Below are 288,358 nucleotides of genomic sequence, written 5' to 3' on the forward strand. Positions count from 1 at the left end.
TCACAAAAGAGTGAATAAAAAGCGATCAAATAGTCATATGTAAGAAGAAAAATGGTATAAATGAAAATGCCAAATCATCCTGCAAAACAAAAAGCCCTAATATGGACCATTCAGCGAAAAATTTTAAAGTTACAGATCTCCGAATATGATGATGCAAAAACAAATTCATTTTTGTAAAATATTGTTTTTAATGTGTAAAATATCAAAGGATAAAAAACTATATAAATCTGGTATTGCGTAATCGTACCGACCTGATGAACAAATCGGTCTTATCACTTATACTGCACAGCAAACGGCGCAAAAAATAAAAACAATAACTGAATTGTTGGTTTTGTTCATTCTGTGTCTGAAAAATCAGAATAAAAAGTGATAAAAAAATTATATGCCCCAAAATGGTACCAAAAAACCTGCAACTCATCCAGCAAAAAATAAGCCCTCACACAGCTGTGCGCCAAAAAATAAAAAAGTTACAGCTCTCAAAATATGCCATCGAAAAAAACTACTTTACAGAAGAAAGCATTTTTACTGTATGATAGCAGCAAAACCTAAAAAAAAATATATAAATCTGGTACCGCTGTAATCGCACCGACCCAAAGAATAAATCCGCCTTATCACTTATATTGCAAGGTGGACTGTGCAAAATAAAAATAAGAACTATTCTTGTACTGCTGTTGTCACGCCAGGTGTGAGTGCAACACAGAGAGTCACGCCAGGTGTGAGTGCAACACAGAGGGGAAAGGCAAAGGGAGCCCAGACACTAGGGTAGGGGGGAAGAGGTGACCTCCTAATCTGCACTAGCGTCACCCTGTCTCCCCCTAACGTCCCTATACAGTCTACGCAGCTGTCGCCGATCACGTGACTTGCCCTACTATCCCTGGCGTAAGGCTGTAGCTGGGGGTGGAAGAAGATGAGCACTAGTCAACCTCCGCTAGCACTCTAAAGACAAAAGGGGAAGACAACACAGGGGAACAACTCAGCTTTAGAAGAACTCCAACAGGGCACACGGCCTCAAGACTCCAGAGAGGATGTGATGCTGCTTCAGCCAAGTTCCAAGTAGAAATGAGTATAACCGGCAACGCCCACCTAAACACACCAGGTAAATATACACCATGACTCAAGGAAGGTAGTCGCTGGGTCCCAAACACAGCCTCCTATCTAGGCAGCTGTTTGCACTGCCAAACGCGGAGACCTCCCGCAAACCACTGCAGGGCGACTGTCTGTCACCTCCAACACACACGTGACAGCTGTCTATTTGTTCATTCTGCCTCCTAAAAGTTGGAATAAGGCTCAGCTCACATTTATCCTACGCTCTCCGCTGAGCGCTTACATCGGGGTTTCTGTGTAAATTCCCCAAAACTGCGATTCAGACAAAACCCCGATGGAACCACTCACTTATGAGGCAGATGGAGTCACTTTGGACTGGTCTGTGCTCTGGCGGTGTCCCATCATTTTAGGTGTCTTTTTAGCGCAGATATGTGGGCGAACACATATCTGTGCACGCCTAAAAGATGGATACCACTGGACCAGATGGAGTACGAAGTCTCTCCATCTGCTTCATTATGGTGGGTGGTTGGAGGTTTCTTCTGAATTATATTTTTGTGGGATTTACACGGAAACCACAACGTAAGTTCTCAGCGTAGAACACAAGATTGTGATCCCAACCTTATTCTGGACGCGACTAACAAATATTATGTACCCTAAAATGTTACCAAAAAAAACCCTAATTTATCCCACACAAAACCAGCCCCCCATTCAGGTCAATCATCTGTCACTGGAACTATAGGGTTTCCCACGTTACCGCTAGAACAAAGACTCTAGAAAAGTGACATGGCTCCCGTCCCCTCAAATAAAATCCAGTGAATTCTGCACTCCCAAATCCAAATGTCCCCCTGCTTCAGAGTCCCACAGTGTGCCTAAACTGCAATAAGCGGACACGTGTTTGGCATTATTGTAGTGGGGTGAAAGTACTTAATTTACAGGGTGTGTGTCATCAGAAGCACAAGCTGGGCACAATGTATGGGGGCACTTCAATATATGGGGGATCTATACTTTATGGGAGTACAATGTATGGGCAGTAAACTGGCATACAGTGGAGAAAATAAGTATTTGATACATTGCTGATTTTGCAAGTTTTCCCACCTACAAAGAATGGAGAGGTCTGTCATTTTTATCATAAGTACACTTCAACTGTGAGAGACAAAATCTAAAAAAATCGAGAAAATCACATTGTATGATTTTTACATAATTAATTTGCATTTTATTGCATGAAATAAGTATTTGATACAATAGATAAACAGAACTTATTATTTGGTATTGAAACCTTTGCTTGCAATTACAGAGGTCAGACGTTTACTGTAGTTCTTATCCAAGTTTGCACACAGTGCAGCAGGGATTTTGGCCCACTCCTCCATAAAGATCTTCTCCAGATATTTCAGGTTTCAGGGCTGTCACTGGGTAACATTAAATTTCAGCTCCCTCCAAAAATTTTCTATTGGGTTCAGGTCTGGAGACTGGCTAGGTGACTCCAGGGCCATGAAATGCTTCTTACGGAGCCACTCCTTAGTTGCCCTGGCTGTGTATTTCGGGTCATTGTCATGCTGGAAGACCCAGGAATGACCCATCTCCAATGCTCTTACTGAGGGAAGTAGGTTGTTGGCCAAAATCTCACGATACATGACTCCATCTATCCTCCCTTCAAAACGGTGCAATTGTCCTGTCCCCTTTGCAGAAAAGCACCCCCAAAGCATGATGTTTCCCCCACCATGCTTCACTGTTGGGACAGTGCTCTTGGGATTCTACTCATCCTTCTACTTCCTCCAAACACGGCGAGTGGGGTTGATACAAAAAAGTTATTTTCTGGTCTCATCTGACCACATCACCTTCTCCCATGCCTCCTCTGGATTGGAGATGAGTGAACATATTCCGGAAACGTTCGTTTATTTTCAAATTTGGCACGAACATTGCACATTCAGATTCGTGTTCGGGTTCCCGAGCCTTTTGTGCAAAAATCGGCAAAAGTCGGCCCAACACGAACATCCCTGGTTTCCCACACTGTCTTTTGCATGACAGCACGGGAAACAGGGGCTGTGATCGGCGGTAACATTGCTCTTGCGGTCGGGTGCCAGAACACAAACATTTGTATGTTGTTCGGGTTTAGTCAACGAAACTGAACATCAAAACATTCACTCATCCCTACTCTAGATCATCCAGATGGTAATTAGCGAACTTCAAAGGGGCCTGGACAAGTGCTAACATGAGCAGGGAGACCTTGCATGCTCTGCAGAGTTTTAATCCATGAAGGCATAATGTGTTACTAATGGTAATGCTCTCTTCAGGTCATTGACCAGATCTTCCCGTGTAGTTCTGGGCTGATTCCTGACGTTTTTAAGAATTCTCCTTACCCCACGAGACGAGATCTTGCATCGAGCCCCAGACTGTGGAAGATTAACAGTCATCTTGTGTTTCTTTAATTTTCTAATTGTGCGAATAGTTGTTGCCTTCTCAGCAAGCTGCTTGCCTATTGTCCTGTAGCCCATCCAAACCTTGTGCAGGTCTACAATTTTGTCCCTGGTGTCCTTAGACAGCTCTTTGGTCTTGACCATGTTGGAGTGTGATTGATTGTGTAGACAGGTGTCTTTTATGAAGGTAACGCGTTCAAACAGGTGCAATTAATACAGGTAATGAGTGCAGAGTAAGACGGCTTCTTTAAGAAGAACTAACAGCTCTGTGAGAGCCAGAATTCTTGTTGGTTGGTAGGTGATCAAATACTTATTTAATGCAATAAAATGCAATTTAATTATTTAGAAATCATACTATGTGATTTTCTAGGTTTTATTTTTAGATTCTGTCTCTCACAGTTGAAGTGTACCTACTATAAAAATTACAGACCTCTTCATTCTTTGTAGGTGAGAAAACTTGCAAAATCGACAGTGTATCCAATATTTATTTTCCCCATTGTATTTGCAATTTTCCAGAAAAAAAGACTGCCATGGATGTTACAAAATAGTCACGGCCGTAGATGAATTCAATTAGAGGTCCAATTTCTACAATGGGGTTATTTTTTGGAGCTTTTCTGCTGTTCTGGCACCTTCGGGGCTTTGCAAATGTTGCCCGTAAACTATTCTTCCAAAATCTGTGCTCCAAAAGCCAAATAGTGCTCTTTCCTTTCCAGCCCCAACGTGTGGCCTAATAATAATTATTAACGACATCTGGAGCATCACCGCGTTCAGGAAAAATTGTGCAATAAATTATGGGGTCAAGTTTCACTTATTAACCCTAGTGTACCTTATAAATTTGCAGCAAATACAGAAATTTTATTTTTTTCCGCTAAAATATCATATTTCCACGTCTCAATTTTATAAAATTTTGTGAGGCACCTATGAGTTCAAATTACTCACTACACCCCTAGATGAATTCCTTAGGTAGTGAAATTTTCAATATGTGGTCACCAGGGGGGATGTTGGGCTGTATTGCAGCGCTCCTTCCCATCCGATCCCTGCTGTGTGCTCAAACAGTAGTGTAAAACCACATATGAGATACTGCCACATTCAGGAGAAATTGCATAAAAATTGTGTTATCCGATTTCTCCCATTACCCCTAGTGTAAATTAGAAATTTGGTGCTAAAACAGTATTTTAGTGGGAAAGATTTAATTTTTTGTTCTCACATCTACAGTGGTGGCCAAAAGTATTGGCACCCCTGCAATTCTGTCAGATAATACTCAGTTTCTTCCTGAAAATGATTGCAATCACAAATTCTTTGGTATTATTATCTTCATTTAATTTGTCTTCAATGAAAAAACACAAAAAGAATTGTCCTAAAGCCAAATTGGATACAATTCCACACCAAACCTAAAAAAGGGGGTGGACAAAAGTATTGGCAGTGTCATCAAGAAGTTTAAAGCCCATGGCACTGTGGCTAACCTCCCTAGATGTGGACGGAAAAGATAAATTGACGAGAGATTTCAACGCAAGATTGTGCGGATGGTGGATAAAGAACCTCGACTAACATCCAAACAAGTTCAAGCTGCCCTGCAGTCCGAGGGTACAACAGTGTCAACCCGTACTATCCGTCGGCGTCTGAATGAAAAGGGACTGTATGGTAGGATACCCAGGAAGACCCCACGTCTTATCCCGAGACATAAAAAAGCCAGGTTGGAGTTTGCCAAAACTTACCTGAGAAAGCCTAAAACGTTTTGGAAGAATGTTCTCTGGTCAGATGAGACAAGAGTAGAGCTTTTTGGGAAAAAGCATCAACATAGAGTGTACAGGAAAAAAAAGAGGCATTCAAAGAAAAGAACACGGTACCTACAGTCAAACATGGCGGAGGTTCCCTGATGTTTTGGGGTTGCTTTTCTGCCTCTGGCACTGGACTGCTTGACCGTGTGCATGGCATTATGAAGTCTGAAGACTACCAACAAATTTTGCAGCATAATGTAGGGCCCATTGTGAGAAAGCTAGGTCTCCCTCAGAGGTCATGGGTCTTCCAGCAGGACAATGACCCAAAACACACTTCCAAAAGCACTATAAAATGGTTTGAGAGAAAGCACTGGAGACTTCTAAGGTGGCCAGCAATGAGTCCAGACCTGAATCCCATAGAACACCTGTGGAGAGATCTCAAAATTGCAGTTTGGAGAAGGCACCCTTCAAATATCAGGGACCTGGAGCAGTTTGCCAGAGAAGAATGGTCTATAATTCCAGCAGAACATTGTAAGAAACTCATTTATGGTTACTGGAAGCGGTTGTTCGCAGTTATTTTGGCTAAAGGTTGTGCAACCAAGTATTAGGCTGAGGGTGCCAATACTTTTGTCTGGCCCATTTTTGGAGTTTTGTGTGAAATGATCAATGATTTGATTTTTGCTTCATTCTCTTTTGTGTTTTATCCTTGCAAGCAAATTAAATGAAGATAATAATACCAAAGAATTTGTGATAGCAATCATTTTCAGGAAGAAACTGAGTATTATCTGACAGAATTGCAGGGGTGCCAATACTTTTGGCCACCACTGTAAATGTTATAAAGTTTTGTGAATCACCTGTAGGTTAAAATGCTCATTACACCCCAAGATGAATTACTTGAGGGGTCTAGTTTCCAAAATGGGGTCACTTGTGGGGAGTGTCTGCTGTTTTCCCATGTGAGGCGTTCTCCAAATGGAACATGGTATTCACAATCTATTCCAGACAAATAGCACTCTTTCCTTTCATATTTATTAACTATTTTGTGTGACATATCTCTCTGGTTTAAGGGCATAAGAATTAAAAGTTTGAAAATTGCAAAAGTTTCCAAATTTTCGCCAAATTTCTGATATTTTCACAAATACACACAAGTCATATCAGGCAAATTTTACCACTATCATGAAGTATAATATTTCACTAAAAAACATTCCCAGAATCACTGGGATTCGTTGAAGCGTTCCAAAGTAATTACCACATGAAGTGATTGAAAGAATTTGGCCTGCTCATTAAGGTTAAAATTGATTTGGTCACTAAGGGGTTAAAGTATTGGATTTATTTGATCAGTGTAGTGTCAAATGTAACCCAAGCAACATTAATAATGATAAGCTAACAAGTTCAAATCATGAGTCATTGTGGTAGTTTTATTATCCATGGCAATAAACATTTGATATATTTACTACAATTGTGACTGCGAATTTCTATGTTTTATGTAATCAAGTGGTATTTGTGTTGGCAAGAAACTATAGACAAATTAAAAGCTTAAAACTTGTTGTCATATTAGGCATGCGGATTATTGAGATTTGCACTAAATTACTACATTCCTTTATTACATTCATTTAGTATAAACCATCACACATATTCTACTTACAGAGGGCCATATCGTATGGCAAATGTACACTAATTAGCCATAATATTAAAACCATCAAGTCGTGAACGGCAGATGACTTTTCATGGTGTCCTGGCAATTAATCTACCAAGACTTCCAGCCTAAATCAAGTGGTGAGCACTAATATAGATTGTGTGATGACGTCATTATGTTGTGCTACCTTATGTTGTAATGTGGTAGACAGGTCTGGACAGCACTGGGAATATATGTATCAGCCAATAGTTAGTGCCATGTCTAGTACCACATGTGACTGCTCAAAATTTGACATAAGTAGGTTTGCATATGTAGCGCCCCGAGGGTTCGGTTGATACAGGGGTATTGCACCTCAACCAGAGGTGTGATATTCCACTCCCAGGTAAGGATGGAGTGTGGACCAGGGCTCAGTTAGCTGCATACACCACACACGCCCCATTTCCGGGGGACAGCTCTACGGTGCTCCCATTTATATATATATGCAGGCACATCTGACTATGTCCCTGGCTGGAGTGGGGAGGGGGAAGGAAAACCAAGTGGTGTAGGAGCAGACAGGGGTTGGGTTCTGAGCATAGGTACGAGCTCATTGGGTGCTGGTCACCTGAGCTCACACACAGAGGAGGAGGTATAAAAGGTGGGCACCATCTTAGTTCTGAGAGAAGTTCAGTGGAGAAGTGACAGGGAGCAGAGGCTCTGTAGGAGCTCTGCTCAGAGGCAGGCCTAGAGAAAAGGCCGGGGCCAGAGAGGAGGCCGAGGGAAGGGGGAGAAGAAGGAACAGGAAAGAAGGAGAAGAGACAGAGAAATAGAAAGGCTCAGAAACAAGAAGGCAGAAGGGACCCTAAGAACCCACGAGATAACGGGTGAAGGGTCAGGCAGAATAAGGGTACCGGATTCCCCAGTTGGTGGAGGTAAATTATCCCTCAGCCAAAGACCGGAGGTCGTGATCATCTATTGGTGCGACCCCCCACCAATCCTGCTAGGAAGGCACCATACAGGATAGCGGGAAACGGGGCCCACGTTTGCCCGCATAGATCCGCGGCAGCTGGACAGAAGTTTGGTCACTGGTGGGGCACGAGAGGCCAGAGAAAGGACAGAAGGGGGTCCTGTGCCATACTCCTGAATTGCCTGGGGGTTGACCGAGCCCCTCACCAGGTGGACGCAGCACGGCTTGAGCAGTCATTGCTGACAGAAGTGACATGGATAACAACTGTGAGTAAAAACCCTGGACTGCATCATTGGACTCTGTGTCATTTATGCTGCGCCTGCACCATCACCCCCAGCATCCACTTACACTGCCCTGAGGCTATACTCTTCCCGTGGGGCGTTGTCCTATCCCTCTGCTGCACACCAACACCAGCCTCAGCGGTCTGCCTTGCAGCGGCGGTTATCCCTGACCGCAATCCACGGGTGGCGTAGTCGGACATTTCATAGCTCTAAAAATAGACTGCCACAGCATTTGGTCTGACCACCCTGAGCCACGGGATCGGGTTGCCACTACTACCCCCAACATTGCACTGAAGCCCGGTTCCGGGTGCCCCACTGCCCAGGGGGTGAGTCACATACAATGTAGCAACAACAATTTGCATGCAGAGAAACCATGTATCATTGGAAATTAAAATATTAGGTACCAAATCTTAATTTCAAAGCTAATAAAAAAGCTCACATAGATGGCAGCGAAGGTGGGTTCTTAATGTGCTAAAGTTTCCCCAAATGCATTATGCTATAGGTGCCATCTTAGTAAGGCTAGATTCACACTATTGGTCAAAGTTTCGATTGTGTGGCACCCTGCTGTTCACAGGTACCACAGGACCCAAAAGGGTGCATGCATGGACTTCTCCACAAGAGGCCCTCGTTACAAACAAACACCTCCACCCTTCCACCTCATACCACCAGAGGGAGCCCTGTTAGGGATATACAGTACAGACCAAAAGTTTGGACACACCTTCTCATTTAAAGATTTTTCTGTATTTTCATGACTATGAAAATTGTACATTCACACTGAAGGCATCAAAACTATGAATTAACACATGTGGAATTATATACTTAACAAAAGTGTGAAACAACTGAAAATATGTCTTATATTCTAGGTTCTTCAAAGTAGCCACCTTTTGCTTTGATGACTGCTTTGCACACTCTTGGCATTCTCTTGATGAGCTTCAAGAGGTAGTCACCGGAAATGGTCTTCCAACAATCTTGAAGGAGTTCCCAGAGATGCTTAGCACTTGTTGGCCCTTTTGCCTTCACTCTGCGGTCCAGCTCACCCCAAACCATCTCGATTTTGTTCAGGTCTGGTGACTGTGGAGGCCAGGTCATCTGGCGTAGCACCCCATCACTCTCCTTCTTGGTTAAATAGCCCTTACACAGCCTGAAGGTGTGTTTGGGGTCACTGTCCTGTTGAAAAATAAAAATAAATGATGATCCAACTAAACGCAAACTGGATGGAATAGCATGCCGCTGCAAGATGCTGGGGTATCCATGCTGGTTCAGAATGCCTTCAATTTTGAATAAATCCCTAACAGTGTCACCAGCAAAGCACCCCCACACCATGACACCTCCTCCTCCATGCTTCACGGTGGGAACCAGGCATGTAGAGTCCATCCAAACCTATAAGAAGAACTCACAATCATAATCTAGACACCCAAAGAAGCGAGGCCACGCAGGTGAAATGCGCGTTGAGGTGCGCTGCTTATTCCCCTACTGCAGACCCTCCATACCTGGCCACCACTATGTCCCAAGGTAATGTCTGGCAACTTAAGATGTATATGCACTGATGTCATCTAATTGGATTACTAAAGATAACGCTGACTTGCCTTCTTTGCCTTATGTTCAGCCCTAGGCTTATAGCTCAGGTGTCTCTCTAACAATTTGGACACAGGCTATGCCGCATGACTGTATATAAACCTGGGCACATATCATGTGGATACTTCTGCAGTTGCGTTAAGGTTTCCTTTCCCTCTTTTGGGGTATTTTCGATCTTACCCTCTATTTGGCCTCTCATCTTAATCACTCATTTATTGTCTTTTATTGTTGTATATCACATGGAATATTATGTACAATAAAACATATTGAACTTTTGCATTAATAGCTATATCTCTGGCTGTTTATGATCGAGAGTGGTGTCCTCCACATATATCCCAGTGGATCCTATGTAGAGTCCATCCGTTCACCTTTTCTGCGTCACACAAAGACACGGTGGTTGGAACCAAAGATCTCAAATTTGGACTCATCAGACCAAAGCACAGATTTCCACTGGTCTAATGTCCATTCCTTGTGTTCTTTAGCCCAAACAAGTCTCTTCTGCTTGTTGCCTGTCCTTAGCAGTGGTCTCCTAGCAGCTATTTTACCATGAAGGCCTGCTGCACAAAGTCTCCTCTTAACAGTTGTTGAAGAGATGTGTCTGCTGCTAGAACTCTGTGTGGCATTGACCTGGCCTCTAATCTGAGCTGCTGTTAATCTGCGATTTCTGAGGCTGGTGACTCGGATAAACTTATCCTCAGAAGCAGAGCTGACTCTTGGTCTTCCTTTCCTGGGGCGATCCTCATGTGAGCCAGTTTCTTCGTAGCGCTTGATGGTTTTTGCAACTGTACTTGGGGACACTTTCAAAGTTTTCCCAATTTTTCGCACTGACTGACCTTCATTTCTTAAAGTAATGATGGCCACTCGTTTTTCTTTACTTAGCTGCTTTTTTATTGCCATAATACAAATTCTAACAGTCTATTCAGTAGGACTATCATCTGTGTATCCACCAGACTTCTGCACAACGCAGATGATGGTCCCAACCCCATTTATAAGGCAAGAAATCCCACTTATTAAACCTGACAGGGCACACCTGTGAAGTGAAAACCATTTCCGGTGACTACCTCTTGAAGCTCATCAAGAGAATGCCAAGAGTGTGCAAAGCAGTCATCAAAGCAAAAGGTGGCTACTTTGAAGAACCTAGAATATAAGATATATTTTCAGTTGTTTCACACTTTTTTGTTAAGTATATAATTCCACATGTGTTAATTCATAGTTTTGATGCCTTCAGTGTGAATGTACAATTTTCATAGTCATGAAAATACAGAAAAATCTTTAAATGAGAAGGTGTGTCCAAACTTTTGGTCTGTACTGTATATATGGAGGGTGAAGTTAGACAGTTCAGTTCATACAGTGAGGAAGTCTGAGGGACAGTGTGCTGGCACTTAGACCAGTGAAGAAGCAGCACGTGAGCTTCTGTGTATTGAGGGCCCCGAGTGTGGCCGGAGGCAAGGAGGAGAGGAGTTGAGGGGGCAGAGGAACATCATAGGCTCACCCCAAGACACGAACCGGACACCGGGTCCGCGCCTACAGCGTCCTTTATACCCAGTAGGGATCACCGGCATACCAGGAGGACTACAAGTCCCTGGTCAACCTGAAGCTAAACCCTTGACAGGACTAGGAACCACGAAGGCCCCAGCGTCCAGGGATAGTGGTTGCCAGAAAAAGGTCCTACTACCAAGCGACAGGTGAAGGAAGAGCACGACACAGAAGCTAGGCCCAGTTGCAGGCTGGCCAGGAGCTTAGAGAGAGGGAGACACGGACCAGGAGGACTTATACCCGCTCACTGGGGAGAAGTCCTGAAGTGTACCCTTCCTACCGAGTACCATGGACCGTACCTGACATCCGCACCAGTAAAGTTACTGAAGTGAATCTCCTGTCTCTGTCAGTTACTCCTGCTGCAGCATCTCTCCTGCACTGCAAGCCCCAGCATCACCACCAATTGCACCTACACTGCCCCAGGGGCCCGCTCCGCCTGTGGGGAGCAGAAACATCCCAGCTGCCATCCCATCACCCCCCGGAGGTCTGCAGCAGCACCGGTAACCATTACTGGAGCCCACAGGTGGCGTCACGAGACAAACTGTTTACTAAAACCCCTTTTTAGAGAGAGACCCAGAGTACAGGCCCGGGAGCCAACTGCCGTGACATCCTAAACAAGGTAAAAGGACTGGGTACCGAGTCTCCTATATTCCCCCTGGGTGACACATCTCTCTTTCTTGGCATCACGAACAGGATTTCATGCCCGTTATCACCGGGTACTGTGCGCCTAGAGACTGTGTTTTATACTGAATGTGGCGCCCGCCCCAGAAGAACGGACGCCATTATGTGCGAGCCAAACGACAGCAAGAGATCGCCTCCCATCATGGGCCAGGTCCCAGAATGGCGCCAAAAGTGCTGCCCACCCACTGCAACTGTGGCCATAACCCTGGACCTTTCCATCGGTCAGGAGGAGACGCCCCCAGGTGTAACCGACAGCAAACAGACATGGGACCGCCCCAGAAAGGGGAGAGGGAAGAACAAAACTGGGAGATGGGGTGTGGTCTGGGCTCATCTAGACAGATCGCACCCGGCACGGAACATGGAAGGAAGAGAGACTGGAATCCCTGCCAGCGGCCTGATACAACCGGAGGCGCCCCTCACCCTGGAGGGGTTAATTGCCAGGCTGTCCCGGGAGGATTCAGAATTCCTCTACGCCGGGATGGAAGACCTGAACTGGAGGATGGAGAGGGCCCAGCAAGATGCTATCATAAGCTGGAAAAAGGAAATGGTGGAAAGGATGGCAAGCCAGCAGCAAATACCGCTACCAAGTACAGGCAGCGCTCCAGCCTTGGCGGATCCGGACCAGCGCCAGGAGGCAGAGTGCAGCGCAAGAGCGGCCAAAGGAGCAGGCAAGAGGAGTCTCCCTGTCCCGGTCGCTAGAGCCGCAGACCTGCTCCTGGGCCCCCTGGTGGAAACGCCGATCCTGGGCGCTACTGACACCAGCCCGCTCCTAAAACCCCAGCAAGGCCCTCTGCCCCCGGGCGCAGAAGACGCGGACCCATTCCGGACCCTCCTCCCAGGACATCTGTCCCCAGGCGCGCCCACCCTAGACGTCCTTCAGGTCCTGGAACCGTCATCTCCGGGCACCAGCGAAACCGGCCCGCTCCTGGGCCCCTTACGGGAACCGCCTCCCCGACACTCAAATGGGTGTGTAGACGCCATCCCTGGGATTGGTCCGAGGAGGTGGAGGACCAGTGGCTCCCACTCCTACCAGCTCCCCTGCCCCCTGCCGTCTCCCAAGGTGAGGAGGATCAATTTGAGTGGGACAACCCTGGGGGAGACCTCATGGGGTTTCCCCAAGAAACGAAAGCAGAGGTGGCCCACAGGAGAGAACACTGCAGAAGGGAGCTAGAGCAGCGTGAGAGGGAGCGGCACATCCGACGGGTGTGTTGGGAGAAGCTGGAGGCCCGCAACATGGAGGAGAAGGCCCGAGCCTGCAAAGACAGGAAGGCAGCCTACGGTCCCCGTGCCGAAGGGACCGTAGTGAAGTTCAACCTGGAGGGACGTTGGGGCTTCATCCGGGACCCGCAGTCCGAGACAGAGCTCTTTGTAAACCGGAGGGACTTGGAGTCCCACCTAAAAGAATGTCACTCGGACCGGAATCTGTACCCGGGTGATTACGTCAACTACACCAGACACAGAGGCGAAAGGGGCTGGTATGCCCTGAATGTCCACCGGGTGGGGAAAGGGAGAAGCTCTTCACCCTACAGTGCTGAAGACCCGGCTGGGCCAGCCTACAGTGGACAAGAGCTTCCCCGGAGGGAGCACCACTACTGAGGACAGTAGCTGGAACTGTGGACTGTATAAAGTTGCCTGGAAGGGTATAGAAGGAATGCTGCAAGTTATGAGTGTTTTTCTATAATTACCCGGAAGGGTACAAGGAACTGACAGGCTGAGGACTGTGAGCAGCCAAGAACTGATCTTGTAAATAGTTGCACTTCCTAAAGTGCCCCTTATTGGTTTTATATCTGTACAATGAAGACCTCAGAATAAAAACCCGTTTGGCGTGGCCGAAGACGTGGTCCAACACCTGGATCACTTATGCCCTGTAGCCACGCCCAGGGCCTATGTTGAGGGTTTCCGGGTGGGTCCCTCATGTTCTTTCTTCGGTGAAATGGACACCAGGTTACAGGACTTACTGTAACTTTATTATTGTTATTATAATTACTGTTATTGTTGTAACCTGTTACAAAATGCTTCAGTCCAGGAGTACTGAATTGCACTAGGGGGAATGTGGCACCCTGCTATTCACAGGTACCACAGGACCCAAAAGGGTGCATGGATGGACTTCTCCACAAGAGGCCCTCGTTACAAACAAACACCTCCACCCTTCCACCTCATACCACAAGAGGGAGCCCTGCTAGGGATATATATATGGAGGGTGGAGTTAGGCAGTTCAGTTCAGACAGAGAGGAAGTCTGAGGGACAGTGTGCTGGCACTTAGACCAGTGAAGAAGCAGCACGTTAGCTGCTGTGTATTGAAGGCCCCGAGTGTGGCCGGAGGCAAGGAGGAGAGGAGAGAGGAATTGAGGGGGCAGAGGAGCTTCATAGGCTCACCCCAAGACACGAACCGGACACCGAGTCCGCGCCTACAGGGTCCTTTATACCAAGCAGGGATCACCAACATACCAGGAGGACTACAAGTCCTTGGTCGACCTGAAGCTAAACCCTTGACAGGACTAGGAACCACGAAGGCCCCGGCACCCAGGGATAGTGGTTGCCAGAAAAAGGTCCTAGTACCAAGCGAGAGGTGAAGGAAGAGCACGACACAGAAGCTAGGCCCAGTTGCAGGCTGGCCAGGAGCTTAGAGAGAGGGAGACACAGACCAGGAGGCCTTATACCCGCTCACTGGAGAGAAGTCCTGAAGTGCACCCTTCCTACCGAGTACGCTGGACCATACAGTACAGACCAAAAGTTTGGACATACCTTCTCATTTAAAGATTTTTCTGTATTTTCATGACTTTGAAAATTGTACATTGACACTGAAAGCATCAAAACTATGAATTAACACATTTAAATGAGAAGGTGTGTCCAAACTTTTTGTCTGTACTGTATATATATATATATATATATATATATATATATATATATATATATACAGTACAGACCAAAAGTTTGGACACACCTCATTTAAAGATTTTTCTGTATTTTCATGACTATGAAAATTGTACATTCACACTGAAGGCATCAAAACTATGAATTAACACATGTGGAATTATATACTTAGCAAAAAAGTGTGAAACAACTGAAAATATGTCTTATATTCTAAGTTCTTCACAGTAGCCACCTTTTGCTTTGATGGCTGCTTTGCACACTCTTGGCATTCTCTTGATGAGCTTCAACAGGTAGTCACCGGAAATGGTCTTCCAACAATCTTGAAGGAGTTCCTAGAGATGCTTAGCACTTGTTGGCCCTTTTGCCTTCACTCTGCGGTCCAGCTCACCCCAAACCATCTCGATTGGGTTCAGGTCTGGTGACTGTGGAGGCCAGGTCATCTGGCGTAGCACCCCATCACTCTCCTTCTTAGTTAAATAGCCCTTACACAGCCTGGAGGTGTGTTTGGGGTCATTGTCCTGTTGAAAAAGAAATGATGGTCCAACTAAACGCAAACCGGATGGAATAGCATGCCGCTGCAAGATGCTGTGGTAGCCATGCTGGTTCAGTATGCCATCAATTTTGAATAAATCCCCAACAGCGTCACCAGCAAAGCACCCCCACACCATCATACCCCCCCTACATGCTTCACGGTGGGAACCAGGCATGTAGAGTCCATCCGTTCACCTTTTCTGCGACGCACAAAGACACGGTGGTTGGAACCAAAGATCTCAAATTTGGACTCATCAGACCAAAGCACAGATTTCCACTTTTCTTGTGTTCTTTAGCGCAAACAAGTCTCTTCTGCTTGTTGCCTGTCCTTAGCAGTGGTTTCCTAGCAGCTATTTTACCATGAAGGCCTGCTGCACAAAGTCTTCTGTTAACAGTTATTGTAGAGATGTGTCTGCTGCTAGAACTCTGTGTGGCATTGACCTGGTCTCTAATCTGAGCTGCTGTTAACGTGCGATTTCTGAGGCTGGTGACTCGGATAAACTTATCCTCAGAAGCAGAGGTGACTCTTGGACTTCCTTTCCTGGGGCGGTCCTCATGTGATCCAGTTTCTTTGTAGCGCTTGATGGTTTTTGCAACTGCACTTGGGGACACTTTCAAAGTTTTCCCAATTTTTCGCACTGACTGATCTTCATTTCTTAAAGTAATGATGACCACTCATTTTTCTTTACTTAGCTGCTTTTTTCTTGCCATAATACAAATTCTAACAGTCTATTCAGTAGCACTATCAGCTGTGTATCCACCTGACTTCTGCACAACACAACTGATGGTCCCAACCACATTTATAAGGCAAGAAATCCCACTTATTAAACCTAACAGGGCACACCTGTGAAGTGAAAACCATTTCTGGTGACTACCTCTTGAAGCTCATCAAGAGAATGCCAAGAGTGTGCAAAACAGTCATCAAAGCAAAAAGGTGGCTACTTTGAAGAACCTAGAATATGACATATTTTCAGTTGTTTCACACTTTTTTGTTAAGTATATAATTCCACATGTGTTAATTCATAGTTTTGATGCCTTCAGTGTGAATGTACAATTTTCAAAGTCATGAAAATACAGAAAAATCTTTAAATGAGAAGCTGTGTCCAAACTTTTGGTCTGTACTGTACCTGACATCCGCACCAGTAAAGGTACTGAAGTGAATCTCCTGTCTCTGTCAGTTACTCCTGCTGCGCCCACTCTCCTGCACTGCAAGCCCCAGCATCACCACCAATTGCACCTACACTGCCCCGGGGGCCCGCTCCGCCTGTGGGAAGCAGAAACATCCCAGCTGCCATCCCATCACCCTCCGGAGGTCTGCAGCAGCACCGGTAACCATTACCGGAACCCACAGGTGGCGTCACGACACGAGACAAACTGTTTACTAAAACCCCTTTTTAAAGAGAGACCCAGAGTACGGGCCCGGGAGCCGACTGCCGTGACATCCTAAACTAGGTAAAAGGCCCGGGTACCGAGTCCCCTATATTCCCCCTGGGTGACACACCTGCAAGAAACCAGTCCATCTACTGATGGATACAAATAGTGCCAGACTGACCCCATTGATGGCTATAGTGATTTGGAGTCTTAAATAATTTGTGTTTCTATAAATATTGAGGAGCCAATCATGTCAGCAAACTCTCCAGAAGTCAGAAGAAGTTGTTATGTGTCTGGTTTGGAAGAGAAGAAAATGAAGGGGTACATTATTAATCAGAGAAGGCATCACCTGTAAATCTCTCCTGAGGTGTCTATTTTACTTAATTCTTGTATTTACCATGAGCAGTGATGAGCGAGCACTAAAATGCTCAAGTACTTGTTGCTCTGGTCGAGCAAATTGGAATGTTTGAGTGCTCGGTCCGAGTAATGACCCCAATGTAAGTCTATGGGAAACGAGCATTTTTCAGGCAGCTCCCCCCGGCAGTCTGCAGAGGGCCTAAAAATTGCCAAAATCGATGAGAACAGTGCTCAAATGACATGGGAACAGCATGGGGAAGACCCCTGGAAGCACTTCTGACTCCTAGGTCACTGCTGTCAACAATGTTGTCAGAGATATTTCGCCACTTTTACGGACTCACAATAAAACATACAAAAGCAAAACCAAACTTGAATCTCCTGGGAAATATGTTAAGGAACATCCTTTCCAGGATAATGACTTGTATATAAGGCAAAATAAATATACAAAAACAAAAATGCTCCTCCACACCTTGGGCTATGTTCACACGTAGCATTTTTTATGCATTTTTGCACTGTTGCATTGCTTTCAACGGTGAAAAATACAGTACATTCATCAGTAAATGTCATTTTAACATTTTACAAACTTATCTGGCCATGTAGTGTGTGAAACATCATCAGACACATTCTGTTTCATTTATGAAGGAGGGATTGTGAAAATCACAAACATTATTTTTACAGCCTTACTATTTTTAAAGGGCCCACACTTGGCTATGCTTTGCTGTTCCCATTATAAAGGAGTGGGTCTCCTATAGTGGTAATGCCCATGCTTTGACTGCAAGGGCTGCCAAAATTTGGGAAAAACCCCACTAACAATTTAAAGACACATAGAGCTGGGCCAAAGTAACGATATGTTCCCATTAGAAAGGAGAGGCTCTGCTATCCAGTTATAGGGTATGCAGTGAGTCCAACGGCTGCCAAAATTTATGAAAAACTCCATTAACATTTTAAACACAAATAGAGCTGGGCCACAGTAACGACATGTTCCCATTAGAAAGGAGAGGGTCTGCTATTCAGTTATAGAGTATGCAGTGAGTCCAACAGCTGCTAAAATTTAGGAAAAACCCTACTAACAATTTAAAGACACATAGAGCTGGGCTACAGTAACGAGTACGACATGTTCCCATTATAAAGAAGTGGGTCTCCCATACTGTTTGCCTATGGAGTGAATGCAACGGCTGCCAAAAATTTGGAGGGACTCCAATGCTCCTTGCAAGAGACGTAGAGATCGGAGGGCCTCCTGAAAACAATGTTCCCATTATTAAGAAGTGGGTCTCCTATACTGTTTGCTTATGCAGTGAATGCAATGGCTGCCAAAAATTTGGAGGAACTCCAATGTACCTTGCAAGAGACGTAGATATGGTGGTGATATGGAGGAGGATGTGGAAGATGAGGAAAAGGAGGACAATAGAAAATAAACAAAATCAGGAAGCGTATACCAATGTCTGGGTGTGAAAACAGAGGTGCATGGGAATAGTTAGACCTCCCAAAAAAAACATTGCATTTGAGTTTGTTATGCTGCTATCATTCGGTGGTGTTGAGAAGTCTGGCCCAATACAGCCCTTGTTCATTTTTAAGAGTCAGCCTGTCAGCATTTTCAGTTGACAGGCGGATGCGCCTATCGGTTATAATTCCACCGGCGGCACTAAAAACCCGCTCTGACAAAACGCTAGCGGCAGGGCAGGCCAGGACCTCCAAGGCATAGAGAGCCAGTTCATGCCACATGTCCAGCTTGGTTATCCAATAATTATAAGGCACAGAGGAATCACAGAGGACGTTGGTACGGTCAGCAAGGTACTCCCTCACCATCTTTCGAAACTTTTCCCTCCTTAGGAGAGGACCCTGCGCCTCAGAGCCTGTATGATGGGAGGGTCTGAGAAAACTGTCCCAGAACTTTGACAGTGTTCCCCTGCCTCTGCTGGATTGCATTTGTGCCTCTTTCGCCTGTACTACTTGGTTGTCCAAGAACTGTGACCTCTGCCGCCAGCGTTTTCAGATGGGAGTTTTTAAAATAATTCCGCAACAAGGGCCTTCTCATACTGCACCATTTTTTTAAGCCTGTCCTGCACGGAAATAAAAGACAGAAAGTTCTCCTTGTAGCGTGGGTCTATAAGTGTCACCAACCAGTAATGACTGTCACCCAAAATTTAGACAATGCGAGGGTCACAGGCAAGGCAGCGTAATATAAACTCAGCCATGTGTGCCAGACTGCTAACAGGCAAGACTTCTGTGTCCTCACCAAGAGGACGATTGACCATGCCCTCCTCCTCTCTGTCCTCAGGCGATCCACTCTGAACAGACGGTATGACAGTTGTGCAGGTAGTACCATCTATAGCGCAGGAAACTAGCTCCAGTTCTTCCTCCTCCTCTTCCTCATTGTCACCCAATCCACATTGGGATGAGATGAGGCTGGGCTGTGTGGAATCACCCTGTATGGTTCCTTGCTCCATCGCATCGTGCTCTACCTGCAATGCATTCTCTTTAATTGTGAGCAGAGAGCATTTCAGAAGACAGAGAAGCGTCATCGCCGCTCACCATCTTGGTGGAGTCCTCAAAGTTTTGGAGGATGGTACATATGTCTGACATCCATGTCCACTCCTGAGGTCTTATGTGTGGAGTCTGACCTGAATACCGACGGCCTTGTTGATGCTGGTAGTCAACAACTGTCCTCTTCTGCTCACAAATCCTTCCCAACATCTGCAATGTAGAGTTTCAACACGTGGGGACATCGCAGATCAGTCGGTGAGCTGGAAGCTGCAAACGCTGCTGAAGCATGGCAAGGGCGGCGGAAGCTGTAGCTGACTTTCTAAAATGGGCACACGGGCGGTGTACTTTGACAAGCAGATCCGACAGATCTGTGTAGATTTTGATAAACCGCTGAACCACGAGGTTAAGCACATGGGTCAGGGATGGTACATGTGAGCTCGCCTCGCCTCAGAGTCGCCACCAGGGTCCGGCCATTGTCACACACGACCATGCCTGGCTGTAGGGTCAGTGGTGTCAGCTACAGATCTGCCTGCTCTTTCAGAGCTGTCCACAGCTCATCAGCGTTGTGCGGTTTGTCACCTAAGCATATTAGCTTCAGCACAGCCTGTTGCCGCTTGGCTGAGGCAGTGCTGCAGTGCTTCCAGCTTGCGATTGAGGCTGAGGCTTGTGGTGGAGGCTGAAGAGGAGGAGGAGGAGAATGTCAGGGAGCTGTAGTATGTGGGAGCAACATTTATTGCCAGAGGACCCACAACCCTCGGCGTCGGGAGGACGTGTTCCATCCCAAGGTCCGACTGGGTCCACTATATGTACCCAGTGTGCCATCAGCGAGATGTACCGTCCCTGCCCACAAGCTCTTGTCCACGTGTCCATGATTAGGTGGACTTTCCCAGTAACTGCTTTGTTGAGAGGCATGGCTAATGTTTTGGAACACGTGCTCATGTAATGCGGGGATGGCACACCCAGAGAAGTAGTGGTGGCTGGGGTCCGAGTACTAAGGGATGGCCACAGCCATCAGTTTGCGGAAAGCTTCCGTCTCCACAAGCCTAAAAGTCAACATTTCGAGTGCAAGCATTTGCAAAATGTGTGAATTTATTTGTGTGGCCTGTGGGGCATTGGCTGCGTATTTGTGCTTGCGTTCCAAGGACTATGGTAAGGACAACTGAACGCTGCACTGGGAGAAGGATGTGGACGTGCTTGCTGATGGTGCTAGTTGAGAGTGTGCAACGACACGTGCAGGGCGGGAGGCATCTTGGCATGCACCATGGACAGGGGACTGGCGTGCACGCACAACAGCAGAAGAAGCAGTGATGTCACCCGCAGACACTGTTTCTGGACCCTGGAGTTCAGCCCACTTAGTGGAGTGCTTTGCTGCCATGTGCCTGATCATGCTGGTGGTGGTCAGGCTGCTAGTTTTGCTACCCCTGCTGATGCTGCCCTGACAGGTGGTGCAAATGGCCTTTTTGGGGTTATCTGCAGAGTCTTTAAAAAATAACCAGACTCGGGAAGACCTAACAGTTGTACTGGCAACTTCCATCGTGTTGGCATCACGAGGAACTCTTTCCCGCCTTGTGTCTGCAGCCACCACATTGCTTCTTCCTGACTGTTGTGGTGGTACGTTTCCTCCCCATGTGTGCTGCTGTCCTCACTCTGTATGTCCCCTCTCCAGGTTGGGTCAGTTACTATATCATCCACCACCTCGTCTTCCACTCCCGCACCTTGGTCCTCCTCCTGACTTTCTGGCAATTGTGTCTCATCATCATCATCCACCTCTTGCGACAGTAATTGCACTTTCCCACCATCGCATTCATGTGACCGTGGCTGCTCCAATATTTGGGCATCGCTACATGCGCTCTCCTCTTGACTCGCTTGAAGCTGGCCGGGCGAGAGGCCCGAATCTATAAATGGAAAAGTGAACAGTTCTTCGGAGTGTCCAAGTATGGGATCAGTTGTCTCCGGGCACTCGGCATGGTGGGAGGAAGGAGGTTCAGGGTGAGAAATATGCGTTCCAGACTCACAGCTACTGAGACTTGACCATGTGGAAGACAGGGTGGTGGTGGCAAAGTGACTTAAAGCATTATCTGCTATCCAACCAACAACTTTTTGACACTGCTCTGGGTTCAATAGTGGTGTACTGCAGTCCCCTAGTAATTGGGACAGGAACCTCGAGCGACAAGATGTGCGTGTTTGTTGTGGCACAATTTTAGCTTGCCCACGGCCACATCCTCGGCCTCGGCGACTGCATGCTTCAGCACCATCACGTCCACTTCCCCGTCCCTTGCCATGCACCTTGCCCATTTTAAATGGAGGACAATTCCACGTTCACAAGAAATGACTGATTTTGGAACACAGCTATATGTGATACGTCTGACAAAGAACCACGATTTTAAATAGCAAGCCTGTAATTTACTAATACTATTCTTCACAGACACCTAGTGTGAATAGCTTGACCGACACACTGCAACGAAATGAAAATGGAAGAAATGGCTGATTTTGGAACACTCTTATAGGTGATATGTCTGACAAAGAACCACGGTTTTATATAGCAGGCCTGTAATTTACTAATACTATTCTTCACAGACACCTAGTGTGAATAGCTTGACATACACACTGCAACAGAATGGAAAAGGAGGCCAATATTTTCCATGTTCAGTTCAAATTTCTGGATTTTTATCGCTGAAATATGGAACAGATCTGGCTGTATTCTGCAGTGCTAACAAGAAAATGGAGCAGAAAAATGGTGTACTCTGGATTTATTTTTAAGCAAATAACCAGGATTAAGATAAAAGAAAATATTTGTCCTGGCCCTTGATATCTGGGGCTATGTCTACAAATATCTTTAATTGTTACAGCAGCAACAGACAGGACGTTCAATGGACCCTCCTTGTGCTATATGCACTGCAGTCTGTCACATACACTGCCTGCCTGCCTAACTCCTGCTGTCACCACTGATTATATGCAGCTGGATTAGTCCTCCGAAGGACTGTTAGTTCAGATGGATATATACAGGTGCATTTCACTAAATTAGAACATCATCAAAAAGTTAATTTATTTCAGTTCTTCAATACAAAAAGTGAAACTCATATATTATATAGAGTCATTATAGAGTGATCTATTTCAAGTGTTTATTTCTGTTAATGTTGATGATTATGGCTTACAGCCAATGAAAACACAAAAGTCATTATCTCAGTAAATTAGAATACTTTATAACAACAGCTTGAAAAATGTTTTTAAAATCTGAAATGCTGGCCTATTGAAATGTATGTTCAGTAAATGCACTCAATACTTGGTCGGGGCTCCTTTTGCATCAATTACTGCATCAATGTGTCATGGCATGGAGGCGATCAGCTTGTGGCACTGCTGAGGTGTTATGGAAGCCCAGGTTGCTTTGATAGCAGCTTTTAGCTTGTGACACGCCCCCTGGGTCGTGGGGTACTCGGTAGCCGGGCCAGTCGGTGCTGGGGGTGTCACAGTGGCGGTGACCCGGTCCGTGACCCAGGGCGGTCAATAAAAGGGGAATAAAGAAAAGGGAGTAAAGTTTTTATATATAATGTTCGTGACGCCACCTGTGGTATGCGGCTATATGGGGCCGCTGCGGTGCAGATCCTCTAGAGCTGATAATGACGCAGCAGAGTTGATTCAGCTCTCCACAGGCAGAGCTTAGCTCCAGGTCAGGGTTTTATGAGGTAAATGTTTGTTGGTGCTGTGTAGTGCAGGTGATTGCGCAGATAATGACCAGTCCACAGCTTAAGGGCAGTTTCCTCTTATCTTTACTTGCGGTTATTAAGCATTCGGGGCACGAGTACTTGCTGGTGGTAGAGGTCCGGGCGGCCTGGAAGAAAGTTGGGGATCCACCTCGCCAGGTGAAGTTGTAGGCCTTCCCTCTGCGCTAATCTCTTTGGCCCTGCTGCTTGTAGCTATGCTGTGGCCCTCTTCCCTGAGTAAAACGTCTCTTTCTCACCCGTATGGCAGGCAGCTCGGGCTTCCGTGGAGTGTCGCTCCCACGTGGCGGTGCTGGACCCTATGTGCTGCTGAGCCTTCGGGCGTCTGATGGGGCCAGGAGACCTGCGGTCTCCTGCCCTCCGGTTTCTGCTGCTGGGCCTTCAGTGCCCCACAACCTCGGACTCCGGTGTCCGGTTCTTCTGCACTTCCCTCTGGGGTGAACTGCCGTGCAGCTCCACTCCCCAGGTCTTTCCTCGTCGCTGTCCTGACTTCAACTCCTCTCTGCTCTCCTCACACTAACTAACCCCGCCTCCAGATCCCAGTTGTCAAGGGGAGGAGCTCCCCTTCCTGGTCTGGAGCCAGGAAAGTGTTGTATGCTAGCAAACCTGATTAGAGGACCCTTCCTTGCTTCCAGGCATGGCATCACCCCCTGTGAGGGAGGCAATACCACTGTGGCAACCGGACCCCTGGGGTGCCATACTTGTCTACATTTTGAGTCTGGTGTTTCTCATCTTCCTCTTGACAATACCCCACGGATTCTCTATGGGGTTAAGGTCAGGTGAGTTTGCTGGCCAATCAAGCACAATGATACTGTTGTTTTTAAACCAGGTATTGGTACTTTTGGCAGTGTGGACAGGTGCCACGTCCTGCTGGAGAATAAAATTTCCATCTCCAAAAAGCTTGTCGGCAAAGGGAAGCATTAAGTGCTCTAAAATTTCCTGATAGACAGCTGCACTGACTTTGGTCTTGATAAAACACAGTGGGCCTTTGTGATGAAAGCCGGCCGGTGGGTGCAGCTCTCTGGCGCCCCCTTACCTCTCAGGTCAGTCAAGGTACTGCACCTAGAGAAAGTAGTGCCAGGTAGCTGCAACCAGCGCAGGGAACACGGTAGTGTGTTATCCCTTCAACGTCACTAAACCGTAACGTCACTACACAGCACAACTCGCTAGCGCCCTCTTAGCCTCAGGTCAGTCAAGGAACTGCACCTAGGATAAGCGGTCGCCAGGGAGACTGTCCTGTAACCTACTGGGTATCGGGGCCCTCTGTAGTGAGGGCGGTATATATATCTTCCTTGGCCGCGCCAGGAATATATATATCTGAACCTCCGACCGTCACTACCAGCCTTCCCCAATCCCCAGTTGGTATGCTGCCACCAGTCCCTATTTTAGATATACGCCCAGTCCGTGAATGGGCCTATATCGGGTCAGGAACCAACCCTGGGTAGCGTTTTGGCTTGAGCCGAGCTCACACGGACGTGCGTTCGTTATGCAGAATAAAAGGCAGGCCCACAATTACTTGAGGTAATTGATTATAATAATACACTAGATACACGATATACAACTAAATATACACAGGTATAAGGTCAGGCTAAACTATACAACAATGGAATACAACACACAGAATCACCACAGCATATCAGTTACCGGTTTCTTGATTTTCTTGTGACGCAGGGAGAGGATTCTGCGGTCGCAGGCACGGTTCTTTGTTACAGGCTGAGGCCTACCACCGCATGGTCAAACTGCTCCTCCCCTTGGTGGCCTCAGCTGGTGCTCAGATGTTCAGCACACCACTCTTGGGTCAAAACTGACTTGTCTCTTGTCTGTCCTGCTATCTTACCTGCCCCGTCCCGCCCACTGCTGGTGAGGTCAGCTGGCTCAGTCTCCACCCTCAGGTCTAACTTCGATCAGAAGCCCAAATTCTATGGAACCCAATAACTTCTTCTGGGATGGTCTCATGATACCCCCAGGGGTTCCCATGGATTCGGGCCGCCGTAACCGACCTTTTGATATCAATTATGATACCATACGGTCCTCAGGAATGGCTCCGCGCTATATCTTGGCTTCCAGAGCACGTACAAACGTCTACCGCGGAGGCTTGTGTGCGCAATGGCTCCGGGACGCCGTGATATTTTTTATTGGCCCATCCCATGCAACATGCGTGTACTTTTCATGTTTCTATATCTCATGCCTCCATGCTTGTGACAGACAAAGAAACTAGTCCTATGGGACAAATGGTCAGGTACAGATAGACGAAGCACCCCCCCCTGCTGGCTGTGTTTTCTCTCGAAGTCTTTGAAGCTCCTAGCATTCAAGTGTTAAGTAGGCCCCGGGGCTTCTTATCTTACAGGAGCCTGGATGGGGGGAAACTATCTAGTTGACGTTTTAACAGAAGGTCCCAAGGGTGGGGGCTGCTGAAGTGTGGCCATCCCTGGATATGATTTATCATTACCAAGATGGCGGCTACAGGTTCATCACACCTCCCCCTATACGAGGGCGCGAGGGGGTAGCACATTCCTGTGTTCCCCCGTGCGTCCTTCTGCACCCTCCCCTTGCCGGGATAACCCGTCAGCGTTACCGTGGTCACGGCCTCTTCTGTGGCGAATGGAGAAGTGGTACTGCTGGAGAGCGAGGCTCCAGCGTAGCAACCTGCCATTCGACCCAGAGACCGTGTGTAACCAGCTGAGGGGGTTGTGGTCCGTCTCCACGGTGAAATGGCTCCCGTACAAGTAGGGCTGCAGACGCTGCAGGGCCCATACAATTGCCAGGCATTCTTTTTCCACCGTGGAGTAAGCCACCTCCCGGGGCAGTAGCTTCCTGCTCAGGTACAAGACAGGATGTTCCTGGCCTGTCGTGTTGACCTGACTTAGCACAGCACCGAGGCCAAAGTCACTGGCGTCGGTCTGTACCACAAACGGCCGGTCGAAGTCGGCAGCTTGCAGTACAGGGGAGCTACTTAGGGCGGCCTTGAGTGCCCCGAAAGCTGTCTCGCAGGCGACTGTCCAGTCGACTGCGACGGGCAGCTTCTTCTTGGTGAGGTCCGTCAGGGGCTTGGCCAGGGTGCTATAGTGTGGGACGAACCTCCTATAGTACCCGGCGGTCCCCAAGAAGGACATCACCTGCTTTTTGGTCCTAGGAGTGGGCCAGGATGCGATGGCATCCACTTTCCCCGGTTCTGGCTTCAGAACCCCCCCGCCTACCCGGTGACCCAGGTAGAGGACCTCACTCATGCCCAGCTGGCACTTTTCCGGCTTGATGGTCAAGCCTGCCCGGTGGATCCGACCGAGCACCTGCCGCAGGTGCTCTAGGTGATCCTCCCAAGTGGGACTGAAGACTGCAATATCGTCCAAGTACGCAGCCGCGTACCCTTCAAGTCCCTCAAGCAGCGTATTGACCATCCGCTGAAAAGTGGCAGGGGCATTCTTCATGCCGAATGGCATCACTGTGGACTCGTACAGTCCAAAAGGGGTGATAAAGGCAGAGCGTTCCCTTGCCGCGGGGGTCAGAGGAATCTGCCAGTACCCCCGGCTCAGATCCATGATGGTCAGGTACTTAGCCCCGGCCATCCGATCGAGCAGGTCATCGATGCGTGGTATGGGGAACGCATCGGTGGCCGTTACAGCGTTGAGCCCCCGGTAGTCCACGCGGAACCGTGTAGTTCGGTCCTTCTTTGGTACGAGGACTACAGGCGAGGCCCACGCGCTGCTGGATGCCTGGATCACCCCCAGCTTCAGCATCTCGTCTATCTCTTGGCGCATGTTTCCCTGCACCTCGAAAGAGACCCGATATGCTGAACGCCGGATCGGCGGGTGATCGCCAGTGTCCACGTCGTGGACAGCCATCTCAGTCCTTCCGGGCAGGCTGCTGAACAGCCCCCGGAAGGGGTGCAGGGTGGTCCCCAGCTGGGACCGTTGGTCCTCTGTGAGCTGGTGGCCAACCCCCACATCCTCGATGGACCCACCCGCCTTGGCTTGGGTGAGCAGATCCAGGAGGGTTTCTACCTCTCCTTCCTCGGGAAGGTTGCACACTGGGTGGGCAGTCGCTTCCCGCTCATGATGAGCCTTCATCATGTTCACGTGGAAGGCCTTCCTCCTTCCACGGGCGTGATCCAGGGTGACCAGATAGGTGACGGCATTGAGTTTCTGGTGCACGAAGTAGGGACCTTCCCAGGCTGCCTGAAGCTTGTTCTGTGGTACGGGGACCAGTACCCACACCTTTTGACCCACCTGGTAGGTCCTCTCACAAGCATTCTGGTCGTACCACCGCTTCTGGTCGGCCTGGGCCTGGGCCATATTGTCCTGCACCAGCTTTGCCAAGGCCATCATCCTGTCCCGGTGGCGCACGACATACTCGATGACCGACACCTCGGGGGTGGCCAAATCCCCTTCCCATGCTTCCTTCACCAGAGCCAGGGGGCCCCGTACCCGTCGCCCGTACAGGAGCTCAAAGGGGGAGAACCCCGTTGAGGCCTGCGGAACCTCCCGGTAAGCAAATAGGAGGTGTGGGAGGTAACGCTCCCAGTCTCTCCCGTGGGAGTCGACCAACATCTTAAGCATCTGCTTTAAGGTGCCATTGAACCGCTCACACAGGCCATTAGTCTGTGGGTGATACGGGCTGGCCACCAGATGTTGCACCTGCATTTGCTTACAGAGGGACTCCATCAGCCGCGACATGAACTGGGTCCCTCGGTCGGTGAGCATTTCTTGGGGGAAACCCACTCTGGAGAAGATCTCCAGTAAGGCGGTAGCCACCTTGTCGGCCCGAATGGACGACAAAGCTACCGCTTCCGGGTACCGGGTGGCATAGTCCACTACCGTGAGTATGAAGCATTTCCTGGAGTGGCTGGGAGTGGACAGAGGTCCAATAAGATCCACAGCGACCCTCGAGAAAGGCTCTTCGATGATTGGCAGAGTTACCAGTGGGGCTTTGGGGCGCGGCCCCGCCTTCCCCACCCTCTGACAGGTGTCACACGAACGGCAGTAGGCACCCACCGCGGCTCCCATCCCAGGCCAGTAGAAATGCTGAGCTATCCTGGCCTTGGTTTTAGCGATCCCTAGGTGTCCGGCCATCGGAATCTCGTGTGCGATCCGCAACAATTCCGCCCTGAACGGATAGGGTACCACTAACTGTCGGTCCCTGGGCCACGCCTCCGGTGAACCCTGCTGGACCGTTACCCGGTACAGCCGTCCCTGGTCCCAGACCACACGCTCGCAGTCTGACTCCATGGGAGGCTGTGCCGCCTGTTCCTTGAGAGCTTTCAGGCTGTCGTCTGCTTCCAACGCAGCCTGAAATTCCTGACTTGATGTGGCCAGAATCGACGAAACTGCCACATCCTCCGTCAGCCCCTCCGGGCATGTCACCTGGCCGCTGTCTGACCCGGCAGACACTTGGTCAGAAGTGGGGAAGCCGTCGGACCTCTGCAAGGCTCCTTGGGCTCCGGCGCTCCCACTCCTGGTGACAGCGGCTATGACCGCTGTGACCGTGGGTAGTGCCTGCTTCCCCTCTGTTTCTGACCAAGCCGCCCGATCAGGCAGGCTTCCTAGGCCTTTGGACATCTCGGATGTGGGGAACTCCTGCCCTGGGGTCTTACCTGGCGGCTCCTCTCTTGGGACACCCCCACCTCCCATGGCCTGTTCCTCCCCCTGCAGTGGGCCTATACTCAGCAGCCTGGATACCCCTGGGAGCCCTACACTGCCGGTAGCTGCCCCCCTCTCCATCCCTGAGCTTCCCTCTACAGAATCCTGCCCGCCCCCTCCCTCACCGGAGGACAAGAGGTCACGGCACGCCGGCTGAGCACCTCTGCGGGCATCCCCACACTCCCCACCTGCTTTCACTAACCCTGTTTGTGTTGTGTCTGTGCAGGTGTTACCCTCAGGTTTCACTCCCTCCTCCTCAGCAGGACACACACTACATACAACATGGTTGGCATTAGCAGCAGACAAATCAATACACTCTTGGGGGGCCGAACTTGGGGGTTCAGAGGGTACATACTGCGATACTAGACGCCCCAAGTCGGTCCCTAATAAAACATTTGCGGGAATATTTGGCGTTACTCCCACCTCCCGCATCCCCCTTCCGGCACCCCAGTCCAAATACACCATGGCAACGGGAAGTGCCGGCTCCACGCCTCCAACCCCGGAGACGGAAAGAGTCTTTCCTGGTACCAAGTCCTGGGGGGACACCACCTCAGGCCGTACCAGTGTTCGTTCAGCGCCCGTGTCCCGCAGTCCCATGACCGCAGAACGGCCTATGGTGACGGGTTGGATGTTGTCCAGGGACCTACCACCACCCCCTCCCACACACAAAACATTGGGCGCTCTCTGGGAATGGGATGGGGTCTTTTGGCGCTGGGGACACTCAGCCCTAAAGTGTCCTGGTTTGTTGCATAGATGACAACGTCTTACGTCTGGTCCTTGCCTGGAGAGGGCAACAGGGGGATACACCCCTTGTGTTCTAGGGGCCGGGGAAACAGGGGCATGACTGGGCTTACCCCCTCTCCAGGTGCTGCTGGCAGACTTCTTCAGCTCAGGCGCCCTGTTATTGGCATACTCGTCTGCCAGGGCGGCTGTAGCAGAAGCCCCTGTTGGTTTTCGGTCACGGAGGAACTGTCGGAGGTCCTCTGGGCAGTTCCACAAGAACTGCTCCGTGACGAACAGTTCCTGGACCTCCTGGCGGGTAGTAAGCGCTAGACCCGAGGTCCAGTGCTCTGCGGCTCTCAACAGCGCCCGCATATGATCGGTCCAGGTGTCCTTGGGGCCACGCAGCAGGCTCCGGAACTTCTGGCGGTACGACTCGGGAGTGAGGTTGTACTGCCGGATCAGGGCCCGCTTGATGCAGTCGTAGTTCTGTACCTCCCCGGCAGGTAAGTCCCCCAAGGCATCCAGGGACTTACCCCTCAAACGGGGGGTCAGGTATCTGGCCCACTGATCCCGGGCCAGATGGTGCTGAAGACAGGTCCGTTCAAATGCCACCAGAAAGGAGTCCAGGTCCCCATCCTTCTCCAGTAGAGGGAAGTCCTCAGCTCGGACTTTGGACGACTTGGTCTCCTGATGGGTTGGTTGCTCTAGCGGAAGCCCCCGCTGGGCCAGGTCCAGTTGGTGCTGGCGCTCCGCAGCTCGCTCTGCACGCTCCGCAGCCTCCCGGCGCTCTGCAGCTTCACGCTCCGCAGCCTCCCGGCGCTCTGCAGCTTCGCGCTCCTCCTCCGCTGCCTTCTCTGATGCTGCCAGGAGGGTTTTGTAGACGGCATCGCCATGAGACTGGAGACTTGCCATAGCCGCTTGTAAAAGGGCTTGTGATCTGGACAGGCTGGGCTGGGTAGGTGGTGGGCAGCCCACTGCGGGACCGTATACTGGGGACTGGCTCCCTGAGGTGCCCGGGCTGGACTCCTCCTCGCCATGGGTAACAATGTCCTCCCCTCCTGCCACACGGACCGTAGCATTAGCCTCCTGCAGGGTCTTGCTCCTGGTGCCGTCTGCCATCTTGGTAACCGACACCGCTGCAACCCTGAGTTTGCACACACCTTGTTATACTTTTAGCCTGACCGTCTAACGTTGGGCTGACCTTAAGACTCCAGCAGTGGAAGTTACCACTGGCAGTCTTTAGTGCCTGGGAGTAGGGGTCCCACAACACTATTATTCTGCAATCCCACCGCTCTGCCACCAATGTGATGAAAGCCGGCCGGTGGGTGCAGCTCTCTGGCGCCCCCTTACCTCTCAGGTCAGTCAAGGTACTGCACCTAGAGAAAGTAGTGCCAGGTAGCTGCAACCAGCGCAGGGAACACGGTAGTGTGTTATCCCTTCAACGTCACTAAACCGTAACGTCACTACACAGCACAACTCGCTAGCGCCCTCTTAGCCTCAGGTCAGTCAAGGAACTGCACCTAGGATAAGCGGTCGCCAGGGAGACTGTCCTGTAACCTACTGGGTATCGGGGCCCTCTGTAGTGAGGGCGGTATATATATCTTCCTTGGCCGCGCCAGGAATATATATATCTGAACCTCCGACCGTCACTACCAGCCTTCCCCAATCCCCAGTTGGTATGCTGCCACCAGTCCCTATTTTAGATATACGCCCAGTCCGTGAATGGGCCTATATCGGGTCAGGAACCAACCCTGGGTAGCGTTTTGGCTTGAGCCGAGCTCACACGGACGTGCGTTCGTTATGCAGAATAAAAGGCAGGCCCACAATTACTTGAGGTAATTGATTATAATAATACACTAGATACACGATATACAACTAAATATACACAGGTATAAGGTCAGGCTAAACTATACAACAATGGAATACAACACACAGAATCACCACAGCATATCAGTTACCGGTTTCTTGATTTTCTTGTGACGCAGGGAGAGGATTCTGCGGTCGCAGGCACGGTTCTTTGTTACAGGCTGAGGCCTACCACCGCATGGTCAAACTGCTCCTCCCCTTGGTGGCCTCAGCTGGTGCTCAGATGTTCAGCACACCACTCTTGGGTCAAAACTGACTTGTCTCTTGTCTGTCCTGCTATCTTACCTGCCCCGTCCCGCCCACTGCTGGTGAGGTCAGCTGGCTCAGTCTCCACCCTCAGGTCTAACTTCGATCAGAAGCCCAAATTCTATGGAACCCAATAACTTCTTCTGGGATGGTCTCATGATACCCCCAGGGGTTCCCATGGATTCGGGCCGCCGTAACCGACCTTTTGATATCAATTATGATACCATACGGTCCTCAGGAATGGCTCCGCGCTATATCTTGGCTTCCAGAGCACGTACAAACGTCTACCGCGGAGGCTTGTGTGCGCAATGGCTCCGGGACGCCGTGATATTTTTTATTGGCCCATCCCATGCAACATGCGTGTACTTTTCATGTTTCTATATCTCATGCCTCCATGCTTGTGACAGACAAAGAAACTAGTCCTATGGGACAAATGGTCAGGTACAGATAGACGAAGCACCCCCCCCTGCTGGCTGTGTTTTCTCTCGAAGTCTTTGAAGCTCCTAGCATTCAAGTGTTAAGTAGGCCCCGGGGCTTCTTATCTTACAGGAGCCTGGATGGGGGGAAACTATCTAGTTGACGTTTTAACAGAAGGTCCCAAGGGTGGGGGCTGCTGAAGTGTGGCCATCCCTGGATATGATTTATCATTACCAAGATGGCGGCTACAGGTTCATCACAGCCTTCACCAGCAGATGACATGGCTCCTCAAACCATCACTGATTGTGGAAACTTCACACTAGATCTCAAGAAGCTTGGATTGTGTGCCTCTCCACTCTTCCTCCAGACTCTAGGACCTTGATTTCCAAATGAAAATTGGAACTCTGGGACCTTGTGGAGTGTGTTAATGACTGCCTTCTGGACAGCTGTCAAGTCAACAGTCTTCCCCATGATTGTGGAGCCTACTAAAACAGACTAAGGGACCTTTTTAAATGCTTAGGAAGCCTTTGCAGGTGTTTTTTTGTTAATTATTTTAATTTACTGAGATAATGACTTTTGTGTTTTCATTGGCTGTAAGCCATCATCATCATCAACATTTACAGAAATAAACACTTGAAATGGATCACTCTGTTTGTAATGACTATATAATATGAGTTTTACTTTTTGTATTGAATAACTGAAATAAATTAACTTTTCTATGATATTCTAATTTAGTGAGATGCACGTTTGTATATATATATATGTGTTGTGGAATACCTGTACCAACAGGACGTTCAATGGACCCTCTTGTGCTGTATCATGCACTGCAGTCTGCCACATACACTGCCTGCCTGCCTAACTCCTGCTATCACCACTGCATATATGCAGCTGGATTAGTCCTCAGAAGGACTGTTAGTTCACATAGTATAGGTATTTCACAACATATATATATATATATATCTAACTATAAAAAAGCAAATCTCTCCCTGACTCAGAAGCTCCTCCCCCTACTGTGCCTGTTTCCGGGGTAGACTGTGACGAGCATAGTGGCGCCAGGTCTTATATAGACCTGATGATGCTGTGCAGCCAGCCAATCATTGTAATGCCCGCAACCAACATGTCATTACAGTGCATGGCAGGCAATCCCTGCATACTGATTGGCTCTCTAAAGAGCAACAAACATGCAGGGAGGGACCCGAGTTCCCACCCGAGCAACACGGAAATACTCGCCGAGCTCCAAGCTTGTCGAGCACCGTGATGCTCGAGTGAGTACCAAGCAGTGGCGAGCACGTTCGCTCATCACTGACCATGAGATATCAATTCTAGAGCAAGTTAATCCTCTGTTGTAAAGTTCATGCTATTTCTTCTGAAAATGTATAATTAAGGCCTTACCTAGAGATATTTTAGGACTTTGTCAATTAATTTTATCTATGGAGCTTCAGATGCATGGAATTTTGTGGACTACAGATGTCACTTGATGGTTATATCAGTACTTGTAGAGTGATTGTGTACACTTGTCCCTTTACATCAGGGGTGGAGAACCTTTTCCCTGCCAGGGGTCATTTGGACCATGACTCGGGGACAGTAAAAAATTATCAACTTGATATTTATCCTGCTATATTTGGTCAAACATTTAATTAACTCACCCCTAATGTGATGACTGGAGGTGTTTCTCTTTGGTGCGGCTGTGATGTTAGGTGATATGTATCATGTTGCTATTCGCAACTACTTTTTTATATTTCAAACACAAAGAAGAAAAAATAAGTTTGCCAACAATAGGGATCACCTATTAAATATTTATTTATTGTACAAATATATATACACTGCTCAAAAAAATAAAGGGAACACTTAAACAACACAATGTAACTCCAAGTCAATAACGCTTCTGCGAAATCTACCTGTCCAGTTATGAAGCAACACTGATTGTGAATCAATTTCTCCTGCTGTTGAGCAAATGGAACAGACAACTGGTAGAAATAGGCAATTAGCAAGATACCACCTATAAAGGAGTGGTTCTGCAGGTGGTGACCACAGACCATTTTTCCTTTTTGGCTGTTGTTTTGGTCACTTTTTCATTTTGCCATTGCTCTCACCCCTAGAGGTACAGTAGCATGAGGTGGTATCTACAGTACAACCCACAGAAGTTGCTCAGGTAGTGCAGTTCATCCAGGATGGCACATCAATGTGAGCTGTGGCAAGAAGGGTAGCTGTGTCTGTCAGCACAGTGTCCAGAGCATGGAGCAGATACAAGGAGATGTGGAGGGAGCCATAGGAGGGCAACAACCCAGCAGCAGGATCGTTACCTCCTCCTTTGTGCAAGGAGGAACAGTAGGAGCCCTCCAAAATGACCTCCAGCAGGCCACAGATATCCATGTGTCTGCACAAATGGTTAGAAACCAACTCCACGAGGGTGGTATGAGGGCCCGACGTCCACAGATGGGGGTTGTGCTCACAGCCCAACACCGTGCAGGACGCTTTGCATTTGCCAGAGAACACCAGGATTGGCAAAGTCACCACTGGCGCTCTGTGCTCTTCACAGATGAAAGCAGGTTCACACTGAGCACATGTGACAGACGTGACAGAGTCTGGAGACGCCATGGAGAGCGATCTGCTGCCTGCAACATCCTTCAGCATGACTGGTTTGGCAGTGGGTCAGTAATGGTGTGGGGTGGCATTTCTTTGGAGGGCCGCACAGCCCTCCATGTGCTTGCCAGAAGTAGCCTGACTGCCATTAGGTACCGAGATGAGATCCTCAGACCCCTTGTGAGACCATATGCTGGTGCGGTTGGCCCTGGGTTCCTCCTAATACAGGACAATGCCAGACCTCATAAGGCTGGAGTGTGTCAGCAATTCCTAAAAGATGAAGGCATTGAAGGTATGGACTGGCCCGCCCGTTCCCCAGACCTGAATCTGATTGAGCACATCTGGGACATCATGTCTCGCTCCATCCACCAATGTCACGTTGCACCACAGACTGTCCAGGAGTTGGTGGATGCTTTAGTCCAGGTCTGGTAGGAGATCACACAGGAGACCATCTGCAACCTCATCAGGAGCATGCCCAGGCATTGTAGGGAGGTCATACAGGCACGTGGAGGCTACACACAATACTGAGCCTCATTTTGACTTGTTTTAAGGACATTACATCAAAGTTGGATCAGCCTGTAGTGTTTTTTTCCACTTTAATTTTGGGCGTGACTCCAAATCCAGGCCTCTATTGGTTAATAAATTTGATTGCCATTGATGATTTTTGTGTGATTTTGTTGTCAACACATTCAACTTTGTACAGAACAAAGTATTCAATGAGAATATTTCATTCAGATCTAGGATGTGTTATTTGAGTGTTCCCTTTATTTTTTTGAGCAGTGTACATACTCAAACCACATAGAATAAAAACAATTAAAAATGAGCCAAAAAAAGCTCCAAGTCACAGATCAAGTGATCCAAAATAGGACTAAGGCCCTCCCTATTCAATCAATGTAATGCATAAAATATGCGGCATGCAGGTTAGATCACACAGATATAATATATTGACGCTGGACAATAAGCACAATATAATATAATATGCTGCCAGTACAATAATAAAAACTACATTGTATAATAAAATACTTTAAAGTTAGTGTATATCAAAGACAAGTTTCAAGTGAATATTAAATCACCATGTAGAGTGTCTACATAATAGTAAGACAAACCTTGACAAACAAAAATAATACTTAGCAGCCCCAGAAAAAGCCAAAACCCTTCAATGCATCAAAATCAATAGGTATAGGGGTCTAGCTGATGTATTCGGTAAACAGTAGAATGATGTGCTTTACCAAAAAGTTCTATCTTTGTCTCATTTGTCCACAAGATTCTTTCCCAGAAAGATTTTGAATTACTCACATACATTTTGGCAAACTGCAGTCTAGTTTTTAAGTCTATGTGTTAGCATTGGGGTCCTCCTGGGTCTCCTACCATAGCGTTTCATTCAAATGTTAACGAATAGTTCATGCTGGCATTGATGCATGCTGAGCCTGCAGGACAGCTTGAATTTCTTTGGAACTTGATTGGGGATGCTTATCCACCATCCGCATTATCCTGCGTAGCAACCTTTTATCAATTTTTCTCTGCCATCCACGTCCAGGGAGATTAGTCACAGTGCCGTGGGTTGTAAACTTCTTGATTATGTTGCTTACCGTGGACAAAGGAACATCAAGATTTCTGGAGATCGACATGGAACCTTGAGATTGTTGTTATTATTCAACAATTTTGGTTCTCAAGTCCTCAGACAGTTCTCTTCTCCTCTTTCTGTTCTCCAAGCTTAGTGTGGCACACACAGACACACAATGGAAAGATTGAGTCAACATCTCCCCTTTTTATCTGGTTGGAGGTGTGATTTTCATATTGCCCACACCTGTTACTTGCCACAGGTGAGCTTGAAAGAGCATCACATGCTTGAAACGAAGTTGTTTCCCATAATTTTAGAATGGTGCCAACAATTTTGTTTGGCCCATTTTTGGGGTTTTGTGTGAAATTATGTCCAATTTGCCTTACATCTCTGTTTTTTTGTGTTGTTTCAATACACGAAAATGAAGTAAACGTGTATAACAAAAGCTGTGTAATTGCAATAATTTTCTGGGAGAAATACTTCAATTTCTGGAACAATTTCAAGGGTTCCAACACTTTCGGCCATGACTGTAGTTATCCTCGGAGCAAAAGTACGAATCTGCCCGTAGGCTGTATACAGACATATATCAAAGGGTACAGTACAGACCAAAAGTTTGGACACACCTTCTCATTTAAAGATTTTTCTGTATTTTCATGACTATGAAAATTGTACATTCACATTGAAGGCATCAAAACTATGAATTAACACATGTGGAATTATATACTTAACAAAAAAGTGTGAAACAACTGAAAATATGTCTTATATTCTAGGTTCTTCAAAGTAGCCACCTTTTGCTTTGATGACTGCTTTGCCCAATCATAGGAGAAAAACAGGAAACAGGCTAGGAGAGTGTTCAGACAGGAACTGACACTGCAGCGAGATACAGGAGCAGGTCTGGGTATGCGGCCCCCAGAAGGTGGGACAAACAGACTAGGAGCGTGTTCAGACTGGCCTGGAAATACAGCCTCCAGGAAGGCGGACAGACAGGCAAGTAAACACAGATAACAGATCTAGGTATGCAGCCCCTAGAAGGCGGGACGAACAGGCTAGGAGAGTGTTCAGACTGGCCTGGAAATACAGCCTCCAGGAAGGCGGACAGACAGGCAAGAAAACACAGATAACAGATCTAGGTATGCGGCCCCTAGAAGGCGGGACGAACAGGCTAGGAGCATGTTCAGACTGGCCTGAAAATACAGCCTCCAGGAAGGTGGACAGACAGGCAAGAAAACACAGAAAACAGATTTAGGTATGCGGCCCCTAGAAGGCGGGACGAACAGGCTAGGGTACAGTTCAGACAGGAACTGCTACTGAAAGAGATGCAGGAGCCAGTCTGGGAATACAGTCCCCAGAGTGGCGGAAACAGACAAGAACAGAACAGGACCTGGCACATTCAGAGTCAAGGAGCACACTGAATGATAGCGTTGCTCAGGCACCAGCTTCCAGGTGAAGCTGGTTTAAATATCCAGTGACTGACAGCAATAGGCTGAGGACGCATTAGGGGTGTGCCCACAGCAGCTACAAGAAACAGGAAGTGACCGGGCCGCCGCCCTATGCAGCCAGAACAGAGGCAAGCAGACAGCATGGAAAGAAGCCAGGCTAGCAGACTGGACTGATGATCAAGTTTGCGATCTTGCATAGAGGGAGATGGCGCCCTATGCAAGAACGCCGCCAGGTATGTTACAGTACCCCCCCTTTACGCCCCCTCTTCTTCAAGCCTGCAAGAGTGTTCCGCAGAGAATTTGGAGGCCAATCCTTCTCTTCAAGAGGACTACCTCTTCTGTCCACTAGAGGAAACGAAACTGATCTCATCATCTTGATAACTACGATGCTTCCTCCCATCAAGCCATCCTCCGCAACAGAAGAAGTGGGTGAAGTACCAGGAACAGCACACAGGAAAGTCTCTGTCCATTTATTATCAGATAACACCCCGGTGGATTCTGGAGACAACTGGAGGTCCTCCGCCTGGTTGGAGGGGTGCGGAGATTCGGGGGTCATTACTGCTTCCAAGTACATTTTGCCAAGCTTACTAGATGAAGTCGGCGCACTACCAGGTACAGGGTGTAAGAAAGTCTCACTGCAATTGTTACCAGGTAGCACCCTGGGGAATACAGGAGACAACTGGAGGTCCTCCGCCTGGCCGGAGGGGTGCAGGGACTCGGGGGTAACCACTGCTTCGGAGTACACTTGGTCAAACTCACTGGAAGAAGTGGGCGAGGTATCCGATACAGGGTGTAGGAAAGTCTCTCTCCATTCGTTAACAGGTAGCACCCCGGATGATTCACGGGGCAACTGGAGGTCCTCCGCCTGGTTGGAGGGGTGCAGAGACTCGGGGGTAACCACTGTTTCGGAGTACACTAGGTCAAGCTCACTGGATGAAGTGGGCGAGGTATCCGGTACAGGGTGTAGGAAAGTCTCTCTCCATTCGTTAACAGGTAGCACCCCGGAGGATTCAGGAGGCAACTGGAGGTCCTCCACCTGGTTGGAGGGGTGCAGAGACTTGGGAGTATCCTCCACCTCGATGGAGGTATCGCCAGATTCATTAAAGATGGAGAGTCCCTGCTTAGGGACCATCTTCAGTCTGGTTTCTGGGTGGGCAGCAGTCTCTTCGGGCAGGAGAACTGGTGAGCTACCCACACACATCACTCATCGGGGCTGCTCCGGGACACTAGGAAGGGCAGCTTCAGCAGAGTCCCCAGGATTAGGGTTGTCGAAGACCATTAGAAAGGCCACCAGGAAGGCCTGCAGGTCAAGGACGATAGGATCCGATGCTTCCCATAGGGGGTGACCCATTTCAAGGCATCACCTGCTAGGTAGGAAATCATAAATGCCACTTTAGCCCAATTGGTAGGAAAATAGAGAGGGTAGACCTTGAGATGCAGCATGCATTGCTCCACAAATGCACGACTACGTTTTGGATCCCCATAGTACCTTGGCGGATCCGCAGGATCGAGTGCCGATAGCTCCATTTGGACTGGTGCGTAATTCGCCTGGGCCATAGCTAGAGAAATTATTTATTTATTTTTAATGCACGTATTTGCTGGACACGGATTCAAAATGTCTCAGAGAGCGAAGGGCTGTTGGGCCCAACGGGAACCATGGCCTGAGCAAACTGTTATGCACACGCCCGGGCTGACTGGCGTGTGCGTGATTTAGTGATTCCACTATGCCATGAACCGGAGAGTGCCTGGAGGGGCGTAACTAAGTATCTACCCGATCCGACCAAGGTCGCACGATGGCTAACGACGCCTGTGCACCAGGGAGGAACCGAGCAGAGGGACCAGGTGCTACTCCAGGTCAGACCCCGGGCATGGCTGTTGACCCACACCGGAGAATACAGGAACAGGCAGGTTAGGTTGGCACACAGACTGGTGGGTATAGGCAGGCACGGCTGGCATGCAGACAGGCAGGCACTGGTAAGCACGACTGGGATGCAGGCAGGGGGTACTGGCAAGCACGGCTGGAGTGCCGACAGGGAGGCACTAGCAGGTTGGAGCACAGACTGGATAAGGTCCAGTACAGACTGGGACTCAGGAACAGAACCGCAGATGTGGTAGACAAGCAGAGCAGAGCGAGACCGCCGGAGCGGTGAACAAGAGCAGAGCAGGGCGAGGCTGCCTGGAGCGGTGAGCAAAGGCAGAGCAGAGCGGGACCGCCTTGAGCGGTGAGCAAAGGCAGAGCAGAGCGAGACCACCTGGAGCGGTGAGCAAAGGCAGAGCAGAGCGAGGCCGCCTGGAGCGGTGAGCAAAGGCAGAGCAGAGCGAGGCCGCCTGGAGCGGTGAGCAAAGGCAGAGCAGAGCGAGGCTGTCTGGAGCGGTGAGCAAAGGCAGAGCACAGCGAGGCCGCCTGGAGCGGTGAGCAAAAGCAGAGCAGAGCGAGGCCGCCTGGAGCGGTGAGCAAGGCAGAGCAGAGAGAAACCGCCGGAGCGGTGAGCAAGGCAGAGCGGGCAGAAACCGCTGGAGCGGTGAGCAAGGCAGAGCAGGCAAGAACCGCTGGAGCGGTGAGCAAGGCAGAGCAGGCAGGAACCGCCGGAGTGGTGAGCAAGGCAGAGCAGAGGGGACAGGGCTCTGTTCACACGGAACATACTGGAAGGGAAAGGCAGAACCAGATACACACAAGATACTTGCAATGAAGTAGCGAGTGGACTCTAAACTCACAAACGGAAGTACAGCAACAACGAGTAGGAGTTAGGTGCAGGTTCAGACTCTGCAGAAAAAGGGAAGGTACGGACATAGAGAAAAACAGGAAACAGGCTAGGAGAGTGTTCAGACAGGAACTGACACTGCAGTGAGATACAGGAGCAGGTCTGGGTATGCGGCCCCCAGAAGGCGGGACGAACAGGCTAGGAGCGTGTTCAGACTGGCCTGGAAATACAGCCTCCAGGAAGGCGGACAGACAGGCAAGAAAACACAGATAACAGATCTAGGTATGCGGCCCCTAGAATGTGGGACGAACAGGCTAGGAGAGTGTTCAGACTGGCCTGGAAATACAGCCTCCAGGAAGGTGGACAGACAGGCAAGAAAACACAGATAACAGATCTAGGTATGCGGCCCCTAGAAGGCGGGACGAACAGGCTAGGGTACAGTTCAGACTGGAACTGCTACTGAAAGAGATACAGGAGCCAGTCTGGGAATACAGTCCCCAGAGTGGCGGAAACAGACAAGAACGGAACAGGACCTGGCACATTCAGAGTCAAGGAGCACACTGAATGATAGCATTGCTCAGGCAATATCCAGTGACTGACAGCAATAGGCTGAGGACGCATTAGGGGTGTGCCCACAGCAGCTACAAGAAACAGGAAGTGACCGGGCCGCCGCCCTAAGCAGCCAGAACAGAGGCAAGCAGACAGCATGGAAAGAAGCCAGCCTAGCAGACTGGACTGATGATCAAGTTTGCGATCTTGCATAGAGGGAGATGGTGCCCTATGCAAGAACACCGCCAGGTATATTACACACATGCTGTCCATTTCCTTGTGATCCTCCTTGAGATGGTTCTACTCCTTCATTGGAGTCCAGCTGCGTTTAATTAAACTGATAGGACTTGATTTGAAAAGGCACACACCTGTCTATATAAGACCTTACAGCTCACAGTGCATGTCAGACCAAATGAGAATCATGAGCTCAAAGGAACTGCCCAAGAATCTCAGAGACAGAATTGTGGCAAGGCACAGATCTGGCCAAGGTTACAAAAGAATTTCTACATTACTCAAGGTTCCTAAGAGCACAGTGGCCTCCATAATCCTTAAATGGAAGAAGTTTGGGACCACCAGAAGTCTTCCTAGACCTGGCAGTCCAGTCAAACTGAGCAATCGTGGGAGAAGAGCCTTGGTGAGAGAGGTAAAGAAGAACCCCAAGATCACTGTGGCTGAGCTCCAGAGATGTAGTAGGGAGATGGGAGAAAGTTCCACAAGGTCAACTATCACTGCAGCCCTCCACCAGTCAGGTCTTTTTGGCAGAGTGGCCCGACGAAAGCCTCTCCTCAGTGCAAGACATATGAAAGCCCGCACAAAGTTTGCTCAAAAACACATGAAGGACTTCCAGACTATGAGAAATAAGATTCTCTGGTCTGATAAGATGAAGATTTTTGGTGATAATTCTAAGCGGTATGTGTGGAGAAAACAAGGCACTGCTCATCACCTGCCCAATACAGTCCCAACAGTGAAACATGGACATGGTGGTGGCAGCATCATGCTATGGGGGTGTTTTTCAGCTGCAGGGACAGGACAACTGGTTGCAATTGAAGGAAACATGAATGCGGCCAAGTACAGAGATATCCAGGATGAAAATCTCTTCCAGAGTGCTCTGGACCTTAGACTTGGCCGAAGGTTCACCTTCCAACAAGACAATGACCCTAAGCGCACAACTAAAATAACAAAGGAGTGGCTTCAGAACAACTCTGTGACCATTCTTGACTGGCCCCGCCTGAGCCCTGACCTAAACCCAATTGAGTATCTCTGGAGAGGCCTGAAAATGGCTGTCCACCAACGCTCACCATCCAACCTGACAGAACTGGAGAGGATCTGCAAGGAAGAATGGCAGAGGATCCCAAAATCCAGGAGTGAAAAACTTGTTGCATCATTCCCAAGAAGACTCATGGCTGTACTAGCTCAAAAGGGTGCTTCTACTCAATATTGAGCAAAGGGTCTGAATACTTATGACCATGTGATATTTCAGTTTTTCTTTTTTAATAAACTTGCAAAAATTTCTACATTTCTGTTTTTTTCAGTCAAGATGAGGTGCAGAGTGTACATTAATGAGAAAAAAAATTAACTTTTTAGAATTTACCAAATGGCTGCAATGAAACAAAGAGTGAAAAATTTAAAGGGGTCTGAATACTTGACAGAAATAGAGGAGGGTAGAGATAGATGAAAGTTAAGTATGTGGGAAGGCTCACTGGACAGCTTGGCCATTTCAAAGGTGCACCAAGTGCCTCATTAGAAAATATGGATAAAGAATGATTTGGACACTAATGGTATGACTTTTATTACAGTTATCTATGCTGTACTCTTATTGAAAAGTCATTTTGTGCTGCCATACTCCCTTTTATAACTTGCACTAATTCCATGTACATTTTTTTTTGCACAAATTGGACACAGGAATGACTTGTTCATACAGTACAGATTTGGTTTTGAACTTTTAGGCCCCAACTCATCAAAGTGCCGAAAATTCTGGCATAAATCACTTTGAAAAGTTGCAAAAAGTTTGTGCAAGTTACAAAACTTTAGGTGCTTTCACTACAGTTTTAGTCAACTCCGCCAACATTGGTACAGCTAGGGTGGGACAGGAGTGTAACGTGGCTTGGCAAGTCAGCTCATTTAATTCATGATGGGCTGTGGTGTGCCTTACGAAATAAATCTTACTCCATTCCCTGACTAAAGTAAGATTTGTGGCGAGGTGCACAGAGGCACACAGCACTTTTAGGACATTTTGATTTTGATTCATTAATCTTGAACCTCTAACTCCAACATGCCCCCTCATGAAGACAAGTGTAAATGTGGCGCCCCTGCGGGTTCAGTCGCCACAGAGGTACTGCATCTCAACCAGAGGTGTGGTATCTCACTCTCAGGTAAGGATAGAGTACTGCCCGGGACCCAAACACCTGCATCCAACACATTCCACTTCAGTAGGGCAAGGCGAGATTGCTCCTAAGGGAGAGCACAGTCCCTGGTCCCTAGGTGGAACCATGTAGAGGGTGTGGGTGGAGGACGTAGTTTAGGGGAGCACTTGAGAAGGAGGATATAAAAGGGGGAACCATCTTGGAAAGACAGATCAGTCTGAGTGTTCAGTCAGAGGAGGACAGTGAGAGGAGCAGGAGCTCTGCAGGAGCTCTGCTCGGGAGGAGCGGGTCTGAGTGGAGAGGCCCAGGAGGTCAGACTGAAGAGGAGCAGAAAGGAAGGCTCCAGAAGGAAAGAGAGGATCCTAGGGGTACGGGCCGTGCTGGAGGCCACCCGTACACCCTAATCTACTAGGACGTGGAGGGATCAAGCCGCAGAGGGGACCAGCCCCTAACTAGTGAGAATTGCAATATTCAGCTAGAAACCGGAGGCGGGGCGCAGGGCAGGAGGGTGAAAGCCAGCGCAGGAAGACGGCTGAGAAAGGCATACAGAAAGGGGTCCCGTCAAGTGCTCTTGAATTACCTGAGGAATTGCTGAACCCCTGACCGGTGAACGCAGCACGACGTGGGTGGTTATGATCTGCAGTTGTAACCAGGAGCAACGTGATAACCGTGAGTAAATCCTGAAGACTGCAACCCACTGTCTCTGTGAATTATTGCTACGCCATCACCCCTTGCGCTACACTGCACCACAACAGCTACCTCATCATCTACCATCACAGCACAGCCCTGGAGCTTAGCTCTACCTGTGGAGAGCTGAACCAACTCTGCTGCGTCATCATCAGCTCCAGAGGATCTGCATCGCAGTGGCGGCTCCATATAGCCGCATACCACAGGTGGCGTCACGAACACTTTATATAAAAACTTTATTCCCCTTTTTCTTTAAACCCCTTTTTATTGACCGCCCTGGGTCACGGAGCGGGTCACTGCCACTGTGACATCCCCCAGCATCGACCAGCCCGGCTAACAAGTACCCCACGGGCCAGGGGGCGCGTCATAAACAATGCCAGTCTTGATGAATTGGGGCCTTAGATCTGATTGAAACCCTAATAAGAAGTTTACACTTTTTCTCACCATACCAGGTCGAAAATGATGTACTTATTAATGTTTATACGTATTTTTTCAAAGATAATGTTAGAAACCTGCACCCACCACTGGAGGGAGATTAAGAGCCCACTGAATACTGTTATATACTGAACTCAATAATACCACAATATGCAGCAAACGCCTGAACTTTGGACGCCTATGGCCCTTTGACTGGATCATACAGTAAATTGTCCTTCTACTTTTGGTAGACACTAAACACTTCATAGCAGGAACACCCCAAAAGAAGAAGTTCTGATCCAGTTGTCCAATGCATCACTTGTTGCCTAATATAGCTAATATTTTGATGAGGTAAATATCTCATTTGAATATGTTCCCATTTGCGACTACATAAATATTAATTGACAATGAATTATAGTGTAATGCGATCTGATGTATAATTATCCTTAATGTATGCAAGGAAATGCCTGTGGAGTTGTATAAGGGAGAAGATAGCTGTAACTCTTGGGGAAATTATGCGGGGGGGGCCGCTGCGACTATTGGTAATGTACTGCTGCGCTTCTCTTATTGGTAAAGAGGTTGTGGATACTGTGTAGGGAAGAATGAATAACTATTTTACTAAGACAGAAGTGGCAGGCATGAAGAAACCAATAAGGGACACAATTTTAAAAAGTTTAGAAGAATGAAATGAAAGTAATATCATCATAGAGAGCTTGTCTAATAGTTTTCTCATAGCAGCATGTATAATGCATTTCTTTACTTGCGCCTTTATTGTGTAAATTGGCTGTGCATGTATTTACTTTATTATTCAGTGTTCTTACACGATTTCACTGTTTGTACATTGTGATATGTCCAGTTTCCAAGCTCAATCACAGGACATTAAAACTATTTGGACAGCGAGAAATACATTTTTTATGTAAGCTTTGTAAACTTTTTTAGTCTTTCTGTATTTGTTTTTGCTAGTTGTTTGGAAACGGTCAAAAATCCAGTCTTCCTCATTTTTTCATGCTCTGTTCTAAAGGTGTTGTCTGGGATTAAGATATCATTGGCCTACTAATGCTGCAGAATTCAAAAGGCCTGATAAGATAGAGCCGGGCATTTCAAAGAAAAGATCATTTTAAATCCCTCACACACATGGGAAAGACTTGTCAAGCAACTGAAGCAGAGTGGGACAGAAGCTGTTTGCACTTGTCAGGTCTTTTCATTTAGTCCCTGGCTGACTGTCATGGCTCGGTTTGGGGATTCGATTCAGTGACCTCTTGCTACATGGTCGGTTCTCCTTTCTGCTGGACTATTGCCCTTTTCTTCCCTGTTCTAATGCTGTTGGTTCCTATTGCCTTTATTTTTCCTTTCAGGGTTTGGTCCTCTTCAAGTATTTCCCATTGTTCCATTTTGATTTCCCTGTCACAGTCTTGGTTGGTCTATATATATTCTTGGTGCCGATTTTCTACTTTTTGTCTATATATATATATATATATATATATATATATATATATATATATATATATTTACATTTCCTTGCTGCCTGTACTTCTAAGTGGATTAGTGTTAAGGAGTTCTGGCCCTTCCGCGAAGGGATGTTCACTGCTAGGCAAACACTGTTTGTATTTCTGCTGCACCTTTCCTTTCTCCTCAGCACCTTTCCTTTCTCCTCAGTTAGGTTGGTGGGAGATTCTTCTTGTTTCATTTATTAATCTCCTTAGTTCGCCTTATTTTCCCTTTCTGCACGTTTTAAGTTTCCTCACTTTTGGTCCTCATATCCCTTTGCACCCTTTCGCTATCCTGGTTAGCTACGTGCAGCGACCTCCCCTATGGTTCCTCAGGAGGTAGGAGAAACCCCTCGACTGTCTTTTAGGGAGGCTGGTCCGAGGTGGTGTTTTCAGTTGTGTGGTTGGGCATTGTCTAGTCTGTACAAGGACCAGTAGGGTGTGGGTGTGGCTTCTCTGTATTGTAGGCTTCATTACTCCTGTTACCCGTGTATGAGTGAGTTACGTGCATAACACTGACTTTAAAATCAAAGTTATAATCAATAGGGTTGGGGTGCACCAGTAATGGATAGTATGACTTTGCATAGGGTGCTAATTTTTTTGGAGCCAACCAACGAGCTCCTGTAGATCTGTAGTGAATGGAAGGAAACAACAGCACACCAAAATGCATGTGGAGATGCTTAATTAGGATTTATTCAGAATATATCATATCCATAGATTAGACCATCGTCAGTATAGCAAAAACATGTTTCGGGTAAATACCATTCATCAGACATGTCTGTTGTTGTAAACCCTCTCAAAATTAGAAAGGTACAGGATATGGGGTAGGCTTCCCCAGAGACGCTAACAGAAATCATGATTCCTTGATGGATTCAGCAAGGCAAGATGACACAAGAAAACATCCCCTTGGAAAGAGTAATAAAATTATTAAATACTTTCATGGGTATGCATTAAACACATCAAACAGAAGTAGAAAAAAATAACAAATGTGAAAAAAATTGGGTGAAAAAAATGCAAAAAAAATTAAATACATTTCACATTTGTTATTTTTTCCTATTTCTGTTTGGTGTTTTTACTGCATACTCATTAAACTATTTAATGATTTTATTCTTAACAAGAGGATTTTTTCTTGTGTTCGTGGGCTTCCCCAGATCAAAAAAGCAAACCATGACTAAGTATTTTGTAGAGTGTTACAGAAAAAGATACACCTGGCTTGAAGTGAGAAACCAGGCTCTTATTGATGGTGCCCGTGGTTTGAGCAATATGAATTGAGTGACAGGTTCCCTTTAAGATGGTTTGTTTAATAAATATGGAGTTACAGGAGTGTTTAAAAAATAAAATAGTATTCGGGTCAAACGTGATGAGTTCCCCCTGCATTTTTTATTTGTTCAGGAGGAAAGTGACAACTAAATAAATTCTACTGTTTTCAATGGGAATAAGTTTTATGTCAGATGATCATAAATGATGGATGGGTTTGCATCTCTAAGAAATGTTGCACATAACATATTTATGTCCATCAGTGTATTGTGTGACCATTGAGTTCATTGAAGCTCTGGAAGGAGGAATGCCATAAAGGTTGTTTTTTAGTTACAGATTATATTTTTCGGAATGGACTAAATTAGGGAATACCGCAGGACAAAAAACAGATTTATAATCATCAGTTACAGTACATGTGATTTTACCATGTTCTTTGCATTGGACCTATTGCATTGCTTATAAATATAGTCTTCACTCCTACAAGACTAATTTTTGTTTCCTCTTGTTCAGAGAGTTAAATCCCAAAGGGTGTATTCAAATTGTCTCATATACTGTATATCAGGAATTATTGACTTACTAAATATTTTTCAGGTTTCACTTACATCCTTGATGTTTTTCAGATTTGAAATATTTAAACAAGGATTTTCTTATTAGAAGAAGACTTAAATATGACATTGACAAACAAGGGAGTTCATAAATCATTCAGTAATGCTTAAATATTAATAACATGGACCGTACCCTTGTATCAAATCCGAAATAAAATGAACAATGTAAGTCCTTGTTCATATACAGTACTGTAGATTGCATAGATTGTGCTGATTTGGTTTTGCAGTTTTATTCCTGAGTGGGAACCTAAAGTGGATCACCATATCCAAAATTCTCTACTGGCTAAATAAAAATAAATAAATAATAATAATAAAAAAATTATAATAATATATACACAGTGGGGAAAATAAGTATTTGATACATTGCCGATTTTGCAAGTTTTCATATCTACAAAGAATGTAGAGGTATGTAATTTTTATCGAAGGTACGCTTCACCTGTTAGAGACAGAATCTAAAAAAAATCCAGAAAATCACATTGTATGACTTTTACATAATTAATTTGCATTTTATTGCATGAAATAAGTATTTGATACAATAGAAAATAGAACTTAATATTTGGTACAGAAACCTTTGTTTGCAATTACGGAGGTCAAACGTTTCCTGTAGTTCTTGACCAAGTTTGCACACACTGCAACAGGGATTTTGGCCCACTCCACCATACAGATCTTCTCCAGATCTTTCAGGTTTCAGGGCTGACGCTGGGCAAAATTGAGTTTCAGCTCTCTCCAAAGATTTCCTATTGGGTTCAGGTCTTGAAACTGGCTAGGCCACTCCAGGACCTTGAAATGCTTTTTATGGAGCCACTCCTTAGATGCCCTGGCTGTGTGTTTCAGGTCATTGTCATACAGGGAGACCCAGCCACGACCAATCTTCAATGCTCTTACTGAGGGAAGAAATTGTTGGTCAAAATCTCGCGATACATGATCCATCCAAATTATTGCGTTGCCACTAAAGTATTTTTATCACTTTGGCTAGGCTTTTTTTTCCCCCTAACTTTATGTATGCAAATTGCGGCTAGCCAATCAGGGCTCAGGAACCATCCACAATGTTCAGAAACAAGGGCTTCTATATAAAGAGTGGCTATGTTCTTTTAGCTCCTTTTTGTGAGTATGATGACAGGTCAGAGAGGATACTCCTCACTGTGGTCCTGGTGGCTACTGAGAGATTTTAGCTAGTTAGCTAGGCGGTTGCTTCTAAGACAGATAGTTTAGATATCTAGTGTTCTGTGTGGCTGTGAAATCGACCTTCCAGCAGATATTTTTTTCTTGTGCCATTATTGAGGTCCAGACAAAGACAGCAGGGCACATCTCAAAGAACTCTGTTGTGCACTGCTTCTACTGTACTCCAACTGTACTCCATGCACGAGTACACTTTTTAAAAATCTATTTTTTTCTGTTGTAACGTGATACAGCACGCCATATCTCACCTTGTCATTTTATGGCACTGAAATCCAACTGTGTGCAGAGTAAAAAAAACTTTTTTTTTCTCTTGCTAACGTAATACAGCACATCATATCTCACCTTGTCATTTTGTGGCGGTGAAATTCAGCTGAAAAAAAGTGAGGTCCTGGTGGAAGGGGGAATTGACTTGGTGTTCAAGTTATACATCGGGTAGTTGGTAATGTTAGTGAAAGCTCTATCCAAACACAACTGATAACTTCTGTTACTGGACGGGCTACTCCACTCCCTTTCTTTGACAGCCACACAGTGGTACACCTTGTAGATGAGGCCCAGAAAGAGCATATGCTCCAGTGGATGGCAAGCACTGCATCAAGTGGCCTCTCCTCCTCTTTTTTTCTTTCTCCACCTCAACATCACACACAGTACAGTCCACAGAGGTGGCACCCCAACTACCCTTGTTTCCCCCCGTGTCACAACTCTCCAACCGCCCACCTGACTGTAGGGAACAACAGATGGATGATTCTGCAGAGCTGTTCACACATTCTATGCCATGGGCATCAGAACTCTGTTCCAAAGATTCACAGACGCAAGAGGAGGAAAGCATCTGCCCCAATGCCCAAATTTTTTTTACGTTGGATCCAGGGCAGGACGAAGTAGGGTCTGAGCAGCATCCTGACCCCTGTCACAAGACGTTAACCCCCGGGGGAGGAGATCTTGATGAGACTCAGATACCTGAGGCTCATGCAGACTGTACTGTGCTGTGCTGTCAGGGCAGGAAGGTGACTCTCAGGGTGAGGAATGGGATAACACAGAGGATGATGACAAGGTTGTAGATCCCACTTGGTGTGAACCCAGAGGCACGCAGCTGAGTAGCTCATTTGAGGAGGTGGAGGAGGAAGAAGACGATGAGGTTACGCTGCGCCCTACTGCGCAGGCACAGAGTGATGCAACCACGATGAGCACAGCTTCCTAAGTCACAACTGTGGCTGTGGCTAGCCATGGTCATGGGTCTGCAGCTGCAAGGGTTGCCTAGCCTGAGCCTTTTTTGACACTGCAAAGGATGAGCCAACTCACGTTATCTGCCAACTTTGCAAAAAAAAACTCAGTAGAGGAAAAAAGTGCAATAATTTGACTACTACATGCATGAACGACATACGTTACTCTGGCAAGCTCACTGCGATAAAATGTGGAATAGCGGACGTCAACAACCATCAGCTGCCCCATCAACCGCATCTGCTGCTTCTTTCTCCTCCTCTGTTACCGTGCCAAGTATTGTCATGCAGGTCTCTGATTATAGAACCTCTGTTTGTTTACACACTTCAGTCAGGCTGAGTGAGAGCCCGCAGCTGTAACAGAAGCGGACATACTTGCTGTTTTTGACCGATCTCAGAGAACGAGCACACCACATCTTTCTTAACCCACCGTAACATCTCGGCCTGCACCTCACTCATGGTCCAGGAGTTTGTCCGGTTCACTGTACTCTGCCCTTTCTCAGCACTGCAGCCAGCCCTCGGTCTCGCAGTTGTAGTCACGTAAAAGATTGTTTCCTCCTATACGTGACAAAGCTAAGAGGCTGAACTACACCATCTCCAATCTGTTGGCCACGGAAATGCTGCCTTTCCGCCTGGTAGATACATACGGTTTTCAAAAGCTGATGGCCGTCGTAGTCCCCCAATACCAGTTGCCCATTCGCGATTACTTCTCTAAGTAAGCTGTGCCTTTGCTACACCAGCATGTCGCAGACAATATCACCCATTCCTTGAATAAATCTATGTCTGCCAGGGTGCATTTCACCAGAGACACCTGGACGAGTAAGCATGGCCAGGGGCGCTACATCTTGGTGACTGAGCACTGGGTGACTCTGGTAGCTATGGGAGCAAACGGGAAAGGGGCTGCTCCACAAGTCTTGGAATCCCCAAGGCTTGCAGGAAAAACCTCTGTATTTCACACTTTCTCCACTGCTTCTGCCTCCTCTAGGGCCTCCACCTGCACCCTCAACCTCTGCCTGAGTGAGACACACATTCCAACAGTGCAGAGTGAATCCCCACCACCTCCGTACTGCGCAGCTAGGGGTCAATGCAATCAGGCAGTGTTAAAATTAATATGCCTTGGAGATCACAGTCATACAGCTAAAGAGTTGTGGACAGCTCTCCAGCCTTAGTTTGAGCAATGGCTGTCTCCGCTGAACCTGGAGCCACAGAAGGCCATGTGCGATAACGGTGTGAACCTGGTGGCGGCTCTATGCCGAGGCAAGCTCACACACGCGCCTTGCATGGCTCATGTCCTCAACCTGGTGGTACAGCAATTTCTCCGCCACTATCATGGCCTGGATGTGCTGCTGCAGAAAGCACGGAAGCTGTGTGCTCACTTTCGCTGTTCACACCTCTCAAGTCATCGACTTGCAACGATACAGAGGTCTTTGTCCATGCCAGTTAACCGCTTGATATGCGATGTGCCGACACGGTGGAATTCAACTCTGCACATGTTGCACTGACTGTGGCAGCAGCAACGAGCACTGACTTAGTATGTCATGACGTATGGTCTGGGCAGTACAGACGTGGGGCATATGATGTTTATGGAGTGGGCACAGATTAATGACCTCTGCATCCTTTTGCACAGTTTCGAAATGGCTACTAAAATGGTTAGCACTGACGATGGAGCAGACTTTGAATAGCCTGTGAGAGGAGGTGGTGGTCCCAGAGGAAGAGGAGGATATGGAAGGGATAAGAATGTCTCAAAGTTTCAGACTGTCATTACACAGGCGGGTGCCAAAAGAGGGTGGATTTCAGCGATCGAGAGGGGCTGGTGATACCAGACAAATTGTTACTGACGGACAAATAGAGGAGGAAGAGGTGATGGGCAAGCAACAGTCAGGAAATGAAGAGAATAACCATCCCCTCCCTGTTGTTCGTGGTTGGCGGGAGGGGACGGAGGAAACAAGCATCACTGCTAACCAGCCACCAACACAACATGGGCTTGGACCTCATGGAAGAGCCCGACTTATGAGTGCCTTCTTGCTGCACTATCTGCAACATGATCCCCGTATAGTTATGACTCAAAATAGTGCTGACTACTGGGTTGCCACTCTGTTAGATCCACGTTATAAGAGTAAATTTTGCCAGATACTTCCCGCCCTGTAAAGGAACCTGCGAAATGCTGGAGTATCGAAACACACTTTTACACAACCTTAAAAGAGGTTTTCCCCAAAACAGCAGTGAGGCACTAAGTGTGCATTGCAGCTCTAGACTTTCAACCTCCGGCACGTCAATTCGTCAATGCCAAAATATTAGCTGCAGCAGCAGTTTCTGTGAGTCCTTTCACACATTTTTTAGACCAGCTTGTACACAAACACAACAGAGTACACGTCTGACACGTGGAGACGACGGGATGGTGCAGGAGTATCTAGAGCTCAATAACAATACCATCAGGGAGGGTTTGGACCCTTTCACATTTTGGTTAAAATGGATGAGTGGCCTGAGCTCGCCTGTCACTCCTTGGAGGTTTTATCATGCCCGGCAGCCAGTATTCTCTCAGAACGTGTCTTCAGCGCTGCTGGTTGTGTCCTGATGGATAAGCGCAGCCGGCTGTCCCCTAAAAGTGTAGACCACCTAACTTTTATCAAGATGAACAAGCCATGGATCTCCAAGGACTTTTGCACCCCAATCGCAGACTGTACAGACTAGGCGATGTTGTAGTTTTTAGTGCTGCATTGATCTCGCGTAATTGCAGTCTGTGATATCTTTAGCGTGGCTTTTGTGCCTGCTGTTGCTGCAGATGTTAATACTAATTTTTGGAAATGTGAACGCTCCTGGTTGGGTCTCCATCTGCTGGGTTGGCTGTAGTGGAAGAGGTGTCGGTCCTAATTATACTATTTCTACTCTACTGAAATGGATGCCACTTTGGTGGTGTCAGTCCCTAATATAGGGATATGTGAACACTCCTGGTTGGGTCTCCTGCTGTATTGGCTGTAGTGGAAGAGGTGTCGGTCCCCATTACACTAGTTCTACTCTACTGAAATTGATGCCACTTCGGTGGTGTCAGCCCCTAATTTAGGGAAATGTGAACACTCCTGATTGGGTCTCCACCTGCTCTGTTGGCTATAGTGGAAGAGGTGTCAGTACCCATTATACTAGTTCTTCTCTACTGAAATTGATGCCATTTTGGTGGTGTCAGCCCCTAATGTTTGGAATTGGAGAGACTCCTGTTGGGTCTCCTTCATGTGTGTTGCCTATAGCAGTAAGCCTCCGAGATCGGCAGGCCTCCACTTACTTTCAGTCAACTACCCTTGTTACTATTCTTAAATTTTGGTACTGTAGCATCGGCGTCTCTGCCCCGTTCTAGGCAGAGACGCCGTCCCTCTCACCTCCCCGCTCCTGGCGCGGCGTCCTCCAGCGCTTCTCTCCCCGCTGCTTCCGGCACGCGCTCCTTCCCCGGCAGTGTGCTTAGGGCGCGCGCGCGCTTCCCCTCTCTTAAAGGGACCGCGCGCGCCGTCCTAAGGAGTCCCCGGCCAATTGCCGGAGGACCTCCCATATGAAAGGCACCTCCTCCAAAATCGAGGTGCCCGAGCAATGTTGTAGCACTGTTCTCTACTCTGCTTCAGCCCTCAGGTCCCGTTGCCAGTTACCTGCCAGATACCTGCCAGATTCCTGCCAGCTTGCTGTCTTATTCCTGCCTGATATTCTGCTACCTGCCTGCTAGCCTGAGGTCCGACGGTCTGCCTTCCAACTCCTGTCAGTCTGTCTAAGGACCAGCTTGCCCGCTCACCTGGGAGCGCACATCTGCTACCTGCCTGCTTGCCTGAGGTCCGACGGTCTGCCTTCCAACGCCTGTCAGTCTGTCTATGGACCAGCTTGCCCGCTCACCTGAGAGCGCTCATCTGCTGCCTGTCTGCTAGCCTACTTGGAGGCTCTGCCGTCACGTGCTGTGACCACCCGCCTGTCCAGAGACTTCTGCCCGCTCACCTGGGAGCGCTCATCTGCTACCTGTCTGTTGGTCTTCCTGGAGGCTCCGCCGTCACATGCTGTGACCACCCGTTTATCCAGAGACTCTCGCCTGCTCACCTGGGAGCTCACGTCTATCATCAGCCGCCACAGGTCGTACCAATCCTTTACCCAGAGACTGCCCCGGTCACTTGCTGTGACCTCCTGCCCGTTCATCCAGAGACTGCCCCGGTCACTTGCCGTGACCTCCTGTCCGTTCATTCAGAGACTATCCCGGTCACCTGCTGTGACTGCCTGCCCGTCTACCCTGGTCGCCACCCGCTCCCTTACAAGGACCGCCCCCTTGTATAGTAGCTCAGAGGTTCCGCCTCCCAGACCTGTTACAGGTACCAGTACTAATCTATGAAACTAATTTTTCTGCCATTTGAGTGTGGCTGAGCATAAAACCAGCTTGAGCTGTTGCATGTGGTATCAGGGCTCCGAGCTAAGCAGGCCTACACTGATCCCTCTCTCACCTCGTCTTAATTTGAAGTTCAATTCAAAGCTGTAAATGCTGGCCCAGACCCTGATACCTCATGCATGGTCTATGGCTGATTGCTGCTGTGCCATTATAAAATTTGTACTGTGGGTCAATTGAGGCCACTTTCCTGGTGTCTGCCCCTAATTTGATCTTTTTGGCAGCTATTGGGCCCATCTGAAAGTGTTATGTATGCGTTTGGTTTTGCCTCTCATTGCATTCCATGGTGTTCAGCTATGTTTGGCGAATATTCGACTAATAAATCAGCGAATATTGCATATTTGACAATCATAATCCCAACCGAATATTGAAATATTCGCTCATCTCTACTTATTTTCCCCACTGTCTATTGTAGGATTTGGTACTTACTCAGCTGTTTTTGAGGTAGGCACAGGAGTCAGTTTCTTAAAAATGTCCAAAACAGGTTTATTCAGGCCTCATAAACCGCACTTGCAAGGTAAACAAAAGACAGACTTGTCTGGCACAAAATAACAAAACAGGAAAATAACTAGTCCATACATTAACTGCGAGTTTGCCCTCTCACAGTAAGTGTCCTGGAGCACAGACACGCTGGAGGTCTGCACACCTCCAGCCATAGACACTGAATGAGACACTTGGTCTCCATTTTATACACGCGCCCTTGGGTGGGGATATGTGAGCAGCCAATCCCTTCCGTCTCTTGTGACTGTTCGCAAAAACCGGCCCTGATATGCCTTATTAACCCGCTCAGCACTATGTGGGCTGGAGCATGCTTTCTCTGTTTTACATCACAGAAGCTACCAACCTCAGTGATACAAATCTCCCCTCAAGGACATGTCTGGTGGCCATTTTACTACATATGTATATATACAGTACAGACCAAAAGTTTGGACACACCTCATTTAAAGATTTTTCTGTATTTTCATAACTATGAAAATTGTACATTCACACTGAAGGCATCAAAACTATGAATTAACACATGTGGAATTATATACTTAACGAAAAAGTGTGAAACAACTGAAAATATGTCTTATATTCTAGGTTCTTCAAAGTAGCAACATTTTGCTTTGACGACTGCTTTGCACACTCTTGGCATTCTCTTGATGAGCTTCAAGAGGTAGTCACCGGAAATGGTCTTCCAACAATCTTGAAGGAGTTCCCAGAGATGCTTAGCACTTGTTGGCCCTTTTGCCTTCACTCTGCGGCCCAGCTCACCCCAAACCATCTCGATTGGGTTCAGGTCTGGTGACTGTGGAGGCCAGGTCATCTGGCGTAGCACCCCGTCACTCTCCTTCTTGGTCAAATAGCCCTTACACAGCCTGGAGGTGTGTTTGGGGTCATTGTCCTGTTGAAAAATAAATGATGGTACAACTAAACGCAAACCAGATGGAATAGCATGCCGCTGCAAGATGCTGTGGTAGCCATGCTTGTTCAGTATGCCTTCAATTTTGAATAAATCCCCAACAGTGTCACCAGAAAAGCAACCCCACACCATCACACCTCCTCCTCCATGCTTCACGGTGGGAACCAGGCATGTAGAGTCCATCCGTTCACTTGCAACGCACAAAGACACGGTGATTGGAACCAAAGATCTCAAATTTGGACTCATCAGACAAAACCACTGATTTCCACTGGTCTAATGTCCATTCCTTGTGTTCTTTATCCCAAACAAGCATCTTGTTGCTTGTTGCCTTAGCAGTGGTTTCCTAGCAGCTATTTTACCATGAAGGCCTGCTGCACAAAGTCTCCTCTTAACAGTTGTTGGAGAGATGTGTCTGCTGCTAGAACTCTGTGTGGCATTGACCTGGTCTCTAATCTGAGCTGCTGTTAACCTGCAATTTCTGAGGCTGGTGACTCGGATAAACTTATCCTCAGAAGCAGAGGTGACTCTTGGTCTTCCTTTCCTGGGGCGGTCCTCATGTGAGCCAGTTTCTTTGTAGCGCTTGATGGTTTTTGCAACTGCACTTGGGGACACTTTCTAAGTTTGCCCAATTTTTCGGACTGACTGACCTTCATTTCTTAAAGTAATGATGGCCACTCGTTTTTCTTTACTTAGCTGCTTTTTTCTTGCCATAATACAAATTCTAACAGTCTATTCAGTAAGACCATCAGCTGTGTATCCACCTGACTTCTGCACAACACAACTGATGGTCCCAACCCCATTTATAAGGCAAGAAATCCCACTTATTAAACCTGACAGGGCACACATGTGAGGTGAAAACCATTTCCGGTGACTACCTCTTGAAGCTCATCAAGAGAATGCCAAGAGTGTGCAAAGCAGTGATCAAAGCAAAAGGTGGCTACTTTGAAGAACCTAGAATATAAGACATATTTTCAATTGTTTCACACTATTTTGTTAAGTATATAATTCCACATGTGTTAATTCATAGTTTTGATGCCTTCAGTGTGAATGTACAATTTTCATAGTCATGAAAATACAGAAAAATCTTTAAATGAGAAGGTGTGTCCAAACTTTTGGTCTGTACTGTATATACTGTATATATATATATACCAATATATATATATATATATACTGTATATATATACAGACCAAAAATTTGGACACACCTTCTCATTTAAAGATTTTTCTGTATTTTCATGACTATGAAAATTGTACATTCACACTGAAGGCATCAAAACTATGAATTAACATATGTGGAATTATATACTTAACAAAAAAGTGTGAAACAACTGAGAATATGTCTTATATTCTAGGGTCTTCAAAGTAGCCACCTTTTGCTTTGATGACTGCTTTGCACACTCTTGGCATTCTCTTGATGAGCTTCAAGAGGTAGTCACCGGAAATGGTTTTCACTTCACAGGTGTGCCCTGTCAGGTTTAATAAGTGGGATTTCTTGCCTTATAAATGGGGTTGGGACCATCAGTTGTGTTGTGCAGAAGTCTGGTGGATACACAGCTGATAGTCCAACTGAATAGACTGTTAGAATTTGTATTATGGCAAGAAAAAAGCAGCTAAGTAAAGAAAAACGAGTGGCCATCATTACTTTAAGAAATGAAGGTCAGTCAGTCCAAAAAATTGGGCAAACTTTGAAAGTGTCCCTAAGTGCAGTTGCAAAAACCATCAAGCGCTACGAAGAAACGTGTTCACATGAGGACTGCCCCAGGAAAGGAAGACCAACAGTCACCTCTGCTTCTGAGGATAAGTTTATCTGAGCCACCAGCCTCAGAAATCGCAGGTTAACAGCAGCTCAGATTAGAGACCAAGTCAATGCCACACAGAGTTCTAGCAGCAGACACATCTCTACAACAACTGTTAAGAGGAGACTTTGTGCAGCAGGCCTTCATGTTAAAATAGCTGCTAGGAAACCACTGCTAAGGACAGGCAACAAGCAGAAGAGACTTGTTTGGGCTAAAGAACACAAGGAATGGACATTAGACCAGTGGAAATCTGTGCTTTGGTCTGATGAGTCCAAATTTGAGATCTTTGGTTCCAACCACCGTGTCTTTGTGCGACGCAGAAAAGGTGAACGGATGGACTCTACATGCCTGGTTCCCACGTGAAGCATGGAGGAGGAGGTGTGATGGTGTGGGGGTGCTTTGCTGGTGACACTGTTGGGGGTTTATTCAAAATTGAAGGCATGCTGAACCAGCATGGCTACCACAGCATCTTGCAGCGGCATGCTATTCCATCCGGTTTGCATTTAGTTGGACCATCATTTATTTTTCAACAGGACAATGACCCCAAACACACCTCCAGGCTGTGTAAGGGCTATTTGACCAAGAAGGAGAGTGATGGGGAGCTACGCCAGATGACCTGGCCTCCACAATCACCAGACCTGAACCCAATCGAGATGGTTTGGGGTGAGCTGGACCGCAGAGTGAAGGCAAAAGGGCCAACAAGTGCTAAGCATCTCTGGGAACTCCTTCAAGATTGTTGGAAGACCATTTCCAGTGACTACCTCTTGAAGCTCATCAAGAGAATGCCAAGAGTGTGCAAAGCAGTCATCAAAGCAAAAGGTGGCAACTTTGAAGAACCTAGAATATAAGACATATTTTCAGTTGTTTCACACTTTTTTGTTAAGTATATAATTCCACATGTGTTAATTCATAGTTTTGATGTCTTCAGTGTGAATGTACAATTTTCATAGTCATGAAAATACAGAAAAATCTTTAAATAAGAAGGTGTGTCCAAACTTTTGGTCTGTACTGTATATATACAGGTACATCTCATTAAATTAGAATACCGTCAAAAAGTTAATTTATTTCAGTTCTTCAATACATTTACGTTTATTTCTGTTAATGTTGAGGATTATGGCTTACAGCCAATGAAAACACAAAAGTCATTAGCTTAGTTATTTAGAATACTTAATAACAACAGCTTGAAAAATGTTTTTAAAATCGGAAATGTTGGCCTACTGAAATGTATGTTCAGTAAATGCACTCAATACTTGGTCGGGGCTCCTTTTGCATTACTTACTGCATAAATGCGGCGTGGCATGGAGGCGATCAGCCTGTGGCACTGCTGAGGTGTTATGGAAGCCCAGGTTGCTTTGATAGCAGCCTTCAGCTCTTCTTCATTGTTGGGCCTGGGTGTCTTATCTTCCTCTTGACAATACACTAGATTCTCTACGGGGTTAAGGTCAGACGAGTCTGCTGGCCAATCAAGCACAGTGATACTGTTGTTTTTTAAACCAGGTATTGGTAGTTTTGGCAGTGTGGACAGGTGCCAAGTCCTGCTGGAGAGTAAAATTTCCATCTCCAAAAAGCTTGTCGGCAGACGGAAGCATGAAGTGCTCTAAAATTTCCTAGTAGATGGCTGCGCTGACTTTGGTCTTGATAAAACACAGTTGACCTACACCAGCAGATGACATGGCTCCCCAAACCATCACTGATTGTGGAAACTCCAAGCTAGTCCTCAAGCAGGTTGGATTGTGTGCCTCTCCACTCTTCCTCCAGACTCTGGGACCTTGATTTCCAAATGAAAATTGAACTCTGGGACCTTGTGGGGTGTGTCAATGACTGCCTTCTGGACATTGTCAAGTTAGCAGTCTTCCCCATGATTGTGGAGCCTACTGAAACAGACTAAGGGACCTTTTTAAACGCTTAGGAAGCCTTTGCAGGTGATTTTTGATCATTATTTTAATTTACTGAGATAATGACTTTTGTGTTTTCATTGGCTGTAAGCCATAATCATCAACATTAACAGAAATAAACACTTGAAATAGATCACTCTGTTTGTAATGACTCTATATAATATATGAGTTTCACTTTTTGTATTGAAGAACTGAAATAAATTAACTTTTTCATGATATTCTAATTTAGTGAGATGCACTTGTGTGTGTGTGTGTGTATTTTATATATATATATATATATATATATATATATATATATATACAGTATATATATAATACATTATTATTATTATATACCTAGTATATTTACCAGGTCCTGCTGCTTCACTTCTGCAGGTCCCGGGAGAGTGGTTTAGGGGCAGCCATGATGATGAGGAGGGGGGCCACAGACAGAACTTCAAGCATCTTCCTGTCCCCAGCATCTGAACTTTGCTGTGCTGTGAGACGGCCACTTCCCCTCACTCTCAACTTCTGACCCGAAATTGCCAGGGACTACAGAGGATGTACAACATTATTCACTGTACATAATTCTGTTCACCCTCTGTGCACTTCATAAAGGGGCTGCAGAAGCAGGGGGCCCCTTTCTATTTGCCTTGTTTGGCTGCCCCTTATTCCGGCCCTGATTGTGATTTTTGGATCCTGTGTTATCAGCTGTGTTTAGAGGTGTTACCTGTCATTGTAATCCTGCCTCTGATGATAAGGAAACATATCTCAGTGCTAGTAGGGGACACAGACAGAAGTGGGCCTCATTGCAAGATCAATATATGGGCCCTTTGCATTCTTATAGCTCATAATGCACAATTTCACCTGCTTTGGTGGTAGAAGCGGGCCCCCTTACATTCTGAGCCCCTGTGTGGCTGCACAGGTTGCACCAATTGTATGTCCACCGCCACTGCTCAGTGCGATATACGATATGGTACTGTTACAAGTAAGCATTGAAAACACTTGTGTAAGAACATAACAAGCTATAGAAAATAACAAGTAAAGTACTCTATGTAGACTGAGAGCTGAGCATATAAGCTTTTATTAGTTTGGAAGAGAGATGCTTTGAACACATTGTAGACTGACACCTATTCATGTATTAAACATGTCTTCATCTTGATTATCTTGTAAGCCTGATATTCAGCCCACTGATCCAAAAGTCAAGCATTGCTTTTCAGGATCTTCATTAGGCATTAGCTCATATTTACAGGTTTTCTTATTTAATTTGAAAAAACATCTCTCGGGATCATAGTTAACGGGCTTGTTAGCACTATGGAAAAATAAAGAAATATTTTAGTTTGAAAGTTCACATTATGACTTCTATATACATAAAATTCCAGCTCTTTACCAGGAAATGTGAATGCTCAATATATGTTTTAAGGAGATAAGAATCTCTTATTTGGCAGCGATGTATTAGCTGTGTATAGAAACCTTGAACTTTGGTTATTTTTCCTTCACTTTGTGTCTTTTAAAGAAGCACTACCATCAAAGTTTTTATCCGCTTAGTCTTAATATATTGTAATTGTAACGCTGAGTCACTTCTCACGGACAAGCCGTGAGTTGGGATAGTCAAGGAGTCTAAGGTCAAAAGTTAGGAGGGTACGTCATAAAGAGAAGGAAGAGACACAGGCGTAATCTGCTAACTCTCCGAGGTTAAAATACCAGGAAGATAGCGGATCAGAGCGAAGGGGTTAAACAGATGGATGGTCAGAACGAAGTCCAAGATCAGGCAATGAAAGATCAACAAACAGAACACAAGGCACAGAGAGAAAAAAACACAAAAAAGCTGAATGTACATCTGGCAGAGGTCTAGGACTAATAGCCCAGTTAAGTAGCTGGGCAATTACCTGGGACAATGAACACCTAGAAACAGCCAGCACCTCCCAGTCTCAGAATGGAAGGCCAAATTGTAAATCAAAACATCGACAGCTCAGCATGCCCCTGCACCAGACTGGACACTGAGCTGTCAATCAAAGTACTGACAGCTTCAGCATGCACCTGTACCATACTATGTGTCTGAGCCATCATTAACTGCATCCCAGACACAGTGAGGGGTGGAATTGTGACAGTAATCACCATATTATATAGCACTATGTACTCACTATTGCTCATTTTGCCTTTCTACCCAGTTAATTATTCCCTTTTTTCTGCTGTATGTAGAAGTAGGAAGTATCTTGTCCCGAAATGACTTATTCCCCTCTTCAACTCCTCACCCAGCTAGCCCACTCCTTCCCCTGCCATAGACTTTTGAAGTGACTCATGACTTGTGCAGGAAAAATTGACCTCCTGTTTCTACATAGGGCTTAGAAGGATTCAACCAATCAGTTTTTAATCACGTGATATTATAGAGTTAATGGAAAACAGAAGAATTAAAAAGGTTGTTCACTACGATGTGTAGTGGGCAAATCGATTTAAACCTTGGAAATAAGGCTTTCTTCAAATTTCCAAATGTTCCTGTGAGCGGCGCTATCGCTATCCGTTCATCCCCATCACGTGACCTCCTGCTGCAGCTGCTTCTGATGTCCGGTGATGTCATGTCAACTTCCGGAATTGGAAGCCTACCCTGCATCACCGAGGTGTGACCCAGTCTCCCGGAGTGACTGGCCAGTGGGTGGAATTTCACCACACGTCACAGCCCAGCATCGCGCATGCGCTCTCCTGCACTGTTTTCATTAACTCTGCTGTACTGTTCAGTTCTATTTGACCCGAAAAAAAGTTTGTGAAGCTGCAGATTATTTATTATGAGGATCTTCAAATCGTGGTTAGATGAATTTGTTTATGGATAGGTGTTGTTATTATGAGTGTTGCTTTTTTATTTTAACTTTTTTTTGTATGAAATAATGATTGTTACATATGTACTGTTTGGGTCAATATGATACTGTTTTTTTCAGATCTCACGCCATATTTTCAGTCACATAAATGATTTATAGTATTATTGTGGATTATTTATTGCATCTACTATTGTTTATCGATTTCTCCAGTTTCTGTAGGTTCGTGTGCTCAATACATTTGCAAGTTACTGCAGATGGATGAGCTTTGAGCACAGGTCTATGCAGGTCTGTATTTGTGGTAGATTGGCTCACTTTGCATATAAAGGTACACAGGAACACTGTGTCTTTAAATCTTCTTGGTTTATTAACAGTGCTGCATAAACTACAGAAATATTAGCAAAAACAAACAAGGCCTTCCCGGCCTAACAGGAAAAACAAAACATAACGTATGGCACAGTCCTTGTTGCTTCCTGCTTCAGGAACAAACAACCCAAGGTTTGTCTTTCCTTCACATGACAAAACAGCTCAGAGCTTTCACCTCCAGGCCCAGCTCCCACACAAATGCTCTAAAAGGCTACAATTTTATCCTCTGACCTCCTCCCTTTCTACAGGTTTTTAATCACCCTAGCACTAAAGATGGCTGATTAACCCCTTGGTGTGGTGGAACCTTTTTCCTATGTTTAATTACTGGAGCTAACAATCTCAGTGCTACACATCTTCTCTCCAGTACTTTGCCAGTGACTTTGTCACAGAGTATTATTATTGTTGCTTATTTACGTAGTGCTATTTTGTTTCACAATGCTGATATTACCCCGTGAAAGTCGTGAGTGCCCATTATTTTGAAAGTTGGATAAAAATAAGGCAAAGACATCCATTGAGTGAAGCCGAATTGTAAAAGCTTGCCAACGCCTCAGATTCTGAAGAAGATATCCAAGTGTCAGAACATGAGGATCACATAAGTGATGGGGAAAGTGATTACGAGAATTCTGATTCTGAAGTTGAATCTGAAGAGGCATGTTACCCAGACAACTAGTCCGATGCAAGCAATTCAGTCTAAAAACAAAAATCTAATTTGGAACTTGCAGCCTTCCGCCCAGGCAGGAAAATTGTCCTCTGCTAACACCAGATAATTCTCTAATAATTAGCCGCTATTAGAGAAGTTTGGACTAAATGGATAGAGATTCTTCCAAAATTATACAATACTGGTGAAAATGTCACTGTGGGTGAACAACTTGTGGTATTCTGAGGTCAGTGCCCATACAAATAGTATATACCGAGTAAGCCAGCAAAGTACGGCATCAAGATATGGACACTTTCTGGTAGTAGTAGTTCATATGCTCTAAACAGTCAGGTACATACAGGAAAAAGCCTAGAGAAAAACCTGAAAAGAATCAAGGTATGCGAGTCATTTCTGATTTGACATATGGACTAAGAAGACAAAATGTGACATGTGACAACTTTTTAAATCCCACCAACTGGGGCAGCTGTTGCTAAAACGAAAACTTACAGTGCTGGGCACTGTAAGAAAAAGCAAGCCTGAGCTGCTGCAATGTATCCTTGGTAAAAGAGATGTTCATAGTTCAACGTTTTACTTTACTGGAGATACGATAGTGGTTTCTTACATTCCCCAAAAAAACACTCAGGTGATTATGATGAGAACGATGAACCATGACAATGCAGTAAGTAGTCGAGATGACAAAAAGCTGCAGATGATATTAGAATATAATTCCACCAAAGGCACAGTTGATGCACTAGATCATAAATGAAGACTATTTCTGTAAGAATTAGGAAAGTCACTTGTTATGACTTACTAGATGGTGGCCCGATTCGAACGCATCGGGTATTCTAGAATAGGTAAGCGGCCGACGGGGCGCAATTAGTAGAGCGGCGTTTAAATTTGGCGCCCAAATCGCTGATTGGTCGCGTTCGGCAACCGCGACCAATCAGCAGAGCGGTGTTTAAATTTGGCGCCAATACTGCTGATTGGTCGCGGCCGCCGACCACGACCAATCAGCAGAGCGGGGTTTAAATTTGGCCCCAAAGTCGCTGATTAGTCGCGTCTGACGGCCGCGACCAATCAGCGATTTTGGCGCAAAATTTAAACAACGCTCTGTTGATTGGTCGCAGCCGTCAGACGTGACTAATCAGCGACTTTGGGGCCAAATTTAAACCCCGCTCTGCATCGCTCTGCTGATTGGTCGCGGTCGCCGGCCTCGACCAATCAGTAGAGCGTTGTTAAAATTTGGTGCCAATCTCGCTGATTGGTCGCGGATGGCGGCCGCGACCAATCAGCAGAGCAGTGTTTAAATTTGGCGCCAAAATCGCTTATTAGTCGCGACCAATCAGCAAAGAGGTGTTTAAATTTGGCGACAATACTGCTGATTGGTCACGGCCGGCGACCGCGACCAATCAGCAGAGCGATGCAGAGCGGGGTTTAAATTTGGCACCAGAATCGCTGATTGGTCGTGGCTAACGGCCGCGACCAATCAGCAGAGCGTTGTTTAAATTTTGCGCCAATACTGCTGATTGATCGCGGTCGCTGGCCGAGATCAATCAGCAGAGCGTTGTTTAAATTTGGCGCCAATACTGCTGATTGATCTCGGCCAGCGAACGAGATCAATCAGCAGAGCGTTGTTTAAATTTGGCGCCAAGCTCGCTGACTGGTCGCGGCTGGCGTCCGCGACCAATTAGCACAGCAGTGTTTAAATGTGGCGGCAAGATCGGTGATTGGTCGGGCCACTATTTAAATGTGGCTCCCAAATCGGTGATTGGTCGCGGGCGGCGGCCGCGACCAATCAGCAGAGCGGTGTTTAACTTTAGCGCCAAGATCACTGATTGGTTGCGTGCGGAGAGCGCGACCAATCAGCGAATCGTATTGGTGAGGAGCGGAATCGTATTAGTGAGGACCGGGGAGCGCCGCTGCCTGTGCGGCTACTTCCGCTGCGAGAACCCGGGACATGAGCGACTGCTCGCAGCAGAAGTATCCCGACCCGCAGCGCCGCTCCCCGGTCCTCCCTTCACACCCTAACCGCTGATGTCCCCACAGTATCCGCATGTTGTTACAAAGGTCCGGACATTTGTGTTAAAAATCGCTGATTGGTCGCTGGCGCTGGCCGCGACCAATCACTGATTTGGGCGCCAAATTTAAATATCGGCCGCGACCAATCACCGATCTTGGCTCCACATTTAAACACCGCTGTGCTGATTGGTCGCGGCCGATATTTAAATTTGGCGCCCAAATCGGTGAACCAATCACGTATCTTGGCTCCACATTTAAACACCGCTGTGCTGAATGGTCGCGGCCGATATTTAAATTTGGCGCCCAAATCGGTGATTGGTCGCGGGCAGCGCCAGCGATCAATCAGCGATTTTTAACACAAATGTCCGGACCTTTGTAACACCATGCGGATACTGTGGGGACATCAGCGGCTAGGGTGTGAAGGGAGGACCGGGGGGGTGGCGCTGCGGGTCGGGACACTTCTGCTCCGAGCGCCCGCTCATGTCCCGGGTTCTCGGAGCGGAAGTATCCGCACAGGCAGCGCCGCTGACATCCATGCGGCTAGGGTGTGAAGGGAGGACCGGGGAGCGGCGCTGACATCCAATTGGTCGCGGCCGCTATTTAAATCTGCCGCACAAATCGGTGATTGGTCGCTGTCTTGGCCCGCGACCAATCACTGATCTTGGTGCCAAAGTTAAACACTATTGTGCTGATTGGTCGCGGACGCTGACCGCGACCAATCACCGATTTGGGCGCCAAATTTAAATATCGGACGCGACCAATCACCGATCTTGGCTCTACATTTAAACACCGCTGTGCTGATTGGTCGCGGCCGATATTTAAATTTGGCGCCCAAATCGGTGATTGTTCGCGGGCAGCGCCAGCGACCAATCAGCGATTTTTAACACAAATGTCCGGATCTTTGTAACACCATGCGGATACTGTGGGGACATCAGCGGCTAGGGTGTGAAGGGAGGACCGGGGAGCGGCGCTGCGGGTCGGGATACTTCTGCTGCGAGCAGTCGCTCACGTCCCTGGTTCTCGCAGCAGAAGTATCCGCACAGGCAGCGCCGCTCCCCGGTCCTCCCTTCCGCATGGAGGTCAGCGACGCCGGCGGTCCTTCCGCTGCTACCGGCCGGGAGATGAGCGCCTCGCGCCGCTCATCTCCCGGCTGCATCGCCGCTCAGCTCCGTCCCGCAGATGAGCCATTAACGGCCGCCATCTTTTTTCAGAAATCCAGCGGCGCTGATTGGCCGCTTGCAAACCAATGAGCGACGCGGGATTTCCTGGACAGACAGACACACAGACAGACAGACAGACGATTATATATATAGATGACATCTAATTTTAGGAAGAAAAGAAAAGTGAAGGAGCAGCCATAGTAAACCGTATCCAGCAGCATGCTCCACAAAGCAAACCCTCGGCCTCCACCAGCACTGGAAAAATCTTAAAAAGGAAAAGATGCAGCATTTGTCCATCTTCATGTGATAAAACAAATATTACATGTTCTAGTTGTAGTAAATATTTATGTAAAGCACTTGAGTTATTTCTGTGCAGAATGTAAAAATGTCTGAATATAGCAATAAGTGAACTTGTACAACTTTTCTCTAAAAAAAATAAAGCAAACTGACCTTTTCATTTTAATTTTTTTTTGACCAACCATGTTCACATACAGTTAAATAATGCAACTCAGGGGCGGACATACTGCTGGTGCAGCCGGTGCAGCTGCACAGGGGCCCCAGAGGAGAGGGTCTCATCAGCTGCTGCAATGTATGGTTCTTACATAGAGCCAGCGGCAGATTCTACACTAAGAGGAGCTGAAGAGGCCCGTACCTGAGTCATTTGCTGTCAGACAGGGGCCTGCAAACGACGCTGGTAGGACCCCTTTCTCTCCTCTTAGTTGGTGCTGCCGCTGCTCTAGTATGCGGGAGCTTCGGATTCCTGGACACACCCCCGGCCTCTCAGAGTCATTCAGGCACAGGCAGGAGAAAGCAGGCCTGGTGAGTATGGCTGATGTTCTCATCCAATTCTGTCTCCTGCCTCTTCACAGCCTCTGACTGCTGCAGGGAGCTGCCTCCGAGCAACTCTCCTTCCTTCCAAGCTTATCTGACAACTGAACTGCCTTATCAATGTTTGCATGAGCTGTCACACCAATCCTCCTGCCCTCCGATAGCTACCTCTACCCCCTGTATTGAGGGGGCTTTATAGGAAAACCGCTGCACTGGCCCATTCAGACCAAAATGTTGTCTGTGTCCAAATATATATGGATCTAACTGTATATTCAGTCCCATTATCTGCACGCAGGGCTTTTGGCATTCTTCCAAATTTGTTAAATACTACGGCAAGATATTCTTCATGTTTTTGTGGAACTTCATCCTTACTTTGAAGCAGGTAGGCGACTGTATATCTGGAGTAGTCCTCAATAAATGTGAGAAAATATCTCTTCTTGCTTGGAGTTTGAACACTCATTGGACCACAAACATCTGTGTGTATCAAATCCAGTGGCTGTGCAGATCTAGTGGTGCTTACTTTAGGAAAGGATTTTCTGGACATTTTCCCTTTACGACAGCTAGTGCACTTCATCATTTGACTACACTGCTTGATTTCCACACCATTTGCAAGTTGACCTAGCTTCTTTATTGCTTCTGGGTCTCTGTGACCAAGACGTCTGTGCCATACAGTACAGACCAAAAGTTTGGACACACCTTCTCATTTAAAGATTTTTCTGTATTTTCATGACTATGAAAATTGTACATTCACACTGAAGGCATCAAAACTATGAATTAACACATGTGGAATTATATACTTAACAAAAAAGTGTGAAACAACTGAAAATATGTCTTATATTCTAGGTTCTTCAAAGTAGCCACCTTTTGCTTTGATGACTGCTTTGCACACTCTTGGCATTATCTTGATGAGCTTCAAGTGGTAGTCACCGGAAATGGTTTTCACTTCACAGGTGTGCCCTGGCAGGTTTAATAAGTGGGATTTCTTACCTTATAAATGGGGTTGGGACCATCAGTTGTGTTGTGCAGAAGTCTGGTGGATACACAGCTGATAGTCCTACTGAATAGACTGTTAGCTGCTTTTTTCTTGCCATAATACAAATTCTAAGTAAAGAAAAACAAGTGGCCATCATTATTTTAAGAAATGAAGGTCAGTCAGTGCGAAAAATTGGGAAAACTTTGAAAGTGTCCCCAAGTGCAGCTGCAAAAACCATCACGCGCTACGAAGAAACTGGCTCACATGAGGAAAGGAAGACCAAGAGTCACCTCTACTTCTGAGGATAAGTTTATCCTAGTCACCAGCCTCAGAAATCGCAGGTTAACAGCAGCTCAGATTAGAGACCAGGTCAATGCCACACAGAGTTCTAGCAGCAGACACATCTCTTCAACAACTGTAAAGAGGAGACTTTGTGCAGCAGGCCTTCATGGTAAAATAGCTGCTAGGAAACCACTGCTAAGGACAGGCAACAAGCAGAAGAGACTTGTTTGGGCTAAAGAACACAAGGAATGGACATTAGACCAGTGGAAATCTGTGCTTTGGTCTGATGAGTCCAAATTTGAGATCTTTGGTTCCAACCACCGTGTCTTTGTGCGACGCAGAAAAGGTGAACGGACGGACTCTACTTACCTGGTTCCCACCGTGAAGCATGGACGAGGAGGTGTGATGGTGTGGGGGTGCTTTGCTGTTGACACTGTTGGGGATTTATTCAAAATTGAAGGCATACTGAACCAGCATGGCTACCACAGCATCTTGCAGCGGCATGCTATTCCATCCGGTTTGCCTTTAGTTGGACCATCATTTATTTTTCAACAGGACAATGACTCCAAACACACCTCCAGGATGTGTAAGGGCTATTTGACCAAGAAGGAGAGTGATGGGGTGCTACGCCAGATGACCTGGCCTCCAGTCACCAGACCTGAACCCAATCGAGAAGGATTGGGGTGAGCTGTACCACAGAGTGAAGGCAAAAGGGCCAACAAGTGCTAAGCATCTCTGGGAACTCCTTCAAGATTGTTGGAAGACCATTTCCGGTGACTACCTCTTGAAGCTCATCAAGAGAATGCTAAGAGTGTGCAAAACAGTCATCAAAGCAAAAGGTGGCTACTTTGAAGAACCTAGAATATAAGACATATTTTCAGTTGTTTCACACTTTTTGTTAACTATATAATTCCACATGTGTTAATTCATAGTTTTGATTCCTTCAGTGTGAATGTACAATTTTCATAGTCATGAAAATACAGAAAAATCTTTAAATGGGAAAGTGTGTCTAAACTTTTGATCTGTACTGTATAAGGATACAGTTCTTATGCAGATCTTGTCTAGGACTGTACACTCTTTCTTTGCATTTTAGCTGATAAAGTTCATTTTGGATTTTTTCTTCTGCAAGAGTGTGACCCTTCTTTGACATATAAGCTGTTGTCTTTAAAAGTAACTACATTTCCTTTTTGCGCAAGCTTCTTTACTGACAGAAGATTGCTTTCAAGACTGGGAACATAGAGAACATCCTTAACTAGGATCTTTGTGCTGAGGAAACTGGACAGTGGAGGTAGCCGTCTCCTACTCCTTCTGAAGTCATATTGACCATTAGCTAAACTGACCTTTTTTGACTTGCTTTCATCAATGTCAGTGAAGAAATCCTTGTTATTCGTCATATGGCTGCTAGCACCAGAGTCTATAGACCACATATGCTTGGCAGATGAGCCTGTACTGGTATTAAATGCAGTTTCAACACATGCAGACTTTTCACCTATATCTGTTTTCACCTTTCGATTACTGTTCTGCTTGTTAAGCTGACTCATTCTTGTTTTCCAAATTCTGAAGTCTGCTTTAAGGTGTCAGGGCTTTCTACAGACAAAACATTCACGAGTTTCCCTTAGATTGCTCTTATTTTTAGGAAAGTCCTGTGTCTTTAATGCTGTTTCTGCTCTAGATTCATTACTGCTGCTTACATTGTGTGTTTTTTGCTTGAATTCATCTACAAGCTTGCCTTTGACATATTTTAGTGTGGGCTCATCATCTGGCCGTGCATCTAGTGCAGTGACAAGTGTGTCATAACTTTTTGGAAAACCACTTAATAGTAGTGCAGCTACATGAGAGTCTTTAATTTCTTCTCCAATGCCCCTGAGACGCTCCACAATCTCTAGGGTGTTTCTTATATAGTCCTGCATATTCTGCCCATCACTTAGCTTAGACTGATACAGTTTTCTCATGAGATAAAGCTTATTGCTGAGATTTGATCTTACATGCACTTTCTGTAATTCATCCCACATCTCTTTTGCAGTTGCACATTTGCATACAGTACAGACCAAAAGTTTCGACACACCTTCTCATTTAAATATTTTTCTGTATTTTCATGACTTTGAAAATTGTACATTCACACTGAAGGCATCAAAACTATGAATTAACACATGTGGAACTGTGGGGGGAGTGTACTGTAGTTGTTGGAAAAAAGGCATGCAATAGAGCACTATTAATATGAGACCAAGTTTCTAAATATTATTCCAATCCAGCAAAAAGAGTCCCAGTGCTTAAATAAAGTGCTCTGTGCCTAAAAACGAGATATCAAAAATATCCGAACATATGGAGTTCCCACAGTGGTGGGTTTCTCTGAGGAGGTGCAGAGTGCTACACTCTCCTGAAAAAAGGGGGAGATGGCCATATGTGGAAATCTGTACTTTTGTCTGATGAGTCCAAATTTGAGATCTTTGGTTCCAACCACCGTGTTTTTGTGCAACGCAGAAAAGGTGAACGGATGGACTCTACATGCCTGGTTCCCACCGTGAAGCATGGAGGAGGAGGTGTGATGGTGTTGGGGTGCTTTGCTGGTGACACTGTTGGGGATTTATTCAAAATTGAAGGCATACTGGACCAGCATGGCTACCACAGCATCTTGAAGCGGCATGCTATTCCTTCCGGTTTGCGTTTTAGTTGAACCATCATTTATTTTTCAACAGGACAATGACCCCAAGCACACCTCCAGTCTGTGTAAGGGCTATTTGACCAAGAAGGAGAGTGATGGGGTGCTACGCCAGATGACCTGGCCTCCAGTCACCAGACTTGAACCCAATCGAGATGGTTTGGGGTGAGCTGGACCGCAGAGTGAAGGCAAAAGGGCCAACAAGTGCTGAGCATCTCTGGGAACTCCTTCAAGATTGTTGGAAGACCATTTCCGGTGACTACCTCTTGAAGCTCATCAAGAGACTGCTAAGAGTGTGCAAAACAGTCATCAAAGCAAAAGGTGGATACTTTGAAGAACCTAGAATATAAGACATATTTTCAGTTGTTTCACACTTTTTTGTAAAGTATAAAATTCCACATGTGTTAATTCATAGTTTTGATGCCTTCAGTGTGAATGTACAATTTTCATAGTCATGAAAATACAGAAAAATCTTTAAATGAGAAAGTGTGTCCAAACTTTTGGTCTGTACTGTATATGGATACAGTTCTTATGCAGATCTTGTCTAGGACTGTACACTCTTTCTTTGCATTTTAGCTGATAAAGTTCATTTTGGATTTTTTCTTCTGCAAGAGTGTGACCCTTCTTTGACATAATGCAGCTGTTGTCTTTAAAAGTAACTACATTCCCTTTTTGCGCAAGCTTCTTTACTGACAGAAGATTGCTTTCAAGACTGGGAACATAGAGAACATCCTTAACTGGGATCTTTGTGCTTTGTGCTGAGGAAACTGGACAGTGGAGGTAGCCGTCTCCTACTACTTCTGAAGTCATATTGACCATTAGCTAAGCTGACCTTTTCTGACTTGCTTTCATCAATGTCAGTGAAGAAATCCTTGTTATTCATCATATGGAAGCCAGCACCAGAGTCTATAGACCACATATGCTTTGCAGATGAGCCTGTACTGGTATTAAATGCAGTTTCAACACATGCAGACTTTTCCTCTATAGCTGTTTTCACCTTTCGATTACTGTTCTGCTTTTTAAGCTGACTCATTCTTGTTTTCCAAATTCTGAAGTCTGCTTTAAGGTGTCAGGGCTTTCTACAGACAAAACATTCATGAGTTTCCCTTAGATTGCTCTTATTTTTAGGAAAGTCCTGTGTCTTTAATGCTGTTTCTGCTCTAGATTCATTACTGCTGCTTACATTGTGTGTTTTTCGCTTGAATTCATCTACAAGCTTGCCTTTGACATATTTTAGTGTGGGCTCATCATCTGGCCGTGCATCTAGTGCAGTGACAAGTGTGTCATAACTTTTTGGAAGACCACTTAATAGTAGTGCAGCAACATGAGAGTCTTTAATTTCTTCTCCAATGCCTCTGAGACGCTCCACAATCTCTAGGGTGTTTCTTATATAGTCCTGCATATTCTGCCCATCACTTAGCTTAGACTGATACAGTTTTCTCATGAGATAAAGCTTATTGCTAAGATTTGATCTTACATGCACTTTCTGTAATTCATCCCACATCTCTTTTGCAGTTGCACATTTGCATACAGTACAGAACAAAAGTTTGGACACACCTTCTCATTTAAATATTTTTCTATGACTTTGAAAATTGTACATTCACACTGAAGGCATCAAAACTATGAATTAACACATGTGGAACTGTGGGGGGAGTGTCCCCCTTTTTCCAGGAGAGTGTAGCACTCTGCACGTCCTCAGATAAACCCACCACTGTGGGAACTCCATATGTTCAGATATGTTTGATATCTCGTTTTTAGGCACAGAGCACTTTATTTAAGCACTGGGACTCTTTTTGCTGGATTGGAATAGTATTTAGCAACTTGGTCTCATATTAATAGTACTCTATTGCATGGCTTTTTTCCAACAATTACAGTACACTCCCCTGATGACTTCTCACGAAGAAAGAAACGCATCAGGAGGGATGAAAGTGGAGGGCAGAACCACACTTGGGTACTGCCCTTGTTAGGGCGGGAGTCCTTACACGGGGCACGACAGGGTAGTAAGGAATATATCCTGTCGATTTCTACATATTTGTATCTCTGGACGTTGGACTCCCCTTCAGCCATAAATGGGTGAGATTAAGGCTATATGCCCATGATGCAGAAATGCTCCGGATTTTTCCTGAGCGTTTCTGCATCTTCCTGGCAGAAAAAACGCATGCGGATTGTACATGCGTTTTTCCTGCCAGGGACATGCGGATGTGAAGCGTTCTTTACATGCATTTCCGCATGCGGGTTGTCAAGTGCTTTCCAAGCGATTTCAGCTTCACTTGGAAAGTGCTTGACAACTTGGTCACACTATATAAATCCATGCAAACGGCATGGATTTATATAGTGTGACCGAAAGAATGGTAAAAAATAAAAATTATACTTACTTTCTGATGGCCCCCGGTGTCCTTAACCGATCCGTCTTGGCTTGCCGGCAGCTCGCGGTGGACTAAAGGACCTGCTGACGTCAACTGTCACGTGACCCGTCACATGAGTAAGTGACGTCATCGTAGGTCCTTGAGTCCACCGCGAGCTGCCGGCAAGCCGAGACAAGGACACTGGGGGCCATCAGAAGGTAAGTATAATATTTATTTTTTATTTTATTCTTTTTTTTACAGGTACTATGGTACCCGGGTCCAGAGGAGAGTCTCCTTTTATCCAAACCCGGGTACCATCCACACATTGAAATGCATGGAATCCGCATGTACAGATGCAGTGATGTGGATTCCATGCATTCCAATGCAAGTGAATGGCGGCTAAAACGCCGCGCTTCTGACGCGCCCCCTGGGCCAGTGCTGTTTGGGGAATACCCGGAGCCGGATCAGATGGGGGTTGTAGTCTCCGAGTGGCGGCGACCCGGTCCGTGCCCAGGGTGTCAAACTCCGTGTGTGGCAGTCTTTACAGATGTTGTTAGTGTTCTTAGTGTCGACTACGCCACCCGTTGATTTGCGGTCAATACGGCCGCCGCTGCAGCAGGGTCCGCTGAGGCTGGTGGTATGTGTGCAGCTTCTGGTAGTATAACCCCCAACGGGAGGGGTATAGCCTCAGGGGGTCAGGTGTAGAGGATGGTGGTAGTGGAGGTGCAGTGTGGATGGTAAGAAGACTCAGAGTCGGGCTGTGCTGTTCAGGGTTTTTACTTACTGCTGTTCTGTTGGTCACTCTGGCCTTGAGTGACCGCCCGAGCCGTGCTGCGTCCACCAGGTCCTGGACTCGGCCAACCCCCAAGCAATTCTGGAGCGTGGTCCTGAGCTCCCTTTCTGACTTTCCTTTCTACTGGCCTTTCTCACCAGGGGTCCACTTATGTCCGGCTCCCTCGGGTCTCCTATTGGGTGCACCTCTTCGGGGTTCCCTGACCCTATACCTGGTGTGCCTTCTTAGTGGACTTGGTGAGGGGCTGCTCCACATGTAATGTCGCAGCCTCCGGTTCTTAGTTGAGGGTTGTTTCTCTCCTCCACTAATTTGGGATCCGGTTCCCTTGCGTGCCAACCCTTCACCCTTCTGGTCTAATTCTGGGTTCTTGGGGTTCCTTCTTCTCCCCCTCTGGGTCCTTCTCTTCTCCTCTCTCTCTTCTCTCTGCAGGCGCTCCTGGACCTCTCTCAGGACTGACTGACTCTCTACAGAAGACTGACTCTCTACAGAAGACTGACCCTGATCTAAGATGGTTCCCACCTTATATACTCCCTCTATGTGTAAGCTCAGGTGACCAGCACCCAATGAGCTCCTAGCATTACCCAGACTGCTCCCCCTATCTGCCCCTACACTACTGGGATGTTCCACCCCCCCTCCCACTCCAGCCAGGGACAGACACTGTCGTACCTGCACATATACCTAGTGGGAGTACCATCGGTCTGTCCCTCGGAAATGGGATGTATGTAGTGTATGCAGCTAACTGAGCTCAGTTCCACACTCCATCCTTACCCGGGAGTGGAATATCACACCTCTGGAGTGAGGTGCAATACCCCTGTAGCAGCCGAATCCTCAGGGTGCTACATTCCCCCCTGGTAAATCACAGCACGTCCTCGGGCTGTAAGAGAACAAAACATCCACAAACATACAAATTTTCATAACAACATAAACATATAAACCATTATATATATATCATAAACTTTCTTGTTCCTCCGGCCACGGTGCGACTTGTGACCGGGTGAAGCGCGACAGTCTCTTTTAGAAACACGGTTTCCCATAAAACCAATAAGGGGGCGCCTTAAAAAGCGCAACTATTTACAAGGGGAATATGGCCGCTCTCAGTCCTCGGCCAGGTATTAGGGAGGAATGACCGCTCTCAGTCCTCGGTCAGTGGGACTAGGGACACACTGGTTAACAGTTCAATTTGCTGGTCCCAACGGGGACTATAATGGTAACAGTTCCTGTACCCCGACGGGTAACTATTTACAGTCTCTTTACCGTACTTTAATGACGGCGTCCTCCTGCTTCTTCTTTGTCTTCAGACCCGTCCAGGTCCTCTTGCTCCTCCTCACACCGCAGCTCCTCCTCCGTCAGGCGATGTACATGGAGGGCGTAGGGTCCTTTGGCACACTTGTGCCGGGTGAACGTGACCTCGTCCCCTACGTACAGGTCACGACCTCTGTGTCCCTCCGGCAGATGGCTTTCTACGTCTCTGCGGGTTACAAAGACGTCGCCGGGGGTATGATGGTCTTTTATGAAGCCCCACCCATGCTGCAGGTTGAATTTAATCACAGTCCCGATGGTACGGGGACCATGAGCTGCACGGGGGTTCCTCCTGGTCCGGCTCTTCTGCCCTGCGCTCTGTTCCTGCAGCCGCTGCTCACGGATCCACCTCTCTTTCCGCTCTTGCTCGAAGGCTGCCAACTGCTGGCGGCAGCACTCCACTCGCTCTGCTGCGGCTGCCCGCGTTTCTTGAGTGAACCCCATGAGGTCTCCTCCGGTGGGGTCCCACTCGAATTGTGCTTCTTCTAGCGGGCGCGGGGTTCTCCTGACGGGCTTCGGAGCCGGAATCAGGGGCTCGCACAGGGGCCTTGCTCTTTGGAGTTCCAGTTGGTAGTACTCCTGGGGCCATACAAAGGGCTGCCCATCCGGGCACGTGTGCTGGGCAAATAGATCTTCGCCCAGGTGCGGCACTCGAGATGTTGAGGGCGCGTTGATGGTAGCGGCGCCCGGGTCGACCAGGCCTTGCGACCAGGCTTGGGGCACCCTAAAGGTAAAGGGCACCGTAAGGACGGCGGCGCCCGGGGGTACTCGGCCCTGCGACCAGGCCGGTGGCTCCGCGGAGGTAGGGGGCGCTGTTGGAATTGCGGCGCCTGGAGGTACTAGACCTTGCGACCAGGCCGATGGTATTTCCTGCTTCGCCGCGCTCAGGGTTGAGGCGCGTGACGTCACAGGGGTCGCGGCCGCGGCTTCTGCTTGAGGCCTAGTCTGGCACGGTGACGATGCAGCGACGGGCACGGCAGGGGGAATTTCGGGCTCTGCGACGGGGAGCTGGGACAGGTATACGGTTTCTCGGCTCGGGGTAGAGACGTCCCCTTTACCTGCCTCCGTCCGTTCAGCTCCCTTCTCGGCGCCGTCTCCTGCCTTCATTCCTCCTGCGCCATCCTCAGAGGCGGTCTGTCTCCTCGTCTCGGGCGGCGTGCTTTGCTGGCGGGTTCTTGCCTGCAGGGCCATCTCTCGGCTCCACTCCGTCAGCGTGTCTTGCTGCACCTGGGCCATCCTCCGTGCGAGGCCCTCCAGCGGGGTCTGTGCACACTCCCGGTCTCGGGGGAGCTGTGCTAGGATCTCCACTAAGCCTAGTGGGGTTGTTGCTTGCAGCAGGCTCCTGACCACTGGGTCGGTGCTGCCTGTCTCTCCCTCCATCTCCGGGTACGCTTTCTCTGGACTCCTCTCCAGACTTCTTGTCTCCGGGTGCGCTCTCTCCAGACTCCTCCAGGCTGCACTCATCTTCGCTCCTTTGTTCTGTCTCCGCCCACATTGAGGGTGGTCCCGGGGCAACTTAGTGATTGTCAGTTCCAGGGGCAGTTCTCTCACGCTGATGGACACTTCCAGCATCACAGTCTCTGTTGGTGGGCGCGGTTTCCGCTTTTGGCGCCATTCTTCGACCCGGCCCACGATGGGAGGTGGCCTTTTGCCACCCTCTGGCACGCCCATAATGGCGTCCGCTCTTCCAAGGCGGGAAATCTTTGGAAATGGCGGGAATCGTCTCCCAGTGGCAGAAAACTCCATGGATGGCGGGAAAAAGCTGCAAATGGCGGACAACCGGCGGGAAACGACCTGTGATGGGGTCCGTTGGCGGGGACCCTCCGGAACCGGCGGGAGACTTCTTTTTGAGGTAACGGTGAACTTTTCTTCAGGCACGCAGTACCCGGTTGTTGCGGGCACGTTATCCTGCCGACTACGCCAAAGTTGACGCGCCCCCTGGGCCAGTGCTGTTTGGGGAATACCCGGAGCCGGATCAGATGGGGGTTGTAGTCTCCGAGTGGCGGCGACCCGGTCCGTGCCCAGGGTGTCAAACTCCGTGTGTGGCAGTCTTTACAGATGTTGTTAGTGTTCTTAGTGTCGACTACGCCACCCGTTGATTTGCGGTCAATACGGCCGCCGCTGCAGCAGGGTCCGCTGAGGCTGGTGGTATGTGTGCAGCTTCTGGTAGTATAACCCCCAACGGGAGGGGTATAGCCTCAGGGGGTCAGGTGTAGAGGATGGTGGTAGTGGAGGTGCAGTGTGGATGGTAAGAAGACTCAGAGTCGGGCTGTGCAGTTCAGGGTTTTTACTTACTGCTGTTCTGTTGGTCACTCTGGCCTTGAGTGACCGCCCGAGCCGTGCTGCGTCCACCAGGTCCTGGACTCGGCCAACCCCCAAGCAATTCTGGAGCGTGGTCCTGAGCTCCCTTTCTGACTTTCCTTTCTACTGGCCTTTCTCACCAGGGGTCCACTTATGTCCGGCTCCCTCGGGTCTCCTATTGGGTGCACCTCTTCGGGGTTCCCTGACCCTATACCTGGTGTGCCTTCTTAGTGGACTTGGTGAGGGGCTGCTCCACATGTAATGTCGCAGCCTCCGGGTCTTAGTTGAGGGTTGTTTCTCTCCTCCACTAATTTGGGATCCGGTTCCCTTGCGTGCCAACCCTTCACCCTTCTGGTCTAATTCTGGGTTCTTGGGGTTCCTTCTTCTCCCCCTCTGGGTCCTTCTCTTCTCCTCTCTCTCTTCTCTCTGCAGGCGCTCCTGGACCTCTCTCAGGACTGACTGACTCTCTACAGAAGACTGACCCTGATCTAAGATGGTTCCCACCTTATATACTCCCTCTATGTGTAAGCTCAGGTGACCAGCACCCAATGAGCTCCTAGCATTACCCAGACTGCTCCCCCTATCTGCCCCTACACTACTGGGATGTTCCACCCCCCCTCCCACTCCAGCCAGGGACAGACACTGTCGTACCTGCACATATACCTAGTGGGAGTACCATCGGTCTGTCCCTCGGAAATGGGATGTATGTAGTGTATGCAGCTAACTGAGCTCAGTTCCACACTCCATCCTTACCCGGGAGTGGAATATCACACCTCTGGAGTGAGGTGCAATACCCCTGTAGCAGCCGAATCCTCAGGGTGCTACACTTCCACAAAATAATTGGTAGTGCTGCGGATTTTTCCGCAATGATAATCCGCAGCGGAAATTTCCGCAGCATGTGCACAGCACATGTGGATTATCATTGGGGAACATGGCAGACCTTCTATCAAGCGTTTTTTAAGTGTTTCTGCAGTGGAATTGTGGGCACACAGGCTCATACATGTCTTTCTTCTTCTTTGAATGTTGGGGTATTATGCACTTTAGCACCTTGTGATTTTTAATTGTTCTAATGGTGAGAGGTAATAGATGTATGTTTTATGTTACATGATGCTTAATATTTAGTGGACCCATATAATTTGGGGTTTTTAAGACTATATACTGTGTCATACTCTGAGGGTATTGGAGTTGGTGGGGGGTTAGCAGTTGTTAGCCCACCCACCTATGTATTGGTTTTGGAAAATTGATATTTTAATTTATGAATTAATAAAAGGTATATTTTAAAGGGATCTTCTATCCTATAACAAAAATTGCCAGTGCAGCTGTATCAAGTTGGAGAGCAGTGATGTCACGTGCGATGGTGGGGACACCGAAGTCATCTGGCGGCTCCGGCTTCTGATCAGCTTGATCGCCATAAAAGGAGGGAGGCCCAAACACATTTCTTGCACAGGGGCCCCAAGCTGTCTGTGTCCTCCCCTGATGCAACTGGTATTCAAATAATACCCTTAGAAAAGCTAAATGACATAATTAACAGACTTTAATAGGTTGAGTCATATCGACCCGAACAGTACAAGTATATAGTCAATACGAACAGAACAGCAGGGTTAACAGAGCGTGCGATGCTGGGCTGTGACTTGCAATGAAACTCCGCCCACAGCCCAATCACTCAGGGAGACTGGGACCCACCTCGGTGATGCCGGGTCTGCTTCCAGTTCTGGAAGGTCTGGACATAAGAGGCAGCTGCAGCCGGGTGTCACATGATGGGGATGAGCAGACAGCAATAGCGCCGCTCACAGGCACATTTGGAAACGCATGGTATTTGAAGAAAGCCTTATTTCTAAGGTTTAAATCAATCTGCCCACTACACATCATAGCGGACAACCTCTTTAACTGTGTAGAAAGGCAAAATGAGCAATTGTAAGTGTGGCGCCCCTGCGGGTTCAGTCGCCACAGAGGTACTGCATCTCACCCAGAAGTATGGTACCCCACTCTCAGGTAAGGAGGGAGTACTACTCGGGACCCACCCACCTACATCCAACACTACACCATTCCAGACCAGCAGGAGGGGCAAGATGCACTTATCCACTGCTGAGCCCTGTCCCTGGTTGGAAGTGGGGAACCATGTAGTAGGTGTGGGTGGAGGAAGTAGGTCAGGGGAGCTCCGTCATGAAGAGTATAAGAAGAGGGGGAACCATCTAGAAGGAGGTCAGGTCAGGGTGAGTACAGAGGAGAAACCGTGGGGCGTGGGAGCTCAGAAGGAGCTCCGCTCAGGAGAGAGGAGAGCGGGCCTGGTAAGAGAGGCCCAGGAGAGAGAGTGAAAGAGGACAGGAGCAGAGGGAAGGCTCCAGAGACAGAGGGGATCCCATGGGCACGGTGAGTGCAGGAAGCCACTCGTGCGCCCGAATCTACAAGGACCTAGAACTAGAACTAAACTAGCGGAGAACGACCAGGCTCAGCTAGATAACTGGAGGCTGCTCTATTAGCAAGTTGCAGCAGCCAACCACCACAATTACATCGCCGAAAATGTGGCCACATAGGGTCCAGGGGATTGCAAGTCGCCCCACAAGACCCGAGGCTTCCCGCTTGGGACACTGATTGTGAGGTGCAGGGCAGGAGGGCGAGAGCCAGCGCAGGGAAGACGACCGGGAAAGGAACATAGAACGGGGTCCCGTTTAAGTACTCCTGAGAGACTTGAGATTGCTGAACCCCTTCCCTGGTGGACACAGGGCGACATGGGAGGTTACACACTGACCCTGGTAACCTGGAGTCTTGAACAACTGTGAGTAAACCTGAAGACTGCATCCCACTGTGTCCTGGAATTATTGCTGCGCCATCACCAGCCCTGCACTACACAGCATCAGCAGCATCTACCTCATAACATCACTATATCCAGCCCTGAAGCTTAGCTCTACCTGTGGAGAGCTGAACCAACTCTGCTGCGTCACCATCAGCTCCAGAGGATCTGCACCGCAGCGGCGGCCCCATATAGCCTCATATAGCCTCATATAGCGTCACGAACATTATTATCCCCAAATCTTTATTTCCCCTTTTACTTTTACTTTAATTAATTGACCGCCCTGGGTCACGGACCGGGTCACTGCCACCGTGACATCCCCAGCACCGACCGGCCCGGCTACCGAGTACCCCACGGCCCAGGGGGGCGCGTCATAAGTACACATTGCTGTATAATATGATGTTTGCAGTATATTAAGAGGATAATAACTTTGATGAAAGTGCTTCTTTCATAAATTTGCAGTTTTTCCTCTTTATACTGGATCGGGAATTTCTTCCTGGTATTGTCAGAAATGCTCTCTGTTAATAAAATGGCCACCTGCTGCTCTGTGTTGTCTTCTTGATGTTTCTCTGAAAAAAGGAAGAAGAAAGTGAGGCCGTACTGGGTCCTGCCATAGAAGGGAGGCCGACATGACAGGGTTGGGGCGGGAAGTGTAGTGTATAGGTGGTTGAGGGTTAATTTAGTAGGAGAGTCTATCGGGTTTACCAGTGGGGGAGGAGGGTTAACAGGGAAGTGAATAACAGGGATGGGGTATATAAGGGAATATCCAGGAAGTGAGCAGCCATCTTGGGCACATCCTGAAGGAGAAGAGGAATCTCACACTTCTTACCTGAGTGCCTTTATTACCAAGATGGAGTCCGTGGAAGACACCCTACACCAGCTGAGGAGTGCTGCTGGACTGATGGGAGAAGATTGGCTGCAGGCCTCCATCCAGAGCCTGCTCCAGGGGTTTGGAGGGGGATAATCCCATTCCCCTCCTGAGATCCGCCGGCCGTGGAGGACAAGGCCTCCGGCGCGCCTAAGCCCAGAGGTAACCCCCCGGGTCTGGGACCCTTCTGGTCAGGTTGCGGCTTGGCCTGCTGCCTCCCGCCATTCCTGGCCTGGGAGGAATCCTTCACAGCGGTGGGGCCTACAGCAGGGGGGAGGCACGATGATCCCAGCAGAGTCATCCGGACCAGGAGCAGTGGGTCCCTAGGACCCCATGGAACCCGCCCGGTGGAGCACATATAGCACCACGCGCACGAGGACTCCGGAACAGAGGCCGCACCCCGTGGCCTCTCAGCAGCATCAACAGATGAGCGGGCAGCTTCCCGCTGGCCCCGCCCCCCGCAGTCATACCTCAGCTGCTCTGGGCTCCTCGGCAGCTGCACGGAGCCAGCATTCCTTCAAGCAGCAGCCAGCTGGCCCTGCACACAGTGAAGGAGTAGGCTGAGGCTCCGCTCCCAGCAACAGCTTGTATGTATCGGCTTCCTCAGGGCGAAGAAAGCACGGGAAGCGGTCGGCTTGCCTTTCTCCCTGCCCCGCCCACAGCCCATACTCACCACCTCTGTTGTCACGCTGTCTCTGTATACTGGAGGTAGGGGGCCTAAGCTGACCCTAAGCTGGGGCCCTGACTAATCCCTCAACCTGGAGGTACTGTTAAAGGTACAGAGGTCCAGGCCGCCAGCGTAACCCCTACCTCCTGAGGATCCCTGCACCTAAGTAATCTAGTCCTGAGAAGGACCCCGATCACAACAAAAGAGGACAAGTAATAATATGCCCACACACAGTACTTAGACGAACGAGACAGTACAAGGGAAAAACCAAAACCACCTTGCATACAAAAACTACACAACTACAACAGAGGGAACACGAACGGGAAAGGAGATAAATGATAAAGCGAGGAAGGGAAAATACACTCCAAATACACTTATCTCAGAAACTCCAAATACCACGATCCGCTCTGTAAGTCTGTATGAAATGCTTTCACCGACACTTCCCAAACAGACCAGCAGGCATTTGAAGGAGACTCACTACAGCAGCATTGATTGCAGCTGGGCGAGGCTGGACCTCGTCTAGCACAGAGAGAGAGAGAATTAACTCCCTCACTGCCGAAAACACAAAGCACCAAAAAGTCAGCTGCGAGAAGTCAGGCTGTGTAATCGTGACGATCTTCGTGGCGACACACCCGTGACAGTACCCCCCCTTCTACGAGGGGCCTCCGGACCCTCAGGGCCAGGTTTATCCGGGTGAGTCGTGTGGAAGGCCCGAACTAATCGGTCTGCGTTAATATCCGACGCAGGAACCCACATCCTCTCCTCAGGACCATACCCTTTCCAATGAACCAGGTACTGAAGGGACCGACGATTAAAACGTGAATCGATGACCCTTGATACCTGGAACTCCAAGTTACCATTGACCACCACTGGAGGGGGAGGTAAAGGTGACGGTACCACCGGCGCCACATACCTCTTAAGCAACGATCTGTGGAACACGTTGTGAATTTTAAACGTAGGGGGGAGGTCAAGACGGAATGCCACCGGATTAATAATAGAACTGATTCTGTACGGCCCGATGAACCTGGGACCCAGTTTCCAGGAGGGAACCTTAAGTTTAATATTCCTGGTAGACAACCATACACGATCGTTCACACTTAGGTCCGGACCAGACACTCTCCTCCTATCAGCCATACGTTTGTATCGGTTCCCCATAGTATTCAGATTCTTCAGCACCCCTCTCCATACTGAAGCGAGTGATCAGGAAAATCGTTCCTCCTCAGGAACCCCCGAAGAGCCCCCCCTACTGAAAGTACAAAACTGGGGGTGAAAACCATATGCCCCAAAAAACGGGGACTTACCAGTGGACTCGCTCCGCCTATTATTGAGAGCAAACTCTGCCAGAGGTAAGAAAGAAGCCCAGTCCTCCTGGTTCTCTGACACAAAACACCGGAGATATGTCTCCAAGCTCTGGTTCATACGTTCCGTCTGACCATTGGTCTGAGGGTGAAAAGCCGATGAGAATGACAAATGCATCCCCCGCCGTGCACAAAACGCCTTCCAGAACTTGGACACAAACTGAGACCCCCGATCAGACACCACATCGGAGGGTACCCCGTGAAGCCTCACAATCTCCCCAATGAACACCTGCGCAAGAGTTTTAGCATTAGGGAGAGCCGGAAGAGCGATAAAATGTGCCATCTTGCTGAACCTGTCCACTACAACGAGTATGACCGTTTTACCCGAAGACGGAGGGAGGTCCGTAATAAAGTCCATAGACAGATGAGTCCAAGGACGCTCCGGGATCTTCAAAGGTAAGAGGGCCCCAGACGGACGGGTATGTGAGGTCTTAGAGCGCGCACAAACCCCACAGGACGCGACAAAAGTTACCACCTCCTTATGTAAGTTAGGCCACCAAAACCGACGCGAGAGAAGATCCACAGTTGCTTTACTCCCCGGGTGTCCTGCCAAAACTGAGTTATGGTGTGCCTCGATCACCTTTTGTCGCAACTGATCTGGAACAAACAGTCTCCCCGGAGGTCCAACAGGGGCGTCCCCCTGAGCCTCCAATACCTCCTCCTCCAGCTCAGAGCATACTGCCGAAACCACCACCCCCTCCTGAAGGATAGGAATCGGGTCGTCCGTATTCCCGGCCCCAGGGAAACTACGAGATAAGGCATCCGCCTTTACATTTTTTGACCCAGGACGATATGTAACGACAAAATTAAACCTGGTAAAAAACAATGACCACCTAGCTTGTCTGGGATTCAGACGTTTCGCGGAATCCAGATATAGCAGGTTCTTGTGATCGGTGATGACGGTGACCGGATGGACTGCCCCCTCCAAAAAATGGCGCCACTCCTCAAAAGCTAACTTAATGGCTAAGAGTTCCCTATTGCCGACATCGTAATTCCTCTCAGCGGACGACAATTTTTTAGAGAAAAAGGCGCACGGATGCCACTTACCAGGGGACGAACCTTGTGACAATACTGCTCCCACCCCTACCTCGGAAGCGTCTACCTCTACAATGAATGGCTGTGACGCATCAGGTTGAATGAGTATGGGTGCCGAGGCAAAACATTTTTTCAAGCAGGAGAATGCTTGACAAGCCTTGTCAGACCACCTAGAAAAATCCGTCCCCTTTTTAGTCATGTCTGTGAGAGGCTTAACCATGGACGAGAAATTACGAATGAACTTCCGGTAATAATTAGCAAACCCCAGGAAACGTTGTAGTGCCTTAAGATTCTCTGGCCGATCCCACTCAAGAACTGCCCGCACTTTCCCAGGGTCCATACGAAAACCGGACGCTGAAACCAGGAAGCCTAAAAACTGGAGTTCCTGTACGGCGAACACACACTTTTCCCATTTGGCATACAGTTTATTATCCCGCAAGATCTGTAACACCTGCCTAACGTGCTCCTGATGAGACACCAGATCCGGCGAGTAAATTAAGATATCATCCAGATATATGACAACAAACTGTCCCACCAGGCGGCGAAAAATGTCATTAACAAAGTGTTGGAACACCGCCGGGGCATTAGTCAGACCGAATGGCATGACAAGGTTCTCATAATGCCCCTCCGGAGTGTTAAACGCCATCTTCCACTCATCCCCCTCCTTCATCCTAATCAGATTGTACGCCCCCCTGAGATCCAACTTAGAGAACCATTTGGCGCCCACGATCTGATTAAAGAGATCGGGAATAAGTGGGAGCGGATACGGATCTCGGACCGTAATCCGATTAAGTTCACGGAAATCCAGGCAAGGGCGTAGGCCTCCATCTTTCTTCTTAACAAAGAAGAACCCCGCAGCCACCGGTGAAGATGAAGGTCTAATATGCCCCTTAGCCAGACTTTCTGAAATATAATCCTTCATGGCCTGCCTCTCAGGACCAGAAAGGTTATACAACCTAGCTTTAGGTAACTTGGCCTCAGGGAGCAGTTTTACAGAACAGTCATACTCGCGATGAGGAGGTAGTTCCTGACACCCTTTCTCCGAGAATACATCCTCAAAGTCCGCCAGAAATGGAGGTAAGACCCAAGGAGTAACCGCACCGATGACCGTGTTCATGCAGTTTTTATTACAGAATTTACTCCATTGGCTTATCTCTCTGGTTTGCCAATTAATAACCGGGTTATGCTTAGTTAACCAAGGAAGGCCCAACACTATAGGAGTGGGAAGACCCTCCAACACGTAGCAAGACAACAGTTCTTTATGTATCGCCCCCACTTGAAGTTTTACGTCATGCACAGCTTGCAAAAAACTTCCCTGACCGAGAGGCCTGGCATCGATCGAGAATATGGGGATGGGTTTAGCCAACTCACTCAATCGCATACCTTGAACCCGGGCAAACCGAGCATCAACCAGATTAGCCCCGGCCCCACTATCCAGAAGAACAGATATCCTCTCAGTTCTCGTACCCACCACCACCTCCGCCGGTACGAGAAACTGAGACGAACCTAGGGACGAAATACCTACTCCCAGATTGCCGTCCACCACACAACCTGGGATCAACAGTTTTCCGACGACTCTTCACTCTGCAAGGGACGGGATGGACACCCCCCAATAAAATGTCCCTTTCTCCCGCAGAAGAAACACCTTCCTGTCTTATGGCGCACCACCGGTCCCCTCCCCCGAAATGATGTCCCTCCTAATTGCATAGGCTCCTCTGGACTGACCAGGGGAACCACCATATGAGGGGACCTTGTAGGAGGTGGAGTCATCACAGGGGGTCGAGTTATCCCGCACCTCTCCCGAAGCCGTCTGTCAACGCGAATAGCCAGGGCCATAGCGGCTTCCAGTGACGCGGGAGAGTCATACTGTGCCAACACATCCTGTAATTTGTCGGATAAACCTTGACAAAACTGGCTCCTAAGAGCCGGGTCATTCCACTGGGTGTCCGTGGCCCACCTGCGGAACTCCGAACAGAATTCCTCCGCCGGACGATCTCCCTGCTGGATCCTACGTAACTTAGACTCAGCAAGGGAGATCCGATCTGGGTCATCATATACGAGTCCCAGAGCAGCGAAAAACCTATCCACTGACTGGAGAGCCGGGGAGCCCGGGGGAAGAGAGAACGCCCAAGATTGTGGGTCCCCTTGTAGGAGCGAGATGACAATTCCCACCCTTTGTTCTTCACTCCCCGATGACCGAGGCCGCAGCCGAAAGTACAATTTGCATGCCTCCCGGAAAACAAAAAACTTGTCCCGCCCCCCAGTGAACCTGTCAGGGAGAGCTACTTTAGGTTCTGGTCCGGCTTGCTCCAGAGGATGCAAAACCTTGGACCTAACGTCCGCCAGCTCCATGGACAAACTCTGCAACTGCCGAGCTAGACCGGCTACTGGATCCATGGTAGCTGGAGAAAAACTAAGTGGGTCGGTGAAAATGTCACGCTGTCTCTGTATACTGGAGGTAGGGGGCCTAAGCTGACCCTAAGCTGGGGCCCTGACTAATCCCTCAACCTGGAGGTACTGTTAAAGGTACAGAGGTCCAGGCCGCCAGCGTAACCCCTACCTCCTGAGGATCCCTGCACCTAAGTAATCTAGTCCTGAGAAGGACCCCGATCACAACAAAAGAGGACAAGTAATAATATGCCCACACACAGTACTTAGACGAACGAGACAGTACAAGGGAAAAACCAAAACCACCTTGCATACAAAAACTACACAACTACAACAGAGGGAACACGAACGGGAAAGGAGATAAATGATAAAGCGAGGAAGAGAAAATACACTCCAAATACACTTATCTCAGAAACTCCAAATACCACGATCCGCTCTGTAAGTCTGTATGAAATGCTTTCACCGACACTTCCCAAACAGACCAGCAGGCATTTGAAGGAGACTCACTACAGCAGCATTGATTGCAGCTGGGCGAGGCTGGACCTCGTCTAGCACAGAGAGAGAGAGAATTAACTCCCTCACTGCCGAAAACACAAAGCACCAAAAAGTCAGCTGCGAGAAGTCAGGCTGTGTAATCGTGACGATCTTCGTGGCGACACACCCGTGACATCTGTCTCACCAAATACCTAAGGGGCAGCAGTTGGTTTGCCCCACCCACGGCCCCAGCACACATTTCCCAGCTACATCAGTTTATGTAGCACACGGGCAGCAGCCGATGGGCTCCTATCAAAATGAGTGTGCTGTCCCTGCCCCCACAATATGGTCCCCTGCCATGCAGCAGCAACATTATCATGTGTCATTCGGGCAGCAGTCGGCTGGCCCTGCCCCAATGCTACGGTTTGGGAAGTACTCGCATTGAGGCCCCCTACAGGCAGCGGGGTCTCTGCTAGAGTCCACAGAAGCCCCTCCGCAGGACCAGACATGGGAGGACCTCTTCAGGCTTCCAGATCCACAGCTGCTGGGAACACAGCACCCAGACAGCCAGGTGAGATTAACCAAAATTTTCCTTTCAGCTCTCCACTACGTGCCCTTGAGAACAGTGGGTTAGGGAGGTTTGCTGGGGGGGTTGGCAGTGGCATGGGATTAGTAGTGCAGAGTTTATGGGATTTAGTAGTGGCCTTGGGAGCAGGGGGGACAAAAGGAACGGGAGCACGGACAAAATAGGTTTGGGATTGGGGAGCGGGGCAACTTGCACGTCAGTCTTATCGAACAGAGGTCAAGGGGCAGAGGCATCAGGTTCACTGCTGGCAGGGGAAGGTGCCGTGGGCAGTGTGTTAGCAGTTCCAACACAGTCTGTGGTATAAAAAGAACACGAGTCAATCAGGATTGATGATTCCGCAAAAGAGGAAGTCTATGTGTGCTTCGAGGGGCCACTGGGGGCACATTTGAAACAACAGATAAGAGAGAAAATTTGCAAAAACGAGTCTGTTGATATTTTTTCACTCTTACCTCTGGAACGCTTTAATTTCGATAGAGTTAAAAAAGATGACTCAAAGAAAGAGGACGAGGAAAGAAGGAGGTACCGTATAATTCCATGTACCTTTTCAAATTGGCTTCAGGCATTTACCATTTTATACATACCAGGATTAAGGGTGCAATACATACCAGGAAGAGGGATGAGGGGGGCCATGCATACCAGGATGGGGATGAGGGGTGACATGCATATCAGGATGGCTAGCGTGATAGGAGAGAAAGCCCCCGAAAATTGTTCGGCTCTGTTTTGCTGTATGGACGCCATCGGGGAGGCATATAGAATATATGGGGGCTGGGGTGGTTACAGTATGATGAACAATTTCGTCAACGTAAGGCGGTGCGTTTTAATATTTGGTGGGACCATAAAAGATATCGGCTTGTGGTTAGGGAGTCAGTCCTTTCCAGGGAGCACAGGGGGTTTGAGTCAGTCAGGACACTCAGCGGCCATGCAATGAGGATTGTGCTTCATTTTCAATGAGGGAGCATGCAAGTTTGGTGCAAATTCAAGCACGAATGCTTATCTTGCGGGGGGGGTGCCATAGTGCGTCAAAATGTTTTAGGGGAGGAAAGCAAAAAGATAGATCTGAAAAAAGGAATGACGCAAGTGCGGCTAGCAGAGATGCAGCATTTTCTAAATAAGCACCCTGATCGGGTTCGACTGATTTGTTAGAGGCGGGTTTTCGTGATGGTTTTAAGATACCGTTCGTTGACGGCAAAGTTAAATTTTCCACAAAAAATTTACAAAATTTTTACAATAAAAATTAAAATCTGCTTTATAATTCCCCGAGTTAGTGTCAAAAAAATTAAAAAAGGAAGTTTCTTTGGGTAGAATGGATGGGCGTTTTGCTGAGCTTCCCCTTGGTAATCTTAGAGTTTCACCGTTAGGGGTTGTATCACAAAAAGGAACCTAGCAAGTTCCGGTTGATTCACCACCTTTCATTTTCAAGGGGTACCTCGGTTAATGACGGCATAGATCCAGAACTATGTTCGGTAGTCTACACTTCCTTTGATACAGCGGTAGAGTGGGTTCGGTCTTTCAGCAAGGGGGCACTGTTGGCAAAAACCGACATTGAGGCAGCATTTAGGCTGTTACCGGTTCACCCAGATAGTATTAATTTGCTGGGTTGTTTTTGGGAGGGAAGTAATTTTGTTGACAGGTGTTTGTCAATGTGGTGTTCCTTGTCCTGTGCATATTTTGAATCTTTCAGCACCTTTTTGGAATGAGTGGTAAAAGATGTTTCTGGCATTAAATCTTGCATACACTGCCTGGACGATTTTTTGTTCATTGGCCCATTGGGATCGTTAGAATATTCATTGTTGTTACATACCATGGAAAAGTATAGCCTGAAAATTTGGTATTCCTTTGGCAGAAGTAAAAACAGAAGGGCCGGTTACAGTGTTGAGTTTCCTGGGCATTGTTATCGATACAGGTGCTATGGATTGTAGGTTACCCCGTGAGAAGTTAGTGGATCTTATGGCGGAGGTGCAGAGAGTTAAACAAACAATTACGTAAGGTAACGTTGAAAGAGCTGCAATCGTTACTGGGCAAAATGAATTTCGCATGTCGCATTATGCCGATGGGCAGAGTGTTTTGTAGGAGGTTGGCAATGACAACTGCAAGGGTAAGAGCCCTGCATCATTTTATCAGATTAAAGAAGGAGTTAAGGGAGGATTTACAAGTGTGGGAGGAATTCTTAGGTTCTTACAATGGGAGATGTTTGTGGATGCAGCCGGTCACTGGTGCTGATGATCTGGATACGTTTTTGGACGTGGATGTACAGAATGGTTTTGGAATTTATTATCAGAGGAGTTGGGTTGTCGGTAAATGGCCTGAAAAATGGCTAGCACTTGGTCTAGTCAAAAATTTGACGTTGCTCGGACTGTTCCCCGTCATAGGGTCATTAGCACTATGGGGACACAGGTTCAAGAACAAAAAGGTCAAATTCCACCATGACAATATGGAAGTGGTGTCTGCAGTTAATCTGTTATCTGCCTCATCTCCTCAAGTGGTTAGGGTGCGGTAACATCTTGCTTTGTTATGTTTATCTTTAAACGCATGGGTGGTGGTGGCATTTGAACTAGGTTGGAAAGTGTTTGATAGGAGACGTCCAGTTTCATATGATTTGTTGCTAATTTTGGGGAGACAGATGGAGGTGGTTTGCACGTCTCTATGGGAAAGTCGCTTATTCAAGCTAGCGTTTTCTTTGGCATTCTTTGCAGCCTTCTGGTTAGGGGAGCTCGTCAGAGCCTCCAGGACAGATAAAGAAGGTCTGTTTAATGAGGACGTAGACCTTTCTGTGGACAGGATTGAGCTGGTCATTCGGTCTTCAAAGACAGATCAAGTCGGTAAAGGTTGTAAAGTGGTGATTGTTGGAGTTCTGGGCTCCGATATGTGCCCGGTAAATTGCTTAAGAGACTTCAGGACAACTAGTGCTAGTGTGGACGCTCCTTTATTAGTACATCCTGACGGGTCGTTTTCCATATTTCAATTTATAGCCAACTTTAAACATTGTTTAGAGGCTGGGGGCGTGTCACCTGTGGATTATAGCGGACATTCCTTCCGGATAGGGGTGGCTGCTGAAGCTGCGAGGAATGGGTTCAGTGATGATATATTGAATCAAATTGGTCCCACTAGGTTGTGAGTTATTGTGGTTTTATTTAAAAAGAAAAAGGAAGTCATTTTATTTTAGTGTTTGATTTTTCTTACAGGCGCCAGGCCTCAACTGGTATGGATTATGGGCCATTCCTTTGTATTTTTGGCAGCGCTGCGCGCCTCATTTTGGCCTTCGGTCAAACAGCTGGGAATTGTGAGGAAGGAGGCTATACTCAGGTGGCTAGGTAATCGGGGCATGCTATGGAGCCAATTTCTACCAGAGTTACACCAGTTTGTGAGGTTGGATAGAGCGCCGGATATCCTAATGTTACATGTTGGGTGCAATGACTTGGGAAGGCGGCCTTTTAGAGAACGAATAACCGATACTAAATTTGACCTATTAAGGTTATGGGCAATGTTTCCCAAGGTGATCATGGTGGGGTCAGATATCCCGAGGAAAGTGTGGCGGGGGGCTAGGTCAGTGGACAGGATCAACAAAGCAAGGATCAAGGTTAACAGAGTGGTGGGCCATTTTATGGCCAGAAACGGTGCATTGGCGTTGCGGCATATGGAATTGGAATCGAGTGAAAGCGAATTCTGGAGGCAGGATGGAGTGCGCCTTAACACGGTGGGTCTAGACATGTGGTGTCTAGATATTCAGGAGGGCATTGAGCTTGGGTTAAGGTTGTGGAGAGACACAAATGTTTGAGGGGTGCAAAACATTTATGTTGGTGGCAAAAGGAGGGGAGGGTCCTCGACGTTGGTGGGCATGGTTTGTCCCGGATGGGTGGGTGGAAAACCCACAAGGTTCTGGACCCCCCAAGTGGAATCTTGTAAGTGGTGACAGTTAGTGGAACCCTTGTGTTTAAGGGGTGGAAGAGCTCATTGATGGTGGTCCATGTTAAGAATGCCAAGTTGGTTAACAGCTGCCTCTGAGCTGGCGCTTAATGGCTAGAGGTAAAATATTCAGCCTGAGCAGTTGGTTATTTGCATATGGCCTGTCACGGATTAAAGGCTTCAAGGACCATCCTCCTAGCTGAATCTGTTATACTTGTTGTATTGTTATAATAAAGGCTGCTGTGGCCATTAAAATCTACCCTGCTGTTGAGTGTTTGTTAAGGGAAAGGAGGGGGGGGTATGTTTGTGAGTATGCAAAGATTCTGCATGCTGGGATAAAAGAATTGTAGATTGCTTTCTCCTATTAAATATATTATAAGGGTTCATATATTCTCATTAGAGCAAATCTGCAGAGATTTGAGATCATTTGAATTTACTTTATTATACTGGGGTCTCCCCAGACCCTAGGGCATAATAAACATGGGATAAAAAAAAAAAAGTGCACCTTGCTATTTACCTGTCCCATAGCGTGCCGTCTGCACCTCCGCACACATCTTACACAATCTTAACTGGGCGTCTGGCTTTTGGCACCAAGTAGGCCTCAGACATTAGCAATGCACAAAGACGGCATGAAGATTGTGGAAGAAGATGCGACTGGAGGAATAGATGACTAGGTCACGCTTGCAAGAAATTCTAATTCTGCAGAATTCAAATGTTTGTAAGATATGAGGTGAATTTAATTAAATTTGACTAACAGATTCGCTCATCTCTAATGCTGAATAATGCAAAACTGTAGTTATAACAATAGGTAGAGCAGTATGGTGTCTCAGTGGTTAGCTGTGTTGCTTTGCAGCTCTGGAATCCCAGGTTCAAGTCCCCCACCAAGGACAACATCTGCAAGGAGTTTGTATGTTCTCCCCGTATTTGAGTGGGTTTCCTCCGGGTTCTCCGGTTTCCTCCCACACTCCAAAGACATCTTGATAGGGAATCTATATTGTGAGCCTCATTGAGGACAGTGATGATGATGTTTGTAAAGCGCTGTGGAATATAATGGAGCTATATAAGTGAGTAAAATAAATAAATAAATACTCCACTGGGTTAGGCTCTGTATACAGCTATGTATCATAACTACTAGGTACCCACCATGCTGTAATAGTAGTGTATACTACACTATAAAGGCAAAATAAGTTTCTAGAGTGCTGGTTTAAGTCATTGTTAGTTATTTTTAATTTGACATAGTAATTCAAATAGAAATAGAATAGATAACAATAGAGTTAGGAAACTAGTTCTTGTTTTATGTCTAACATTATGTATAAACAACTTACCATGTACAACATGTCTTCACTCCATTTAGGTTACATGAACAGTCTAAACAATTGTCATCCCTCCACTTCGCGCCAAGTTGATATAATTTTTGATCATGGAGACAACCTGGATTATGGAGCATAATAAAACTGTAAAAATTGCATGAGGAAAAATAAATTACTTCTAACGCTATAGAAAAAAAAAGTAATGAGTTTTCTGAAAGAGTTTTGTTTTGCATTATGCACAGGGTATGGTAAGGCCCATATGATGGTCAGAGGTGCGTGCAGCATTCGTGCTTAAAGGTAATGTGTTTGACTTTTTTTCCCCATATAATAATAATAATAATGGAAAGTTAAATATTTTGTAATATCTGGTTTCTCATTAGTAAGAAAATATATATTTTTTATATTTCTCATTATGGACCAGCAGAAAAAGCTAATATGAAAAAATATTCAAGTCAAGAAACCTGTAAAACAACTGCTGTAAATCTGTCATGAACCGTTTTCCTGCTGGTGACCTGCTCCTCCCCTACTTTTGGGACTGCTTAGTTAAAAAAGATGTATGAAAAGTATCAACAAAATTTTTATTTCATAAGTCGTCCTAATTATCCAAGTAATGGTATGTCAGTTTATAAAAAAAATACTTAATTATCACTGTCTTCCTTAGTATCCAGGATCGCTCTGGTCCTCTTCTGACCATGTGACCTGAAAACAGACTAGCGGCTCACACAGGGGTTTGTGTGCGGACCCCAAGTCGCTTTCTTCTGAGTCTCATAGACTAATACTGGGAAAGCGCCACTGCTCCACACAATACACACTGTGTTAGTCAGCAAAGCATTGGGACTGGAGCAGCACAGGAGACCAGGAAAGACGGCGATTGGTAAGTATTTTAATATCTTTATACACCTTACATACATAATTAGGAGAGATTATGAAATAAAAATTTTGATGAGACTTCTTTAATGCACCACTCTTATTTGATTTTTGGCACTGGAGTGGTGCAACTAAACTAAGCTCCCTGCCCCTACTCTTATACTTACCAGCCGTCGTCGTCAGCTTGTCCCAGTGCCGCTCTGATCCTGGGCTGCCATCTTGTGATCATAACTTCTAATTGACCAGAAGTCAGAGGTAACAGTCACAAGCTGTCAGTGTAAGTCTATGAGATCCTCGTTCTGGGTCTCATGGACTTACATTGCGTTATAACTTTTAGATTGCTCCAGCAAACACAGGAGCAATCCGGCAAATCACAGCCTGCTGGAGATTGACAGGAGCGGTGCAGATAACAGCTGAAGACAGTGGCTGGTAAGAATAATACTAGGCTCAGGGAACTTAGATTAGTGGCACCACTCCAGCCTTGCAATAAAAAAAATGCTTGCGTGGTGCTTTGGGTTGAGATTAGTGTTGAGGGGCGAACCAGAACATTAAAGTTCGGGGTCCGTACTGAACACCTACTGTTCGAGCACGGACCCCGAACACAGACTTCCTCAAGAAGCATCAGCGCAGGAAACACACGTGCTAGCGTAGGAAACACAGGCTCTTATCGGTGGTAATAGCATTACCACGGTCATGATTCCACAGCTGTGACAGTAACCTGGTTTCCCACGCTGTCACTTGCATAACAGCGCAAGAAGCACAGGTTCTGATCGGCCGTAATAGCATCACCGCGGTCAGAGTGCTGTGGCATCATGCTGACTGGTGTCAGCATGATGCCACAGCTGTGACAGTGACCCACGGTAAAAAGCTTACCGCGGATCATAGGCGCCGGCTGATGGTACTACTACCACCATCAGCCGGCACCTACTGCCATAGGAAACAGCGAGCACAGGCGCCGCTGGATGGGAGCAGTAGTCTCTCATCCACTGGCGCCTGTGCTGTGCTGAAAGTAAAAAAAAGTCAAAATTAATAAAAAAAATGTTCAAATAAAAATAAAACACATTACACTCACCTACACCTTGTCCACGATGTTCTCTGCCCCTGCAAAAAACAAACACCATATACTCACCTTACACCTAATACCCGAAGCCCATGATCATTGATCACCTGTAATAAAAGTAAAATAATAACGCAACCTCATCCTCACCTGTCCACCGCAGTCCAAATAGCAAGGGTCCCACGAAGATCCCATGAACAGTACTGCCACATTGTAAAATGTGACCACTCTGTTCAGCAGCCGGCAATATACTGACGCTCAGCGTATTGCTGGCAAATACGCAGTGAGTATTTTCCAATGCTTGCAAAGAGCTGCATGCGCTGACCTCATATGCCGGCATTACACTGAGCGTCAGTGTATTGCCAGCAATTGAACAGAGTGGTAACATTTTACAATGTGGCTGTTCTGTTCTTGGGATCATCGTGGGACCCTCGATATTTGAACTGCGTCAGAAAGGTAAGGATGAGGTTGGTTTATTATTTTACCTTTATTACAGGGGACATTGGCTTCAACTGGAATGGGCGTGACGGTAAGTATGGTTTAATTTAGAACATTAAAGGTGTCTGTCTTTATTTCAAATAAAGTATTTTATTCACGGTGTGGGTGTCTTTACTTTGCTTTGCAATATATAAACTACCGCACTCCTGGAGTGGTAGAGGTGCTCAGGTAGGGTTACAGGCCCGTAGTATTATCATAAAATAACCTGGCACTCAATAGTCATGAGAGTTATTTTAAACAAATTTTAATTGTAAATTGCAGTACAACAAGCAGACGTTTCGGTCACAAGGCCCTTCATCGGTGTACAGATATGTTGTGTTGAGAGGAGTAAGGCCGTGGCCGGAGTATGGCACTGAGTACAGTGGGATGCAGAATCAGGGTGTAGCCATATGGGGAGAGGAACACGGTGTCCACCGTTGGTTCAGGTCAGTTCCTCTCCCCATACGGCTGCACATGACTATTGAGTGCCAGATTATTTTACTTTGCTTTGCTCGAGAAAGGCTCAGACAACAGAGCCGAAACATTGCCTTAGCTCTTATGGGTGAATAAAAATGTTTGGGGTGAGCTTGTTTATATTCATTGTATACACCTGTTACTTGTATGTAATTAACTGTATTGTATTTAATAATGTTTTTAAAAATGCTTTGTTTTTAAACATATCATTGTCACAATATTATTCTTGTTTACTGATTACATTTTGCACAGCACTGTTTAGCACTTTAATAAGATTATGAATATATATGGACACTTTGCACTTTGCTTGAGAAAGGCTCACACAACAGAGCCAAAACGTCTATCTACCTATCTATTATCTATCTATCAATAAATCTATCCATATATCGATTATCTATCCATATATCTATTAATCTATTTATCTATCTATCCATATAGCTATTATCTATCAATCAATCAATATATCTATATATCTAACTATTATTTATCTATCTATCTATCTATCTATAAATCTATTTATCTATCCATATATCTATTATCTATCTATCAATATACAGTGGGGAAAAAAGTATTTAGTCATCCACCAATTATGCAAGTTCTCCCACTTAAAAAGATGAGCGAGGCCTGTAATTGACATCATAGGTAGACCTCAACTGTGAGAGACAAAATGAGAAAACAAATCCTGATTATCACATTGTCTGATTTGGAAAGAATTTTTTTTTAAATTTTGGTGGAAAATAAGTATTTATCACCAGTCGGCGCCTATGACCCGCGGTAAGCTTTTTACCGCGGGTCACTGTTACAGCTGTGAGATCATGCTGATACCTGTCAGCATGAGTCCATAGTGCTCTGACTGCGGTAATGCTATTACCGCCGATCAGAGCCTGTGTTTCCTGCGCTGTCACTTAGGACTCCCCCTTTGGAATGGGGTCCGTGTTTGGATTCAGCGTTCGGGTACTGTTCTGGTACCCGAACCTGAACTTTTAATAAACTGTTTGGCTTTCGGCTCAATTAGTCGAACCCGAACAGTCATGAGTTCACCCATCTCTGGTTGAGATGTTTGCACTTCGAAAAAGATGCTGTGGCCGCCACATCTTGTCATTTTCTAGTCTTCCCCCCTACTTCAGCCATAGATTGTATACAGTCATGGCTGATACAGCTCCACCATAAAAGATAGGGTCGCCTGGCATCCTTACTTTCCTATGCCCACCACAAGTGTTCAGCACAGCATCGTTGTGAGTTGTTCAGTTAAAAATAAGTAATTCTTAATAAAAGAAAAAAGTATACTGGCAACTGAACTTATCACTAGTTTTAAAATCTGTTATTATGTGAATAGACAAAGGCACTGGGACACCTACACTTTACATTTACAGGATCTTCTATGACATGCCAACATTTCTTAATTAGATTTGTCACTTCCCAACTATAGGTAATTTTAATTTCCTCTATGTCAACTGGGCAATTCTATTTCAAGGCAGCTTAGATTGCAAGCTCTTGTCTCTTTGGAATTTGATGAAAGAGAGTAGGGGCGTGAATGCCCATTTCCTGGAGAGGCCTATGGATCTTAATATTTTTTATGACAATATATATATAAATGTTAGATGTTAGGCACTTTCTTGTATAGATTATGAATATGGCCCAGTATAGTTTACCATCACTTTATGTATATTATATTTTGCACTGCAAATATGAAAACTGATTTGCTTTATTGTCATAGCGGAATAATTGATCAGTGTGACATGTTACCGTCGTAAATGATTGCTGTGTGAACATTATCATTGCTTCAAATAAGGCTAGTGTCACACGAAATCACAGATTATAATGGATGTGTATAGTATTTAAACAATTTCACCGAAAAAATACACCTAAAATTTATGTTTATTGGTATCATTATAAGTTCAAATGAAACTGACCCTCAAAAAAACAAACGAAAAACACCAAAAATAGTTAAAAAGGCTGTAAAATATTCTCAGCCCAAAAAGAGATTATCATAAAGTGGGGAAGGGGCAATGCCCTAAGCTGACCCCTATTCTGTCCCTACCTCACAGCGAAGGTTGGCACACTCTTAAGCACAAATGGCGCCCCCGCTCCTCGTCGGCTCACCCTAGAGGACCCTACAAATCTCTGATTAGGTGAAAATGATTGGAGTCTATTATCAGTGTAAGGGGACGAAAGGGGGTAATCACCATTCAATCCCCAAGAAAACTGGGCCACCACCACTCTACCTGCAGTGTACAGATGTGGTAAATCAAAAAATAGGAAATTAATGGGTACTCATTTCCTAATGGTCAACTATCTTAATGGCCCAGATACTCAAAAGGATATCAATCATCAGACAATCGATAATGTATATATATAACTGTATATAAATCTCAATCTAGCTGTAACTACAATAATTCTGTATATAGATCTCAATCTGGCTATAAATACAGAAAAGATATATATGTATTAATAACAAAAATGATCGCAGGGAATCAGTCAGTAATATTGTGTATAAATCTCAATCTGGCTGTAAATACAATAAGCACAATAAGCATAAAAATATTCACTAGTCAGCCAGAAAGTCAAGAGATATAATATGGAGGTGTCCTTTGACCCTTCTATTCATAGGGACAAGATCAGAAATGCAAATAGACCAACCCCACAACTACACAGCTAAGTTCAAGTAGAGATATAATATGGAGGTGTCCTTTGACCCTTCTATTCATAGGGACAAGATCAGAAATGCAAATAGACCAACCCCACAACTACACAGCTAAGTTCAAGTACAGATGCAGGTATGTATCGCTCAATGCGGGTGTGTTTCTCCTGCTAATTGGCTCATCAGGAGTAGTGTTGAGCCACCCCCGTAGTGTTCGAGTTCGGTTCGGTTCGTCGAACACCCGTGTGTTCGTCGAACACCTTCGAACACCTTTAAAACCAATGGCAGGCAAACAAAAACACATAGAAACACATAGAAAATACCTTCAAAGGTGTCCAAAAGCTGACAAACTGCTCAGAAGACATAACTAACACATGGAAAAGTGACAAGTACATATAGTTATGCGAAAAGAAAAGAGGTGGAGGAGTAAAAGGAGGGGGAGACACAGATATAGGCATGTCATGCCCTTCTAAAATCCAAAAAGTGAGAAGCTGACACGGCCAGTCCGTTCCTGCCTGTGCCACCTCCGTTTGTGCCAGAGCCACGGTGGACCCTGACGGCCAGCCCCCCTCTCCCAATACTGGTGCCTGTCCGCTGGTGGGTCGAGCGAGCCCCCCTGTGGTGGAGGCAGCTCTAAGCTTTTTAATTTAAATTGTCTCTCTAATTTGAATGAATGCACTTTAAATCCTTTTACAAGGATCTATTGAAGGGCAAGTCTCATGCCAGCAGCCACGTAATTCCAGCTCCAGTAGCGTCCACTAAAGCTGCTGCAGTTAAAAAGCTTTTATAAGGATCGAGCTCGGCTGTCCACCGCAAGGCGTCCTACCGCCAGTCCCAGCCCCTATGCCTTGGGGTGCCTCCTGATGCTCTTCACTGAGTATCCCGTGGTCCCGAAGCATTTCCTTTGAAAAAATTAAGTGTCCAAACTACAGGTGGTGTAGCTTGCTTAACAGCCGGGATAATGTGCTGACTAGCAGACACTGCTACTAGGCACAAAGTATTTTCTGGGCTAGATGCAGTTAAAAATTTGTAATTAGATACTCTCGTTGGATGCTGAGAAAGCATTCCATAGAGTCTCCTGGCACGCCATATATTATTCTCTTAAAAAGCTTGGGGTAGGGGTCTAGGGGACCCTTTTATAGCCAAAATCACGGCCCTGTATCGCAATGCGTCACCTAGGCTGAAGATAAATGGAACTGTAGCACCCGGAGGGCTCGGTTGCTGCAGAGGTATTGCACCTCACCCAGAGGTGTAATATCTCACTCTCAGGTAAGGATGGAGTGTGGATCAGGACCCCGACACCACATTGCCGTGGGGCAGGGCGACCAATATGCCCCTGAGATGGGCACGACAGTCCCTGTCCCTGGCTGGAGTGGGGGGAGGGAACACTGAGGAAGGGGAACCCTGTAGTGCAGGAGAAGGGAGGAAGCAGTTCCTGGATGCATTGAGAAGGGAGTATAAAAGGTGGGCACCATCTTAGTTCAGTGCAGAGAAGTCTGAGCAGAAGTGACAGGGAGCAGGGGCTCTGTATGAGCTCTGCTCCGGAGGCGGGCCCAGTAACAGAGGCCCAGGCCTGGAAGAGGGAGAAGGAAGGAAGAGGAGCGGAGAAGGCTCCAGGAACAAGGAACGAAGGGATCCCAGGGGTGTGGACGGGCGAGTCGCCACCGCACGCCCGAATCCACCTGCGTGAAGGGGTCAGGCCAAAGGGGGAGACCGGTCCCCGAAACTAGTGGAGGCGGGAAACGACCCTCAGCTAGAAACCGGAGGCTGTGACATTTTATGTGGCGCAGCCCCTCGCTACACCCGCTAGGAGGGCATCACATAGGGTCAGTGAAACTGGCGCCAAGTTTACCAAGAGGAGGCCCGAGGCAGCCGGACAGAAGGGTTGGTAAGAAAGGCCAGACAAAGGACACACAAAGGGGGTCCTGTGAAGCGCTCCAAAGTTAACTGGGAGTTGTCTGAGCCCCTCACCTGGTGAGCACAGTACGATGTGGGCAGCCGTTACCTGCAGAAGTGGTCTGGATAATAAGAACTGTGAGTAAAGGCCCTGGACTGCATCACTGACTCCGTGTTGTTACTGCTGCTGCCCTGCACCATCACCCCCATCCTCCGCATACACTGCCCTGAGGCTATACTCCTCCCGTGGGGAGTTATGCTACGCTCTGCTGCACCCACAACACCAGCCTCAGCGGTCTGCCCTGCAGCGGCGGTTCACTCTGACTGCAATCCACGGGTGGCGTAGTCAGACATTTAAACATCAAAACCACATAAATAGTTCCGCCACTGCTTTGACCGCCCTGAGCCACGGAACCGGGTTGCCGCCACGGAAACTACAACCACCAGCATCCACCAAAAAGGGTCCGGCTCCGGATGTCCCAAGGCCCAGGGGGCGCGTCAGGACATTTTCATCACCTTTCATAATCACCAATGGGACAAGGCAGGGATGTCCTCTGTCCCCTCTCTTATACATCCTAGTGATGGAGCACCTGCTCTCATCAATTCGCCATAACCCCAATATTAGGTGGATTGAGGTGGGAGGCACCGAGTACAAGTGCTCTGCGAAGTCTGAGGCCCTCGATGTCTCCCTCCCCAAATCCATACAGGATTCCATCCAGTCCAACTTTCCCTTTGCCTGGCCCTCACAGGGTATCAAATTCTTAGGAATTCCTATTCACAGAGACCTCTCCCGTCTATGTTATCTTAATTTTGGGCCCTTTATTGAACAACTCCATACAGACCACGGTTGACAAGTTAGAACTGTAAGATTCACTACGTGAACCACTGGTGTTTTGTGGAAAAGCACATGTACACTGTGTTCCAAATTATTATGCAAAAAGTGTTTAGGAGTGATAAGGGAAGAATTTGTTTGTTTGTCAGTTAAACTCATTGATGGTGATGTGTGTCAGGGCTCTTTATATCACTGTAAGCAATTGCAGACACCTGTGCTAATTAGTTTGGCAGGTGTGTCCAATGAACGGCAAGACTACTTAAGAAGGCTGTCCCACATTATTAAGCAGCCTACATTTTCTGCCAAAATGGGAAAGAAAAAGGATGTGTCAGCTGCTGAGAAGCAACAAATTGTGGAGTGTTTAGGTCAAGGCATGACTACAATCAACATTGTGCGATGATCAGGATGAAGTGTCTTGGCAATCAAGAAGTATGTAGCTGATTCACAGTACACACGTGTGCGTGCTGATAAGGGCAAATTGAGGACTCTTTCCTATAGGCAATTACGTCAGGTTAAAAGAACAGCGGCAAAAAAGCCTTGTAATAGCAGCAGACAAGTTTTTGAAGCTGCTGGTGCCTCCAACGTCCCCCGAACAACAAGATGCAGGGTCCTTCAGAGGTTTGCAGCTGTGCGTACGCCATCCTGTCGACCTCCTCTATCCACTGCACACAAGCAGAAACGGCTCCAGTGGGCCAAACATTACATGAAGACTGATTTCAAAACTGTTTTCACGGATGAGTGCCGTGCAATGCTCGTTGGTCCAGATGGATGGAGTGGAGGATGGCTGGTTGATGGACACCCCACGCAAACACGGCTACAGCGCCAACAAGGAGGAGGTGGAGTAATGTTTTGGGCTGGAATTATGGGGATAGAGATTGTCAGCCCCTTTAGGATCCCTGAAGGGGTAAAGATGAACTCCATAATGTATGTGGAGTTTCTCAAACAGCACTTCCTGCCTTGGTTCAAGAAGAAGAACCGTGTATTCCACAGCAAGATCATTGTCATGCATGATAATGCACCGTCTCATGCTGCACATAACACATCTGCATCTCTGGCTGATATGGGCATAAAAGGGGACAAACTTATGGCGTGACCCCCATGCTCCCCTGACCTCTACCCCAATCAGAACCTCTGGAGCATCATCAAAAGGAGTGTCTATGATGGCGGGAGGCAGTTCACATCTAAGCAACAGCTCTGGGAGGGTATTCTGTCCTCATGCAAAACAATTGAAGCAGAAACCATCCAAAACCTGACAAATTCAATGGACGAGAGAGTTCAGAAGCTCCTTTCGAACAAGGGGTCCTATGTGCAAATGTAACATCACCTAGAATAAAGTTTTGAGTTGAAAACTGTTAGATTTCAGTTTCTAATAACCTGCTAATGCTTATAATTTCAAAAATGACCATTTTTTTGGTCTTTATGAAAATGAAAAGGTTGATCGAAGAGTGTGGGGGATCTAAGAGTGTGGCAACCCAGTAGTCAGGATTACTGCGAATTCTGACAATCTGAGGGTCATGTTGCAGGTAGTGCAGCAAGAAGGCACTTATGTGTCGTGCGCATCACGGAGCCCCAAAATTATTTTCCGAGCTAGATGCAGCTAAAAATTATTATTAATTTTAAATCTGGTGGAGCTTAGTATAGATGACCTAATAGAATCAGTACTGCACACTGCTACGAAGTCCGAATTATTTTCCAGCCAAGATACAGATAAACATGATTAGTAATTTTAAATCTGGTGGAGCTTAGTATAGATGGCCTAATAGAATCATTACTGCACACTGCTACAAAGCCCAAATTATTTTCCAGCCAAGATACAGATAAACATGATTAGTAATTTTAAATCTGGTGGAGCTTAGTATAGATGGCCTAATAGAATCATTACTGCACACTGCTACAAAGCCCAAATAATTTTCCAGCCAAGATACAGATAAACATGATTAGTAATTTGAAAGCTTAAAACGGTTGGTGAGGTGATTTTAACCAATCATCAAGCTTTTACTCTCCCCAGGATGACACAGGGGTAGAAAAGTCGTTTCGGATCCATGATTTGTTCATCTTTATGAATGTGAGTCTGTCTACATTATCAGTGGAGAGCTGCGTGCGCTTATCTGTCAGCACACCACCAGCAGCGCTGAACACACGTTCAGACAGAACGCTGGCTGCGGGGCATGACAAGATCTCCAAGGCATAAGTGGCGAGCTCCGGCCATTTATCCAGATTGGAAGCCCAAAAAGAGCAAGGGTCCAGTGACACAGTCATGGCTTCAATGTTTACTTGGAGATACTCCTGTACCATCGTCTCTAGTCGTTGACTATGTGTCAGACTTCTTGTCTCCTGTGGCCTTGCAAAGGATGAGCTAAAAAAGTGGTGAAATGATTCCGCAAAATTGATGTTACCAGCAGATACTGTGTTTCTGTTACGGTTTGAGTGCTGAACACTCGACGGTCCCACGGTTGGCAAGTTGGAACTGTGAGATTCACTACGTGCACCACTGGTGTTTTGTGGAAAAGCACATGTAAGATTCTGCAACAGTCTCTGCTGATACTCCTGCATGCGTGCATCCCTTTCTATGGCAGGAATTATTTCTGCAAATTTACTTTTGTACTGGGGATCTAACAGTGTGGCAACCCAGTAGTCAGGATTATTTCTAATTCTCCCAATTCGAGGGTCATGTTGCAGGTAGTGCAGCAAGAAGGCACTCATGTGTCTTGCGCATCCAGGAGCACCAAGTCCCTGTTGTGTTGGTGGCGAGGTAACAATCATGCTTCCTTCCTCTGTCCTCTCCCCCCAACCTCGCACAACAGAAATGTGATCAAGGTCTCCCTCATCTGATGAGTCTTCCATCAGTTCGTCCTCCACTTCTTCCTAGGCTCCTGCACCTTCCTCACTAGTTTGGCTGCTACCATGCGCCCTGGTAAAACCATCTCCCCCACCCTCACATGTCTGCCGCCTTGGTGCTGCCGACAGTCTGGACCTTGCAGATGTTAGCCCTTTCGCATACAACTCCTCCTCCTCTACTTCCTCCACCTCCTCTTGTGCCACCACCTGACTTTGAATTCTGTTTAACATGTGCTCCAGCATGTAAATCACCGGAATAGTCATGCTGATAATGGCATCGTCAGCACTAAACATCTTCGTCGCCATTTCAAAACTGTGCAGAAGGGTGCATAGGTCCCTGATCTGAGACCACTCCTCCAGCGTGATTTGCCCCACCTCTGGATCCCGTTGGCCCAGGCTATACGTCAGAACGTATTGCACCAGGGCTTGTCGGTGCTGCCACAGTCGCTGCAACATGTGCAGAGTTGAATTCCACCGGGTAGGCACATCGCATTTTAGCCAGTGAAGTGGCAGGCCCAACGACTTCTGTAGAGATGTAAGTCGCTGAGCTGCGGGATGCGAACGGCGGAAGTAAGCACACAGCGACCGTGCCCTCTGCAGAAGGCCATCTTGTCCGGGATAGTGGGCTAAAAATTGCTGGACAACCAGGTTCAACACATGAGCCATACAAGGCACGTGTGTGACATTGCCCCGGCGAAGGGCCGCACCCAGGTTTGCAGCATTGTCGCACACGGCCTTCCCTGGTTTCAGGTCCAGTGGAGACAACCATTCATGAAATTGGTTCTCCAGAGCTGACCACAACTCCTCAGCTGTGTGACTCACATTTCCCAGACATTTCAAAGTAAAAACCGCCTGATGACGTTGAGCCCTACTGCCAGCATAGTAAGGAGGTGTGCAGGATCCCTTCTGCGCAGTTAGAAAGCTTGTGGCATGACCAGACAGGCTTTGGGTGCAGGTGGAGGACCGAGAGGAGGTTGAGGAGGCAGAAGCAGTGGAGGAACTTTGACATAAAGAGGATTGACGCACAACTCGTGGATTGACGCACAACTCGTGGGGACAGCAAGACTTGGACAGCAGCCCCTTATCCTGCTCTCACCATAGTAACCCAGTGCCCAGTCAGCGACATGTAATGCCCCTGTCCATGCCTACTCGTCCAAGTGTCTGGTGAAATGCACCCTGTCACACACAGAGTTTCTCAAAGAAGTGGTGATGTTGTGTGCGACATGCTGGTGGAGCGCAGGCACACCTTTCTTTGAGAAGTAGTGCCGACTGGGCATCTGGTACTGGGGCACTGCGACGGACATAAGGTCTCGAAAATCCTCTGTGTCCACCAGGTGGAAAGGCAGCATTTCTGTAGCCAAGAGCTTGCAGATTGTGAAATTCAACCTCTTAGCTTTCTCATGGCTAGGAGGAAATGGTCTTTTACTTGTCCACATCTGAGGGACTGAGGGCTGGCTGTTGTGCTTAGACGGGGTTGATAAGGGTGTCCCCGGCAAACTGCCGGTCTGTGAGGAAGATGCAGGCGGACATGTTAGGTTGCCTTGATCCAGAGGTGGTGCAATCGATGTCGGACAGCGCTCAACACCAGCTGGTGTTACCACCTCCAAAGAAAATGATGACCTGCCAATCACGCTGGCTGTTGCGGGTAAAGAGGTGGCAGGTCTGCGTCCCAAAACAGGTGCGACTGCTGTCCCCCCAGTCACAGAGGATGAAGAGGCCGCAGATGCACAAGATGGGGCAGACGGTGGTTGGCCCGGCCGGCTAGGCCGCATTGTAGCACAGTGAGCTTCCCACTGCAACTTATGCTTCATGTCCATGTGCCGGTTCATGCATGAAGTACTCAAACTATGTATTTTTTGGCCTCTACTTAGCTTTTGTTGACAAATGTTACAGATAACACGAGTTGGGTCATCTTTATCGATCTGAAAAAATGCCCAGGCTATGCAAGGCTTAGCACCCATGCGACCTGAAGAGCCACCACGACTTGTGGTCAGAGGCAGAGTTGTGTTTGAGGATGCAGTTGTTGACGTGCTTCCAGTACTACGTCTCTGTCCAGGAAGGCGCAACCTGACCTCGTCGTCACTAGCATCCTCCTCCACCTCCTCTGCTGACCTCATCTCTTGGCTGACTGTGGGTTGACAGTAAGTGGGATCTCCAACCTCATCATCATCACCCTGTGTGTTATCACACCCGTCGTCCTCAGAGCCAACCTGTTCCTGCCCTGACAAAAAACTAAAGTTGTCGCTCCAATCAGGTATTTGAGTCGCATCATCGTCTTCCTCATTGTCTCCACCAACAGGAGTTACAGTTTGGGAATGAGGGTCTACATTATGGTCAGAACCTTCTGCGTCTGGTCCTGGATCCGACTCATAAAGATTCTGGGCATCAGTGCAGATCATTTCCTCGTCTGGATTCACAGAAGCGCTGGAGCCGACCTCTGATTCCCAGGCTATAGTATGAGTAAACAGCTCTGCAGACTCAACCATCTGTTCTACCTCATACTCAGACGGGCAGCTGGAGATTTGGGAGCTGTGAGGAAGCAAGTGCGATTGGGGTGACACCTCTGAGGACTGGAGTATTTGTGATGTTGAAGTTGATGTGGAGGAGAGCCCACTTAAAGGAGCACTTGATATCCATTGAAGCACCTGCTGTTTTTGTGCCTCATCTGGAATTTGTAGCGATTGGCGTGGCCATAAGAAAGGGATCTTATCACATTGTCCGCTAAAAGAAGTAGACATTTTAGTTTTGCTGGAAGATGGTCTTTCTTCTGCAGATGTTACTGTTGCTTTAACACCTACTCCACGGACACAACCTTTTTTCCCCTTCCCAACATGCCTATTCCCCTTTCCACCAGCAGCAGGCCTTTTTCCACTCATTTTGGTGGTTAACTAATTCACAACTCTGGAGTTGTTTGCACAAAAAAACAATGGATGGGAACCGAGCAGAGCTGAGTGGCCAAACTGTGGTATTAGGCCAAAACTATTGTCTGGGTTAGATGCAGAAAAAAATTATATTCAGTTTGCAACCTGATGGAGATCAGTATAGATGGACTAATAGAACAAGTCCCACACACAGCTAGAAGCCCAAATATTTTTTCAGAGGTAGATGCAGAAAAAAATTATATTCAGTTTGCAACCTGATGGAGGTCAGTATAGATGAACTAATAGAACAAATCCCACACACTGCTAGAAGGCCAAATATTTTTTCAGAGCTAGATGCAGAAAAATATTATATTCAATTTGCAACCTGAAGGAGGTCAGTATAGATGGACTAATAGAACAAGTCCCACACACTGCTAGAAGCCCAAATATTTTTTCAGAGGTAGATGCAGAAAAAAATTATATTCAATTTGCAACCTGATGGAGGTCAGTATAGATGGACTAATAGAACAAGTCCCACACACTGCTAGAAGCCCAAATATTTTTTCAGAGGTAGATGCAGAAAAAAATTATATTCAGTTTGCAACCTGATGGAGGTCAGTATAGATGGACTAATAGAACAAGTCCCACACACTGCTAGAAGGCCAAATATTTTTTCAGAGCTAGATGCAGAAAAATATTATATTCAATTTGCAACCTGATGGAGGTCAGTATAGATGGACTAATAGAACAAGTCCCACACACTGCTAGAAGCCCAAATATTTTTTCAGAGGTAGATGCAGAAAAAAATTATATTCAGTTTGCAACCAGATGGAGGTCAGTATAGATGGACTAATAGAACAAGTCCCACACACTGCTAGAAGGCCAAATATTTTTTCAGAGCTAGATGCAGAAAAATATTATATTCAATTTGCAACCTGATGGAGGTCAGTTTAGATGGACTAATAGAACAAGTCCCACACACAGCTAGAAGCCCAAATATTTTTTCAGAGGTAGATGCAGAAAATAATTATATTCAATTTGCAACCTGATGGAGGTCAGTATAGATGGACTAATAGAACAAGTCCCACACACTGCTAGAAGGCCAAATATTTTTTCAGAGGTAGATGCAGAAAAAAATGATATTCAGTTTGCAACCTGATGGAGGTCAGTATAGATGGACTAATAGAACAAGTCCCACACACTGCTAGAAGGCCAAATATTTTTTCAGAGCTAGATGCAGAAAAATATTATATTCAATTTGCAACCTGATGGAGGTCAGTATAGGTGGACTAATAGAACAAGTCCCACACACAGCTAGAAGCCCAAATATTTTTTCAGAGCTAGATGCAGAAAAAAATTATATTCAATTTGCAACCTGATGGAGGTCAGTATAGATGGACTAATAGAATGATGCTCTGCCCAAAAGGTTTTACTTCACTAGGTGCAGTAAAAAAATTGGTATTCTATACACAGGTGGTGTAGCTTGCAACACAGATAGGCTACTCCACTGACTAACACACTCTGCAATATGCCAAGAAGGATTAGCTTTGCTAGATTTAGCCAAATGCTGTGAAAAAAACTTGCACAGCACTGGCACAGACCTGCCTGGCAAAAACTGATAGGAACTGATGTAACTTAGTCCTGAAAAGGACTGCAATTACAATTAGTCTTTACTCCCAACCTATCTATTTAAGAGCACAGACCTGCCTGATAAAAGTCGTAGGAAATGCTGTAACCTAGTCCTTAAAAGGACTGCATTCACAACTATTCCCTACTCCCAAGCTATCTGTAGAGTTGTGCGAAAATTGGCTTGAAATTAACAAGGTATAGCGCACACAGCAACAGCGGTGCCGTCTAACACGCAGCTGCAGCAGTGAGAAAATGGTGGCGACGGGGAAAATGGCTGGGTCTTATAGGGCAAGGACATGTGACATACACTGCCAATGACACATGCCCTTGCTTGTGTGAAAAAAAGCACTTCGCTCCGTGTGTGCGCTGCTGATAGGCTGACAGATTGCACCTCCCCACTGTAAATGTGGGAAAGAGAAAAAAAAAATGGAGATCTTCATTATTCCTGCAGAGATCCATCCCCTGCCCCTCCCCCCACCCCGCTGTACACTCAAACTGCGTATTAACATTAATTTTCATCATTACTGAGAAAAAATCCAGTTATGATTTTGGTGCACGAACAGTTATCGAACATAACCTCGAACAGCCGAATTTTTTTCAAATCGTTCGTGTTCACCGAACGGCTCGAACACCGCCCAAAACAGCTCGAATTTGAGATTGGCGAACAGTTCGAGTCGAACAACGCTCATCTCTAATCAGGAGCCACATACCCTATAAATTCAGATAATACAATATGAATGCCTAATAAGAGAGACTTAACTTAGATGAATCTTGTTGGTATTCTCAGTAAGGTGCCTCGTGCAAACTGCTCCGCAGATGTGGCAGTGGAGATAGTGATAAAATGCTCAGTGCAAACAGGGGGGATGATGCCCCATTCCCATGAGGTTTGTGCCAAATGGCAGCCACTCGCACTGACCCCTACCCGCACTTATACGTATTAACTATTTCTGGTGTTTTTTGTTTGTTTTTTTGAGGGTCAGTTACATTGGATCTTTTACTCTACTTAAAACATATTATTTATTGTAATGGGAGAGATAGGCAGGGGAAGGGAAAGAAGGACAATAGCAAATTTTATTAAGGAGGAGTGATTAGGAGAGTAAATAGGTATATTCAAATCTAGAATGAAAACAGGAGTTAATGCTGTATAGTTCATTTTCTCAAGAAAAAAAAATTGATCTGCTAAGCAGGTGAAAACATTCTATTACCTATTATTATCTAAAGAAAATACATTTATACCAACTTTATATCCACCAAGAATACACAATATATTAACTTCTAATTACGTTTCTAAAAATGCTACATTTAATAAAACAAACTCTTGTATTCCAAGCCTATATTTCTTTTGCAATTGTTAATTCTCCTATTGCAAAGGATGGATCCCTGTCAGCCAACCAAGGATTTCTCATACAGATTTTTTTTTTCCCTCTTTTCTTTTTGCGATTAGAGGGGACTAGGTGAATGGTGTTGTCAATTCTTTATTCCAGGGGGCCCAATTTTTTGAATATTTGGGAAATCTATTGTGTCTTATGGCGTGATTAAATTCATACACATTATGCATAGCTATTCTTTCTATGATGTCCTCTATTTTTGGAGGATCTTTCCTTTTCCTATGGGATGGAATTAAATGATTTGTTACCATTATTATATGTGAGGCTATATAGATATTTTCTTTTGGTATATCATTTATCCCTATTGCTAGAATTGTTATTTGTGGAGAGAGTCTTACATTATTGTGTGTAATCTGTTGTATCAGTTGTTCCACTTTTTTCCATGTTTCGTTAATGGAGGTACATTCCCAAAAGATATACTTGATGTCTCCTTTTTTCCCGCATTCCCTCCAGCACAAGGGTGACTGTGCTGGGAAGATTTTATTTAGTCTAACTGGGGTAAAATACCATCTTGTGATCGGTTTATAATAAGTTTCATGCAGCGTAGCGCATGTATTGGATTTATATACTGTTTTAATAGATTTTTCCCATTGTTCTGAATCTTGAGTAAAGTTCAGATCTTTCTCCCAGTTTGTCATGTTAGGTGTCTTTTTAAGATCAGAGTCATTATTAAAAAAGTTTATATATACTACATGTTTTCCATTTTATTTCATTCTTGGGTTCCTCGATCATAGTGATTATTGGATTAGGTATTTGTAATTGTTGGTTCTGTTTTTCCTTTTTTGTTTTGTTTATGTATCTTTTAATGTCCCAATATTTTACGAACTCTGTATCAACTAGTTTATATTTTTCTTGTAGTATATAGAAAGGTAATAGTTCTTTAGTTCCTTCTTGATATAGGTAATCTAAGTGATTGACACCTTTTTTTCCCATTCCTCTAATGTTACATATGGTAATTCTAATTCCAGAATCCTTATTGGAATATTTTTTATTTTATCCTGGATTGGATAGTCTATTAGTTTTTTGTTTAGAAGTTTCCATGATCTAATTGAAGCTTGTAGGGTTGGAAATTGTGGTTGAAGAGATCAATCTAAGATATGGGCTAAAATTAGAGATTTTAATGATTTGTTATTGTTTAATGTTTTTTCAAGTAATACCCATCCTGTGTTATCATTACTGTTGATCCATTTTTGACTTTGCTTGATTAAGTTGGTTAGATAGTAGTTCATGATATTAGGTACACTTAAGCCTCCATTTTTTTTTCTGTTTTTGCAGTGTAGCATTAGCAACTCTTGGTCTTTTACCGCTCCAAATAAATCACGAAACTTGGGTTTGTAATTTCAGTAGCTAGTTTTGAGAAACTTCAAAGGGGATTGTTCTAAATACATACAGTATTTTAGGGAGACAAAACATCTTATACGTCAATATTTTTCCCAACCAAGATGGGTCTTGTTTGCAAACTTTGTGATATCAACCTTCATGTTGTTCTGAATTAAGGCCAGATTTGTATCTATTAAGTCTTTTGTTTTCCTAGTTATTTGAATTCCCAAATATGGTATAGTGTCTTTTTCCCATACATACTTGAATTCTTTCTCAATACTCTCCTTTTGTTCCTCATCCAAGCATAAATCCAAAATTTGTGATTTGTTCTGGTTGATTTTATAAAACGAGACCTTGGAAAATTAATCTATTGTTTTGGTTATCTCTCTAAGTGATTCTAGAGGGTTAGTTATGGTGAGAATTACATCATCTGCAAATAGACTTATTTTATAGTTTCTGACTTTTGTTGGAATACCTTTAATTAGTAGATTTGTTCTAATTTTTTCTGCAAATGGTTCCATTACTATTGCAAATAATATGGGGGAGAGAGGGCAACCTTGTCTCGTTCCATTGATGATGTTAAAGATTTCCGAAGTAGTTATTTGTTATTATTTTAGCTGAGGGATTTTTATACAGTGACATTATTCCATTCATGATGAGACCAGTAAATCCAAAATTTTCAAGGGTGGAAGTGAGAAATCCCCAATGAATCCTATCAAATGCCTTCTCCGCATCCAGGGTGAGGAGCAGAGAAGGCATTTGCTCAACCTCTACTAGGCTAATGAGGTTGATAAGCTTTCTGGTAGCATCAGAGGCCTGTTGACAAAATACAAATCCTACTTTGTCTTGGTGTATAATTTTGGGTAATATTTTTTTTAAATGCACTTGCTTTTTATTTATTTACAGCAGGATTTATGTTTATTTTGCTTCTTGTAGGTTTTTCTGATTCATGGCCATTGTGAAATATGCATTTATGTGCTGCATGTATACCAACTTAACCAAGCTCAAATTTTGTGTTTTTCTATGTATTTTTAGCATTCTGTGCAAACCTAGGTGTGGCCTCCCTTCTTAGAGCTGAATGAAACATTTAAAGCTTCCCTAGGCTGGTGTTCACAGTTTGAGACTCAGTCCTTTGTCTGCCCTTATTCACACACTGAGTTCAACTTTGACACATGGTAAGGTTTTTAATATTAGACAGTGTAGGACCGTCCCAAGCAGGTTCACCTTATCGATGGTGGGATAGCGTTCATACTATTTTTGATCAAAAACAGTGTTACTAAGAACCCTATTTTATTTAAATGCACTTGCTTTTTATTTATTTACAGCAGGGTTTATGTTTATTTTGCTTCTTGTAAGTTTTTCTAATATTTTTTTTAGCCTATTGGCAATAGCTTTTGAATATATTTTGATGTCCGAATTTAGTAGTGATATGACCCGGTAATTTTTTACTAATGTTTGGTCACCTTTGTTTTTTGGTATGACTATTATACTTGCTTCTATCATTTCTTTTGGAATGTTTCCTTCAATTAAAAAAGTGTTGAATGCTCTAGTTATACGGGGAGTTAATTTGTTTGTGTATGCCATATAATATTTGTTACTGAACTCATCTGGGCCTAGGGCCTTATTGTTTTGAAGGGTACTTATAATTTCTTCTATTTCAGGTTCTGTAAATGGTTTTAGACTTTCTAGTTGTTTTGAATCAAATTTTGGTAACTGTAAATTCTTAAAAAAGTTGTTTATGCTTTTTTCTGTTGGTTGAGTTGTTTGTTTCTCGTTTTTTAGATTATATAATGCCTCATAGTATTCTGCAAATGCTTTTGATGTATCTTTTGGGTGTTCATGTCTTTCTCCTTTCTCATTTTTGATTAGTGCAATTCTTGATTTGACTTTTTACTCTTTGATCCTCCTTGTCATGAGTTTTGTTGGTTTATTATTAGAAAAATAGTAATTAATTTTCATATTCCTGATGTATTTATCGTCTTAGTCTGATAAACAGGCTTTAAGTTCTATTCTTAACCCTATGATTTTTTTATGAAGGTCTGGTGATTCTTGCTGGACCTTTAATGCATTTTTTATTTGTTTTGTAATTTCCACAATTTTTTTCCTTTTTTTTCCTCTGATATCTCGATGAGATCTTAATTAATATCCCTCTCATAACAGCCTTGTGGGCACTCTCGATTGTATGTGGTGATAAATTATTTGATGAATCGTTACATTTGAACTTTTAATGATACCAATAAACATAAATTTTAGGTATTTTTTTGGTAAGGCTAGTGTCACACAAGCACATTTTCACTCATTTGAGAGAATCAGGCCGATTAGGCAAATAACACTGTGATCAGAGTTTGATCAGCATTTGATCATAGTGTGATCTTATTCTCTCGAATGAGGAGAAGATGTAAAAAAACAATTTCTCCATCATCTCCACTCTCTCAGTCCATGGAAATACGTGTGCAATCCAATGGTTTCCATGGACTTAATGACTTGTATGGTCAAGTACAATCCGAATATCGGATCAAAATCGGGCATGCAGCGATCTTTTCACTCTCCCGGCTCTGTCCAAGCAAAAAATTGGACATGTGTGTGGCCCCATAGCTTAACATTCGTCCGAGTACAATCCGATGTTTTGTCAGATTGCACTTAGATCGAAAATACGGTCATCTGCACATGCTCAAAGTCTGAGTTGTCCTAACTGAAATGTCATATTTGGGCTTAATAAAGTCCTCATTACACAGGTGTTTTTTGAGTTCTGCCTTTTTTATTATCTATCAAAAAGAAAATATCAAGCAGCACATGGAAAAATATGGGTGCCTGTCCTCCTGGTATGTACCAACCTTGTATATAAAAATATTAAATGGGCAGCACTCCCTCCAAAAAAGTATTTTATTCGCTCAAAAAGGCTAAGGCAACCTTTCGGCTCTGTTGTGTGAACCTTTCTCAGAAAGACTAACACAACAGAGCCGAAACGTTGCCTTAGACCTTTTGAGAGGATAAAACACTTTTTTGGAGGGTGTGCTGTCCGTTTTATATTTTTATCTATCTCTATCATCCGCTATACAATGGTAGTTATACAGGTTGTAAAAGGGTGAATATTCAGGCATTTAACATCCTCTCACGTAGCATAAAATGTGTTGGCTACCTGATTTTCCGGTTTCAGGCGTAATACAGGTGTGATATATGGACTCCATACAATATGGTCTGTCCGATATTTTATATCATATATTTATATGGCAACAGACATACAAGTTATGAAATGTCTTTATAAAATGCTTTGTTTTTTCATTTAGTATACTAGAACTGCCTTAATGATTTCTTCCTGAAATTTCATGAATTATTGGACAAATGTCTAAACATATTTTAGAGAAACCAATTTAGATGTTTGTGAATTACCAAGAATCACATTAGGACTGTTGGTGAAATATTCACTTACCCTTGAGCGTCTCGCCTTCAATCAAAGCTGGAGGTAATGCAGAATAGCAGCTTGCATTACAAAGACCAATGAAGACTCCAGCACTGAGTAGAAGAGACACAAGACACTTCTGAAAGATACATAGAAACAATATACACTTGTTACTGTTTTTTAATGTAGGATCAGGTATCTGTCCACTACCAGTGTTGTGATTTATTCTTTACCACGGATTACTTCAGTAGACAAATCCATATTTATCATATTTATTATAGTGTGCATTATATTTTTAAAACCCATCCACATGAAAAGTTTCCTCCCATTACTGTCCCTCTGCTATTCTAGTCTGCTCACATCCTTGTATCCATCATGCCTATCCTTCTAGAAAATATTTCATATGGCACTAATCAAGGTCAGAAATGATCGTGCATGTGCTGTTTGCTCTCTGTCCGGTGAATGCAAGTATTTTCCTATTGTGTGCAACAGTCTCTATGACAAACAATATTTATTTATTTATTTTCCTCACTTATATAGCGCCATTAATTCTACAGTGCTTTACAGACATTATGGGCACTGTCCCCATTGGGGCTCACAATCTAAATTCCCTATCAGTATGTCTTTGGAGTGTGGGAGGAAACCAGAGAACCCGGAGGAAACACATGGGGAGAACATACAAACTCCTTGCAGATGTTGTCCTTGGTGAGATTTGAACCCAGGACCCCAGCGCTGCAAGACTGCAGTGCTAACCACTGAGCCACCGTGTTGCCCAATATATGTATATACTGCATGTGATTGCACATGTACTCCACATCTCTTTTTAGTGGTGGCTGCAAGTAGCCAATCTTTAATCTTAAACCCCTTTACCCTCGAGGGTGGTTTGCACGTTAATGACTGGGCCAATTTTTACAATTCTGACCACTGTCAGTTTATGAGGTAATTACTCTGGAACGCTTCAACGGATCCCACTGATTCTGAGATTGTTTTTTCATAACATATTGTACTTCATGACAGAGGTAAAATTTCTTTGATATCACTAGCGTTTATTTGTGAAAAAAAACGGAAATTTGGTGAAAATTTAGAAAATTTTGCAATTTTCAAACTTTGAATTTCCATGTCCTTAAATCAGAGAGATATGTCACACAAAATAGTTAATGAGTAACATTTCCCATATGTCTTGTTTACATCAGCACAATTTTGGAACCAACATTTTTTTTGTTAGGGAGCTATAAGGGTTAAAAATTGACCAGTGATTTCTCATTTTTACAACAAAATTTACAAAACCATTTTTTAAGGGACCACATCACATTTGAAGTGACTTTGAGGGTCCTTTACGACAGAAAATACCCAAAAGTGACACCATTCTAAAAACTGCACCCCTCAAGGTGCTGAAAACCACATTCAAGAAGTTGCTTCAGGTGCTTCACAGGAATTTTTGGAATGTGGAAAAAAAAATGAACATTTATTTTTTTCACAAAAATGTTAATTTAGACCCCAATTTTTTTATTTTCTCAAGGGTATCATTAAAAAATTAACCCCAAAATTGGTTGTGCAAGTACTCCTGAGCACGCTGATACCCCATATGTGGTTGAAAACCACTGTTTGGGCACACGGCAGGGTTTGGAAGGGAAGGAGCACCATTTGACTTTTTGAATGTAAAATTTGTTTGAATAATTAGCGGACGCCATGTTGCATTTGGGGAGCCACTAATGTGCCTAAATAGTGGAACCCCCCCCCCCAAGTGACCCCATTTTGGAAACTAGACACCCGGGAACTTATCTAGATGTGTGGTGAGCACCCTGAACCCCCAGGTGCTTCACAGAAGTTTATAACATTGAGCCGTAAAAATAAAATGTTCAAATTTTTCCAACAAAAATGTTTTTCAGCCTCCAACTTTGCATTTTCTTAAGGGTAACAGGAGAAATTGCACCATGCAATTTTTTGTGCAATTTCTCCTGAGTAAGCCGATACCCCTTATGTGGGGGTATCCCACTGTTTAAACGCACAGCTGGGTTCGGAAAGGAAGCAGTGCCATTTGACTTTTTGAATGTAAAATTTTCTTGAATAATTAGCGGACATCATGTTGCGTTTGGGGAGTCCCTGATGTGCCTAAACAGTGGAAACCCCCCAAGTGACTAGATTTTGGAAACTACACCCCTCAAGGACTTTATCAAGGGGTATAGTGAACATTTTGAACTCAGAGGCACGACACAGAATTTGATAACATTAGGTCATCATATTGAATAAGTTTTCATTAGTCTTGAGCGCAAGTGCTCGTTACTTGAGTTTGCATCAGGTGCTAGGGTATGCACCAACTATCGTGAGTGCTCAAGTGACATGCTCGAGTCCCCGTCCGCATGTTTCATGGTTATTATACACCCAAAAAAAACCATGCGGGGATCGCTCATGCATGGCAGACAATCCCCGCGAGTTTTTTTGGCTGTATAAGAGCTGCAAAACATTTGGTTCGGAGACTCGAGCATGTCACTCAAGCACCCGCTATACTCGGTGCATATCCGAACACCCGATGCTAACTCAAGTAGCGAGCACTTGCGCTCAACATTAGTCGCCATATCGTCATCATTTTTTTTCTTTACTTCTGAAAAAATCCCCACCCCAGCACAAGCCTAACCCCAACCCTAATACAACCCCAACCCTAGCCTTAGCCCAACCTTAACCCTAGCCAACCCTAACCCTAGCCCAACCCTAACCCTAGCACAACCCTAACCCTAGCACAACCCTAACCCTAGCAGAACTCTAACCCTAGCACAACCGTAACCCTAGCCCAACCCTACCCCTAGCCTAATCCTAGCACAACCCTAACCCTAGCACAACTCTAGAGTTTATTTTTTACACCGTTACTCATGCGGTATAAGTGATTGAACGACTTTATTCTTCGGGTCGGTGCAATTACAGCGATACTAGATTCATATCAGGTTTTTATGATTGACAGCTGTCACACACTAAAAAAACATTTTTTTTTGCAAAGACTAGTTTTTGCATCGCCATATTTTGAGAGCTATAATTTTTCCATATTTTGGCCGACAGAGTCACGTGATGGCTTGTTTTTGTGGGACAAGTTGACGTTTTTATTGGTACCATTTTCGGGCATGTGACATTTTTTGATCGCTTTCTATTCCGATTTTTGGGATGCAGAATAAACAAAAACCAGCAATTCAGGAATTGCTTTTTTGTTTTTTTTATGCCGTTCTGCGTGTGGTAAAATTAATAACGCAGCTTTATTCTTCGGGTCAGTACGTTTACAGCGCTACCACATTTATATATTTTTTTAATGTTTTGGCGCTTTTACACAATAAAAACTATTTTATAGAAAAAAGAATTGTTTTTGCATCGCTTTATTCTGAGAGCTATAATTTTTTTTATTTTTCAGCTGTTGGAGCTGTATGGTGGCTTATTTTTTGCGGGACAAGATGACGTTTTCAGCAGTACCATTTTTATTTACATTCGTCTTTTTGATCGCGCTTTATTCCACCTTTTGTTTGGCGGTATGATGTTAAAGCATCGTTTTATGTTTCGTTTTTTTTTTACCGTGTTCACTAAAGGGGTTAACTAGTGAGACAGTTTTATAGGTCAGACCGTTCCGGACGCGGCGATACCAAATATGTGTACTTTTATTGGTTTATTTTTATTTTTTTTCATAAATTATTTATTTATGGGTACAATATATATCTTTTGTTTTTTGATCATTTTTTATATTTTTACAATCTTTTTTTTTTTTTTTCACTTTCTGACATTTTTATTACTTTTACATATTGTCCCACTATGGGACTTTCACTTTTTGCAGCCTGATCGGCTGTATAGCATAGAGAGCAGCAGCTCCCTATGCTATGCAGCCTGTCAGCGCTGCACAGGGAGAAGTTACTTTGGTCGTGCACTGCATATGACCAAATTAACTTCCTGCCTTCCTGGTGACCCGGATGTTGTCATGATGACATCGGGTCACCATTACAACATCCGGGACCGGACTCAGACGCCGCAGGACGCCGGCAGAGAAGGTAAATATCGCGCTTACCTCCTCTTGCCACCGTAATGCTGCGATCGATTTCGATCGCAGCATTTCGTGGGTTAATGTGCAGGGAGCGGTGCGGGACCGCTTCCTGCACATAGCACCGGGTGTCAGCTGTGACAATCAAGCAGTGCGGGCGAAATTGCCAAGGCGTACTAATACGTATCTGGCCCATAAGGCCCAGAGCACAGATACGTATTAGTACGCCTTGGGATGGAAAGGGGTTAAAATCTATGGCCTGATTACTTACTGCATTTGTGCCAGTTTTTGGTCTAGTGCTTTTACCCTTTTTTTATATGTTCCAAATGCTTCTTTAGGTTAGCGCCTTTGTTGAAATCTATTTTATGTGTTCACTTGTGTGGTTTTTGTTAATGTCCATGTGGCATGATTTTTGTTTTCCAGATGTTTTAACTGATTCATTAATTGTGGCTTATTAAAATGTACTCCAATTACATGTTGGAGTGATTTTATGTACCTTTTTGTTTTTTTTTTTCTTTCAAATACTGCAATATTTTAACGGATTTTACACAAGGAGAATTGGAGTTTAACAGTAAAAAAGTTAATTTTAATTTTATTAAATACAAATTCATAAAATTGAAAAAAGAGTACATACAAGACAGACAGGCAGGTACCAAACATTGGTGAATTCAGTAACACCTAAAAGTATACAGTGCCATATTATTGGGTATTGACTAAGTTTCCCAGGTAATTGACACTGTGGTCAGTAAATAAGTGTCACAAAAGAGTGATCAAATATTGAGGAACCATACATCTTGCCCATAGTTGCAATCACTCAGGTCTGCTACCAGGAAAAAGGAAATCCCCAACGCACGTTTCACTTTTCAGAAGTAATGTAGCTTTCTCAAGGGGAGTGTCAATATTTTAGTGGAACATGAGACTTTTTACTATAAAAATGTGCAAAAAAGTAAAGGACAAAAATAAAGAGCATGTTTAATTTTGCACAAAAATTCATGAACCATGTGCGCCATATTGATAAACTTGATGCAAAAATTTCAATGAATACCACAAGACAAAAAAAAGAAAGATGACTAAAAATAAGGATGAATTGGTTCTATGTTTGTCCAGGGGATTGAGCTCTTAATCACATTATTGTTGCACTATTGATTTTTAAAATGATCTTATATAATATATAAGAGATGAAATTTCTGTGGCACTGTCTATATATTTCTGTTAAAGAAGATTTTACCCCTTTCTTACAGGGACAATTTTATTTTTGGGTTTAGGATTTTTTCTTCTTCCAAGAGCCATAACTCCCCCCATCAACAAAGATTGTTTTTATGTAGGATGAGTAATTTTGAAATAATTGGTAGCTTGATTCTTCCGGTCAATACAACTATGGTGATACTAAATTTATATATTTTTTTAAATATTACTGCTTCCAAAAATTCTAAACTTTGTAAAAAAAATAATTGTTTTCTGTTGCGTTGCGTTTTTAGTAACATAAGTCTCTATTTAATCCCTTTTACAACGAATTACTGTATGTCCCTCACGACTTTAAGCCAGGGATGTCAAACTCAAACACACAGAGGGCCAAAATGAAAAACTTGGACAAAGTTGTGGGCCAACTAGTATACAGTATAATGAGCCTCAGATAATCCTCCTTCCAGAATAATGGCCCCACGTTGTCCTCCATACAGAGTAATGGGCCCCACATAGTCCTCCATACAGAATAATGGCCCCACCTAGGGGTGGTGGTTAAAGTGTCGCGGACCAAATAAAACCACCCTGCGGGCCAGATTTGGCCCACGCCAGAATTTGACATGTATCCTTTAAGCTGTTACTGTGAAAACACACAGTGACAGCTCCGTGTGTGACAGCTGACTGACATGGGTAGAGATCCAGGGACCCATTTCATTGGTCCCCGCACTCAGATCGCTGGGATCGGTCAGGCAATTTGACTGACTGACCACAGCATGATCGTGCAGGAGGTGCTAAAATATCAGCGCCTCCTGCACGATCACTGGCGGAGCTCGGCTCAGCTGACAGCCGAGCTCCTGTGGTAACAGCCTGTTCCAGTACACGCACTACACCTGGCTGATTAACCCTCTGGATGCAGCGATAAATAGTGAATGCAACATTTAGAAGGTTGTGAGAGGATGTGGGCTCCCTCTCTCACCCCCATCGGTACCCCGCAACAAAATCATGGGGAGCCGATTGTTGTCATGGCACCCAGAGGTCAAACAATGACTTGCTGGTGTGCCAGGTATGGTTGCTTGTTAGACCCAGCCAGAGGCAGGGTGCAACACGTGATCTGCCTGTGTAATATCACAAGTTTCATGCATTGCAGTATTGGTGCATTGCAAAGCATGAGACCAGAGATCAGACTGATAAAAGTTAATGTCTGTAGCACCCTGAGGATTCGGCTGCTACAGGGGTATTGCACCTCAACCCAGAGGTGTGATATTCCACTCCCGGGTAAGGATGGAGTGTGGAACTGAGCTCAGTCAGCTGCATGCACTACACACATCCCATTTCCGAGGAGCAGACCAACGGTACTCCCACTTAGAAATGTGCAGGTACGACCGAGTCTGTTCCTGGCTGGAGTGGGAGGGGGGTGGACCATCCCAGTAGTGTAGGGGCAGATAGGGGGAGCAGCCTGGGTAAAGATAGGAGCTCATTGGGTGCTGGTCACCTGAGCTCACACATAGAGGGAGTATTTAAGGTGGGCACCATCTAAGATCAGGGTCAGTCTGTGAGAGGTCGGTCAGTCTGTGAGAGGTCGGTCAGTCTGTGAGGAGTCAGTCAGCCTTTTGCAGAGAAGCCAGAGGAAGAGGAGCAGAGCAGCCCCAGGCCCAGAGAGAGTGAGAGAGGAGAGCCAGAAAGACCCAGAGGGGGAGACAGAAAGGAACTCTGAGAACCCAAGTACAACCCCAGGGTGAAGAGTTGGCAATAGGGTACCGGATCCCAAACTGGTGGGGGCTAAAGCATACCTCAGCCAGAGACCGGAGGCCGTGGGCAGGATCTGCCACGGCCACCCACCACATCCACCCTGAAGGCAAACCACGTGTAGGGTCAGGGAACCCAAGGCCAAGGGTCTCCCAACAGAAGGCCCGAGGGAGCTGGACCTAGGTGGATCCCTGGTGGGGACGGCCAGAAGAAAGGACAAGAAGGAGGGCTCAGAGACACGCTCCGGACTTGCTTGGGGGTTGGCTGAATCCAGGACCTGGTGGACGCAGCACGGCTCGGGTGGTCACTGAAGGCCGGAGTGACCGGAATATCTGCAGTAAGTAAACACCTTGAACTGCACAACCCGACTCTGTCTTTACTTATCATCTACGCTGCACCACCACAACCCCCATCCTCTGCACCTGACCCCCTGAGGCCATACCCCTCCCGTTGGGGGTTATACTATCTAAAGCTGCACCAACACCATCAGCCTCAGCGGACCCTGCTGCAGCGGCGGCCGTAGTGACCGCAATCCAACGGGTGGCGTAGTCGACATAACGAACTTTGTAACATCTGTAGGACTGCCACACACACTGAGTTTGACACCCTGGGCACGGACCGGGTCACAGCCACTCGGAGACTACAACCCCCATCTGATCCGGCTCCGGGTATTCCCCTAAAGAATATGGCCCAGGGGGCGCGTCATGTCCCATAGAGGGACTAAGCAAAAAAGTTAAGAAGATAATTGAAAAAAATATTAAAAAAAAACGAAACCTCTTCCCCACAAAATTAAGAACAAAAAAATTACACCAATAAATACACATATTTGTGTAAAAACAAAAATAAACAAAAAAGTACACATATTTTTTATGGCCGCATCCGGAATGACCTAATCTATTTAAGTGTCACACTAGTGAACATCGTAAACAAGAAAAAAGAAAGTGTAAAAAAAACGATGGTTTTTCATCATGCTACTGGAAATAAGTGGAATAAAACTCATTCAAAAAGATAAAAGTAAATAGAAATGGTATAGCTGAAAATGAAATCTTGTCCCGCACAAAAACAAGCTGCCATACAGCTCCATCAGTGGAAAAATAAAAAAGTTATAGCTCTCAGAATAAAGAGATGTAAAAACAATATAAAATTGTTTTTATTGTATAAAAGCGACAAAACATAAAACAATTATATAAATGTGACATTGTTGTAATCATACTGACCCGAAGAATAAAGCTGCCTTGTTATCATTTTTACCACACGATGAATGGCATAAAAAGAACAAAAACAAAAAAATCTGAGTTGCTGGTTTTTGTTCCTTCTGCCTCCCAAAAATTAGAATAGAAAGCGCTAAAAAAAGTTGTGTCCAAATATGGTACCAATACAAATGTCAACTCGTCCCTCAAAAAGCAAGCCCTCACATGACTCTTGTAAGCAGAAATATAGAAAAATTATTGCTCTCAAAATATGGCGATGCAAAAACTTGTTTTTGTAAAAAAGATGAGTTTTTTTGTGTGTGACAGCAGCCAAACATAAAAACCGATAAAAATCTATTAATGCTGTAATCGCACAGACCCGAAGAATAAAGTCGTCTAATCTCTTTTACTGCACAAGAAACGGCTTGAATAATAAATAGAACCAATTCTTCACCTGCTGTTGATTTGTTCATTTTGCCTCGCAAAGATCGTAGTAAGGCTTGGCTTACATTTATCCTTCGCTCTGCACTGAGTGCTTACACCAGGGTTTCCGTGTAAATCTTTGAAATATATGATTCAGACGGAACCCCCAAAGGAAGATTCCCTATATTGAGGCAGATGGAGATGCTGTGGACTGTGCCTGGCCTATGATCCGGTCGTGCCCATCTTTTTAGGCGTGCATAAAAGCACGGTCAACCACAGTTGTGTGCACCTCTGGAAAGCCGGATACCACTGAATAGAAGCCACGCAGAGTCCAGAGTAACTCTGCTGCCTCATTAGTGAATGGATCCCTCAGGGGTTTCTGAATCATGTATTTTGTAGATTTAGATGGAAACCCTGATGTAAGTGCTCAGCATACACCACAGGATAAATGTGATCCAAAATGCCATCTTCCCCAAAATGCCACCAATAAAAGCTTCTACTCAACCCACAAAAAAAAAATCCCCCTGAGGTTCATCATCTGTTAGCAGAAATATAGGTGGCTTCCACATTACTGGTAGCACAAACTCCACAGTGTGCCTAAGCCACATTTAGCATCCATATTTTTGGTATTACTGGAGCGAGGAGGGTCCACTTAATTTATGGAGTGCATGTCTCCAGAAGCACAAGATGGGTACAATGTACTGGGCACTACAATGGCATATTTGCATTTTCACTTAGCAACATTCATCATCACTACACCTGTAGATAAATTCCTAGAGTGGTTTAATTTCCAAATTGGGGTCAATTGAGGGGGGATTCTGCTCTTCTGGCACTTAGGGGCTCTGTATATGGAGTCTGCAAACTATTCTAAGAAAATTTGTTCTCAAAGAGTCAAATAGCTCTCCGTCTCGCCGTGTGGCCAAGCAGTACTGTATAGCCACAAATGGGGTATTACCACGTTCACGAGAAATTGTGTAAAAATTATGTGGTAATTTTTACCTCTTTCCCGTTGTTAAAATGTAAAATCTGGGGCCAAAACAACATTGTAGTGGTAAACATGCAATTTTTTTTCTTCAATGGTATAAAATTTTGTGAAAAACATGTGGAGTCAATATGCTTACTGCACCCGTAGATGAATTAATTGAGACGTGTAGTTTGTAAAATTGAGCCATTTATGGGAGTACCGCTGACCTGACACCTCAAAGACTCTGCCAAAATGACGTGGCACACTCAAAATATTCCAAGCAAATCAACTCTCTGATATGGCGCTCTTTCCCTTTTGAGCTTTGCACTGTGCCTCATAAGTAGTTTTTGACCGTATATCAGGCATTGCCTTACTCTGGAGACATTGTGGTCCATTTTTTCCTATTATCCTTTTTGAAAATTAAAAACTTGGGGCTAAAACAACATTTTAGTTTAAAAAATGTAACACTCACTAAGCCACTAGGAATTCATCAAGAGGTATAGTTTCCAAAATGGGGTCACTTGTGGGGATTTCTGCTGTTTTGGAACCTCGGCGGTTCTCTAAATGCGACATGGCATCCACAATCTATTCCAAACAATTTTGCACTCTAAAAATCAAATAGTGCTCCTTCCCTTCCAAGCCCTGCTGTGCACCCAAACAGTAGTTTTCCACCACATATGGGGAATCCCTGTATGCAGGAAAGATCACACAACAAATTTTGTGGTCCATTGTCTCCTGTTACCTTTGTGAAAATTAAAAATGTGAGGCTAAAACAACATTTCTGGTGAAAAAAAGTCATTTTTTATTTTCACGATCCAATGTTTTAAAATTCTGTGGAGCACCTGTAGTTTCAAGAAGCTCACCACACCTCTATATAAATTTCTTAAGGATTGTAGTTTCCAAAATGGGGTCACTTGTGGGCGGTTTCCACTGTTTAGGCACATCAGGGGCTCTGCAAATGCGACATGGTGTCCTCTATCTATTCCAGACAATTTTGAAATTCCAAAAGTCAAATTGCGCTCTTTCCCTTCTGAGCCCTGCTATGTGCCTAAACAATTGCTTTTCATCACATATGGGGTATTTATGTACTCAGGAGAAATTGCACAACAAATTGCACAGTCCATTTTCTCCTATTAGTAGTGATGAGCGAGCACTAAATTGCTCGGGTACTCGTTGCTCGGGTTGAGCAAATTGGAATACTCGGGTGCTCGACCCGAGCAACGAGCCCAATGTAAGTCTATGGGAAACTTGAGCATTTTTCAGGCGGCTCCCCCCGGCCGTCTGCAGAGGGCCTAAAAATTGCCCAAATCGATGGGAACAGTGCTCAAATGACATGGGAAGAGCATGGGGAAGACCTCTGGAAGCATTTCTGACTCCCAGGTCACTGCTGTCAACAACGTTGTCAGAGTATTACGCCACTTTTACAGACTCACAATAAAACATCCAAAAACAAAACAAAAATGGATTTTCCTGGGAAATATGTTAAGGAACATCCTTTCCAGAGTAATGACTTGTATATAAGGGAAAATAAATAACCAAAACCAAAGATACTCCTCCACACCTTGGGCTATGTTCACACGTAGCGTTTTTAATGCGTTTTTGCACTTTTGTATTGCTTTCAACAAAGCCAAAAGCATTCACTGGGAAATGTCATTTTAACATTTTACAACCTTATCTGGCCATGTGGTGTGTGACACATCATCAGACACATGCATACAGTGCTGAAAAGACATGGGAACAGCATGGGGAAGACCTTTGGAAGCATTTCTGACTCCCAGGTCACTGCCTAAAAGTGTGCCCATCATAAGTGATCCTTGGCGCATGCGAAGATGCCTCCCGCCTTGCACCTGTCATTGCAGACTTGCAACAATCACCGTCCACGTCCTTGTCCCAGTGCAGTGTTCAGTTGTCCCTACCCCATTTCTTGGAATGCAAACGCAAGTATGCAGCCAGCCAGCCACCCACCCACAGGCTGCAATATTATACTGCCAAATTTTTGACAGCTGCTTGCACTTGAAATGTGGCCTTTTAGGCTTGTGGAGGCGGAAGCTTTTCATAACCTAATGCCGGTGGCTGCCGGGTATCCATACTTGGTCCCCAGCCGCCACTATTTCTCCCGGTATCGTCTCTGCCTTCCACAAGCACGGGTCCCACAACATTACCCGTGCCCTCCCCAGTGCACTTACTGGGAGGGACCGCCTAACCCCAAACACATGGACAGGTGAATGTGGACAGGGACGGTACAGAGCCAGTCCACAGCTGTTTTTTTTTGCTGAGAGTTGTATTTAGCTCGGTGAAAGGACTGGCATAGAGGGAAACCGTATCTACCCTGGGTGTCATTTCTCCCAGGAAGTCTTCAAATGCAGCTTGTTGCAGAAGCAATGGCAGCCCGTCCAACATCAACTCACACTTGTCGGTGGTGCTTTGACACACAAACATCTTTCTTTGTGCATTTAATTTCATGAATACAGAGTTGGACAATGGCCTGATCTGCAATGCGGTTTAAGAAATAACATGCATAAGCATGTCCGATCCACATTAAAAAAGCATCCATAGAGTGTCCGGGAACCTTCCCCCACACTTTTCTTAGCCAGGGTTGCTTCTCGGCAGGGTTGGAAGGGCCCACCAGAGAACCGAAGACTCCTCCGGTGGGCCCTAGCTTCTCCTTCATGAGAGTTCATAGTGCCGAGGTGAGGCCATGATGATGATAGAGGCCACCATCTCCTTAGTTTTCTGTTACTTGGAATGCAAGCACAAGTATGCAGCCACCCACCCACAGGCCGCAACACTAAGCTGCCAGATTTTTGGGCAGCTGCTTGCACTTGAAATATGGCCTTATAGGCTCGTGGAGGCGGAAGCTTTTCACAACTTCATGCTGGCGGCGGCCGGGTGTCCATACTCGGTCCCCAGCCGCCACTATTTCTCCCGGTATCGTCTCTGCCTTCCACAAGCACGGGTCCCACAACATTACCTGTGCCCTCCCCTGTGCACTTACTGGGAGCGACCGCCTAACCCCAAATACGTGCACAGGTGAATGTGGCCAGGGATGGTACGGAGCCAGTCCACAGCTTTTTTTGCTGAGAGTTGTATTTAGCTCGGTGAAAGGACTGGCATAGAGGGAAACTGTATCTACCCTGGGTGTCATTTCTCCCAGGAAGTCCTCTAATGCAGCTTGTTGCAGAAGCAATGGCAGCCCCTCCAACATCAACTTGCACTTCTCGGTGATGCTTTGACACACATCTTTCTTTGCGCATTTAATTTCATGAATACAGAGTTGCACAATGGCCTTATCTGCAATGCGATTTAAGAAATAAAATGCATAAGCACGTCCGATCCACATTAAAAAAGCAGCCATAGAGTGTCCGGGAACCTTCCCCCACACTTTTCTTAGCCAGGGAGACTCCTCCGGTGGGCCCCGGCTTCTCCTTCAGGAGAGTTCATAGTGCCGAGGTGAGGCCATGATGATGATAGAGGCCACCATCTGCTTAGTTTTCTGTTACTTGGAATGCAAGCGCAAGTATGCAGCCACCCACCCACAGGCCGCAACCTTAAACTGCCAGATTTCTGGGCAACTGCTTGCACTTGAAATATGGTCTTTTAGGCTCGTGGAGGCGGAAGCTTTTCACAACCTCATGCCAGCGGCGGCCGGGTGTCCATACTTGGTCCCCAGCCGCCACAATTTCTCCCGGTATCGTCTCCGCCTTCCACAAGCACGGGTCCCACAACATTACCTGTGCCCTCCCCAGTGCACTTACTGGGACGGACCGCCTAACCACAAACACGTGGACAGGTGAATGTGGCCAGGGGTGGTACGGAGCCAGTCCACAGCTTTTTTTACTGAGAGTTGTATTTAGCTCGGTGAAAGTACTGGCATAGAGGGAAACCGTATCTACTCCGGCTGTCATTTCTCCGTCACTAGGTTCCGCCCATTGTCACACATGACCATGCCTGGCTGTATGTTCAGCGGTGAGAGCCACAGATCAGGTTGCTGTGTTACAGCTTTCAACAACTCTGCAGTGCTGGGCGGTTTGTCAATTAAGCATTAAGCATGTTATCTTCAGCACAGCCTGATGCCGCTTGACTAAAGCAGTGCTGCAGTGCTGTCAGCTTGTGACTGATGTGGTCATTTCAGAGATGGAGGAGGAGGTGCAGGAGGTGAACAATATGATTACATTGAGGTTAAATTGTTGACGCTGTTTTTTATACTAAAGAAAGATCTTATTGTTTTGTTTTTTTTACGTTATTTTTTAAGACAAATGCATTCACCGGGAAATGTCATTTTAACATTTTACAACCTTATCTGGCAATGTGGTGTGTGACACATCATCAGACACATCCTGTTTTATTTATGATGGAGGGACTCTGAAAGTCATAAAGCCTATTTTTATAGGGCCATCAGACGGCCCTTACTATTCTTAAAAGGCCAGCAGTCGGCCCTCGCTATTGTTAGAGAGCCATCAGCCGGCTATGCTTTGTTGTTCCCATTATTAACAAGTGAGTCTCCTATACTGTTATTGTGTATCCCGTGACTGCAAGGGCTGCCAAAAATTTGGACGCAACCCAATACCCCTTTGAAGAGACATAGAGGAGGGTCTCAGGAAAAAAATGTTCCCATTATAAAGGAGCGGGTCTCCTATAGTGGTAATGCCCATGCTGTGACTGAAGGGCTGCCAAAATTTGGGAAAAAACCCACTAAGAATTTAAAGACACATAGAGCATGGCCTCAGTAACGAAAAATTCCATTTAGAAAGGAGAGAGTCTGCTATACAGTTATAGGGTATGCAGCGAGTCCAACGGCTGACCAATTTTAGGAAAAACCACACTAAGAATTTAAAGACACACAGAGCAGAGCCACAGTAACGACAAATTCCCATTAGAAAGGAGAGAGTTTGCTATACAGTTATAGGGTATGCAGTGAGTCCAAAGGCTGACCAATTTTAGGAAAAACCCCACTGAGAATTTAACCCCTTTACAACTCAAGGTGATTTGCACGTTAATGACCAGGCCAATTTTAACAATTCTGACCACTGTCACTTTATGAGGTAATTACTCTGGAACGCTTCAACGGATCCCCCTGATTATGAGATTTTTTTTTCGTGACATATTGTACTTCATGATTGTGGTAAAATTTCTTCGATATAACTTGTGTTTATTTGTGAAAAAAATGGAAATTTGGCGAAAATTTTGAAAAGTTTGCAATTTTCAAAATTTGAATTTTTATGCCCTTAAATCAGAGAGATATGTCACACCAAATAGTTAATAAATAACATTTATCACATGTCTACTTTACATCAGCACAATTTTGGAACAAAATTTTTTTTTTGTTATGGAGCTATAAGGGTTTAAAGTTGACCAGCGATTTCTCATTTTTCCAACAAAATTTACAAAACCATTTTTCTAGGGACCACATCACATTTGAAGTCAATTTGAGAGGTCTTTATGACAGAAAATACCCAAAAGTGACACCATTCTAAAAACTGGTGCTCAAAACCACATTCAAGAACTTTATTAACCCTTCAGGTGCTTCACAGAAATTTTTGGAATGTGGAAGAAAAAAATGAACAATTAACTTTTTTCACAAAATGTTACTTTAGACCCAATTTTTTTTTTTTCGCAGGGGTAACGGGAAAAAATGGACCCCAAAATTTGTTGAGCAATTTCCCCTGGGCACGCAGATACCCCATATGTGGGGAAAAAACACTGTATGGGCACACGGCAGAGCTTGGAAGGGAAGGAGCGCCATTTGAATTTTCGATTGTAAAATTTGCTTGAATAATTAGCGGACGCCATGTTGCGTTTGGAGAGCCCCTGATGTGCCTAAACAGTGGAAACCCTCCACAAGTGACCCCATTTTGGAAACTAGACCCCCTTGGGAACTTATCTAGATGGGTGGCGAGCATTTTGAACCCCCAGGTGCTTCACAAATTAATCCATAAAAATGAAAAAGTATTTTTTTTCCCACTTTTTCATTTTTACGAATCAATTTGTGAAGCACCTGGGGGTTCCAAGTGCTCACTATGCATCTAGATAGGTTCCTTTGGGGGTCTAGTTTCCAAAATGGGGTCACTTGTGGGGGAGCTCCAATGTTTAGGCACATAGGGGCTCTCCAAACGCGACATGGTGTCCGCTAACAAATTGAATGGAAAATCGGCTCAAATTGTTAGCGGACACCATGTTGCGTTTGGAGAGCCCCTGTGTGTCTAAACATTGGAGCTCCCCCACAAGTAACCCCATTTTGGAACCTAGACCCCCCAAGGCACCTATCTAGATGCATAGTGAGCACTTGGATCCCCCAGGTTCTTCACAAATTGATTCTTAAAAATGAAAAAGCATTTTTTTTTCCACTTTTTCATTTTTACGAATCAATTTGTGAAGCACCTGGGGGTTCCAAGTGCTCACTATGCATCTACATAGGTGCCTTGGGGGGTCTAGTTTCCAAAATGGCGTCACTTGTGGGGGAGCTCCAATGTTTAGGCACACAGGGGCTCTCCAAACGCAACATGGTGTCCGCTAACAATTTGAGCCGATTTTCCATTCAATTTGTTAGCGGACACCATGTCGCGTTTGGAGGGCCCCTGTGTGCCTAAACAGTGGAAACACCCACAAGTGACCCCATTTTGGAAACTAGACCCCTCAAGGATTTTATCAAGGGGTATAGTGAACATTTTGAGCCCAGAGGTACGACACAGAATTTGATAACATTAGGTCATCATATTGAATAAGTTGTCATTAGTCTTGAGCGCAAGTGCTCGCTACTTGAGTTTGCATCGGGTACTCAGGTATGCACTATGCACTGCGTGTGCTCGAGTGACATGCTCGAGTCCCTGCCCCGCATGTTTCACAGTTATTAGACACCTGCATGGCAGGCAATCCCCACAAAGTTTTTTTGGCCGCAAAGCATATGGGGCGGAGACTCGAGCATGTCACTCAAATACCCACGATACTCAATGCATACCAGAGCACCCGATGCAAACTCAAGTAGCGAGCACTTGCGCTCAACACTAGTCGCCATATCGTCATCTTTTTTTCTTACTTTTGAAAAAAATTCCAACCCCATCATAACCCTAACCCCAACCCCAGCCCTAACCCTAGCCCAACCCTAACCCTAGCACAACCCTAACCCTAGCACGAACCCTTATTTTTTACGCCGTTCCTCGTGCGGTATGTGATTAGACGACTTTATTCTTCGGGTCGGTGCGATCACAGCGATACCAGAATCATATGGGGTTTTTATGACTGACAGCTGTCACACACTAAAAGACGCATTTTTTGTAAAATCTAGTTTTTGCATCGCCATATTTTGAGAACTATAATTTTTCCATATTTTGGCAGACAGAGTCATGTGATGGCTTGTTTTTTGCGGGATGAGTTGACGTTTTTATTGGTGCCATTTTCAGGCATGTGACATTTTTAATCGCTTTCTATTCTGATTTTTGGGAGGCAGAATAAACAAAAAACACCAATTCAGGAATTGTTTTTTTTTTTTTTTATTCTGTTCCACGTGTGGTAAAATTGATAAGGGAGCTTTATTCTTCGGGTCAGTACGTTTACAGCGGTACCACATTTATATAGTTTTTCTATGTTTTGGCGCTTTTACACAATAAAAGCTATTTTATAGAAAAAATTATTTTTTTGCATCGCTTTATTCTGAGAACTATAACTTTTTGATTTTTCGGATGATGGAGCTGTATGGTGGCTTGTTTTTTGCGAGACAAGATCACGTTTTCAGCGGTACCATTTTTATTTATATTCGTCTTTTTGATCACGTGTTATTCCATTTTTTGTTTGGCGGTATGGTGATAAAGTATTGTTTTTTGCTTCGTTTTTTTTTAATTTTTTTACCGTGTTCACTGAAGGGGTTAACTAATGGGACAGTTTTATAGGTCAGGTCGTTCCGGACGCGGCAATACCAAATATGTGTACTTTTATTGTTTGTTTGCTTTTTTTTCATAATAATATTTATTGATGGGTACATTATATTTTTATTTTTGGTGGATTATTTTTTTTATTTTTTTATTTTTATATTTCTACAATTTTTTTTTTTTTTTTTTTAGTCACTTTCTGAGAGTTTTTACACATTTTTACTTTGTCCCACTCTGGGACTTTAACTTTTTTTATTCTGATTGCCTGCACAGCATTGGGACGGAGCACCATCCCTGTGGTATGCAGGCAGTCAGCGCTGCACAGTGAGAACATTGTGTGGTCGTGCACTGCGCATGACCAAACAATGTTCCTGGTGACCCGGATGTTGTCATGACGACATCGGGTCGTCATGGCAACACCCGGGAAGCCGCGGCAGACAGCGCTGGAGGCCGGAAGTGTAGGTGAGTATACTGATCACCTTCCCTCGCCACCACTCCCTGCACATAGTACCGGGTGTCAGCTGTGACAATCAGTTGACACCCGGCGGCGATCACGATGACGTACTAATACGGGTCAGGCTCTTAAAGCCCAGGGCACTGACGCGTATTAATACGTCATGGGCTGTAAAGGGGTTAAAGACACATAGAGCAGGGCCACAGTAACAAGGTACGACATGTTCCCATTAGAAAGGAGAGAGTCTGCTATACAGTTATAGGGTATGCAGTGAGTCCAACGGCTGACCAATTTTAGGAAAAACCCCACTAAGAATTTAAAGACACAGAGCAGGGCCACAGTAACGACAAATTCCCATTAGAAAGGAGAGAGTCTCCCATAGTATTAGCCTGTGCAGTGAATGCAAGGGCTGCCAAAAATTTGGAGGCACTTCAATGCCCCTTGGAAGCAACGTGGAGGAGGGCCTCATAAAAAAATGTTCCAATTAGAAAGGAGCGGGCCTTCTATACTTGTAATGCCCATGCACAAGTGTATAGGCTGACAAACATTTACCCCTGGGGGGTATACGTGAACATACTGCATAAAATTTTTTTTTACGGCCATCATAAACACCCTTTAAAAAAATTATGTTGGTGTTGCATCACGGACCACGGTCATCCTAGTGATATGGTGGTGGAGGATGAGGAAAAGGAGGAGGACAAGAGCAAATAGCCAAAATCAGGAAGCGTATACCCATGTTTGGGTTTGAAAAGGTGCATGGGAATATACCTCCCAAGAAAAGACACTGGATTTGAGTTTATGTTACGCTGTTATCATTCGGTGGTGTTGAGAAGTCTGGCCCAATCCAGCCCTTGTTCATTTTTATATGAGTCAGCCTGTCAGCATTTTCAGTTGACAGGTGGATGCTCCTATCAGTTATAATTCCACCTGTGGCACTAAAAAGCCACTCTGATAAAACGCTGGTGGCAGGGCAGGCCAGGACCTCCAAGGCATAGAGAGCCAGTTCATTCCACGTATCCAGCTTGGATACCCAATAATTATAAGGCACAGAGGAATCACGGAGGACGTTGGTACGGTTGGCAAGGTACTCCCTCAGCATCTTCCAAAACTTTGCACTCCTTGTGAGAGTACCCCGCATCTCAGGGCCTGTGCGATGGGAGCGTCTGAGAAAACTCTCCCAAAACTTTGACAGTGTTTCCCTGCCTCTGCTGGATTGAAGTTGTGTCTCTCTCGCCTGTACTACTTGGTTGTCCAACGAAGTGTGCCCTCTGCCGCCAGCATTTTCAGATGGGAATTTTTTTAATAGTTCCGCAACAAGGGCCTTCTGGTACAGCCCCATTTTTGTAGACCTGTCCGCCTCAGGAATAAGAGATATAAAGTTCTCCTTGTAACGTGGGTCTAGAAATGTCACCAACCAGTAATGACTGTTACCCAAAATTTTGAGAACGCCAGGGTCATAGCAAAGGCCGTGTAACATAAACTCAGCCATGCGTGCCAGACTACTAACAGGCAAGACTTCCGTGTCCTCACCAAGAGGATGACTGACCATGCTCTCCTCCTCCTCCTCTCTGACCTCTGGCCATCCACGCTGAACAGATGATATGACAGCTGTGCAGGTAGTACCGTCTATAGAACATAAAACTAGCTCCTGTCCTTCCTCCTCATCCTCCTCCTGTTCCTCATTGTCACCCAATCCACATTGGGATGAGATGAGGCTTGGCTGTGTGTAATCACCCTGTATGGTTCCTTGCTCCATCTCATCGTGCTCCGCCTGCAATGCATCCTCTTTGATTGTGAGCAGAGAGCATTTCAGAAGACAGAGAAGCGGGATGGTGATGCTAATTATGGCGTCATCGCCGCTCACCATCTTGGTTGAGTCCTCAAAGTTTTGGAGGATGGTACATATGTCTGACATCCATGTCCACTCCTGAGGTCTTATGTGTGGAGTCTGAACTGAATACCAACGGCCTTGTTGATGCTGGTACTCAACAACTGCCCTCTTCTTCACACAAATCCTTCCCAACATCTGCAGTGTAGAGTTCCAACAGTGTGAGCCGGAAGCTGCAAACGCTGCTAAAACACGGCAAGGGCGGCAGAAGCTGTAGCTGATGTTCTAAAATGCAGCTCCGGGTAGGATTTGAGAAACTGCTGAACCACGAGGTTAAGCACATGGGCCAGGCATGGTACGTGTGTGAGCTATCCTCGCCTCAGAGCCGCCACCAGGTTCCGGCCATTGTCACACACGACCATGCCTGGCTGTAGGTTCAGCGGTGTGAGCCACAGATCTGCCTGCTCTTTCAGCATTGTGCGGTTTGTCACCTAAGCATATTAGCTTCAGAATAGCCTTTTGCCGCTTGGCCGAGGCAGTGCTACAGTGCTTCCAGCTTGTGACTGATGTCGTCTTTTCGGAGATGGAGGCTGAAGATGAGGAGGGGGAGGCCGAGGAGGATGAGGTGCAGGAGCTGTAGACCATGGGGGCAACCCTGATTGACCTAGGGCCTGCAATCTGTGTTCCATCCCAAGGTCCGACTGGGTCCCTGCTTCCACTATGTTAACCCAGTGTGCCGTCAGTGAGATGTACCGTCTCTGCCCACAAGCACTTGTCCACGTGTCCGTGGTTAGGTGGACTTTTCCGGTAACTACGTTGTTTAGGGCACAGCTAATGTTTTGGGACACATGCTTGTGTAATGCGGGGATGGCTCACCAGGAGAAATAGTGGTGGCTGGGGACCGAGTACCGAGGGATGGCCGCCGCCATCAGGTTGCAGAATGCTTTTGTCTCCACGAGCCTAAAAGGCAACATTTCGAGCACAAGCAGTCGTGAAATGTGAGAATTTAGTAGTGTGGCCTGTAGGGCGCTGGCTGCATATTTGCGCTTGCGTTCCAAGGACTGGGGTATGGACAACTGAACGCTGCGCTGGGAAAAGTCATGGACATGCTTCCTGATGCTGCTACTTGAGAGTGTGCAAGGACAGGTGCAGGGCAGGAGGCATCTTCGCATGCAGTATGGACAGGGGATTGGCTTGCATGCACAACAGCTGAAGAAGCAGTGGTGCCACCTGCAGACATTGTTCCTGGACCCTGGAGTTCGGCCCACAAAGTCGGGTGCTTTGTTGCCATGTGCCTGATCATGCTGGTGGTGGTCAGGCTGGTCATTTTGCCACCCCTGCTGATGCTGGCCTGGCAGGTGGTGCAAATGGCTTTTTTGGGGTTATCGGCAGAGTCTTTAAAAAACAACCAGACTCGGGAAGACCTAACAGTTGTACCGGCAACTTCCCTCGTGTTGGTATTACGGGGAATGGTTGCCTGCCTTCTGTCTGTGGCCACCACACTGCTTCTTCCTGCCTGTTAGGGTGCTCTGCCTCCCTCCCCTTGTGTGCTGCTGTCCTCGCTCTGCATGTCCTCCTGCCAGATTGGGTCAGTTATTATATCATCCACCACCTCGTCTTCCACTGCCGCACTCTGGTCCTCCTCCTGACTTTCTGGCAATTGTGTCTCATCATCGTCCACCTTTTGTGACACTTTCCCACCGTCGCCTTCATGTGACCGTGCCTGCTCAAATATTTGGGCATCGCTACACGCGATCTCCTCTTGCCCCGCTTCAAGTGGATGGGGCGAGAGGCCCGAATCTATAAATGGAAAAGTGAACAGCTCCTCAGAGTGTCCAAGTGTGGGATCAGTTGTCTCTGGGTACTCGGCATGGTGGGAGGAAGGAGGATCAGGGTGAGAAATGTGCGGTCCAGACTCACGGCTACTGAGACTTGACCGTGTGGAAGACAGGGTGGTGGTGGTGGCTAAGTGACTGGAAGCATTATCATCTATCCAACCAACAACCTTTTGATACTGCTTTGGGTTCAATAATAGTGGTGTGCTGCGGTCCCCTAGTAATTGGGACAGGAAGGTCAGGCGAGAAGATGTGGGTGTTTTTTGTGGCACAATTTCAGCTTGCCCATGGCCTTGTCCTCGGCCTCTGCATGCACCATTACAATCACGTCCAGTTCCCCGTCCCTTGCCACGTGCCTTGCCCATTTTAAATGGAGGACAGTATCTTCCACGCTCACTACAAATGACTGAGTTTGGAGCGAACTTATATGTTATCCGTGTGACGGAGAAAACAGAGTTTCAAATAGCTGGCCTGTAGTTAAGTAGTTTGAACAGCAAACTTCTGTGAATTGCTTCACTGACACACTGAAAGAAATTTTTAATGGAGGCCAGAAAAGGCAGTATTTTCTGACAACGTATATGTGATCCGTGTGACGGAGAAAACACAGTTTTAAGTAACTGGATTTCTAGCGCTGTATTATGGAAAGCACCTGGTTGTATTCTGCAGTGCCAACAAGCAAATGGCGCAGAAAAACTGTGTTCTTGGGATTGCTTTTTAAGAAAATACACTGTGTACCGAATTATTAGGCAAATGAGTATTTTGATCACATGATATTTTTTATACATGTTGTCCTACTCCAAGCTGCATAGGCTTGAGAGCCAACTACCAATTAAGTAAATCTGGTGATGAGCATCTCTGTAATGAGGAGGGGTGTTGACTAATGACATCAACACCCTATATGAGGTGTGTTTAATTATTAGGCAACTTCCTTTCCTTTGGCAAAATGGGTCAGAAGAGAGATTTGACGGGCTCTGAAAAGTCCAAAATTGTGAGATGTCTTGCAGAGGGATGCAGCAGTCTTGAAATTTCCAAACTTTTGAAGCATGATCACCGAACAATCAAGCGTTTCATGGCAAATAGCCAACAGGGTCGCAAGAAGCGTGTTTTCCAAAAAAGGCCCAAATAAAGGCTTCCAAGTGTTTAATCAGATCAGGGATGTTTAATTCTCTCTATATTTTCTCAACGCGTTTCCCCGTTCAGTCAAAGGTTCATCAGGAGAAAAGTGTTTGCTTCAGCATGATAAGCAGTGATATGATGTCCTGCTGATAAAATGCAGACTGCACCCTGATCTGATTAAACACTTGGAAGCCTTTACCTGATGGGGAAACAGAGATCCACGTCATTAAGATAAGTTGTTTCCTCATCTATTGTTTTTGGATTTAAATTATGTCATGAACTAATGAATAGTGATTTAAATACTGGGGAGGTCTATATATGTCTTATTTTTTAAGAAGGCTTGGCTCATTGTGAAGGCTACATAGGTATTCCTGTGGGGAATATTACTGCAGGGGGTTAGTTATCCCTGATAAAATGCTGCTATAAGGGAATCTGCAATGCACTTTATATTGTCAGGCCCCCAAATTGGGGAGACCTGTGGGGCCTTATGTGCTGTGTCCTGGAGATATATCCTTCAAAATACCAATTAGGATTATTAATTCCTCTTAGTGAGGTGGATGTATCAACTTAATTAGGGGATCTATGGTGCCCCATTGTTATTATAGAGTGTCCTTTTCTATGCTCTGTGGATAAAAGTGTACTATTCCCTTTATGTATTGTGCTACGGTGATCCTGTCTGGATACATCCAATCTTCTGTTATTAGGTGTTCCTGGGTTGTACTAATGGATTTTTAAGACACCCTCACAAAGTGAATATTAAGATTGGGGTGATTCATATAAACAGGTTCGGATCACATGTCTTTATTTTAGGTCTTTTTCTTGTTACTTAGTATTTGTTGTGAGACTCTTAATAGTTTTAAACGTCAATATTAAAGGTTATTTTTTAATGGGTATTTATTGTAAAAAGGTTTCTAGGCTACCCACGTTATTTATCGATTTTTGTAAATTGATTGCTACAAATTGACATATAGGTACTTAGTGTTGAGCGAGCATGCTCGACACTGCTCGGTACTCGCCCGAACATCACGCTACTCGGGATGTTGGGCGAGCACCGAGCATTTCCGGGTTACTCGGACTGGGGCTCGGGTCTCTGTCCTGCACGTTTGGCGCTCTTTACAGAGCCAATGAACATGCAGGGATTGCCAGCCAGTCACTGGAATGCCGCAGCCATGTTGTTTGTGAGCATTACAGTGATTGGCTGGCCGCACAGCGTCACCTTGAGTATTTAAAAGCGGGCGTAGCCTTCTTGGACACAGTCGCTCCGGATCAGACAGTGTAGGGTCAGTGCTGCTGAGCTGGGGAGAGATTTATACTCCGAAATAGTTAGTGTAGGGTCTCTAAAGCCTGCCAAATCAAACAAACAGTCCTTCTCAGGACTAATATCCATCCCAGATATCAGGCAGGCAGGCTGTATAGGAGACGCAGTGGTTATACCAGCAAATGCTGCATTACAGTCCTGTGTGCTCCTTTTGGTCAAATTGCTAGACTTATCACCCCGGTCTCAGGGGCCAGGAAAATTTTTTTTTTTTTCATCTGAATCCTGTATTTTTTTTTCCTCAGTCAGACTGTCCAAATCCGTGTCTTATTAACCTTTTGGTATTTCCCCCCCCCCAATAAAAAAATAAATAAAAATTGAGTGTGTCTGTGACTGTTCAGACACCAATATATCTGTCTACAAGACTCTGGTGTAGGGTAGAAAAATATAACTGTGGTTTTGCAGTTTCACGGGTGAAATCTCTGTATTATCCTGTTTTTGGCATTTTTTGCCGTAAAAAAAACCTGTAATAGTGTCTCCCCGACTGGTCAGACACCAATATATCTGTTTAAAAGAGTCTGGTGTACGCCAAATAACTATAACTGTGGTTTTGCAGTTCCACAGGTCAAATCTCTGTATTATCCTGTTTTTGGCATTTTTTGCTGTAAAAAAAACCCGTAATAGTGTCTCCCTGAGTGGTCAGACACCAATATATCTGTTTAAAAGTGTCTGGTGTAGGCCAGAAAAATATAAATGTGGTTTTGCAGTTCCACGCTTCAAATCTCTGTATTATCCAGCTTTTTGCCTGTTTTTCTTAAAAAAAAAAAAAAAAATAGTGTCTCCCTGTCTGTTCAGTCACAAATATATCTGTTTAAAAGATTCTGGTGTAGGCCAGAGAAATAGAACTGTGGTTTTCCTCTTCCACGGTTCTAATCTCCTTTATATTACCCTTTTTCCATTGATATTGCGAGTGAAAGCTATTTTACTTAATTTACAAAGGGCAAGGCGTGTGGCAAGGGACGAGGAACTGGACGTTCTGATGATGGTGCGTGTAGAGGACGGGGCTGTGGCCAAGGTGAAAAAGTGCCACAACCAACAGCCACATCTTCTCGCTCCCACTTATTGACCGAATTACTAGGGAACCACACTACAACACCAGTATTGCGAACTGATCAGTGTGAACAGGTTATTAATTGGATAGCAGATAATACTTCCAGTTACCTGGGCACCACCACCTCCGGTCTGTCTTCCACATGGTCAAGTTTTAGTAGCCGTGAGTCTCGACCGCATACTCCTCCTCACCCTGATGCTCCTTCCTCCCACCATGCCGAGTGTCATCAGACAGCAACTGATCCCACAGTTGAACACTCTGAAGAGCTGTTCACTGGTCCATTTCCATATTTGTGCCCCTTTCCTGCTCCTCTTGAAGTGGTGGAAGAGGAGATCCCATGTAACGATGCCCAAATATTTGAACAGCCACGGCCAGAGGAAGTCGACGCTGGCAATTTGTCACGAGGTGGATGATGACGAGACACAATTGCCACGAAGTGAGGAGGAGGATCATGGTGCGCAAGTGGAAGAGGAGGAGGTGGTGGATGATCTAGTAAATGACCCAACGTGACAGGAGGACACGCAGAGCGAGGCCAGCAGCACACAGGGGGAGGGAGGCAGAGTACCCCAACAGGCAGGAAGAAGCAGTGTGGTGGCCACACACAGAAGGCGGGCAACAGTTCCCCGTAACACCAACACGAGGGACGTTGCAAGTACAACCGGTAGGTCTTCCAGAGTCTGGAATTTTTTTAAAGACTCTGCTGATAACCCCAAAAAGGCCATTTGTACCACCTGACATGCCAGCATCAGCAGGGGTGACAGAACTACCAGCCTGACCACCACCAGCATGATCAGGCACATGGCAGCAAAGCACCCGACTTTGTGGGGCGAACCCCAGGGTCCACGACCACTGTCAGCGGGTGTCACCACTGCTTCTTCCGCTGTTGTGCATGTAATAGAACCCCCTGTTGTGCGAGCAAGGCAGTCCCCTGTCCATACTGCATGCAAAGATGCCCCCTCCTCTCAGTCTTCACTTGTTATGGCAGTTTCTCAAGAAACAGCATCAACGTCCACGTCCCACCGAAGCGTTCAATTGTTCATATGACGCACCCCCTGGGCCATGTTGTTAGGGATACCCGGAGCCGGATCAGATGGGGGTTGCAGTCTCCGAGTGGCTGTGACCCGGTCCGTGCCCAGGGTGTCAAACTCTGTGTGCGGCAGTCCTGGTAGTTGTTGTTTCTGTGTCGACTACGCCACCCGTTGGTTTGCGGTCAAAAGGCCGCCGCTGCAGGATGGTCCGCTGAGGCTGGTGGTGTGTGTGCAGCTGTGGTAGTATAACCCCCAACGGGAGGGGTATTGCCTCAGGGGGTCAGACGTGGAGGATGGTGGTCATGAAGGTGCAGCAAGGAGACTCAGAGGCATGAAATGCAGTTCAGGGTTTTTACTCACTGGTGTTGTTCGGGTCACTCTGCAGATCAGTGACCACCCAAGCCGTGCTGCGTCCACCAGGTCCTGGACTCGGCCAACTCCCGGGCAATTCTTGAGTATGGTCCTGAGCTCCTTTCTGACTCTCCCTTCTTCTGGCCGTTCCCACCAGGGATCCACCTCTGTCCAGCTCCCTCGGGCCTCTTAGTGGTTGAACCTTCTCTGGCTTCCCTGGCCCTACTCGTGGTGTGCCTTCCTGGTGGATTTGGTGAGGGTCGTGGCAGATCCTGCCCACGACCTCCGGTTCCTGGCTAAGGTGTGCTTTAGCCTCTGCCAGCTTAGGATCCGGTACCCTTTTGCCGACCCTTCACCCTTATCAGTTCTCATACGGGCTCTTGGGGTCCCCTCTCGTCCTGCGCCTCTGGGTCCCTCTTCCTTCTCCTCTCCTGGAGTTACTGTTAACTCGCTGACTGACTGACTGACTGACTCTGTCCTAAGATGGTGCCCACCTTATATACTCCCTCTATGTGTGAGCTCAGGTGACCAGCACCCAATGAGCTCCTACATTTACCCAGACTACTCCCCCTATCTGCCCCTACACTACTGGGATGTTCCACCCCCCTCCCACTCCAGCCAGGGACAGACGCTGTCGTACCTGCACATATACTGGTGGGAGTACCGTTGTTCTGTCCCCCGGAAATGGGATGTATGTAGTGCATGCAGCCTACTGAGCTCAGTTCCATACTCCATCCTTACCCGGGAGTGGAATACCACACCTCTGGGTTGAGGTGCAATACCCCTGTAGCAGCCGAATCCTCAGGGTGCTACATTCCCCCCTGGTAAATCACAGCACGTCCTCGGGCTGTAAAAGAATAAACATTCCAAAAACATACAATTTTTTTTCAAAACATCATAAACATATAAAACACTATATATATTATCAGCAGCAATAAACTCTTCATATAAAACTTTTCATTATAAACATTCTTGTTCCTCCGGCCACGGTGCAACTTGTGACCGGGTAAGTGCCACAGTCTCTGGTAGAAAAACACAGTTCCTTACAAAACCAGTAGGGGGCGCCTTAGAAAGCGCAACTATGTACAAAAGGGGAATATGGCCGCTCTCAGTCCTCGGCCAATGGGGAAGAGGAATGGCTGTTCACAGTCCTCAGCCTGTTGGGGGATAGGGACACACGGGTACAGTTCACTGGTCCCAACGGGGACTATATTTTAAACTATTAACTGTTCTTGTACCCTGATGGGTAACTATTTTACAGTTTCACGATACCGTACTCTAATGACGGCGTCCTCCTGTTCCTTCTCGTGGACCAACTTCAGACCCGTCCGGGTCCTCTTGCGTGAACCCGATGAGGTCTTCTCCAGTGGGGTCCCACGCGAACTGCGCCTCCTCCAACGAGAGTGGGGTGATCTTGGCGGGCGCCGGAGCCGGGATCAGGGGTTCGCACAGGGGTCTTTCTTTCCGGAGTCGGGGATGGTGGTACTCCGGTGGCCACACAAAGGGCTGCACATCCGGGCAAGTATGCTGGGCAAATAGGTCTTCACCCAGGTGTGGCGCTGTGGACGTTGAGGGCGCGGTGGTGGTAGCGGCGCCCAGGTTTACCAGGCCTTGCGACCAGGCTTGGGGCACCCTGAAGGTGAAGGGCACCGTGAAGACGGCGGCGCCCGGGTGTTCCTGGCCTTGCGACCAGGCCGGTGGCTCGGCAGAGGTAGAGGGCGCTGTTGGTACTGCGGCGCCCGGGGGCACTCGGCCTTGCGACCAGGCCGGTGGCGTCTCCTGCTTGGCCGTGCTCAGGATTGAGGCGCGTGACGTCACAAGAGGCGTGGCTGCGGCTCCTGCTTGAGGCCTAGTCTGGAGCGGTAGCGGAGCGGCAACGGGCACGATCGGTGGGATTTCGGGCTCTGCGACGGGGAGCGGGGGTAGGCTTACGGTGGCCGGGCTTGGGGTAGTGACGTCCCCTTTACTTGCCTCCGTATCTTCAGCTCCCTCTGTGGCGTCGTCTCCGGCCTCAGTCCCTTCTGAATCCTCTTCAGGGGCAGGCGTGCTCCTCGTTGCGGGTGGTGTGCTTCGCTGGCGGGCTCCAGCCTGCTGGGCCATCTCTCTGCTCCACTCCGCCAGTGTTTCTTGCTGCACCCGGGCCATCCTCCGTGCGAGGCCCTCCAGCGCGGTCTGTGCACGCTCCCGATCTCCGGGGAGCTGCGCCAGGATCTCCAGCAGGCCTTCTGGAGTGGCGACCTGCAACAGACTCCTGACCACTGGGTCGGTGCTGCCTGACTCTCCCTCCATCTCCGAGTGTGTTCTCTCTGGACTCTCCTCCAGACTCCTCCAAGCTGCTCCCATCTTCTTTCTTTTGTTCTGTATACACCCATCCTGAGGGCGGTCCTGGGGCAACTTTGTGATTGCCAGTTCCAGGGGCAGTTCTCTCACGCTGATGGACATATCAATCATCACAGTCTCTGCTGGTGGGGGCGGTTTCCACTTTTGGCGCCATTTTCTGTCCTGGCCCACGATGGGAGGTGTCCTCTTGCCATCCTTTGGCACGCCCACAATGGCGTCCGCTCTGCCAAGGCGGGAAATCTTTTCTGATGGCGGGAATCGCTTCCCAGCGGCGGGAAACTCCGTGGATGGCGGGAAAAGACCGCAGACGACGGGCAAATGGCGGGAACTGATCCGAGATGGCGTCCGATGGCGGGGACCCTCTGGAATTGGCGGGAGACTTCTTTTTGAGGTAAATGCGAACTTTTCTTCAGGCACGCAGTACCCGGTGGTTGCGGGCACGTGATCCTGCCGACTACGCCAAAGTTGACGCACCCCCTGGGCCATGTTGTCAGGGATACCCGGAGCCGGATCAGATGGGGGTTGTAGTCTCCGAGTGGCTGTGACCCGGTCCGTGCCCAGGGTGTCAAACTCTGTGTGCGGCAGTCCTGGTAGTTGTTGTTTCTGTGTCGACTACGCCACCCGTTGGTTTGCGGTCAAAAGGCCGCCGCTGCAGGATGGTCCGCTGAGGCTGGTGGTGTGTGTGCAGCTGTGGTAGTATAACCCCCAACGGGAGGGGTATTGCCTCAGGGGGTCAGACGTGGAGGATGGTGGTCGTGAAGGTGCAGCAAGGAGACTCAGAGGCATGAAATGCAGTTCAGGGTTTTTACTCACTGGTGTTGCTCGGGTCACTCTGCAGATCAGTGACCACCCAAGCCGTGCTGCGTCGACCAGGTCCTGGACTCGGCCAACTCCCGGGCAATTCTTGAGTATGGTCCTGAGCTCCTTTCTGACTCTCCCTTCTTCTGGCCGTTCCCACCAGGGATCCACCTCTGTCCAGCTCCCTCGGGCCTCTTAGTGGTTGAACCTTCTCTGGCTTCCCTGGCCCTACTCGTGGTGTGCCTTCCTGGTGGATTTGGTGAGGGTCGTGGCAGATCCTGCCCACGACCTCCGGTTCCTGGCTAAGGTGTGCTTTAGCCTCTGCCAGCTTAGGATCCGGTACCCTTTTGCCGACCCTTCACCCTTATCAGTTCTCATACGGGCTCTTGGGGTCCCCTCTCGTCCTGCGCCTCTGGGTCCCTCTTCCTTCTCCTCTCCTGGAGTTACTGTTAACTCGCTGACTGACTGACTGACTGACTCTGTCCTAAGATGGTGCCCACCTTATATACTCCCTCTATGTGTGAGCTCAGGTGACCAGCACCCAATGAGCTCCTACATTTACCCAGACTACTCCCCCTATCTGCCCCTACACTACTGGGATGTTCCACCCCCCTCCCACTCCAGCCAGGGACAGACGCTGTCGTACCTGCACATATACTGGTGGGAGTACCGTTGTTCTGTCCCCCGGAAATGGGATGTATGTAGTGCATGCAGCCTACTGAGCTCAGTTCCATACTCCATCCTTACCCGGGAGTGGAATACCACACCTCTGGGTTGAGGTGCAATACCCCTGTAGCAGCCGAATCCTCAGGGTGCTACACATATCCCAGACCTTTGAACGAAAGCGCAAATATGCAGCCAATGCCCCACAGGCCACAGTCCTAAATTCGCACATTTCACGACTGCTTGCGTTGGAAATGCTGCCTTTTAGGCTGGTGGTGACGGAATCCTTCCGCAACCTTATGGCGGTGGCCGTCCCTCGGTACTCGGTCCCCAGCCGACACTATTTTGCCCGGTGTGCCATCCCCGCACTACACAAGCACGTGTCCCAAAACATCTGCCGTGCCCTCAACAATGCAGTTACTGGGAGAGTCCACCTGACAACGGACACGTGGACAAGTGCTTGTGGCCAGGGACGGTACATCTCCCTGACGGCACACTGGGTAAACATAGTGGAAGCCGGGACCCAGTCGGACCATGGGACGGAACATATCCTCCCCACACCCAGAGTTGCCCCCACACTGTACTGCTCCTGCGCATCATCCTCCTCCTCCTCCTCATGTTCAGCCTCCATCTCAGATATCACATCAGTTACAAGCTGGAAGCACTGCAGTACTGCCTCAGCTAAGCGGCAACAGGCTGTGCTGAAACTCATAAGCTTAGGTGATAAACCTCACACTGCTTGTGAGTTGTGGACAGCTGTGAAAGAGCAGGCAGATCTGTGGCTGAGACCGCTGAACCTACATCCAGGCATTGTCGTGTGTGACAATGGCCGTAACCTGGTTCCGGCACACCGACTGGTGTGGGATGTCCCCACACATTGGATCTCTACCCTCCACATGTTGCAAAGGATTTGTGAGCAGAAGAGAGCAGTTGTGGAGTACCAGCTGCAACAAGGCCGTCGTCGATATTCAGTCAGACTCCACACATAAGACCTCAGGAGTGGACCTGGATGTCTGACATATGTACCATCCTGACAAACTTTGAGGAGTCCACCAAGATGGTGAGTGGCGATGACGCCATCATTAGCGTCAGCATCCCACTTGTCTGTTTTTTGCAACGCTCTCTGCAGAGAATTAAAGAGGAGGCATTGCAGCCAGAGTATGATGAGATGGATCAAGAAGCCGTAATGGGCAATTACACACAGCCCAGCCTCATCTCATCCCAATGTGCATTGGGGGACAATGAGGGAGAGGAGGAGGAGGCATGGTATCATGCCCTGTAGACGGTAGTACCTGTACAACTGTCATACCGTCGATTCAGCGTGGGTGGCCTGAGGACAGGGGGGAGGAGGAGGAGGAGAGCATGGTCAGTCGTCATCTTGGTGAGAACACTGAAGTCTTGCCCGTTACCAGTCTGGCACGCATGGGTGACTTTATGTTACGCTGCCTTAACCGTGACCCACGCGTTGTCAAAATGTTGGGTGACAGTCATTACTGGTTGGTGACACTTTTAGACCCCCGCTACAAGAAGAACTTTCACTCTCTTATTCCTGAGGTGGAGAGGTCTACAAAATTGGGGCAGTACCAGAAGGCCCTTGCTGCAGAACTGTTAAAAAAATTCCCATCTGAACACGCTAACTGCAGAGGTCACAGTTCGTTCACCAACCAAGGCTTACAGGCGAGAGAGAAGAAACTCCAATCCAGCAGAGGCAGGGGAACATTGTCAACATTCTGGGACAGTTTTCTGAGACCCGCCCAGCGTACAGGCCTTGAGGCGCGGGGTACTCTCACAAGGAGTGGAAAGTTTCAAAAGATGGTGAGGGAGTACCTTGCCGATCGTAGCAGCGTCCTCCGTGATTCCTCTGTGCCCTTTAATTATTGGGTATCCAAGCTGGACACTTGGAATGAACTGGCTCTGTACGCCTTGGAGGTCCTGGCCTGCTCTGCCGCTAGCGTGTTATCGGAGCGTGTTTTTAGTGCTGCTGGGGGAATTATAACTGGTAAGCGCACTCCCCTGTCAACTGACAATGCTGACAAGCTGACCCTTATCAAAATGAACAAGGGCTGGATTGGGCCAGACTTCTCATCACCACCAAATGACAGCAGAGTAACATAAAGTCAAATCCACTGTGTTATTTTGGGAGGTGTATTCCCATGCACCGCTTCACACCCACACATGGGTATACGCTTCCTCATTTCGGCTGTATTTTGCTCTTCTCCTTATCCTCAGCCTCCACCACCACTATACCACCAGGGTGACCATGGTCCGTGTTGCCAACATTGCAAGTTCCTCCATCCTAATTTTTGGCAGCTTTTGCTTGGAAGGCATAGGCAAAGACTATGGGAGACCCGCTCCCCAATATTGGGAATAATGTTTTTAATATGCTGTACTGCATGGCTCTTGTTTGCTAGCATTGCAAGTTCCTCCGTCCTAATTTTTGCCAGCTTTTGCTTGGAAGACATAGTCTTTGCCTATGGGAGACCCACTCCCCAATACTGGGAATAAGGTTTTTAATATGTTGTACTGCATGGATCTTGTTTGCCAGCATTGCATGTTCCTCCTTCCTAATTTTTGGCAGCTTTTGCTTGGAAGCCATAGGCAAAAACTATGGGAGACCCACTCCCCAATAATGGGAATATGTTTTTTAATATGCTGTACTGCATGGCTCTTGTAGGGGGCATTAAAATCATCTTGTTAAGCTACTGCAACCTCCAACAATCTTCCAAGGGGCATTTAAACCGTCTCGTTAAGCTACTGCGACCTCCACGACTCTTCCAAGGGGCATTAAAATCGTCTTGTTAAGCTACTGCGACCTCCACCACTCTTCCAAGGGGCATTAAAATCGTCTTGTTAAGCTACTGCGACCTCCACCACTCTTCCAAGGGGCATTAAAATCGTCTTGTTAAGCTACTGCGATCTCCACCACTCTTCCAAGGGGCATTAAAACTGTCTTGTTAAGCTACTGCGACCTCCACCACTCTTCCAAGGGGCATTAAAACCGTCTTGTTAAGCTACTGCGACCTCCACCACTCTTCCAGGGGGCATTAAAATCATCTTGTTAGGCTATTACGACCTCCACCACTCTTCCAAGGGGCATTAAATTTGTCTTGTTAAACTAATGCAACCTCCACCACTCTTCCAAGGGGCATTGATATTGTCTTTTTATTCCACTGCGACCTCCACCACTCTTCCAAGGGGCATTAAAATCGTCTTGTTAAGCTACTGCGACGTCCACCACTCTTCCAAGGGGCATTAAAACCGTCTTGTTAAGCTACTGCGACCTCCACCACTCTTCCAAGGGGCATTAAAATCGTCTTATTAACCTACTGCGACCTCCACCACTCTTCCAAGGGGCATTAAAATTGTCTTATTAAGCTACTGCGACCTCCACCACTCTTCCAAGGGGCATTAAAATCATCTTGTTAGGCTATTACGACCTCCACCACTCTTCCAAGGGGCATTAAGTTTGTCTTGCTAAGCTACTGCGACCTCCACCACTCTTCCAAGGGGCATTGATATTGTCTTTTTATTCCACTGTGACCTCCACCACTCTTCCAAGGGGCATTAAAATCGTCTTGTTAAGCTACTGCGACCTCCACCACTCTTCCAAGGGGCATTGATATTGTCTTTTTATTCCACTGTGACCTCCACCACTCTTCCAAGGGGCATTAAAATCGTCTTGTTAAGCTACTGCAACCTCCACCACTCTTCCAAGGGGCATTAAAATCGTCTTGTTAAGCTACTGCGATCTCCACCACTCTTCCAAGGGGCATTAAAACTGTCTTGTTAAGCTACTGCGACCTCCACCACTCTTCCAAGGGGCATTAAAATTGTCTTATTAAGCTACTGCGACCTCCACCACTCTTCCAAGGGGCATTAAAATCATCTTGTTAGGCTATTACGACCTCCACCACTCTTCCAAGGGGCATTAAATTCGTCTTGCTAAGCTACTGCGACCTCCACCACTCTTCCAAGGGGCATTGATATTGTCTTTTTATTCCACTGTGACCTCCACCACTCTTCCAAGGGGCATTAAAATCGTCTTGTTAAGCTACTGCGACCTCCACCACTCTTCCAAGGGGCATTGATATTGTCTTTTTATTCCACTGCGACCCCCACCACTTTTCCAAGGGGCATTAAAACTGTCTTGTTAAGCTACTGCAACCTCCACCACTCTTCCAAGGGGCATTAAAACCATTTTGTTAAGCTACTGCGACCTCCACCACTCTTCCAAGGGGCATTAAAACCGTCTTGTTAAGCTACTGCGACCTCCACCACTCTTCCAAGGAGCATTAAAATCGTCTTGTTAAGCTACTGCGACTTCCACCACTCTTCCAAGGGGCATTGATATTGTCTTTTTATTCCACTGCGACCTCCACCACTTTTCCAAGGGGCATTGAAACCGTCTTGTTAAGCTACTGCAACCTCCACCACTCTTCCAAGGGGCATTAAAACCGTCTTGTAAAGCTACTGCGACCTCCACCTCTCTTCCAAGGGGCATTAAAACAGTCTTGTTAAGCTACTGCAACCTCCACCACTCTTTCAAGAGGCATTAAGATCGTCTTGTTAAGCTACTGCGACCTCTACCACTCTTCCAAGGGGCATTAAAACCATCTTGTTAAGCTACTGTGACCTCCACGTGTCTTCCAAGGGGCATTAAAACAGTCTTGTTAAACCACTCTGAACTCCACAGCTCTTCCAAGGGGCATTAAAACCATCTTGTTAAGCTACTGTGACCTCCACGTCTCTTCCAAGGGGCATTAAAACCGTCTTGTTAAACCACTCTGAACTCCACAGCTCTTCCAAGGGGCATTGAAATGTTGTTTTTAATTACCTCTTACGTCCATGACTCTTCCAACAGGCATTGCATTTCCTCCTAATTTTAGTCAGATTTTGCTTTTCAATGCATAGGCGAACACTAAGGGAGACCCACTCCCCAATAATGGGTAGAAGGTTTTTAGTACGCTGTAATCCACGTCTGTTTCAAGGGGCATTGCAGTTCCTCATAATTTTTGGAACGCCTTCCATTCACTGCTTAGGCCAACAGTGTACAGGAGACCCAGTTGCTATAAATGGAAAAAACAGTTTAGTTAAGGCCCTCTGACCTCCATGTCACTTCCAAGGGGCATTGGAGTGCCTCGAAATTTTTGGTAGGCATTGCACTCACTGTATGCCCTATAACTGTGTAGCTGAACTGCTCCTTTTTGGTACAGAAACATATCCTACAAGACATGTGTGGTTGACTGGCCTGATATTGATGTGAATGGTCCCTGTTCCTCCTGCTCTTTCTCCTTTGCCACCACCTCATCCATCATTCATCACCTGAAGCTTTGTTTTAACGGGAGTGATAGAACTGGGATAGTAGCAGGAAAATATCCAGCAATCCTCGGAGGAGGTAGGATATGCTCCAAAACGTGACCACCTCAGGCCTAGCCGCTACTACATACATGCGCTTGCATTCCAAGGAACAGAAAGCTAAGAGATGGATTGTCTCATGATCATGAATATATTACTCGTTGTGTAGGAGGCCGACCACTGCTGCTGTCTACCTTTTGAACTTTGTGTTGAAGCCTGATTGACCCAGGACTCACAATCCTCTATGTCTGGTAGATGTGTTGCATCCCAGTGTCCAACTGTGTCCCGGCTTCCACAATATTAACCCAGTGTGAAGGCATCAGTGAGATGGACCATCCCTGGCCACATTCACTTGTCCACGTGTTTATGGTTACGCTGTCCTTCAAATAGGGGCGGCTGGGGACCGTTTATGGACACCCGGCCCCCTGGCGGCTGGGGACTGAGTGTGGACACCCGGCCGTGGGGCTGCTGGGGACCAAGTATGGACACCTGGCCGCCCCCTGGCGGCTGGGGACCAAGCGTGGACACCCGGCCGCCTGGCAGCTGGGGGCTGAGTATGGATACCAGGCCGCCGACGCAGCCATGACATGGTGGCCAGATTCCGCCTCCACATGTCTAAAAGGCCCAATTTCAAGTGCAAGCAAGCTAGCAGTATGGTATTGCAGCCTTGGGGTGGGTGGGTGGCAGGCTGCACACTTACGCTTGCATTCAAAGAAAACAAAGCAGATGCTAACTTCTATCATCATCATCATGCTGCTCACCTTGGCACTCTCAACTCCCCTGATAGAGAAGCCAGGGCCCACCGGAGGAGTCTGGTTGTCTGGTGGGCTCGGCCAATGCTGTCCTAAAGCAGGCCAGGCTAAGAAAAGTGTGGGGAAGATTACCGGGACAAATAGGGGCGGCTGGGGACCGTTTATGGACACCCGGCCGCCCCCTGGCGGCTGGGGACCAAGCGTGGACACCCGGCCGCCGGGCAGCTGGGGACTGAGTATGGATACCACTCCACCGACGCAGCCATGACGTGGTGGCCAGATTCCGCCTCCACATGCCTAAAAGGCCCAAATTCAAGTGCAAGCTAGCAAGCAGTATTGTATTGCAGCCTGGGGGTGGGTGGGTGGCAGGTTGTATACTTGCGCTTGCATTGCAAGGAATGGGGGATGTACAATTGGACACTGCCCTGGGACAAGGACTTGCAAGTCTGATGCAGCAAGAATCACTTCTGATGGGCATACTTTTAGCCAGTGACCTGGGTGTCAGAGATGCTTCCAGGGGTCTTCCTCATGCTGTTCCCATGTCTTTTCAGCACTGTATGCATGTGTCACACAGCACATGGGCAGATAAGGTTGTAAAATGTTAAAATGACATTTCCCGGTGAATGCATTTGTCACGGTTGAAAGCAATACAAAAGTGCAAAAACGCATAAAAAATGCTACTTGTGAACATAGCCCAAGGTGTGGAGGAGTATTTTTGTTTTTGGTTATTTATTTTACCTTATACACAAGTCTTTACCCTTGAAAGGATGTTCCTTAACATATTTCACACGAAAGCACTTTCAGTTTAGTTTTTGAATGTTTTATTGTGAGCCCGTAAAAGTGGCTTAATACCTCTGACCACGTTGTTGACAGCAGTGACCTGGGGGTCAGAAATGCTTCCTGGGGTGATCCCCATGCTGTCCCCATGTAATTTGAACACTGTCACTATCGTTTTGGGCACTTTTTAGGCTTTCCACAGACTGCCAGGGGTTCCGCCGCAAAAATGCTCGGGTCTCCCATAGACTAACATTGGGCTCGTTGCTCGGGTCGAGAACCCGAGTATCACGGTGAGCTCGGCCCGAGCTTCGAGCACCCAAGCATTTTAGTGCTCGCTCAACACTAGTATTTATGCATTTGCAGAAACTATCCCAATTCTACCGAAAAAGGTAATAAAATAAACAATTTCTATGTAATCCAAATGAGGCTATTAAAAAATACAATCTCCATCCTGCAAAAAACAAGCCCACTTGTGGCTACATTGTTGAAAAAAATGAAGGATGGTATGACATACAGTTTAAGTGAAAGAAACGTACGGAAGATTGTGGCACAATATTCAGTAGAATTGCAAAAAAAATTACAATACAAGGAAATGCAATTTATCTGGTATTACAGAGGAAAATATATTGTGAAGCACATCCATAGCTATACGTTATATTCTATTAATGATTTTCTACTACTGATGAAGAAGAAACCTACCATCTTAGGCTGTTACGTTGGTTCTGGAACTATGTTGTTCTCTTAACCACGTAGTTTATACTGGGGCGTTTACATAATAGGACACCTGGGAAATTTTTATTTTGAGTTGATTCTGAGAAAAACCTAAGCAAAAATTCTAGTAAATGCTTCTGGAGAGTTCATTTCACTAATGCACAATATAAATTCTTAGTTTATTTATTCTAATCCTTTAAAAAGAAAAATGTACAATTAGCAAGATAAAATGATGGCTAGAATGGCAGCAAATGGCGGGTAGGATTAGAAATACAAATTTCATGCTGCTGTTACCAGTCACCAGATAATCTCACCATGGAGTGATGAGACTAATATCTAAGATGCGTATCCTGCAGGATACAGTTCAAGGAAAGTTTCTATATGAGCCGTAACTGAAGTCTATTTCTTTTAAGAAATCATTTTTTAAGTAGTAATTCATGTGTATAATAGATGCTTTGTTATCAAGGATGGACAGAATTGTTATAAACGGGGGGTGGGGGGAGACGATAAGGCTATGTCTGCAGAGCACTGTGTTCGCTTGTGTGTGTGTTTTTTTTGTAATGTCCATGTGGGCATGGTTTTTATTTTCCAGATGTTTCAACTGATTCATTAATTGTGGCTTATTAAAAAGTCTCAGTTTTTTGCCAAATGTACTCCAATTACATCGTGGAGTGATTTTATGTACCTTTTGTTTTTTTTTCTTTCAAATACTGCAATATTTTCGCGGATTTTACACAAGGAGAATGAATTGGAGTTCAACAGCAAAAAAGTTAATTTGATTAAATACAAATTCATAAAATTGGAAAACGTGTACATACAAGACAGACAGTCAGGTACCAAACATTGGTGAATTCAGTAACACCTAAAAGTATATAGTGCCATATTATTGGGTCTGACTAAGGTTCACAGGTAATTGACACAGTGGTCAGTAAATAAGTGTCACAAAAGAGTGATCAAATATTGAGAAACCATACATCTTACTCATAGTTGCAATCAATCAGGTCTGCTACCAGGAAAAAGGAAATCCCCAACGCACGTTTCACTTTTCAGAAGTAATGTAGCTTTCTCAAGGGGAGTGTCAATATTTTAGTGGAACATGAGACTTTTTACTCTACACTGTGTGCAGAATTATTAGGCAAGTGGTATTTTAGAGGATTATTTTTATTATTGATGAACAACTATGTTCTCAATCAACCCAAAAGACTCATAAATATCCAAGCTTAATATTTTTGGAAGTTGGAGTGTTTTTTTTTTAGATTTGGTTATCTTAGGAGGATATCTGTTTGTGCAGGTAACTATTACTGTGCAGAATTATTAGGCAACTTAATAAAAACCAAATATAATCCCATATCACTTTTTTATTTTCACCAGGTAAAGCAATATCAGTGCACAAAATTTAGAAATAAACATTTCTGACATGCAAAAACAAAAACAAAAAAAATTAGTGATCAATATAGCCACCTTTCTTTATGATGACACTCAACAGGCTTCCATCCATAGATTCTGTCAGTTGCTTGATCTGTTTTCGATCAACATTGCGTGCAGCCACCACCACAGCCTCCCAGACACTGTTCCGAGAGGTGTACTGTTTTCCCTCCCTGTAGATCTCACATTTTATGATGGACCACAGGTTCTCTATGGGGTTCAGATCACGTGAACAAGGGGGCCATGTCATTATTTTTTCTCCTTTTAGACCTTTACTGGCCAGCCACGCTGTGGAGTAGTTGGATGCATGTGATGGAGCATTGTCCTGCATGAAAATCATGTTTTTCTTGAACGATACCGACTTCTGCCTGTACCACTGCTTGAAGAAGTTGTCTTCCAGAAACTGGCAGTAGGTCTGGGAATTGAGCTTAAATCCATCCTCAACCCGAAAAGGTCCCACAAGTTCATCTTTGATGATACCAGCCCATACCAGTACTTCCCCTCCACCTTGTTGGCATCTGAGTCGGAGTGGAGCTCTCTGCCCTTTACTGATCCAGCCTCTGGCCCATCCAGCTGGCCCATCAAGAGTTATTCTCATTTCATCAGTCCATAAAACCTTTGAAAAATCAGTCTTAAGATATTTCTTGGCCCATTCTTGACGTTTTATCTTATGTTTCTTGTTCAAAGGTGGTCGTTTTTCAGCCTTCCTTACCTTGGCTATGTCTCTGAGTATCGCACACCTTGTGCTTTTTGATACTCCAATAACATTGCAGCTCTGAAATATGGCAAAACTGGTGGCGAATGGCATCTTGGCAGCTTCACGCTTGATTTTCCTCAATTCATGGGCAGTTATTTTGCGCCTTTTTTGACCAACACGCTTCTTGCGACCATGTTGGCTATTTGCCATGAAACGCTTGATTGTTCGGTGATCACACTTCAAAAGTTTGGAAATTTCAAGACTGCTGCATCCCTCTGCAAGACATCTCACAATTTTGGACTTTTCAGAGCCCGTCAAATCTCTCTTCTGACCCATTTTGCCAAAGGAAAGGAAGTTGCCTAATAATTAAGCACACTTTATATAGGGTATTGATGTCATTAGTAAACACCCCTCCTCACTACAGAGATGCACATCACCAGATTTACTTAATTGGTAATTGGCTCTCAAGCCTATGCAGCTTGGAGTAAGACAACATGTATAACAAGTATCATGTGATCAAAATACTAATTTGCCTAATAATTCTGCACACAGTGTAAAAATGTGCAAAAAAAATTAAAGGACAAAAATAAAGAGCATGTTTAATTTTGCACAAAAATTCATGAACCATGTGCGCCATTTTGAAAAAATTTATGTAAAAATTTCAATTAATACCACAAGACAAAAAAAGAAAGATGACTAAAAATAAGGATGAATTAGTTCTATGTTTGTGCAGGGGATTGAGCTCTCAATCACATTATTGTTGCACTATTAATTTTTAAAATGATCTGATATAATATACTGTATAAGATATGAAATTTCTGTGGCACTGTTTATACATTTCTGTTAAAGAAGATTTTACCCCTTTCTTACAGGGACAATTTTATTTTTGGGTTTGGATTTTTCCTTCTTCCAAGAGCCATAACTCCCCCCATCAACAAAGATTGTGTTTTTTTGTAGGATGAGTAATTTTGAAATAATTGGTAGCTTGATTCTTCCGGTCAATACAACTATGGTGATACTAAATTTATATATTTCTGCTTTCAAAAATTCAAAACTTTGTAAAAAAAAATTGTTTTCTGTTGTGTTGCGTTTTCAGTAACATAAGTCTCTATTTAACCCCTTTTACGACGAATGAAGGACATAGCACGTCATGAACAGGTATCAGTTCCCGCATAATGACGTGCTATGTCCCTCACGACTTTAAGCCAGGGATGTCAAACTCAAACACACAGAGGGCCAAAATGAAAAACTTGGAGAAAGTTGTGGGCCAACCAGTATACAGTATAATGGGCTTCACATAATCCTCCATACAGAATAATGGCCCCACGTTGTCCTTCATATAGAGTAATGGGCCCCACATAGTCCTCCATACAGAATACTGGGCCCCATATAGTCCTCCATACAGAATAATGGCCCCATATAGGGGTGGTGGTTCTAGTGTCGCGGGCCAAATAAAACCACCCTGCGGGACAGGTTTGGCCCACGGCCAGAGTTTGAAATGTATGCTTTAAGCTGTTACTGTGAAAACACTCAGTGACAGCTCCATGTGTGACAACTGACCGGCATGGGCAGAGATGCAGGGACCCACTTCATCAGTCCCCGCACTCAGATCGCTGTGATCGGTCAGGCAATTTGACTGACTGACCACAGTATGATCGTGCAGGAGGTGCTCAAATATCAGCTCCTCCTGCACGATCACTCCTGGAGCTCGGCTCAGCTGACAGCCGAGCTCCTTTGGTAACAGCCCGTTCCAGTACACGCACTGCACCTGGCTGATTAACCCTCTGGATGCAGCGTTAAATAGTGAACGTGACATTTGGAAGGTTGTGAGATGATGTGGGCTTTCTCACCCCCATCGGCACCCCGTGACAAAATCATGGGGAGCCAATTGTTGTTATGGCACCCAGAGTTCAAACAATGACCTCCTGGTGTGCCAGTTATGGTGGCCTGTTAGACCCAGCCAGATGCAGGGTGTAACACGCAATCTGCCTGTGTAATATCACAGATTTCATGCATTGCAGTGCTGGTGCTTTGCAAAGCATGAGACCAGAGATCAGACTGATAAAAGTTAATGTCCCATAGAGGGACTAAGTAAAAAAGTTAAGATAATTGAAAAAAATATTTTAAAAAATCCAAACCCCTCCCCCACAAAATAAAGAATAAAAAAAATTACACCAATAAATACACCTATTTATGTAAAAACAAAAATAAACAAAAAAAGTACACATATTTAGTATGGCCGCGTCCGGAACGAGCTAATTTTTTAAAGTGTCACACTAGTGAACATCGTAAACCAGAAAAAAGAAAGTTTAAAAAAACTATGGCTTTTCATCATGCCGCTGGAAATAAGTGGAATAAAACTCATTCAAAAAGATAAAAGTAAATAGAAATGGTATAGCTGAAAATGACATCTTGTCCGCAAAAAACAAGCTGCCATACAGCTCCATCAGTGGAAAAATAAAAAAGTTATAGCTCTCAGAATAAAGAGATGCAAAAACAATATTTTTTCTATGAAATAGTTTTTATTGTATAAAATTGACAAAACATAAAACAATAATCTAAAAGTGACATTGTTGTAATCGTACTGACCCGAAGAATAAAACTGCGTTATCACTTTTACCACACGAAGAACGGCAAAAAAACAAAAAAAAAACAAAAAATCTGAGTTGCTGGTTTATGTTCTTCTGCCTCCCAAAAATCAGAATAGAAAGCGCTAAAAAAGTTATGTGTCCAAATATGGTACCAATACAAATGTCAACTTGTCCCGCAAAAAGCAAGCCCTTACATGACTCTTGTAAGCAGAAATATAGAAAAATCATTGCTCACAAAATATGGCGATGCAAAAACTTGTTTTTGTAAAAAAAAAAAAAGCGTTTTTTAGTGTGTGACAGCAGCCAAACATAAAAACTGATAAAAATCTGGTATCACTGTAAAACTGATAAAAATCTATTAATGCTGTAATCGCACAGACCTGAAGAATAAAGTCGTCTAATCACTTATACTGCACAAGACACAGCTTAAAAAATAAATAAAACCAATTCTTCACCTGCTGTTCATTTGTTAATTCTGTCTCCCAAAGATCACAGTAAGGCTCGGCTTACATTTATCCTCCTCTCTGCGCTGAGTGCTTACACCAGGGTTTCTGTGTAAATCTCTGAAATACCTGATTCTGACGGAACCCCCAAAGGAAGATTCCCTATATTGAGGCAGATGGAGATGCTGTGGACTGTGCCTGGCCTATGATCCAGCCGTGCCCATCTTTTTAGGCGTGCATAAAAGTGCGGTCAATCACAGTTTTGTGCACCTCTAGAAAGCTGGATACCGCCTAATAGAAGCCACGCAGAGTCCAGAGTAACTCTGCTGCCTCATTAGTGAATGGATCCCTCAGGGGTTTCCGAATCATGTATTTTGTAGATTTAGATGGAAACCCTGATGTAAGTGATCCAAAATGTTCTCTACCCCAAAATGCCACCAATAAAAGCTTCTACTCAACCCACAAAAAACAAATCCTCATTGAGGTTCATCATCTGTTAGCAGAAATATAGGTGGCTTCCACATTACTGGTAGCACAAACTCCACAGTGTGCCTAAGCCACATTTAGCATCCATATTTTTGGTATTACTGGAGCGAGAAGGGTCCACTTAATTTATGGAGTGTCTCCAGAAGCGCGAGATGGGTACAATGTACTGGGCACTACAACGGCATATTAGCATTTCCACTTAGCAACATTCATCACCACTACACCTGTAGATAAATTCCTACAGGGGTGTATTTTCCAAATTTAGGTCAATTGAGGGGAGATTCTGCTCTTCTGGCACTTAGGGGCTCTGTATATGGAGTCTGCAAACTATTCTACGAAAATTTGTTCTCAAAGAGTCAAATAGCTCTCCGTCTCGCCGTGTGGCCAAACAGTACTATATAGCCACATATGGGGTATTACCACGTTCACGAGAAATTGTGTAAAGAATTATGTGGTAATTTTTACCTATTTCCCCTTGTTAAAATGTAAAATCAGGGGCCAAAACAACATTATAGTGGAAAAATGCAATTTTTTTTCTTCACTGCTCAATGGTATGAAATTTTGTGAAAAACATGTAGAGTCAATATGCTTACTGCACCCGTAGATGAATTAATTGAGAGGTGTAGTTTGTAAAATTGAGTCACTTATGGGAGTACTGCTGACCTGACCTCTGAGGCTCTTCCAAAATGACGTGGCACACTCAAAATATTCCAGGCAAATCATCTCTATATGGCGCTCTTTCCCTTTTGAGCTTTGCACTGTGGATCATAAGTAGTTTTTGACCACATATCAGGCATTGCCATACTCAGGAGACATTGAGATCAAAATTTTGTGGTCCATTTTTTCCTATTATCCCTTTTGAAAATTAAAAACTTGGGGCTAAAACAACATTTTAGTGGAAAAAAATTTAACATTTTATATTCATAGCTCAATGTTATACAATTCTGTGAAATACCTGTGGGTATGCTCACTAAACCACTAGGAATTCTTCAAGAGGTATAGTTTCCAAAATGGGGTCACTTGTGGGGATTTCTGCTGTTTTGGAACCTCGGCGGCTCTCCAAATGCAACATGGAGTCCACAATCTGTTCCAGACAAATTTGCACTCTAAAAATAAAATAGTGCTCCTTCCCTTCCGAGCCTTGCCGTGCACCCAAACAGTAGTTTTCCACCACATATGGGGAATCCGTGAACTCAGGAGAAATCGCACAAAAAAATTTGTGGTCCACTGTCTTCTGTTACCTTTGTGAAAATTAAAAATAGGAGGCTAAAACAACATTTCTGGGGAAAAAAACGTCTTTTTTAATTTTCACGATCCAATGTTTTAAAATTCTGTGGAGCACCTGTAGTTTCAAGAAGCTCACCACCCCTCTATATAAATTTCTTAAGGGGCGTAGTTTCCAATATGGGGTCACTTGTGGGGGGTTTCCACTGTTTAGGCACATCAGGGGCTCTGGAAGCGATACATGGTGTCCGCTATCTATTCCAGACAATTTTGAAATTCCAAAAGTCAAATTGCGCTCCTTCACTTCTGAGCCCTGCCATGTGCCCAAACAAAAGTTTATCATCACATATGGGGTATCTCAGGAGAAATTGCACAACAAATTGCACAATCCATTTTCTCGTGTTAGCCTTGTGAAAAGGAAAAATTTGCAGCTAAAGCAACATTTTTATGGGAAAAATGTATTTTTCCATTTTCATGGCTCAACGTTATAAAATTTTGTGAAGCACCTGTGGGTTCAAGGTACTCACCACAACACTAGATAAATTCCTTCAGGGTCTCTTGTGGGGAGTTTCCACTGTTTAGGCACATCAGGGGTTCTCCAAATGCCACATGGCATTTGCTATCTAATGCAGCCAATTTTGCACTCTAAAAGTCAAATGGCACACCTTCCCTTCCGAGCCCTGCCATGTGCCCAGTCACCCCTCACAGCTCTGAGAGTGGCAATTGTAATTTTCTGTGCATTGCTACAAATTGACATATATGTACGTTTTCTGGATCTTACAGGCCCAAGAGCTGTATTCACACCATGAGCTGCTAGCATCAACTGTAATATACAAGATTATTTCTATCTTGGCTGTTTAGCTCCTTGGATGCTGGGATGAATAGTAACCGTGGCTTCTAGGTGGTCAGACAAATGGAGGGAGCTCTCCTTGTCAACCTAACTCTGCCCAAAACTTAGGATGACAAGAAAAAAAATGGCTAATTTGTTTTAGTTTTCCAATCCGCCCTAAAGAAATAGAATTTACTTAATAGATTATATATGCTATCAAATTGTCCTATTAACAAATACCGTTACATTGATTAAAAAATAAAACACACGGCTCTTGGAATGAGGGGATACACGCAAAACTCCCACATTTTTCTTTTTGTCAATGAAATTTGCAAGAGTAGTAAAACATGAAAAATATCTATACATACTTGGTTAAAGTTAAAATGGTATTTATTTATCTGCTGAACCTTTCTCAATTCTACTACTAGGTAATTTATTACCTTTACAAAGTAATAAAAGTTTAATAAACAATTTCTATATAATCCAAATGAGCCTATTAAAAAAATGCAATATCCATCCTGCAAAAAACAAGCCCACTTGTGGCTACATTGTTGAAAAAAATGAAGGCTGGTGTGACATACAGTTTAAGTGAAAGAAATGTACAGAAGGTTGTGGCACAGTATTCAGTAGAATTGCTAAAAAAAAAATTACCATACAAGGAAATGCAATTTATCGGATATTACTGAGGAAAATAAATTGTGAAGCACATCCATAGATATATGTTATATTCTATTAATGATTATCAATTACTGATGAAGAAGAAACCTACCATCTTAGGCTGTTACGTTGGTTCTGGAACTGTGTTCTTCTCTTAACCACGTAATTTATACTGTGGCCTTAACATAAGGACTCCTGGGAAATTTTTATTTTGATCTGATTCTGAGAAAAACTTAAGTAAAAATTATAGTAAATATGGCCATATGTTTGCTTCTGGAGAGTTCATTTAACTAATGTACAATCTAAATTCTTACTTTAATTATTCTAATCCTTTAAAAAGAAAAATGTACAATTAGCAAGATAAAATGATGGCTAGAATGGCAGCAAATGGCGGGTAGGATTAGAAATACAAATTTCATGCTGCTGTTACCAGTCACCAGATAATCTCGCCATGGAGTGATGAGATTAATATTTAAGGTGCATATCCTGCAGGATACAGTTCAAGGAAAGTTTCTATATGAGCCGTAACAGAAATCTATTTCTTTTAAAAAATCATTTTTTAAGTAGTGATTCATGTCTATAGAAGCTGCTTTGGTATCATGGATGGACAGAATTGTTAAAAACTGGGGGGGGGGGGACAATAAGGCTGTGGCTGCATGGCGGCATTTATCGCTCAACACTGAAATCACAGTGCTACATTGCAAAATTACATTTAGTGATCTATGGTGTCACATTGCGACTTGTGGCATCTTGTGACTGCAACACAGTCACAAAGGTTTACAATTGTATTGGATTTACTGTTGCAAGTCACAAGCGACTCACTTACCAAAAGCTTCAATGTAAGTTGCAAGCAACATGCGACTTATGACAACTTGGCTTTTTTATTTTATATCAAAATCAGACTTAGGGAACAGTCAGATAGCTGTATAACTCAGATGATGATCGCAACACAATGCTCAAACTGGCTGTCAGTTCTCTTGAACCGAGCATGACAGCTACATAGAAATACAAGCTGTCACGCTCGGGTCAGGAGAATCGTGACAGCATGTCCGAGTTATACGGCCATTGACTCTTCCCTTATAGAAATATATACTTGTAGATTAAAGGGTATTATTTTCTATAACATATCTAACAATTATAGTATATCTAGGGATGTCTATTTTCAGACATAGGTTTATAAGGTTTTCAAAAACAATGAGTTTGGACCTGCTCATCTGTGTATGGCTTGGGTTGCAAATACCTCCTCATCCAGTCAGTGTAACACCTGCACCACCAACTGCAGCACAGTCAGGGTGAAATGACAGCATGCTATTCTTAAACTCTTCTGTTTGGGGGAAAAATCCCACACTGCTCAGGACCTCTGGACGAGGATCAAACAGCAGACAGGTGCGTGGTTGGTGCCGGTGAACCTCAAGCTCGGCCTGGTGGTGTGCGATAATGGGCAAAATCTCGTAGCAGCTCTGGGCCTAGCCAGTTTGACACACATCCCTTGCCTGGCGTATGTGCTGAGCTTGGTGGTGCAGAGCTGCCTGAAAAACTACCCAGATACGTCAGAGCTGCTGTTGAAAGTGCGGCCAGTGTGGGCGCGCTTTAAGCGTTCTCACCCTGATCTTGCTCGCCTGTCTGCATTGCAGCGTCACTTCTGCCTTCCCACTCACAGTCTCATATGTGATGTACCAACTATGTAGAACTCCACCGTGCATATGCTGGAGAGACTATGCGAGCAGCAGGCAATAGTGGAGTTTCAGCTGCAGCACGCATGGGTGCAGAACAGCACCACTTCACCACCAATGAGTGGGCCTCCATGCGGGACGTGTGTGCCGTGTTGTGTTGCTTTGAATACTCCACCAATATGGCCATCGCTGATGACGCCATCATCAGAATTACTATACCACTTGTATGTGTGGCGCCCCGAGGGTTTGTTTGCTACAGGGGTATTGCACCTCAGCCAGAGGTGTGATATTCCACTTCCAGGTAAGGATGGAGTATGGACCAGGGCTCAGTTAGCTGCACACACACACTCCTCATTTCCGGGGGACAGTTCGCAGGTGCTCCCATTTATTGCAGGCACAACTGACCATGTCCCTGGCTGGAGTGGGGAGGGGGGAGAGAACCCAGTGATGTAGGAGCAGAAGGGGACGGTTTCTGGAGCATAGGAAGGAGCTCATTGGGTGCAGGTCATCTGAGCTCAGTCACAGAGAAGCAGATAAAAGGTGGGGGCCATCTTAGGAGGGAGGTGAGTTCAGTCGGTTCAGAGAAGAAGATCAGCCAGAGAGGGCTGACAGGGAGCTGAGGCTCAGGCTGAGCTCAGCTCCACGAGGCAGGCCTAGAGAGAAGGCCGGGGCCGAAGAGGAGAAGAGGAGAAGGAGAAAGAAGGAAAGAGGAGAGACAGAGGAGTAGAAAGGCTCCAGAAACAAGAAGGCAGAAGGGACCCTGAGAGAGCAGAACGGACAGCAACCGTTGCAAGCCCGCGTTATATCGGGTGAAGGGTCAGGCCGCAGAAGGGTACCGGATTCCCAAGTTGGTGGAGGTAAATAATCCCTCAGCCAAAGACCGGAGGTCGTGATCATCTAATGGTGCGACCCCCTGCTACACCCACTAGGAAGGCACTACATAGGGTCAGGGAAACTGGCACCAGGTTTCACCAAGAGAAGGCCCGAGGCAGCTGGACAGAAGTGTGGTCACTGGTGGGGCACGAGAGGCCAGAGAAAGGATAAAAGGGGGTCCTGTGCCATACTCCTGAATTGCCTGGGGGTTGACCGAGCTCCTCACCTGGTGGACGCAGCACGACTTGGGCAGTCATTGCCGGCAGAAGTGACTCGGATAACAACTGTGAGTAAAAGACCCTGGACTGCATCACTGACTCTGTGTGATTTCTGCTGCGTCTGCACCATCACCCCCAGCATCCTATTACACTGCCCTGAGGCTACACTCTTCCCGTGGGGAGTTATCCCATCCCTGTGCTGCACACCAACACCAGCCTCAGAAGTCTGCATTGCAGCGGCGGTCATCCCTGACCGCAATCCACGGGTGGCGTAGCCGGACATTCAAAACCCTACAAATAGACTGCCACAGCATTTGGTCTGACCACCCTGCGCCATGGGATCGGGTTGCCACTACTACCCCCAACACTGCACTAAAGCCCGGTTCCGAGTGCCCCACGGCCCAGGGGGCGAGTCATATGCCTGCTTGAAAAAAAATCAGGCTATGATGGATGAGGTGGTGGCACAGGAGGAAGAGGAGCAGATTAAGTGGAGCCAATTCACACCATTATCTGGTCTGTCATCTACACATGGTTTGGAGGGTGGGTTAATGTCCCAACAGCGGCCAGGTAAACAACTGTACCGCCAGGGGACAGTTTGGGGGAATGACGCAGAGCGTCACTCAGAGTAGCTTACGGGCATCATAGGAGTGTGACGGGGGATACCGAGTACCCAGATGAAACACCTCCCACTGACGACAGCCTGGTACAAATGAGCCAATACATGTTGCTGTGCCTGCGCAATGACCACTGAGTTGCCCGTATTGTTACCAGGGCAGATTACTGGGTGGCCATACTGCTGGATCCCCACTACAAGGACAATGCACCATAATTACTTCCATCACTGGAGTGGGATCGTAAAATGCGTGAATAAAAGCACACACTGGTAGAGAAACTACTTATGGCTTTCCCACCTGACAGCAATGGCTCAGAGGAAAAGCAAGGCAGGGGTGGAGGAGGAAGTCGCCAATGCAGCTGGGGCTCCGCCACCACCTCGGAAGGCAGGATTAACTTGGCCAAAATGTAGCAAAACTTAATGAGCCGCCACATCTGGCACCACCATCTGATATGGTCCGTATTAGCAGGAGGCAGCATTACAACAACATGGTGGAAGAGTACCTGTCCACACGTCTCCACGTACTAACTGATGGATCTGCCCCATTTAAGTTCTGAGTGTCCAAATTGGATACATGGCCTGAGCTTGACCTTTATGCCTTGGAGGTGCTGGCCTGCCCTGCGGCAAGTGTACTGTCGGAACATGTGTTTAGCATGGCAGAGGGTGTGATCACAGACAGGCACATCCGCCTTTCCACATCCAATGTGAGGAACATTCCTTAAAATTAACCAGGCGTGGATCCCACAGGACTTGTCCATACCTTTTGGATGACTAGACAACTATACCAGCCATACCCAGCCAGCATTTCATTTGGGTGCCTTCTCCCCAAATAAACCCCCCCCTAAAAAAAACTGTGTTGGCTACCTCCTCATTCGCCTCTTCCACCTACATCGCCACATCTGCTTCCTCCACATCCTTTTCCAGTTGGACCTACTCCCCCTGGTTGGAGCTTGTTAGTTTATTTTGAGTTCATTCTATGGCCTTCTAAGTCAGTTAACTGAAAAAACAAACTAAAGAAAAACAGAAAAAGAAACAAAACTACAAAAAAGCACAAATAGTGTTGGATTACTTTTCCATTGTCTCTTCCACCTATACCACAATGTCCACCTCTTCCTCCACTTGGACCTATGCCTCTTGGTTCTAGATTCCTAGTTCTAGTTTTGTTAATTCTAGGTTGTTTTAAGTCAGTTTCATAATAAAACCATAAAAAAACGAAACAATGTTTGATTACTCCATCCTAGCCTCTTCCACCTACACCGCCATGTCCACCTCCTCCTCCACATGGACCAGTTCCTCCTGGTTTAAGATTATTATTTTTTATTTATGCTCTGCTTACTAAAAGGGATTGGATACAGCTGTAGTGAGGGACAGTATTAGGTTTTGTGTAGTTTTCCAAAAAGACTCTCTTTGTGTACTCTGTGATAGTACTGCACGAATATAAAAGTTTTTCTAATCTGCAATCGTGTCGGTGGGAGTCGTGTGTACAAATTTTTCTACTCTTACACAGCCATGTTTCTGATAGTACTGTGGGTAAAAACTAATTTTTCTACTCTTATGCACCTACTATCTGTCTGATAGTACTGTGCATTTCAAAAAATGTTTAGGCTCTTATGCATCTATGTCTGATAGTACCGTGCATTCAAAAAAATTTTTAGACTCTTATACACCCCTGTCCCTGATAGTACTGTGCATAAAACACATTTTTCTAATCTGCAACCGTGTTTGTGGGAGTACTTTCCCTGAAAGCTACTTACAAAAATTAGGAGAGTATCAAATAAGAGACATGGAAGTGGCCATCAAGTTCTTATTTTTTGCCATCTTGTTTGTGTTTCTTGTTGTATCATATCAGTATCATCTGCTGCAAATCAGTGTTCATTCTGGTCACATACATCTCTTCCACAGTTTTTATCTTGATAGCTTAGTTCCATACATTCTTTGACAGACTCATGCAAATTCTGGATCTAAGTGCTCAGATAGCGATACTGAGGAGCAACGACAACATGGAACGGAGTTTGCTGCTCACCAAGCAGACACTCAATGGGTCAATACTGGGGGTGGAGCATAGAGGGGAAGTGCAGGCTGAACAGGCAGGGAGCTGGATAACAGTTAGGAGGGATAGAGGGAAGAAGTATAGGAAGGCTGGTTCAGAACCGGCATTATTGGAGCACGACAGATCCTCTGACCGCCGGGGGAGTGTATGCTCCAGTAATGAGGGGGAGGGGGGAAGTGTAGGACAGGCAAGACAGGTTCTGGTAGTGGGTGACTCTATTATTAGGGGGACAGACAGGGCAATCTGTCACAAAGACCGGGATCGCCGAACGGTGTGCTGCCTCCCTGGCGCTCGAGTCCGGCACATCGCGGATCGGGTTGACAGGTTACTGGGTGGGGCTGGCGAAGACCCAGCGGTCATGGTCCACATAGGCACCAATGACAAAGTGAGTGGTAGATGGAGGGTCCTTAAAAATGATTTCAGGGACCTAGGTAGGAAGCTTAGGGCAAGGACCTCCAAGGTATTTTTCTCAGAAATACTACCAATCCCGCGAGCCACATAGGAGCGCCAACGGGAAGTTAGGGAGGTGAATAAGTGGCTAAAGAGTTGGTGCAAGGCAGAAGGGTTTGGGTTCATGGAGAACTGGGCCGACTTTGCGGTCGGCTACAGGCTCTACCGTAGGGACGGGCTGCACCTCAATGGGGAGGGTGCAGCGGTGCTGGGGAAGAAGATAGCTAATAGGTTGGAGGAGTTTTTAAACTAGAGACGGGGGGGGGGAACCAAGGAAATAGGTGGGATGTGAGGCAAGCAAGGGGGAAGGGGAGAAGTGAATATAATGAGGGTGGAGAGGGGGGTGGGGATAGTACAGTTAGATCGTTAGAGAAGAATAGGATGCTAAATAACCCCAAAGTTTTATCTTGCATGCTGACCAACGCAAGAAGCCTGACCAATAAGGCGGATGAGCTGCGGGCGCTTATATCGGAGGAGAGGTATGACATCGTAGGTATAACAGAGACTTGGCTAGACGATAGCTACGACTGGGCGGTAAATTTATTAGATTATAGTTTATTTAGAAGGGACCGGAAACAGGGGAAAGGCGGAGGAGTCTGCTTATGACTCGCCCCCTGGGCCGTGGGGCACTCGGATCCGGGCAATTAGGGAAACGATGGGAGTAGTAGTGGCAGCCCGGTTCCGTGGCTCAGGGTGGTCAGGCCAGTGGTAGTCCGTTATATTGATTATGTCCGACTACGCCACCCGTGGATTGCGGTTATTAGGAACCGCCGCTGCATGCAGACCGCTGGGGCCGATGAGGTGTGCAGCTATGGTAGTGTGACTCCCCACGGGAAGAGTGCGGCCCCAGGGCAGTATAGTGGATGGTGGGAGTGATGGTAGTGCTGGAGGAGCAAGGAGCACACAGACAACAGGTTGCAGTCCAGGGTCTTTACTAAACAGGTAAACTGACCCACAAACAGTCCCAGCTAGGAGGGGACCTGGATGTCTGAGAGCAACGGGGAAATTGGCCCTGGTCAGGGTGAGGGTGTAGGCCTACCGTGCTTTCTGCGCTCCTTCTGACTATCTCCTCATGATAGGATAACAGCCCACGTTTCCGAGCTTTCGTGCTTTCTCGCCTGTATGGCCTGCGACGTGGGTTCCTTTCTGCTCCCAGCCTTGTACGGCTTTACTGGTCCCTTCGGTTGTGGCAGGGCCTCCAGGCTTCTTAGGCCAAGGAATGTATAGTCCCTTGCGAACTGGTTCTCTGCTGGGGGATGTAGAATCCTTCCAGCCTCAGACACCAAAGTCTGGTAAAATAAGTCTTTATCTGCCAAGACAGGCTCTCTTCGCCTCTTGTCTCTGGCTGGTGGCTCTCTCCTACTGCCACACTTCCTCTTAGGTGCAATCAACTTTCTGTCCCTGCTCCACTCTGGGACACGTCTCAAAGCTGAGACAGGCAATCCAGTTCTCTCTAACCCTGTCCCCAGTACCAGCTTTTATAGGGGCAGCCTGCTCCCCCTACTGGCCTGAGACAGGAGGCATTGCATGCTAATGTTCCCCTGACCAGAGAACCTCCCCCTTGCTCTCAGACACAGCTTTAATTACACTTGTGGCATCCAGGTAGGGTGACACACTTATATGTAAAGTCATGTCTAAAACCCAGACTAAGGGAAGATATAGGAGAGGGAGAAGAGGGGGTCGAGTCCATGTGGGTAGAGATAGAGGGGGCAAAAAATAATAATAAAATATTACTGGGGGTCTGCTATAAGCCACCAAATATAACAGAGGAGAATGAGAATCTACTATTAGGACAAATAGACAAAGTAGCAAAACATAATGAAGTGATTGTAATGGGGGATTTCAACTACCCGGATATTGACTGGGAAACAGAAACCTGTAGATCTCAGAAAGGAAAAAGGTTCTTGACAAATATTAAGGATAATTATCTCTCCCAACTAGTGCAGGAACCAACGAGAGGGAAGGCCGTGTTGGACTTAATATTGACTAATAGGCCTGATAGAATAACTGAGGTACAGATAGGGGGGCATCTAGGTAATAGCGACCATAATATTATTGAATTCAAAATGCCCTTCAGTAGGGTTATCAATAAGGGAACAACAAAAACATTAAACTTTAGGAGGGCGAAGTTTGATCAGCTGATAGAAAACCTTCAACTTATTGACATGGACAAAGTTCTTAATCAATGGAATACGAATAGTAAATGGGAAACCTTCAAAAGAATTCTGAATACTCAGTGCGAGAGGTATATACCGTATGGGAATAAAAGGGCCAGAAATAAGAGGAAACCAATATGGTTGAACAAGAACGTAAAAGGGGCGTTAAATAGCAAAAAAAGAGGCATTCAAGAGATTAAAACAGGAAAACAGTAAGGAGGCACTAATGTGTTACAAGGAAAAAACGAGAACCTGTAAAAAACAAATAAAAATAGCGAAGGAGGAAACAGAGAAACGTATTGCTAGGGAAAGTAGATCAAATCCCAAACTGTTCTTTACGTATATAAATAGTAAAAGGATTAAATCGGATAATATTGGACCGATAAAAAGTGAGGAAGGCAAAATCATAGAGAAAGATGAGGATAAAGCTAATCTATTAAATAATTTTTTTTCGACAACTTTCACAAAGGAAATAAAACTAACAGGAGAAATGAGAAGTGACAAGCTTAATCCTCCACTAAGTATGACAAATCTAACCCAAGCTGGGGTACAGAAACGCCTCAGTAACATTAAAATAAACAAATCACCAGGACCTGATGGCATACACCCACGGGTACTAAGGGAACTAAGTAATGTGATAGACAGACCATTATATCTTATATTTAAGGACTCTGTTGAGACTGGGTCTGTACCACTTGATTGGCGACAGGCGAATGTAGTGCCAATATTAAAAAAGGGAGCGAAAAGTGACGCCGGAAACTATCGGCCGGTGAGTCTGACGTCCGTTGTGGGCAAAATTTTTGAAAGCTTCATTAAAGAGGCAATTACGGAGCATCTTGATGCTAATAATCTTTTAATCCCGAACCAACATGGATTCATGAGGAATCGCTCCTGCCAAACAAACCTGATTGACTTCTACGAGTAGGTTAGCTCTCGATTAGATCAGGGGGAACCAGTGGATGTCGTGTATCTCGACTTCTCAAAAGCGTTCGATAGCGTGCCACATAATAGGTTGGTATACAAAATGAGAATGATGGGGCTGGGGGAAAATGTCTGCAAGTGGGTAGCTAACTGGCTAAAGGATAGAAGGCAGAGGGTGGTTATAAATGGAATATTCTCAGATTGGGTAAGCGTCACTAGTGGGGTACCACAGGGGTCTGTACTAGGCCCAATGTTATTTAATATCTTTATTAACGACATAGTCAACGGGATAAATAGTAAAATATCAATATTTGCAGATGACACAAAGTTATGTAAAACAATTAATACAAAAGACGACAGTGCAGACCTACAGAGGGATTTGGATAAGCTGGGTAGGTGGAGCATTAAATGGCAAATGAGGTTTAACGAGGAGAAATGTAAGGTCATACATATGGGAAGGAAAAATGGAAGTCACCAGTACTCACTGAATGGGAAATCATTGGGGAATTCAGAGATGGAGAAGGACTTGGGCATCTTGATTGATAGCAAACTAAATTGGAGTGCCCAAAGTCAGGCCGCTGCTGTAAGGGCAAACAGGGTAATGGGATGTATCAGAAGAGGTATAGCTGTAAAGGATGAGAACATTGTTCTTCCACTGTACAAAGCACTGGTCAGACCACACTTGGAATACTGTGCTCAGTTATGGGCCCCAATATATAGAAAGGATATAAACGAGCTTGAAAAGGTACAAAGGAGGGCAACAAAATTAATAAAGGGAATGGAGGGACTGCAATACCCAGAGAGGTTGTCAAAACTAGGACTATTCAGCCTGGAAAAGAGAAGGTTGAGGGGGGACATAATAAATGTGTACAAATACAGTGCCTACAAGTAGTATTCAACCCCCTGCAGATTTAGCTGGTTGACACATGCGGAATTAACTTGGCATTGTGACATTTGTACTGTAGATCAGCCTGGAAGTGGGAAATGCACTGCAGCAAATTTTTTTTTTGTTTTTTTTTGTTGTTTTTTTTTAAAACGTTAAAAGTTAATTCAGAGTGTCATTTATTATTCAACCCCTCAAACCACAAGAATTCTGTTTGGTCCCCCTAAAGTATTAAGAAGTAGTTCAGGCACCAAGAATAATGAGCTTCACATGTGTGGATTAAAGATCTCTTTTGCCAGCCTTTTCTGACTATTTAAGACCCTCCCCAAACTTGTGAACAGCACTCAGACATGGTCAACATGGGAAAGACAAAGGAGCATTCCAAGGCCATCAGAGACAAGATCGTGGAGGGTCACAAGGCTGGCAAGGGGTACAAAACCCTTTCCAAGGAGTTGGGTCTACCTGTCTCCACTGTTGGGAGCATCATCCGTAAGTGGAAGGCTTATGGAACTACTGTTAGCCTTCCACGGCCTGGACAGCCTTTGAAAGTGTCCTCCCGTGCCGAGGCCAGGCTTGTCCGAAGAGTCAAGGCTAACCCAAGGACAACAAGGAAGGAGCTCCGGGAAGATCTCATGGCAGTGGGGACATTGGTTTCAGTCAATACCATAAGTAACGTACTCCACCGCAATGGTCTCCGTTCCAGACGAGCCTGTATGGTACCTTTACTTTCAAAGCGTCATGTCAAGGCTCGTCTACAGTTTGCTCATGATCACTTGGAGGACTCTGAGACAGACTGGTTCAAGGTTCTATGGTCTGATGAGACCAAGATCGAGATCTTTGGTGCCAACCACACACGTGACGTTTGGAGACTGGATGGCACTGCATACGACCCCAAGAATACCATCCCTACAGTCAAGCATGGTGGTGGCAGCATCATGCTGTGGGGCTGTTTCTCAGCCAAGGGGCCTGGCCATCTGGTCCGCATCCATGGGAAGATGAATAGCACGGCCTACCTGGAGATTTTGGCCAAGAACCTCCGCTCCTCCATCAAGGATCTTAAGATGGGTCGTAATTTCATCTTCCAACAAGACAACGACCCAAAGCACACAGCCAAGAAAACCAAGGCCTGGTTCAAGAGGGAAAAAGTCAAGGTGTTGGAGTGGCCTAGTCAGTCTCCTGACCTTAACCCAATTGAAAACTTGTGGAAGGAGCTCAAGAATAAAGTCCACATGAGACACCCAAAGAACCTAGATAACTTGGAGAAGATCTGCATGGAGGAGTGGGCCAAGATAACTCCACAGACCTGTGCCGGCCTGATCAGGTCTTATAAAAGACGATTATTAGCTGTAATTGCAAACAAGGGTTATTCCACAAAATATTAAACATAGGGGTTGGATAATAATTGACCCACACTTTTATGTTTAAAATTTAATAAAATTCAACTGAGCAACATAACTTTTTGGTTTGTAAGATTTATGCTTCTGTTCATAAAACCTACTCTCGTTTGCAGTTTGAAGGCTCTAACTTATTTGCATCTGATCAAACCAGCTAAATCTGCAGGGGGTTGAATACTACTTGTAGGCACTGTATGTTAGGGGACAGTATAGAGATCTTGCCCGGGATTTGTTCAAAAGGAGGGATATTACGGTAACAAGAGGGCACTCACTAAGACTGGAAGAGAAAAGGTTTCAGCACCAGCATAGGAAGGGGTTCTTTACGGTAAGAGCAGTGAGAATATGGAATTTACTGAGTGAGGAGACGGTAATGTCGGATTCACTACACCAGTTCAAGCGGGGACTGGATGCATTTCTAGATACCAGGCAGATTTCAGCGTATACTTAAAAATAAAATAAAATAGTAGGTTGATACAGGGATTTATTCTGACTGCTGGTTTCAGAGTCGGGAGGGAATTTTTCCTCAGGTGAAGATTGGCCAAATCATTTGGGGTTTTTGCCCTCCTCTGGATCAACTTTAGCAATTACAGAACTAACAGGTCGAACTTGATGGACGCAAGTCTTTATTCGGCTTTACAAACTATGTTACTATGTTACTATAAATCTCCTCCTGACGCAGCAGCAGCTCTCCCTACTCTGCCTGGTTCTGGAGTAGACTGTGACGAGCATGGCGGCGCCCGGTCTTATATACACCTGATGATGCTGTGCGGCCAGCCAATCACTGTAATACCCACAACCAATATGGCTACGGCCTTATAGTGCATGGCAGGCAATCCCTGCATGTTTATTGGCTCTCTAAAGAGCGCCAAACATGCATGGAGGGGACCCGAGTTCCCGCCCGAGCAACCCGGAAATACTCGCCGAGCTCGTCGAGCACAGTGATGCTCGGGCGAGTAGTGGAGAGCGCATTCGTTCATCACAAATTACTACACGTGATGGTTTCTGTGCCGTACAAACAACCTAATAGTAATGAATCTGGTGAGTGCATGTGGGATGATTGGTGTTGCTAAACTATATAAGGTTACTCATTTGAGTGTGGTGTCACCCCAGAAGAAGGCTGAAATGGCCAAAATGTGCGTTGCGTCCTTGTTGCCCCTCAGCCCCTTGTCAGGTAATCTGCTTTTCTAGTTTATGTAGCTCGGTTATTAGATAGGACATCTATTGTGCAATGGGTTATGCGATAGCCCATTCCATATGGGTTAACCACAAGGTCGTATACAAAGATTGGTACCCCAGCATAGTGACTATTGGACTACTAACCATTGAGATCTCTATTCCTATGGATAATAGTAACTGATATTGTGGGCTGTGGTGCCACCTGGTGGTTTCCCATTTTTTAAATTGTTCTGTGTTTTTAACGTTTTGTAATTTTCATAATAAAGATTGGTTTAAGATAAATTTTCTTTGTTAATATTTTTCTTTTTGATCTGTTCTGATCTACACTGTCCCTCTATATGATATAAGTTCTATGTGTACAGAACTATGTAGGATATCCATGTAGAATTCTACGCATAATATATGACTCTATGTATAGATATAATAATGCCGTGTGTGTGGACATTCTTGAATGTCCGTATTTGCGGTCCTTAAGAAACGAACAAAATACGAACATACAAAATGGATGTGTGAAGGGGGCCTTATTGCGTGTATAGGAAGAGACTAAATCTGTAGGTTAATAGCTGTTTTAGGACATGACAGGTTTTCTTAAATTATTAATGGCTTGCCTATTAGTTTCTGCAAAACTCTGCTGCCATTAATATGTAACCATTATCAGAAAGCAAGTAGCTTGCAATTCAGTTCTATTTATGCAAGGGAAGTCGCTTCTCCGCAGATGCATCTCGGATGTGTGCACCATGTATGTCAATTGCTATGTGTTATTATCACAGCTTGAAAAAATGTAATTAGGAAGGATGGAAGGTAGCTGGCATCCAGTATATATTCAGCATACAGCCTGACCATTGCAGTTGTAATGAAATGTAAAATCTTACAGTCATCTTAAAGGCTTTATCAGACAAACATGTAATAATCAGTCCTCATGCCATGTTGATCGATGGCCTGCATCAGAGGCGTAGCTAGGGTTTTGGTTCAGCGGGGGTGAAATTTCTGAGTGGGCCCCTAACCAGGTAATCCTGATTACAGCTATGGTGGTGTACCTGTGGTGCCCCCGTGGGCCTTACTGTTTGGGGACAGTATATATATATATATATCACGGTGGCTGGCCCAGGGCGGACAGTGCACAAAAGGGGTAGCGATTACTATTAAAGTTCGGAGAAATTCGTGACGCCACCTGTGGTGTCTGGTGATGGTCACCAGCGCTGCAGCAGTCCTCTGAGGCAGGTGACAAGGCAGCTAAAGATGGTAAAGCTCCCCACAGGTGGAGCGGGCCTCAAGGCAGTGTAGATAAATAGATGGTGGGTGCGCTGGGCGTTGTTGTGCAGGTAGAGAACGCAGCAGGAGAAATGGACAGAGACAGGGGGTTTTGCTTCATTACCTTTACTGGTACAACTGGTAGATACGGTCCAGGGTACTCTAGGTGAAGGGCGCACTTTTGGACTTCTCCCCAGGGAGTGGGTATAAGGCCTCCTGATCCGTGTCTGCCTCTGTGTAAGCTCCTGGCCAGCCTGCAACTGGGCCTGGCTTCTATGCTAGATCTCTCCTTCACCTGCTGACTTGGTAGTAGGACTTTCTTTTGGCAATCACTCTCCCTGGACGCTGGGGCCTTTGTGATACCTAGTCCTGTATATGAGTTCAGCTTGGTCGACCTGGGACCGGTAGTTCTCCAGGGGTTCCGGTTGTCCCTACTGGGCGTAAAGGGTCCCTGCAGGCTCGGATCCAGTGTCCGGTAAATATACTGGGGTGAGCCTGGTATGCCCCTCTGCCCCCTTAGTTCCACTCTTTTCCTCCTTGCCGTCGGCCACGTTCGGGGCCCTCACTAGGCTTCAGGGCTGCTGGAGGCCTAGCTTGCCTCACACAGCAGCCTGCGTGCTGCTACATCCTGAGCACACTCTAAACTCTCTGTAAACTAAACACTGACTGAGCTGCCTGGCTCCACCTTCCCTTTATATATCCCTATCAGGGCTCCCTCTGCTGGTATGAGGTGGAAGGTGGAGGTGTTTGCATGTAGTGAGGGCCTCTTGTGGAGAAATCCATCCGTGCACCCTTCTGGGTTCTGTGGCACCAATGCGCAGCAGGAGCGCCACATACCCACATAGTGGATGTAGGAAAACCTCAGCAGATGACAGCGCTGTTACTAAAAATTATCTCTATACAAAGACCAGCACTGATACTACCACCATATGGTGACCATATATTAATAGATGCCAGGCCTGCAGAACATTTAAGAGATCACAGCACAGTTATATATGACGCGCCCAGGGGATGGAGGCGACTCGGCGCCCGGGCCTTGCTGTTAGTTTTGGGGGTTGCCGCGGTGGCCGGCTCCAGGGCCCGTACCCTGGGGCCACTCTAAAAAAGCAAAGGAATGGGGAAAAGGTATATGGGATAGGGAAAAGTTCGTGACGCCACCCGTGGTGTCTGGTGAGGATCACCAGCGCTGTTACAGTCCTCTGAGGCCGGTGATCAGGCAGCTTAGATGGTGCGGCTCCCCACAGGTGGAGCAGGGCCTCTGGGCAGCGTAGGAGAGGGGATGCAGGACAGAGGGGTCCCAGCTGGGTCGGAGGAAGAATAGGCACACACACGACAGTTCACTTCAGTACCTTTACTGGTGGTGTTTCAGGCACGATCCAGGGCACTGTAGGGTGAAGGGTGCATTTCAGGACTCTCCCCAATGAGCGGGTGTGGGGCCTCCTGTTTCTTGCCTTTTCCTGATAAGTTTATGACCTGCCTGGAGCTAGGCCTAACTTGGTCTCTGTCTTGCACCGGCTGACCTGGTGGTAGGGCCTTCTGATGGAGTTCACACTCCCTGGAATTTTGGGCTTCAGTGACTCCTGACCCAGGTATATCAGTCAGCTTTTGGTGTTCCTGGGACATATAGTTCGCCAGGGGTTCCGGTTGTTTCTGCTGGTCCTAGAGATCCTTGCAGACACGGACCCGGTGTCTGGTAAATGCTTGTGGGGTGAGCTGGTTAAGCTCCTCTGCCTCCTATGTAGCTTGCTACTCCACTTGCCTTCGGCCGCTCGGGACCCTCACTGGGCTTCACTCTGGCAGTAGGCCTCGCTACTCTTCACCGCTCTTATGGCGTCGGTACGCCTTAGGCTCACTAACCTGAGCTCCCTGAGTCTAGGCTGGACTGGCAACTTCTCTGGCTGCAGCAGACTGACATCCTCACAGACTAGACTGAACTGCCTAGCTCCACCTTCCCTTTTTATATCCCTATCCGGGCTCCCTCTGGTGGTCTGAGGTGGAAGGTGGAGGTGTGTGAATGTTCCTCTTGTGGAGGAATCCGTCCATGCACCCCTCTAGGATCTATGGCACCAATGCACAGCAGGGCGCCACATTCCCCCCTCGCAAAGCTCACTACTCCCGGACTGAAGTACTTTTTATAACAACAACAATAATAACTCTTCCCTTTATGGGAGGCACTTTGCTTAAACGTTAGATATCAAACATTATAAATAATAAATAGGTATATACAGTTCAATAAGCAACCCCAGAATTCGAGTCTCTTGCGGTGAGGTTCCCCGACAGGATGTCTATCTCACAGGGTAGAGTACTTGGTAGCTTGAGGGACCTGTCCAAAGCAAACCCTCCACATAGGCCCTGGGGTGGCTGCAGGGCATGGTGATCCTGAGTTGGACCTCCGTTGGTGCCACACCAGACAGGTTTTTCTTCTGAGGTCACCTAAAGGGGCACTCCAGGGAGTGCAATTATTTACAAGAAGCAGTTTTTGGGCTGCACATAGTCCTCAGCCACAGAGTTCTGAATGTACCCTGACGGGTAACTAGAGGTAACAAGGGAAAGTGTCCATTTCACTTAAATTGTCCATTATAAGGCAAAACACAAGTTAATAAATACATATGCATGAAAATATACAATATAATACCCCAGGGGCAACTATCTACACTGTCAGAGTTTCCTTCTTACTCTCTGTATCTGACAAGGGTCTGACCTCGTGTGCTACGTGTCGATCTGCGTAGTACGGGAGTGTGGATGGTATCTGTGTCTGCACCGTCTGCTACCCTGTCAGTTCTACGTGTGGGTAGATTGTAAAACTGCCTTAACCGCTCTATGGGACTGGCAAGTGTACCATTGGCTGTGTCTTCTTGCTCTGCTCCAACCGGGGATCCTTCTTCCGGGGATTCTTCTTGAGCAGGGTCTTCTAAAGCACTTACAGGCTCTCTTGCTGTGGAGGGTCTTCTGGCTGTTGAAAGAAGTGGATCACAGGGATTATTACTGCTCCTCCTAGTTGAGGCCAATCTGCCGGGATATCTCCTAAGTCAGTATGGAGTACTGCCTCTTTAGGCTCCTCCGGTACGGTGAGAGGCACTTCTTCTTGGGGCTTTAGCAGGTCTGGACACAACTTCAGATGGTCTCTAGATACCGTTGCAGTCGTTCTTCCTCCGTCTTTGCTGGTCAAACAAGTTTTTTTGTTATCAAATCTTGAGTTTAACACAGTGTAGGGTTCTCTCTTCCACTGGTTATCAAGTTTGTGGTTTCTCCTCTTTCTTTTTAACACCACTTCTCCTGGTGTGAAGGGTTCTGCGGGCGCACTTTTATTGTAGTGGGCTTCCTGCTTGTCCCTTACCCGAGTGAGACTGTCTTTGACACAGGCTGGTACTCTTCTGTACTGCTCCTGTCTGGTCGTGTCCCAGTCCTCAGTGGACATATCTGCTTCTGGTTCTACTACACCAAGCTCCAGGTCCATGGGCAACTTCCCGGGTCTTGCTTGCATGAGACATGCTGGAGTACAATTGGTGGAACTCACAGGTATGTGGTTGTACAGATCTACAAGGTCAGGTAGTAGGTCTGGCCACTGATTTCTCTCCTCTAGTGGTAAGGTCTTCAGCAGGTCGATGACGATGTTATTCATCTTTTCACAGAGACCGTTGGTTTGGGGGTGGTACGGTGTAGTCCTGATCTTTTTACACCCGTACAGATGGCAGAACTCCTTGAACAATTCGGCCTCAAAGGCTTAGCCTTGATCTGTCAGCACTTGCTCCGGGTATCCGTGGGGCCTGCAGAAGTACGCCTGAAACGTCTTCGCCGCAGTTTCTGCCGTCAGGTCCTTGAGGGGGGCAACCACCAGGAACCGGGAGTAGTGATCCACCATGGTCAGGGCATAGGAATATCCTGACCTGCTGGGTGACAGCTTGACATGATCCAGGGTCACGATCTCCAGGGGACGAGTCATCTTGATGGGTTGCAGGGGTGCCTTCTGGCTGCTGTAGTCTTTTCTTCTGAGGCTACAGGGTCCACAATTCCGGCACCACCTCTCGATGGAACTGCGCATTCCTACCCAATAAAACGGAAACTTCAGCAGGATTTCTAGCTTCTTCCAGCCAAAGTGCCCCGCCTGATCGCGTTAGGCCTCCAACACCATCTGGATGTCTGTCTTGGGCACCACTATCTGCCATACCATCTCATGGGTTTTGGGGTTGACGTACTGTACCTCCGGCACAGCTTCTCTCGATAGATGAACAGCCGGCTCTTCTCACTCCACAGCTGCTTGGCTTGGAGAGACGCTTCCTTCTCCAGGGAGGAACTTTCCTGGGTTATCAGTTTCTTGATACGACTGACAACCGGGTCGCTGTCCTGGGTCTCCTTCCAGCTGTGGTGAGGCAGGGGATTTAACGTCTTACCACGTTGCCTCCTGGAGGCTTGTTGCTCGTGGACCATTCCATTCCGATGAAAGGCAGGTAGCTCAATCTCTTCCAAGTCATCCACTTCTTCAGTGTCTGACTGGTGAGGCATCCTGGACAGGGCATCGGCGTTGGCGTTCTTGTGGCCCGCCCGGTACTTAATAGTGAATTGGTAGTTTGACAGCCTAGCCATCCATCGTTGTTCCATGGCTCCCAGCTTGGCTGTCTCCAGATGAGTCAAGGGGTTGTTATCAGTGAAGGCAGTGAATTTACTGGAGGCCAGGTAGTGCTTGAACCGCTCAGTGATGGCCCAGACCAGGGCCGGGAACTGTAACTTGAAGCTGCTATAGTTCTCCGGGTTCCTCTCGGTCGAGCGGAGCTTCCTGTTTGCATAGGGATCACCTTTTCTTAGCCATTCTGCTTCTGACTCAGTACAGCTCCTAATCCTTCATTGCTGGCATCAGTGTACAGCAGGAATGGTTGGCTGTAGTCAGGGTAGGCTAGGATCTCTTCCCCGGTCAGGATCTCCTTCATCACCTTAAAGGATTCAGCTTGCTCCTTACCCCACTGGAAAGGGGGATTTCTGCCTCTGGGGGACTGTCCTACCAGGAGGTCTTGCAGAGGTGCGGCTTTCTTAGTATAGTCCTTCACAAACCTCCGGTAATACCCGACTAGTTCCAGGAACTGACGTACCTCCTTGAGGCTCTTTGGCTCCGGCCATTTCTGGATGGCAGTGACCTTCTCCAGGTCTGGTGCTACTCCCTCTGGACTAACGATGTGCCCCAGGTACTGTACCTTTCGCTTGAGCAGGTGGCACTTTGAGGGCTTCAGCTTCATCCCATACCGGGACAGCGACTCAAATACCTCCGCCAGGTGCTTCAAGTGGTCCTCATACATTTTGGAGTACACTATCACGTCGTTCAGGTATAGTAGTACAGTCTTGAAGTTGCGGTGTCCCAGGCAGCACTCCATCAATCTTTGGAACGTTCCGGGGGCGTTGCAGAGTCCAAACGGCATACTATTGAACTCGCAGAGTCCCATCGGGGTGGTGAAGGCCGTCTTCTCCCGATCCTCCTCAGCAACAGCTACTTGCCAGTACCCACTAGTGAGGTCAAGAGCAGAGAAGTAATTTGCAGACTTTAACCCCTTAACAACATTAGGCGTACTAATACGCGTCTGTGCCCTGGTACTTAAGAGCCAGACCCGTATTAGTACGTCATCGCGATCGCGCGCACACACAGGCTGTGCGGGCGCGATCGCCGCCGGGTGTCAGCTGATTGTCACAGCTGACACCCGGTACTATGTGCAGGGAGCGGTCACGCACCGCTCCCAGCACATTAACCCCCACAATGCTGCGATCGAAGTCGATCGCAGCATTGCGGTGGCAAGGGGAGGTGATCACAGATACTCACCTCCTCTTCCGGCCTCCAGCGCTGTCTGCCGTGGCTTCCAGGATGTTGCCATGATGACCTGATGTCGTCATGACAACATCCGGGTCACCAGACAACAGGAATATTGTTTGAACATGCGCAGTGCATCTCCAAACTATCTTCTCCCTGTCCAGCGCTGACAGCCTGCATGGCACAGGGATGGTGCTGCTTTCCTGTGCCATGCAGGCGATCAGAATAAAAAAAGTGAAAGTCCCAGAGTGGGACAGAGTAAAAAAGTGTAAAAACACCCAGAAAGTGAAAAAAAAAAAAAAAATTGTAAAAATATTTAAAAAAAAAGAAAAAAAATAATCCACCAAAAATAAAAATCTAATGTACCCATCAATAAATATTATTATAAAAAAAACAAAAAAAACAATAAAAGTACACATATTTGGTATCGCCACGTCCGGAACAACCTGACCCATAAAACTGTCCCACTAGTTAACCCCTTCAGTGAACACGGTGAAAAAAAAAAAAAAAAAAACAATGCTTTATCATCATACAGCCAAACAAAAAATGGAATAACACGCGATCAAAAAGACGAATATAAATAAAATGGTACCACTGAAAACGTCATCTCATCCCACAAAAAACAAGCCACCATACAGCTCCATCAGCCGAAAAATAAAAAAGTTATAGCTCTCAGAATAAAGCTATGCTAAAAAATATTTTTTTCTATAAAATTGCTTTTATTATGTAAAAGTGCAAAACATAGAAAAACGATATAAATGTGGTACCGCTGTAAACGTACTGACCCGAAGAATAAAGCTGCCTTATTAATTTTACCACATGCGGAACAGAATAAAAAAAAAAAAAAAAACAATTCCTGAATTGTTAGTTTTTGTTTATTCTGCCTCCCAAAAATCGGAATAGAATGCGATCAAAAAATGTCACATGCCTGAAAATGGCACCAATAACAACGTCAACTCATCCCGCAAAAAACAAGCCGTCACATGACTGTCTGCTAAAATCTGGAAAAATTATAGCTCTCAAAATATGGCGATGCAAAAACTAGATTTTACAAAAAATGCGTCTTTTAGTGTGTGACAGCTGTCAGTCATAAAAACCCCATATGATTCTGGTATCACTGTAATCGCACCGAACCGAAGAATATGCTTATACCGCACGAGGAACTGCGTAAAAAATAAACTCTTGGGTTAGGGTTGGGCTAGGGTTAGGGCTGGGTTTGGGGTTAGGGTTGGGGTTAGGGTTGTGATAGGGTTGATATTTTTTTCAAAAGTAAGAAAAAAAGATGACGATATGGCGACTAGTGTTGAGCGCAAGTGCTTGCTACTTGAGTTTGCATCGGGTGCTCGGGTATGCATTGAGTATTGTGGGTATTTGAGTGACATACTCGAGTCTCCGCCCCATATGCTTCGTGGCCAAAAAAACTTTGCAGGGATTGCCTGCCATGCACGAGCGATCCCCGCATGTTTTTTTTTGGGTGTCTAATAACCGTGAAACATGCGGGGCAGGGACTCGAGCATGTCACTCGAGCACACGCAGTACATGGTGCATACCTGAGTACCCGATGCAAACTCAAGTAGCGAGCACTTGCGCTCAAGACTAATGACAACTTATTCAATATGATGACCTAATGTTAGCAAATTCTGTGTCGTACCTCTGGGTTCAAAATGTTCACTTTACACCTTAATAAAATCCTTGAAGGGTATAGTTTCCAAAATGGGGTCACTTGTGGGGGAGCTCCACTGTTTAAGCACATCAGGGGCTCTCCAAACGCGACATGGTGTCCGCTAACAAATTGAATGGAAAATCGGCTCAAATTGTTAGCGGACGCCATGTTGCGTTTGGAGAGCCCCTGCGTGCATAAACATTGGAGCTCCCCCACCAGTGACCCCATTTTGGAAACTAGACCCCCCAAGGCACCTATCTAGATGCATAGTGAGCACTTGGAACCCCCAGGTGCTTCACAAATTGATTCGTAAAAATGGAAAAGGTTTTTTTTTTCCACTTTTTCATTTTTACGAATTAATTTGTGAAGCACCTGGGGGTTCCAATTGCTCACTATGCATCTAGATAGGTGCCTTGGGGGGTCTAGTTTCCGAAATGGGGTCACTTGTGGGGAGCTCTAATGTTTGCAACATCTCCTTCGTCTTCTGGTAGTGTGCTGGTGGTATAGGCCTGTAACGTTCTTTGATGAGTGGATGGTCACCTGTGGGGATATGGTGTTGAACCCCCATAATCCTCCCAAAGTCAAGTGGGTGCTTACTGAATATTTGCTCGTATTCCTGAACCACCCGGTGTACACCCTGCTTCTGATGGGCAGGAGTGGTGTCTGTCCCAACATGAAGCTGTTGACACCAATCCTCCATCTGGATTGCCGGGTCATTATCCTCCACTTCGTCTGGTGAGGTTAAGGACTCCGCCGTGTGTATGGAGTTGCTATTTACTGTGTACAATTTGGCAACGTGGCGAAGCGTGGTAATCTAACCTCGTCCTCCTCATAGTTTAGGAGGCGTAGTAGCACCCTCCCATTGCGTATATCCACTACCCCTCTGGCAGTCAAGAGTGTAGGCCTATGTTCCGAGCTAAGGGGCTCTACTACCGCCTGGTAGCTCCGTCCTTTGAGACCTGTTGCTGCTCTACACCAAATCAGCATTTCACTCATCGGGGGAATCACAATGGGTACCGGGTCTGTCACCCGTACATTACCAATTTCACCGCCTGTTAGCTTTACCTGTTGCTGGTACATAAGGGCTCGGATTTCTTTCTGCAGCGCCCTTCTCTGCCCTGGTCTGGCAGTGTCAGCTATCTGTTGGAGCAAGAACAACACTTCTCCCAAACAGTTACTAACAATATTAGTGCCCAGTACCATATACAAGTTTGTATCATCAGGATTAGTCTCTACTACAATTAGTCCCTGGTCCTTCAGTTCCACCCTTCCCACCTTTACTGCCACATCCTTAACCCCGACTAGGTTAAGGGGGAGTCCGTTTGAGGCATAGACGGAAAGATTTGGATCTGGTGGGTGAAGTTCGTCTATAGACCAGAACCTTTTGTAGAGGACATCAGGCATGATGGTTACCTGAGATCCTGTTTCCAGCAGAGCGGGTGTCGCGATGCCGTCCAGCACAATGGACAGGAAAGGTCTTCCTCCCACGAACCTGCGGTACCAATTTGATGGGTCTGGGGGGTCTACTCCTGGGTGTCAGCCCTCAGCCCCAGGGTTTTCTCGTTTAAAGGACAGCTCTGGACGGTGTGACCTGTCTTGTGGCAGACAGGGTCCCTCGGCGGGCGGCGTTAGTCACTGGTCCTCCCTGGGGACGGCGTTATCCTCCTCCTCCTTCTCATCCAGGGGACAACCTCAGGGCTGTCGGCTAGCAGGATCCTTCCTTCTGCCTCGGGCTCCGTCCTCAGCCGCAGGGCACTCAGTACAGTGGTCAGGGTTTTGCTCAACTGACACACTTCAGAGCGCAGGCTGTCCAGCTCACTAGGGGATGATGCTTGCACCTTGGCTTCAGCAGCCACCGGGGAAAAGGTGGACGCTGCAGGTACTGGGGTGGCCCCACCCTGGTAACATTGGATAGCAGTTGTTTCCAGGGGCTGCAGTCCTTTTATAGCCATGTCCTTAAGGGTGTTAAAGGTGGCATCTGGATGATCCAGGGACCACCAACGCACAGTCCTGCTCTCCTCTTGGGACCTCAGTCCCCGGATAAACTGTTCCTTCAGCATTTTAATTTCATCACTGATGATGGACTAACCTGTTTCAAAGTTCGCAGGGCCCCTTGTAAACGCCAGGCATAGTCCCGAACACTGTCCTCCGGTTGCTGAGATCAGTTGTAGAACCTCATCTGGAGGTCTGTCTCAGTACGATTCTCAAAGACCGTCTGTAACTTTTTAAAGATTGCGGACACTGACTCTTGGTCTGCGGCCAACCAGGTTTCCACTTCTCGCTCCGCAGCACCGGTCAATTGTCCTAATACAACAGCGGCTCTTTGCTTGCCTGTCATAGAGTACATGTCCAGTATACCGCATATTTTCCTTTTAAATCCAGACAGGGTATCTGGTTTGCCGCTGTACTGGGGGAGCCACTTCACTCCAGGGATGTACGGTAGGGCCATGGGTATGACAGGGGTTACAGGCCCTGCTGGTGGAGCAGCTGCTTCGGCCTGCTCGGCGCCGAGCTCGGGTTGAACATCAGGGCGGTTAACCGGTACTCCGGCGTTGTGCTGTTCCTCGGACTTTCTGGCCCCCCCCCCCTAGCAAACCGTGGCCTACCTTCTTTTCTTTTCTTCCGGTAGGCCGCAGCTCCGCAGGTGACGGTCTTCTTCAGGACCTTGCGTCGCTTGCGTCCTACGTCAGAGCGCTCACCGGCGATCCTTCCTGGACCTGGCGCTTCCTGGTTTGACGTCGAGGCGTGGGTGTGTCCGGGGATTCGCGCGCTTCAGCAGGTACACCTCTCAGTTTCCCGCGGTTACGCCCTTCTTCCCGCTCGGCGGCACAACAATGGCGGCGATCTTCGCACAGTTAAATACACAGTTCTGATTAAAGGCGCACAGTACCCGGTGGCAACGGGCACAACACTCCGTCATTGAGGCAGGCATGGAATCCTGTTCGTGACGCCAGGAAGAGATGACGCGCCCAGGGGATGGGGGCGACTCGGCGCCCGGGCCTTGCTGTTAGTTTTGGGGGATGCCGCAGTGGCCGGCTCCCGGGCCTGTACCCTGGGGCCACTCTTAAAAACAAAGGAATGGGGAAAAGGTATATGGGATAGGGAAAAGTTTGTGACGCCACCCGTGGTGTCTGGTGAGGATCACCAGCGCTGCTACAGTCCTCTGAGGCCGGTGATCAGGCAGCTTAGATGGTGCGGCTCCCCACAGGTGGAGCAGGGCCTCAGGGCAGGGTAGGAGAGGGGATGCAGGACAGAGGGGACCCAGCCGGGTCCGAGGAAGAATAGGCACACACACGACAGTTCACTTCAGTACCTTTACTGGTGGTGTTTCAGGCACGATCCAGGGCACTGTAGGGTGAAAGGTGCATTTCAGGACTCTCCCCAGTGAGCGGGTGTGGGGCCTCCTGTTTCTTGCCTTTTCCTGCTAAGTTTAAGACCTGCCTGGAGCTAGGCCTAACTTGGTCTCTGTCTTGCACCGGCTGACCTGGTGGTAGGGCCTTCTGATGGAGTTCACACTCCCTGGTCTCTTGGGCTTCAGTGACTCCTAACCCAGGTATATCAGTCAGCTTTTGGTATTCCTGGGACATATAGTTCGCCAGGGGTTCCGGTTGTTTCTGCTGGTCCTAGAGATCCTTGCAGACACGGACCCGGTGTCTGGTAAATGCTTGTGGGGTGAGCTGGTTAAGCTTCTCTGCCCCCTATGCAGCTCGCTACTCCACTTGCCTTCGGCCGCTCGGGGCCCTCACTAGGCTTCACTCTGGCAGTAGGCCTCGCTACTCTTCACCGCTCTTATGGCGTCGGTACGCCTTAGGCTCACTAACCTGAGCTCCCTGAGTCTAGCCTGGACAGGCAACTTCTCTGGCTGCAGCAGACTGACCTCCTCACAGACTAGACTGAATTGCCTAGCTCCACCTTCCCTTTTTATATCCCTATCCAGGCTCCCTCTGGTGGTCTGAGGTGGAAGGTGGAGGTGTGTGAATGTTACGAGGGCCTCTTGTGGAGGAATCCATCCATGCACCCCTCTAGGATCTGTGGCACCAATGCACAGCAGGGCACCACATATACAGTGGGGAAAAAAAGTATTTAGTCAGCCACCAATTGTGCAAGTTCTCCCACTTAAAAAGATGAGAGATGCCTGTAATTGACATCATTGACATCATAGGTAGACCTTAACTATGAGAGACAAAATGAGAAAACAAATCCTGAAAACTCCATTGTCTAATTTGGAAAGAAATTTTTTTCAAATTTGGAAAATAAGTATTTGGTCAATTACAAACAAGCAAGATTTCTGGCTCTCACAGACCTAAAACTTCTTCTTTAAGAGGCTCCTCTGTCCTCCACTCATTACCTGTAGTACTGGCACTTGTTTAAACTTATCAGTATAAAAGACACCTGTCCGCAACCTCAAACAGTCACACTCCAAACTCTACTGTGGTGAAGACCAAAGAGCTGTCGAAGGACACCAGAAACAAAATTGTAGCCCTGCACCAGGCTGGGAAGACTGAACCTGCAATAGGCAAGCAGCTTGGTGTGAAGAAATCTACTGTGGGAGCAATAATTAGAAAATGGAAGACATACAAGACCACTGATAATCTCTCAGCAGACAGACTCCTTTCTTGTACATAGTTTGCATCTCTTTAGGTGCTCCTTATTGATTTTATGTAAAACCGTGTATAAATCTCTACCTCAGACCTCAGAAGAAAAACCTGTCAGGGTGGCTCTCCTGGAGGTCCAACTCGGGATCTTCATGCCCTGCAGCCACCCCAGGGCCCACGTTGGGGGTTTGGGACAGGTCCCTCGCACTTCTGAACTGACTCTTCGTCGTTGCACTTTAACTCGTCTGTCTGCATACGAATGTCTCTGGAAAATGCTAGCACTTTTATAATTTTATACTTTTATACCTTTGTACTTTTGTATTGTATATTATGTTTGCAACGTTCAAGAAGATGTGCCTCCCATAAAGGGAAGATGGTTTATTGTTATATAAAAAGAAAACTTTCCTAGGTCTTACACTTTTGCAGCCCGCGGACGTGCTGTGTTTCACAAGGGGGGAATGTGGCGCCCCTGAGGGTTCGACTGCCACAGGGATGCTGCACTTCTCTAATGGAGTGTAGTGTTCCTCCTCTGAGGTAAGAACAGTGCGATGGTCAGGACCCTTCCTTGACATCCAACACCACACTTCTCCGACCAGAGGGGGCTAGAATGCACTAGGTGCTGCCCTCCTGGTTGCAGGGAGACTGGGGAACCAAGAGCTAGGGGAACCATTTAGTGGGTGAGGGTGGAGGACTCACATTTTAGTGACACTGTAAATTTCATATTTAATAATAAAGCCATTTTGGTTCTTGGTCTTTGTACTGTGATCTCCCTTCCTGAGCGTGGATCCTGTGTGGGCCAGCAGAGGATGGAGACACGGCCCTCGTACCTTAGCCTTGGGTCGAGGGGCAGGTTACAGATAATGAATGTCTCAACCCGGTCAAGGACCATGATCAAGAAGGCCCGGAGCTTAAGAGTGTAGCTCCATAGCAAATGGATCCCAGGGAGGATGCAGACGGAGCGGTATACGCCACCTTTCCTCCCCACCTGATATACTCAGAGGGAGTCTGGCTGCAAGAGGGGTACCGGCCCAGACACCCGACCTTGCTACTCCACGTCCTGGTCGGGAAAGCCCGGTAGGCCCTGAGGATCCCACCGGGTATCGGAAGGAGCGGAGCTGCCACCCGTGCCCTTTTTCTGAGAGGAGTTCAGAGGGAGACCTGGCCTATCTACACACACACTGACAGGAGAGAACCCGGTCTGTAGTTTAGGAACACTCTGGTGCGAGGTCCTGATTGAACACTGGACTTACTCGTTGGTTGTCGGACTCCCCCCCCCCCCCGTCTCTGGTGACCGCAGAACTCCGCGAGGAGCAGGGAGAAGTCTTGCAGCTGTACTCTACGACGTGAGTAAAAACCCTGGAAGTTAACCCCTATGGCCTCTGGACTCTTTATTCTGCATTACACCACATTACGCGGCACCAGACCTCCTGGACTACTACCCCCTCCATCCTGTCCCGCTGCCCGGAGGCCCTGCTCCGCCTGTGGGGAGTAGTAACAACTTCGGCTGCCATAACACCATGCCTCGGCGGACTGCAGCAGCGCTGGTGGCCTTCACCAGGTGCCACAGGTGGCGTAGTCGTAATCAGCCACTCAACCCGGATAAGCCCATACCATCTCTTTTTTAATGTGACGGCCCTGGGCACGGAGCGGGTCCGGGCCACGACTGCACCCCATCTCTCCATCACAGGACCCGGCTCCGAGTCCCCCATCTCCCAGGGTAAAGGGCTTACAGAAGGCTTTGAGGCGTCACAATAGTACCTTACAGCTGACATTCTTTCTGATTAAATTGTTCACTTTTCCATCTGGCCCAGACCGACACGACAACGTCTCCATCCCAGACTCAGAGTCTCAGGTCTGCAGAGATCACAACAAAGACACATTTGACTCCTTACATTTCAGGCACCATCCACATCTATCCCCAACCTGCTCAAATGCCTCATCCTGCTGATAATCCAATACTGAGCCTCTGTTGCTGTATGTGCCCCTATTACTGCACGTACTGTGTGCTCTCTAGATGGTAAGACACACCTCTAGAATATAGTAATGCTGTGTGCAAGTGCCCTAGAAAACAGAGCCATCTTTGTGCCCCCTCGAAAGTAATAATGCCCTCTGTGTGCCCCTTTGACAGTCACAATAACCTGAGTTCCCCTTCAATGATAAGTGCCCACTTAACATTTAATAATGTCCACAGTCTCCCCATTGTACAGCTCCCCTATACACAGTATGATGCTCTCTTATACACAGTATAATTCCCCCTCACTGTACAGTACCCCCATACAGTATGCTGTCCCCTTAGTAGCCTCCAAACTGATGGCTCCCACACTCATACCTCTCAACTTTTGAAGAACAAAAAGAGGGGAAAATAATGCACCCCATGGCAAATTTTGGCCACGCCCCTGGCCACACTCCAATCCACGCCCATTTACCATTATCTCCCTCCTACTCCCAGGAGGAGTTGTCAGAGGGGTGCTGGTAGTGAGGAAAATTCAGCAGACGCCCGAGACAGCAGGTTGTAGACCCAAACCCAGGACTGTCCACTGTATCCGGCACAGTTAGGACTAGAGATAAGCAGATGGATTCCTGGGTTTCTGGTCTAGTGTCCAGGTCAGTGCCACCTGGTGGGTGGATGAGAGGCTGTGAATATTTTATCTTCCGGGGCAGCGCGGCGTCATCTGTGTGTCCTGCAGATGTCCGCACCAAACTACACAAGAATAATTTTCTTCCCCTTATTTGATGCGTTTTGGTGCAGATATGAAGCCGTGTTTTTAAGGTGCTTTCTATAGGACAGAAAAGCTTTGATTTTGCACTTAATGAAGTATCTGTGTTTTTTTAGGCTCCACATAGAAGAGCTGAAGAGCGAGATGAGCGAGCGTGTATTGTTAACCCTTTCGGCAACCATGCTCGGCATTTATATTAGTGCCGCCACACATATGCAGCCGCTGCGGCTCAAATGTAGATGTCAAACACGCAGAAAATACTCTGCAAGCACCTGAGCTCCTTCTGAAAAAACGAATGAAGAAAAAAAACGCCGCTTCATTTTTAAGCGCAGAATCAAAGCTTTTCTGTACTATTAAAAAGCGTTAAAAACTCTGCTTCATATCTGCCCCAAAATTACATCAAATAAGCGGGAAAACGCATGAAAGAAATGCAGCAAACACACAAAAGTCATGTTATTGTGTCGTGTGGTGCGAACACCTGCAGAAAAAAAGGTGAAAAAAGAATGCGGCATTAACGCTACATGTGAACACGGCCTCAGCATTACAGTTTTATTACATTTTTTATGGGTTTAATATAGAAAAATTATAAATTACGCCACGGTGGCGCAGTGGTTAGCACTGCTGCCTTGCAGCGCTGGGGTCCTGGGTTCAAATCCCACCAAGGACAACATCTGCAAGGAGTTTGTATGTTCTCCCCGTGTTTGCATGGGTTTCCTCCCACACTCCAAAGACATACTGATAGGGAATCTAGATTGTGAGCCCCAATGGTGACAGCGACGATAATGTATGTAAAGTGCTGCAGAATATGTTAGTGCTATATAAAAATTATTATTTATTTATTTTTTACGCCATTTACCAATCCCCATAAATAATCTGATCGCTGTGTTCTGCGGGTCGTTACGATTACAGGGACACCAGATATGTCCATTTTATTTGCTGATTTGTGATGTTCATTATTTTTTACAAAACTCATTAAAAATGACCATATTTATTTCATTATCAAGTGTTTTTCTTTATAATTTTTTAGCAATTTTATAGGATTAAAAAAAATCTCTTATTCTGCTGTGTACAATGTATGTATAAAAATACATTCATTATACACAGCAGTGTATTTCTATCAGCCTAGGCAGATTCTGCAGTACAGATGAAGTAGACAGAATTCTAGCACTGATCTCAATGACACAGGATAAGTGTCTGTGTCAGTAATGTTTTGAGGTTGTGGGTTCAAGACCAGAGACTCACAGAAAAAAAAAATTGTAATTGCTCATAAATTTACTTATCTTATTTATAGGGCCAAAATAATCATTTTCTTCTGCTCAGTATACAGGCACCATAGAAGTACATTGTTATACACAATGTATTTCTATGGACTTGTATGAGCTGCTTCTGGATGCATTGACTTCATTGCAGAGTCAAGTTAACTTAATCCTCCTATGTTCACCATTGGGAGCTGTAGCTCAATGGTTAGAGCTTCAGCCTCTGGATTCTGAGTCCTGGACAGGTGTCGTCACAGGAGAACGAAGAGGTGAGTAATATAATTTCATTTATTCACTGACCAGTTAGCGGCTACACCCCAACATTGGAGAGCTTCTATAAATAGAAGCCGGGAGAACAGCTGAGCTGTGACTGAGCCCTTAAATCGGGAGAGTCTTGCAGAATACTGGGAGCTATGCACACTGTATGATGGCCTCCACACTGTATGACCCTAACTGTAATCCCCACACTGTATAAATAGCCTACATATAGTATAATGCACCAGATAGTCCTCAATATAGTATAATCCCCCCCATAGGCAGAGTCTGTAGCATAATCCCCCCCATAGGCAGAGTCTGTAGCATAATCCCCCCCATAGGCAAAGTCTGTAGCATAAGCCCCCCCCATAGGAAAATAAATAAACACAATACTCACCTCTCCTCCTCATTCCCTCGCTGCTCCGAGCGCCCACACACCTCTTCAGAACAGCAGGTTGGGCACCAAGTGATGACATTAGTGACATCAGACACAGAGGAGGGACTGATGGGAGAGGGGGCGTCGCGCTCTCTTCTCATCACTGAGCTTGCGGTGATTATGCTGGCACCGGGGGCCCCCCTCCTGCTCAAGGGCAACATAGCGGCCACCGGGCAGTGCAGGGACATCGAGTCTCCCTGCTGTGCCCTGGAGTGTAACTGTATCGATACAGTTACTCTAGCATAGTGCCGGGTGGGCCCCTCAGAGCGCGGGGCCTGAGGCCACCACCCCCTCTCCACCCCCCAGTAGCTACACTACTGGTCTGCATATTAGAAATCTCCACATGTACTACTTTGGTAATACTAATCACGGTTTATTACAAACATGCAAATAATTGAAGATTCTCAGATAAACTCTAAGTAGAAGTATGATTTTCTATTATTAGTTATAAATAATAAACCAAATTTTAACTTCAAACTTGTAAAAAGAGTTTCCATAACTGGAATATTTATCACCTATTCCATCTCTCCCATTTGCTATTATCAGGCTGGGATGAAACAGAAATATGGTCTCTGAGTACAGATAACTCTTGTTCTCTTGATTACAAAGAAGGACTCGGAGCCCCTACTATTTTAACCTTTTCATGAATGGGGAATTTTGTTTTTGATATTGCAGATTTTCTGCACCATTTCTGCACATATTAAGTAAATTTGGTTACTTGCATTTTTCCATTGCATTTTGAGTGCAGTTTTTACATGCATTTTTATCACATTTTGATGTTGTAATTTTGTGTCTCTATTAATACAGTCATGTGTGCATGTGCGTTTTTAACCTGTGGATTTTCCTATTCTAATGCAATTCTAATGGAAAATCTGCACATAAAACTCAGCGTACCCGCAAGAAAAATTAACATATTGAGGATTTGAAACATGTACCACAGCTCAGTTTACACTGAGTTAAAAAGAAGCACAGTGGGCAGGAAATCTCTATAAATCCCTTCCACTATGTTGGAAATGTAAGAAGCTGCGTTTTTGACGCAGAAAAAATATGCAGCGTCAAAAACTCATCGTGGGCTCACTGCCTTACTCCCCTTCTTCTAAGAGCTATAACATTTTTATTTTTTGTAGACGTAGCTATATAATGGCTTGCTGGTTTTTTTTTGGAGGGATGAATTGCAGTTTTGAATAACCCGATTAATTTTACCATGTAACATACTGAAAAACAGGAAAAAAATCCAACAGTGGTAAGATGGTGGAAAAAGCACATTTTTTATTTGTGTGGCTACACATTGTTATTTATCTTTTAGAATCATGAGCATTGAGGTGGTCGTTACAGACAATAGACTCATCCCACCATTCCATACGACAAACACTGTTTGGTTGGATCTTCATTTGGAATCAGTTTGTATTCACAATCCTTGTTGTCAAACACGAATTTGCATCTCTCTTCATCATAATTTACTGGTCTGCCGTAACTATATGGAACAGAGGAGCAATAAAAATATATTATGTATTGCAACTGTGAAAACTAACTACTGTGCAATGCTAGTCACATGTATGCAGTATTATGTATAAGATGGGAAACAACACTTTAGCCCTTATTCACACTTCAGTATTTTTTGGTCAGTATTCCATTAGTAATTGTAAACTAAATGATATGTTTTCCACCCCTGTTTTGGCATAACAATACTGATGCAATAATACTGGCCAAATTCTTACATGTAAATTGGGTCTAAGGTATTTTATATGTATAGATCCACAATGATGATAAAGGTGAGGTAAAATTAGGATTTATATTTCTGTGAAAAAAATGGTAGTTCCAGCAACCGCAAAAATAGTTGTATAATTAAAACATCACATTTATTGGAACCAATAAAACAAAGGAAAAATTTAAATAATGATGAAAAAGGGGGATGATAGGCACCGGGTCTATATGTTTCGAGAGGGCAGCTCTTAGTCCTGTCAGGACGAAACACATTGACCCGGTGTCTCTCTTCTCCCTCTTTCATCATGGTTTTTTATTTTTCCCTAGTTTTAATGGTTCCAATAAATGTGATGTTTTAATTATACACCTATCATTTGCGGTTGCTGGAACAACCATTTCCTTCACATTCTCATTGCCCAGGAGACGGTCTGGAGCTTCCATGCACCACACCCAAATTACGGCATTTTCCTATACCAGTGAGCTGATGTTAGTGCTTTTTCCTTTTTCTTCATACATATTTCTGTACTTCATCACAGATGGCCATGAACGCCACTGTGCAGAAAAATCAGTAAAGGATCTGTAGCACTAAATCAATGGTTTGTCAACACTTTATGAGATCGGACTAGCTTAAGGGGTTGTACATTTTTTGGGCTAAAAGACTGCAGTCACTTTATGTGATGCCAACTTCTGAATCCTCACAGTGTCCACATTGTACGCTGTCAAGATTCTCAGATGTCTGTGGTGCGAGTGGGAGTCTTGTTACTGCTACTTATGTCTACTTTCAGTCACATTCCAACTAGACGTGAATGGCCTTGCGTAGTACAAGTGAATTGTAAATATACAGATTGCGTACTTGCAGTCACATGACTGCTCAATCTCACAGCAGATACCAGAGAATCCTGATAGTGTGCAGTGTGTGCGTTGCAAGGTTTCTGAAGTCTGCAATCACATAGAATGACTGCAGACATTTAGCAAAACACAGAGTAACCCTTTTAAAGGGGTATTGCACTAGCTAGAACTGGATAGGTGATCACTTCTAGACTGACCATTACTCCATTCAATCTCTATGGGATTCTATACACAGCTATCTCTGGCAGTCATATAGGGAATAGATAGAGCAGCGATCGAGTATGTGCAGAATTGAAATTGAAAAATATTGTAACAGTTTATCAGATGTATCATTTGAAGTGATGGGCGAGCATTCTCGGCACTCCTCAATACTCGACCGAGCATATGGGGTACCAAGCAGTGCCGAGTATTGCTTGGTGTTCAAGTCCCTGTAATAAGTGTAACATGTTGACATGTCTTTCTAGTAATGAGCTCATATTTATGACAGTGTAAATTTCTCCTGCAATGACTTGGTCCGGCCAATAGGGGTCAGCAATAAACAAGTAAAGAAAAAGTCCAGGGATCTGTAAAAAAAACCTGGGAAAGAGAGATCCAGGAAGTCCTCTGAGAGGGCGACATGCGTGTGAATGCTGAGTGACGTTGGAGAGCTTGTACAGACTACAGCCAGACGGTGTGTCCAAGAAGAAGCTGTGACTTGTGAGTAACTGAGATATGTGACCGGTCACCAACTGTGTAGTCAGTTAGGGAAAGCTAGTTAGTGATTCCAGTAGTACTGAGAACTGCCTGGTGTATATCACTGCTGATGAACTGATCAGGCTTGACCCAGAGATTGTGAAGGATCTGGTACACTAAGACTCTGTGTGTTATGATCTTCTACAAGAACTAAGGAAAGATAGGAAAACTGTCCCTACAATAGGACTAAGCTGATTCCCTATGATGCAGCGGGCAACCTGTTCCTTGTGAACATACCCGCCTTCGTCCTAAGCTAGTTTGAACGCAGACCTATAGATATAAGGGAGGGGTCCCTAAAAGTACTAAGGACTGGGACAAAATTGGACACCTCCTAGCAGAAGTTGTAGCGGAGTAAAAAGACAAACAGACAAAAATACTTAGAGGTCCAAGGACCAAGCAAACTATAGAGATAGGTACAAAGCACCTGGCTAGATTAAGAGTCAAAGTAACACTGAAGTCCAGCAAAGCCAGAAGGGCGGAGCTGGAATAAATAGGCAGCAGGTCACGTGACCACAAAATAGAAAAAAACTAACAGGAGCGTTCTAACACTGTGCACGTGGATACTACAAAGGAGCCCTGTTGTGAACTATACTTTGGGACTGAGATTGATTCTAATTCCTGCTTACACCTGGATGTGCGGGAGAGCTTGGTGAGAAGGAGAAGCTGATCAAACCCTGTGGCCGGAGATCAGGGTCTAATTAAAGGTTTAGTTTGTTAACTGTTTGTATATGTATTAAGTCTGAGAGATTTCTCTTTGCTCTTATAAGAAGAGAAACTGTATACTGTATAGGTAACGCGTTGGTTAAATATATATGAGTGTTCTCTAAGGGGAAAACAAGGATACCCAGATCTCATTGTATTATTGTGGGATGGGGGTGTAAGGTTATATTCCTGGGAAGACCACGTGCCACGTCCGCGGTAACATCCTGGGTAGGCCCTGTACTGAATAAGGGTGGGAGCGGCATAGCCCAGGGGTAGTTTGGCTCATTCCCGCAAGATTGGCACTTGGGCTCTCTCGGGCTGCATAACTTGTATTTTGTGTTAGTGGCTGTTGTGGCCCATATTTTGTAGAATTGTTTAACCCTGTCAATTTTTGTGACCAGTATAAAGAAAGTTATTTGCCACTATACAAGGTCGGAGTCATTCATAGCAGCGCCGTATTCCTCATACACATTCGACCGGCGTTCCTGTCGTTACATAAGCTCATCTGAATCTGAGCTGTGTGCTGCCGTACCTAAACTTTTTCATAGGCTTATTTTCCTTTTTGCAATTTTTAAAATGTAAAAAATTATTATATAGCTATGTATATATATGTGTGTGTGTGTGTGTGTATATATGTGTGTGTGTGTGTATATATATATATATATATATATATATATATATATAGATATAGATATAGATATAGATATAGATATAGATATATATATATGTGTATATAAATATTTGGCCTAAAATATGGCCCTTTTACAGATCATTTCATCTTCAACTCGCTTAACTGCTCACAATAACAGTAATTTTGACCAGGGGTGCCTGAGCTTTTACATGCCACTGTACATGCATTTATTGCAAATGTAGGGCAGATTTTATCATACAGAGTTCTTAATGCTGATATACTATTAATTATGAATGATTAGTGAAGAGGTTATCTTACTTTGTGCAGCATCTGAGACTCCCAGAAGAATTACATGAACAGTCCTGACAATCTTTAGTCCGCCATTCACTATTGAGTGGATGCATCTTTCTCCTAAAGTAACACCCTAGAAATAAAATGATTGAAAAAATCAAACCAAAAGACTTGAACTGTATTTTTTACATATTTAAAGGTAATTTGATGGCAGGTTTTTGTTATCCAGCCATATATCACTTAGGGTACAGGGTCCAGCAGTTATGATAGGTGCACACTGTCCCTGGCACTCAGGAAGCCAGAAGGCTGTGGATCTGTGCGCTTCTCAATACAGACAAGAAAAACTAAGTGGTAGACCCAGGGTACATGATGGGTTAGGTCAGGGATGGGATATCTTTTTTCTGCCAAGGGTCGTTTGGATATTTATACCATCATTCAGGGACCACACAAAATTATCATCTTGAAAATGATTCTGTTATATTTGGTCTAACAGTTAATTAACTCACCCCTAATGTAATGTGATGTCTGGAACCGCTTCTCTTTGGTAAGATGTGTGATGTTAGGTGGTATTGATCATGTTGCAGTGCTACTCACTGCACAGTCAACTCTTTAGGATAAGTTTTGCAAAGAACTTACAGCAGTAAGTTTTTCTGAACACAGATGTACATGTGGTAATGTAGTAGCATGTGCATAACAGGACTAGTGTTGAGCGAGCACTAAAATGCTCAGGTGCTCGAAGCTCAGCCCGAGCTCACCGTGATACTCGGATGCTCGACCCGAGCAACGAGCCCAATATTAGTCTATGGGAGACCCGAGCATTTTTGCGGCGGCACCCCCAGCAATATGTAGAAAGCCTAAAAAGTGCCCAAAACGATAGTGACAGTGCTCAAATGACATGGGTATCACCCCAGGAAGCATTTCTGACCCCCAGGTCACTGCTGTCAACAACGTGGTCAGAGGTATTAAGCCACTTTTATGGGCTCACAATAAAACGTTCAAAAACGAAACTGGAACGGTTTTCCTGTGAAATATGTTAAGGAACATCCTTTCCAGGGTAAAGATTTGTGTATAAGGTGAAATAAATAATCAAAAACAAAAATACTCCTCCACACCTTGGGCTATATTCACAAGTAGCATTTTTTATGCATTTTTGCACTTTTGTGTTGCTTTCAACCGTGACAAATGCATTCACCGGGAAATGTCATTTTAACATTTTACAACCTTATCTGGCCATGTGCTGTGTGACACATGCATACAGTGCTGAAAATACATGGGAACAGCATGGAGAAGACCCCTGGAAGCATCTCTGACACCCAGGTCACTGCCTAAAAGTGTGCCCATCAGAAGTGATCCTTGCCGCATCAGAAGATACAGACTTGCAACTATCCCCGTGCAAGTCCTTGTCCCAGGGCAGTGTTCAATTGTACCTCCCCCATTCCTTGCAATGCAAGCGCAAGTATGCAGCCTGACACCCACCCACCCCCAGGCTGCAATACCATACTGCTTGCACTTCAAATTGGGCCTTTTAGGCATGTGGAGGCGGAATCTGGCCACCACGTCATGGCTGCGTCGGCGGCCTGGTATCCATACTCAGTCCCCAGCGGCCCGACGGCCGGGTGTCCACGCTTGGTCCCCAGCCACCAGAGTGCGGCTGGGTGTCCATACTCGGTCCCCAGCCCGCCCCGCGGCCGGGTGCCCACACACGGTCCCCAGCCACCTGGGGGCGGCCGGGTGTCCATAAACGCTCCCCACCCGCCCCTATTTGTCCCGGTGCGCCTTATACACAAGCGCGCATACCAAAACATTACCTGTGCCCTCCCCAGTGCATTTAGTGGGAAGGACAGCCTAACCACAAACACGTGGACAAGTGAATGTGGCCAGGGATGGTCCATCTCACTGACGCCTTCACACTGGGTTAATATTGTGGAAGCCAGGACACAGTTGGACACTGGGATCCAACATGTCCTCCAGACATAGAGGATTGCGGGTCCTGAGTCAATCAGGCTTCAACACAAAGTTCAGAAGGTAGACAGCAGCAGTGATCGGCCTCCTACACAACGAGTAAATTATTCATGATCATGAGGCCATCCATCTCCTTAGCTTTCTGTTCCTTGGAATGCAAGCGCATGTATGTAGTAGCCGCTAGGCCTGAGGTGGTCAGCGTTTTGGCGCATATCCTACCTCCTCCGAGGATTGCTGGATGTTTTCCTGCTACTATCCCAGTTCTATGACTCCCGTTAAAACAAAGCTTCAGGTGATGAATGATGAATGAGGTGGTGGCAGTATTGCAGACTGCCAATGAAAATGTACGTCCTCCGCTGGTAGAGAGCCGTTCAGCCACGTACATTTTCATTGGCAGTCTGCAATACTGATGAAGGTCAATTGTGACAGAAACATTTATTTTTCTGGTTGGACTGCATGAATAATAAAAAATCCTATTCTTTCATATCCATTGAGTGCCGAGGTTATTTACAGTAGCTTAGCAAGATGGTTTTAATGCCCCTTGGAAGAGTGGTGGAGGTTACAGTGGAATAAAAAGACAATACGAATGCCCCATGGAGGAGAGGTGGAGGTCACAGTAGCTTAACAAGACGGTTTTAATGCCCCTTGAAAGAGTGGTGGAGGTCGCAGTGGAATAAAAAGACAATATCAATGCGCCTTGGAAGAGACGTGGAGGTCCCAGTGGAATAAAAAGACAATATCAATGACCCTTGGAAGAGACATGGAGGTCACAGTAGCTTAACAAGACGATTTTAATGCCTCTTACAAGAGCCATGCAGTACAGCATATTAAAAACATTATTCCCATTATTGGGGAGTGGGTCTCCCATAGTCTTTGCCTATGCCTTCCAAGCAAAAGCTGCCAAAAATTAGGACGGAGGAACTTGCAATACTGGCAACATGGGCCACGGTCACCCTGGTGGTATAGTGGTGGTGGAGGCTGAGGATAAGGAGAAGAGCAAAATACAGTCGAAATGAGGAAGCGTATACTCATGTGTGGGTGTGAAGCGGTGCATGGGAATACACCTCCCGAAATAACACAGTGGATTTGACTTTATGTTACTCTGCTGTCATTTGGTGGTGATGAGAAGTCTGGCCCAATCCAGCCCTTGTTCATTTTGATAAGGGTCAGCTTGTCAGCACTGTCAGTTGACAGGCGAGTGCGCTTATCAGTTATAATTCCCCCAGCGGCACTAAAAACACGCTCCGATAACACGCTAGTGGCAGGGCAGGCCAGGACCTCCAAGGCATACAGAGCGAGTTCATTCCAAGTATCCAGCTTCGATACCCAATAATTAAAAGGCACAGAGGAATCATGGAGGGCACTGGTACGGTAGGCAAGGTACTCCCTCACCATCTTTTGAAACTTACCACTCCTTGTGAGAGTACCCCGCGCCTCAGGGCCTGTAAGCTGGGTGGGTCTCAGAAAACTGTCCCAGAACGTTGACAGTGTTCCCCTGCCTCTGCTGGATTGGAGTTGCGTCTCTTTCGCCTGTACGCCTTGGTTTGGCAACGAACTGTGACCTCTGCTGCTAGCGTGTTCAGATGGGAATTTTTTTTAACTGTTCTGCAGCAAGGGCCTTCTGGTACTGCCCCATTTTTGTAGACCTCTCCACCTCAGGAATAAGAGAGTGAAAGTTCTCCTTGTAGCGGGGGTCTAAAAGTGTCACCAACCAGTAATGACTGTCACCCAACATTTTGACGACGCGAGGGTCTCGGTTAAGGTAGCGTAACATAAAGTCAGCCAGTGTGCCAGACTGGTAACGGGCAAGACTTCCGTGTCCTCATCAAGATGATGACTGACCATGTTCTCCTTCTCCTCCTCCTCCTCCTCCTCCCCCCTGTCCGCAGGCCACCCACGCTGAACCGATGGTATGACAGTTGCACAGGTACTACCGACTACAGCGCATGATACCAGCTCCTGTTCTTCCTCCTCCTCCTCTCCCTCATTGTCCCCTAATGCACGTTGGGATGAGATGAGGCTGGGCTGTGTGTAATTGCCCGCTACTGCTTCTTGATCCATCTCATCATACTCTGGCTGCAATACCTCCTCTTTAATTCACTGCAGAGAGTGTTGCAAAAGACAGACAAGTGGGATGCTGACGCGAATGATGGCGTCATCGCCACTCACCATCTTGGTAGACTCCTCAAAGTTTGTCAGGATGGTACATATGTCAGACATCCAGGTCCACTCCTGAGGTCTTATGTGTGGAGTCTGACCTGACTATCGATGGCCTTGTTGCAGCCGGTACTCCACAACTGCTCTCTTCTGTTCACAAATCCTTTGCAACATGTGGAGGGTAGAGTTCCAACGTGTGGGGACATCACACACCAGTCGGTGTGCCGGAAGCTGCAAACGCAACACAGCAAGGGCGGCGGAAGCTGTAGCCGACTTCCGAAAATGAGATGACAGGCGGCATACTTTGACAAGCAGATCTGGCAACTCGGGGTACGATTTAAGAAACCGCTGAACCACGAGGATAAGCACATAAGCCAGGCAAGGTATGTGTGTGATCTCGCCTCGCCTCCCCTCGCCTCAGAGCCGCCACCAGGTTACGGCCATTGTCACACACGACCATGCCTGGATGTAGGTTCAGCGGTCTCAGCCACAGATCTGCCTGCTCTTTCACAGCTGTCCACAACTCACAAGCAGTGTGAGGTTTATCACCTAAGCTTATGAGTTTCAGCACAGCCTGTTGCTGCTTGGCTGAGGCAGCATTGCAGTGCTTCCAGCTTGTAACTGAAGTGGTGATATCTGAGATGGAGGCTGAACATGAGGAGGGGAGGAGGATGATACGCAGGAGCTGTACACTGTGGGGGAAACTCTGACTGACATAGGGCCCGCAATCCTCAGTGTGGGGAGGATGTGTTCCATCCCAAGGTTCGACTGGGTCTTGGCTTCCACTATGTTTACCCAGTGTGCCGTCAGGGAGATGTACCGTCCCTGGCCACAAGCACTTGTCCACGTGTCTGTTGTCAGGTGGACTCTCCCAGTAACTGTGTTGTTGAGGGCACGGCAGATGTTTTGGGACACGTGCTTGTGTAGTGCGGGGATGGCACACCAGGCAAAATAGTGTCGGCTGGGGACCGAGTACCGAGGTACGGCCACCGCCATAAGGTTTCGGAAGGATTCCGTCTCCACCAGCCTAAAAGGCAGCATTTCCAACGCAAGCAGTCGTGAAATGTGCGAATTTAGGACTGTTGGCTGCAAATTTACGCTTTCGTTCAAAGGTCTGGGATATGGACAATTGAACGCTGCGGTGGGATGTGGACGTTGATGCTGTTTCTTGAGAAACTGCCATAACACGTGAAGACTGAGAGGAGGGGGCATCTTTGCATGCAGTATGGACAGAGGATTGCCTTGCACGCACAACAAGGGGTTCTCTTACATGCACAACAGTGGAAGAAGCAGTGGTGACACCCACTGACATTGGTCGTGGACCCTGGGGTTCGCCCCACAAAGTCGGGTGCTTTGCTGATATGTGCCTGATCATGCTGGTAGTGGTCAGGCTGGTAGTTTTGTCACCCCTGCTGATGCTGGCCTGGCAGGTGGTACAAATGGCCTTTTTGGGGTTATCAGAAGAGTCTTTAAAAAAATTCCAGACTCTGGAAGACCTACCGGTTGTACTGGCAACGTCCCTCGTGTTGGTGTTACGGGGAACGGTTGCCCGCCTTCTGTCTGCGGCCACTACACTGCTTCTTCCTGCCTGTTGGGGTACTCTGCCTCCCTCCCCCTGTGTGCTGCTGGCCTCGCTCTATGTTTCCTCCTACCACGTTGGGTCAGTTACTAGATCATCCACCACCTCCTCCTCTTCCACTTCCGCACCACAGTCCTCCTCCTCACTTTGTGGCAATTGTGTCTCATCATCGTCCACCTCTTGTGACAAATTGCCAGCGTAGCCTTCCTGTCGCCGTGGCTGTTCAAAGATTTGACCATCGCTACATGGGATCTCCTCTTCCACCACTTCAAGTGGAGCAGGCGAGGGGCCCAAATCTGGAAATGGACCAGTGAACAGCTCTTCAAAGTGTCCAACTGTGGGATCAGTTGCTGTCTGACGATACTCGGCATGGTGGGAGGAAGGAGCATCAGGGTGAGGAGGAGTATGCGGTCGAGACTCACGGCTACTAAAACTTGACCTTGTGGAAGACAGACCAGAGGTGGTGGTGCCCAGGTGACTGGAAGTATTATCTGCTATCCAATTAATAACCTGTTAGCACTGATCAGTTCGCAATAGTCGTGTTGTTGTGTGCTTCCATAGTAATTCGGTCAAGAACTGGGAGCGAGAAAATGTGGCTGTTGGTTCTGGCACATTTTCACCTTGGCCAAGGCCCCGTCCTCTGCACGCACCATCACCAGAACGTCCAGATCCACGTCCCTTGCCACGCGCCTTGCCCATTGTAAATGAAGTAAAATAGCTTACACTCGCACTATCAATGGCAAAAGGATAATAAAAAAGGAGATTAGAACCATGGAAGAGGAAAACCACAGTTCTAGTTCTCTGGCCCACACCTGAATCTTTTAAACAGATATATCTGTGTCTGAACAGTCAGCGGGACACTCAAACTGCTTTTTTTATGGAAAAAAGGCAAAAGAGTGGATAATACAGAGATTTGAACTGTGGAACTGCAAAACCGCAGTTCTAGTTATCTAGCCGAAACCAGACTCTTTTAAACAGATATATTTGTGTCTGAACACTCAGACACACTCAATTTTTTTTTTTGGGGTGGGGGGGGCGGGGAAATGCCAAAATGTTAATAAGACGGATATTTGTACAGTCTGACTGAGGAAAAAAAAAAAAAAAAGAGTATTTAGATGAAAAAAAGAAGAATTTTTCCTGGCCCCTGAGACCTGGGGCTAAGTCTAGCAGCAGCACACAGGACTGTAATGCAGTGTTTGTTGGTATAACCACTGCGTCTCCTATACAGCCTGCCTGCCTGATATCTGGGATGGATATTAGTCCTCAGAAGGACTGTTTGTTTGATTTTGCAGGCTTTAGAGACCCTAAACTACCTATTTCACAGTATAAATCTCTCCCTAGCTCAGCAGCACTCTCCCTACACTATCAGATCTGGAGCGACTGCGTCCAAGATGGCGGCGCCCGGTTTTAAATACTCGAGGTGACGCTGTGCGGCCAGCCAATCACTGTAATGCCCACAACCAACATGGCTGTGGCATTACAGTGACTGGCTGGCAATCCCTACATGTTCATTGGCTCTGTAAAGAGCGCCAAACGTGCAGGGCGGAGACCAGAGCTCCAGCCCGAGTAACCTGAAAATGCTCGGTGTTCGCTGAACATCCCGAGTAGTGAGATGCTCGGGCGAGTACCGAGCAGTGTCGAGCATGCTCGCTCAACACTAAACAGGACACATTGGGCCTGGAGTATATATATCTCAGGAGAAAATGGGGCTTTGTAATATACATCACTGGAGACACGGGGGCTGCTGTTGTTTTCTTCATCTGTGAAACGTGAACGCATTGCATGCTAACTCTACCAAGAAAATACATCCAGACGCTAACACTGGCCAGTGTCATGATGTATTCTCTCAATGTATGTGCTGCAGCATACAGTAGTGCATGCTCACATTGCAAGTAAGAATTAAAGGGCCAGCAAAATGTGACTTTTGGACTGAGCACTGCGGTCCCCTACAATCCTCCTGGAGGCATGAGAGAAAGTCATCATTGTTTGCAAACCGCCCACGGGCCGGAGGTTCTCCATCCATGGGTTAGGTAGTAACTACCCCACAGAGATATAGTGGAGCAAAGACTGACAAATAACACATGGTCTCAAACTCTCGTAGAAGGCAACACCATTTTTGTTTTAGTGGGTTTTCATTATTTCTATTATAAATAGACCATGTACTTTTGTTATTTTCATTCTACCCTTGACAAAGCCACTTGTGCGGTGATACATGTGGGACATTCTTTTTCCCTATTTCGTAACCTTTATTGCTTTCTTAAGTATTTTGGTAATCATTTTTTTTTGTCTTTTCTTACATTACACATTAGGCACACTTTACTTGGACAATACTTGGACATGTTACTTGAACACTATAATATACTACTGGTTATTATTTATCAACTGCTTTGACATTCAGTAATGCTCTTTGTATTATTTATGCTTTATAACACACTATTGGCCATTGCCTATGACCTGTTTTCTCCACTATTTGCTAAGCATTCTTATATTTGACTTATGTTGTCACTAGATATGCTATATCACATATCTATGTGTGTGATTGCAAAGCTTTTTAATATTTCATGAAGATTTATTTTGGGTTCTTTGTTTGTAATTTCATATCCTGGTTCTGATCTGACTGCAGCTTGATATATATTATTCCTATAATTATTTATTGAATTTGACTATAGGTGAGCAGGAGATATGATTGTTGGCTTACCTTAACCACATTCTTATGTAATATTTTTTTTAGGTGGTTTTAAATAGGTCTTTTGGGATTTATTCAATGTAAATACTTTTATGACCAAAAATGACAAAAGGATTCTAGGAGTGATACCTTTATTGGCTAACCAGAAAAAATATGTTTGCAAGCTTTCAAAGCACAGAGGATCCTTCTGGCAGCTTTACACAAAAATAAATTGGTAATACAATTTACAATATTTTAGCCATCGTCTTGCTTTATGCAAGTCTTTGATCTCTTGTGCAGAATCTCATCTGGAAGATCTAAACTTTACCCTATTTTGCTGAATAGAATTCTAAAGTTCAAAATGAAAGTCCACAATAATTGTGGCACATAAAATTCCAGTGCTTCTAAAACTAAAGAGAAATTGTGCTTTCAAATAGAAAAACAATTTGTTTGCATTATTTATCAAAATATTTGTATTTCTATAGGATTTGTTTTATCTACAATACATTCAATTTATAGTACATAATGGATGCTTAAGGGCCATGATAATCATCACTGATGACTGCGAGACAATTTTTCTGGATGAAAATCAGACAATTTTTTTTATATGGTCATGTGCGATTAGCATAAGGGCTCTTCACATGTCCTGATTTTTCCGGTAGTGGAAAAACAAGTACCGGAGATATCCATGTTTCAAACACATGGCAACAGTGTGCCGCATCGGTATGACACGTACCGTTCCCAGGTGTCAAGTGCTGAAGGCAGCTCACATCATTGTCGCCTGGTCTCCCTGAGATCTCCCTGAGATCAGTGCGACCAGACAACAACGATAGGAGATGTAGTCATCACCCACAGTGTACATTGTGTGTAAAATAAAGAATTAAATAATAAAAACTGTGTAGGTTCCCACCGATTTTTCATAACTAGCAGAGGGAAAGCCGCCCGCTGGGGGCTGATATTACTAGCCAGGGAATTTTTCCATGTCATGTATCATCAGTGTGCACGTGTGCGAGTCGTTTTGCGACCTGTGCTACTGATAAAAATGGACATGTTAGTGTGTTTTGCCCACAGACACAATGTCCATGGAAACACACTGACAAAAAGAATCCAAAATTTGCAAAAAAAAAAAATTGTGCCATTTTCCGGGATCTGGGATTAGACAGGTTTTCCATTTTTCAGGATCTGGGGCCTGATGAGGGCTTATTTTTTTGTGCGCCGAGCTGCCGTTTTAATTGATACCATTTTGGGATTGATACTATCTTTTGATCGCCTGTTATTGCATTTTATAGCAGTGTTGTGGCGACCAAAAGAAAGTAATTCTGGCGTTTTGAGTTTTTTCTCATTACACCGTTTACCGATCGGAAAATTTTTTTTTTTAAATATTTATAGATCGGGTGATTCTGAACACGGCGATACCAAATTATGCAATTATCTGATTGCCTGTGCAACACACAGCAGGGCTTCAGCCCTGCTGTGTGTAGCAAAAGTGCTCACTTGCTATGAGCGCCAATCGCTGTGCGGCGCTCATAGCATCGAGGCAATGACAACCAGTGGGCTAGACAGAGATTGGCAGCGGCATTTAACTAATTAACAGCTGCGGATGGATTGCGATTCCAACCGTGGCTCTTAGTGGCACATGACAGCTGCACTGATCAGCTATCATGTGCCCAGTAACATGCAGGCTCAGCACTGGAGCCCGCATGGAGTGCAGGGCTACGACCTTTGACGTAAACATAGGTCCAAGGTGCCAAAGGGGTTAATGGTGTTGCAGCCTCTGTGGCCTTTCAGAAAAGGTGTGTATATACTGACAGACCATGTGACACACACTGTGTTCCAAATTATTATGCAAAAAGTGTTTAGGAGTGATAAGGGAAGAATGTGTTTGTTTGTCAGTTAAACTCATTGATGGTGATGTGTGTCAGGGCTCTTTATATCACTGTAAGCAATTGCAGACACCTGTGCTAATTAGTTTGGCAGGTGTGTCCAATGAAAGGCAAGACTACTTAAGAAGGCTGTCCCACATTACTAAGCAGCCTACATTTTCTGCCAAAATGGGAAAGAAAAAGGATGTATCGGCTGCTGAGAAGCAACAAATTGTGGAGTGCTTAGGGCAAGGCATGACTACAATCAACATTGCCAAGACACTTCATCGTGATCATAGCACAATCAAGAAGTATGTAGCTGATTCACAGTACACACGTGTGCGTGCTGATAAGGGAAAATTGAGGACTCTTTCCTACAGGCAATTACGTCAGGTTAAAAGAGCAGCGGCAAAAAAGCCTTGTCATAGCAGCAGACAAGTTTTTGAAGCTGCTGGTGCCTCCAACGTCCCCCGAACAACAAGATGCAGGGTCCTTCAGAGGTATGCAGCTGTGCGTAAGCCATCCTGTCGACCTCCTCTATCCACTTCACACAAGCAGAAATGGCTCCAGTGGGCCAAACAATACATGAAGACTGACTTCAAAACTGTTTTGTTCACCGATGAGTGCCGTGCAACGCTCTATGGTCCAGATGGATGTGACTCGCCCCCTGGGCCGTGGGGCACTCGGAATCGGGCTTCTGCGCAATGATGGGGGGTAGTAGTGGCAACCCGGTCCTGTGGCTCAGGGTGGTCAGACCAACGGTAGTCTTCTATGTGTTTTGCAATGTCCGACTACGCCACCTGTGGATTGCGGTCAGAGTGAACCGCCGCTGCAGAGCAGACTGCTGAGGCTGGTGTTGTGGGTGCAGCAGGGAATAGCCTCAGGGCAGTGAGCGTAGATGGTGGGGGTTGTGGTGCAGGGCGTCCCAGTACCGTTAGTGCTGGCGCGGTAAGAAACGCAAAGACAACGTGTTGCAGTCCTGGGTCTTTCTTTTACTCACAGTTAATGTCCAAGTCACTTCCGCCGGTAATGACTGCCCAAGCCGTGCTGCGTCCACCAGGTGAGGGGCTCGGTCAACCCCCAGGCAATTCGGGAGTATGACACAGGACTCCCTTCTATCCTTTCTCTGGCTCGTGCCCCACCAGTTACCAAACTTCTGTCCAGCTGCCGCGGATCTACACGAGTAAACGTGGGCCCCGTTTCCCGCTATCCTTTATGGTGCCTTCCTAGCAGGTTTGGTGGGGGGTCGCACCAATAGATGATCACGACCTCCGGTCTTTGGCTGAGGGATAATTTACCTCCACCAACTTGGGAATCCGGTACCCTTATTCTGCCTGACCCTTCACCCGTTATCTCGTGGGTTCTTAGGGTCCGTTCTTCCTTCTTGTTTCGGAGCCTTTCTACTCCTCTGTCTTTTCTCCTTCTTTCCTGTTCCTTCTTCTCCCCCTTCCTCAGCCCCTTCTCTAGGCCTACTTCTCCTTCCTTCCTCCTACCTGGCCCCGGCCTTTTTTCTAGGCCTGCCTTCTGAGCAGAGCTCCTACACAGCCTCTACTCCCTGTCACTTCTCCACTGAACTTCTCTCCTCTCCTAAGATGGTGCCCACCTTTTATACCTCCTCCTCTGAGTGTGAGCTCAGGTGACCAGCACCCAATGAGCTCCTTCCTATGCTCCAGAAACCGTCCCCTTCTGCTCCTACATCACTGGGTTTTCCTCCCCCCTCCCCACTCCAGCCAGGGACATGGTCAGATGTGCCTGCATAAATATATAAATGGTAGCACTGTAGAGCTGTCCCCCAGAAATGGGGTGTGTGTGATGCATGCAGCTACCTGAGCCCTGGTCCATACTCCATCCTTACCCGGGAGTGGAATATCACACCTCTGGCTGAGGTGCAATACCCCTGTAGCGGCCGAACCCTCGGGGCGCTACAGATGGAGTGGAGGATGGCTGGTTGATGGACACCCCATGCAAACACGGCTACGGCGCCAACAAGGAGGACGTGGAGTAATGTTTTGGGTTGGAATCATGGGGAGAGAGATTGTCGGCCCCTTTTAGGATCCCTGAAGGGGTAAAGATGAACTCCATAATGTATGTTGAGTTTCTCAAACAGCACTTCCTGCCATGGTTCAAGAAGAAGAACCGTGCATTCCGCAGCAAGATCATTTTCATGCATGATAATGCACCATCTCATGCTGCACATAACACATCTGCATCTCTGGCTGCTATGGGCATAAAAGGGGACAAACTTATGGTGTGGCCCCCATGCTCCCCTGACCTCAACCCCATTGAGAACCTCTGGAGCATCATCAAAAGAAGTGTCTATGATGGCGGGAGGCAGTTCACATCTAAGCAACAGCTCTGGGAGGGTATTCTGTCCTCATGCAAAACAATTGAAGCAGAAACCATCCAAAACCTGACAAATTCAATGGACGAGAGAGTTCAGAAGCTCCTTTCGAACAAGGGGTCCTATGTGCAAATGTAACATCACCTAGAATAAAGTTTTGAGTTGAAAACTGTTTGATTTCAGTTTGTAATAACCTGCTAATGCTTATAATTTCAAAAATGACCTTTTCTTTGTTCTTTATTAAAATGAAAAGGTTGAAAACTCTGCTGTGCATAATAATTTGGAACATGCATTTTGAGTGCAGTTTGAGTTTTTTATTTTTTAAAAAATATACTGTTATCATAGGCAGTTTGTACAAAAACCTTTCAATTGTACTCTAATAGTTATTTGACTGGAAAATTACAATGACTGCAATTCATATAGGTAATTTGGGAAAATCTGAGAAAATATTATTTGCATAATAATTTGGAACACAGTGTAGATTGCACACAGGTGGACTTCCTTTCACTAAGCATGTGATTTATGAAGGTAATTGCTTGCACCAGAAATTTCTAGGGGCTTCATCGGAAAAGGGGTGAATAGATATGCACATGCCAATTTTCAGTTATTTGATCCCAAAAATTTAATTTATCCCTTTATTTTTCTCACTTTATCAACTTAGACTATTAATTGCTGATGCATTACACACAAAACAGATAACAAAAATATTTAAACCCTAGCTGTAATGTAGCAAAATAGGTAAAAAGCTGAAGGGATGAATACTTTCGCAATCCACTGTAACTAATAATAATATTCAACTGCTAATTCATGGTAATTACTCACACTTACCTTTAGGTTCTCTATCCGACTTTATTTTACTTTCACTTCTGAAACAAGAAGCATTGCATACAACCACAAGGATTCCAGTTCCAAAGGCAATTGCTAGAAAGAACTTCTGAAATGTGTAAAACGTATGAAACTGTTAATATTAGAGAATATTAATGAGGTATGCAAATAAAACTTAAAGCTCAAAGAAGTTGTCCATAACTTTTTAAGATTCCCCCAATGTATTAACCCTGTGATTTATATGACTATTTGTAATTACCTTGTAATTACCTTGCTGTGTCTTTACTGCCTGTGAGCAGCGCTATCCTTGGCCGCTCACAGGCATCATGTGAACCCCTGCTGATGTCACATCAGGGTTACCGCGCGCGTCACACCCAGCATCTACCGCGCGTTTTCACAATGAATGAGGAGCGGAAAAGCACAAGGTGGATGCTGGGTGTGAGGCGCGGGGTAACCCCGCTCACAGACCAGCATCCACCATGGAACGCAGCAGAGAGAGACCCCCGGCTGCATCCGGAACATGACGTGACATCAGCGGATGTCAGAACCGGCTACAGCTGGGGGTCATGTGATGTCTGTGAGCGGCCAGTGATAGCGCCGCTCACAGGCAACAAGGACACAGCAAGGTAATTACAAAAAGTCTTATAATCCCAGGGTTAATACATTTGGGGAATCTTAAAAGTACTGGACAACCCCTTTAATTGTACCTTCAAGTAACTTTTAAGAATAAGCTGTCATGTGTGTGTACATGAGGAAAAACACCATCTTTCGCTATTACTCAACTTATATCAATCTTCCTTACCAGTTCCACCCCACCCCCTACATGATCTATTTCTTGATTTGCAATTGGCTCTGAGCTGGTGGGAGAAGACAAGCTGTTTCCACAATTGCATTATTTTTTTCAAAGCAAAATAACATTAAATATAATTAGTGATGAGCGAACGTGCTCGCCACTACTCGGTACTCGCCCGAGCATCATGGTGCTCGACAAGCTCGGCGCTTGGCGAATATTTCCGGGTTGCTCGGGCGGGAACTCGGGTCCCCTCTCTCTTTAGAGAGCCAATGAACTTGCAGGGATTGCCTGCATTTTTTGCATCTTAATCCTCATAATTTGCTTAAAAAGCAATCCAGAGAACACTGTTTTTCTGCGCCATTTGCTTGTTGGCACTGCAGAATACAGCCAGGTCCTTTCCATATTACAGCGCTAAAAATCCAGCTATTTAAAACTGTGTTTTCTCCGTCACACTGATCACATATACAGTACAGACCAAAAGTTTGGACACACCTTCTCATTTAACCCCTTAACAACATTTTACGTACTAATACGCGTCTGTGCCCTGGGACTTAAGAGCCAGACCCGTATTAGTATGTCATGGCGATCGAGCGCGCACACAGGCTGTGCGGGCGCGATCGCCGCCGAGTGTCAACTGATTGTCACAGCTGACACCCGGTACTATGTGCAGGGAGCGGTCACGCACCACTCCCAGCACATTAACCCCCGCGATGCTGCGATCGAAGTCGATCGCAGCATTGCGGTGGCAAGGGGAGGTGATCGCAGATACTCACCTCCTCTTCCGGCTTCCAGCATTGTCTGCCGTGGCTTCCAGGATGTTGCCATGACGACCCGATGTCGGCATGACAACATCCGGGTCACCAGACAGCAGGAAGATTTTTTGTACATGCGCAGTGCATCTCCAAACAATCTTCTCCCTGTCCAGCGCTGACAGCCTGCATGGCACAGGGATGGTGCTGCATTCCTGTGCCATGCAGGCGATCAAAGAAAAAAAAGTAAAAGTCCCAGAGTGGGACAAAGTAATAAAGTATAAAAACTATCAGAAAGTAAAAAAAATAAATAAAAAAAAAATTGTAAAAATATTTAAAAAAAATAAAAAAAATAATCCACCAAAAATAAAAATATAATGTACCCATCAATAAATATTATTATAAAAAAAAACTATAAAAGTACACATATTTGGTATCGCCGCGTCCGTAACATCCTGACCTATAAAACTGTCCCACTAGTTAACCCCTTCAGTGAACACGGTAAAAAAAAAAAAAAAAAAAAACGAAGCAAAAAACAATGCTTTATCACCATACCGCCAAACAAAAAATGGAATAACACGCGATCAAAAAGACAAATATAAATAAAAGTGGTACCGCTGAAAACATCATCTCGTACCGCAAAAAACAAGCCACCATACAGCCGAAAAATAAAAAAGTTATAGCTCTCAGAATAAAGCTATGCTAAAAAATAATTTTTTCTATAAAATTGCTTTTATTATGTAAAAGTGCAAAACATAGAAATACGATATAAATGTGATACCGCTGTAAACATACTGACCCGAAGAATAAAGCTGCCTTATCAATTTTACCACAAGCGGAACAGAATAAAAAAAAAAGAAAAAAACAATTCCTGAATTGTTGGTTTTTGTTTATTCTGCCTCCCAAAAATCAGAATAGAAAGCGATCAAAAAATGTCACGTGCCTGAAAATGGCACCAATAACAACGTCAACTCATCCCGCAAAAAACAAGCCATCAAATGACTGTCTGCCAAAATCTGGAAAAATTATAGCTCTCAAAATATGGCGATGCAAAAACTAGATTTTACAAAAAATGCGTCTTTTAGTGTATGACAGCTGTCAGTCATAAAAACCCCATATGATTCTGGTATCGCTGTAGTCTCACCGATCCGAAGAATAAAGTCGTCTAATCACTTATACCGCATGAGGAACGGCGTAAAAAATAAACTCTCAGGTTAGGGTTGTGCTAGGGTTAGGGTTGTGCTAGGGTTAGGGTTGTGCTACGGTTAGGGTTGTGCTATGGTTAGGGCTGGGGTTGGGGTTAGGGTTGGGGTTAGGGTTGTGATGGGGTTGGGAAAAAAGAAAAAAAGATGACGATATGGCGACTAGTGTTGAGCACAAGTGCTCGCTACTTGAGTTTGCATCGGGTGTTCTGGTATGCATTGAGTATCGTGGGTATTTGAGTGACATGCTTGAGTCTCCGCCCCATATGCTTCACGGCCCAAAAAACTTTGCGGGGATTGCCTGCCATGCACGAGCGATCCCCGCACGTTTTTTTTGGGTGTCTAATAACCGTGAAACATCCGGGCGGGGACTCGAGCATGTCACTCGAGCACACGCAGTACATGGTGCATACCTGAGTACCCGATGCAAACTCAAGTAGCGAGCACTTGCGCTCAAGACTAATGACAACTTATTCAATATCATGACCTAATGTTATCAAATTCTGTGTCGTACCTCTGGGTTAAAAATGTTCACTATACACCTTAATAAAATCCTTGAGGGCTATAGTTTCCAAAATGGGGTCACTTGTGGGGGAGCTCCACTGTTTAGGCACATCAGGGGCTCTCCAAATGCGACATGGTGTCCGCTAACAAATTGAATGGAAAATCGGCTCAAATTGTTAGCGGACGCCATGTTGCGTTTGGAGAGCCCCTGTGTTCCCAAACATTTGAGCTCCCCCACAAGTGACCCCATTTTGGAAACTAGACCCCCCAAGGCACCTATCTAGATGCATAGTGAGCACTTGGAACCCTTAGGTGTTTCACAAATTGATTCGTAAAAATGGAAAAGTATTTTTTTTTCACTTTTTCATTTTTACGAATCAATTTGTGAAGGACCTGGGGGTTCCAACTGCTCACTATGCATCTAGATAGGTGCCTTGGGGGGTCTAGTTTCCAAAATGGGGTCACTTGTGGGGGAGCTCCAATGTTTGGGCACACAGGGACTCTCCAAATGCAACATGGTGTCCGCTAACAAATTGTCGGCTCAAATTGTTAGCGGACACCATGTTGCGTTTGGAGAGCCCCTGTGTGCCCAGCCGATTTTCCATTCAATTTGTTAGCGGACACCATGTTGCATTTGGAGAGTCCCTGTGTGCCTAAACATTGGAGGGGTACAGTTTTTAGAATGGTGTCACTTTTGGGTATTTTCTGTCATAAAGACCCCTGAAAGTGACTTCAAATGTGATGTGGTCCCTAAAAAAATGGTTTTGTAAATTTTGTTGGAAAAATGAGAAATCGCTGGTCAAATTTTAACCCTTATAGCTCCTTAACAAAAAAAAATTTTGGTTCCAAAATTGTGCTGATGTAAAGTAGACATGTGGGAAATGTTATTTATTAACTCTTTTGTGTGACATATGTCTCTGATTTAAGGGCATAAAAATTCAAATTTTGAAAATTGCAAAATTTTCAAAATTTTCGCCAAATTTCCGTTTTTTTTACAAGTAAACGCAAGTGATATCGAAGAAATTTTACCACAATCATGAAGTACAATATGTCACGAAAAAACATTCTCAGAATCAGGGGGATCCGTTGAAGCTTTCCAGAGTAATTACCTCATAAAGTGACAGTGGTCAGAATTGTAAAAATTGGCCTGGTCATTAACGTGCAAACCACCCTCGGGGGTTAAGGGGTTAAAGATTTTTCTGTATTTATGAAAATTGTACATTCACACTGAAGGCATCAAAATTATGAATTAACACATGTGGAATTATATACTTAACAAAAAAGTGTGAAACAACTGAAAATATGTCTTATATTCTAGGTTCTTCAAAGTAGCCACCTTTTGCTTCTCTTGATGAGCTTCAAGAGGGAGTCACCAGAAATGATCTTCTAACAACCTTGAAGGAGTTCCCAGAGATGCTTAGCACTTGTTGTCCCTTTTGCCTTCACTCTGCGGTCCAGCTCACCCCAAACCATCTCGATTGGGTTCAGGTTTGGTGACTGTGGAGGCCAGGTCATCTGGCATAGCACCCCATCACTCCCCCTCTTGGTCAAATAGCCCTTACACAGCCTGGAGTTGTGTTTGGGGTCATTGTCCTGTTGAAAAATAAATGATGGTCCAACTAAACGCAAACCAGATGGAATAGCATGCCGATGCAAGATGCTGTGGTAGCCATGCTGGTTCAGTCTGCCTTCAATTTTGAATAAATCCCCAACAGTGTCACCAGCAAAGCACCCCCACACCATCACACCTCTTCCTCCATGCTTCACGGTGTGAACCAGGCATGTAGAGTCCATCCGTTCACCTTTTCTGCGTCACACAAAGACACCGTGGTTGGAACCAAAGATCTCAAATTTGGACTCATCAGACCAAAGCACAGATTTCCACTGGTCTAATGTCCATTCCTTGTGTTCTTTAGCCCAAACAAGTCTCTTCTGCTTGTTGCCTGTCCTTAGCAGTGGTTTCCTAGCAGCTATTTTACCATGAAGGCCTGCTGCACAAAGTCTCCTCTTAACAGTTGTTGAAGAGATGTGTCTGCTGCTAGAACTCTGTGTGGCATTGACCTGGTCTCTAATCTGAGCTGCTGTTAACCTACGATTTCTGAGGCTAGTGACTCGGATAAACTTATCCTCAGAAGCAGAGGTGACTCTTGGTCTTCCTTTCCTGGGGCGGTCCTCATGTGAGCCAGTTTTTTTGTAGCGCTTGATGGTTTTTGCAACTGCACTTGGGGACACTTTCAAAGTTTTCCCAATTTTTCACACTGACTGACCTTCATTTCTTAAAGTAATGATGGCCACTTGTTTTTCTTTACTTAGCTGCTTTTTTCTTGCCATAATACAAATTCTAACAGTCTATTCAGTAGGACTATCAGCTGTGTATCCATGATACACAACTGATGGTCCGAACCCCATTTATAAGGCAAGAAATCCCACTTATTAAACCTGACAGGGCACACCTGTGAAGTGAAAAACATTTCCGGTGACTACCTCTTGAAGCTCATCAAGAGAATGCCAAGAGTGTGCAAAGCAGTCATCAAAGCAAAAGGTGGCTACTTTGAAGAACCTAGAATATAAGACATATTTTCAGTTGCTTCACACTTTTTTGCTAAGTATATAATTCCACATGTGTTAATTCATAGTTGTAATGCCTTCAGTGTGAACGTACAATTTTCATAGTCATGAAAATATAGAAAAATCTTTAAATGAGAAGGTGTGTCCAAACTTTTGGTCTGTACTGTACGTTTTCAGAAAATACTGCCATTTCTGGCCTCCATTAAAAAAAATTTTCAGTGTGTCAGTGAAGCAATTGACACCAGATTGCTGTTCAAAATAGTTACCTACAGGCCAGGTATTTAAAACTGTGTTTTCTCCATCACACGGCTCACATATACATTGTCAGAAAATAATGCCATTTATGGCCTCCATTAAATTTTTTTCAGTGTGTCAGCAAAGTTTTTGACACTGGTTTGCTGTTCAAAACAGTTACCTGCAGGCCAGATATTTAAAACTGTGTTTTCTCCGTCACACGGATCACATATACGTTTTCAGAAAATACTGCCATTTCTAGCCTCCATTAAATTTTTTTCAGTGTGTCAGCAAAGTTTTTGACACTGGTTTGCTGTTTAAAACAGTTACCTACAGGCCAGGTATTTAAAACTGTGTTTTCTCCGTCACACGGATCACAAATACGTTTTCAGAAAATGTTGCCATTTCTAGCCTACATTAAAAAAAAATTTCAGTGTGTCAGTGAAGCAATTGACACCAGATTGCTATTCAAAATAGTTACCTACAGGCCAGGCATTTAAAACTGTATTTTCTCCGTCACACGGCTCACTTATACGTTGTCAGAAAATACTGCCATTTCTGGCTTTCATTAAAAAATTTTTTCAGTGTGTCAGCAAATATTTGACACTGGTTTGCTGTTCAAAACAGTTACCTACAGGTCAGGTATTTAAAACTGTGTTTTCTCCATCACACGGATTACATATACTTTTTCAGGAAATACTGCCATTTCTGGCGCCCATTAAAAATTTCCTTTAGTGTGTCAGTGAAGAAATTAACAGCAGTTTGCTGTTCAAACTACTTACCTACATGCCAGGTATTTAAAACTGTGCTTTCTGCGTCACACGGATCACATATACGTTTTCAGAAAATACTGCCATTTCTGGCCTCCATTAAAACATTTTTTTCAGTGTGTCAGTGAAGCAATTGACACCAGATTGCTGTTCAAAACAGTTACCTACAGGCCAGGTATTTAAAACTGTGTTTTCTCCGTCAAACGTCTCACATATAAGTTCGCTCCAAACTCAGTCATTTATAGTGAGCGTGGAAGATACTGTCCTCCATTTAAAATGGGAAAGGCACGTGGCAATGGACGAGGAACTGGACGTGATGGTAATGGTGCATGCAGAGGCCGAGGACAAGGCAGTGGGCAAGCCGAAATTGTGCCACAACAAATACCCACATCTTCTCGCCTGACCTTCCTGTCCCAATTTGTAGGGGACCGCAGCACACCACTATTGAACCCAGAGCAGTGTCAAAAGGTTGTTGGTTGGATAGCGGATAATGCTTCCAGTCACTTAGCCACCACCACCACCACCCTGTCTTCCACACGGTCAAGTCTCAGTAGCCGTGAGTCTGGACCGCATATTCCTCACCCTGATCCTCCTTCCTCCCACCATGCCGAGTACCCAGAGACAACTAATCCCACACTTGTACACTCTGAAGAGCTGTTCACTTTTCCATTTATAGATTCGGGCCTCTCGCCCGGTCCACTTGAAGCAGGGCAAGAGGAGATCGCGTGTAGCGATGCCCAAATATTTGAGCAGCCACGGTAACATGAAGGCGACGGTGGGAAAGTGACACAAGAGGTGGACGATGATGAGACACAATTGCCAGAAAGTCAGGAGGAGGACCAGGGTGCGGAAGTGGAAGACGAGGTGGTGGACGATATAGTAACTGACCCAACCTGGCAGGAGGACATGCAGAGCGAGGACAGCAGCACACGGGGAGGGAGTCAGAGCACCCCAACAGGCAGGAAGAAGCAGTGTGGTGGCCGCAGACAGAAGGCAGGCAACCCTTCCCCGTAACACCAACACAAAGGAAATTGCCAGTACAACTGTTAGGTCTTCCCGAGTCTGGTTGTTTATTAAAGACTCTGCCGATAACCCCAAAAAGGCGATATGCACCACCTGCCAGGCCGTCATCAGCAGGGGTGGCAAAACGACCAGCCTGACCACCACCAGCATGATCAGGCACATGGCAGCAAAGCACCCGACTTTGTGGGCCGAAACCCAGGGTCCAGGAACAGTGTCTGTGGGTGACAACATTGCTTCTTCCAATCCCCTGTCCATGGTGCATGCGAAGATGCCTCCTGCCCTGCACCTGTCGTTGCAAACTCTCAAATAGCAGCATCAGGAAGCACGTCCATGTCCTTGTCCCAGTGCAGCATTCAGTTGTCCATACCCCAGTCCTTGGAACGCAAGCGCAAATATGCAGCCAACGCCCCACAGGCCACATTACTAAATTCTCCCATTTCACGACTGCTTGCGCTCGAAATGTTGCCTTTTAGGCTCGCGGAGACGGAAGCATTCCGCAACCTGCTGGTGGCGGCAGTCTCTCGGTACTCGGTCCCCAGCCGCCACTATTTCTCCCGGTGTGCCTTCCCTGCATTACACAAGCACGTGTCCCAAAACATTAGCCATGCTCTCAACAATGCTGTTACCGGTAAAGTCCACCTAACCACGGACACATGGACAAGTGCTTGTGGGCAGGGACGGTACATCTCGCTGACAGCACACTGGGTTAACATAGTGGAAGCCGGGACCCAGTCGGACCTTGGGACGGAACACGTCCTCCCGACGCCAAGGATTGCGGGCCCTAGGTCAAAAAGGGTTGGCCCCACGGTCTACAGCTCCTGCACCTCATCCTCCTCAGCCTCCTCCTCCTCTTCAGCCTCCATATCTGAAATGACCACATCAGTCACAAGCTGGAAGCACTGCAGCACTGCCTCGGCCAAGCGGCAGCAGGCTGTGCTGAAGCTAATATGCTTAGGTGAAAAAACGCACAATGCTGAAGAGTTGTGGACAGCTCTGAAAGAGCAGGCAGATCTGTGGCTCACACCGCTGAACCTACAGCCAGGCATGGTCATGTGTGACAAAGGCCGGAACCTGGTGGCGGCTCTGAGACGAGGCGAGCTCACACACGTACCATGCCTGGCCCATGTGCTTAACCTCGTGGTTCAGCTGTTTCTCAAATCCTACCCGGAGCTGCCGAATCTGCTTGTTAAAGTACGCCGCCTGTGTGCCCATTTTAGAAATTCAGCTACAGCTTCCGCCGCCCTTGCAGTGTTTCAGCAGCGTTTGCAGCTTCCGGCTCACAGACTGGTGTGTGATGTCCCCACGCAGTGGAACTCTACACTGCAGATGTTGGGAAGGATTTATGAGCAGAAGAGGGCAGTTGTTGATTACCAGCATCAACAAGGCCATCAGTTTTCAGTTCAGACTCCACACATAAGACCTCAGGAGCGGTCATGGATGTCAGACATATGTACCATTCTCCAAAACTTTGAGGACTCCACCAAGATGGTGAGCGGCGATGACGCCATAATTAGCATCACCATCCCGCTTTTCTGTCTTCTGAAATGCTCTATGCTCACAATCAAAGAGGATGCATTGCAGGCGGAGCATGATGAGATGGAGCAAGGAACCATACAGGGTGATTACATGCAGCCAAGCCTCATCTTATCCCAACTTGGATTGGGTGACAATGAGGAGGAGGAGGAGGAGGAAGGACTGGAGCTAGTTTCATGCACTGTAGACGGTACTACCTGCACAGCTGTTATACTGTCTGTTCAGCGTGGATGGCCAGAGGACAGAGAGGAGGAGGAGAGCATGGTCAGTCATCCTCTTGGTGAGGACACGGAAGTCTTGCCTGTTAGTAGTCTGGCACGCATGGTTGAGTTTATGTTATGCTGCCTTTCCCATGACCCTCGCGTTCTCAAAATTTTGGGTGACAGCCTTTACTGGTTGGTGGCACTTCTAGACCCACGCTACAAGGAGAACTTTATGTCTCTTATTCCTGAGGCGGACAGGTCTACAAAAATGGGGCTTTTACCAGGAGGCCCTTGTTGCAGAACTTTTAAAAAAATTCCCATCTGAAAAATCTGGTGGCAGAGGGCACACTTTGTTGGACAACCAAGGAGTACTGGCGAGAGAGACACAACTTCAATCCAGCAGAGGCAGGGGAACACTGTCAAAGTTCTGGGAGAATTTTCTCAGACCCTCCAATCGGACAGGCCTTGAGGTGTGGGGTACTCTCACAAGGAGTGCAAAGTTTGGGAAGATGGTGAGGGAGTACCTTGCCGACCGTACCAACGTCCTCCGTGATTCCGCTGTGCCTTATAATTATTGGGTATCCAAGCTGGATATGTGGAACTGGCTCTCTATGCCTTGGAGGTCCTGGCCTTCCCTGCCGCCAGGATTTTATCAGAGCGGGTTTTTAGTGCCGCTGGTGGAATTATAACTGATAAGCGCATCCGCCTGTCAACTGAAAATGCTGACAGGCTGACTCTTATCAAAATGAACAAGGGGCTGGATCGGGCCAGACTTCTCAACACCACTGAATGATAGCAGCTGTAATGCACACGCCTGGGCTGAGCGGCGTGTGCGTGTGATTCCACTGGACCGTGCCGGAGAGTGAATGCCTGGAGGGGCGTAACTAGGTATTCACCCGATCCGACCAGGGTCACACGACGGCATACGACGCCAGTGCACCAAGGAGGAACCGAGCAGAGGGACCAGGTGCTACTCCAGGACAGACCCCGGACACGGCTGTTGACCCACACAGGGGAATACAGGAACAGACTGGATAGGCTGGCACACAGGCTGGTGGGAATAGGCAGGCACGACTAGTATGCAGGCAGGGGGGTACAGGCAAGCACGGCTAGAGTGCAGACAGGGAGGCACTAGCAGGTAGGAACACAGGCGGGATAGGACCCAGTACACACTGGGACTCAGGAACAGAACCACAGATGTGGCGGACAAACACAGCAGAGTGAGGCCGCCCAGAGAGGTGAGCGAGAGCAGGGCAGGACGAGACCGCCTGGAGCGGTGAGCAAGAGTAGAGCAGGACGAGGCCGCCTGGAGCAGTGAGCAAGAGTAGAGCAGGACAATGCCGCCTGGAGCGGTGAGCAAGAGTAGAGCAGGACAAGGCCGCCTGGAGCGGTGAGCAAGAGTAGAGCAGGACAAGGCCGCCTGGAGCGGTGAGCAAAGGGTCAGAGCTGAGCGAGACTGCCGGGGCAGTGAGCAAAGGAGTCAGAGCAGAGCGAGACTGCCGGAGCAGTGAGCAAAGGAGTCAGAGCAGAGCGAGACTGCCGGAGCAGTGAGCAAAGGAGTCAGAGCAGAGCGAGACTGCCGGAGCAGTGAGCAAAGGAGTCAGAGCAGAGCGAGACTGCCGGAGCAGTGAGCAAAGGCAGAGCAGGCTAGAACCGCCGGAGTAGTGAGCAAAGGCAGAGCAGGCTAGAACCGCCGGAGCGGTGAGCAAAGGCAGAGCAGGCTAGAACCGCCGGAGCGGTGAGCAAAGGCAGAGCAGGCTAGAACCGCCGGAGCGGTGAGCAAAGGCAGAGCAGGCTAGAACCGCCGGAGCGGTGAGCAAAGGCAGAGCAGGCTAGAACCGCCAGAGCGGTGAGCAAAGGCAGAGCAGGCTAGAACCGCCGGAGCGGTGAGCAAAGGCAGAGCAGGCTAGAACCGCCGGAGCGGTGAGCAAAGGCAGAGCAGGCTAGAACCGCCGGAGCGGTGAGCAAAGGCAGAGCAGGCTAGAACCGCCGGAGCGGTGAGCAAAGGCAGAGCAGGCTAGAACCGCCGGAGCGGTGAGCAAAGGCAGAGCAGGTAGGATAGGGCTCTGTTCACATGGAACAGACAGGAAGGGAAAGGGAGAACCATATACTCACAGGGTACTTGCAGTGAAGTAGCGAGTGGACCACAAACTCACAAACGGGAGTACAGTGACAACGAGCAGGAGTTAGGTACGAGTTCAGACTCTGCAGAAAAAGGAAAGGTACGGACATAGAGAAACATGGGGAACAGGCTAGAAGAATATACAGAAAAGAACAGACACGGTAGCAAGATACAGGAGCGGGTCTAGGTATGCAGCCCCTAGAAGGCGGGAGGAACAGGCTAGGAGCGTGTTCAGACAGGACAGACAAGATACAGGAGCGGGTCTAGGTAATCGGCCCCTAGAAGGCGGGAGGAACAGGCTAGGAGCATGTTCAGACAGGACAGACTAGATACAGGAGCGGGTCTAGGAATGCAGCCCCTAGAGGGCGGGAGGAACAGGCTAGGAGCGTGTTCAGACAGGCCTGGAAATACAGCCTCCAGGATAGGCAGACAAGAGAACACAGAAGGGACCTGGCACAATCAGAGTACAAGAGCACACTAAAAGAAACACAATGCTCAGGCATGGGTTAATTGGAGCAGCTGGTTTAAATACCAGGTGACAGACAGCAATAGGCTGAGGACGCACAAGGGGTGTGCCTGCAGCAGGTACAAAAAGGAAGTGATCGGGCGCCACCCTTAAGCAGCAGCACACAGAAGCAAACAAACAGCATGGAGGGAAGCCAGAGAGACATTCTGGATTGGAGATCAAGTGCGCGCTCTTGCACAGTGGGAGATGGACCACTATGCAAGGACGCCGCCAGGTATGTTACAGCAGCGTTATATAAACTACAATCCAGTGTCTTTTCTTGGGAGGTGAATTCCCATGCACCTTTTCACACCCACACATGGGTACACGCTTCCTCATTTTGGCTATTTGCTCTTGTCCTCCTCTTTCTCCTCATCCTCCACCACCATATCACCAGGGTGACCGTGGTCCGTGATGCAACACCCACATAATTTTTTTAAAGGGTGTTTATGATGCCCATAAAAAAAGAAAAATTATACAGTATGTTCATGTATACCCCCCCCAAGGTAATGCCCATGTAATGCATGGGCATTACAATTATAGGAACATTAAAATTATGGGAACATATTTTATGAGGCCCTCCTCCACGTCTCTTCCAAGGGGCATTGAAGTGCCTCCAAATTTTTGGCAGCCCTTGCATTCACTGCATAGGCCAACACTATGGGAGACTCTCTCCTTTCTAATGGGAATTTGTCATTACTGTGGCCCTGCTCTACAGTATGTCTCTTTAAATTCTTAGTGGGACTTTTCCTAAAACTGATCAGCCGTTGGACTCACTGCATACCCTATAACTGTATAGCAGACTCTCTCCTTCTAATGGGAACATGTCATACCTTGTTACTGTGGCCCTGCTTCGTGTGTCTTTAAATTCTTACTTGGGTGTTTCTCAAATTTTGGCAGCCCTTGCAGTCACAGCATGGGCATTACCATTATAGGAGACCCGCTCCTTTATAATGGGAACATTTTTTTTACTGAGACCCTCCTCTATGTCTCTTCAAAGGGGTATTGGGTTGCATCCAAATTTTTGGCAGCCCTTGCAGTCACTGGATACGCAATAACAGTATAGGAGACCCACTTGTTAATAATGGGAACAACAAAGCATAGCCGGCTGATGTCTTTCTAACAATAGCTAGGGCCGACTGCTGGCCTTTTAAGAATATTAAGGGCCGTCTGATGTCCCTATAAAAATAGGCTTTATGACTTTCAGAGTCCTTCCATCATAAATAAAACAGGAAGTGCCTGATGATGTGTCACACACCACATTGCCAGCTAAGGTTGTAAAATGTTAAAATGACATTTCCCGGTGAATGCATTTGTCTTAAAAAAAACAAAACAATAGGATCTTTCTTTAGTATGAAAAACAGCGTCACCAATTTAACAACAATGTAATCACATTGTTCAGCCATGCACCTCCTCCTCCATCTCCCAAATGACCACATCAGTCACAAGCTGACAGAACTGCAGCACTGCCTTGGCCAAGTGGCAACAGGCTGTGCTGAAGATAACATGCTTAATGCTTAATTGACAAACCGCCCAGTGCTACAGAGTTGTTGAAAGCTGTAACACAGCAGCCTGATCTGTTGCTCTCACCACTGAACATACAGTCAGGCATGGTCGTGTGTGACAATTGGCGGAACCTGGTGACGGAGAAATGACAGCCAGAGTAGATACGGTTTCACTCTATGCCAGTCCTTTCACCGAGCTAAAGAATATGGCTGTGGTGAAATACAACTCCCACTGAGAAGCTGTTTCAGATTGAAAAACATTGTGCCCACCAGGAATTTGATTCTGAGAGCTAACCTTTCTCCCCTGCTCAAGAGCCCCATAGCAGCTGTAAAGTTAGCACTATCATGAACTCTCCTGAGGTAGAAGCCAAGGCACACCAGAGGATTCTCTGGTGGGACCGTCCAACCCTGCCGAGAAGCAGTCCTGGCTAATAAAAGTGTGTGGAAAGGTTCACAGACACTCTATGGCTGCTTTTTTACTGAGGTGGAAACCCACGCAAACACGGGGAGAACATACAAAGTCTTTGCAGATGTTGTCCTTGCTGGGATTTGAACCCAGGATCCCAGCACTGCAAGTCTTCAGTGCTAACCACTGATCCAATGTGCTGCCGTTCACCCTCTAATATCTAACAGGCTGGAGAAACTTGCACCTGCTGCCACTCTATCGTCAGCTCCTTTGTGAGAAAATGTATTTGGGCAGCGACTCAGTCTACCAAATAAAATTCCTGAGAAGGAAATTGGGGACGGCTTCGCTACTGGTACTGGGGGCAGTGCTAATACCATGGCATCGTACCATAGTTTGCTGGAAAAATTCCAGGCTGGTAGGAGGCAAGCAAATTTCCACAGAAAAGTACCAGCAGCAATGTTCAGGGACCCGCAATTGTAGAAGATGGAGACAACACCGGGAGAAATAGTGACGGCTGGGGACCGAGTATGGACATGAGGCATGAGGCATGTGGTTGTGAAAAGCTTCCGCCTCCACAAGCCTAAAAGGCCACATTTCAAGTGCAAGCAGCTTTACAGGACTTCCTGGGAGAAATGGCATGCAGGCTAGATAGGGTTTCCTTCTATGCCAGTCCTTTCACCGAGCTAAATACAACTGTCAGCAAAAAAAGTTGAGGACTGGCTCCATACCATCCCTGGCTACATTCACCTGTCCACCTGTTTGTGGTTAGGCGGTCCTTCCCAGTTAGTGCACTGGGGAGGGCACGGGTAATGTTGTGGGACCCGTGCTTGTGGAAGGCGAAGGCGATACCGGAAAATATAGTGGCGGCTGGGGACCGAGTATGGACACCCGGCCTCCGCCGGCATGAGGTTGTAAAAAGCTTCCGCCTCCACGAGCTTAAAAGGCCATATTTCAAGTGCAAAAAGCTGCCCAGAAATCTGGCAGTTTAGTGTTGCGGCCTGTGGGTGGGTGGGTGGCTGGCTACATACTTGCACTTGCATTCCAAGTAACAGAAAACTAACCAGATGGTGGCCTCTATCATCATCATGGCCTCACCTCGGCACTATCAACTCTCCTGAAGGAGAGGCCAGGGCCCTCCGGAGGAGTCTCCGGTTCTCTGATGGGCCCGTCCAACCCTGACGAAAAGCAGCCCTGGCTAAGAAAAGTGTGGGGGAAGGTTCCCGGACACTCTATGGCTGCTTTTTTAATGTGGATCGGCCATGCTTATGCATTTTATTTCTCAAACCGCATTACAGATCAGGCCATTGTCCAACTCTGTATTCAAGAAATTAAATGCGCAAAGAAAAATGTGTGTGTGTGTCAAAGCACCACAGACAATTGCGAGTTAATGTTGGACGGGCTGCCATTGCTTCTGCAACAAGCTGCACTACAGGACTTCCTGGGAGAAATGACATGCAGGCTAGATAGGGTTTCCCTCTATGCCAGTCCTTTCACCGAGCTAAATACAACTGTCAGCAAAAAAAGTTGTGGACTGGCTCCGTACCATCCCTGGCCACATTCACCTGTCCACGTGTTTGTGGTTAGGCGGTCCTTCCCAGTAAGTGCACTGGGGAGGGCACGGGTAATGTTGTGGGACCCGTGCTTGTGGAAGGCGGAGGTGATACTGGGAAATATAGTGGCGGCTGGGGACACCCGGCCACCGCCAGCATGAGGTTAAGGAAAGCTTCCGCCTCCATGAGCTTAATAGGCCACATTTCAAGTGCAAGCAGCTGTCAAAAATTTGGCAGTATAGTATTGCAGCCTGTGGGTGGGTGGGTGGCTGGCTGCATACATGCGCTTGCATTCCAAGGAATGGGTTAGGGACAACTGAACACTGCAGTGGGACAAGGACGTGGACGGTGATTGTTGCAAGTCTGCAACGACAGGTGCATGGCGGGAGGCATCTTCGCATGCTCCAAGGATCACTTATGATGGGCACACTTTTAGGCAGAGACCTGGGAGTCAGAGATGCTTCCAGAGGTCTTCCCCATGCTGTTCCCATGTCTTTTCAGCACTGTATGCATGTGTCCGATGATGTGTCACACACCACATGGCCAGGTAAGGTTGTAAAATGTTAAAATTACATTTCCTGGTGAATGCATTTGTCTTGGTTGAAAGCAATGCAAAAGTGCAAAAACGCATCAAATACGCAACGTGTGAACATAGCCCAAGGTGTGGAAGAGTATTTTTGGTTTTGGTTATTTATTTTGCCTTCTATACAAGTCATTATCCTGGAAAGGATGTTCCTTAACATATTTCCCAGGAAAATCCATTTTGGTTTCGTTTTGGTATGTTTTATTGTGAGTCCGTAAAAGTGGCGTAATACTCTGACAACGTTGTTAACAGCAGTGACCTGGGAGTCAGAAATGCTTCCAGGGGTCTTCCCCATGCTGTTCCCATGTCATTTGAGCACTGTTCCCATCGATTTGGGCAATTTTTAGGCCCTCTGCCTGAAAAATGCTCGAGTTTCCCATAGACTTACATTGGGCTCGTTGCTCGGGTCGAGCACCCGAGTATTCCAATTTGCTCGACCCGAGCAACGAGTACCCGAGCATTTTAGTGCTCGCTCATCACTAAATGTAATGTTAATTTTCAGACCAAACCAAGCATAAGTTTTCTATCTTGTACCTTTGTGTATTCTTTTATATTCTGCCATTATGTACATGCAGCTTCACAGAGCGGAATGGACAGTTCTATTCTTCTGCTAAAACTACATTTTCCAGCAGCAACTGTTTCTTCTCAGTGCTGCAGGCCCCTCCTTCTGCTCTACTAAATTGCCACAACTCCTCAACTCCATCTACTGCACTCAAGAGAAGTAGGAAATAGAACATAATTTTCTTGTATATTACTGATATGATACTATAAAATAATTGTAACATGGATGTTGTAATAATATGGATCTGTATTGCACATATATAGTTTTGTCTTTGTTTCTTGCACACTTATAAAAGTATCAGTATATAAATATAGGCTGTAGACTATTTTTATATTTATTAATACTATTTTACTTTAGTTTTTATAAATCCATAGAGCTCTATAATCATTTAAGCATAACGCAGCAAAATAGAGTAGTAATTCTTTAGACCTGTGTAGTAGAGAATAGACCATCACTGCACAACACTCCCGTGCTGAACTCTAAGTCTTGCATGAGAGCTGCACAGTATTGCCAAGTCAACAACAGCGCAGTTGAGCTGAGCTAGAAGTCAGCTTAAGATTGCTGGGTGAGACCGAACACATGCTGTTTACTATATGAGTAAACATCAGCTCATTGCACTTTCTCACCCTGACCTGCAGGAGGGCAAGTGATACATTATTCTTTACTCAATAGGATTCACTGTAAGAGTATCAATGCTTAACCAATGCTAATAAAACTACGGGAGGATGATTCCAATTATTATAGGAGGGAAAATAAAGCCAGGTTGGTGGTGAGAGGGTAATATCTGCACAATGGTCCATATTTAACCCCTTTACTCCTGAACGCTGTTTGCACGTTAATGACCAGGCCAATTTTTACAATTCTGATCTGTGTCATTTTATGAGGTAATAACTCTGAAACGCTCTAGCAGATCCCACTGATTCTAATTTTTCCAAAAAAGTTTACAAAACCATTTTTTTAGGGACGACATCACATTTGAAGTGACTTTCAGGGAACTGTATGACAATAAATGACAAAGTGACACTATTCTAAAAACCACACCCCTCAAGGTGCTCAAAACCACATTAAAAAAAGTTTATTAATCCTTCAGGTGTTTCACAGAATTTTTTGGAATGTGGTAGAAAACAATGAACATTTAACTTTTTTCCACAAAAATGTTACTTTAGACCCAATTTTTTTTATTTTTGCAAGGGTAACAGGAAAAAATGTACCCTAAATTTGTTGTGCAATTTCTCCTGAGCATGCCGATACCCCATATGCTTTAGCGCATGGCATGGTTCGGAAGGGAAGGAGTGCCATTTGACTGTTTGAATGTAAAATTTGCTTGAATAATTAGCAGATGCCATGTCGCAGTTGGAGAGCCCCTGATGTGCCTAAACAGTGGAAACCCCCCACAAATGACACCATTTTGGAAACTAGACCCCTCAAGGAATTTGTTTAGATGTGTAGTGAACACCTTGAACATACATGTGCTTCACAGAATTTTACAACGTGGTTCTGTAAAAATGAAAAAAAAATATTTTCCCACAAAAATGTAGTTTTAGCACCCAATATTTTCATTTTCACAAGGATAACATGAGAAAATGGACCCCAAAATTTGTTGTGCAATTTTTCCTGAGTACGCTGATTCCCCTTATGTGGTCAAAAACTACTTTTGAGGTACAGTACAAAGCTAAGAAGGAAAGAAGTGCCATATTGGAGTTCCTATTTTGCTGGGCTGGTTTGATGGTGTCATATCACATTGGCAGAGGTGCCAGAACAGCAGAATTCCTCATAAGAAACCCCATTTTACAAACGGCACCTATCAATGAATTCATCTAGGGGTTCAGTGAGCATGTTGACACCACATGTGCCTCACAGAATTTTACACCATTGGGTGGTGAAGAAAGAATAATTACATTTTTACCACCAAAGTTTTGTTTTAGCCCCAGATTTTTCACACTGGAAAATGGTTAAAATTGGCACCAAAATTTGTCACACAATTGTTGCTGAATGTAGAAATACCTCATATGTGGCTGTACAGTACTGCTTAGCCACTCAGCGAGACTCGGGAGGGACGGAGAGCTATTTGCCTCCGGGAGCGCAGATTTTCCTAGAATAGTATGCAGACTCCATATACGTAGACCCTAAGTGCTAGAAGAGCAGAATCTCCCCCTCAAGTGACCCATTTTGGGAATTATACCCTTTTGAGAATTTATCTACAGGTGTGGTGAAGATTTTAACTACATGGGCGTTTTCCAGAAACAAGCAGCAGTGGATGTTGCTGAGTGAAAATTGCAAACAGCCGTTGTAGTGACCAGTATTTTGTAGTGATCAGTACGTTATGTCCAGCTCATGCTTCTGAAAAAGACATGCACCCATAAATTAGGCGGACTTTCATCATTACAGAAATGCCAAACATATGGACGCTAACTGCGGTTTAGTCACAATGTGAGGCTCAAAAGGGAGGTGGGCATTTGTATTTGGAAGCACAGAATTTGCTGAATTTCTTTTGAGGGGCAAGGGCCATTTGGCTTCTCCAGAGCCTTTCTGCTGCTAGTAACGTGGAAGCCCCCTATATTTCCATTAACAGATGATGACCTGAGTGGGGACTTACTTTTTTTGTGGATTGAGTCGGAGCTTTTATTGTGATCCAAAATGTTATGTAAAATGTTCCCATCTATCCTGTGCTCTACGCTGAGCATTAATATCGGGGTTTCCATTTAAATCTCCGAGTGACGTAATTCAGATGAAACCCGGGACACACTATGCACTAAGCACTTTTATGCACACCTAATAAAAAGACGGACACCGTGGGATCACAGGCCATATGGTGTCCACAGTGTTTCCATCTGCCTCATTACAGGGAATCTTCCACCGGGGGTTCCGTCTGAATCACGTATTTCAGAGATTTACATGGAAACCCCGCTGTAGGCGCTCAGCGCAAAGCGCAGGATAAATGTGAGCCGAGCCATACTGCGACCTTTGAGAAGCACAATGAACAAATCAGCAGCAGGTGAAATTGGTTTTATTTATTTTTTACGCCGCTCCTCGTGCGGTATAAGTGATTAGATGACTTTATTCTTTGGGTCGGTGAAAATACAGCGATACTAGATTTATATCGGGTTTTTATGTTTGGCTGCTGTCACACACTAAAACACTCTGTTTTTGGCAAAAACTAGTTTTTGCATCGCCATATTTTGAGAGCTATAATTTTTCCATATTTCGGCCGACAGAGTCATGTAAGGGCTTCTTTTTTGCGGGACAAGTTGAAGTTTTTATTGGTACCATTTTTACACATGTGACATTTTTTGATCACTTTCTATTCTGATTTTTGGGAGGAAGAATAAACAAAGACCAACAATTCAGGAATTGTTTTTTTTTAATTTTTTTTATGCCGTTCTGCGTGTGGTAAAATTGATAAGGCAGCTTTATTCTTCGGGTCAGTATGTTTACAGCGATACTACATTTATATCTTTTTTATGTTTTGCCGCTTTTGCACAATAAAAACTATTTTATAGAAAAAAAAATTTTTTTTTGCATCGCTTCATTCTGAGAGCTATAACTTTTTTATTTTTCTGCTGATGGAGCTGTTTGGCATCTTTTTTTTGCGGGACAAGATGACGTTTTCAGTGGTACTATTTTTATTTACATTCATCTTTTTGATGGCGTTTTATTCCACTTTATGTTCAGCTGTATGATGATAAAGTATCGTTTTTCTGCTTCATTTTTTATTTATTTTTTTACCGTGTTCACTAAAGGGGTTAACTAGTGGGACAGTTTTACAAGTCAGGTCGTTCCGGTCATGGCGATACCAAATATGTGTACTTTTATTGTTTTTGATTTTTTTTCATAATATTTATTTATGGGTACTATATGTGTGTATGTGTATATATATATATATATATATATATATATATATATATACATATATATATATTTATTATTATTTTGTGATGTCTCAGGGTCTCCAAGTGCAGAGGGGATTCTGTCCCTCTGCTTGCTCGCTAAATGCTGCAATCGCAGTATTAAGGGGGTTAAAGTGCCGTGAGCGGTGAGGGCACTGCTCCTTGCACTAAGTGCCGGGTGTCAGCTGTCAATCACCTAGAGGTATCTATACATACCTGGTCATTAAGGTCCAGGCTACTGGGACATATAGATACGTCTCACTTCAGCAAGGGGTTAAAAATGATTGGCATTGGCACACTTGTTTAAATATATATAAAGAAAATGAAGAGATAACATTCTGATATTGGGAAGAACTCTAACAGGGATTGTTTTCATATTTAAACTTTAGTGGAAAGTTAATCTTTTCCTTAACTTTGCCAACACCATTTGTTCATGACTTCTTTGGTAACTGGTTAATATTTATCTTAATGTTTGCTGTAAGAGTTTAAGGGGAAGTACAACAAGTGTTAATCAATTTCTCTGTAAACTTGCTTCATTTGTCTGCTGTAGATAGTGTTCTTCTATGTGATTGTGCTATATTCTTCATTATTTCCTATGTTATCTGTGGTTAGGACATGGTGACTTTTAGATATATGGATACAGTGTTTTATGTTTTTCCATTCTTGTCTGTTCTGTAATATATAGCATATGCTATCATTCCATGTTGTGTTGTAATTACACTCCTTTAATACTTAAAAATGGGACCATATGATACAGATATGACATACAATTATATGAAAAAGTTTGGGCACCCCTATTAATCTTAAGCTTAATGTTTTATAAAAATTGGTGTTTTTGCAACAGCTATTTCAGTTTGATATATGTAATAACTGTTGGACACAGTAATGTTTCTGCCTTGAAATGAGGTTTATTGTACTAACAGAAAATGTGCAATCTGCATTCAAACAAAATTTGACAGGTGCATAAGTATGGGCACCTCACCAGAAAAGTGACATTAATATTTAGTAGATCCTCCTTTTGCAAAAATAACAGCCTCTAGTCGCTTCCTGTAGCTTTTAATGAGTTCCTGGATCCTGGATGAAGGTATTTTTGACCATTCCTCTTTACAAAACAATTCCAGTTCAGTTAAGTTTGATGGTCGCCGAGCATGGACAGCCCTCTTCAAATGATCCCACAGATGTTCAATGATATTCAGGTCTGGGGACTGGGATGGCCATTCCAGAACATTGTAATTGTTCCTCTGCATGAATGCCTGAGAAGATTTGGAGCGGTGTTTTGGATCATTGTCTTCATGAAAGATCCATCCCCTGCGTAACTTCAACTTTATCACTGATTCTTGAACATTATTGTCAAGAATCTGCTGATACTGAGTGGAATCCATGCGTCCCTCAACTTTAACAAGATTCCCGGTGCCAGCATTGGCCACACAGCCCCAAAGCATGATGGAACCTCCACCAAATTTTACTGTGGGTAGCAAGTGTTTTTCTTGGAATGCTGTGTTTTTTTGCCGCCATGCATAACGCCTTTTTGTATGACCAAACAACTCAATCTTGGTTTCATCAGTCCACAGGACCTTCTTCCAAAAGTAAATTGGCTTCTCCAAATGTGCTTTTGCATACCTCAGCTGACTCTGTTTGTGGCGTGCTTTCAGAAACGGCTTCTTTCGCATCACTCTCCCATACAGCTTCTCCTTGTGCAAAGTGCGTTGTATAGTTGACCGATGCACAGTGACACCATCTGCAGCAAGTTGATGCTGCAGATCTCTGGAGGTGGTCTGAGGATTGTCCTTGACTGATCTCACCATTCTTCTTCTCTGCCTTTCTGATGTTTTTCTTGGCCTGCCACTTCTGGCCTTAACAAGAACTGTCCCTGTGTTCTTCCATTTCCTTACTATGTTCCTCACAGTGGAAACTGACAGGTTAAATCTCTGAGACAGCTTTTTGTATCTTTCCCCTGAACAACTATGTTGAATAATCTTTGTTTTCAGATCATTTGACAGTTGTTTTGAGGAGCCCATGATGCCACTCTTCAGAGGAGATTCAAACAGGAGAACAACTTGCATGTGGCCACTTTAAGTAGCTTTTCTCATGATTGCATATACCTGGCTATGAAGTTCAAACCTCAATGAGGTTACAAAACCAAAAAAAGTGCTTTAGTAATTCAGTAAAAAGTAGGTAAGAGTATTTAAAACAAGAAAATGATAATGGTGCCCATACTTATGCACCTGTCAAATTTTGTTTGAATGCAGATTGCACATTTTCTGTTAGTACAATAAACCTCATTTCAAGGCAGAAACATTACTGTGTCCAACAGTTATTACATATACCAAGCTAAAATAGCTGTTGCAAAAACACCAATTTTTATAAAACATTAAGCTTAAGATTAATAGGGGTGCCCAAACGTTTTCATATAACTGTATCTAGCAGTAAACTTCATTGTATTTAAACTGAAGTTTTTTTGTAAATTGTTAAAAAATGCAAACAACGCCAAAACACAATATATATATATATATATATATATATGTATATACACAGGAGACCATCCGCAGCCTCATCAGGAGCATGCCCAGGCGTTGTAGGGAGGTCATACAGGCACGTGGAGGCCACACACAATACTAAGCCTCATTTTGACTTGTTTTAAGGACATTACATCAAAGTTGGATCAGCCTGTAGTGTGTTTTTCCTCTTTAATTTTGGGGGTGACTCCAAATCCAGGCCTCCATCGTTTAATAAATTTGATTTCCATTGATGATTTTTGTGTGATTTTGTTGTCAGCACATTAAACTTTGTACAGAACAAAGTATTCAATGAGAATATTTCATTCATTCAGATCTAGGATGTGTTATTTGAGTGCTCCCTTTATTTTTTTGAGCAGTGTATATATAATAGAAATATAATTTAAAAGAATAAGGGTTGAACCAATCAAAAACAGCAGTGATAATAATTCGTACTAAATATAGTTGTGTACAAAAAAGAGGCGCACATGTCATAGCTATTAATCACTATGAAAGTATAAAGTGGATCATTAGTGACAACCCTGGCCTTAAATTGCTTTCCCTATCCTATACCTTGTCTATTCTAAACGTACAGAGATGAATACAATTATGGTAGTGAGTAGTACAATGAATATACACTTAGTGCTCAGCATAAATGAGTACACCCCCTTTGAAAAGTAAAATTTTAATCCATATCTCACTGAACACAAGAACAATTTTAAAATTCTGACAAGGCTGAGTATTGTAAAACATTGTTTAAACCCATAACATGAGATGAATGTTAATAATCTAACTTTCATTACAAAATCTTCAGATTTACTCAAATTAGTTGATGCAAAAATGAATACACTCCACATCACAAAATGCACCATCTAGTATTTTATATGAACTCCATGATGTTTAAGGACAGCAACAAGTCTTGTAAGCACGGAATGAACAAATTGGCAACATATTGAAATACTACTGTGACACCCCAGGGGTCTGGTTGCCACAGTGATAGAGATATTACGTCTGAGAGCAGGTGGGAGGTCCTTTGGTCAGGGATCCTGTGCATGCCACACCTCCTGCCCAGTCTTGGGAGGGGAAGGACTTCCCCTATATAAACCCGGGGCTGAGGCAGAGTTAGTGAGAAAGAAGACAGAACAAGAGTAGAGAAGAGAAGCAGCATAGCAAGAAACATCAGGAGCTCTGTGGGGAGCAGTGTTACAACGAGTCAGGGGCTGGCAGCTGCAGAGCTCGCCCTGACTGAGAAGATTTCTAACCGGACCCGGAGTCCGAGGCTGTGGGGACTAACTCCTACCCAGCAGCAGAAACCGTCCGGCAGAGGATTTCAGGTCCTCTGGCCCAGAAGCCCGAAGGCACGGTCACACGCGTGGGACCAGCACCGCCATCGTGGAGCGGAAGCCATTAGAAGGCCCCGAGTCACCGGCCATACGGGTGAGCACCACACGGTACACTCAGGGACGTGGGCTACTTATTCCCGCCTCTAGCAAGGTAGCCAGAAGAGTACAGTTAGTTGGGAAGGCCTACAACTCCGCCTGGCCAGGGGAAATCCCATCTGCTCAAGGACTGACCAGGCCCCTATCACTAGCAAGTACTCCGGGAGGGTCTTTCTTTGTCACCAGTAAAGACCCTGAACTACACCGCACCGTCTCTGAGTGGTTCCTGCTACCCCCATCATCCACGTCGGCTGCCCTGAGGCCATACCCCTCCCGTTGGGGGTTATACCATCCACGCTGCACCATCCTTCCACCGGCCTCAGCGGTCTGCCCTGCAGCGGCAGCTCCATAGCTGCATTCAACGGGTGGCGTAGTCACCAACCATCTACTGCTAGTACATCGCCGCTCAGTTTGACTCCCTGGGCACGGACCGGGTCGCCGCCACGAGACTACAACCCTCAAGAGATCCGGCTCCGGGTAAGCTCCCGCGTGCGCATCGCAGCGCGACACAGGCCCAGGGGCGCGTCAACTTTGGCGTAGTCGGCAGGATTTCGTGCCCGCAACCACCGGGTACTGCGTGCCTGAAAAGCAAAGACTGTTCAAACTTACCAGTGGTGAAGATTCCCGCTATCCGTGGAGGTTTCCCGCCATCCGGCGCCATCTTCTACCTTCTTCCCGCCATCCGCGAAGTTTTCCCGCCATCCGGCGCCATCTTCGACCTTCTTCCCGCCATCCGTGGAGTTTTCCCGCCATTGGACGCCATCTTGAGGACGCCGCGCGGGAAGAAGAGGGGCGTGGACTCCGAAAGCGCGCGAGAACTGAAGCCCCGCCTCACGTCCGGACGTTGCGTAAGGTCCTGGAAGGAGCCCAGCAGACGCCGACGTCACCGGAGCGCGACGGAAGGTCCTCAACCCTGACGATCCACTGCGGAGCCGCGGCCTACGGAACAGGATCATCGCAAGGTAGGCCACGGTCCACTAGGGGGGGAGGAAGATGTCGGATACGGAGGAGAGCTTCACTGCCTCAACCCCCGCCAGCGTCACCGCTGCTGCAGTTATGCCCTTCACCATGCCCTATATCCCGGGAGCAGCTTGGCTACCCCAGTACTCAGGGGAGTCACATACCCTGCATGACTTTAGAGAAAAGCTGGATAGCCTCTTCCAGGTGTACCCCCTCACAGAAGAGCAAAAAGTGAGCATCCTGGTGGCCCAACTAACCGGGGCAGCCAAAAGGGAAGTAAAATCCTGGCCACCTGGGAGGAAGACTGTCGCAGGGATACTAACCCGGCTGAAGGACACCTTTGATACCCGCACCTCAGCCGAGATTAAGCTTAGATTCTACGGGTGCAAGCAGCGAGCGCATGAGAGTATAAGGGACTATGCACTAAACCTACAAGAGGCCCTGAGGGCCATAAAGCAGACCGACCCTGATGGGGTGGGAAACGAGGACAGACTGTTGACTGAACAATTTATAGAGGGTTTATATTGCAATGCCCACCGAACCCAGTTGCGGGCAATGGCCTTACAGGATCCCCATCTGGACTTTGCACAGTTCAAGGACAGAGCCATCCGGGTGCTCCGAGAACCGGCACCGGGTGGCGTTGTGACCCACAGGCGCCCAGCTATCACTTACCATCAGGAGGCGGCGCCCTTGTCGGCAGGGCCTGTGGGAGCTGATGCGCAGGCTTTGGACAATGACCCGGCTCCAGACCTACGCCATCAGGTCCAAAAGCTAGCTAAGAGCGTTGCTGCGCTAACCCGAACTGTGCAGTCTTTACAGGTTTCCACCCCAGGGAAGATCCAGCTGGCATCCGGACCGGAGGACATCCCGTGGCGTCGACCAAGGAGGACCCCACCGGCCAGAGGAAGACCCAGTGACCGATACAGCGAGGACGGACGACCCATCTGCCGCCGCTGCAATCAACCCGGACATATGGAAAGGTACTGTTCTTTAAACGGGCACAACCTGGGGTAGAGGGCCAACCCCCAGGAAAAAGATCACCAGGCCCATCGAACTGGCGCGACAGATATGTGGGAGGACGTCCAGTCTTGCCTGTGGTACTGGATGGCATTCCCATGAGTGCCCTACTGGACACCGGGTCACAGGTCACCACTATCCCGTACGTGCTCTTTAAGCAGTACTGGAATGACTCGGATATTACCCGCTACCCTGACGACGACTTGAGTATCATCGCCAGCAATGGCCAGCCCGTGCCACAGATCGGATTTAAAGAGGTGACCATCAAAATCGGTAGAGTCGAACTGGCAGCACAGGGACTGATCATTGTAGACATTGACAAACATGAGAGCCACCCAAAAATAACTCTAGGAACTAATGTAATTGAGAATTGTCTTGCAGAGGTGATTTTCCTTCTACAGCAGGTTGCCAAGAACGCCAGCTCCAGCGAGCAGCGAGTGCTCCAGAAAGAGATCCGGGCACTGATGCGACGGCAACAGGTGGAACTCTCCGGCGGTGAGATTGGTAGCGTAAGAATGTGTGACCCTTTCCCTATTGCCATGCCCCCAAAAAGCGAAATGATGATTTGGTGCCGGGCAGCTATTGGTCTGAGAGGTAGAGATTACCAGGCAATGGTAGAACCAGTTTACTCAGACAGTAGGCCCACCATTTTGACAGCACGGGGGGTGGTCAATGTACGCCATGGGAGGGTGCCCGTTCGCATAATCAATATCGGGGAGAGGGAAGTGTACCTGCCCCGGTATGCCACGCTAGCAAAATTATATGCCATCAACCAAAACTCTATACAGTCTGTGGAACCCTTGCCTCCATCTCACCCGGAGGAAGGTAACGGCTCTAAGAAAGTAATGGAGGATTGGTGTCAGCAACTACACTTGGGAACTGACTCCACTCCCTCCCACCAGAAACAGGGAGTCTACCGGGTGGTTCAAGAGTATGAGAGAGTGTTTAGTAAACACCCGTTAGACTTCGGGCGAGTCAAGGGGGTAGAACACCGCATCCCCACGGGAGATCATCCTCCCATAAAAGAGAGGTATCGACCCGTACCCCCTGCACATTACCAACACGCCAAGGGGATGCTTAGAGACATGAAGGAGGCTGGGGTAATCCGGGATAGCTGTAGCCCCTGGGCAGCCCCGCTAGTTTTAGTCAAAAAGAAAGACAACACCATGAGGATGTGTGTAGATTACCGGAAAATCAACCGTATCACACACAAGGATGCGTACCCCTTACCAAGGATAGAGGAGTCATTGGCTGCTTTAAGATCTGCTAACTTCTTCTCTACCTTGGATCTCACTAGCGGGTACTGGCAGGTTCCTGTAGCAGAGGCGGACCGGGAGAAGACCGCATTCACCACCCCGATGGGACTTAGTGAGTTCACCTGCATGCCGTTCGGACTCTGCAACGCCCCAGGAACCTTCCAACGATTAATGGAGTGCTGTCTGGGCCACAGAAACTTCGACACGGTCCTGTTGTACCTGGACGATGTCATCGTATACTCCAAAACTTATGAGGACCACCTGAAACATCTGGCGGAGGTGTTCGAAGCTCTGGCGAGTTACGGCCTAAAGGTGAAACCCTCCAAGTGTCACCTCCTGAAACCAAAGGTGCAGTACCTGGGACACGTGGTGAGCGCTGACGGAGTGGCTCCCGACCCCGATAAGATCACCGCAATTAAGGGATGGCCAAGCCCCTCCAGCGTAAAAGAAGTGCGGCAGTTCCTCGGGTTGGTAGGCTACTACCGAAGGTTTATTCCCGGTTTCACCAAAAAGGCAGCGCCTATGCAGGACCTCCTGATAGGCCAGTCCCGGAAGGCCAAGAACCAGAAGCCGCCCTTCAAATGGGAAGAGCTAGAAGAAGAGTCCTTCCACCAGCTGAAGATGGCCCTCACGGGGGATGAAATCTTGGCGTACCCGGATTATAGCCAGCCCTTCATCCTCTACACCGACGCCAGTAACATCGGGCTAGGAGCCGTACTGTCCCAGATCCAGCAGGGGAAAGAACGAGTAATCGCCTACGCCAGCCGAAAACTGCGACCCACCGAAAGGAACCCCGAGAATTATAGCTCATTTAAGCTAGAGTTCCTGGCCGTGGTATGGGCAGTCACTGAGCGCTTTAAGCATTACCTTGCTTCTTCCCGGTTCACCGTGTACACGGATAACAACCCGTTGACACGGCAAGACTCGGTGCCCTGGAGCAGAGGTGGATGGCCCGTCTGTCCAACTACGAGTTCATAATCAAATACCGGGCAGGGCGCTCCAATACTAACGCGGACGCCCTGTCCAGGATGCCCAACCTGCCGGACGAAGGAGAAGATCCGGAGGGACTGGAAGAAATTGAACTCCCTGCGTTCCACCGTCATGGGACTATCCAGTATTCCCACCGGGTAAGGAGTAAGCAGGCTGCTACGTTGAACCCCTTACCTCACTACAACTGGGCGGAAACGCAAGACAGCGACCCTGCCGTCCGACTGGTGAAGGAGATGCTGACTCGGCCGGAGGCTCGCCTTGAACCAGACGCTCCGGAGGAAGCCAAACAACTATGGGCAGAGAAGAGTCGACTGTTCCTTTACAAAGGGAAGTTGTGCCGCAGAATGGTTAACTCCCGGACGCATGAATTACTCTGGCAAGTAGTGGTGCCACGAAGAGACGCAGCCATGGTGATGGAGGCATACCACGACGGAGCTGGACACTTCGGGTGGAAGAAGCTGGAGTTCCTGCTGCGCGAGCGATTCCACTGGGTAGGCATGAGGGGAACCATTGAGAAGTGGTGCAGAGACTGTGGCCCGTGCAACCTGAGAAGGAAGGACCGCGCCAGCCAGAAGACTCCCCTGCAGTCCATCGTCACCCGGCAACCGTTGGAACTGGTAGCCTTGGATCATGTAAAACTGACCCCAAGCAGAAGTGGCTACGTCTACGCGTTAACCATCGTGGATCATTACTCCCGGTTTCTGGTTGTCGTCCCCGTCAAGGACTTAACGGCTCAAACAGCAGCTAGAGCCTTCCAGCAGCATTTTTGCCATCCACACGGGTACCCGGACCAAGTGCTGACGGACCAGGGACCTGCCTTTGAAGCGGAGGTCTTCCAGGAATTCTGCAATCTGTATGGCTGCCGGAAGATAAGGACGACACCCTACCATCCGCAGACTAATGGACTTTGTGAAAAAATGAACCAGGTGGTGATGGATCTTCTAAAAACGTTGCCCCTGGAAGAACGCAGTCTGTGGCCTGAAAAGTTGCCCGATCTGGTGGACCTATACAACCACATCCCGGTAGGTTCCACCAACTGTACCCCGGCTTATCTAATGAGGGCAAGACCTGGTAAGTTACCTGTTGACCTGGAAATGGGAGTCCTGACACCCGAGGACACTTCACCAGAAACAGACTGGGACACAGAGAGGCAGCAGCAGTACCGGAGAGTACAGGAGAGCGTGGAGCGAAGTCTCTGTCAGGCTAGGGAAAGACAAGAGAAAACTTACAACCAGTATGCTCCCGCTGTTCCCCTGGTACCCGGAGAGCAGGTCTTGAAGAGGAAGAGACGGCTCCACAAGTTGGACGACCAGTGGGAGAAGGACCCGTACACCGTACTGCCCTCAAGCCACGAAAACCCGAAGGTCTGTACCATCAGTAAAGACGGAGGGGAAACCACAGCCATTGTATCCCGGGACCACCTGAAGAAGTGTCCCGAACAACTGAGGAACCCTGAAGAGGAACAAGAAGACCATCGACCCGTAGAGGAAAGGGAAGATATGGTTAGTACCGTGCTCAGGGACTTCCCTCGGTCTTGGACTCAAGTCAATGGTGCAGTTGTGGTACCCGTACTCACCTTCCTCCAACCATCATCCCAAGAACCTACGGAGCAACCGGTAGAGCTGGAAGAACAGCCGGTCCAGGAGGCAGAAGACTCTACACAAGCAGACCCGGAAAATCAACCCTCTGCTTATAGTGAGCCTGCCATACCCCTAGTGAGCCAGAGGGCCCATAGACAGCTGCCCAGTTTACCCTTGACAGTTCCTACACCCTGTAGTTCAGGGCCAGACAGTCAGCTCCGTAGGTCCACTAGGGCCACTAGAGGCCAGCTACCCGCACGTTGGAGGATCTGAATGTTTAAGCTATCTTATATGTTTACTTGTTTATAGTTGCTTGTGTATAATTTTGTGTTTCTAGTTCTTTTTAGGAGTCCTTGGTGGATTTACCGGGAATCCTTGCACATAGTTGGAGCGTAACCCAGGATGGACTAAAGACTGTTAAGGACTCGGGGCAGGACAGGCCCCTACCTGGTTACGTCTCCCTGTTTTGGTGAAATGGACACCTTGCTTTTCAAAACTGCACCCGGTTGCGGACACGCCGTAACCATCTTATGTGTTTTTCTTATTGTATTGTTATTGTTATACCTTGTTATGTTTTTCAAAAAAAAAAAAAAAATATGTTTAGTCCCGGAGTACTAAATTTCACTAGGGGGGAATGTGACACCCCAGGGGTCTGGTTGCCACAGTGATAGAGATATTACGTCTGAGAGCAGGTGGGAGGTCCTTTGGTCAGGGATCCTGTGCATGCCACACCTCCTGCCCAGTCTTGGGAGGGGAAGGACTTCCCCTATATAAACCCGGGGCTGAGGCAGAGTTAGTGAGAAAGAAGACAGAACAAGAGTAGAGAAGAGAAGCAGCATAGCAAGAAACATCAGGAGCTCTGTGGGGAGCAGTGTTACAATGAGTCAGGGGCTGGCAGCTGCAGAGCTCGCCCTGACTGAGAAGATTTCTAACCGGACCCGGAGTCCGAGGCTGTGGGGACTAACTCCTACCCAGCAGCAGAAACTGTCCGGCAGAGGATTTCAGGTCCTCTGGCCCAGAAGCCCGAAGGCACGGTCACACGCGTGGGACCAGCACCGCCATCGTGGAGCGGAAGCCATTAGAAGGCCCCGAGTCACCGGCCATACGGGTGAGCACCACACGGTACACTCAGGGACGTGGGCTACTTATTCCCGCCTCTAGCAAGGTAGCCAGAAGAGTACAGTTAGTTGGGAAGGCCTACAACTCCGCCTGGCCAGGGGAAATCCCATCTGCTCAAGGACTGACCAGGCCCCTATCACTAGCAAGTACTCCGGGAGGGTCTTTCTTTGTCACCAGTAAAGACCCTGAACTACACCGCACCGTCTCTGAGTGGTTCCTGCTACCCCCATCATCCACGTCGGCTGCCCTGAGGCCATACCCCTCCCGTTGGGGGTTATACCATCCACGCTGCACCATCCTTCCACCGGCCTCAGCGGTCTGCCCTGCAGCGGCAGCTCCATAGCTGCATTCAACGGGTGGCGTAGTCACCAACCATCTACTGCTAGTACATCGCCGCTCAGTTTGACTCCCTGGGCACGGACCGGGTCGCCGCCACGAGACTACAACCCTCAAGAGATCCGGCTCCGGGTAAGCTCCCGCGTGCGCATCGCAGCGCGACACAGGCCCAGGGGCGCGTCACTACCATTACTCTGCGTCCTTTGTAGACCTGCACTTTTCCAGCATAATAATGATCCAAAACACGCATCTATTGTATTTCTTTAGAAGAACAAGGTGAAAGTGATTCAGAGAAAGTATGTCTCCCGATATGAACCCATCTATCACCTATGGGGAATTCTGAAGAGACAAGTTGAGCATCACTCTCCATCCAGCATCCAGGCTCTAAAAGAGGTCGTTCTTGAAGAATGGAAAAAGATAGATGTTGCAATATGTCGCTAGCTTGTTCATTCCATGTTTATTCAGTATAATATATACAGTGGGTACGGAAAGTATTCAGACCCCTTTAAATTTTTCACTCTTTGTTTCATTGCAGCCATTTGTTAAATTCTAAAAAGTTCATTTTTTCTCATTAATGTACACTCTGCACCCCATCTTGACTGAAAAAAACAGAAATGTAGAAATGTTTTCAAATTTATTAAAAAAGAAAAACTGAAATATCACATGGTCATAAGTATTCAGACCCTTTGCTCAGTATTGAGTAGAAGCACTCTTTTGAGAAAGTACAGCCATGAGTCTTCTTGGGAATGATGCAACAAGTTTTTCACACCTGGATTTGGGGATCCTCTGCCATTTTTCCTTGCAGATCCTCTCCAGTTCCGTCAGGTTGGATGGTGAACGTTGGTGGACAGCCATTTTCAGGTCTCTCCAGAGATGCTCAATTGGGTTTAGGTCGGGGCTCTGGCTGGGCCAGTCAAGAATGGTCACAGAGTTGTTCTGAAGCCACGCCTTTGTTATTTTAGCTGTGTGCTTAGGGTCATTGTCTTGTTGGAAGGTGAACCTTCGGCCAAGTCTGAGGTCCAGACCACTCTGGAAGAGGTTTTCATCCAGGTTATCTCTGTACTTGGCCCTATTCATATTTCCTTCAATTGCAACCAGTCATCCTGTCCCTGCAGCTAAAAAACACCCCACATAGCATGATGCTGCCACCACCTTGTTTCACAGTTGGGATTGTATTGGGCAGGTGATGAGCAGTGCCTGGTTTTCTCCACACATATCGCTTAGAATTATCACCAAAAAGTTCTATCTTTATCTCATCAGACCAGAAAATCTTATTTCTCATAGTCTAGGAGTCCTTCGTGTGTTTTTGAGCAAACTCTATGTGGGCTTTCATATGTCTTGCACTGAGGAAAAGCTTCTATTGGGCCACTCTGCCATAAAGGCCCGACTGGTGGAGGGCTGCAGTGATAGTTGACTTTGTGGAACTTTCTCCCATCTCCCTACTGCATCTCTGGAGCTCAGCCACAGTGATCTTGGGGTTCTTCTTTACCTCTCTCACCAAGGCTCTTCTCCCACGATTGCTCAGTTTGGCTGGATGGCCAGGTCTAGGAAGACTTCTGGTGGTCCCAAACTTCTTCGATTTAAGGATTATGGAGGCCACTGTGCTCTTAGGAACCTTGAGTAATGCAGAAATTCTTTTGTAACCTTGGCCAGATCTGTGCCTTGCCACAATTCTGTCTCTGAGCTTTTTGAGCAGTTCCTTTGAGCTCATGATTCTCATTTGGTCTGACATGCACTGTGAGCTGTGAAGACTTATATAGTGATGGCCAAAAGTATTGGCACCCCTGCAATTCTGTCAGATAATACTCAGTTTCTTCCTGAAAATGATTGCAATCACAAATTCTTTGGTATTATTATCTTCATTTAATTTGCTTGCAAGGAAAAAAAACAAAAGAGAATGAAGCAAAAATCAAATCATTGATCATTTCACACAAAACTCCAAAAATGGGCCAGACAAAAGTATTGGCACCCTCAGCCCAATACTTGGTTGCACAACCTTTAGCCAAAATAACTGCGAACAACCACTTCCGGTAACCATCAATGAGTTTCTTACAATGCTCTGCTGGAATTGTAGACCATTCTTCTTTGGCAAACTGCTCCATTACCCTGATATTTGAAGGGTGCCTTCTCCAAACTTCCGTTTTGAGATCTCTCCACAGGTGTTCTATGGGATTCAGGTCTGGACTCATTGCTGGCCACCTTAGAAGTCTCCAGTGCTTTCTCTCAAACCATTTTATAGTGCTTTTGGAGGTGTGTTTTGGGTTATTGTCCTGCTGGAAGACCCATGACCTCTGAGGGAGATCCAGCTTTCTCACTACATTATGCTGCAAAATTTGTTGGTAGTCTTCAGACTTCATAATGCCATGCACACGGTCAAGCAGTCCAGTGCCAGAGGCAGCAAAGCAACCCCAAAACATCAGGGAACCTCCACCATGTTTGACTGTAGGGACTGTGTTCTTTTCTTTGAATGTCTCTATTTTTTTTCTGTACACTCTATGTTGATGCTTTTTCCCAAAAAAGCTCTACTTTTGTCTCATCTGACCAGAGAACATTCTTCCAAAACATTTTAGGCTTTCTCAGGTAAGTTTTGTCAAACTCCAGCCTGGCTTTTTTATGTCTCGGGGTAAGAAGTGGGGTCTTCCTGGGTATCCTACCATACAGTCCCTTTTCATTCAGACGCCGACGGATAGTACGGGTTGACACTGTTGTACCCTCGGACTGCAGGGCAGCTTGAACTTGTTTGGATGTTAGTCGAGGTTCTTTATCCACCATCCGCACAATCTTGCGTTGAAATCTCTCATCAATTTTTCTTTTCTGTCCACATCTAGGGAGGTTAGCCACAGTGCCATGGGCTTTAAACTTCTTGATGACACTGCGCATGGAAGACACAGGAACATTCAGGTCTTTGGAGATGGACTTGTAGCCTTGAGATTGCTCATGCTTCCTCACAATTTGGTTTCTCAAGTCCTCAGACAGTTCTTTGGTCTTCTTTCTTTTCTCCATGCTCAATGTGGTACACACAAGGACACAGGACAGAGGTTGAGTCAACTTTAATCCATGTTAACTGGCTGCAAGTGTGATTTAGTTATTGCCAACACCTGTTAGGTGCCACAGGTAAGTTACAGGTGCTGTTAATTACACGAATTAGAGAAGCATCACATGATTTTTCAAACAGTGCCAATACTTTTGTCCACCCACTTTTTTAGGTTGGGTGTGGAATTGTATCCAATTTGGCTTTAGGACAATTATTTTTGTGTTTTTTCATTGAAGACAAATTAAATGAAGATAATAATTCCAAAGAATTTGTGATTGCAATCATTTTCAGGAAGAAACTGAGCATTATCTGACAGAATTGCAGAGGTGCCAATACTTTTGGCCACCACTGTATAGACAGGTGTGTGCCTTCCCAAATCAATTCCTATCAGTTTAATTAAACACAGCTGGACTCCAATGAAGGAGTAGAACCATCTCAAGGAGGATTACAAGGAAATGGACAGCATGTGACTTAAATATGAGTGTCTGAGCAAAGGGTCTGAATACTTATGACCATGTGATATTTCAGTTTTTCTTTTTTAATAAATTTGAAAAAATTTCTACATTTGTTTTTTTTCAGTCAAGATGGGGTGCAGAGTGTACATTAATGAGAAAAAAATGAACTTTTTAGAATTTACCAAATGGCTGCAATGAAACAAAGAGTGAAAATTTAAAGGGGTCTGAATACTTTCCGTACCCACTGTATAATATATATACAGGGTGTGCCATTTATATGGATACACCTAAATTAAATGGGAATGGTTGGTGATATCAACTTCCTGTTTGTGACACATTAGTATATGAGAGGGCGAAAACTTTTCCAGATGGGTGGCAGAAAATGGCGGCCATTTTGAAGTCTGCCATTTTGGATCCAACTTTATTTTTTTCAATGGGAAGAGGGTCATGTGACACATCAAACTTATTGAGAATTTCATAAAAAACAATGGTGTACTTGGTTTTAATGTAACTTTATTCTTTCATGAGTTTTTTACAAGTTTATGACCACTTGTAAAATGTGTTCAAAGTGCTGCCCATTGTGTTGGATTGTCAATGCAACCCTCTTCTCCCACTCTTGACACACTGATAGCAACACTGCAGAAGAAATGCTAGTACAGGCTTCCAGTATGCCTTCAGATGACCCCAAAGATAAAAGTCTAAAGGGGTCAGATTAGGAGACCTTGGTGGTCATTCAACTGGCCCACGCCGACCAATCCACATTCCAGGAAACTGTTCATGTAGGAATGCTCGGACCTGACACCCATAATGTGGTGGTGCACCATCTTGTTGGAAAAACTCAGGGAACGTGCCATCTTCAGTGCATAAAGAGGGCAACACATCATCATGTAGCAATTTCAGATATCCAGTGGCATTGAGGTTTCCATTGATGAAGAATTGCCCCACTATCTTTGTACTTCATATACCACACCATACCATCAAGATATGAGATGTGCAGCATCTGAAACGACTGATACTGAAAACCTGTGCTAGGATTTCTTCTGCGGTGTTGCTATCAGTGTGTCAAGAGTGGGAGAAGAGAGTTGCATTGACAATCCAACAAAATGGGCAGCACTTTGAACACATTTTATAAGTGGTCATAAACTTGTAAGAAACTCATGAAAGAATAAAGTTACATTGAAACCAAGCACACCATTGTTTTTCTTATGAAATTCTCAATAAGTTTGATGTGTCACATGACCCTCTTCCCATTGAAAAAAATAAAGTTGGATCCAAAATGGCCGACTTCAGAATGGCCACCATGGTCACCACCCATCTGGAAAAGTTTTCCTCCTCCCATATACTAATATGCCACAAAGAGGAAGTTGATATCACCAACCATTCCCATTTAATTTAGGTGTATCCATATAAATGGCCCACCCTGTATACACACTAATGAGCAAATGGGTAATAATGCAGCCAAAAGGCAAGCTTGGAATGCGTGGTGCTGGTTGTTGAACTTTTCCAAATGGGTAACAATGTTCTGAACTTTTGACTTTCAGGCTCCATATCTCACCATCCACTACATGTTCTAATGTGAGAATACCATCATTTTATAAACAATCATCTTGGCTTTCTCATACATAAATTTGACATGCAACTACTTAGCATATGATTGGTTATGCAAATTATTTTCATGTCAGCGCATTGTTACTGTTTTGCTCCTGGTGGTGGAAAAATCTTTTTCTACCTGTATAGTAAATAATAAGAAGACATAGTGTTCCAGGAGGACAACGACCAAAAGCATACGTTGAGATTGGTGAAGAAATGGTTCAATAACAATGAAGTAGAGGTGCTGGAGTGTCTCGCACATTCCCCAGACCTCAACCCAATCAAACACTTACAGTATGGATAGAGTTGAAGAAAAAGCTATATACATAGCCAAGTGAGTTGACCAGTATACACCAACTTTAGGAACATGTAAAAGAGACCTGGGATCAGATTTCAATCAAGATGCTTGGATCTGATCGAGAGCATGCCCAGAAGGATTCAGGCAGTGTTGAAAGCCAAAGATGGATTTACAAAATACTAACAAAATAATAAAAATTTAAATGTAGATTTTTAGGAGCAAAACAGTAATAATGCAGTGGCATGACAAGAATTTGCATAACTAATCATACGCTAAATAGTTGCAAGTCAAATTTAGGTATGAGATAGCCAAGATGATTGTCTATAAAAAGATGGTAGTTCGAAGCTGTAGTGGAGGTGAGATATGGAGCTTGAAAGTCAAAAGTTCAAAACAATGTTATCCTTTTGCTCATCAGTGTAAAAATATAGAAAAGATCCTCAAAAGCTAGACATCATGCTCCTATCCAAAGAAATTCAGGAACAAATGAGAAACTGAGTCATTGAGATCTATCACTCTGGAAAAGTAAAGCAAGTAAAAGTAAAAGTAAAGCCATTTCTAAAGCTTTGGGACTCCAGTGAACCACAGTGAGAGCCATTATCCACAAATGGCGAAAATATGGAACAGTGGTGAACCTTCCCAAGAGTGCCGGCCAACCAAATTTACCCCAAAAGTGGAGCGACGACTCATCCAAGAGGTCACAAAAACTCCACAACAAAATCCAAAGAACTGCGGGCCTTGCTTGCTTCAGTTAAGGTCAGTGTTCATGACTCCACCATAAGAAAGAGAATGGGCAAAAATGTCATACATGGCAGAGTTCCAAGATGAAAACCACTGCTGAGCAAAAAAGAACATAAAAGCGTGTCTCAGTTTTGCCAGAAAATATCTTGATGATTGCCAAGACTTTTGGGAGCATACTCTGTGGACTGACGAGACAAAAGTTGAACTTTTTGGAAGGTGTAAGTCCCATACTCTGTCCCCAGCCGCCACTATTTCTCCCGGTGTCATCCCTGCCTCCCACAAGCACGGGTCCCAGAACATTACCAGTGCCCTCCCCAGTGCACTTAGTGGGAAGGACCGCCTAACCACAGACACGTGGACAAGTGAATTTGGCCAGGGACGGTACGGAGCCAGTCCACAGTAAAAAAAACAGCCATAGAGTGTCCGGGAACCTTCCCACACACTTTTCTTAGCCAGGGATTCTTCTTGGCAGGGTTGGTCGGGTCCGCCAGAAAACCGGAGAATCCTCCGGTGGGCCCTGGCTTCTCCTTCAGGAGAGTTCATAGCGCAAACCTTGCATATGCTATGGGGCTCTTTAGTGGGGGAGAAAGGTGGTCCCTCAGAATCAAATCCTCTGGTGGGCCCAATGTTCTTCAGTCTGATACTGCTTCTCGGTGAGAGTTGTATTTCACCACAGCCATATTCTTTAGCTCGGTGAAAGGACTGGCATAGAGGGAAACTGTATCTACTCCGGCTGTCATGAAGTCCTCTAATGCAGCTTGTTGCATAAGCAATGGCAGCCCGTCCAACATAAGCTCACACTTCTCGGTGGTACTTAGTCACAGAAAAAGATCTTTCATTATGCCTTGAATTTAATTACTACAGAGTTGGACAATGGCCTGATCTGCAATGCGTTTTAAGAAATAACGTGCATAAGCAAAGCCACGGTTTAGGCCACTGAAGGTCATTAACCAAAACTCATACAGCTTTCCTACAGACTGAAAGAGGGGTATCAAGACTTACAAGACAGCTAAGACTTCCCTGTCCTCCCCAAGAGGACGACTGTCCATGTTCTCCTCCTCATCCTCCTCATCCTCATTATCACCCTATCCGAATTGAGATGAGATGAGGCTGGGCTGCATAGTTCCTTGCTCTGCCTACAATGCCTCCTCTTTAACTGTGAGCACCGAGCGTTTCAGTAGACAGAGAAGCTGGATGGTGATGCTATTTATGGCGTCATCGCCGCTCACCATCTTCATGGAGTCCTCAAAATTTTGGAGGATGACACAGATATCAGACATCTATGCCCACTTATCAGTTCTTATGTGTAGAGGCTGACCTGAATGCCGATGGGCGTGTTGAAGCTCGTACTCAACAACTGTCTTCTGCTGCTCACAAATCCTTCCCAACATCTGCAACGTTGATTTCCAACATGTGGTGACATCGCACAACAGTTGGTTAGCTGGAAGCTGCATATGCTGCTGAAGCACTGCCAGGGTGGTGGAAGCTATAGCTGACTTTCTGAAATGGGAACACACGCGTTGTACTTTCACAAGCAGCTCTGGCAGATCTGGATAGGTTTTGAGAAACTGCTGAACCACTAAGTTGAGCACGTTTATTGCTCTTTCATTACTAATGTGAATCCCTGTATGGAGAACAATATCAGCACCGAAAAATTAGAACATGAAATATAGCCTGGTTTATATACCACGGTACTAAGAAAACCAAATTTGATTATATCTAGTGTACCCCTGTGACAAAAATATCAGCACCAAAGAATTAATTTCAATAGAGTAGAACTAGTATAATGGTGACTGACAACTCTTCCACTACAGCTAAACCCAATAGATGGAGACCCAATCAGGATTCTTCACATTTCCAAACATTAGTGGCAGACACCAGCAAAGTGGCATCAATTTTACTACAATAGAAATTATAGAATTAGGAACGACACTTCTTCCCCTAAAGCCAACCCAGTAGATGGAGACTCAATCAGACGTGTTTACATTTCCCTAAATTAGGGCCTAACACCACCAAAGTGGCATAAATTTGATCAAAGTAGAAGTAGTTTAATGGAGACAGAAACCTCTTCCACTACAGCCAAACCCAATTAGTGGAGACCTAGTCAGGATTCTCCACATTTCCAAAAATTAATGGCAGACACCAGCAATTTCACTACTGTAGAAATTGTAGAATTAGGAACCAAAACCTCTTCCACTACAGCCAACCCAGCAGATGTAGACTAAATCAGGAGTGCACCATCCTCTCCAGTCATTCACCATGTGTCAGACTTGTACTCTCTTGTGCAGGTGCACGAACTGGTCTAGAAAATGTGTGAAAGGACTCACAGAAATTGCTTCTGCCACTTACACTACTGCTGCTGCTAATATTTTGACATTGCCGAATTGACTTGCCGGAGGTTGGAAGTGTAGAGCTGCTATGAACTCTGTATGCCTCACTGCTGGCTTGGGGAAAACCTATCTTAAGGTTGTGTAAAAGCATGTTTCAATATTCCAGCATTCGCGGGTCCCTTGCCAGGGCAGGAAACATCTGGTAAAATTTACTCTTATAATGTGGATCTAACAGAATGGCAACCTGGTTATCAGCACTATTTTGAGTCATAACTATACGGGGATCATGTTGCAGATAGTGCAGCAAGAACAGACTCATATGTCGGCCTCTTTCCTGAGGTTCAAGGCCATGCTGTGTTGGTGGCTGGGTATTTCTGATGCTTGTTTCCTCCGTTCCCTCCCGCCAAACTTGAACAGAGAGGGGATGATTATCCTTTTCATGTTCTGACTGTTGCTCGTCCATTTCCTCTTCTTCTTCCATTTGTTCCTCGCCTTCACTAACACCTTCACTAACCATTTTTCTGGTATCGCCAACCCCCCTCAATCGCAGTGAACCACCCTCCCTTGGCATCCTGAGATGTCCCCTAGTGTATGACATTAGTAACAGAAGAAAGTTTTTTTTTAGTGTGGATGAGGCCTGTATAACTTTGGAGATATGCTATGAACAATTTCAAACTGAGATGTCCTCTACTGTATCACATTAGTAACAGAAGAAAGTATTTTTTTTATTGTGAATGAGGCCTGTATAACATATGAGATATTCTCCAAACTAATTCAAACTGAGATATCCCCTGCTGTATAACGTTAGGAATCGAAGAAAGTATTTTTTTGACTGTGTATGCGGCCTGTATGACATAGTATATATGCTTCAAGATATCTCAAACTTAGATCTAGCCTGCTGTAACCCGTTAGTTAAAAATGGATTTATTTACTCTGCATAAGCTCTGCATACAGCTGAATTTCACCGCCACTAAAATACTATATGGCTTCTAGCAAAGTGTATCACGTTTGTGACACCAAAAATTCTTTTGTGGACACTGACTAGCAACAGAAAAAATTATTTTTTTACTCTGAAAACAGCTGAAGTTCACCGCCACTAAAAGCGCTAGGTGGCTTATAGCAGAGTGTAACACGTCTGCGACACAAAAAAATCTTTGGTGGACTGTGGCTAGCAACAGAAAATATCTATTTTTTTTAGTCTGAAAACAGCTGAATTTCACCCACCAAAAAAATGACAAACTGGGCTAACACAGCTTTCACTATCACATTAGCAAATGAAAAAACTATTTTTTTGTGCTCTGCACTCAGAAGCTCTGCAAATAGCTGAATTTCATCCTCACAAAATCAAAAAGTGGCCTAAAAGGGCTTGCTTGCTTTATCACTTTAGCAAGTGCAAAATAGATTGAAGGTCTGCATGGAGCACAAACAGTACTGTTCTATGCCATAAGCCCTGCTCTTTCTGTCAGAATCTCAGTAATAGCACAAAAACAGAAAAAGGGGCTGCAAGGTCGATTGAACAGGTACACAGCACAGGACTTATCTACACTATCTGACTTCCACAGAAGCGCCCATCTATCTAGCTAATATCTCTCATTACACAGGAGCTGGGTGTAGGAGCAGCGTCTAACACGAGTGATATGCATGAAATGGGGCTGAGGAACATGGCCTGTTTTTATATGGAGAGGACATGTGATTTCAGCAGCCAATTTCAGAAGCCCTTGTGTCTGGGACACTGTGGGTGCTTCCTGCTCTCTGACCGGGCTTTCCTGACCTAAATTTACTATCTACAGGAAAAAAAAACAGTGCGCTGCTGACCTGACCTGTTCTGAGCTATCACCAGCCCCCCCAACTCATCTGCCACGTATTCCCGCTCATCATGCACAAGCACTATGCTAGCAAAACTAAATAATGCTGTAGTTGCTTCGCAATCACATAACCACTGAAATTCGCCGAACGTTACCCATTTCCTGAATTTAACACACTTTGCTCGCCTTTCCGATCATGAATCCGAATGTGCCACATTCATGTCGAACTTAAGTTTGGAGATCGGATTTCGAGCATATTCACTCATCACTAATGAGGACCCTTGACGTGGGTTGCGAGCTTGCGTATTTTGGCCAAAATATCTACCAATACCTTATGTATTTTATACATAATTTTTCATTTTCATCTTATTATTGCAGATGTTTCCATTTTTATGTAGGATGCAGCTAGGCCCTTTAGTGTTGGTTGGGAGAATTGGGGTGTCTGTCCTTGTTGGGTGCGCTTATATAGTGCCGGGCAGCCCTCCTGATCTTATAGTGTGGGCATCATCAATATTCTGTGCATCACACATACTGTATGTGTGACTGGCGCCGTATGCAAGCCTCATACCATCTGCGTGCATTTTTAATACTAGGCAACCACCCTCTTCATGAATTTGTAGGTGTTTGAGTCATTGCTCCAGCAGTATTTTGCACCTGTGCTGCCCCCGGCTTTACCATGGAGGTCTACTGCATCCTGCTAGTGCCTTGGTAATCAGACCTGGTGTTGGTAAAGCGTTTTCTTTTTCTGTGAGATTTTCCAAGATTTTGTTTCACTGTGCGGCCAACTGCCTGCCGCGCTGCCAATACACCGCCAAAGTACCGTCTAGTAGCACCCTGATAATTTACAATAAGTCTGTTCAAAAACACACTGGCAACAATAGCAGTATAAATAATAAGCTACAGCAATAAATAAATACTATAGAGAGAGAGAGACAAAGTAGGTAAAGAGTGGATTTTAAAGACCATTTCTTTCTTCTTTGCAGTATATGTATATATTTAATAATAATCATTAAAAGTTCATTTTAAATATACATAAGTTACTCTTAGAGAAGGGCCCATACCAGGGTTGCCAACCGTCCAAAAATTCCAGGACAGTCCGTAAAAAAGGGTACATTTATGCCCTGTCTGTTAAAAAAAATCTAAGACGTGACGCTTATACAGATTTTATTTTAACTGTAATTATCATTATTATACAGTAGATGTCTTCATATCAGCATTATGGGCTGTAGACCGTTTTCTCTTATAATGATAATAATTTATTATGGTTTTCCAATATATCTGTAAAAAATATTGTCTGTCTGTGATTTTTTGATAAGCTGTCAAAAAAAAAAAAATCATTAATCTATGGCTCTTGTAATGTTTTAGTATGTTTTAATTTCATTTCTTCCTTTCCCAGGTATCTTTTCAATCACTACCTTTATTGAGCCTATTATAAACCCTACGACATGCTTACAGACTATACTTTAAACTAATTATTTTAATTACATTTATTCTATTAACAAGAAAACAAAAGGCCACCCAGATCCATTTTTTTTTATAGAAAAAATCACTTCCATAGTCTAACACATAAAAAAAATATTTTAGTTCAACCAACAAGGATAAACAAACACTACTCACCATCCTGGAATACTTTTGCAGGCACTGACCATTTTGCACTTTGAGCCTGAGATTTATACTTGTTGGAGGATTAGGTAAACAAATTTAATGTTGACTTTTCTCTGCATTCCATTTCATCACATTTTTCTTTTTGATTTTGTTTAGTTTCAAATAAATGTATTGAATTGTAGCTTTCACATTTAGTAAAACAATAAAGTAAACCATTTCTCACGGAACGATTGACTCATAGAAAAGTACAATATGCATATGCGTGCTTTGACGGGGGGAGGGAGGACAAAAATGATTAATAGAGTTCAAGAAATAATGAACAAAGTATAAAATTTATGAATAAAATTAATAGAACAGGCTGGGGACATGACACATGTGCAAAGTGTTCATGGGGCACACAGAACCAGAGCAATATCACAGCAAAATGAATGGCACCTATAGTAACTAGTATAGTGTAACCGCTAAGTAGTGACAGTAATGGACCATTACACATATAGCTGACACATAAGGTAATGGATGTAATATGACCACTGGGTTAGTAGCAATAGTAGGCCATAAATATCACTGGCAATAGGCATAATTATGCCTCATAAGAGTAAAAAAGTACAAAGGTACAAATAACATTGCCATATATGGATGTTCATAGGTCCCGCGCATCCGCCCCAACGCGCGTTTCGGAATACCTTCGTCAGGGAGCAACGTGTAAGTGGGGTTGTGGAGGTTTCACCAATTTAAGATACACTAGGTAACTGCTCTCCTCCAAATTAAAGATGTCCGAGTGCATGCAAAGAAGCTAATTAACCAAATTTGCTAATCTGGTTGAAAAACTTCACTCAGAGACTGAACCACGCAAAATGGCATACTTTATTATGTAGTCATGGGGTTATATAGTATTCTACTTCTAGGTGGGATTAGTAAAATTCATTGCTCTTTCTGATAACTCGGCACACTGCAATTTGCTCATCCATGTATCTCTTGGTCTCAGTAATGTCTAAGGAATTCTGATGGGAGGGGTGAGTTCGTCTCTCAGCGCCATCTTTGCCAACTCGGCATGAATCTCTCTGTCATCAGCCATGCACATGCATACGTCATTCCCAGGAAATCATTTAGTTGTTCATGTCTAGAGTAAAAACAGAAGACGTTAGTTATATATTCATTAACTATTAACATAATCAATGTGAATATACACATTTGCAAACATACATACACATAGATTATTCCATCATCTCTTTATTAATTCACACTGATTAGGTAATCTATTAAAAGAAACTAATTGATTTTCTATAATATATATATTTTACCTTGACAGACCCCCCTAAAATCAATTATTTGCTTTTAATATCCATATGCTAAAAATCAGAGGGGGAGAAGGTATTGGCCCTATGTTAAGGCTATACTGGAAACCTACGATGTGACGGGGGCCCCGTCCCTTTTAGACGGACCCACCAACGTTCCTAAATCTAACTCAAACAAAGACCTACAGGAAAGGGATGGAGACCCTAAAAGATCTAGTAACTGGGTAATCGAGGGCCACCCCTAACACAGAAATATGGATATTAACTTTGCTAACTCATTTACTTCCGGTAATCTCTCTGGTACAACACCTTTGTTCTAAGGGGAACTGTTTGTTCATAGGCCTCTTCATTAGATTCTTCGGACAAGACGCTGACTGCTGCATCTACTGTTTTGGCAATTAACCTCAGGGAATCACACAGATCAGCAATACACTAATTAGAATTATCACACTTAGTAAAATAATTCCCCCTTGGATTAACCAACTCTTCCAATCTATCATCCAAGAAAAATATTTATCCCAGGGATCAGTCACACCTGAATTCCTTTTCAGTTCTTCACTTAAATCTGTCAATTTTTTGAGAGCCTTAGTAACTTTCCCTGTTGGGCCGGTATTGTCTGGGATATAAGTACAACAATGCTCACCTATCATTTTGCATACCCCTCCTTTTTCTGCAAGTAACATATCCAGAGCTATTCTTTTTTGGAAGGCCATGGTAGATGTGGGTGTTAGTTGGTCAGCTATCCCTTGTAAGGCATCTTTGGTGTAATTGACAAATCTTTGTTGGTTATAATATATGTAATTTATCCAATCTATGTTCTTGTTAACGGTTATTATGGATATTATGGACTCAAATCCCGCCTTCACTTGTTCTCGGGCCTTGAATTCATCTGGCACCACCCTAGGCACTCCGAGAACATCAATATATATATGTAGGTCAAAACTGCCTTTGGGGTTAACTTCTCTCTTGGTCCTGTATGTACCTGCAAACGCAGCCTTTTTTCCTCTTTGGATTCCTGGGACTCAGATATAAGGTAAACAACAGACAGTATTGCTTTAGTTAAGGCACATTCCCCAGTCCATTTGCCCTCCAATCTAGTTCTAATCTTCATGTCACCACAAATCCAGTACACGTCACTCAGAGATTGTTTCTGGTCCTGGGCCTCTATATCCTCTATAGTACTGTAATTTCCACAGTAACCTTGTGGAAAATTCCCTAAGAAATTCCCACTCTCCCAGGTATTTTGGAAACAAGTGTAATTTCGTGGGTAGATGATTATTTCCTGTCCGGAGCTTGATATTCCGGCGGAAATATTTCGTTCTCCAGGGGATGCAGACACTGGAATTTGAAGTTCTGTTGGTATACATATCCAAGAGACACCTTTGCACCTCCTCTGGGAAAATTAGAGGGACTGTACCCAAATGTGGCCTGGCCTTTGAACATACATAAGAATCACTAAAGTTATGTTGGGTTGCTGTATACTTCATCCATTCTAACCACCAGTTATGATCTGAAAATCCCGTTTCTATGGTTAGGGTATCCTAATAAGTGGGATTGGCTATGGCTACCATACCTTACATCCTGTGGTGCCGAGGGGCTAATGGGTTTATCTTTGGACCCACTTTATTAGGAATACTGGCCAATTTTAACTTTCCCATACCTCCCATCCTTCCTTCACTCCAGGAGCCTAATATATACATTCCTCCATCTTGCTCTGTAGGGTTCTCTATGGTGATGATCAACCCATTACATGTACCTATAGCCCTACACCCAGGTTTAAATGGTCTTTTTAGTAGTTTGAAACAGTCAAGCAAAGATTTCCTGTTATTATCCTTTTTGTCCTTAGCAGATTGTGGTTTGTATCCCCAGTCGTAGTCACCTGTGTTCCACCCCAGTAATCACATTTTTGTCCCCAGTAATTGTCAGTGACACAGATATATTGGTCAGCGTCCACCCACAAAGCTTTCAACCAGTCACTACTCAATCTCTCATACCCCCTACAAGATACTATCTCACAGTAATCAAATTGGAAAGTCACCACACTCACGGAAGTGTTGTACCAGAAAACTGGAATATCATTCTCTTTAGTAATAATTGCTTGGAATGCACGTGTTACTGTAACAAAGGCTTCCCCCATAGCTACCGTCATCAGAAAAAGGAACATCAGGGTTGTGGGTCTGAGACCGCCTTCTTGCAATGGGATGCGTGGACCCATGATGTTCGGCCTTTGACCTTCCCAGCTGTAGGTGATAAAAGCAGCACTTGGTAGGGCCCTTCAAATCTGGCATCCAGTGTGCCTCGCATGTGATTCTTTATCCAGACAAAATCTCCAGGCTGGATGCTGTGAGTACCTGTTTCGAGATCTGAGTCTGGAATAGAAGAGTACACTGTAGCATGTGTTAGTTTTAACTCTTTAGCAAGTCGGACAACAAAATTCACAAGCTTATCATTCCCTGAACTAAGCTGCTGTGGCTAGTATCGACCCATTCTAGGTGGCCCCCCAAACAAGATCTCATATGGTGTGAGCCATGTGTGTTGTCTCGGGGTATTTCGGACTGAGTATATGGCAATAGGCAGCACCTCTGGCCATGGAAGTGACAATTCTTTACTGGTTTTAAGAATTTTGTTTTTCAAAGTGACATTCATCCTTTCAACTTTGCCGCTACTTTGAGGATGATAAGGAGTATGCAGGCCCAAATCCGCCCCAATCATCTCCCAGATTGATTTGGTAACTTCTACAGTGAAGGCGGGTCCTTGATCACTTTCAATCACTTCTGGAATCCCGAATCTGCAGATAAGTTCTGCCAGAAACCTTTTCACTGTAGTTCTAGCGGCCATGTTGGCTACTGGGTATGCTTCTGTCCAGCCGGAAAACATATCCACCACCACCAGAACATATTCATATCTTCCACTCTTGGGTAATTGCATATGATCAATTTGGATTCCCTGGAAAGGATACTGTGACTTTGCCAGTTTCTTCTTTGCCACATGTTCTGTTCTTCCAGGATTACAAGTGCTACAAATCTCACAGCTCCTAGTATAGTTTGTAACAAGAACTGAGATCTCGGGTGCAATATAGAGTTTATTGATAGCTGAAATCATCTGATTCTTCCCTCTATGTACCTTTCCATGAGCCCACTCAACCACTGGAGGATACAGTGCTCTTGGCAGACATATTCTTCTTCCCACTCTCCAGATTCCATCATTACAAAACGTTCCTCCCCATCTGATCCATACTTGTTTTTCTTCTTCTGTTGCCGCATTCAGCCAGTCCATTAAAGTTCTGTGTGCTGGATTCTCTTCCAGTCTTTGCTCCTCTTCATCGTCCTCCTCTTCTTCTTCCAACCCCAAATTTCTCATTCCCATTTCTTCCTCATCCCCTCGTTGTCTCTGACTTCTGGTGAGCACAAACACCTCCATACCCCCTGACACCTCTGCTTCCTCTGGAAATATTGGTTCCATAGCTGCTGCTTTTGCTGCAGCCAGATGATTCCCCTTGGCTTCTTCCGAATTCAGTATCCCATGAGTCTTAATTTTGATCACAGCCACTTGCCTAGGTAACTTTAGAGCTTCTAGCATACTTCTCACTGCCGCTGCATTCCAGATTGGAGCTGCACTGGCTGTCTTGTAGCCCCTCAGGGCCCATATCAGGCCAAAGTCGTGGGCTATCCCGAATCCGTCCCTCGTCCATGTAGATATTGGCCACTAGACTCTCTGCGCACTTGCAGGCTTAGGTCAGAGCATACAGTTCGGCCTCTTGAGCTGACATATAAGATGGCAGTGGTCCAGCAGAAACAACCGTTGGTGGGGACACCACCGCATATCTGGTATGATACGTTCCATATTCATCTGAGTATCTGGACTCGTCAGTATACAATATCAGATCCGCTTCAGGCAGTGGCTCCTCAGAGACAGTAGGTAGGTGAGAGGTTTCTGCCTTCATGACCTCAAGGCAATCATGGTCACTAGAATCAGGGTATTCATGGTCTTCTGAGGTCCCCCCTTGACAGAGGGAGCAGAATGGAGGGGTTCAAGACAGTACATCGCCGAAGAGCTATATTTTCTGGTAAAAGGAGCTCACCATGGATTCTGACACGACGTTGCATAGATAGATGGTTGTGCTGTGTTTGTGCAAGGATAGATTTCAAATCATGAGGGGCCAGTATAGTTGTAGGATGGCCAAGTACAACATCTGCTGTTCTGCGGAGGAGTTCTGTAGCTGCCAGCACTGCTTTTGAGGCATGTTGGAGCTGTTTGCGCCACTGGATCCAATTTACTGGAATAATATCCGATGGGTCTCATGTGGCCTCCATGTTTTTGTGCCAGAACTCCTAAGGCATGGCCACACGCTTCAGAGACAAATAGAAAGAATGGAAATTCATAGTTGGGAATCCCCAGTGCAGGGGCTGAAATGATGAGTTCTTTCAACTGGTCCATTGCATCCTCAGCTTCTTGGTCAAAATGCAGGTTACGCTCAGAAGAGTGGACCCGATCATATAGAGGTTGCATGAGAACTGATGTGTTAGGGATCCAATGCCTGCAGTATGTGATCATTCCCAGGAAAGCTTGGAGTTGTTCGACAGTTCTCAGGTACGGATGTCACAGATGGCAGTTTTCCGCTCTTCAGTGAGATGCTTGGTACCTTGGGATATGCAATGACTCAAAAACACAACTTTGGTACAACACCATTGTAGCTTTCGCAGAGTAACTTTGCATCCAATGGTGGCCAGAAATCGGAGCAAAGAATAGCTGAACCTGTGGCAAGTTTGGTCATCGGGACAACAGAGGAGTAGATCATCGACGTATTGTATCAATGTGACTTCAGGGTTCTCACTCTTCCAGGGTTGGAGACAGGTAGTTAAGGCCAGTGTGAAGTGATGAGGAGAGTTCTGTGCTCCTTGAGGCATAATGGTCCAGGTGTACTGTACTTCTCTGTGTGTAAAAGCAAAAAGATACTGACAGTCTGGATGCAGAGGCACACTGAAGAAGGCGTTTGCCAAGTTGATTACTGTAAAATGCATTGCCTCAGGGAGAATTTCACTGAGTAATGTATGTGGATTTGGCACCAATGGGGTTTCCAAGATTGTAACTGCATTCACAGCTCTCAGATCTTGCACTATCCTAAATTTATCTGGTTCTCCTCTTGCAGTTTTCTTCTTCACTGGAAACAATGGAGTATTAGCAGGAGAAACACAGGGAATTAATGCTCCTTTCTTGAGTAATTCTTGGATCTGGGCATCTAATGATGCTTCTTTGGCTGCTTTCAGTGGGTACTGTGGGAATCTGGGAATCCTTGCACCTTCTTTCAGGAAAACTTGGACTGGTGGGACAGGCAGCCGGCCTATATCATCAGGACCTTGAGACCAGAGTTCAGGTGGTATGAAGTCAAGATAATGCTGTGGTATGGGGGTTGTTGCAAATTGGATGACACACAATGGGAGGGCATGTACCTTTGTTTGTTCCTCTAATGATAACAGAGTAGAGACATCTAGATGCATTCCATTTTCATTATATGATATCTGAGCATTTAACTTCTGGAGTAGATCTGCTCCCAACAAATTAAGCGGGCAGATGTCTGAAACGAGCAATCTGGCCAGTAGCTTCTGTTCTTTCCCAATAGGCAATGGAAATGTTAGTCGGGATGAATGTGGTTTTCCATCCACTCCCACACATGAAAGGAAATCATCAGATATAAGCGATTCATAGGGTAAATCTCTTGAGCAGGTGCTGGAGCTGGCTCTGGAGCAGGCCTTGGTACATCATTCAATTGTTTCTCTATAGCTTTAGCAATAAGGAGTACCTTCTGCGAGGACATGTCCACGTATTCTGGCCTGGAGTCTGTAAGCTTCGCTGAGATTTCCTCTCTGAGTCCCCTAACAAATAAAGTGACTAGCAGATTCTGTTGGATCCTCTGACCTTCATCAAACCCTTGATCCTTTAACAAAGTATAGATTCTGGTGTAAAATTTTTCGACATTCTCCCCTGATTCTTGAGTACAGTCCAATATACTGGTAGATGAGTCTGTGAGCTGCTCCTTGGCCCATTGCTGAAGTTGTTGACAAAAAGCTCCTCCTGATTGGTAAGTCTCCTTGTCTATCACTTGGCTGTCATTCAGAGCTACTTCAATTATTGGCCAAAAGGCATCTCCTGCTTTAATACTAGTGATTTCATGAAGATCTTTCCAGGTGGCTGAATAAGTTTGTTGAATTTGTCTGATACTTCTGTAGAATGCCATAGAGTGTCTGTCTGGGTCAAGTAGTTGACTAATCACTCGATAAACTTGCGAAGGTGTGAATGCCACATATCTATTATGTTGATCTGGCACTGGAGATTCTGACTGAGAAGATGTTGAGGGAGATACCGGCAACACAGCAACAGGAGGTGGGCTTGTTTGTCTAGGAAATAGTTCATTTGGGTTATCTTCTAAGGTCATCTGGCGGCTGAGTGAGTCTGATCTAGCTTTGGCACTTTCCACAGCTCGGGTGAGAATTTGAGATTTATTGATAGTCATTGCTGATTAGTCTTATCTCCTCCAATGTAGTTAATCTTCTGTACTCCTGTATAGCTTGGACTATTGCTTGGGCACAGGCTTGCATAGGAAATCCATACATTCAAGAACTTATAGCAGGAAGAGCAATAGAAGTAAGGTTCCTTGTTCCAGCATAGTCTTTTGGGATGTAGTACGCACCATCCGGAGTGACAACCGGACACACTGGTATAGGAGTAAATGTTGCGGTTGATGTTCCGGGTGTAGTGTGTATTGTGTCCTGTATTCCGAGTGTGCCAAGATGGCCGCCACTGGAAGGAGGCATACTACAGTACGGGTGTGTGCTACTGGGAAGGAGCACACCCACTGACATCTGAACAGAGGCCAGAGGTGATGCAATGGGTGTAGTAACGTGGCCGCTGCAGGATGAGGATGGGACACTAGGAGTGGCTTGGGTAGTAGCGAGGGGTGGGTCTCCTGGACGGGGCGCATAACATGCAACACAATAATCTGCTGACAATGTATTCTGCTGGCCACAATTAGAACACTCCCAACAATTCACTGCGCCACCATTATAGGGCGGTGGCAGAGGCATGGTGGGGAGGGGAGGAACAGTGGGAGGTCTGGGACGTGGTGCCTCACATGCAAGACAAGTATCTCTATTATCAGTATTCTGCTGACTGCAATTTGTATAGGTCCATCCCCCCTGTCCGCCATTATCGTGTAGTGGCTGAAGAGCAGTATCTTTGTAATACACATAACATGGCATCTTTCCCATATTGTATGTATTTTCTCCCTCTACCTACCCTTCTTTTGACAAATTCTCTGCTGTTCTATACCAAGCCAAACCTGTTTGTAACAATCCTTCATCTTCTAGCTTGCCCTTTTTCTTCATAATTTCTTGCCATTCTAGCGGCTGTAACCGGCCCTTATTTGGTAGCTCGCATATTTAAGTTAACTGTTTAAGTTCCTGCACATACTTTTTCCCTTCTTTCGATAAACTCAGTGCAACCTTTTTTCACATGTATGCACTTTGCAACAACCCATTTTCTTTCAGTTTTCCCCTGTTTTCACAAATTGCTGCATTCAACATCTCGTACTGTAATCTACCCCCCGGTTACAACCCACACAATGACATTACTTTTTTGGTTTTCTCTACATATTTCCTTCCTTCTCTTCTGGCAACTATATCATTGGGGTCCTGTCGCTCCTGATCGAGCGACCCCTGCGACACTAACAATGTCTTTAGTTTTTCCATGACTTTGGCTCCAGGTGTCCCGTCTCCTTGGACTTATGATCAGACCAGGCAGCTGATATACAAGTAGAATTGTAACAGGTCCCTACACTCCCTACCAAGCACTGAATTGATTCTTTTACGACTTAATGAAGCACTGAACACCCCACGCACCCGCATCCTAGTGACATCTTAATATATGGCTTAACGATGCAGTTGGCTCCCTGCATATCCCACGTCTTAATAGAGGATTGGTTAACCCTGCGTGCCCGCGCCCTAATAACGTCTTAATACACGACTTATCGGTAACTTCACTCTCCGCGTGTCCCACGACTTAATACATGACTTAATAGAGGATTGGTTGGCCCCGAGCGCCCGCGTCCTGATGGCCTCTTAATACACGACTTATCAGCAACAACGTCACTCCCCGCGTTATAAGCAAATACATTTTCCTAAATTCTCAAGTGTATACTTGTACGCCCCTGCGTACAAAGATCGTTCTAATGGGATGGAACACCTCAGAAACCACAGAGCAGCAGTTAACCTGCAGAGACTACACACCAGAGTTCTTGGAATTACACAGCGGGGACCCGCCCAGTCGCACAGGACTGTCCCTAAGGGCCAATCTAGACACCACAAACTCACCAGAGACCACTCAAAATACGAGTAAGCACTACAGATTCACTAAATCTGCAGACTTACCTTATTCAGTGATGACAGTTGATCAGGCTCTCACTTTGAGTAGTCCCGGCTCGTCCGTAGGTGGTCCGGTGATGGGTACCCCAAGACCTAGAGTCCCCTCGAGTGCGATCCGAGTCACGGCACCATTTGTGGAGGTTTCACCAATTTAAGATACACTAGGTAACTGCTCTCCTCCAAATTAAAGATGTCCGAATGCATGCAAAGAAGCTAATTAACCAAATTTGCTAATCTGGTTGAAAACTTCACTCAGAGACTGAACCACGCAAAATGGCATACTTTATTACATAGAAATGGGGTTATATAGTATTCTAATTCTAGGTGGGATTAGTAAAATTCATTGCTCTTTCTGATAACTCGGCACACTGCAATTTGCTCATCCATGTATCTCTTGGTCTCAGTAGCGCCTTAGGAATTCCGATGGGAGGGGTGAGTTCATCTCTCAGCGCCATCTTTGCCAACTCGGCATGAATCTCTCTGTTGTCAGCCATGCACATGCATACGTCATTCCCAGGAAATCAATTAGTTGTTCATGTCTACAATAAAAACAGAAGCTGTTAGTTATATATTCATTAACTATTAAGATAATCCATGTGCATATACACATTTGCATACATACATACGCATAGATTATTCCATCATCTCTTTATTAATTCACACTGATTAGGTAATCTATTATAAAAAACTAATTGATTTTCTCTAAAATATATATTTTACCTTGACAGGGTGAGGAAGTTTAAAAAGGGGACCGGAACCTATCACATGCGGACCGGAAGTGACGCATGTGTTACTGTGCCAACTGCGACGCCGGCCAGTGTCTGCATCTTGTGGCAGGCGATGTCAGAGTCACGTTGTATAGTGCCCTGATGTCAGTCACCACATAAAGAACCAGAAAGCCTGTGGGGGCAGCGGGGGCAGAACACACATGCATGCAGGTCACACAGGTATAAAAGAGTAGATATAAGATGTACAGCACCAATATGGCATAACTGGATTGAACAATGCATGCTAATAGAATATCCATAGTAAGTACACTGAGGCATAGGCAACACTATGTATAGAATACCTGCAGCTCAAAAGCGATATAGAGAAAAATCAAAAAAAGAGGAAATAGTGCAGCACATGTGTTGGACAGGTACAGAAGCAGTAATCAATATATGCAGGCATATAATAAGCCAGGTGTAAAATTACACATATATATACAGTAGTAAGTTCAACGCATGTTAATGCAAATATAAGATTACAGCATAAACCTATTCACAAAGATTCTCTAACATATCAGGACCATCAGTGGTAAGCTGGATGCGTTTTATTGATGTCCTATTTATCTGGCAGGGCATCAGAAAGGAACTAGATCAATTCCTTAAGCATTTGAATGATAATACTTAAGACCATGTGATATTTTAGTATTTCTTTTTTAATAAATTTGCAAAAATTTCTACATTTTTTTTTTCAGTCAAGATGGGGTGCAGAATGTACTTTAATGAGAAAAAAAATTAACTTTTTAGAATTTAGCAAATGACTGCAATGAAACAAAGAGTGAAAAATTTAAAGGGGTCTGAATACTTTCCGTTCCCACTGTACATTGTATCCAGGTGAAAATGATGGACCAAATGTCCCTGAAATAAAATTACAAATAAAAAAATTAAAAACAGAAACATAACACAGATAGACGGACAAGAACGTTATATACCGCCCACTCAGCAAACCAAAGATCACAGAAATGGCACGCAGCAAACCAAAAATCACAGAAATAGGACAAAGTTTATATTCTCATTTAATCCAGCCGGATGAATAGTATTTAGAGTCCAGATCCATATGGAGTACTATTGTGCAAGGCTTTGTGAAATTTTACTCCCACGGATATTCATATCAATAAGGTCAATGCCGCTAACACTGAGAAGGTCACTATTGCAATAAAGGTGAATCTAAAATGACGTGGATACACACGGACACATCCACACGCAAGACGATTCCACGTCATTTTAAATTACACCATCAGTGTAATAATGACCTTCTCGGGGTTAGGGGCATTGACCTTATTGATGTGAATATCTGTGGGGGTAAAATTTCACAATGCCTTGCACAATTGGAGTCCAGATGGATCTGGATTCTAAATACTATTCATCCGGTTTGCTGCGTGGGAGGTATACATTGTTTTTGTCCATCTATCTACAGTTGTGCTCAAAAGTTTACATACCCCGGCAGAATTTTTCCTTCTTGGCCTTATTTCAGAGAATATGAATGATAAACAAAAAACTTTTTCTCCACTCATGGTTATTGGTTGGGTGAAGCCATTTATTGTCAAACTACTGTGTTTTCTTTTTTTAAATTTTAATGACAAGCAAAAACAACCAAAAGGACCCTGATCAAAAGTTCACATACCCTGGTGATTTTGGAATGATAACCTTCACAGAATTTGACACAAATGGATTTGAATGGCTACTAAAGGTAACATCCTCACTTGTGATCTGTATGCTTGTAATCAGTGAGTGTGCATAAAAGCTGAGTGAGTTTCTGGGATCCAGACAGACTCTTGCATCCAGCCACTGCCGTTCCTGGATTGTGAGTCATGGGGAAAGCAAAAGAATTGTCAATGGATCTATAGTTGAACTATATAACACTGGAAAGGGATGCAAAAAGATATCCAAGGAATTGATAATGCCAGTCAGCAGCGTTCAAACTGTGATTAACAAATGGAAAATCAGGGGCTCTGTAAAAACCAAACCATGGTCAGGTAGACCAACAAAAATTTCAGCCAACTGCCAGGAAAATTGTTTGGGATGCAAAGATAAACCCACAAATAACATCAGCTGAAATTCAGGACTCTCTGAAAACTAGCGGTGTGGCTGTTTCAAGATGCACAATAAGGAGGCACTTTGAAGAAAAATAGGCTGCATGGTCGAGTCGCCAGAAGAAAGCCATTACTGATCAAATGCCACAAAGTATCTCGCCTACAATACGCCAAACAGCACAGAGACAAGCCTCAAAATTTCTGGAACAAGGAAATTTGGAGCGATGAGACCAAAATTGAACTTTTTGGAACAACCAAAACGTTACATTTGGAGTGAGGTCAACAAGGCCTATGATGAAAGCAACACCATTCCTACTGTAAAGCACGGAGGTGGATCGCTGATGTTTTGGCAATGTGTGAGCTACAAAAGCACAGGAAACTTGGTAAAAGTTGAAGTAAAGATGAATGCAGCACGTTATCAGCAAATACTGGAGGAAAATTTGAACTCATCAGCCCAGAAGCTGTGCATGGGACGTAGTTGGACGTTCCAACAGACAATGATTCAAAACACAAGGCCAAGTCGACCTGTCATTGGCTACAGCAGAACAAAGTGAAGGTTCTGGAGTGGCCATCTCAGTCTCCTGACCTCAATATCATTGAGCCACTCTAGGGAGTAGAGATGAGCGGTGTTCGTCTAGAACTGTTCGCCAATCTCAAATTCGAGCTGTTTTGGGCTGTGTTCGAGTTGTTCCACGAACCCGAACGATTTGCAAAAAATTCGGCTGTTCGAGGTTATGTTCGATAACTGTTCGTGCACCAAAAGCGTGTCCTGCATGTCTGGCGCTATTTAGAGCACCAATCATGCAGGGATTGTCTGCCACTCACTGTAATGCCACAGCCATGGTGGTTGTGGCATTAGAGTGATTGCCCAAATCGATGGGAACTGTGCTCACAGTGAAACATGAAAAGCTGGCAATTCAGCAGCGGCATACACCGGTACCCGACAATTTAGAACCGAAAGAATAGAGCTTCACACATAGATTAGATAGATAGAAACATGTCAGTCACATATATAAGAAGTACAGTGACAGTGTTGATTACTGTACTTGTCATTTAGTGTAAAGGATTTATTAAAAAAAATATTAGTGTTTTCATGCACCGTCTCTTTAAAAAAGCCGGCCGGCAATTCAGCAGCGGTACCCGACAATTTAGAATAGAAAGAATAGAGAATCACACATAGATTAGATAGATAGAAACATGTCAGTCACATATATAAGAAGTACAGTGACAGTGTTGATTACTGTACTTGCCATTTAGTGTAAAGGATTTATTAAAAAAAATATTAGTGTTTTCATGCACCGTCTCTTTAAAAAAGCCGGCCGGCAAATCAGCAGCGGTACCAGACAATTTAGAATGGAAGGAATAGAGCATCACACATAGATTAGATAGATAGAAACATGTCAGTCACATATATATGAAGGACAGTGACAGTGTTGATTACTGTACTTGTCATTTAGTGTTAAAATAAAGGATTTATTTAAAGAAAATTGGCGTGGGGTTCCCCATAATTTTAGTCTCTAGCGGAGATTAAGCAGACAGCTGGGGCAGATGTTTGAAGCCTGGGAAGGGGTAATACCCACGGAGCTTCCCAGGCTACTAATATCAGCCCCCAGCTGAATGCCTAGCCTTTACTAGCTATTAAAATGGGGGACCCCCCAAAAAATTGACGTGGGGTCCCCCCTATTTTAATAGCTAGCAAAGGCTAGGCAGACAGCTGGGGGCTGATATTAATAGCCCAGGAAGGGTGCCATGAATATTGGCCCCCTCCCAGGCTAGAAACACCAGCCGTCAGCCGCCCCAGAAATGGCGCATCCATAGGATGCGCCAATTCTGGCACTTAGCCTCGCTCTTCCCACTGCCCTGTAGCGGTGGCAGTGGGGTAATAGGGCTGGGGTTGATGTCAGCTTATAATGCCAGCTGACATCAAGCCCAGGTTAGTAATGGAGAGGCGTCTATAAGACACCCCCATTACTAACCCCATAGTCAAAGTTAAAAAAAAACACAAACACCCAGAATAAAGTCCTTTAATTGAAATAAAGACACAATTCTTTATTGTTCTAAATTAAACCATACTTACAATCACGCCCATTCCAGCTGAAGCCAACGATCTCCTGCAATAAAAGTAAAATAATAAAGCAACATAATCCTTACCTTTCCATGGTTCCCACGACAGCTTCAGCTCTGCTACATCGAGATGACAGGCTGGACCGCAGCAGAAAGCTGCCATCCAGCCTGTCATCCCGCAGACACTGAGAAGCGCAGGCACGCTTGCGCTCCTCAGCGTCTCTCTGTGACGGCATCCAGATGAGCCGAGTTCATGTCCAATGAACTCGGCTCACCTCATGCACGTCACTGACAGCGTGGGAAAATTCTCACGCTGAAGCGCTGAGTGCAGGAGAATTCTCCCACGCTGTCAGTGACGTGCATGAGGTGAGTCCTCATGCACGTCACTGACAGCGTGGGAAAATTCTCCTGCACTCAGCGCTTCAGCGTGAGAATTTTCCCACGCTGTCAGTGACGTGCATGAGGTGAGTTCATGTCCAATGAACTCAGCTCACCTCATGCACGTCACTGACAGCGTGGGAGAATTCTCACGCTGAAGCGCTGAGTGCAGGAGAATTTTCCCACGCTGTCAGTGACGTGCATGAGGTGAGCCGAGTTCATTGGACATTAACTCGGCTCATCTGGATGCCCTCACAGAGAGACACTGAGGAGCGCAAGCATGCCTGCGCTTCTCAGTGTCTGCAGGATGACAGGCTGGATGGCAGCGTTCTGCTGCGGTCCAGCCTGTCATCTCGATGTAGCAGAGCTGAAGCTGTCATGGGAACCATGGAAAGGTAAGGATGATGTTGCTTCATTATTTTTCTTTTATTGCAGGAGATCGTTAGCTTCAGCTGGAATGGGCGTGATGGTAGGTATAGTTTAATTTAGAACAATAAAGAATTGTGTGTTTATTTCAATTAAAGGACTTTTTTCTGGGTGTTGTGTTTTTTTTAAATACTTTACTAGAAATTCATGGTGGTCATGTCTAATATTGGCGTGACCCCATGAATTTCGGGCTTAGGGCCAGCTGATAATGCCAAGCTGGCCCTAACCCCTTTATTACCCAGTAAGCCACCGCATCAGGGCCCTGGATGAGTTGGGTACAGAGCCAGAAGATGGCGCTTCTATGAACGCGCCATTTTCCGGGGTGGCTGCGGACTGCAATTTGCAGCGGGGGTGGCCCAGAAAGCTTGGGCCTCCCTGCGCTGCGGATTCCAGCCCCCAGCTGCCTAGTTGTACCAGGCTGGACACAAAAACAGGGCGAAGCCCTACGTCAATTTTCTTTAAATTATTTCATGAAATAATTAAGAAAAAAAGGGCTTCCCTATATTGTTGTGTCCGGCTAGGTACAAATAGGCAGCTGGTTGTTGGGGGCAGCCCGTTCCTGCCTGCTGCACCTGACTGGACACAAATATAGTGCGAAGCCCCACGTCAATTTTTTTTTAATTATTTCATGAATTTCCTGAAATAATTAAAAAAAATTGAAGTGGGGCTTCGCACTATATTTGTGTCCAGCCAGGTACAGCAGGCAGGAACCGGCTGCCCCCAACCACCAGCTGCCTATTTGTACCTGGCCGGACACAACAATATAGGGAAGGCCTTTTTTTCTTAATTATTTCATAAATTTCATGAAATAATTAAAAAAAAAATACGTGGGGCTTCGCCCTATTTTTGTGTCCAGCCAGGTACAACTAGACAGCTGGGGGCTGGAATCTGCAGCGCAGGGAGGCCCAAGCTTTCTGCCCCCCCCCCCCCCCGCTGCAAATTGCAGTCCGCAGCCACCCTGGAAAATGGCGCGTTCATAGAAGCGCCATCTTCTGGCGCTGTACCCAACTCATCCAGGGCCCTGGTGCGGTGGCTCACTGGGTAATAAAGGGGTTAGGGCCAGCTTGGCATTATCAGCTGGCCCTAAGCCCAAAATTCATGGGGTCACGCCAGTATTAGACATCACCGCCATGAATTTCCAGTAAAGTATTTAAAAAAAACACAACACCCAGAATAAAGTCCTTTAATTGAAATAAACACACAATTCTTTATTGTTCTAAATTAAACCATACTTACCATCACATCCATTCCAGCTGAAGCCAACGATCTCCTGCAATAAAAGAAAAATAATAAACCAACATCATCCTTACCTTTCCATGGTTCCCATGACAGCTTCAGCTCTGCTACATCGAGATGACAGGCTGGACCGCAGCAGAACGCTGCCATCCAGCTTGCCATGCCGCAGACACTGAGAAGCGCAGGCATGCTTGCGCTCCTCAGTGTCTCGCTGTGACGGCATTCAGATGAGCCGAGGTCATGTCCAATGATCTCAGCTCACCTCATGCACGTCGCTCACAGCGTGGGAAAATTCTCACGCTGAAGCGCTGAGTGCAGGAGAATTCTCCCACGCTGTCAGTGACGTGCATGAGGTGAGCTGAGATCATTGGACATGAACTCACCTCATGCACGTCACTGACAGCGTGGGAAAATCTCCTGCACTCAGCGCTTCAGCGTGAGAATTCTCCCATGCTGTCAGTGACGTGCATGAGGTGAGCCGAGTTCATTGGACATGACCTCGGCTCATCTGGATGCCGTCACAGCGAGACACTGAGGAGCGCAAGCATGCCTGCGCTTCTCAGTGTCTGCGGGATGACAGGCTGGATGGCAGCTTTCTGCTGCGGTTCAGCCTGTCATCTCGATGTAGCAGAGCTGGAGCTGTCCTGGGAACCATCGAAAGGTAAGGATGATGTTGGTTTATTATTTTATTTTTATTGCAGAAGACATTGGCTTCAGCTGGAATGGGCGTGATGGTAAGTATGGTTTAATTTAGAACAATAAAGAATTGTGTGTTTATTTCAATTAAAGGACTTTATTCTGGGTGTTGGTGTTTTTTTTTAACTTTGACTATGGGGTTAGTAATGGGGGTGTCTTATAGACGCCTCTCCATTACTAACCTGGGCTTGATGTCAGCTGGCATTATATGCTGACATCAACCCCAACCCTATTACCCCACTGCCACCGCTACAGGGCAGTGGGAAGAGCGAGGCTAAGTGCCAGAATTGGCGCATCCTATGGATGCGCCATTTCTGGGGCGGCTGACGGCTGGTGTTTCTAGCCTGGGAGGGGGCCAATATTCATGGCACCCTTCCTGGGCTATTAATATCAGCCCCCAGCTGTCTGCCTAGCCTTTGCTAGCTATTAAAATAGGGGGGACCCCACGTCATTTTTTTGGGGGGGTCCCCCATTTTAATAGCTAGTAAAGGCTAGGTATTCTGCTGGGGGCTGATATTAGTAGCCTGGGAAGCTCCATGGGTATTACCCCCTTCCCAGGCTTCAAATATCTGCCCCAGCTGTCTGCTTAACCTCCGCTAGAGACTAAAATTACGGGGAACCCCACGCTAATTTTTTTTAAAATAAATCCTTTATTTTAACACTAAATGACAAGTACAGTAACCAACACTATCACTGTACTTATTATATATCAGACTGACATGTTTCTATCTATCTAATCTATGTGTGATGCTCTATCTTTCTGTTCTAAATTATCGGGTACCGATGCTGAATTGCCGGCCGGCTTTTTTAAAGAGACGGTGCATGAAAACACTATTATTTTTTTAAATAAATCCTTTACACTAAATGACAAGTACAGTAAGCAACACTGTCACTGTACTTATTATATATGTGACTGACATGTTTCTATCTATCTAATCTATGTGTGAAGCTCTATTCTTTCTGTTCTAAATTGTCGGGTACCGCTGCTGAATTGCCGGCCGGCTTTTTTAAAGAGACGGTGCATGAAAACACTAATATTTTTTTTAATAAATCCTTTACACTAAATGACAAGTGCAGTAACCAACACTGTCACTGTGCTTCTTATATGTGTGACTGACATGTTTCTATCTATCTAATCTATGTGTGATGCTCTATTCCTTCTTGTCTAAATTGTCGGGTACCGGTGTATGCCGCTGCTGAATTTGCGGCCGGCTTTTTTAAAGAGAGTGTCTTCTGAGCAGTTTGTCAGCTTTTGGACACCTTTGAAGGTGTTTTCTATGTGTTTCTATGTGTTTTTGTTTGCCTGCCATTGGTTTTAACGGTGTTCGACGGTGTTCTAAGGTGTTCGACGAACAGTTCGACGAACAGTTCCTCGAACATCCCGGTGTTCGACGAACCGAACCGAACCTGAACACTACGCGGGTGGCTCAACACTACTAGGGAGTTCTCAAGCGCGCAGTTCATGCTAGACAGCCCAGGAATTTACAGGAGCTGGAGGCTTTTTGCCAAGAAGTATGGGCAGCTTTACCATCTGAGAAAATAAAGAACCTCATCCACAACTACCACAAAAGACTTCAAGCTGTCATTGATGTTAGAGGGGGCAATACACGGTATTAAGAACTGGGGTATGTGAACTTTTGATCAGGGTCATTTGGATGTTTTTGGTTGTCATTAAGATTTAAAAAGAGAAAACACAGTAGTTTGACAATAAATAGCTTCACCCAACCAATAACCATGAGTGCAGAAAAAGTTTTTTGGTTATCACTCATATTCTCTGAAATAAGGCCAAGAAAGGAAAAATTCTGCTGGGGTATGTAAACTTTTGAGCACAACTGTGTGAGACCTTTCTTTTTTATCTGATTTTGTTTTACTCGAAAATCATCTCTTGATCTATAAGCTAATTACAGACCCATCTCTAATCTCCCCTTTATCTCGAATCTCCTAGAATGATTATCTTAGTCCCCCCTAATCAGTTATCTCTCTGCTTATTCTCTTCTTGACAATTTACAGTATCAATTCTTTACAGTCTATTCTTACTAAAAGTATCAAATGACCAACCTCCTAACAGCTAAATCAAATGTCATCTATTTTCTACTGATTGCTGGATCTCTCTGCAGCATTTGATATTGCAGACCACCAGATTCTCCTCAATCTGTCCCACTCTATTGGCTCAAATGATTTTGCTGTTTCTTGGTTCTCTACCTAATTCTAATTACTTGTTCAAGGTCTCCATTGCTGGTTCTATTTCTATTTTTTATTTATTTTCTTTTTTTTTCTCTATTCTTTCCTTCCCTTTTCTGTCTACAAAACCCTTACTGGACTATCTGCAAGTTGGCTTTAAATACCATCTCCATACTGATGACATCCAATTAGATACTTATTCTATTGTCATTTCCCTCACACTATTAAACACCATCTGTCTTTTGTCTAATGATTTGTCCACTCTCCACTACCTAACATGATATTAATTCTGATATTCGCATTTCAGCGATTGGTGCTACCATAGCCTCGGGAAGCATGCCTGATATCTTAATGATATGTTTGACTCTTGATATTTCCTTTACTCTTACAATCACCCTTGAAATTCTTCCAGAAAATGAAGTATTTACCCAGAAAATTATTGCAATTACAGTGGCATGTAAAAGTTTGGGCACCCCTGGTCAAAATTACTGTTATTGTGGGGCGTGGCCTAGGCTGAAAGCAGACAGGACGTGTACTTGTACAGCTCCTGCTCCTAGACCTTCTAAATATACCCTCTCTCCCACTTTACAGGGTAGTTTTTACCTCTCCCTTGATATCTTCTGCTGAAGGGACCCTGAGAAGCAGCCTGAAGCCAAAGTCTCTCTTCAGGAGCAACTTTACCGCCTCTTCCAGCAGCCTCCTGACAGAGGCATTGCAGCGTACAGCGCGGCACCTGACGTGTCGCGCCTGTATAGAGGAGACAGCGCCTGTGTAAGAGGAGGTGAGGAGCATTGGAGCACGGGGATCCCCCCATAGCAGAGGACTCCTTACGGCTCTGGGCTTCCCTGATGCTGGCGGCGGTCCGGAGTGTGGTGAGCCTGCAGCCGCACTTCTCCCTCCACCTCCCCACTTGCGGTGCCCGGGCAGCCTAACTTTGGGAAGCACAAAGGGCCGCTGCCTTGCCTTGCCTCACCTGTTGCTGTCTCTGACGGGTCGCGGTGTGACCACCGGCGTGGCGTTCCTCCTCTGGGACTCTGCTGAGAGGGACAGCGTAGCCGTAACCTCCTCCCTGAAGACCGGCTGTGCCCAGTTGCTGATGCTACCCGTGGAATTGGGCGCCAAAACACGCCATCTTGGGAAGCTTGTTGCTCCCTCTTGCCTCTCTCCCCTGCTGCAGGGAAGCAGGTAACTTACCTTTTCTCGGCTCATCTTCTGTGACCTGCACAGAAAACTTCACTCAACATCTACGACGCACCCCTAGGGCCGTTGGGTACTCGGCAGCCGGACCTATGGCTGCTTGCAGGGGATATCACGGTGGCTGGCCCAGTCTGTGACCCAGGGCGGTCAGTGCAAAAGGCGGGATATTTCTATATGGTGTTTTGGGATTTTTGATGACACCACCTGTGGTGTCTGGTGAGGATCACCAGCGCTGCAACAGTCCTCTGAGGCAGATGTTAGGGCAGCTTGTGATGGAATGGCTCCCCACAGGTGGAGCGGGCCTCAGGGCAGTGTGGGGTGGACTGGATGGTGGTGCAGGGGAGAGATGGCAGGACCGTCCCAGAGGAAAGACTGACACTCACACGGGGGTAAGCTTCAGTACCTTTACTGGTGATGCTGCAGGCACGGTCCAGGGTACTCCAGGTGAAGGGCGCACTTCTGGACTCTCCCCAGTGAGCGGGTATAGGGCCTCCTGATCCGTTGCTTTATTCTCTTAGCTTCTTGCCTGCCTAGAGCTAGGCCAAGCTCGGTTACTGTCTCTCCTTGCAACTGCTGACCTGGTGGTAGGGCCTTCTCCTTGGAGATCACTCTCCCTGGACGCTGGGGCCTCCGTGACTCCTAGCCCTGATACTATTATCAGCATTTGGTGAACCTGGGACCTGTAGTCCTCCAGGTGTTCCGGTGGTTCCTACTGGGTATAAGCCATCCCTGTAGGCGTGGATCCGGTGTCCGCTATATATATTGGGGTGAGCCTGGTGTGCTCCTCTGCTACTTCTTCCTTCTCCTCTCACCTTCGGCCCACTCAAGGCCCCCACTAGGCTTCCACACGTGCTGTAGGCCTTGGCTCACCTAAGCACAGCAGCCAGCGTGCTGCTCTCTTCACTGCTCTCTGAGCGTCAGCACGCTCTCTGCTCAGCTCTGAGCTGTGTTCCTCTCTGTCTCTGAACACTAGACTAAACACTGAACACTGAACTGAGCTGCCTGGCTCCACCCTCCTTATATACAGTACAGACCAAAAGTTTGGACACACATTCTCATTTAAAGATTTTTCTGTATTTTCATGACTATGAAAATTGTACATTCACACTGAAGGCATCAAAACTATGAATTAACACATGTGGAATTATATACTTAACAAAAAAGTGTGAAACAACTGAAAATATGTCTTATATTCTAGGTTCTTCAAAGTAGCCGCCTTTTGCTTTGATGACTGCTTTGCACACTCTTGGCATTCTCTTGATGAGCTTCAAGAGGTAGTCACCAGAAATGGTTTTCACTTCATAGGTGTGCCCTGTCAGGTTTAATAAGTGGGATTTCTTGCCTTATAAATGGGGTTGGGACCATCAGTTGTGTTGTACAGAAGTCTGGTGGATACACAGCTGATAGTCCTACTGAATAGACTGTTAGAATTTGTATTATGGCAAGAAAAAAGCAGCTAAGTAAAGTAAAACGAGTGGCCATCATTACTTTAAGAAATGGAGGTCAGTCAGTCCGAAAAATTGGGAAAACTTTGAAAGTGTCCCCAAGTGCAGCTGCAAAAACCATCAAGCGCTACAAAGAAACTGTCTCACATGAGGACCGCCCCAGGAAAGGAAGACCAAGAGTCACCTCTGCTTCTGAGGATAAGTTTATCCGAGTCACCAGCCTCAGAAATCGCAGGTTAACAGCAGCTCAGATTAGAGACCAGGTCAATGCCACACAGAGTTCTAGCAGCATACACATCTCTTCAACAACTGTTAAGAGGAGACTTTGTGCAGCAGGCCTTCATGGTAAAATAGCTGCTAGGAAACCACTGCTAAGGACAGGCAACAAGCAGAAGAGACTTGTTTGGGCTAAAGAATACAAGGAATGGACATTAGACCAGTGGAAATCTGTGCTTTGGTCTGATGAGTCCAAATTTGAGATCTTTGGTTCCAACCACCGTGTCTTAGTGCGACGCAGAAAAGGTGAACGGATGGACTCTACATGCCTGGTTCCCACCGTGAAGCATGGAGGAGGAGGTGTGATGATGTGGGGGTGCTTTGCTGGTGACACTGTTGGGGATTTATTAAAAATTGAAGGCAAACTGAACCAGCATGGCTACCACAGCATCTTGCAGCGGCATGCTATTCCATCCGGTTTGCGTTTAGTTGGACCATCATTTATTTTTCAACAGGACAATGACCCCAAACACACCTCCGGGCTGTGTAAGGGCTATTTGACCAAGAAGGAGAGTGATGGGGTGCTACGCCAGATGACCTGGCCTCCATAGTCACCAGACCTGAACCCAATCGAGATGGTTTGGGGTGAGCTGGACCGCAGAGTGAAGGCAAAAGGGCCAACAAGTGCTAAGCATCTCTGTGAACTCTTTCAAGATTGTTGGAAAACCATTTCCGGTGACTACCACTTGAAGCTCATCAAGAGAATGCCAAGAGTGTGCAAAGCAGTCATCAAAGCAAAAGGTGGCTACTTTGAAGAACCTAGAATATAAGACATATTTTCAGTTGTTTCACACTGTTTTGTTAATTATATAATTCCACATGTGTTAATTCATAGTTTTGATGCCTTCAGTGTGAATGTACAATTTTCATAGTAATGAAAATACAGAAAAATCTTTAAATGAGAAGGTGTGTCCAAACTTTTGGTCTGTACTGTATGTCCCTAACAGGCTCCCTCTGGTGGTCTGAGGTGATAGGGTGGAGGTGTGTGAATGTGTGAGGGCCTCTTGTGGAGAAGTCCATCCATGCACCCTTCTGGGTTCTGTGGCACCAATGCGCAGCAGGGCGCCACATTCCCCCCAAGTAAAACTCTGTACTCCTGGACTGAAGCATTTTTCAAAAACAGGTTAACAATAACATCTTCTCTTCCCTTTATGGGAGGCTCTTTGCTTGAACATTACAGGTAACAAAAAGGTAATAAATAATAAATATATGTAAAATAAGCTAAAGTTTTTGAGCAATTGTCAGTGAGTCCCCTAGCAGGGTGTCCATTTCACTGCAAAGTGCAAGGGAGCTTGAGGGACCTGTCCGTAAACCCTCCACGTAGGCCCTGGGCGTGGCTGCAGGGCATAGGTGATCCGGAGTTGGACCACGTCTTCCGCCATGCCAAACGGGTTTTTGTTCAGTGGTTACCTAAAAGGGGTACTCCAGGGAGTGCAATTATGTACAATAAACAGTTTTTGGGCTGCATACAGTCCTCAGCCACCGAGTCCTTTATATATACCCTTACAGGTAACTAAATGCAACAAGAAAAGTGTCCATGTCACCTAATTTGTCCATTGTAAGGCAAAAATACATCAATACATACATGAAAATTACACAAGAATAACATACCCCAAGGGGCAACTGTTTATACCATCAGAGTTCCTCTTTCTACTCTTGTACCTGACAGGGGTCTGACCTTGCGTGCTACGTGTTGACCTACGTAGTACTGGGATGCGTGTGGTACTGGTGTTTGTACTACCTCCCATTCTGTCAGTTGTAGGTGTGGAGGAACTGCAAGGCCGCCTTAACCTTCCTACGGGACTGGCAAGTGTACCATTGGCTGGGCCTTCTTGCTCTGCTACTACTGGTGATCATTCTTCCGGGGATTCTTCCTGAGCAAGCTCTTCTAGGGCACCTACAGGTTCTACTTGCTGTGGAGGGTCTTCTGGCTGTTGGTAGAAGTGGATCACAGGTATTATCACTGCTCCTCCTAGTTGGGGCCAATCTGCTGGGAAATCTCCTAATTCAGTATGTATTACTGCTTCTTTAGGCTCCTCCTGTACGATGAGAGGCACTTCTTCCTGGGGCTTTAGCAGACCTGGACACAACTTCAGGTGGTCTCTAGATACCGTTGCAGTCGTTCTTCCTCCGCCCTTGGTAATTAAACAGGTCTTCCTGTTATCAAATCTTGAATTTAACACAGTGTAGGGTTCCCTCTTCCACTGGTCATCAAGTTTGTGGTTTCTTCTTTTTTTCTTTAGCACAGCTTCTCCAGGTGAAAATGATTCTGCTGGTGCACTCTTGTTGTACTGTGCTTCCTGCTTGTCTCTTACCCTATTCAGACAGTCTTCGACACAGGCTTGTATTCTCCTGTACTGTTCCTGTCGCGTCGTGTCCCAGCCTTCAGTGGACATATCTGCTTCGGGTTCTACTGCACCTAGCTCCAGGTCCATGGGCAACTTTCCGGGTCTTTCTCGTATGAGATATGCTGGAGTACAATTGGTGGAACTCACAGGTATGTGGTTGTACAGATCTACCAGGTCAGGTAGCTTGTCTGGCCACTGTTTTTTTTCTTCGAGAGGTAAGGTCTTCAACAGGTCGATGACTATGTTATTCATCTTTTCACATAACCCATTGGTTTGGGGGTGGTACGGTGTAGTCCGGATCTTCTTACACCCGTACAGATGGCAGAACTCCTTGAACAATTCGGCTTCAAAGGCAGGGCATTGATCCGTCAGCACCTTATCCGGGTATCCATGGGGCCTGCAGAAGTAGGTTTGAAACATCCTTGCTGCAGTTGTTGCTGTCAGATCCTTGACGGGGGATACCACCAGGAACTGGGAGTAGTGATCCACCATGGTCAGGGCATACGAATAACCTGACCTGCTGGGTGACAGTTTGACGTGATCCAAAGCGACGATCTCGAGGGGCTGGGTTGTCTTGATGGACTGCAGGGGTGCTTTCTGGCTGCCATAGTCCTTTCTTCTGAGGCTATAGGGTCCACAATCCCGGCACCATCTCTCTATGGAACTCCGCATTCCAACCCAGTAAAACCGATTCTTCAGGAGGGTTTCTAGCTTCTTCCAGCCAAAGTGCCCCGCTTGATCATGGTAGGCCTCCAACACCATCTGGATGTCCGTCCTAGGCACTACGATCTGCCATACCATCTCATGGGCACAGCTTCTCCCTATAGATGAAAAGCCGGCTTCTCTCATTCCACAGTTGCTTGGCTTGTGGAGACGCGTCCTTCTCTAGGGAAGAACCTTCCTGGGTTATCAGTTCTTTGATATGGCTGACAACTGGGTCGCTGTCCTGGGTCTCCTTCCAGCTGTGGTGAGGCAATGGGTTTAACGTCTTACCGCGATCCCTCCTTGAGGCTCGTTGCTCGTGGACCACTCCATTACGGTGGAAGGCAGGTAGCTCAATCTCCTCCAGGTCATCCACTTCTTCCTCAGTATCCGACTGGTGCGGCGTCCTGGACAGGGCATCGGCGTTGGCATTCTCACGTCCTGCCCGGTACTTAATGGTGAACTGGTAGTTTGACAGCCGAGCCATGCATCGTTGTTCCATGGCTCCTAACTTGGCTGTTTCCAGATGAGTCAAGGGGTATCAGTGTAGACAGTGAACTTACTGGAGGCTAGGTAGTGCTTGAATCGCTCGGTGATGGCCCAGACCAGGGCCAGGAACTCCAACTTGAAGCTGCTATAGTTCTCTGGGTTCCTCTTGGTTGGGTTGAGCTTCCTGCTTGCATAGGCGATCACCTTCTCTCGGCCATTCTGCTTCTGACTTAACACAGCTCCTAATCCCTCGTTGCTGGCATCAGTGTACAGCAGGAACGGTTGGCTGTAGTCAGGGTAGGCTAGGATCTCTTCGCCGGTCAGGATCTCCTTCATCACCTTCAAAGGATTCAGCTTGCTCCTTACCCCACTGGAACGGGGGTTTTCTGCCTCTCCCGGACTGTCCTACCAGGAGATCTTGCAAAGGCGCCGCTGTCTTGGTGTAGTCCTTCACAAACCTCCGGTAATACCTGACTAGTCCCAGGAACTGACGTACCTCCTTGAGGCTCTTCGGCTCCGGCCATTTCTGGATGGCAGTGACCTTCTCCGAGTCCGGTGCTACTCCTTCTGGACTGACGATGTACCCCAGGTACTGTACCTTTCGCTTGAGCAGGTAGCACTTGGAGGGCTTCAGCTTCATCCCATACCGGGACAGTGACTCAAATACCTCTGCCAGGTGCTTCAAATGGTCCTCGTACATTTTGGAGTACACTATCACGTCATCCAGGTATAGCAGTACAGTCTCGAGGTTGCGGTGTCCCTGGCAGCACTCCATCAATCTCTGGAATGTTCTTGGGGCGTTGCAGAGTCCGAATGGCATACTGTTGAACTCACAGAGTCCCATCGGGGTAGTAAAGGCCGTCTTCTCCCGATCCTCCTCAGCAGCAGCTACTTTCCAGTACCCACTAGTGAGGTCAAGGGTGGAGAAGTAATTTGCAGACTTTAATGCAGCCAGGGATTCCTCTATACGGGGCAAAGGGTATGCATCTTTGTGTGTTATGCGATTTACTTGTCTATAATCTACACACATTCTCATGCTTCCATCCTTTTTCCTGACTAGAACCAGGGGAGCTGCGCAGGGGCTACAGCTATCTCTTATTACCCCTGCCTTCCTCATATCATGCAACATTTCCTTCTCTTTCTGGTAGTGTGCTGGTGGGATTGGCCTGTAACGTTCTTTGATGGGTGGATGGTCACCTGTGGGTATATAGTGTTGCACCCCTTTAATTCTCCCGAAATCAAGTGGGTGTTTATTGAATACCTGCTCGTATTCCTGAACCACCCGGTGTACACCCTGTTTCTGATGGGCAGGAGTGGTGTCTGTCCCAACATGGAGCTGTTGACACCAATCCTCCACCTGGGTTCCCGGGTCATTATCCTCCACTTTGTCTGGTGAGGTTAAGGACTCCGCCTTGTGTATGGAGTTGTTATCTACTGAGTACAGTTTAGCAACAGTGACGTAGCGTGGTAATCTAACCTCGTCCTCCCCATAGTTTAGGAGGTGTACGGGCACCCTCCCATTGCGTACATCCACTACCCCTCTGGCAGTCAAGAGTGTAGGTCTATGCTCCGAGCTAAGGGGCTCTACTACTGCCTGGTAACTCCGTCCTTTGGGACCTATTGCTGCTCTACACCAAATCAGCAGCTCACTCATCGGGGGGATCACAATGGGTATCGAGTCTGTCACCCGTACATTACCAATTTCACCACCTGATAGCTTTACCTGTTGCTGGTACATAAGGGCTCGGATCTCTTTCTGGAGCACCCTCCTCTGCCCTGGTTTAGCGGTGTCAGCAATCTGTTGGAGCAAAAACAACACTTCTCCCAAACAGTTACCGACAATATTCGTACCAAGTATCATATATAAGTCTGTATCACCGGGATTAGACTCCACTACAATCAGTCCTTGGTCCATTAACTTCGCTCTCCCCACTTTCACTGTTACATTCTTAACCCCTACTAGGTTAAGAGGAAGGCCGTTAAAGGCATACACGGAGAGGTTCGGGGCTGGCGGCTGGAGTTCGTCTATGGACCATAACCTTTTGTAGAGGACATCAGGCTTAATGGTTACCTGAGATCCAGTGTCCAGCAGGGCAGGTTTTGTGATGCCATCCAGCACAATGGACAGGAAAGGTCTTCCTCCCACGAACCGCTGGTACCAGTTTGATGGTCCTGGTTGATCTACTCCTGGGTGTCGGCCCTCGGCCCCAGGGTTTGCTCGTTTAAAGGACAGTTCCGCACTGTGTGGCCTGCCTTCTAGCAGCGATAGCAGATGAACTCTCCTGGAGGGCGACGTTGGTCGTGGGTCCTCCCACGGGGTGGCGTTGTCCTCCTCCGGGGTGGCGTTGTCCTCCTCCTTCTTCTCATCCAGGGGACATCCTCAGGGCTGTCGGCGAGTAGTATCCTTCCTTCCGGCTCGGGCTCCTCCTGTAGCTGCAGGGTGCTCAGGACAGTGGCCAGGGTTTTACTTAACTGGCGCACTTCAGAGAATAGGCTGTCCAGTTCACTAGGGGGCACTGTTTGCATCTTTGTTTCAGCCGTTAATGAAGGAGTGGTGGGTGCTGCGGGCACTGGGGTGGCCCAACCCTGGTAATGTTGGATAGCAGTATCTGTTGTTTCCAGGGGCTGCAGACCCTTTATAGCCATGTCCTTAAGGGTGTCGAAGGTGGCATCTGGATGGTCTAAGGCCCACCACCGTACAGTTCTGCTCTCCTCTTGGGACCTCAACCCCCGGATTAACTGTTCCGTCAGCATTTTATTCTTATTTTGTATGCTGGCTGGACTAACCTGTTTCAGGGCCCACAGGGCTTCCTGTAAGCGCCAGGCATAGTCCTGGATACTGTCCCCAGGTTTCTGGACACAGTGATAGAACTGTAGCGCCCCGAGGGTTCGGCCGCTACTGGGGTATTGCACCTCAACCAGAGGTGTGATATTCCACTCCCGGGTAAGGATGGAGTGTGAACCGGGACTCAGTTAGCTGCATGCATCACACACACTCCATTTCCGGGGGACAGCTCAACGGTGCTCCCATTAGTACAGTAATGCAGGCACGACAGAACCTGTCCCTGGCTGGAGTGGGGAGGGGGGAGGAAAACCCAGTGATGTAGGAGCAGGAGGGGACGGTCTCTGGGCATAGGTAGGAGCCCATTGGTTGGAAGTCACCTGGGCTCATACACTAGAGGAAGCTATATAAGGTGGGCACCATCTTAGATCAGTGTTCAGTCTGAGAGAGGAAGTGACAGAGCAGGGCCTCTGTGGATCTCTGCTCCGGAGGCGGGCCTAGCCTGTGAGGCCCAGCCAGCACTGAAAGAGAAGGAGAGAAGTCCAGTCAGAGAAGGAGGGAGAGAAGGAGTTCAGCCGGGAGGGCTGACAGGGAGCTGCGGCTCAGTCTGAGCCCAGCTCCACGAGGCAGGCCTGGAGTGGAGGCCAGAACCAGCAGAGAGGACAGAAACAAAAAGGAACGGAAAGGGAAGTGAGAAGGAACAGAACACCAAGAGAGGCCCAGAGACACGAAGGCAGAAGGAACCCAAAAGGTCCAGGAGATTGCGGGTGACGGGTTGGCAGAACAGGGTACCGGATCCCAAGTTGGTGGAGACGACTAATCCTCAGCCAAGGACCGGCGGTCGTGATCATATCTTGGTGCGACCCCTCACTACGCCTACTAGAAAGGCATGCCACATAGGGTCAGGGAGGTGAGCACAAAGCCCTCCCAAGAGAAGGCCCGCGGGAGCTGGACAGACGTAGTGTCACTGGTGGGGCACGGCCAGAGAAAGGAATAGAAGGGAGTCCTGTGACACACTCTGGAATTGTCTGGGGGTTGACCGAGCCCCGCATTTGGTGGACGCAGCACGGCTTGGGCAGTCATTGTCGGCGGAGTGACTTGGAATATAAAGAACTGTGAGTAAAGAACTTGAACTGCAACCCCACGTCTCTGTGCTTCATCGCCGCACCAGCACTACTAGTGCTGGGACGCCCGTGCACTATCACCCCCACCATCTACTACACTGCCCTGGGGCTGCACTCTTCCCGTGGGGAGTCACACTACCTCAGCTGCATACACTATCAGCCCCAGCGGTCTGCCTTGCAGCAGCGGTTCGCACTGACCGCAATCCACGGGTGGCGTAGTCGGACAATTAACCATAAAAATCCCATAAATAGACTGCCACTGGTTTGACCACCCTGAGCCACGGGACCGGGTCGCCGCCACGGACACTACAACCCCCCCAGAGACCTGGTTCCGGGTATCCCACTACACGTGTACGCTAGGCCCAGGGGGTGAGTCAGAACCTCATCCTGAGATCTGTCTCAGTGCGGTTTTCAAACACAGTTTGCAGTCTCTTAAAGATGATGGACACTGATTCCTGGTCTGCGGCTGGCCAGGTTTCAACTTCCCTCTCTGCGGCACCAGTCAATTGTCCCAGCACAACAGCGGCTCTCTGTTTACCTGTCATAGAATACATGTCTAACACACCGCATATTCTTCTCCTGAATCCGGACAGGGTGTCCGGTTTGCCGTTATACTGGGGGAGCCACTTCGCTCCAGGGATATACAGCAGGGCCATAGGTAATAACGGGTTTACGACCCCCGCTGGTGGAGCGGCCGCTCCGGCCTGTGCAGCGCTGGGCGCAAGTTGGGCATCAGGAGCGTTAACCGGTGCTTCGGCGGCTTGCTGGTCGTCGGCCATGGTTGCGCCCCCCTAGTGAACCGGAGCCTACCTTCTTCACTTTCTTTAACAGGTAGGCCGCAGCTCCGCGGGCGATGGTCTTCTTCCAGGACCTTGCGTCGCTCGCGTCTAACGTCAGAGCGTCCTCTGGGCTCCTTCCAGGACCTGACGCTTCCTGGTTCGACGTCAGGGGTCGGGCGTGTCCTCAACTTCGCGCGCTTCCAGCGGTTACGCCTCTCCGATTCCCGCAGTTACGCCCCTCTTCTTCCCGCGCGGCGACAGGAAGATGGCGGACAATGGCGGGAAATCTCGGGAATGGCGGGAAAACTTCACCACAGTGAGTACTACAGTCTTTTAAGGCGCACAGTACCCGGTGGCAACGGGCACGGAATCCTGTTCATAACGCCAAGATCTGACGTGCCCCCAGGGCACTATGGCCTATGGCTGCTTGCAGGGGATATCACGGTGGCTGGCCCGGTCCATGACCCAGGGCGGTCAGTGCAAAAGGGGGGATATTTCTATATGGTGTTTTGGGATTTTTCGTGACGCCACCTGTTGTGTCTGGTGAGGATCACCAGCGCTGCAACAGTCCTCTGAGGCAGATGTTAGAGCAGTTTGTGATGGAATGGCTCCCCACAGCTGGAGCAGGCCTCAGGGCAGCGTGGGGTGGACTGGATGGTGGTGCAGGGGAGAGATGGCAGGACGGTCCCGGAGGAAAGACGGACACTCACACGGGGGTAAGCTTCAGTACCTTTACTGGTGATGCTGCAGGCACGGTCCAGGGTTCTCCAGGTGAAGGGCGCACTTCTGGACCCCAGTGAGTGGGTATGGCGCCTCCTGATCCGTTGCTTTATTCTCTAAGCTTCTGGCCTGCACGGAGCTAGGCCTAGCTCGGTTACTGTCTCTCCTTGCACCTGCTGACCTGGTGGTAGGGCCTTCTCCTTGGAGATCACTCTCCCTGGATGCTGGGGCCTCCGTGACGCCTAGCCCTGATACTGTTATCAGCATTTGGTGAACCTGGGACCTGTAGTCCTCCAGGGGTTCCGGTGGTTCCTACTGGGTATAAGGCGTTCCTGTAGGCGCGGACCCGGTGTCCGGTATATATATTGGGTTGAGCCTAGTATGCTCCTCTGCCCCCTCACTACTTCTTCCTTCTCCTCTCGCCTTCTTCCCACTCAAGGCCCTCACTAGGCTTCCACACGTGCTGTAGGCCTTGGCTCGCCTAAGCACAGCAGCCAGCGTGCTGCTCTCTTCGCTGGTCTCTGAGCCTTAGCACGCTTTCTGCACAACTCTGAGCTGTGTTCCTCTCTGTCTCTGAAAACTAGACTAAACACTGAACACTGAACTGAGCTGCCTGGCTCCACCCTCCCTATATATGTCCCTAACAGACTCCCTCAGCAGGGCGACACATCTATATAATTCTTTTTTCATAAACTTTCTACATTTATTGAAGACTCTCTATTGATATAATCTCTCATATATATATTCAATATATAAAGAGTTTTGCTGACATCTATTGTCTATAAGTGAAACTGCAGCCTCCATATTTAATTGAGCTTTAACCATTAAATCACTAAACTGAACTTTACGTACTATTGAAAATTAGCCACCCAGTTAAGCTCGTTTGTTAGCGTGGGTACTGTGTGACACCTACTGGTCTGTAGGAGAAGAAATCTTAAAACTTTTTCTCCTTCACCTGTCTAATTTTACATTTACCTCAAGTAAACAATAACCTATCACTAATGATCTTTTGATATCGCTCTATTTTTTTCATGACAGTGTGACATGTAACGATAACAGAAGGTGATACCTTTTTATACACGCTCAAATCACTACTTCAAAATGGTTAAGACAGCCCAAGAGCGTGTAAAAGAAAAAGACTCTGAAAGTAATGCCACTCCTTGTAAGCAAGGAGAACTAGACAAGTTTCTTAAGAAAAAAATTCCCACACCCCAAAAAGCCTATAGAAAAATTGCCTCTAACTCACCATTGCTTGCTTCTTCTGCAGACACAGATTCAGGCAGCGAAGATTCGGACTCGAGCTCTCAATCCTCTAACTCTACTCCAATCTCTAGATCTTTCACAGGTGATGAAACCACTAATGCAAGAATTGTCCACCCTGAGGGCAGACCTTAAACAAGTAGGTCAGAGAGTTGAATCCCCGGAAATTATACAGACAGATTTACTAGACTTTTCGGACACCCTGAAAAACCAAATGTCCTATCATAAACAACAACTGAACTCTGCACTGCTCGCTATAGAAGATCAAGAAAATAGGAGTAGGCGCCAGAACCTTAGGATAAAGGGAGTCTCAGAATCTTTCGCTCCTGATACCCTTAGAAGTGTCGCCAATGAGATTTTCACCTCTCTTCTTGGTCCAGAAAGAGCCAAAAGAATTACTATTGAACAAATACATCATGCTCTGAGACCTAAACCAAAGTCCTCTGACCCACCAAGGGACTTAATTAGCGGTCTGTTAAGTTACGTTGATATTGCAGCAATCCTATCTAAGATGAGGGAAGCGGGTCCTATAACTTACGACAATAACCCGGTACAAATATTTCAAGACATAGCACCCTCTACCTTGTCCAAGAGGAGGAAAATTAAACCCCTCCTAGATGCTCTTCGGATCAATAAGTTGGTGTATAGATGGCTCTTTCCTTTTGGTTTAGCCGTTTTAAAAGATGGCAAACAAATCTACATACGTACTCCGGAAGATCTTTAGGCTTCATTGGATATACTTGAAATTCAAAAAATTGACATACCTTCATGGATGCCATTAGATGAAGAGATTTTCACCTTTCCTCAGCTACAGAGACCTGAAAAATGGTCGATGCAGGGGAAAAGCACCACTAATAGGCTCAGGGGAAGACCACCTAGACATCCCCCTCCATGATGAATTAGACTTCTACCGGTTTCCAGTATGCGATGAAACTTTTCTTATGGAAAAAGTTGTTATATCCTTCTTCACTTCTCTTAATTGGCTGAGAAAACTTTTCTTGGGATTCCACCCTGTTTGTTTTCTCTTTACTAGTTTTGTTCTCACTTGACAAAAAATGTTATGATTATGACTAGCTTTGTTTATTACTGTCATACCTGTTATTGGTTTGTGTCTCTTTAAGGTATCACCTCCTGATTTACCTTGTCTGCTATTATTGAGATGACCCCCCCCCCCGCAGCAGATAAGTTGTATATTAATTATATTATAGTTCTAATATGTTATATATGTTTATGCTCGTGCCTTGCTGAGGACCTCTTTACATTCTCATGTCTTTGAAAGAAATTATGATGACAAATATAACCCCAAATGTCACTATAGTAATCGCGTCATTTAATGTTAAAGGGTTTAACTCCCTGCAGAAACGCAGTCAAATCCTTCACCTGTTAAATAAAAATAACACTTCCATAGCTTTCATACAAGAAACACATTTTAAAGCAGAACGCACTCCTGACTTGTCCAGATCTAAGTTCCCAATTTGGTACCACAGCTGCGGCTCTTCAGTATCCAGAGGAACCAGTATTGCTCTTCATAAAAATTTACCCTTCTCTTTCAAGGACCAACTTTCAGATGCGGAAGGTAGATATGTTTTTGTTAAAGGAAGTATCGCAAACACCATTGTTACATTATGCAACATTTATGCCCCAAATCAGGGTCAAGCGGGCTGGTTGGTTAATACTCTGGATACTCTAACCTCCTTTAAAGAAGGCCTCTTAATAGTAGGTGGTGACCTAAATTCCTCATTAAATCCCCAATTTGATGTTTCCTCAGGATTATCTGCTCTTTCTCAAAAGACTTTGAGGAAAATAGATATGTCTCTGAATGCATTACACCTAATAGATACTTGGAGAATCCTAAATCCCTCTTCAAAGGATTACACCTTCTTTTGCCATCCACACTCCACCTATCACAGAATTGACTATTTATTTATTCAAAACTCTTCTTTATCTCTTTTAAAATCTGCCTCAATAGGTTCTATAACACTATCGGACTACACCCCAATCTTCTTGGAATTATCCATATGCTCACTACCAAAAAGAGAAATGACTTGGAGATTAAATGAGTCTCTAATAAACAATGAAGAATATATCTCTAAGATCTCCAAATTTCTGGACTTATACTTCCAGGAAAATTT

General features: G+C 46.1%; 2 protein-coding genes and 1 long non-coding RNA gene across 5 annotated transcripts; all 3 read right to left on the reverse strand.

The window, feature by feature from the left end:
- Nucleotides 1–60,631: 60,631 nt before the first annotated feature.
- On the reverse strand, nucleotides 60,632–161,448 carry LOC141273608 (beta-microseminoprotein-like). Of its 2 annotated transcripts, none has more exons than XM_073685674.1 (4): nucleotides 161,310–161,448; nucleotides 115,126–115,234; nucleotides 93,431–93,536; nucleotides 60,632–60,875 (listed from the first exon to the last, which is right to left on the reverse strand). In XM_073685674.1, exons 1-4 carry the CDS (start codon nucleotides 161,310–161,312, stop codon nucleotides 60,746–60,748), a joined length of 348 nt encoding a protein of 115 aa, XP_073541775.1. In that variant the 5' UTR covers nucleotides 161,313–161,448; the 3' UTR covers nucleotides 60,632–60,745. The 2 variants fall into 2 exon arrangements, with proteins under 2 accessions (XP_073541775.1, XP_073541774.1); XM_073685673.1 differs by lacking the exon at nucleotides 161,310–161,448 and adding an exon at nucleotides 152,834–152,958.
- A 31,364-nt stretch (nucleotides 161,449–192,812) lies between these two features.
- On the reverse strand, nucleotides 192,813–253,772 carry LOC141271309 (beta-microseminoprotein-like). The gene is made up of 4 exons (XM_073681422.1): nucleotides 253,627–253,772; nucleotides 209,872–209,977; nucleotides 196,505–196,610; nucleotides 192,813–193,042 (listed from the first exon to the last, which is right to left on the reverse strand). Exons 1-4 carry the CDS (start codon nucleotides 253,627–253,629, stop codon nucleotides 192,913–192,915), a joined length of 345 nt encoding a protein of 114 aa, XP_073537523.1. The 5' UTR covers nucleotides 253,630–253,772; the 3' UTR covers nucleotides 192,813–192,912.
- Nucleotides 253,773–254,501: 729 nt separating this feature from the next.
- LOC141271310 (uncharacterized) lies at nucleotides 254,502–286,453 on the reverse strand. 2 transcript variants are annotated; one of them, XR_012321890.1, is made up of 3 exons: nucleotides 286,213–286,453; nucleotides 263,333–263,865; nucleotides 254,502–254,734 (listed from the first exon to the last, which is right to left on the reverse strand). It is a non-coding gene; the product is annotated as an uncharacterized lncRNA (long non-coding RNA). The 2 variants fall into 2 exon arrangements; XR_012321889.1 differs by lacking the exon at nucleotides 254,502–254,734 and adding an exon at nucleotides 256,874–257,278 and having other exon boundaries at nucleotides 286,213–286,452.
- Between the last annotated feature and the right edge of the window lie 1,905 nt (nucleotides 286,454–288,358).

This window comes from Phyllobates terribilis, unplaced genomic scaffold, assembly GCF_046119375.1.
Source record: "Phyllobates terribilis strain yellow unplaced genomic scaffold, ASM4611937v1 Scaffold_5__5_contigs__length_657084704, whole genome shotgun sequence".
NCBI classification, from domain to species: domain Eukaryota; kingdom Metazoa; phylum Chordata; class Amphibia; order Anura; family Dendrobatidae; genus Phyllobates; species Phyllobates terribilis.

Excerpts from the sequence above, each read along its gene's own strand:
- LOC141273608 (XM_073685674.1), bottom strand. Across the intron at positions 93,537-115,125 it reads TGAAGGCGAGACGCTCAAGG|GTTGTCTCCATGATCAAAAA; the intron begins GTAAGTGAATAT and ends TCCATAATCCAG. Across the intron at positions 60,876-93,430 it reads GTGAAGACATGTTGTACATG|TGCTAACAAGCCCGTTAACT; the intron begins GTAAGTTGTTTA and ends ATTTTTCCATAG.
- LOC141271309 (XM_073681422.1), bottom strand. Across the intron at positions 196,611-209,871 it reads GTCGGATAGAGAACCTAAAG|GGTGTTACTTTAGGAGAAAG; the intron begins GTAAGTGTGAGT and ends TTTTATTTCTAG. Across the intron at positions 193,043-196,504 it reads AGTCTCAGATGCTGCACAAA|TTACGGCAGACCAGTAAATT; the intron begins GTAAGATAACCT and ends TGTTCCATATAG.